Genomic DNA, 288,358 nt, shown 5'->3' with positions numbered 1-288,358 from the left:
CAGAAATCTCATATTTCCCACTAAACCATGTCCTTTAGTACAACATTAAAATCTTTCTTGAATGTCTCCAGGGATGGTGACTCTACTGCTTCCCTGGGCAGCTTGTTCCAGTACCTGACCATTCTTTTGTAGAACTGTTTCCTAACATCCAACCTGAATCCCCCTGGCACGGTTTGAGGCCATTCCCTCTAGTCCTATTGCTAATTACACTGGAGAAGCAGCCAATACTCACCTCACCACAACCTCTCTTCAAATAGTTATACAGAGTGATAAAGTCACCCCTGAACCTCCTCTTTTCCAGATTGAATAAACCCAGCTCCCTCAGTCACCCCTTATAAGACTTGTGCTCCAGACTCCTCACCAGCTCTGTTGCCCTTTCCTGATTGTGCTCCAGGGCCTCAATGCCTTTTTTTTGCAGAGAAGGGCCCAAAAGGGAACACAGTGCTGTGTACAGAGTGATGATCACTTTCTTGCTCCTGCTGGCAGCGCTACTTCTGATACAAGCCAGGATACCATTCGTCTTCTTGGCCACGTGGGCTTACAGCTAGTCCATCTTCAGATGAACATCGACCAATGCCCCCAGGTCCATTTTCTCTGCCCAGTCTTTCAGCCACTCTATCCCAATCGTGTAACACTGCCTGGAGCTGTTATGGCCAAAGTGCAGAAGCTGGCACTTGGTCTTGCTGAACTTCATTCCCTTGGCCTCAGCACAGTTATCCAGCCTGTCCAGATTCCCCTGTCAGGCCTTCCTACTCTCAGGCAGATCAGCACCTCCTGCCAACCTGGTGTCATCTGCAAACTTGCTGAGGGTGCACTCAATGCCCTCATTCAAACAATCAATAAAGATATTGAACAGGACCAACCCCTGTGGAACACCATGGGGTGCACTGGTGACAAGCTGGATTTAACTCCATTTACCACCACTACCTGGGCCCAGCCCTCCAGCCAGTTTTTCACCCATCAAAGAGTCTACCTGTCCAAGCCATGAGCTGCCAGCTTCTCCAGGAGAATACTGCAGAAGGCAGTGTTGGAGGCTTTGTTGTAGTGTAGGTATCATCTTTTACACAGTATTTTCTGAGATGTCTTGCTCTGTCCTGAGCATGCAGGTATATTTTGAAACAGATTAGTTCTTCATTTAACTTGATACAACCATATCCAGACCTACTGAATTCATCTCTGAATGAATAGAGAGTAGTATACTGGCAGTTACTTGTTACTTTAGCCCAATTTGTTTTGTGCTAGAGAACAAACACAGAAAAATCCAAGGTTCAGTCTTCCACCAGGTGTGGCATACTCCAGCCCTTTTTTTTCTTTTTTCTTTAACTCAGACATGAATGAAAGTCTTCTGTGTGTATTTCAGTGTCCAAAAGCTGGAAAGTATTTGAAATCCAGAGGTTTGAAAAACTTACAAACAAATTCCTCCTGCTGTTGCTTTTATCTGCCACAAAGATCGAGGGCTGATATTTTCCCTTTCTTCCCTTTAGTTAGGAAAAAATTTTGAACACTACATTCTTCATGTATAAGGCTGGAAGACAATGAGCCTGCATGAATAAATGGAACAGATGTGTCACTTTCTATTGTGCAGATATAATAAGTAGCTATGTTTTATGCAAGAACTATCGAATTGTGAACTGCACAACACCAAAATACTCTTGCAGAATCAGGCAGGCTCCCATAGTAAGCTCAGCAGCTGTAAACCTGACTCTCTCTGTGACTGTATGCTGACTTCGTGCTGAACAGTTTGAGCAGTCTTTAGGTTATGAATGTCTTTTGACTTTTGAGATATTTATTTAGTTTGAGAAAAGCTGTTGTTTTCACTGTAAGAAAGTGAGTATCAGCAGTTTATTTATTTTAATCAGCATGCATTTATTCTTCTGTTTTGCGGAGGATTTTTTTGTGGTGAAGGCTTGCTTTTAAAAAGATAATTCAGAAACCATCTACATGTCTAGTTCAGAGAGATATGAACAATGGATTCATTTAAGTCTGATTAAGGAGCTAGTTAAAATTCTGGCTTTCTCTAGTAGAGAATGTGTTCTATTACTCACTTTCTTGGATTAGATATAACAAAACTGTCAAAGCAAAAATACAAGTTATTTCCTTCTTGCATTTGTAACAGAGGCTGTTCTGAAGATTATACTGAATTTGCGCCTTATAAAACTTTCTTGCTGGAATTACAGCATTTAAGGCAATAGAAAAGCCTAAAGTCCAATCTGTTTCTGGAAATGTAAGTATATTATTGCATTTTCTTTTGTTTTAGTTTAGGTGTAACAGTTTTAGGGTACAAGGAAAAAAAATCTGTGCTGCTTAATTCTGTTCTGTCTTTCCAATAGTCTGCAGTTAAGCACAGTCATTTCCTTTTATTCAGGCTTAATTTCTCACTCTAAAGTTTGTATGATATGTTACACAACTGCTTTCGTAAGATCCAGAGGTGGATGTATTCACAACACAGGTACAGCAATTCCTGTGAACACTTTGTGCTCTAGAAGTGTTTTTGTGACCAAATTGAACATCCTTTGGGGGAAGATGCAAACATCCTTCAGTCACTTGTGCCTTTCATGGGAAGCAGAAAGGCTCATTTGAAAATACTGGCAATTACTTCGAGAGTTTTATTACCAAAACTATAGAAGCTAAGAGCTTTAATACTGTGCACTACTGAAATGGGAGGAGCTGACTGTGTACCTTGTTAAAAGTATCAATGTAGACTCGGACATTTTGGAGTCTTCTATAATAGATGTAAGTGGGTTGTGTACAATTGGGGATATGCATTCTCTGCAAGTCTGCGCTTGTTATTGTGTGACCTAGCTTTAACTCCGCATAGTCAATTAAAAGTACAGCTAAGTCAAGTGAAAGAGGCTATATGTATGTGCGTAGAAATTGCCCATTCCTTCATCATAGATTTCAAAACAGTAGTGACAATTGAGGTTTTTAAAAAAATACTTTATTAAGCCTTCAAAATGAGCCCCCAGAAAGCAATTCCCCGCCTGTATGCTCCTGTCTACATTTTCAGTTCAACATCTTTGCTGTACGTATTAAAATACTATTTTTAACAATGTTCCTATATTATTTTTTTGACAGGATCCATGCTTCATTTGGTGTACAAGATGAATAGTGCTAATTTTGTAATCTTGTGTTAACTTCATTGCTTGGCCACCACTACTAAAACACTGTCAGAAGGGAGAATTATTTCTACTCTTGCTTTTCGGTGGTGCCCAGTAATGAGTGTTTGAGTGATGCTTAGGCTTTCTTTTATTTTCACCAGCGGCCTGTGATGTAAGGGGGTCGATATCATTACCTTTTTATAAAAAATAAAATAAAAAATAAAAAAATGAAGCCCAGGCAGAATTAATTTGAAACTACACAATATTTTCTGATGCCTAATATGAGAAGCCAATACTTTCTCAACATGAGTTATAACCAGGATTTATGTGGAACTATAAGTTCAACATCTGTAAAATCAAGGTGCAGTGTTAATGGCTACTACTAAAATTATATATTTTTAATGTTTACTCAGTCTTTAACAGAGGCAGGACCAAAATCCAGTTATCTGGTCAGCTTTCATCTGTTGCAAGATTTTTCTTTTCCTTCCTCTATAACTCTTAATACCAAATCAAGAAACAATGTTCCAAATTTATGAATATTTCCTTGAGCTCCTGGGATTTGTACTTTCAAATGCAAGCTGACAGACATTCCCTCCACCTTTTCTCCTAGCACCCAGCCACTGCATTTTTTGCCCATCCAAAACTCAGCAATATTTCATTTCAGTAAGCAGAGACTGTTTCCACCGCACAAACAGTTCAGTGTTTTGGAAGCAAGTTGTATTCCGCTCCTTCCTGGCTCTCTGTCTGACAGGTCAAAGAAAACTGAGGGATTATTGAAACACCAGAAATTCTTCCTCCTTCATGGTTGCCCCAGCCAGCCCCACTGTCTTTTCTGTCCTTTGTCCCAGCTGTCTGTCCTTGTCCAATCCTCTCTTTTTCTGCGTCAAACTCTCTTGTCTGTGTTGCATTTGGTGAGATTGCTCACAGGGCTGGAAGGTGGGGGAATGAAGAGCACAGAGGACATTGAGATGCCCATCCTTCACCAGCTGAAAATATTGGTCACATGCTCAGTACTGACATCTCTAGGGGGGATTTTCACTATTAATTTGAAGAAAATTCCACTGAACATGTGCATTGAGGTTTTTCAAGTACTTGCAACGTGTTTGAATTAGACCATGGTTCAAGGGGATGAAATGTTGTGCCTTCTGGCACCAGACCACCAAGTTACGTTCAATTATTCAAAATCTGATTAATGCTTTGAAGTATTTAAATGATTTGAGGAATGAGAACTTAATTCTCTAAACAGAAGGGGAAGAGATAGGACTTAAGTAACAACAGATCTTTCCTTGACTGTGTGCTTAGGATTCACCAAACCATTTTGGCTGAAAATTTCCACACAAAATCAGCCTAAGGCATATGCTCAACATAGGTAACATAAGTACGGGAGGCTTCATTGTATTACAGCTTTCCTTGACTTCAAACAAGTATTATGCAGTCTTAATAGCAGACTATGTTACAAGACTGTTCACAACAAACTAGGTAGCATAACTGAAATTCCTAGATATGCTCTGATTATTAAAAATGAGTTGCCTGTGATTTACTGCTGGCCTTCTAGTATTTCAGTAAGAGAAGGGGGAAAGAGAGCCAGGCTTTCTTTTTTAAACTTAACCTGATTTTCTGTGTTTTTTCCCCAAAACATAATGAATCATGTATTGCAAAAACAAATTTTAGTTGTACTGGGTTTCTTCTTCCACCTCTGTACAGTGTCCCTTTCTTTTAAATGATAGTTTCTATAAAGGAATCAGAGACAGGTTTCCCCTAAAACTTTGTTCTGATTTCCTGGGAAAATGGCCCTTTTGACTGCTGTGAATAATTCAGTAAAATAATCCAAAGATGTAATAATCTCTAACCACCAGTGTCTACTGCTTCTGTCAACAGGTATCTATAGACTTCCCAAATAAAGCATCCATTAAGTAAGATTTGTCTTCTAAAAAAACTTTGACTTAACCAAATCAAGCCACAGATATTAGAAGCAAAAGTGAAAAACAACGCTGATTTGATCTCTTGGGTATGTTTGTAGCATGGTACTCAAGAGTATTCACTTCGTATCAGCTGCGTATTTGTCCTACAGATTAGTGAAGATATGGTTTACCTGAACTAAAACAACAGTAAAATGAGTTTATTGGATTTTTAAATAAGTAAATAGCTAGTTCAGATTCTCCTTCAGACAAACGTAATTAAACAGCAGAAAACTCTTCATTTTAAATTTGAGGTATTCAGCCTGGCTTAAACACCCACAAAGACAGATTTCCCTCTAGCAAAGGCAAGTTATGAAGTGTATCCCATATGGAGAGTTAGTAAAAAAGGTTGCCATGACTCTCTGTCTAATCTGAAGCTATCAGAAAGTACAGCTTCAGTCCTAAGCACTGTAGGCTATTGATTTGTCTCAGCTGCTGCATTTTGTTTTCTTGTTTTCCAGCGTTCCTACAAGATCACTATATATCTTTTTTCATCATCCTCTGCTTATTGTAGATACTATGAAACTTTCCTTGAACAGACCTTCTGTAAGAAAAGCATTCAAGGCAACTTTGTGAAGGTTTGAGGTAGCCATTTTTCAATTCATTACTTATGTTCATAGACACTGAGCTTTCTAAATTCATTTTCAGGAACCTGTCCAATGTTCTCAAAATTCCATGATCAGTAAGCCACCTCTGAAAACCAAGAGATATGAACCAAGTTTCAAGCCCTGTCACTGATCTGATGTGAGACTTTGAGTCAAGCACCTTTCATCTCAGTTCCCTCACTTGCAGACTGTGGGTAACAGCCTTTTTTACACAACTGTATTAAAGCACCTGGAAGTCTAGTTGCAAAGCAATATATTTGTGATAAAATGTTCCTTACATCCCTTAAAGAAGCACGTGTTCCAAAGATTAATGTTTTATAAACATTTCTGAAATCTCTGAAAGGTACTGTTTGGAATACTGAGAATCTATTATTAATAGATACTTATTCTGGGCTTTTTTAATACAAGCCATATTTTGTTGTGAGCTTTGCTGACATCTCCCATGTGTTAGAAGACAGCTGGGGCATGTCTGCTTTTCACAGTTATGTCCTGAATTCTCTTTCTTACGAAAAAACTACTGTCAAAGAAAGAATTACATTTACAATGCACGCTTGATAGCATTTTGTAAAATCACTTCCTCCTAGGTCACAAATGATTTCAGGGATTAAATTAAATACAAGCTGTATGATTCCATCTCCAGTGTTGCAGCTGTCATTCAAAATCCGAGAAAAAAAACTCTCTAACTTCATTGTGGTGTTAGAAAGCAGCATTCCTTTATTCCTCACAATATGTACCAGGTGACTTGACAAAATAGGCATGCTTTCTCAGAATTCGGGTTCTACATTTAAATGGTTAAAACATACATATCAATACATTGTCATACATATTCATTCTTTTCCAGTAACTCATTAATATATGCTAATATCCCTCTGAGCATGTGCTGTTTCATCCAGAGTGGTGGTATGATCACCTACTTTATCCCCGTTTTCCCACCATCAGCTTAATCACAGAGACTTCTGGCTGACCTTAGTTGTTTATCCCCAAATTGGCAAACTCCCATTGCTTGTTAGGCCATAATGAGCAACTTCCAAAACTATATATGTGAAATCTGAGGAAAATGTCCTTGCACCTGGTGGACACAAAAGATAAAAGTAGTCTATTATGACTCCAGTACTTCTTCTGAAGTAGAATCATTGAGGAAAACAATGCTGTTCACGCACCAAGCAAAGCTGAAACGGAACTAGCACTCACTGATTCCTTTTGCTAAACTAGTATATTGATCCTTAGGCTAATATACTGATCCCTATTGTTAAACAAACCAGCCTACATCACAGCTCCTCCCATAGTAATTGACTGATTATTCTTTTTAAGCTTCTTGATATACTGCTAAGATGCCAATCACTGACTGCTTCCAAGGAAAGCAGGTGGGGCTGTGCATGCTTGCTACCTCTCTGAGCGCAGCATCTAGAACATAAAACTTTGTGGTATAGCCATGGATTAATTAGAAATTGCAATAGTAAATATGCTGAGTTGATCTATGTGTTTTGTTTTACTATAATTATATTGTACAGTTTTTATGACAGTTCATGTAATGCAAACTTGTATTTGAAATAGCTGCACCACTAATTGCTGTCTATACAATAGAATAGAATATTAGTGACCACACTTTGTTCCGTTCCTGAGTTTTCTGAATTAACATAATCACATGCAGTCAAATATATTAGCAGTGAATTGAGTCCTTCATCATTTTTTGGCTTTTATGGATAAATTCCCATAAAAGGGAAGAAACTCTTTATGTTCTTTCCCACCCTGTGTGGAGTATTGCAAGAGATAAACTGCAAATTAGTGCTAAAATTAGGTTCTATGGTACTGCATAGCAAGCTATTGTCCTGCAAGACAATTTGGTTTACTAAGAGTTGGTACTATTTTAAATCCAGTGTCTTGACCTGTTCCCCTCCGGAACTTGGAGCATGCGCTGCAAAGTTGAGCTCCAGAGTTGAAATTTTGCCTTGCTTGGAATCCAAGCATATACTATACTATGTGTGTAGGTGTTGATCTATGAATATAGATGTAAATCTCAGTTATTAGGTCAAGACAATATGCCCAGAAGGTGGTGGAGTCACCATCCTTGAAAGTGTTCAAGAAGGAAGGAGATGTGACACAGAGGGATGTGGTTAGTAGGTATGGTGGTAATGCATTGATGGTTGGACTAGATAGTCTAAGTAGTCTTTTCCAAGCTTAATGATTCTATGACTCTACGCAATACCTTCTTATTTTGTTTAAACCTAGTCTGGGTTTTTCAGCTTCCTAACAGAAGATTAAATCAAGCCTGTTCTGCATTGATTTATTTTTCATACCTCTAATGCATACACTGCAAATATTACTGTTGCTGAGCTATGTTGCTACGAAAGCTTTATAAACCATGAGATGAGTCTGTTTAACTGATAACAGTTTCTTTCTAGGTAACAGTGACGTACGTGGTAATTCAAAGATTTTAGTACCTATATTAGAAAGCAAAATATTTTCCAGTTTGTATATACTTAGATGTAATCTTATTTGCATTAATAATTTGAGAGCAAAGTTAAAATAATGAAAAATGAATTATGTGAGGAGAAATAAGACCCTCTATTCTTTCAGAAGAAACTGTAGGAAACACAGAAATTTCAGTACTAAAGGGGCAGTGCTTATTTGATGATAGAGCTAGCAAAAATTTTGTTAAAGGTTGTGGGCTCTTATTTTTAGTTGTTTTATAGTCTTTGATACTTTTTATATATTTCCCATAATTTCTATGCAGATAGTGTTATGATCTCAAAGGTAGAATTACTGAGAACTCAAGTGGAGCCATCCACAAACTGAATCTGAGAGACAGCAAAAGGTTTATGAAAATGATAATCTCAGTTATTTTCTGCTAGCTAGGGTTAATTATATTGAACAGTCTGGTGTCCTTGCAACTGAACTGTAGAGTCCTATCTCAGATCCATGCCTAATCTCATGGATTCATGTAACTTTGTAAACAAGGGACAAACCTGCAGCTCACTTGTCATTTTAGCAGATCACATTCTGGTTCTTGTCTGTTAACAGAGGGAGATCTTGACACTGCACTATGGTTCTGTTCATCCATTGATTTTTGGGAACTCGGGGGAGGTTATTTGAAGAATTGGAATCAGTTGAAAGAAGTGTTAAAACTCCTGAATTCCCACTCTTTCTCAAAATCGGCCAAATTCTTTTCCAGAGTTCAGAACATCATCGTTCTTCTTGACAAGAAATGGCGATACTTTGAAGGCTTTGTAGATTAAGCTTAGCAGAGTTGCACTCATGGATAGTATGTGTTAAAGAAGGAGCCTCCCTTTAGCTGAGTTTGTGGGAGCTTCACTAGCATCTTGTCTGCCGAAGAGAGTTGTTTGCACATCTGATGTTATTAAAATGTCCATGAAAATATTTTGTTGGAGCTTTTTAGTGCTACATTAACTTCATACAATGAATGACCATAGTTATAATTCTATATGGAGCAGAGCTCAGTCTGCTGGACCAGCAAAATCTACAGCTCTCATTCTCAACTTTGGAAATGCACAGTGGGCTGCTGCATTGGCACCTTGCATAGTTGGAGAGGCTTCAGGTTATATGAGAATTATGTTGTTAATACTGAGTTACGTTAAAGGAGCAATGCAGAGTCAGCCTCCACTGCATCTGCAATGCAGTTATCTAGACAAAGATGTGCAGCCACTAGACATTCTGTGTTTTGTCAGGATGGGTATTTGCAAAATAAGAGGAAGATTCCCTGCTGTGGTGTTTAGCCAACGATCACTATCGAGCTTTCACTGAACATTAACTTCTGCTGTGACTTTTCTAACATATTCATCAAAAGTTGATCATGCAAGCTTGAGCTATTCATTGTAATGAAGACCTGCTGCTGTTTACTCCTGCCAACTCTTCCCATAGGTATTGTTTGATTGTGTTTCTGTGTCAGGGTGATGAGCACCTATGAACTGTGCTCTGTCTGATGTCAGGTGGTGTTACCCTGTTCTCCTATGGTTCAACCACCCCCTGCTCTCAATCTGGCCCATCACCTCGCCAGGGCCATCAGCTATACTGACACCAATATGATGAATAGCAAAATGGCATTTATTGTGGCACAGTTAACATCTTAAATACATTACTAGTTTAGTCTACACCCCTTAAGCATACATCAAAAACGTGTGCCAAGTTTACATCACAGAGCAGGGTACAGAGTGGGTTGGTCCTGCTGCGTCACAACCCGAATCCTCACAAATGCCTACTACAACAGGTGGTTTCAAGTGTCTTTAAGGTGAAAGGCATCTTTTGGTGCTGGTGGTAACTGTTAGCAGTTTACTACTAAATTTGCATTTTCTTATCATATTCTACAATGTCAGTTAGATGGTCAAATTCAGCAGTCTCTTCCCATAACCTAGGGAAAACCATTTTGGTATCAATGGGTTTTAATTTCACAAGTGGAAAATTTGGATCCTGTACTCTTGCTCAACAGTCAAAAGGCTGAAGTCCACCTAAAGACTCATGTTATCACAAGAAATTCAAATAAAAGAGATGGGAGTCGTGAGGCTGAAGGATGGCAGGTCAGCATATTGGACACTCCCAGGTGATGGCATGAGGAAACCATGGAGGGCACCTTCAGACACTGAATCTAGCAGTATCATAAAACAGTTAACACAGTAAACTAGTGAGTTAAACTAGTCGCTCTCTACGGTGTGTGAGATGGGAGCAGTGTGAAGTCTTACCAAGTGACTTCATGTGCTCCAGGCTGGTGAGGACAGATAAGGCATCCTATATTTGTACCCAGGAAACTTGCTATGTAAGTTCTGCACTTTTTTCCCATGGAATAGTTACACTGACCGGAGCCCCAAAATCTGTGAGCTGAGTATCACTGAGTATTCAGTGTCATTGTTCCACTGTACTTCATGTTGAAGAGTGCTAAGACTACACTACTGTAGGTGTAAGTAATTAATTAATGAAACTTCATCTTCATAACAGGCTTCATATAGTTCCTTATTGTTTGAATTCTCAAAGAAGATGTGGCTTTGAAACCATTAGACCTGAATTTTACTAAACTTGCAGAGATGTATTTGGAAGAAATCCATTCAAATGACAAGACACTACAACTCCACACTTACTCAGAACAGCTTGGTTGTTACAGGAAAGCACGGAGCTGTGCAATAAAATTAACACTATTTGAAGTCAGTTCCTCAGAAAGTGTTATGAAATCTGAGAGGAAGTTTTAAAGTGATTTTTTTTTTTAAAGGAAGTGTTGAACTTCTCATTCCTGTGCCTTTTCACTTGTACATTTCACCTCAGTGAGAGTAGCAGCTGAAAAAGTGCAGCTGAAGCCCAGAAGATTAATGAAAGGGAGGAAGAGGCAGTTTGAGTACATTAGTGTCTTTCTTCAGAGCTAGTGATGAATGTGAAAGCTATAAAGACTAAGTGAGAAACTAAGAAGCTGGGACTTGAGAGAAAGAGCTACTTCCCAAAAGGACAGTAAAATGAGGAATGCTCTGTCAGTGAAACTGCTGCAAGCAAAGTAGAAGTCAGCTTTAAAAAAACCATCTTTCTTAAGAAGACAGAAAAAGCAGGGGCCCGTTTGTGAAAGTGGGATGATGAAAGCAGGACAGTGGAGTTAAAATTGGAAAAAATAAAAGAAATAAAAGCAAGCCAGGGGCTACATCCTGCCCATAAATTTCATATGTTCTTTCAGCCATTTTTGAAGTGCTTTTAGCTCCAGTAAAACAGTGGTCCAAAGGACTGAAGACTTTTCCATATTAGTGGAAACTTCACTGACGTTAAAAGAAGTTCAATATGAAATTCTTCCTAAGTGACTCATAGTATTTGGTCATTTCGTTAGACCCCAAGAGAAAGGAAAACCTTCAAGTCTTTTTGTCATCTTCTTTTTATTCCTCTAACACCAATAGGAATATTGCTGCTTACTTAGCTCTACAAAACATGGTGGCCTTATCATGCTTCAATGGGCAACCTGAAACTTCCGTTTATACATTCACTCATAGGAGTCCTGGTGGCAGCTCTGCTTCTCTAGTTCCCAGACGCTTGCTTCTTTCTTACTGGCTGCAAAAAATGGAGCTGGGTGAAAAACTTGGTTAGCAGAGACTGCCGGATAGCTGAAGAGACCACAGTGACAAAAAGAGGGTGGCAGACCCAGCCAGGCCTGAGATGTACAGCAATGATTCTCCCTCAGCTTAAGAACATGGAAGAATTGTTCATCTCATCAGCATTTTTCCCCTGAGTGAGGACTGCAGCCAGCCCCATGAGTGGTAGTGCTCACCCTTGGCTATCAGGTATGAACAAATTTTAACAGCAGGGTGCCCCAGTGCCCTCAGTGTGTTGGTCCACATAAGTGACAACTGATGAGACTGCTCTATAACGCTGCGTGGCAGGAGTCTGAGGTAGTGGCCTACGTAATGGTTTAGGGTGGAATCTGTTGGTGGTGTTTTTTTTTGTTTGTTTGTTTTTGTTTTGTTCTGTTTTTAACCTAGGACACTACATGAGAAGAAGATAAAAAGAAAGGAAATGGGAGAAACAAATTAATTAGGTTAATTCCTGACCTTTTTCAGCCAGTTTCAGTGATCCTAGCACAGTAATGTTAACTAGCCTCTTCATGCATACAGGCATGTTACTTTTCCCATTTACTCTTTAAGAATGAGAAATTAAGTTGATTTTGCTGAGAGATGGACTCCCAGTTCCAGGAAAGAGTCTTAATGTTCTCCTAGCCCAAAGGTTAAGCTCTAATCCTTTCCCTGGAGCTAAAACAAGGCAACGATAAAACTTTCCCACTACCGACAGAACGTAATTGTTTTCAGAATATTTTGAAAAGAATAAAAGTTACAGTTAAAAGTTTCCATTCGGTTCTCTTCCATATTGGCTTGGGTGCTGCCATTGTTCTGATTTTTGCAAGTACAAAAAAGATTCTGTAAAAGCATCTTGTGTCATGACAGAAAAGGATTACTTTTACTCACAGCTGGGGGGAAACACTGCCCTCCTCCTTTTCTCTGGCATGATGATAGTACTTACTGCATCTGGACTCACTGCCAGTTCTTCACCAAGACCCATACAGGGCAGATAAGTGTCCCATCTGCCAACAGAGGACAAAGACTGCATGAGTGTGTATACATTAAAGCTTCTCTAGGGTTCCCTTTGTCAGTTACTGAAAACAAGATTTATAATGATGACTTAAGTTATAGAAGAAATGACTTTCTGCTTAGCTGGTGTCTAAATATTCTTCCAAGTGTCTCTGGATTACAGTTTTATGTAATATTTTTTCTTTCTTGTTACTCTGTTCAGATTTTGCTGTTTGTTTGTTTGTTTGTTTTTTCTTTGTTTGTTTGCTTGTATTTTTATATCTCAATGCTAAGGATAACAAGGAAGTTCTTGATCAGCTTAGCTGAAACAAAATCAAGCATGGCTTGGCGATGTTCCTTTTAAGACCCCGTTATGATAATGTTTCTGGCTGTCTTACACAGCTAAATTACTCTGTGGTTTGAGTGGTGAAGAAAGAGTCCTGATGTGTTTGCACTGTCAAACTTTTCAACACCATACTGTACATTTCTCCTAAGAGCACTTTTGGAAAGAAAAATCCTTGTTGCCACGTGGCTAGATTTTAGGCAACTCTTCACAAGAGCAGGCTTTATAAAAGAGTTGGAACTGCCTTTTCTGTCTTCAAAAAGAGTTGAACAGAGACTTATAGTGCAATTTTAGTGAAATGTTTAACGAAACTATACAGCTGTTAGTTGTTTATGCAAGGAGATAGAACAACGTAATGCAGTTCAACTTAGCATGAGCAAAACTGAGCTGAAGTATGTCTACAAAATGCAAAAGAAAGGCCTCTTCTCTCAATGCCACCTTCCAGCAAAAGCCGTGAGTTCAAACTTAGAATTCTTACTAATAAATTAGCTTGTGAATTATCTAGTTTTATTACTGAAATCAATGCACTTGTAAAGATCTCATGGCCTAATTCATCTGCTGGTTGCATTAACAAACTTTTAAGTAGCCAAACTGAACTTTTAAAGCCATTTTTAATAGCTTAAGAAAAAAGAAAAACTGAGAGGCTTCATCATTAGTCAAGCAGATAAATCTTCACTGTGTGGGAATTCTAATACATCTTTGAACCCATGTACTCCTGAGCCTCTGAGGTTACCTCTGAGGAGGTAACTCTACTGTGAAGATGCAGAGTATCAAGGCTCCTATGTTCTCAAGCATAGGCTCAGTCATTCAGGAGGTAATAGCAGTAGATGAGTGTTTAATTAAAAGTTTATAAGTTCCAAAGTTTCGTGTATCAAAGCCCAAATTGTGTTTTGATAAAAGGTGCTCTCATTGTGAGGCAAAATTTTCATTGCACTTACTCCATGTACTCATCCTAGCTTTGTCTGAATTTATTTATTAATAAAGATAGAGTTTAATTGTAAACAGAAAAAAAAAAAAGGCAAAAATAAAAACCAACTTATAAGATAACATGGTTTGGGTAGTATTCTGCAGGTCTAACAGAAAATTTAGACCTTAATTTCTCTCAGATTTCAGTAAGCTGCTTTGCTGGCTGTGAAACTGACTCAGAGGCAGCCCTGAATCTTTATGTAAAAGTCTCTTTTGGGAATACTTAATTGTTTTTTCAAAGAAGTGTTTGAATACTGCAGAGTTTACTCAGAATAATGGAAAATATGAGTATCTGACAGTATAAAAAAGATATTTGTAGCTGTGTCGGTCCAAGAGTGTGAACTGCCAACTTCAGACAGTACAGATAACACGATATCTTTTATTGAACTAAGAATTATTCCTGTAATCTTTATAATAATACATTCAGCAGATGAACTTCTGAGTCCTCAAGCTCAAATGTTCTGAAATATTCTTGTTACTATAAAAACTATCACAACATCTACCTTGTCTACTTGTCTACACGCGTTCAAAATGATGGATTAGTGGCTATTTTGGGTGCATTTTTACTGTAGTGCTATCTTAAGTCTCATTTAACTTGCGCAACTGTTCTTAACATTATAAACATGCAGCCATTATGTGCCAAAAGGATCTACAATGTGCTCTTTCTTTCCTCTAGTCACACTTCCAAAGGTGGTGTAATTTACACAGAATGTGCTATATGAATGTATTCCTGGTTTACTTTTGTTTGCTGAATTATGTTTTGGTCCACCAGATAAAAGACTTTCAAGAAAAGAACACAGCTTTTGATGAGTTTTATTCAGAAAAAACCCACGCCAATAGTGGATGATAGCTTAAGCCTCCACAAAGTGATTGTTATTGAAACTGTGGTATCTGTAGAGACATACTTCAGTCAACTTTGTGTGGAGGAAAGGTTGTGTAAGCAGTCACTGCAATTATCAGTCAGTACATGATTGACAACATTTGCAGATGCCCAACCTTTAATTGCAAGCTTTTTATTGCTCATATCAGCAGTTGTTATACATCTGTGGAGATGTATAATAATAGATCTAGCCTGCAAAGGTTACCATGACTGTACATGGTCTTCAAGTCTGTTCCACGCGGAGTAGAAACTTGGGGCATGAGAAAATAAAAAGGGCAGGAGTAAAGTAACTGTGGCAGAAGGAAATTCTCAGTTAGTGCCATGATGCTTTTACATGACAGTATTCCCAGAGACCAGGCCTTGAAGGGCAGCCAGATGTTTACACACAGACCTGGTCTTTCATCCTTGAGTAGTCTCAGTGAAGTAAGAGGGCAGTATTGCCTTCTGAATACAAATGGAGTAAAAATAGCAGTTCCCTCTCTGAGAAAATACTAAAGTTATCTCCCTGAGGACCAGCAGACTTGTGTGACATGCAGAACAGTACTTAATGTGGGAAGTAAAGAGCTTTCACAAAGGATGCAAACTGGTCTCCACTGTACTAATGGAATTATCAGCAGCAGAAGTACCACTGCAGTTTTTCTTGAGATTTCACTGGGGGAGAAGTTTAAAACTGCTGCCAGGCTTTCCTTGGAGCCCTCCTAGATGGGGGCTGTCCAAGACAAGAACTGCACCAGAGCATCTCCCTCACCAAGCCTGATCACTTTGTGGGCTGTGGTATGTGGCTCTGGGCCTTCTGGAAGAGAAAGTCTTGCAAGGAGCTTTTGTCACTTTGTGATCACAAAAGACATAACAGTTCTGCTAAATGGATGATACAAGGCTGCAAGAATCACAGAGGCCTTTATAAGGTACTTTGCTTTTTCATCTGAGAATCTCAGAGTACTCATAAATCTGAAGTTTATAGTGATAGTTTTTAAAAACTGCTTTCCTGCTGAAGGAGAAGACAGAATTATGCAGTTTGAGTATTTATTATCTTTGCTACCAAAAGGAGGTTAGGGAGAGTCAGGCAATCTGCAGTTAGATATTTTTTCCCCCCTAATTTCAGTGCAAACTGCTCCCAGGATCCAAGTACATCTAGGGCTCAAACACACTATATGCTGCTTTGCTCTTTGATAATGAGCTTAGAATCACAGAATCATTTGAACTGAAAGGGATTGCTAATGGTCATCTTATCTAACTCCCCTGCAATGAGCAAGGATACCTACAGCTATATGTCAGGTTGCTCAGATCCCTGTTCAGACTGACTTTGAACACCTTCGGGGACAGGGATCCACCTTGGGCAACCTGTGCCAGTGCCTCACCACCCTTAAAAACATTTTTATTATATCCAATCTAAATCTTCCCTTTTAGTTTGAAACCATTTCCTCTTGTCCTGTCAAAACAGACCCTGCCAAGGAGTGTGTCCCCTTCTTTCTTAAAGCACCACTTTAGATAGGGGAAGGAGACTTCTGAATTATTTCTTCCATTTTAAGATTGAATAGCAGAGATACGTACCTCTATAGCAATAATTTTCTGGTAAAATCTGGAAGTAGATGTTAATCTGTGTCACTCTTGGGATGTGCTTCAACTTTATAACATGCAATGATCTCATCATGCAACTCTTGCACCTCTACAGTATAACAGTGCATGTGTTGCTTTGCAGAAGCCTTTGCTTGGCAGCAAAGAAGAATCAGGCAAAACTGTTAGGAATAGAGAAAGCCTGCAGCAATGATGAAACTGTAACCAAAAAAGATCATGATCTGTCCAATGTCTTGCTGTCTATGATGTGAGACTGTTAATGACAGGCAGGAGAACTAGAAGTTAGAACTCTGCCAAACTCCAAATGAAGCTGAGATCAAGTATGGTGTAAGGAGTAAGTGGGATGTCAGCTATCAGATTCAGTGTTCCTACTCATCACAGAGAAGTAGGAGCTTAACTGTTGAGCAAGAAGCCAAGTTTGGGAGGTACAAGGGAAAACAACAGCTGCCAGAAAGCTGCTGGTTTTGTGGCTTTGATCTATACTGCTCACTTCTGGGCTTGGGGTGAAGAACCTCTGGGACACCCCTAATATCTATGTGAAGGGAGCAGACATTGAAGCCAGATATCAGTTTGGCAGCCTGAATGTGTGCAGCTTCTGTTAGACTGAGGAAGGGAGTCTGCCTGGAAAAGCAGCTACTTCTACCTACATTTATTCTGGCTCCTCTCAGTTATCCATTCCTAGACAAATTCTTTTAAACGTGGTGCCAAAATGGCAAGGTGCTGGTCAGTTTTTGCAGGCTGCCTGAATGACTCACTGCATTTCTCAGATTACTGACTAAATATTACCAAAAAATAAAAGAAAGAAAATAAAGAAGAAAGCGTAGTGAGATTGAAAGCATTTGGCATGTCTCTGTTGTCACTTATGTGAATCATAATAGCTCATTTATGGCGTCTTTCTGCCTGTGGAACAATTCTTTGCTAGCAGCTGTCAAGATAGATGTATGGCTGAATGCAAGGAGGTGTCACAGCAGTTAGGCTGACTGCGCTGGGGAGACTGTGCTGCTGCACACACTTTCCAGGTGGTAGTGTTGAGGTGAGAGGGGAAGACAGGGAAGGGAGTACAGGAAATGAAGTGTGAAGCAATGCTGGAGTTTGCAGCTACGGCTGTGTGGGCAACCCTTACACAAGAGGATCTCAGAGCATACATGTGGTGGATCCACTCCACATGGAAGATTCAGTGGAAGGAGTTGAGTGCAGTAGGATCTATTAATGCACTCGGTGACCCTGAAGCATCCACTGTAACACAGTCTGGTTCCAGAGCAACAACCACTAGTGAACATGAGGAATTCAGTTTCTAGTCACTGTGGGGAAGCCCTGTTGTTTCAGTGGGACATGAGTAGCACTGTGAAGAGGTTTGTGAAGCCTGTCCTCAGTCTGATCATCAGAAAATCTGGGTAGTACTCTTGCTTAAATGATAGACTTTGGGGAGAAGAATATTTTTAGGGTGAAAGGCAGTCCATTGGCTGCCTACCACACATCTGGCCCAGCATGTATTTGCTGTGCATGTTATAACATTTTGATGAGGTAGGCTTTTGAAACATAAGGCTGAACTCATAATAGAAGTGGCTTGGATTGAATTAGAGGGATTTGGGTTGCTGAACAAACTTCTGCCAACATAGAAATGAAAAGGTTGGCCTTGAGCCCTTTCACTTAAATATGTGCAGCAGAGGGCACTAGTATGTTGGTTTGTGTCTGGTCACACACTGTCTAAAATGGGATTCACCAATAATATAGTGAGGGCTAAAGGTTAATTAATAGTACCAGCATACTATTAGAATATATGTTATTCTTCAGGGAAATAGGTTGATTACTCATAAGTGAATAATTGGTTGTCATCTCTGGTGTGCAACATTCCTTTGAACTCTGGGCTGAATTTTTAAATTAAGCTCTACTGAGAAATGGAGATTTCAATGAGCAGGTACGAACACTTCAGCTAGCTTCCATACTGAAATGGCTGATGAGCTCTCAGCAGCTGTTGTGAGTACAATTTAATTACAACAGCTGCGGGAAATATTCTGCTAGGAATAATGTGATTTTAGTATAGTATACAGAACTAAAGGGCAAAAGGCTATTTGATTCTTCCAGTAAGTATGCAAAATTTGATAGTTATCAGGGATAAAGGTTACAGCTCATGGATGTGAGGTCATACCTTACTTGAAACACTTGTAATGAGGCATCTTGACAGGAGTTTCCTAATCAGTCAAGTTATTTGGAAAGCATGTCAAGATGTTGGCTGGCTAAGAGAATTGTAAATATGAGACAAAGCCATGAAGAATCTGATAATGGTTAGCAGTTTGCATTCAGCAGTCCTTTGGTAGCTGGACTTAGCACTGTTTCATGAATGCTTTGTATCTTTGTGAAACTGGGATGCTAGACTGTTCCATTGCAAATATGCCCAGGTTTCAACAATTCTGTAACAAAAAACGGTTCTACAAAGAAATTGATGAGCAAATAAGCAAGTCAAAGATCAGCTCATTACAAGCCTCTGCAAGGGAGCATTCAGAAAGTATTCAGGAAGCATTCTCTTAAACAGATCCCTTTTACCCAGAGTTGTAGTACAGTTCTGATCTAGGATGGGAAATCTCTGCGCATGGATACTAGCTCAGATTCTGTGAGGAGAGGTCATTGTTTCAGTTAACAGTGACGAAGGCCTCAGTTTCAGCATCCACAGTTCTACACTCCAGAGAGACATAGTTGAGTTTCCTTTGCTCATACATGTGTCCTCACATGCATGTTCTCTTTCTTTTCATAGTGGTCAGCAAAGTGAACTTTCATAATTAAGAAAGATGACTGATGAACATTTCTCAGATGAGAAACCAAAGTATTTTTGTTCATGTTACAAGTGAGCCCAAACTCACTCTTAATTTCAGTCAAATCCTTGGAATTCAGTGCATCACACAACTGATACAGTTTCGGGAATAAAAGCTCACTGTAAACACAGGCAAAAAATATATGTATAGTTTTGCCATACATTGTATCAAGTTCAACACAATGGCCTTGTCCTCTGTCTGCATGAAAAGTGTCATCACAAATAGCTGTTCAGACACTTTACAGCTGAATAGCAAGAGAGATACTAGTCTGTTTCTCAGGCAGGTGTGGGAGAAGAGACTTAGACATTTCCTGGTGTGAGGGAGTGGAAAGGAGGAATGTGTTTGTGTAAAAACAGAGGGAATGATGACAGGCCTGCATTACCCAGCTGAAAGGTCTTTTGGGGCCACTCTTTCAGGGCATTCTTCCAAGAAAAAACACAACAACCTGAAAAGATTTTAAAGTCCACTTTGTTGGTATGTTTTATAAAAGGTTATTTATGGAAAGAAAGCTGAGCTTTAGGAGCCCAGAACTGAAGGAACAGAGGAATAGAGAATGGAGTACTGGGGAGAAGTTACAGAAATGTTCAGCCCTGTTCTTAAGTTCTTGTTGACTTTGTCAACACTTCTCTTTTTTTTCATGGTAGTTACTAGTAATTTCAGTCGTTTATTTAATTAGTCCTTGATACGTGCATAGTTTGGAATAGAAAAACACTCATGATGGTTTAATTATGTTTGTAGTTAAACTGTGATTAGCCAATAATTTTTTCCTATCTCGGCCCCACTCCACTATATTAGTTACAAAAGTCTCCCCTTATACACATGAACCAGACTCTGATGGACACTGTAGTAAATGCTGCACCATGTCAGTCAAGGTCCTTGTACGTAAAACTTGTGAAGCAGAGGTGATTTGAGAAAGGGAGCAGTGTAGTAATTCTGACATATTCTTTGTTTCTATGACTGACCAGAATAACTACATGGAAGTTATTTAACCTTTCCTGCTCCAATAACAAGTCAAGTTTATATGTATTTATACCTGTTCTCAGCTAAATTAAGCTTTACAAATTTCTCTCAGCTTTGATCAGTTTTTCAAATGCAAGGCATCACTGGAGAAAAATCCACTCTTAGTATTCACAAGTGCTGAGAGAAATGCTGAGAGATCAAAAAAGGAGAAATACAGGATGAACACTACCCAATACCCTGGAAAATAATGTTCTTCACGTGCACATTCCCTGTCTGCTTTATCATCCTTACTTTCCCCAAAGGAAAGAAAACTAAGATGTAATGTCAAAAAGTAGGATATTTGGCCAATTTATTTTAGAGAAAGAAAGCAAAATGCTGAAAAGTAGGACAATTCTATGAAAGTAGGACATCTTACTGCACATTAAGTACCTTTGGCTTATGCATATTGTATCACACTTACTTTACACACGCAATTAGTTCCAGTGACTTCAAAGTGGAGCTTCCCACATGAGCTGAGGAAGGTTTACCCCACACAATAAAACTGTAGTACCATGTGAAAATCAAACAAAATCAGAATATATATGTACTCATCCTGAAAAGAATCTACATAACAGCTCTTAATGGTTGAGTTAGTGTGAAAAAGAAAAATGTGACTGGCACTTAGTTTAGAGATGTAATTGGAGTAGAAAAGCAAAGTAGCTCTGTGCAACTGGAGCAGATTACACAGATCAACATTCTAGATCTGAGCAGCTAAACATAAGACCAGAGTGGCTGTGCAAAACCTATGAATTTTATATGCACTTAAGTTTAACAGAAAAAAAAGTAAGATTATTCCAGTGTGAAAGGGTAAAAAAGATAGAGGATGATGAAAAAAGGAGCAAAAGAATTTCATCCTTCTTGTAACTTCTTCACCATTATTGCATTAATACAGGCATATGTCCAATATGCAGTCCAGCCCACATCACACGATGGCTGCTCCCTGCCCCATGCCACCATGGTGGCTCTGATCCACTGATTGGTTCAGCCCCTCAGCACCAGCTTAGCACCGGTGCTCTCTTAACCCCATCTGGGCTGAGACCAGTGCAGTGACAGCTCAAGTGATTACAAATAAGTTTATGGATTTTCATATGTTGACTAAACACAGTCCTGTGAATAGCAAAAAAAACCTGTGCTTTCCATTTTGATAAAGAAATTTGAGAATAAGTTTTAAGATTGCCTAAGAAATTGTCACATTTTTGATTCATTTGCAGCTCCATTTTCTGTCAGCATAAATAGATTACTTGTGAATTCTCAAATGGACTGTTTGACTGTTTTGAAGGATGAATTACACAAAGAGTAAAATTTTGTTAGTAATCTCTGATGAGCCCCCTTAGAGCTCACTGAGAAGTGCAACAAGTGCCATCAAACAAGGGTGATGCGTTAGTTTCACAAAAACACAATCACGGATCCCACTAGTTTTATGGTTCTGTTTCTGCAGGCAACACGTCTGGTTGGTTGAACTTGATGATCTTCAAGGTCTTTTCCAACCTGGGTAATTCTATGATTCTATGTCTCTGGGTTTGACCTCAGGCTTCTGATAGATATTTCTGACTCCTAGACCTGACTCATTACATTGCCTTGCCTTGTTTATGACTGTTAATGTGGACCTGCCTTTGTTGTCACCCTGGCTTGTGGGATGTCATGCACAGGGAGGAGTACTGACAGTCCTTGGCTCCTCTTTCATCAACACCCGAGATGGCTGCACTGTGCAGCTTCGTGGGCTGTAGGTCTTTATACAAGGATCAAAAAACTGTGTCAAAAAACATCCAAGATTTTCATTTTATCTCTAGTAACTACTGTTCCTTGTTCTTCTTCATAGAAGGGAAAGCACTGGTCTGCTGATCTGATGGCCTCTTTAGTACAGGGACTCCTTCAAATGCACCTTTCTTGCTGACATTAAGCAAACACTTAGTGACTCTTAACACTAAAAACAACACTTGTGGTTGTTATGTGTAATTTCAAATTAACCCTTAACATTATCAGTTTTGTGTGTGCCAAACAAGAACACCATCTCTGGCTCCCCCTCCTCCCCAGAGAGACTTCTGAGGACTGAAGCAAAGCTAGAAATCTAGCATGAAATGAAGGCTGCTTTATAGCACAACTTCTCAACACCTTTTTCCCACCACATTTAAAAATTAGCTTGCACAGACATTTCTGTGATTTTCGGGAGCCATGCATGTTCATATGCACAAACTTAATGCAGCTCCAATTTCTTAATCCTTCCCTTCAAAATAAAAAGATGTGTGCAAGCAGGGCCTGCTTTGCCTGTCTGCCTGAACCAGTGATTTTCCACAGAAGCAGAGAACTGTAGGTGTTGGAGAGGACTTCTAGGGATCTGATAAAGCAGATTCCCTACAGTAGGTTGCACAGCAAAGAGCTCAGTTTTGTTTGAGTACAGCTAAAATAATTTTTTTCAACTGTCAGGAAGAAAGAACCAGTTCTCCTCTACAAGATTATCTATAGATATAATTTTAAAGAGGAAATTTCCCTTCTTCTGTGTCCAAGACAAACGTAAGCATTCAGAGCACAACAACTATGTTCTTTCTTAATTTGAATTTTAGAAATTTAACAGGATATCCAAACAAGTTAAGAAAAGTGGTGACTGGGAACAAATGTCAGTGGAAGGAAGTGGAAGAATGTATCTTTTGAAATGTCGTTTATATTGATGAAGCCAGAAATTAGGTTCCCCTTAAAGCATTTAATAGATGGGAAGAAAAATGTGGGTCTGATGCACAAAGGATCTAGTTTTACTTCAAGTTAAACAGGCAGAGACTCAAACATCAGAACTAGCAAGGCTCTAAACTAGCGAAAGGGTTTGCTGCGGGGAAAGGTGATATCAGTTGAATGACGAAAACTGAAATCTTTAATATCACCTTATCCTCTCAAGGAACGGAGGCTGATCTCTGTTGACAAGGAGACATGAATAAGATTGCTTGCGAGCTGAAAATGCCAATGTACAAATGCCTCCTAAGGCACTGAAATGTGAAATGACACTTTTTTTGCAATCTTTTTTATGGTGACTGAAACAGTCTAACAGGAAAATGGGGGCAGACCATGACAATTGATGCTGATTACTGAGAGATGCCATATCAGATTCAGGATTTCCAGATACTGTGTTCAAGCTGCTTCCATCTGTTCCCCTTCCCATCTCCCCTCTCCCAAAAGAAATGAATAAAAAATAAGAACTGGGTAATAATTTGATTTAAGCCTGCTTATATAATGCTCCAGCTATGTTATCTATTAGAAACTGAGATTCTACATGTATGAAAATTAGCATAACAATTACAGGGATCTACTGAATATATGAGTAACAATTTTCAAGATGAAATTTAGTACTTTCAAGGAGTAGTGAATGCAAACCCAAATATTTTTCAAGTCTAATTGTTCATTATAGCTATTTGTTGACTCAATTTTTAATGACCATTTTAAAATAAGTTTAACAGTAGAAGATTGATCTTAATGAATGCTGTCATTAATATAATGCTGCTGAGCCCTAAAACATCTATTCTGTATACTATTTGCTATGTAACATTGTAATAATACACCAGTTTTAATAGCCTGTTAAATCAGCAATAAATTAGGGGAGCAAGACTGCCTATATGCTGAACTGCTGCACTAAAGAAGGGAGTGGTTGAGGACCCAAAGAGTACTGCAGTTTGCAATAAGCCAGTTAATGAGCAAAGTACATTTAATGAGCTCAACTGGAGGGATGACCAAGAGCTCTTCATGTAACAAAAAGTGATGGGGAGATGGACTTGCTGCCATTAGCCTGCATGTAGGTCACATCAGACCTTTACGGGCCACCCCACTGCAACAAAGAGTGCAACTACCTCCTGCTAACTCTGCCTGTTGCAAGCAGAAAAGTAGGAGAAACAGCTGTGTGCATTTTGCCAAATGTATCATAACACTCAGCTTCTCCCTGCAATACAAAGAATCTCTGAATTTTTACTAATCTCAAGCCAAAGGGACTATTTTCTTTGTTCTTTTCTTCCAAAGGTTTGTAGTAGAATATGTGAACACTCAATGGACTTGGATGACATTTGAGGAGCAAAGTTATTTTATTGTTAATTTATTTTATTTTGGCTTTTGTTGTTGTTGTTGTTGTTTGTTTGAGATCTTCATCTTGCAATCTTAATATTGCACTGCTGTTCAATACATCTAGAATGGTAAAGACAGCTACTGAGAGATGCTACTTGGAAAACAGGCACAATACTTCTTAACATGGAACTGAATAACCCCCTAGAACGTCTAGCTGAGTAAATCAAATTTTACTCTTAGAAAAGGATTGGGAGAGATTAGGAGAGGTGATATTTTTAATGTAAACTTTTGTCCAGTTTTTGTCTTTTTAGATATTATCACAGGCTCTGAGTGTAAGTGGGAGTGTTGGAGACTCTCCAGCAAAAAGGAAAACATTTGTAAACTATCAGAAAGATAGGTGTTTGAGGAAATAGGATCCTTCAAGTGTTTGAGGAAATAGGATCAACTCTTTATTCTCCTTCTCACCAGCCCTATCTGGGAAGGCTAATAGAATCTAATGGGAAGGCCTCAAGGGATTATCCAACACAATGAGGAAGAATTGCAGGTCCAAATACTGCAGTGTCCTCCAAAAAAACAAAGCATAAATGTAATACTTACCCAGATATTGTAGCTTCTCAGACACTGGGGCAGCTTCATTTAAAGATAAGGCTTCTAACAGCTCAGATGATGTATATTTGTACTTTTGAAGGGCAATGGAAACTGAAAGTTACTTTAGTATTTTTCTCAGAATAAAACTGCAATAGAGGAAACAGCTGGAGTTTCTTATAGGCACATGGTCATTACTTATAATTCTTTAAAAAAGGTTTTAATTCTGAGACTTCTCATTTAAAATAGATCTAAAATTCAACAAAACAAAACTAAACAAAACATTGTATATGCCCATACAAATTCTTCTGCAAGTGAAAGATTATTCACTGTTATTTATTTGAATAAATTCATTCTAATCCTTATCCTGTCACATTTAAGTTGATTTACTCACAGTATCTTTGGCAAACAATTTCTTTTCAGAATGAATGTACCCATTATGTCCTGATTAATCACTAGGTAATGCAGCTACAAGTATTTAGCAACAAATAAGACTCCATTTCTGAACCTGTGCAACTACATCAGTACTATGTAGGTACACAAATAGGTTGAAATGGTCTTTGATTTGTAAGTAAACATTTTCTTAAAGGTAAACATGCTCTTTCTTACCAGTGAAAATCTCCCAGTCCCCAAATTATGTACAGTATAAAATGTTGTAAATACAACATCTGAACAGCTGAACCTGATGTAGCGTATTAATAATGATACTCCCCCCAAGTGACTCTCTATATATGAGCAGTAGATTTACTGTAGTGAGCAGAGGTTCACCCTTAAAGTGGTCTAATTGAGTGAAGAAATTAAAGAACCGTGGGTTAGAGCTTTTGTGAAATTTTTGGGCTGCAGTTAACAAAGCTTTCATAGAAATGGGTAGATTTCTGGAAGCTGGAGAGTAGTTCAGGTATATCTAAATAAAGAAATATTTAGGCTGCCATTTCAGACTTTAAATTAAAAAAAAACATCTCCTGAGGACCTTGAGTTTTAAAGTCTACAGAATTTATTTTAATCTCTCCCCATTTGTTTTCTCTTCTGACCTTTGTATGATAAAGATTTAGGGGTAATATATATATATGTGTATATATAATGCAACTGGTGAATAAACAACTTTTAGCTGTGATTTCAGCAATTCCATTATCTGTTAAGACTTTTTTTATTAGATAGTTTAGCCATACTTTCTCTAAACATTAACCTTAATGACTGTGTTTGAAACCATCATCTGCACCCTGACTGAGAAGTCACTCGAGCCCTGAATGGATGCAATCATTTATCGGTAACCTCAGGAAATCCTTTTCAGCAAGTGTTTCCCACAACTATTATCTTTGTTGAGAGATTGTGCAACATGCATATCAAATTTACTGCCACTTTGCTTTCCCTCTTACAACACACAGTCCCTCTGTAAGCTGTCAGCTTTTCCATAGTTTTAGGTATGCCCGTTTACCTTGTAGTTTCCCTCTTCCCCGATTTGGGTCTCACAGGGACTCCTTTCTGCAGATAGGAGGAAAGGACTAAAAAATTCATATCTATAAAAAAAATCCAGTTGCCAAACAAGCAGCTTGCGAACAAGTGCCAGAACATCTTGAAGTTTCCCAGCATAAGGGAGAGGTACCCAGTGCAGCAAAGGAATACCATTATGCAGAAAAAGGTAGGATCTGTTGATAGAAACTATGCCGTAAGTGCCATCAAACATTCCAGTTCCTTTTTTTGCAAATGACTGCTTGTTCAGGATTTTACTTTCAAAAAAATATGTTTGCACTTGTATCCAGGAAGACAAGCAAATAAGCAGAGAAAATTTTGCCTAAATAAGTGAATGTTCCTATTCAAAATTCCGTGGCTAGATGAATGGATAAGTGACAACAGTGATGAATAAATAGTGCCTCAAACTGCCAAAACGCAGCATTAGAAAGTATAAACAAAGCCGTACTGAAAACAGATGGATTCATTTTAAGGTTTATCCCTTTTCAGTCAAGAGATGCTAATGAGACAACTTCCCTCTGTACCCTGACCCTGACACGCTGCGTGCTAACACCAGTGAGGAGCTGGACTTGCATTGGCTCCAAGTGCCAGCACACAGCTGCCTTTCCACAGGAACGACTAACTACTACCCAAACGACAGAAAGCATGTTTTCTTCCTGCTGAAAAATGATAGGAGTGAATTGCAACAGGCAACAGAGATATGTAATTCCAGTAATTAGGTATTTGTGAGTATTTGTACTGGATTCATTGCCAAAAGCTGAAACATGGGGATTTGTTTGCTGGGGATGGAAGGAGGAGGGTTTCTGAGATGAATAAAAAGCTGGTGGGATCTCACAGGCATGGAGACTATAAAATCACACCCACTGCTTGTTTATTTTGCTGATAGCCAAAACTCCATGAGTATGTAAGGCAGGTGCCTCTTCAGCAATTGGCATAGACATGACACTGCAACATTTTCTTAAGGAAACGATCCTTTTGGCTGCTTGTCTTAGAATCCAAATAGCAAAGTTTGTTTGAAAAATGCATGTTGTAGGAGTCTTGGTCTCCAACTCATTAAACCAAGTCTTAAGTATAATCAAGCTATACTTGAAATGAAACTCCACATTTGATAGTTACATGAATTTGAGAAGCTCTGGTCCAAATACACAAAATATAATTATCTGTCTGGACCAAAAGCCAAAAAAGAAATGCACCTACCTGTGTGGCTATGTGGATTTAGATACTGTTACTAGAAGCAAACTAAAAGGAAGAAAAAAAGACCTCGTGACAATCACTTTTAAAGTTCATAAGGGAACCTTCCAGTAGCAGGTTTCAGCTTTCTGTTGCTAATACTTCTTAGAGCCCACTGCTGCCTGCTGAGTTGTTCAGCTGTTTTCCTCTACAGCTTTCTCCTTGTGTCTCTAATGACTCCAACAAAATAATGTGCATTCTTTTAAAAAGGCTTTACATAGAAACAAACAGAGTATCTGGCCTATGCTGCTAACAGATGCAGTACCTTCCAATAGAGCTGTGTAAAGACACTTTTCAACCATATTTTTCTTCCATACACTGCAAAAACTGCTTGTGGCCTTTGATCCTATTGTGGAAGACTTGCGTGTGACCTGGGTATAACTACGGCCTTCGCAGCCAGCGCTGGTGGGATCTGTGCTGGGACACACCTGCAAGTTGGAATGTGTCTCATCTATTGAAATAAGTGTTTTATAGCTATGTAAAAGGTAAAATAAATATATAACTGCAGAAAGTAGCATTATTTTAAAGAGCAACCAAGAGAACTTCTGCTCCCTTCCTTGACTTTTTTTATGCTACAGCTCGCCTTCAGTACACTCAGTTATCTTATGAGGGTGATGGGAATGCAAAACATATGTACATACATACACACTCTTACAGTATATTTTCTGATGCTCTTCATGTTATTTCTAAATGAAGAACTGACCCCAGTTTGAATGCACTGGAGTGGGCATCATAAAAACTTTTTCTCTGACTAAATGCATTTGCTGAAAGGAATTTAATTACGTAATTCTGTTGCTGCCTTATGCTGTCATTTCTTAGGTTGTCTGTAATCTAGTTTATTGGACCAAGTTCCTGGATGTCTTCTCCTACTATTCTAGATCATTCCTTATCCAAACATGATCATGTTACTAATGTAATTTTCCTTGTCCTACTGAGGGGGAAAAGATGTGTATGTTTCTTCATTTCATGGAGATTTTGAAACCAAAATCATATCACAATCCTATTTCCCATCTTTCCCTATTCTTAATTAACTTTTACGTAGTCACTTGGAGAACACTATCATGCTTGCACTTTCTTACCAAGGAGATTCTGTGTTTAGATATACTTTATTTGTTGACCAAAGTAGGGGCTTTATAAAAGTTCAGTCAAGCTGTATTCCATACTCATCAACACATCTAGTAAGCTTTCCTGATTGTTGATGTAATTTATAGAAGTGGATGGCCCAACGGGTTTCCATCAGCAAGAAGATGCTAATAGTGATATAAAGCAAGCAATTACTAAGTTTCTTGGGGATAGTCCAACTACAGGGAATATTCCTAATTTAAAGAAGCTTTAACTGCCAGTATATTTTTTTCTTCTTAAACCTTTCTAACTTTGGATATCAAGTGCAATAATAAATTCTATTCCCTGTTGATCCTGTTCGGGGAATGTGCTTAATCTTGGAATTACTGGCATCTGTACATCATTTCAGTGGTAAATTACAGTTGGGATATGCTAACCCCAAAGTGTGAGTAAAAAACTCTTTCTGAATTATTGGAAGATTCTTGGCACTTCACGGTTGATTTATAGCGATTAGCTTAGTTTTCATTCTCTTTTTATAGTTTGGTTAAAATTAGTGTTGATATCTCAGCACTAGAGTGATAGACAACTCTTCTGCTGAGAAAAAGTTTTGGTGAAATTACATTTCAACTAAACCTTATTTTATGTTAATCACCTTCCCTTTTCAACAACTTCCTCGCCTTCTTCTCCCTACCCTTCTCACCCCCTGCAGTATAGGGAGAGAAATGATGGAAACATTAAACTTTCCCATGCAGAAGATATTAATTCCTTACCAGCTCCAAAATAATTTAAATTTCAAAAATATTTAAACTATTTTGATAAAAGATGATAAATGATATAAATACATTCATGACTAGAATTTATGATTTCATTTTAGTTATCTTGCCCTCCATTCTCTGTTTCATTCTGCAACTACTGAAACAGGGACTTACCACACACAAAAAAAAGAAGGGTGTAGCACCAAATCAATGATTTATCTCTGTCACTAGTATGGGTACACATAGGGTAGAGTAACTTTACACATCTGTTCAAAGCTACTCTCACTGAAAACAATAATGAATTACGTCTGTCATTAGAAGTTAAAAATCAACAGTTTCTCAAAATAAGTGGCTTCCAGGATGTACATCTGTGACATAGCTGACCAAGGAACAGTTAGAGCTTTAGCTAGAGAAGGACTACAATTTTAGACAGTTTTCTAATGTTTTCATATTTACGTACAGCAGGAATTTGGCCTTTGACTGGCACATTTTGTATTGTTTAGTTCATTTGTCTAATGACAGCTATTGAAGACGTGATTTCATATCTCTGTGCTTCTCAGTCTGAGCCGAAGCAGTTGAACCGTGGTACAAATAAATGAAACTTTCATTGGGTTCATTAAGAACGTCACATGCTTTTCTGAGACTCCCTAATGAAATTCAGGAAAGCTTTTCCAAACTGCCTTCCTCCTTATCTTGATTTTGGAAATTTGGAATGCTTCTAAAACTTAGCAACAAATGTTGTTTTCTAAATGTGATCTGATATCTGGAGGATAACGTTCTGGAGAGAGAAAAACGAGGAGCTATTTTTAGGAGAATATCCTTTCTCTGTCTTTATACATAAAAGAAATATCAAAGCCATACATCAACAAAAGAGACCTCTCTGAAATCTGTACCATACTCACCTATAGAATGTTAGGAAGATCCCTCACTGCCATGTGGAGGTCTTTCCAATGCTAGGCATGGGAAAAAAAATTAATTAAATGTTCTTTCTTAATCTGAATAATGAGCCTCAGAACGATCCTTTAGAACCTCACACTAATTAAGACTCAACTCGGATTTTCCCTTAGAACCATTAAAGGAACTAGTGAAAGAATGCAATTAAATTGGCAGCATTTGATAACTTAGCAGATTAGTTCTGCTCTAATATAGAAAAAAAAAACAAATGTCCTAATTTCTTCAGCTTCTTGAAGCAGAGATAAAATTCAAAATCTATTCATATCCTTCAAATACTAGGAAACTTCCAGGAAATTTATGCTTATCAGTAAATCAAACAAATGGTACCAGCTACAAAACCATGCCTGTGTCCCTAACAATAAACGGTAGAGCCAAACATGCTTATACTGAGTCATAAATTCATTACCTCATTCAACCTAAAAAAGCTAGTTTTCTAAATAAGAAATATAGGTAATGGAAGCCATCTGTGTTTTGTTTGTTTGTTTGTTTTTTAAATATAAATGTCCTTTTCACTCCATTTTTACCGAGGGCTCAGTTTACATTTGATAAAACCGTAGCTGCAATGAGCTTCCATATACCATCTTAAATAGTACATAAATATACATGTACGTATGTATATACATATATGTGTATATAGGTATATAATTTTTTTCTGCTTAATGCTGCCACATTTGCAGTTTAGTAATGAGGAAATCCAGAAGGTTCACCACTTTCTTATCCCAAAAGGCAGCAGACTTCACTTTACATTACAAGGGCTATGCCTTGAACTTTTTTAGTGGGGAATTCCCATGTCACCGCTACAAGAACTGCAGTTTCAATGCTGGCTTGTAATGATGACATCTCATCTCAACACTGGTAATGACGCGATCAAGGAGACTAACACTTTCAGCTCTGTATTGGTTCAATAGGTACTGACAAACTTGAATACAGTTTTCTTTCTGTTCCTGTGTGAGCATTTGCGGGACTTGCACGGCACAAACTTTGCTATATTCTAACATTGCCAAAATCATTTCTAACACATTGAAGCCAGTATGCAGCTTTGTATAGAGTCCCCTGGTCATAATCCCCAGGTTCATGCAAATGAGCTGATCTAGACGCTCCTTATTTTGAGGTGTGATAACTGTGTATGGAGATCCAGAATGTGAATTGTCTTTCACATCACTGTCATCATTACTGAAGTACTCCACCCATCACCTCACTGTGCTCACTTCCACTGTTTGATCTCCATTAATGTTCAGTAAGTGTTGATGAATGTCAATGTGTGCCATTTTTCCCACATGAAGGAATGCAGTGACATGCTTTTGCATCGTATACATTTTCATACCAGACACCATTCTGTCTCACTGCCCCTCTGCTGCCGTCTGTCATACGGCAACACAATGTAACAGAATATTGACGGGAAGGCTCAGCCTCTACTGCCATACCACCAACATCCACTTCTGACATCGTGGGCCAATGTAATAAAATGGAAAACATTACTTTAAGAGCGGCCCTTATATTTCTAATGTTGTTGCCCAGTGAATGATAACATCAGATTGTAAGTATAGTTAGGTTATACATGATCTTGTACTGCAGTCTAACTGTCTGATGAAAGCATGATGTAGCGCTTTCTGTGTTTAGTAACTGTTATCCTAATGGATACATCTGCTTTGAATACAGCAATTTTTTCTCCATGTCAAACATTTACAGATTCATAAAATAACAACAAAATAAAACAAACAAAAAATGACAGCCTTTGAACACAAATGAATATTCTTTTCCTTTCTTTAATAAGATAAGAATTATAAGTAACTTGATGAAATGATCTTTTGGGGATTTATGCTCCAAATGTTATGCTTAGGAACATTTTTTTTTTAAATGATATGTACAGGAGAAACTGATGCTTTTATTGTGGTACAATGATATTATCTAAATGTTGGTCTGTAAGAAAGTAAGCGGTTTCATATCTTCAGATGATGTATCTCAATTCTGAATGTTCCTTTGCAGACATAGCAAAAATTAACTGCAACCACACATGTAGGATACATCAATGTCTTATTTTCCTTTCATATTATCACCCTCTAGCATCATAAGGAGACTCAAACATTTCATGATTGCCTATGATGAGAGACTTTTTTATATCCTGAATGGATTTTCATATCTTTGGAAGAAAATCTTTCTTGTGTACATACACGTTCTTCATGTGATCAAAGTGAGGTAAGAAATATTCAGATCCTTTTGAATATTTCATGAAGATGTTAAGTCAAAAAAACAAAGGGGTCTACCACGCTACCCTTCTCCATCTTGATCTGCATTTCAGTTTACAAGTGGACTCATTTTCTGAACTCTTAGATAACCTCTTTCATTTTGAAGTGGTTGAGTATGACTGTGTTAATGTTGGCACTAAACACATGACTGTATCAGTTTGTTTGTTTTTTAATCTTGAAAAGCAACTTTCACTCTGACAGTAAATTCCAGTTTGGTGGCTTATTCAGGATCAATTTCTTCCACCAGCCAAGACAGGGCTTGTCACTTTACGATTTCTATTAATATTTTATTTTCATCTTATTTAGTTGTGTTGCTAGTTTTCTTTTCTTTTCTCTCTCTCCCTTTAAAAAAAAAAAGGATTACTCTTCCTTTTTGGTAGAGACAATATTTTCAATATTCAATATTTTCTGAAAAGAATGCTGCTTTGGAACTCTGTTCCACCATTTTTATTTTCAGTGGGTTTTTTTGGTTGTACTAGGAAGAAAATAAATACAGGGGATACTATAATAGTTTTAACTGTTTCAGTCTCTAGACTAGAACACATCAGAAGCATTGGCTGGGAGCTCGTGTGACCATGTCCTCATCACTCAAACCATGTGAATACTAAGATTTCCTTCATTTTTTTCCTACTTTTTTACTTCCTGTGCCTTCATCTTAAATTTATAACTGCTGTAAATCCAAGACAAGAGAACCAAATAATTTTAACTAGGTGAATCAAGCCTTGCAGAAAAAAAAAAGAAGGTTATAAAAGGGAAGACAAAGGAACCCTGAGAAGCTCTGTAGTTTCTATCCCAGTGCTGACAGCTGTGGAGTTACTGTTAGATCCCCATCAAGCACTCACTGAGGCAGGACTCGTTCTGTCTCTTTTAATTAGAAACATTTGAAACACACACACACACATATATGTATATATATATATATATATTCCTATACAACAGTTATAATCTATTATCTTTTATTTTTTTGAAGTTATTGCTCTGAAGAAATAAGTGAAGGCGTTAGCCTATTTTCTGTGGAAGAAGACAGCCTCAGTAGCCAGGGTGGAAGGAATTTGTCTTTGGAAATAATAGTTAATTTCTATGAATGTTTAAAATGCCTTGTAGGAGTTCATCATAAAAGGAGGTAGTGGAATCTTTCTCATGAAAGATAATGAGGCTTAGTCAGCAACATGGCAGAAGGCATCTTAGACATCTGCACATATTCTTGGCTGAATTCTCTGCTGTAAGTTAGCAGTGACGTGGACTGTTCCTGCCCCTAGAGCCCCTCTTGACGTAAGCATAAAATCTAGCCTTGATTTTAGGCACTGTACTGTGAGAGCAGCCTGCCATAATTCCCAAGTGCACTGTCATTTTATCTGACATCATCTATTAGCTAAAGTAATGTCATCTTCAGGTAGGGAGAAAAGAAAGAAATGTTGATCTGACTTCCGAAATTGATCCTAGTCTTTTGCTAGCTTTTGTTAACTAAGCCAAGCTCAGCATTCTAAGCTTTTCCTGTGGTAAAGAGGGAGAGAGAGGTTCCCCCAGAAGGAGATTCAGAGTAAGAGTTCAATTTAGTCACTAAACTGCTGCCACAAGTAACATATCTCCTCCTCTTTAAGCTTGTTGAAGGGAACACAGGAGGTTAACCTCAATGGGATAAAGTTTTTTTTTATGAATATATCATCACATGGCAAATGCAATCTCACTATTCATGGCATACAACATGTCAGAGCTACATGAAGCTCAACACACCATCATCTTTGGTTTCTCACTCTCTCTCTGAATGTGTTTGTGTAACAACAGGCATGTACATTAACATGCTGTGTCTGTGTTTTATGAATGTTCCAAATCTGGGTTTAACAATATTTTCTCAGGCACTGAGAAAGTCTGGGAATTTCAACTTGGCACACATTTGGAGCCAAAAATATAGAACAGCAAATGGGCATATGAAGGACCTGGCCCAAATTCATTGTCGTTATCCCAAACGTCATTCTGAATGTTCTCAGAGACTTTCAGGCTCCTGATAGACTTGATTGTGCCAGTATATCTGAACCTAATGTGCTGGGCTTGTCAGAAGCAAGTCCCAGTCAGCATATTAATTCATAAGCTTTATAAATATGATTCTTTAAAAGACTTTTGTCTTGGTTGTTATGGATTTTTGTGATCTAAACTTAGAACTAACACCTACAGCACTATCAGTCCTAGCCTGTGTTCCATTACAAACACCTGTGTGCAAGCGTAGGAATGCCAATTAATAACTAAGATATTACAATTACCGTCATGTTTACTAACTGGGAAGCAGTGTGTTATTTCTCAGTGTTCTATCAAAGTCTCTTTCGTTGTTCTACAAGATAATACAACGATATCCAGAGTGTGGCCGTATGCAAACATTTTGTTTACTCAAATCCTATGTTGCACTTAATTGGCCTTGTATTCACAGTAATTTTTTCCAAGTTTTCCTTTTTCTGTCACACAGAAATAGAGGTAATGGTCACATGATAATGGATATCTAATTCAGCTTGCTAAACCACATCTACCATGACTTATTATTAACTACCATATAGTGATCCATCATTGCTGGATGTTTCCTGCTTTGCAGATAACTGTTCTCTCACTTTTGAAACTGAAATACCCTTTTTCCCCCACCTTTTATCAGTTATGTTTACATCAGGGTCAGCTGTTAAATGAAACTTACGCGGTTTAAGATTTCATGATGAAATTGAAATGACTCAGATTTGAGAGACTGTCTTAAGACTTCTCAGATAGACTTTGGCAGTTTCTTTGTTATGTATCAGACCTAGCTGCAAGCTAAAATACAACATGAAGAACACCTCAATTTGCAGTTTTGTTTGGTATTAAATCCAGTGCACCGGGAGGAAAGGCTGAACTCTCCACTTCAAAGATTCACTCACTTCTTTTGGACCTGAGAAATATTACAGTACACTAATTTTTAGCAAAACCACTGAAAATGCTCCTTTCTTCCCATGTGAGATCCCATTCTAAATAAGAAGTCTTTTCATCATAATTTGGTAGTGTCTTGTTAAAATACTCAGTTCAAATATGAATGTCATTGCAGTTGAGTCCTCTAGGAGGAATGCAAAATAAACATGTCAGTTGAATACATCTGAACACAGAGAAAGAAGGGAAAGGAGGGAACTAAAATGTCAAAGTCCTATTTTAACGTAAAAACGAGCATAACGAGCAACTTAAATTTGTTTGATTCAATGTATAGCTGTGTAAATTAGACTTCATTTCAAACGTGTCTATTTTTTTTCTTTTACTCAAACAAAACATAACATGATTTCTTTTCTTAAATAATAGATAAAACAAGATTTCTTTTCATATTTCATTTTTGAATTTATAGAATTTATAGAAAGATGTACTGGATGAAAAATTTCACAGGCTTTTGCAGGGTGGTGGTTGAGTCACCATGTCTGGATCTGTTTAAGAGCCGTTTGGATGTGGTGCTCAGAGATATGATTTAGCAGAGGATTGTTAGAGTTAGGGTACTATGGTTAGGCTGCGGTTGGACCTGATCTTTGAGGTCTTTTCCAACCTGCGTAATTCTATGATTCTATACTGTGCCTTGCATCACCAACTACCTAAAAAGAATGAAAGTATAAGAAGTACTTTGTTTTCTTTCCAGAATCTGTTTATTTTTTCAGACTGAACTTTTGTTTGTAAAACCTGTCAGACAAAAGCAAGATCTCTGCTTGAGGTTTTCAGATGTAGAGGCTCTTGACAAATTCTATTCTTATATTTGAGATAATACAAAGATTTATAAATGCAAAGCTGAATGCTTGAACTCAAAATATGTCATTAAATGCACTGTGGGTGAACTCTTCCTGCAGAAGAAAAAGCAAACAAACAAACAAACAAAAAAGCCACTAACATTTTCTGGTCAGTATTTCAGATCTCTGGAATAGATCCACAGACAGTAATTGGGTAGTTGGGCTAGGCTAAAGCTTAAGAGCTAAGAAAATGGCTCTTGGCTGACATACCTTCACCTACTTGCATTATGGTTGTGTAAATGAGAGGAAATTCATGGAGAAGTGGGCCCTGTGGTCTCATTGTGGATCTTAAGTTTCACTTTTGCTCAGCATTAAATCTTATTGTTTGAAATATACATGTCTAAATTTTCTTTCTATTATGGCATGGTTTTGAAAGCCTGCATAAACAGTGGAACACACTGCATTTCACCCAGAGTTAAGTTACAGTAGCTACTTTGAATGGGATTTATACAGCAGTGATAACTTAACCTCACAGTGCTCTTCATCTTCCTTGGGATGGCTACTGAACATTGATGAGCAAAACAGTGTCTTACATGGTGGTTTTTCTTTTGCACTGTATTTATGAATGAGAAATTGTTCTTCAACTTTAATTCTTTCATTTCAGTCTCCTGTTACTGTACCTTTTCCTTGAGGGAACGACATATTAAAAAATCATCTCTTTTGTCTTTCTGAATCTTGAATTACTTAATATGGTAATGGCTTTCTGTTTTCTCTAGTTCTTCCCTGCACAATTTGGTGTTCCAAAATCCATTCATTCTCCCCCGTTTCAAATTATTAACAACCTTGTAAGAGGAGGTGTCACTGAAATTTTAGACATGTTTGGAATAGTCAAAGTTGATTAAAACATTTTGTGAAACTTGGAAAATCTGATGAGGCTCTGAATTTGTAACAGTCCAGGCTCCGGTTCGCTCAGTTTTGGGTACATTCCACAGCGTACTATGTTCAGCAGCTTCCACATGTAATAGCAATGTTTTGAGCAGCATAAGAGACTAACTCCCAAATCCGTTCCTGGCATTTTTCATTTAGTTTGGTTACACATCTGCACATCCACAAATAAAAACTTTTTGCAATGTGTTAGATAAAAGCACCAGTCCGGCAGCTCAGCATCTCTCCTGCTGGCTGAGGAAACATTGCTGCTGCCTAACTTGTCCCTGTGATTGGTTAGGCCTCATCAAGCTGCTGCACATGGACTGGAGTCACAGATTAAATCCAACTCCTGTACTCAGTCACCATACATGAAGTTCATCTAGACACCTGATCTACTCCACGCACAGGCACCAGGCAAGAGCTAAAATGTGTTTCATCTTCTAAGAAACTGTTCACAATATTTGTCACTTAGAAAAGGAAAATTGCTCAAGTTCTCCAAAATTTACTTGGGCATGAATGTTCATTTAGCCAGCAATGAGCTGAAAAGTGAATGAAACTTCTATTTACATTCTAAAACCTTCTAGACTACGTGTGTCACTGGAACAACAATAAATCTAAATTGTGGTAGTTAACTATGGCTTACTGAAGTCTCCTGTAGAGGTGATGAACTTAAACTAATCTATGCAATTTTCAACTATTAAAGCAAGGATAGTCTGTCCCTCAAATTTGCTTCAAAAATGGTTGCTCAAGCACTGATAATTAATTAAACGTGGTTCTGAGGGAAAAGGCTTCAGCCCATGGTGTACTTCTGTTGTTCCCTTATTTTACAGAAGCATTATCTTAATTTACCCTTCAGTATTTTTTCACCCTTAATCATGAAACCCTTTGTTGATGTTTTCTATTTTCCCTAAACTTTTATTTTTCCTCTTCTGCATTTAAAAACAAGAACAACAAATATTAAACAAACTTCTCCAAAAAGTCTAGCCCACTAGAATTGCTAACAATAGTTCAGATAGATATCCTGTAGCAGTTTTGGTTAAACCAAGCCAGTAAACCATGTAATCAGAGTGTTTTAGGGATTGCCGTTCTCACTGACATTTTCCCCTTCCTTCAGGTGCAGGGTCCTGAGCCGTCTGGCTGCTTTCTGGACATAACTGCCTCTCTGGTGGAACAGCAGAACAGATGTTACCTACAGTAGCTGCCCTCAGTAAATGGCTCACTTTCTGTAGTGGCTCATCCACCTTCTGTCTGAGCAGAACAACAACTTGATAACAGTTGTAATGTCGTCATCAAAGCCATTCTTCAAATGTGTGGAGTGGGAGAAGTGAAGGGTATGCAACAGAGAGGTATGTGGTGGTGTGGAGACCCTGGATGCAGCTCCTGCAGCAAGTATCCCACAGGCAAGGACCAGAGGTTGCCTGTCATTGAGATGTAGGGGTCTTACTCCATCTCAAGGCTACAGTTATACATCACAGGATTTGCACTGCAATCATTTGGTAACAATTCATCAGAAAATATTCTGTGTCCTTCACACTGAAGTGAAAAAGCGTAAGCTCTGTCACAATGCATTCCGACCACAGCCAGCATCATAGAAGCCTCATTCCATTGCCTGTCACTGCTGCATCATCATCTGGGCATTTTCATTCATTCTACGCATTTGTTATTTTAATCTTAAAATGGCCCTCTGTGCAATTCAGTTGAGATATTTCTGTTTTCAATAATACATTGTCCATTAAATGCTTTCCTTACTCCTTCAGATGTCTCTGAAATCAAGCACTGCAGTCCGCTGACATGTTGACAGTTTTATACGAATTAATGTAAAAGGAGTCGAAAGTAACTGACAAAGATTTGTTTATTATTAAACTAACAGTGAATCTAAGTTGCTCTACTGAAAAGAAAATTAAGAGAAGGAGGAAACTGAAAGTACCAGTCTGCAATGTATGATTCAGAATATATTCTATTCTTCAATTTATAATGAATAATTTTAAAAATTAAGGCTGCTGCCTGGAGGCAGAAATCCTTCTTCTGAATTGCACTCAGGACTGCCTTACTGGTATGCCTAATATGCTGAGAGGAAGTGAAAATGGATATTTCACTGCTGTGAAATATATGAGCTCAAAGTTGGTCCTTTAATGGCAAAAGAAAAATATGAATCATCTTGGTAACAAAACAAAAAGACATAAGATGAAAATGTATTTGCTGGATGATTTATCTACTTTTGTTCAGGTAGAAAGCTGAAATACGTATGTCAAAGAATCGCAGAAGTGACACCTCATCTTTTTGGCACAACGCACTGCGGAATGTGTTAGCTTACCGTATCATGTCAGGCTCGTGCTCTCATCATCTGCACACACTCCTATTTCACATCCATGTTTCCTTTAACACTTCAGCCTTCCCTATCCCCTCAGTGTTTGGCTTTGCCTGGTCTGTGGTAACAACGAGGCCTGGCACTCACCAGGCCTGGACTGCATGGTGCAGGCCAGCTCAAACAAGGCTGCTTCCTCTTTCTGTTTTCCTGCCCAGAGAGGCCAGCCAACCAAAGATGAAATTCCTCCATTCCTGGAACATCTGGCTGAGCCTCTCAATGCTCGTAATTATCCTCCCACTCCCAGCCCTCTGCAGGTGCAGGGAAGTGTGGTGAAGGTTCTGTGAGAGCACAGCTTTACGGTGGGTAAGTTCACCTATAAATCTCAAGCAAACGCATGCCATATGATTTAACATACATTTTCAGTTTTATAATTTTTGCTGAGAGAGGATCTCACTGATAAAATGCCAGGTGGAATAATATCAGCTAAGAAACTTAGGGCAAAACCTGCAAACTTTCAATGAGGGCAGAAATATGTATTGCCATCAAAATCTACATCCCAACATCACGTGCTGCCATATCACTAATGCCTTTACCATCTGCCTACCCTCATTCACTTTTCATCCCTTCTCTCAACACAGGCTCTAATTTCTCAGCTGCTTTTTGTCTTCAGTCACTGTTCCTCCCTCATCAGTCAGCCTCTTGTCGCCCTTATCTCACACAGAAATCCCAGGAAAACCTTCCCATGCATTCCCTAGCAGGGGATGCTCTTGCAGTCCAAACATGAATGTTGCCAGAGCCACAACCTGTTCCTTGTTCAGCTCAGCACAGCACACCTAAGCAGATGGTGAGTAATGGCATGCAATGCCTACTTATCTTCCTGTTCTTTCCTCCATATGGTTCCTGTATTAGGCCTGGAAACAAACTGAAAGAGGTAGTATGAATAGGAAATGAATTCCATTAAACTCCACAAAGTTGCTGTTAAAAATTGCTGTGTTCTATTGATACAAGAGTGGCTGAGTCATTTCAGACCTGAGATGGAAATATGCAGCTCCCCTGATGTTCTTAAGGTTACAACTACCTGTATCACATAAAAATGTTACAGTATGGTGCATAAGCTTGCAAGCCACTTGAGCACACTCTTCAGTTTCTCATTTTCACATTAAAATCATCTCAAAGCAAGCGTGAGATCTTGCTGCATTAATATCTATCTAAATGTTCTGACATGATGCAGGACTACACAGACATAGAAATGGATGTTGCTTGCTCCTTTTGGTGATGGTGTTAGATATATTTAAACATACAAAACAAGCTGATATTAAAAAGGATGTGCTTAGATCATCTTCAATTTAGGTATGTGTTATTTGTGGTTAAAAGGGGCTGCTCAAAAATGTCTAAATTTCAGGATTCAGAATAGCATTCTCAAAAGAAGCCTATAAAGGTCTCAGTACAGCTGTCACTGGTTGGACTCAGTCTTTAAAGTCTTTTCCAGTCTGAACAATTCTATGACTCTATGATTCTACAAACATACTACTGTACTACACTGCTCTAGCATTCAGTGAAACAGTTTTCTAAATACCTACAGGTCAGAATTACTTTGCAGCCATTTTTAGTGTATTAACTTCTCAGTCCCTTGATAGCAAATTCCCAAGAGAGAGCTACAGCAAGAGAGATGCACAAAACCCAAACGGAAATGAGCAAGAACATACCATCCAGCAGCAGCCCTGCAAATAGGGAAAAGGGAGAAGCAAGTCTTGGGTCCTTGCCCCATCTTCAGAGTTAGTTCATGGATCATTGAAAAATGATAGAATAAATGACCAGAATAAGTAAATAAATAAATAAAATTTGGGAGTGGAAACAAGATGTTCTCCTTCCAGAAAGAAGAAAGAAGTCTTTGGTTCCAAAGGGCAGCATGGTTCATCTATGCAACACTGGCATACTACAAGGGCTGCTCTGAAAGTAATGCTTCCCATGTTGTTTTGTTAGCAAACTATGACAGAGACAGACATTGGCAGTAAGGCAGTAGAGGTTGAACCTTTCCACCAATATTCCATTGCATGATGTGCAACAGATGTCAGCAGGGGGGCAGTCTGACAAAATGATGTCTGACATGGAAGTGTGTAAGCGAAGGTGTGTCACTGAATTCCTCCATGTAGAAAAAGCATACTCACTGACATTTGGTGATGCTTGCTGAATGTTTCTGGAGATCAAACAGTGGATGTGAGCACAGTGAGGAGGAAGGTGGTATGTTTTAGCAGTGGTGTCAGCAACGTGAAAGACAAGTGACGTTCCAATGGCCATGCCCAGCTGTCATACCATGAAATGAAGACTGTCTCTATCAGCTCATCCACACAGGAATTAGCTAATGGTAGTGATTATGTTGAAAAATAGTGTTTTGTAGCTAAGAATTTGCTTTATCAAACACTGTTACTGTGCTCCTTGTATCTGTTGTTGTTTCCATAGAAATAAATTGGAAGAATTACTTTCAGAGCAGTCAATGCACATAAAAATGTGCACTGAAAAATTTAATTGCCTCAAACTTTGATGTATTGCTAGAAGTTGTTTTCCAAATCAAGAGAAAACAAGAGTTGCACTTCAATGACTCCACACTGACCTGTACCACATACAGTTCCTGAGCAGCAGGTGGTTTCTAGGGGCACCTTGGCTGTATGATAAGTGCTGGTGCTATGAATTGTTGCAGTGGGTCATGGAGAAATCTCAACTTCTATTTGCAGGAGGGAGTCTGGCAGCCCAGGCTTTTGGGCGTGATATTATTTCCTTCATTCTGTGATTGAACTGCATGGCTAATCCAGTCTGACCCTGAAATGGACTGGTGGGATTCCTAATGAGCCATCATCAGCTCCTCCTGAGAGCTTCCACTTCCCTCAGCCTACCTGCATTAGTAATATGTGTGTGTGTTGTGGCCTCCAGCCATATAAAGATTTCAGTGAGCAGCACACAGAGGCAAAGAAGGTGGCATCTACAAAAAATGGAGATACTTGGGAGTAAGTATAGACACCTGGCTCCCAGTCCTTGCTTCACTGGTTGGTTTATGTATGTAAAATATATTTTTATCTTATATTTAACATCTACATCAGAAATCTTATATAAAAATAAGCACAGGCTGAGATCCAGGTGTCTTTGGCCCTCAGTGAATGTTCCTGCCACACAGGATATAGCTCCTCAGGTGACAGAGGCAGAGGAACATGCTTGTGGAACCTGTCGGGCGCGAATTAGACATGGGGGACAGTGGGGGACATGGGCTCTGCTGTCACTGAAAGACTCCTGGGCACACTCAGAAACATCAGGCACTTGGTTTAATACTAAAAGCAGAGGACTTATTGGTAGCTGAAAAATATTTGGATGCAGGCACCTTAAGATCAACCATATATTTTAAAAATCTTACTAAATACTTATTTGCGTATTTAGGTACCTAAGTAACTGCAACAGTTTGATTTCAGCTCAATTTAAATACTCGTGCTTCTTGCATGTTATTTTAAGATTTTTCCCTTAATGATTTTTTTTTCCCACTCTAAAAGTGGTTTCCTAATGTGACTCAGAGGGAGACTGTCATTAGTAAGTCATTAATGAGCCTGTAACTTTGATTGTGTTCATTACATGTCAAGCAAGAATTATTTCAATGAAATAAATTACTTTTTTTTTTTCTTCTTCTTTTTTTTTTTCTCTAATCAGCAGGACAAGAATTCATGCTCAGCTTCCCTTTACTCTGAGAGATCTGATCCTTTTGTTTGAAATATGTTAGCTGGAACTGTTACTTTCAGCCCACAGTACTGTGTCACTGCTACTAAAACAAAAATGCATTTTGTTTCCTACCAGAAAAAGGCACTTTGAAAATTCCTCTCCTATTTCTGAGGCTGCCTCACTAAGGGGTTGCGTGCACACTTATAAATCACAAAAACAGAAGAAAAAAAAACACCCATAAAATGCTATTGTACATAAGCAATTCTTAAAAAATAATCATTTTCTGCTAGCATTTTTGGCAGCATACATTCTGAGACACGCGATAATATGGAACTAGCCCAAAGACACTGCTGCATGTTAGTAAATACCACATGAGTTTTCAGGGTCATCACCCAGGACTGTCACAAAACAGGTTATGTCAGAGGCAAGCTGAGCATCAGCTTTGAAATTCCTGTTTGATTAACTGGTGACCTTCTTGAGCCTTCTGCAGAATATTTTTAAGCAGTAGAAAGAAAACTGATGATGAGAAAGTCCAAGAAAATACTGTCTTTATAGGTGCAGTAGCTGGATCCTACAGTGAAATGAAAACCTATGGGAAGTATGGCCCCATCCTGCAAATATTCATATACTCACTGAATTTTGTTTCTTCCAACACCCAAGGGACAGTGACAGCTCCTTCACAATGAGGCAGAGCTTTTCTGAAGGACTCAAGTCTGCATTTACATGCCTCATTTTCTCATAGTTCAACTTTGCTCCATGACTTGTTTGTACAACAGAGGTAATCATAAAATAGGCCTTGCTCCAGAGGAGGGTGTTTCAAAGGTATTGCTTATATACGTATGCACAGTATATTAATTTTCTGTAGAGTAGCGTCATGTTCAATATTGAAGTAAAAATTTACACAGAATGTGAACTATCAGATGTGATAAAATAGTATCACCCTTTGAAGACTAGTTTTGTTTCATGGGAAGCATTGAATACACTGTATTTTTAAAAGCTGTTAAATTATGTGTCAGTTGTAAACATCCTTTGAGAATCCTACAGCTAAAACTAGATGGAAGTTTGCACTTAAAATAGGGAAAAAATCCCTGAATACTTCACCCTTGACCTTCTAAGCAGCTCCATGGTGCCAGGATGCACTACCTTTACCTAGAATCTACCTTTTACCCTATATCGTAAAATCACAGAATGGTTTGGGTTGAACGAGACCTTTAAGATCACCTAGTTCCAACCCCCTGCTACAGGTAGGGACACTTTCCTCTATAGCAGGTTGCTCAAAGCCCCATCCAGCCTGGTGTTGAATCCTTCCAGGGAGGGAGCATTCACAATCACTCTGGGCAACCTGCTCCAGTTTCTTACCACACTCACAGTAAAGAATTTCTTCATAAAATCTAGTCCAAATCTACTTTCTTTCAGTTTAAAACCATTTTCCCTCATTCTGTTTCTACGTGCCCTTATAAAAAGACCCTCCCCAATGCATACATGTGTATTGATAAAAGATATACCCACAAAAAAAAAAAATACTATAAAATAGTTATAAAAGAAGGATTCAGCCACATCCTTTCTTTCCCAGATCAGAATATTACTCTTGTATTATAGCAAGTCTACTCCAGTATGCCAACGGAAATTTTCATGAATTAATATATTTGATGAAGGTTTTATTCATCAAATGGATTCTCTCCTCCATTTAGGACTTCAGTTTTGTTCAATGCGTGCCACAATCATCCCATAGCGAAAAAAAGATTCTTGAAAACGTGAATGAAATGAAGCTAATGCAGTGTTGATGTTGTGAGTATGCCTGCACTTAACCTCAAAATAGCATTATTTACTACTTTCCTGCTGTCAAATTGGATGAAAGATGATGTAACTCATACATCAACTACATTACAGTGACACTTTGACTATCAAAATCACCGAGTCAGTGAGACAACTTACTTGAAAAAATCTTTTACTTGGTGGTTAGGGCTACATGACAATTTATCACTGTCAAAACTTTAACTTGGATTTTGTGTGATATTTGTTGTGAACTGCCAATGAAGTCAGAAAAACACCGATTTAAAATGACAGCAACAACATTCTTTCACATTCTCCAAAAGACAGAACCATAAATGTCATTCAATCTATTGGTCTTCATCTAATCTTCCCAGAATTTAGATGACCTAGAGGTGATGAGAATTGTTTGGTAAGGTTATAAAATGTTTTGGAAAATATTAGTACAATTATTTGAATTCCTAAGAAGGAAAAGTGTCACTGCTGTGCAAACTGTTGCCATTCTGTATAGATATTAATTGCAGTGCGTTTCACAAATAGGGGAAACTCAACTACAGTTGTTAAAGTAATATTCAAAAAACAGAGAGATCGAAATGCAGGTAGAACTATCCACGTATGCCGTGCAAAGTCAGAAGAATGTAAGAAAAAACTAATTATAAGGAAGAAAGAAGTGATAAAAATAATCAAAATGTATGAAATATAGACCAAGAGTGATACGTGTAAAGCTGGGTGAATAAGCCATGGAGACTGTCCATATTTCTCTTTCCTACCATAGTACTCTCCAAGATGATGCAGTGTGTATTTGTTTCTCTCTACAGTTCTTTTACCCCAGTAACGTCTCTCATCACTTCAGCTTAACCACAGCACTGCTGCATGAACTGGAACTTCCCTTTTGTTGTATTTCTTTCGGGAGGACAGTCTGTGCAACCTGCTAAGGGATATGTACGTGCTTATTGTGGTTTCCCAGACCAGTTGTGGGCCACTGACTGTAACCACAAACCAGCAGCAGTATGAGATGAGACCCTAGGGAAGGGTGGACAAACCAAACAAGTGGTGGCTACCCAATCCTGGACAGACAGGAGGGGCATGTAGTTGGTCTAAGTAGTTCTGTTATGAAATTTTTCCTGCCTTCCATAAGAACTAGCCAGGGAAGCTATTTCCCTCGTTTAGATAGAGAACCATGTGTCCTGCAGAGGTACTTCATGAGAAAGTCCCTTGGGTAGGTTAGATAAGAGTAAAACCTGCTGGACATGGCAATGAATGAAAGGTACCTCAGCTTCTCCACTTATTTAACTTGGCAAAAAAGATGGGTTGCTTTATCAAGAACTGACAGGCGGAACCCATGACTATTAAGAAAGGAGTGATGCTGAGACAGACAAATATGACTTGGGGAAGTACTGGTTGCCCCAAATCCCCTGAGATCTCTTTGTTGTTCAGAGCAAATTGCTTTTGTTTTGTATTATGTTTTTTTCATCAAGTGAATGTATTTTGACTTTCTTATGTAAATGGACATTTGCCTTTCTTCTCCTCCAGACCTCCCAGAGATGGTACCCAAAAAGCTTCATGGTTTCATTTTCTTTAAAGCCTAGAGGAAACCTCTACCATTACTTAGAGAGATGGTTCTCTGGGTAGAAGATGGAAGGGATTTGCTAGGTTTGTACCATAGCATAATATTCAACAAGAGGCAGTTTCTCTGGTGGATGGTGATATTGCACCAGCACATTTATAGAATGGGGTATCACTAACGCCTCCGTTTGGTGGATTAAATGCTTTAATTCTTAACTCTGTGATATCTTCTGTTAGGTTGTTGAGTGTTTTTTGTTTATTTTATTCCAGAATGGATGCTTCCAAGAAAGCCTTCCTGAATAGGTTTTATTTAGGGTAGCAAATTCTATCAATGGTACCTCTTCACTATCTGCCAAATACTTGCCCAAAAGTGAGATGTGTGAGACAGGCAGATAATTGCATAGAGTTTTCCCCCACCTCACATATGTGAAGGGAGATTGTAGTGAGCTGGGGGCCGGCATCTTGTGTAACTGGTGATAGGACTAGAGGGAATGGCCTCAAGCTGTGGCAGGGAAGGTTCAGGCTGGATGTTAGGAACTACTACTTCTCTGAAAGAATGTTCAGGCAGCGGAATGGGCTGCACAGGTCACCGACCCTGGAGGTGTTCAAGGAACATGTGAACGTTGTGTTGAGGGACATTTAGTGAGAGCTCTTGGTGATGGGTGGATGGTTAGACTGAATGATCTTGTGGGTCTTTTCCAACCTTGGTGATTCTATGATTTTGAACAAAATCATAACCATGGAACATAATATTTATTTCTATTTGCTTTTTAATATACTAGAGCTTCATCTCTGGGCTCTCATTCTTTTTCAAACAACAGGAAAATGACATTTAAATACATTGCTTTGGTAAGCTAATTATATGAAAATGTTTTTTTGGGTTATTTAAGATGTCTGTTCATTATAAGGAGCCTGGCTCCACAAGTGCAGAAAAGTCCACATCCCCAGAACTTCAGTGAATTATTGAGCTGTTCACTTAATGCAGGATAAGAATGGGCCTTCCCAAAAGGTCTCTTCACTAGAGGAGAAATATAGGATTTTCAGTTGCCTGTAACTATTTGTTCAAGATATTGCTTGAGATGTTCTTACCTGTTGATAGTCGTCTGGTAGAATAGTATCATGAATAATGAACTACAACCAACAACTTTTGTGTTTTTTGGCCAATGCATGAGAAGTCTCCAAAATGGGAAGTGTTCCTTGTCTTTTGTAGAACTTATCTTCTTCTTGGCTCATCACCTACAGCATTAAATGACTGCTGCCTTTTTGTTGGAGACCTTCAGAAACAGTATGTGCAGAACACCTGTAGTCAGGGGATGAGTAAGAAACAATTACTTTGTTTAAATCAGGAAAGTCAAAAAGCATCTGCAGTCATTTCTCACACGGTGCAGAGCACAATATTCTGCAACTTGGTATTGTGGATGACTGAACTGATACAAGTTTGAGTGTGCTTTGAGGAAATCTAGAGGTTCTTATTTTAAGTAATAATAATGATAATAAAAATCTCCCTGATGTGGAAATCAAGATACCAAGAAAAAACAATCCATATACTTGAGTTCAGTAAGCCTCAGCAGATGGCTTGAGGCTGTCTGACGCCTATCACATGAGGCTGGAAAGGTGCTGTCGTTGGCATTATTGCCAGCTTCAGGCAAGCTCAGCTGTTGGTGGCTGAAGCCCTGATCCTAAGTGAAGCTCACCACTCCTAAGAGTTTTTCAACTGGTGGTGACCTCAAGGATCCAGACAGCAAAGCTCAGTAGGATGCTTCAGTCACAATAACTGGGGTTGCAGGAAGGAACTTTCCCTTGCTGGTAGGGTCCAACCACTGCTATAAGTGCTATTGCAAAGCTGTTCCATTAAATTAACCTAGAATGTGTCCAGCTAAAAAAATGATGCAAAAGTAACAAAGGGGAGATAAATTAAGATTTCAGTGAACAACAAAGGTTTGATCAACCTGTGTTGTCATCCACCGGTGAGGCCGCACCTCCAGTACTGTGTTCAGTTTGGGGCCTCTCACTACTTGTAGAAAGACATTGAAGCCCTGGAGTGTGTCCAGAGAAGAGAAGTGAAGCTGTGATGGGTCTGGAGCACAAGTCTTATGAGGAGTGGCTGAAGGAGCTGGGGTTGTTCAGTCTGGAGAAGAGAAGCTCAGGAGAGACCTCATTGCTCTCTACAGCTCCTGGAAAGGAGATTGTGGTGAGAGTTGGGCTCTTTTCTCTGGTAACAGTGATTAGAGGTAATGGCCTTAAGTTGTGCCAGGGGAGGTTCAGGTTGGATGTTAGGAAAAAATGTCTTCCCAGAAACAGTGGTAAAGTCCCATAACAGGTTGCCAGGGGAGGTGGCAGAGTCACTGTCCCTGGAGGCGTTCAAGAAATGTGGTGATGCAGTACTGAGGGAAATGGTTTAGTAGGCAATATTGGTGGTAAGTGGACAATTAGACTGGATGATCTTAGAGGTCTTCTACAACCTTAATGGTTCAATGACTCCATCCAGTACTGCAATACATCTGTGCTGTTTTGATGCACCCAGACTTAAAAGGCATCTCCTGGGCACGGTTATTTACCAAATGCTGGGAAGCCGTTAGGAGTCACGTGCTCACAGCTCTCGGGGCCCTGCTTCTGCCTCCATGAAGTTGGCTCATTGCATAGATGGAAACCAGCTCTGTTTCTCGAGGTGTATCTGGCAATCTGCTGATCGCTCTCTCACTCGCGCAAGCTGTGACCCTTTCCAGCTGTTCTTAATCTGGTCCCTTAACCTTTAATAAAAAAACACCCCACAAACATAACACACCAGCTTTCCATTCCTCAGAGCCAAACTTCGCTAACAACATCTAGGTTGTTTTCAAACCTGGCTTCAAACACAAAAGTGACTAATAAATCTATATCCCATAATAGGCTGGAAGGCCATTATTTAAAAACATACTCGTTTTTTACGACCCATTTCTAGTAAAAATCCCAACTGCACCTTTCTGATGCTCCCCTTCTGCTGCTTACATCCCAGATGATGGGCACGATAGCCAGAGAGACACACCAGTAAATAAGTGAAGGCCATAAACCTGTCTCAGATTAGCTATTTGTGTACACGCGAGGGGGAAGACAGCGAGGAAATTCAGTTTTCTAATCTGCTCATTTCCTGGCTCTTAGTGTTCTGTAACTTCCCAACTGCCGATTCCATTCCTCCGTGGTTGGTGCACTGCACTCTGCTCCGTGCCCTGCAGTGGGACCGTGCCGCTGTGGGGCTGCGGGCTGCCCCTGCCCAACGTCAGCGCCCCGGGGCACCCGGCGGCGGGCACAGCGCTGAGCCGGAGAGCCCGGAGCGTTGGCAGGAGCGTCGTCCGCAGGCTTCGGGATCCAGCTTCGGGCTTCCCATACGAACACCACCACAAATAGCAATCAGTCATCATTCGAGAGCATCCATCTTCCTGACTTTTTTACGGCCTCGTAATTGCCCCCTCTCTGACAGGAGGATTTATGCCCGGCCCGGTACGGGGAGCTCCGCTGCCCGCCTGGCACCGCTGGCTCCTGCGGGGGAACGCGGAGCGGCTGCAGCCTTAAACCCCCCTCCCCCCGTCCGCCTTCTGCCTCCAGCAGCCCCCCGCGCTGCTCTCTCTGTTGCTCCCATAGGGCTGGGGTTTGCTGCCGGACTCTCAGCTGCCCCCGGTCCCGGGACGAGGAGCGGCCTCACTCCCATCACCTGAATTTTCCGTGCAAAAGTCACGGACCGTCCCGGCGCCGTTCGAAAGGGAAACGCTTTCCCTCTCTTCCTCTTTCCCCGCTTCCCAGGCAGGCTGCCTCCCGGTTCCTCCCGCTCTCCCAGCAGCACTCCCGAACCCCGGCCCCGTGCCCTTTTCTCGCCGAGGTTCGGCTGTTTGTCCCCCCCCCCGCGGGGCACGGCCGGGCCCCTCCGGCGGGCAGCGCCCGGGGGGAGGTGATGGCCTAGAAACAGCGCTGCGCTCCGCGGCGGTACGGTTGCGCCGCTCCCCTGTGTGTCTGCCCGCGGCTCTCCCTGTCCTCTCGCGGCAGTGGCGGAGCACCGGGGGAGCCCCGTGCCCCCCATGCGCGGCGCGGGGGCTCTCAGGCTGCCGTGGGGCGCCCCGCGAGGAACGCCGGCTCCGGGGGCGGCCCCGACCCGCCGTCCCCCCGGCTCTCGGCGCTGACCGGGCCGGACAAACCCCCTCCGGCGACGGGGCCGTCGGGGCATCCTCCGGCGGGCGCTGCCGGACAGCACCGGGGCGTTGGGGCGGCTTTGGGGCGGCCCCGGGCTCGCTCCGGCTGCCGCTGGCGCTGGCGGTGCGGCCGGCGCGGGGGGAGCTGGCGGCCGAGGGCGGCGCGGGGCCGCGGGGCCGGGGCTGGGGCTGGGGCTGGCTGCCCCCCGGCGCCGTGCCCCTAGGGCTGGCGGGCGCCTTCCTGGGCGCGGGCCGCTACCTGCTGCGAGGCGGAGCGCGGCCGCGGACGGCGGCGCTGCTGCTGGCCGCCTGCTGCGGGGGGGAGGCGGTGGCGCGGACGGCGCTGGCGGCGGGGGAGGACCGGCGGCGCTCCCTGGCCGCCGCGGGGGTGGTGCTGAGCTGCCTGGCCGCCGCGACATGGCTGGTGCTGAGGCTGCGGCAGGGCGTCCTCATGCTCGCCGTCACTAGCGCGGCCAGGACCACGTCCCTCGTCGCCTTGGAGAGGGTCCCGGCGTCCTGGCGGCCCTACCTGGCCTACCTGCTGGGGCTGCTGGGCGTCCTGCTGGCCGGCTACGCCGAGCGGCTCTGGCCCCCGCGGCGGGCCGCCCCGCTGGCGGAGCCTCCCGCCGCCCCCCCGGCCGCGGACGAAGCCCCGGCGCTCAGGCGGCGGCGGCGGTCCAGCTCCATGATCTCCGCCGAGATGTCGAGCGGCGGCGGCGGCAAGAGCCACCGGCGGACCTCGCTGCCCTGCATCCCCCGCGAGCAGGTAAGGCGCGGAGCGCGGCGGCGGGGAGCGGAGCGTGGCTGCTCACCCGAGGGGACGGACACGCGGAGCCGGGAGCCGCGGGCGGACCCTGGCCGCTCTGTCCCGGGCGCTGGGGACGGAGCTCGGAGCGGTTGGCGTCTCACAGCCCAGAGCGGGGTTTTCTCTTCGGGAGCGCGGCGGAAAGTTGAGGTGGTATTACGGTACCGCACCGCCGTGCCCCCCGGAGTCTCGGCCGCCCCGCTGAGCCGGCTCGGACCCGGCAGGGTGCGTTCGGGGCGCGGCGGGAGCGGCCCCTGATCGGGACGCGGATCGCCTCCCCTGCGAGCGGCCCGCCGTGCTTCGCTGCACTTTGCCTCCCCGGGGCTGTGCCTGACGCCGTCCCTCGGCTCGGCGTGCGAACCGACACGGGGTGCTGCCGTTCATCTCAACTTCGCTGCCCTTAAGTGGCCGCGGTTCGCACGGAGCGGGGAAAACTTTCTCTCCGGTCACGCAGCCTTATAAATGCGCACCTGAAAAAACGAGGGAAGAAACACACGGGCATCTTTACCGCACGGCTGCAGAGAGCCCTGCCGCGAGCACGAGTTCGGCAGAGTTTGCCTGCCCGAAGAGTGCCCTTGTTTTTGGGGCTGCAGGGCTGAACCCCAACAGAGCTGTCCCCGGCCGGGTATGCAGCCCTGTGCGGTGGTGCAAGGGGGAGACCCGGACAAAACTTTATTTTCCAATCGGTTTTGCAAAGGACTCTGTGAGCAGAGCTCACCTGGAGCTGCTGCCCCACACCAAAGGTTTCACTGGGTCATTCGGTGGATGAGCACTGCCGTGTTTTCTCGATAATGGCACTGAACCAAACGGTGAAGGTGGGTGGTTTGTTTCTGGACATGGTTTGGTTGCATCCCTCTGTGGTTGGTTCTGACATTTGCTAGCGGAGGGCCCGACAGCTTGATACACCTGAGGCGTATTTTACAACCAATGTACTTATTGATTTAGCGTTTCTGTTTAGATGAACCAAATATTGACCGCGGCATCCCAGCAAATACGGTGTGAAAAAATAGAAGTTGGACTCAGTTCTGACTCTGTTTTCACACAAACCGGGAGAGGAGGGGATGAGAATGATTGGTAAATGCAATATGTAAGGCAAGGAATTAACACCGCTTCTCCTCAATGACGCTCAGCTTTTCTGGTGGCTTTTTACAGCAGGCACTTGTAATGTTTTAAACACATTTCCATCCACTCTCACACTTCTCCAGTTCATGTGTTTGAGTGTAACCATTTGGGGATGGGGTTCCCTGGTTGTGGCCGCATCGTTCTCTCTGTGATAGAGGCACTGACACCATGGAGGGCTGCTGTGGACCCGAGGTGGTATCACACCTTTCTTGTGCTCCCTGTAGGGCAGTGCTGGCTGTGACCCCGTGCCAGGTTGATCTGTTGGGTGCTGGCACTGCACTGTGCACCCGCTGCAGAATTTTGGCAAATTTTGCTTTCTTTTGTTCTCGCTCGGTATTAATCAATAGTGAGATCTGGTGTTGCCTGCGTCACTGCGTGGTTTGAAATGGATCACTACTTCCACGGCTGGGGAGAGTTTTTCTCTCGTCTTTAAGTGTGTTTTGTCCTTACGTGAATGGACTTCCTCAATAATTGTGGCAGTGTGGAGGGACAGAGACCCCGGATCTTGGGAAAGTGCTATGGGCAGTGGGGCTCTCCCAGCAAACAGCACGTCTGTTTGTAGCCAAACATCATCTCCCTGCAGACTTACAGAAACCATAGGTAAATGTTTCTCTTTTGGACAGCTTTTAAATATAACTTGTTAAAAATAGAGAGGAGGGCTTGACAAACCAGAGTGGGCTTGCCCTTACCCCTGACATTAGAAACCATGCCCTGGGCCCAAAGGCACTTTTGGTGGTGTGTCCAAGAGCCACCACCCATCTTTATCAGGAAATGGATCTGTACCGTCGCGCTGAAACATCTGTACACAGCTGCTGGGTAACTGTCGGAGAGGTTTTAGAGGTGCTTCCCATTGCTGCCCATGTATGCTTTCCCATTGCTGAGCACTTAAACTTTCCCCCCCCCTCCCTGTTTGCTTCTGTGAATAGGAGAGTCTGAAAAAGTTGGAGCTTTTTCCAACTTAACTGAGTTTTGTTTGGTCACACATATTTTGGTTACATTCTGATTTTTCCCCCACTAGAACACATATGTGGATTTCTTTGGCCTTGTGATACAAAGAGCCATACCAGGAGTCACAAAGCAACATCACAGAGAGGTGCATCAATATGATTAAGAGTACATAAGCTGTGTTCAAGCCTCTCATAGGAATAGCTGCACGTGTGCGTGTCACTGTATATTACTCAGTCTACTGAAACGTCTCATCTGAATCGCTTGTCGGTTCCAAAAGGAACTGAGAAAGTTTAATTAAGAGAAACACCGCTGCTACCGATACACACACGCGCACTCAGAACCTTCTTTTCTTTCTAAAGGAGCTCTTAACAAGTTCTGATTTCATTCTGGTTGGGGGCTCATTTTGATGCCTTCTCTCCCTCCAATCCATCCTGTTCCCTGGATGAAAGGTTCCGTGCTGCCATGAGTGTATTTCCCATTCCCAGCCTGCTCCTGCCCGCAGCTGAGCTCTGCTATGGTGGTTCTGCTGGCACTGCTGAGGATGTGCAGCTCCTGCAGGGCTCAACTCAGCTCACCCAGCTCAGAGCAGGGAGAAATTGTGAATGGGTAAGAATGAGACAGACAATGAATGAATGAATGAATGAATGAGCAAGTTTTGTTGTTTTTTTTTTTTTTCCCCCCGGCAGATGCACAAGCAGCTTTCAGAGTTTCTTCTTCAGGTTTTTGCAGATGTTTTTACAGAGTGGTCTGTGCCTTGATGTTTACAACCTTGTATGGCTGTTGTATTCTGGAGGCTAATAAGCAGTGCTGGTGCCACCTGCCCTGTCATCAACCAGCGGCCGTGGGAGCCTGGCCTGTCCCTTCTGGTGGCAGTGAAGGTGGCTCTGCCTGTCCTCATGGAAAGCTTCCATGAGCCGTGAGCTCCTTATCACAGGTCTAGGGGACAGTGCTGTGACAGTTTGCATGGTCAGAGATGGCGTTCCAGCAATAAGATCAGGGGAGTGGATGAGAAAAAGAAATGGATTTGTTGGATTTTTTTTTTCTTTTTCTTTTTATTTTTTTATTATTATTTTTTTTTTTTTTGAAGGAGAAATTAAGCCTTTATCCATTCTTCTCACTGTTTTGACAGTGGGAGCTTTGTCAGTGCAAGGAACTTTCCCCCTCCCCTCTTTCCTGGCTCTCTGATATACCCTTCTCTTATAACCAATGCTTAGTGCTGCATATCCTGCCCCTTGGCATGGGGGTAGGGTAGGTCTGTGTGCAACACACTCAGGAAGAATTAAAAACAGATACATGTGGACACTTCCTAATGCACGTCTCCTATTAGACACGGGGTGTATTAACCTCCTTCTTCTAATACATGTTACTGAGCTGTAATTACTCCAACAAGATTTACCACCGGTACCATTGGGGTCACCAGAAGCTGTGTAACACTGCATAGCTGTCACCCAGTGACTGCTGCAACCCAGCTGGGTGTGAGCTCTACGTAAGGCTCCAGGAGGAATCACGCTGTGATTCCAGATGTTTCATACATACACACATACATATTTATTTATTTATTGCATGATTTCATTTAGGCAAACACACCTATGTGGTTTTTTACTCTTTCAGCCTCACAAAAATATATAAAAAATTGCTGGTTGAACTGTTACGATAGACAGAAATAGAGTTCTGACCCAATCAGATGAATCCAGAAATGGATTGGCCAAAAAAAAAGTGAAGTCCAGCAGTGACTTTTGGCTCTTTCTGCGCGGTGTGAAAATGCAGAGCTGTGGGACTGACTGAAAGCCATCCTGTGTGTGCCGGCCATCGTGTTAATTAAATAAACAGCCCAACAGTGACCTGTGTGTGTGAGAGAGGTATTCTGCAGAGCTTCCCGGGGCTGGAGGGGAAAGCAGTGCTTTTGGAGGAAGGAGAGAGCTGCTGCAATGAAAGCGTTGGGCGAGGGGCAGTGATTTGTGTAGGGAACGTTAGTAGAGATGTGCAGCTTAGAGCAGATGGGTGAATAAAGGTGAAGGCCCAGAGAGCAAAGTGAGAGCTGCTCTTTGGAGTCCCCTCTTAGCAGTGAGCACTGCAGCTTTGGACCTGTTTTTCAGGTTTTGGGTTGCATGTGTGTGTGTGTTTTTGCTGTGAGCCCTGCCCGGAGTGCAGCAGGATCATCAGCATCGGATCATGGATCTGTGAGGGAGAAAGGAAAAGGTACAGCAAACAGGCAGATAAAAACTCCGTGTCTGCCCAGATGGGGAGATGCATCGGTGTTTGTATCGGTGTTTTCCTCTCTCGGCTGAATCCGGGAGACGAAATGAGATGGGACGAGGAAGGGCCTCTCTCTCCCGCTGCCCTCCCGCTGCAAGCTGCATCGCGGGTCGGGCCGGGCCGTGGCCGCACCGCTCCCCTAGGGGGCACGCGAGCCCCTGCACGGCCCCGGCAGCGCTAAAATCTGTCCGTGGTACTTAACGGAATGGCTTTTTCTTCTTTTTTTCCTTTTTTTTTTTTTTTTTTTTTTTAACTTTTTCTCCCCCCCACCCCCCACATATCCACGTGATTATAACTGCTTTGCGATTTTTCTTTCTCTTTTTCTTCTTTTTCTTTTTCTTTTTGGAAGTCTTTGAAACTTTCTTTTAGTCTTTTGGAAGTCTTCTTGCAAAGCCACATGAGTAACTGGAAATCCTGGTGCAGAGAATCTGCAAGAACAGAAGTCACCGTTGCTTTATGTATGGTGGCATCTCACAGTTCTTTGTCTATACAGGTGTTTATTAATAAATAAAACTGGAAACGCCGTGCAAAGAGATGCTGATGGAACAGCACTGTTATTCCGGTCTTTTTGTCTTTCTGCATGCAGAAGGCAGCCCTGTGGTCCTGGTGCCACCCTACGGTGCTGCCAAACAGAAGGTGAAATAGAACCTGCAGGAAAGATATCAGTTGTGCAAGTTTGGCTGGTGACATTGCATTGTTACTTCTGAAACCCACCAGGAAAAAGACTTTGTGTCAGCTGGCAGCATTCGGCACTGAGAAACTGTGTGTGTGTCTTAACTACTTACCTATTTATATGTATATATATACACATATACATTTATATATATATATGTATATATAACACTCTATATTTAATTTCAGTAACTAAAAACTGATTAAACTTTGGCTAACCATTCCTCTTAGGGTGGCTAAATATTTCTTTTAGAAATTTTCTTATTTCCTTAAGTCTGACTGAGAGCTGTGTAAGGTATTACTACATCAGTGTCTATTGGAAAGCTGTAGAACTTATTGTTTTCTGAGGATCGTTTCACTGATAGCTGTTGGATTTTTGTTGTTTCCTTCTTTTGGTTTAACTAAACCTGTGTATTAGAATAACGTGACAGACTCCAGCTTCCTCAGTGTAAAAGTGTCAAAATTGTAAGGAGATGATGTAACTTAACTTTAAAACTGAATGTTGCTTATTCGGAGTGGCATCTTTCTAGCTGCTGTTTGTTCACGAGCTTGCTTGTGAAATGAAATCCATATGGAAAGGTGTGAGTGTTTGAATGCCAAAGGTTAACCATTTTTTTTGAGTTCCTGCACTTAAAGAGTTCCAGCAGGACAATTATACTTTCATACATCTCTATGCTGGAGCTGCACTCATGGCACAAGCAAGAACCAGAGCTTTTTCTTACCCCAGAGAACAGACACTTCTGCTTGTCTCTTGCACTTGCTTTTGCTATAGTTTTAAATAAACCAAGGGGTGTTTGTGATCAGTGTTGTGGAGCACAGGCAGAACACTTATGTATATTGTAACCTATCTTGAGTGCAAGTAGAGATTTTCAGCAAAAAAACAAACCTCAAATCAACCTTAAAATGCAGCAGCAGTGATGTCACTGGGATGGCAGTCTGCAAAGAGACCCTCAGGAGCACTGTTTGTGTATCTGACCAGCAGGAAAAGAAGTAACATGGGAAGGGTGAGGTAGCAGCTGAGAAACTGCATTTGAGCAATGTTTTTTTCTACTTCTAATCCAGGTAGACTGGCCCAAGCTTTGCATAGCCTGAAGAATAAAACAATACCTCATCTGTTTTTGTCCATTAAATGTCACTTCAGATGACAGCTAGAAAGGTGCAAACCTCTGCAGAAGAGCAGATCCAAAAAGGCTGCACAATCACATTTTATGTGTTATCCCTCCCGTTACTGCATGGCTTGAAGTACTTTTAGTAGGAGATTTTTGGCTTTTCTTATCATAGCCTGATAAAGATCATCTGTTACGGCCATTTCTGTGTTGGGGAGCATGAAATTCTCGTCCTGACATTCACCAGGTGAGCAGCAGAAAGTGGTAGATGCTGGTGAAGTTCGATGTATTTCGTTTTGATTTTACTATCAATGTTAACAACAGGTTGCTATTGAAAATGCGCAATTGCTGTATCTTGCACTGATAAGGAATTCCATTGTGTTTGGGTAAATTTATAGTTGTAAGGTAACAAATTGGATGTTTGAGTCTGCAAATGCGGTTGTCACAATGCGGAGCTGTAGCTCTGTGTCTCACTCGTGTGAGACAGTGAACACCTTTAACTCCTCATGGAGACCTGGAAGCTGCTCGGGAGTATTTTATTTTATTTTATTTTATTTTATTTTATTTTATTTTATTTTATTTTATTTTATTTTATTTTATTTTATTTTATTTATTATATTGTAGCAGATAGCTATTCATTTTGTGTTCTTAAAGGATGAAATTCAAAATGACTGTTGGTTGTGCTTCTTGGATAGTCACCGGAGATCTTGCAGCTTATTTTTGTGTGTGCATGTACATGCATATTCAGAAATCATACCTTTATATGTACATATTCATGTACAGGTGTGTGCATAAATATAGACTTCTGAGATCATCTAGTCCCACCAGCAGCCCACCACTACCATGCCCACCTGCCATGTCCCTCAGTGCTACATCCACATGTTTGTTCTGGATAAATGTCCAGGGATGGTGACTGCACCACCTCCTTAAGCAGCCTGTTCTAATGTATCACCACTCCTTCTTAGGAGAAATGTTTCCTAATATCCAGCATGAACCTCCCCTGGCACAACATGAGGCCATTCCCTCTTGTCCTTCTGGTGTTACCTGGGAGAAGAGGCTGACCCCAACCTCACTACAACCTCCTTCCAGGGAACTGTAGAGTGCAATGAGGCCTCCCCTGAGCTTTTCTTCTCCATACTGAACAATTTCAGTGCTCTCAGCTACTTCTCATAAAACTTATGCTGCAGACCCTTCTCCAGCTTCTCAGAATAGTACGTATTCAAATTAGAAATGGGATGATCATGGGGTTTTTTGGTCATTTTTTTCCTCTGGTGTTTCCGAAGAGCAATTGTTACGGTATCATAGAGGGATGGCACTGTTTGTCTTTGAGAGTACAGTCTGCAGACTAAGTTACATACGACACCATCCTTCCCAGATATTTAATAGTGATTTCCAATGTCACAGGTGGGCATGTTTTTTAATACCACACCCTTTGTAATCACCACTTGACTTTTGATAGTTTTAACTCTCTTTTTTTTTTTCCCAACCTGCCAGATTTCTCCTTTTTTGCTGTTAAGCGCTTCAGTGGTGACTTTGATAAGTGCACGCATACTTACATGCTCTAAGTGCATACATTCCAATATGACAGCTGAACTTGGTGCTGCAACTTAGTTCTGAAGGCGCCTGGCACTAGGTGCTTGCTTTATATGGTGCCTTTGGTACCTAGCCTGGCTTACCACTAATTTTGGCCGTGACGTGGGGCTGAGAGCTGGCCAGACGTGAGCAACTGATAAGCTCTCCTCACTGCCAGAGCCAGCGATGTTCTCATGGGCATAAATGGGAGCTTGTTCAGTGTGGAGCTCTGCCTGGTCAGAAGTGCGATAAGAGCAACTGAAATAAATAGGAGACTTAAATTTTTGCAGATAAGAATGATGATCTTCAGCTGGCAAAACTTGTTCTATTCTGTATAATGAATATATTACTGCTGCAGCGTACCTAGTTTCAAAGCAGCTGTCAACTCATTACCATTGGTTATTTATTAAGACAGCTCTGAAAATGAGTGGCAGAAATCCCACCTCTGTAGACTTTTTCCCAGAGATTCACTGTTTCTGTCGACTTCTAAATTCTTTAGGAGGTCAAACGTTGCAACATAATTCTTACTCCATTACTGACTTTTATTTTAAGCTTAACTCATATGCATGGTTCATTCTTAAATGCAGTCCTAATTGTCTACTGATTTCATAAAAAGCTGAAATGAATAAACATTTCTTACTGCAGGATTTGGTGCTGTGCTGCCTGTGTGTATGTAAGGAGCTGAGTGGTGAAGAGGACTCAGCTAGAGGCTCAGGGACTAGAGGGGGCATGAAGGTGGAAGGGGAACCTTACACTTCTCAGTGAAAGTTCTCTGCTTAGATGTGCAGAGCTCTTTTGTTTCCATAACTCCCAGGAGCAGGCAGGTGTATAACTAGGGGTATACAGCTGGATTGCTTTGTTTCAGACAGTGCTGCCTGTGTCCCAGTCTTGCTGCAGGCTGCCCTGAGAAACCGCTCAGTGGCAAATAGAAATATTGTCTGTGTTGAACTGATACTGAAAACTGCCTTCTGGGTTGCAGAAAACAACATGCTCATTCTTACAGAGCTTGCCGTCTTTGTGTCAAGCAGTGTAATAGAGGAGCATATGATGATAGTGCAACAATTCGATGGGTCGTGGTGCCAGCACTTCAGCACATAGTCAAGCTTAAATTCCACTTGAGGATCCAAGCCTGTTGTTTCCTCTTGGCAAGGCACCTTTGGAGTCAGAGCCAGCTAATAGGAAATACACAGCACTGGGGCTTAGCTGAAATTTAGGACATCCAAACCGAGCTTTCTGGGTACGTGTGATGTGGTGAGAGAGAGATGGCAAAACCAAACATTTTTAAGTGAAGCGGTGAAGAAAGATTGTCCATCTCCTTCCTCTTAAATCTATCCAGTCTTTATTCCACATTTCTTTTCTCATGTGCCTGCTGAATCGATCTAGTCCCAAAACGTGGGATGTTATTCTTCTGGTTAGATGGAAGGTAATGATTTGGGGACAGAATTGACCATGAGGCAGATTCGTTATTTTTTGTTCAGTAAAAAATAACTGTAGGAAGAATCCCATGGCTTTGATACCCACATGCTCTGAGTTAGCAGCTTACTTAGTGCCACTCTTCTGAGATGTGATGAGTGGTTCAGTGTTGCATTTTAAGCTAGGAATGGTTGCCATCAATGAGCTGGGTGTTCCTTTCTTATCCTCTGTCTTACAGTCCAGGAAATCTGAAACCTATCCCCCTACATTAAAAACAGGCCTAAAAAAGTGAAGGGTGGGCTTTGGACACTCAGTTCTGCTCCCATGTGTAAGGAAGCCAAGTTAGACTTGCTTCAGAATGTGACTGCTGCCCATGAAACGTTAACATCTTGCCTGGTGATAGCTTTTCCTTAGCTCATCTCACTGCTTTCCTTTCAATCAGATTCTAGAGCAAGGGGCAAGTTATCTTGTTCTAAGAAATGCAAAGGCTTTGGTGAGGATTCCTTGGTGCCTTGTCGGAAACTTCCATACAATGATGACAGATATGCTCTGGTTATAATATTTGGTATGAGTGTGAAGGGCATGTAAATAAATAGAAGGAGAGTTAAAGAAAGAAATAAAAAAGCTCTTTCAGAAAATCATGGCTATAATTTCCAAGTGTTATGTGATGTCTGACTTAAGAATGTATATTCATTTGAAAAAGATGTTTGAAAGTTTCCCATTTGCTAGCACCAAATCAAGAAATGCATTCAGCTGATTACCACTCTTACTTTCTTGTTTAACCTCTCCTCCTCTTTATGGAATCTCTTAATTTTAACACTGCTCTTTTTTAGTGCTTTCCATACACAGTAGTGGCCTTTCACCTTTTTGGGACTGTTTGTTCTGAGTGATGGCTGAAGCGATAGCGCGGCTCCTGTGACATCAGAAACATTTTTGTTGGCAGTTGTTCCTGATGAAAGACTCTGTAATCTGACAGTGGTGAAGATGACTAAGTAGAGACAGATTTATGTGGAAATCTTATTAATACCCATAAAAGACAGAATGAAGGCATAAGAAATTTGGCTCCGAAAGAACAACCAAAAAATGCTCTGTTCTTAGAAGCATTTGGCACAGCTCCATCATGCCTTTTGTGGGAACTGGCTCTTTGTCTGGCCTAATCTCAATGCATTTTTTTCCCTCCTTTTAAAGATTACTGAAAACTTCCACTTTTTCCTAACTTTCTCACAGTAGAATGAAATTAATTTTCACTTTGGTAAGGCGCAAATCAGTTAATTATTTCAAAGACAGTGCAAAACAGATGTCTTTTTTGTTTCTTAGCAAAGATTTAAGAGTTGCCTTGCTGTGAGATCTTCTACCAAATGTCCCAAGATGTCTTATGTTGCTCTCATAATTAAGGCGATTTATAAGGGAGTAATATTGTTCAGCTACAGAACGTGATGGCTGTAAAGAAACTGCATCATGGATGGGAAATCATAATTCATGTCCTTGGTGCTTGGATCTGAACTTACGCTGACTCTGAGAGTCGAGAACAGGATCTGAATTTCATAGCGGAGGTTCATCTGTTTATAATGGGTTTTGTGGTTCCAAGCCTTATAGTAGGTGGCTCTAGTTTTGTCATTCTGTGACTCAGCTGAGCAATGCTTGTTTGTATGTATTCATTTCAGCCAGTCTATAGCTTTGGGACCCTCACTGGCAGCAAGGCTCCCAAGAACAGTGCCTTGCCTGTCACAATCAGCATACTTATTTCACATTTGCTGTTGACAGCACAAGTCCCTCTATCATACTGCTGAAAGAAATCCTCCTTCAGCCTTTAATTCATTCAGCCTGCTGTGTGGTGTGTATTGAAATGTGTGTGCAGTAAGAGGAGAGCAAGCCCAGGGCCAGCAGTCAGCTGAAAGGTTCCTCCTAGTGGTTTTGATACTGGCCTGGGGAGATCCCTGTGATGCTTGGTGCATGCCAAGCTACATGGGCTTGTCTGTGTAGTTACAGTGGGGTTTCCACTTAAAATTTATATTCTCAATTTTTACTATAATGTATAGTACATTCAGGCAAAAATTTGTTATAAACAAAATACCTGAATGTGTTCTTTGCATGTGGGTAGAGCTTTTCATTGTAGAATTGGTTTCTAATATTCTGAACAATATTTCTTCCCAATTCCTGTTGCATATGTAATTGAAACAATTCCTAGTTTCCTTTAAATTGTTTCTTTAATGAGCTAGGCGTGTAATTAGGCAAGACATTTTGTTTTAGATCTTTAAGTGATCCATGTGCCAGTGAGCATCTTGTACTTTTTCCATATGTGTATTATTTTTCCCAGTGAGAACAGTATGCCAAGCTCACTCTTGATGTGAGCACATACTGATTTGAAATAGGAAGCAAAAACGTAGCTCTCAGGGCTGGCTTATGAGCAAGATCTTTGTCTTTATTTATTTCTATGTCTTAAAAGCATGTAAATTTGAGTTCTGCTCTTAGCACTTCCCTTGATGTTATAACCCTTTTAGAGGAATAAAGCAACAAGAAAAGTAAGGAGAAAACAGGAAGGAATCCCTGTCTGGATGAGAAAATCATTTGTATTTTATAAAAATCTTCCCCATGAGATGCTGCTTATGGAGCTGGAGAGACAGCTCCCATGGACTTGTCTTTTGCCTCTTTCCTTCATCTGGTGACAGTATGAAGGGTACATCTTTGCCCCACCATAGGTGAGATTGATATCCCACAGATGACAGAGGTTCATATCTGAAGTCCCAGGGCTGTGCTCCCATGATGGTAGCACTTGACATGATGCTCTTCGGATTCCTAAGACAGCATAGTTCTTCTTCATTAACTATTGGTAAAAATTCTGAAATGTCATCACCACCTGCCTTCTACTTCTGTTTTTGCTTTTTTTGTGTCACTTTGGAGAGGAGCAATGCTACAAGAGAAGACACTTTGTTGGACCAGTAGGTTTTAAGTTGCTTTATCAGATGATCCTGAATAGAGCTACCAGTATTGAGATATGTTACTCCTTTGATGTTTAATACCAAGTGTTGAATTGGTGTTCCCCTCTGCTGATTTTATGTAGTGTTTTTACAGTTCTCCTCACCTTTAGCAAGCCCTGCATACTTCTGGCCTTACCTTGTGCGGTTCATCTTGTGTTCAACCCACGCTGAACTTGGTGAGCAGTGAGAATGAACCAGCAGATAGACTCATCTCATGTCAGATTTCATATTAAACATGGTTGTGGAAAAGCTGTAGAAGTTAGGCTTAGTTCTTGTTGGCCCAGGGGCAGGGATAAGAGGTGGGGTACCGAAGTTGTAAATTCTGTTTTAATATTGAGCTACTCCAAGTTGAAGGGCTGCAGTGCTTCTCTTTAGGTTTCCAGGAAGCCGAACTCTTCTTGAATGAGCTCTATCTTGTTGGCCATCATTGAGGCAATTAAAATACCACATTAAGTGAGTTGAAGAATCAGTGCCATGTTCTTCATTTGTCACATCTAATCTTCCATCCTTCAAATGCGTGACTTGCCTGAGACTGGCTAACTTCATGCTCAGCAAAACGAGCCTGTTAAGGAATTTGAATTACACTTATTCTGAAGGGAAACATGTTTCTCAGTCTCCCCTTGTCTGCCACAGAGGCCAAATGCATCGCATCCGGTGTCCGCTGGAAGTCCAGAGTTCCCCCTGAATTCTTCTCGTACTTGACAGCTCCTCCCTGCTTTGTATATACAAACAACATTCTTTGAGGGGACTGGAGAGGGTGGAAATGGCTACAAACAAAACCCAGATCTTTTCTGATATGTCAGAAGATACCAGAAAAGAATAGTGTGCTCTGCATCTGCTGGTAGTTGACTTCTTTTTCATCCTGCTTATTTTGTAACAAAGGAGGACTGGTTTGGATGTTGGGGAAAGACTTTCTAGCAGTAATGGTAGTAAAGCACAAAGGAAATTTCATGTGTACGTGAGAGGCTGTTTTTAAAATAAACCTTTGGATATTCTTCCACGCGGATCTGGACGCCTGTTTTTTCTTAGGCCAGTGTTCCCAGAAAATAAACAGAGAGTTTCATGCCTCTGCTGCTTTACCCGTCCCTGATTCAGGAGCTGCTGTGCTGTTTGGTTTGCATTATCAAGTTGTGATTGGTGGCAGAGTTTTGTTTACTTTTCTTTTTTCTTCCCTTTCAGTGGTAGCTTTGGGTCCCAGGTAGGCTTCTCACTGCTCTTTGTTTTGGCCGAGCTACAGGTTGATTTATGAAGCTCACTTGTTAGCTCTGTGCCTCTGTGGCTGCCAGCAGAGCACTGTGTGGTGTGAGTGAGATGGAGCGGCTAGGAGCTGGGTAAGAGACGGAAGTCTGAAGGACGTGACAAAGCACCAAGGGCCAGGCCTTTCTGTCCCTGCTTACGTCAGCTAGCAGAGCTCCAGTCTGGGGAGAGCTTGCACGTGAGGGAGGGCCTGGGGATATGTTCAGGTCAAGTACAGCACGTTCAAGGTGTGACACCCCTCCACCCCACCTAGCAGTTCTTGCATGGTTGGTTTTTTGTATGCTTGTCGCTCTGTCTTGGGTTGTTTCTTTTCTTTCTTCTCTCTTTTATTTTTTTCCTTTTATTTCTCTCTTTCTTTGATTATTTTTTTCCCCTCTTTCATTCTCCTCTCCTCTCCTCTCCTCTCCTCTCCTCTCCTCTCCTCTCCTCTCCTCTCCTCTCCTCTCCTCTCCTCTCCTCTCCTCTCCTCTCCTCTCCTCTCCTCTCCTCTCCTCTCCTCTCCTCTCCTCTCCTCTCCTCTCCTCTCCTCTCCTCTCCTCTCCTCTCCTCTCCTCTCCTCTCCTCTCCTCTCCTCTCCTCTCCTCTCCTCTCCTCTCCTCTCCTCTCCTCTCCTCTCCTCTCCTCTTTTCCCCTTCCTCCACTCTCCCTCTCCCTCTTCTTTCTTTCTTTCTTTCTTTCTTTCTTTCTTTCTTTCTTTCTTTCTTTCTTTCTTTCTTTCTTTCTTTCTTTCTTTCTTTCTTTCTTTCTTTCTTTCTTTCTTTCTTTCTTTCTTTCTTTCTTTCTTTCTTTCTTTCTTTCTTTCTTTCTTTCTTTCTTTCTTTCTTTCTTTCTTTCTTTCTTTCTTTCTTTCTTTCTTTCTTTCTTTCTTTCTTTCTTTCTTTCTTTCTTTCTTTCTTTCTTTCTTTCTTTCTTTCTTTCTTTCTTTCTTTCTTTCTTTCTTTCTTTCTTTCTTTCTTTCTTTCTTTCCCCTTCCTCCTTTCCCCTTCCTCCTTTCCCCTTCCTCCTTTCCCCTTCCTCCTTTCCCCTTCCTCCTTTCCCCTTCCTCCTTTCCCCTTCCTCCTTTCCCCTTCCTCCTTTCCCCTTCCTCCTTTCCCCTTCCTCCTTTCCCCTTCCTCCTTTCCCCTTCCTCCTTTCCCCTTCCTCCTTTCCCCTTCCTCCTTTCCCCTTCCTCCTTTCCCCTTCCTCCTTTCCCCTTCCTCCTTTCCCCTTCCTCCTTTCCCCTTCCTCCTTTCCCCTTCCTCCTTTCCCCTTCCTCCTTTCCCCTTCCTCCTTTCCCCTTCCTCCTTTCCCCTTCCTCCTTTCCCCTTCCTCCTTTCCCCTTCCTCCTTTCCCCTTCCTCCTTTTCCCTTCCCTTCCCTTCCCTTCCCTTCCCTTCCCTTCCCTTCCCTTCCCTTCCCTTCCCTTCCCTTCCCTTCCCTTCCCTTCCCTTCCCTTCCCTTCCCTTCCCTTCCCTTCCCTTCCCTTCCCTTCCCTTCCCTTCCCTTTCTCCTTCCCTCCCTCTCTCCTCCTCTCCTTCCCTTCTTCCCTCCTTCCTTCTTTTTTGGTGTTCCTTCAGCCTGAGCTCACTGTATGGTTCTTAAATGTCTGTTAGAATCTCTGCTTGCCAACTGTAAAATTGCCCAGTCGACTCCAGAAGATAATAATTCCCAGAGGATACCTCTGAATGCTTTAACAGTCATTAGGAATACATCAGATGCCCTCAGGTATCTTTCTGAGAAAGGAGTCTAGTTTTCCAAAACTTACCTGCCTTGTTAAGAACTAAGTACCTGTATTATGACCTGTAATAAAAGCCCTCTTTTAAAGTTGTGTTAAATCCTCTTAAAGAACTGCCTAGTTAATGCTGCTCATCACAGAAATAAAGCAGCTGCTTTGACTGTGAGAAGGTTCTTTTTTTTAAAAAAAAGCCTCAGATGAGGAAGAGTTTCTCAGCTGGATGAATGTCAGTAGGCTGGGGCGGTGTAGTCCAGAGCTGGAGCATTCCACCTTCCATAGGAGTTCAGGGAGCACAATGAGTTGTGGTCTGAGGACTGAACTGTGTATTCGGTGGGGTGGTGATGCCCTTGGGGAGAATAAGCTGTGACAAGAACTAAGATTTTCATGATTCTCCTTTAGATCAAAGGAAGAAGAGAGTGCGGTGTGTTTTGATCTATTGAACTTGAAAGATAAACCCCTTCCTTCCTTCTCATGCTAGGTTCCAAAATTGGAGAATGGCATTTGGAGAGTGATGCTGACCACACTGATGGCTTAAAATACCTGGTTAAAATTATTTGCAGAGACTTCTGTAGCTTTGAAAATGCAAAACTGTATAGCTCTACATTATATTTAAGTAAGTTCCTTCGTATGTCTTACCTTCCTTCCCCTAAACTGGGAAAGCAGAATTAATTAAAAATTAAAACAACCTTCCCCCCAAAACAGACCACCAACAAAATAAACAGGGAATATTGCTTAGGATGATGCTTCTGTCATTCTGGTGTGTCCAGTTGTGAGTCTGCAGCGGTTAGAGGGCTGTTAATTGAATTACATCCTTGATATTTATGTCTCTCTCCTTCTGCATGGGGCTCTGTGGATTTGGGCATCCTGGGCTCAGAAACAGGGACGGGAGGGTTGTGCTGTGGTCTCAGCAGTACAAGTGCAAATGACACAGTTCAGAAGCAGGGCTATGTTACGTAGAGAACATGTTTGCAAAGTGGAAGTGTTTATATATAGAATAAGTATATATGCCTATTTTTAATTGATGTGTGGGTACCTGCAAACCTATTAATAGATGAAAATAAGGGGAGGGGAGAGAGGAAATAAAGCACCACAGCTGTGATTTATAAAGATTGATGTGAAAACAAATATTACTCTGGTAATCAGAGGAAATTCTTTGTAAAGCATGTACAAGAAAGGTATTTTAACCCACCTCAACGATTTCCTGTGTTGCTGCATCCAAAGAAAATCAGACAGACTTCCCTGCTGCCCCCCTCAAGGGTCACTTCCAAGTAACTATTTCTCTGCTCCCCCATTTCTGTTGACATTGGGTTTTACTGTAGGTTTTTAGTTTGTTCTTGATCTTTTTCCTTTTCACTTGTTAAATGGTTCTTAGCTGATCTTTTGACAGTGTGTGAAACTGCATCTGTAATATTCATTGGTTTAGTCCAGCATTTAACTGTGAAATGTTCCAGGCACCATATTTGATTAGATTAATGGAGGGAAGCAACTTGAGCATAATCACCTGGAAAACATAGGGTGCAATGAAGGGCTGAAGATAGATAGCTCTTAGGGCATCTCAGGCTCATTCCATACAGTGTCAATTGCCTGAGGGCTGCACTCTGGTTAACACCCTGCTAGTCCCTAAAGCTCTCTTGCATTCAATTATCTTTGCTATTAAAAAAGATGTCCCTAACTTCGCTTAATAAGATTCCTGTTTCAATGGTCTGTCAAAGATGAGGTTTAAGAAAATACAAGCCAGAGACTTTATTAGGTTAAAAAAGTAGGGAAAAAAAGTGAAAGAAAAAAAAGGAAAAAGAAAGGGGGGAAAAAAGTGTGTGTGTGTTTGAAGTACTTCAGAAGCTCTACTTTCTGCTGCCCAGAGAAGTTTCCCTATTTATTTATTTTTAATTTTGTTTTGTTTTGTTTGTTTATTTTTTTGGCAGCAAGGCTTTGAATGCCTTGTCCTAATGAACTTTTGTCAGTGTGCACTGCAAACCACAAACACTCGATCTATCTGCAGGGAATCATATTAATAATTTGAAGAGCAACTAGGAATGAAAACAAATCTTGTTAATATAATCCGTGACCTGAATTGATTTAACAAACAAACAAACAACAGAAACCCCACAATTGCCTTTAAAAACGTATTGAGATGCTGTTTCTGCATGGAGCTGTAGGTATTATGGTGGCACAATGCAAGATGGGAAAGCATTTGCAAGAAACATAACCTGGAGGTCTTCTCTATCCTGTAACTGAGCATGACCGTTTGAAAGGAATGAGCCAAAGACGTCATGCTGAGGCTTTTCATATTTCTCTCCAGTGATTATCTTAACATTTGATGATGAGACTGATGTTTTCAAATTCCAGTACATATCGTAAATGTAGCGTAAAAGACTGACTTGGGGGGAAAGGAGAAAGAATGAGGGCCAACTACTTGCACAGTGTTGAAGTGGCTCCAGCATTTAAAGGAATCAGAGTTCTTTGAGGGGGTCTGTGGTTAAGGGGCATTTTCTGCTGCATCACAGCTAAGATGGCCTCATGGGGAGTTCTTTGGGTTCTTCTCTGGTGTTTAAAACCACACTACAAGGGGGCGTGGTGATGTTGGGCCCCCTACCCTTTTTACCCTGGATACAGCGGACCCTGTATGTACCGCGTGTTGTGTGGCTGTTGGTCCGTCTGTCTTGCTGTGTGGGCAAAGTCTAGCAAAAATACTATGAAAGCAGTCTTTTTGGAGCACACTGGTTACTGAGACTGCGTGAAAGGAGGACAGGGAGGGAAAAGAACTCAGTCATTTGCCTGTGTCAGGAGCGGGAGTCAGCGTGAAGGTAACGGAAATTCCTCTTGATGTGGGAACAGGTCAGGAAATTGCAGTCAGAGATGGAATAGCTTTGGAGAACGACATCAGTAGGGTGCTTTTATCCAGCATTCTGCATGGTTTGGGGATTAAACTTCAGCCTGGGAATCAGATTTGACATCAGTTCTCGCCTGTTGCTCAACTGCTTTGGGCAGCTTATGTTGAAGTATCTGTGACTTCCTTTATAATGGAATTACTGTGTCATTTTCCACATCCTTTGCTTTATTAATTTAGATCTTAAGTCAAAGCCATGGTGTAAGAGTCTTTCTGGGGGAGGGCCTGACAAGGGATGTGCATATAATGATAGCTGACACACACGGGTCCCTGGTGTCGGAAGGAATTTGTAATTGCTGGAAATTACATAGGAGAATACCTCTGGAGAGGGCCATTGCTTTGCAGAACTTTAATGAGATAAAAGGGGAAAGGGATTCAGCCCAGACAGCAGTGCAGTCTTAACAGCTCACCAGGTCTCCCCAGCCTGAATCATTATCATTGTATGAGGCTGCAAAGTGCTAGCAGGCGGGCCAGCTCCTGCAGGACAAAGCACAATCTCTAACAGACCTGCTGCCCTGCATGGTGCCTTGGTGAAACTTGGAAAGCCTAGCTTGTGGTAGCATTGCCTCGTAGAATTTAATCCATTCCTGATGGTGTACTGGGTGCTGGAGTGAAGCAATCAACCCCAAACTACTCATGCTTCTGAAATAAATAGGGAAACTTTTACAAAGCCACCAGCCCAAATCCTGACTCTTCTGTCCTCTCGCACTCAAATATGAGTAACCATGAGGCAAAGCAACTACTGACAGATGCACTTACTGGGTGGCAGGGCGTTTACCTGACTGCAGGCAGCAGCCTTCCTGGAGGCTCTGTGGTGAGGTGCCCTTCTCCTTTGTCTGTCATGTTGTGGCTCAAACTTTCTCAACATATTGTTCAGCAGTAGCAAAACCACCACTTACAGTCTTCATTATCCAAGGGAGGTGTATTAAGACAATTTGAAGGGACTGGAGACCTGGCAGCAACCTTGCAGTTGGTAGCCCTAAAGTGCCCTATTACTTGTCGCCTCTCATCAGAACAGGTACATAATTTTGTGCTCTGACAGAGGCTGATGCTGCTTATGCTCCTGCATTTTTCTTCCTAAAAGAAATGTTTGTGAGATTGCTTAGGTTTCTGGTGCTGCTGTTGTGCCTGGGGCTGTTCTGTGCAGCTTATATCCCTGTTTCCTAAGCCAGTGGTGGTGTGATCCTTCCCAAAGACTGCTGGCTGCTGCATGGTGATGGCAGGGCTCTGCACACAAGCACTGAACTGTTGCTCAGCTGCTCAAAGGTAACACCTAGTTCAGTCACCTCAGTTAACTTTGAAGCACAAGGTAAATTTCATGAAATTAATGGCCTCGTACTCAAAACATTGCATACAAAGAAGTATTTTATATTCCAGGTGTTTTAAATTGCCTCTTTATTTATAAAAAGGGATACCTAATCAAAGTAACTATGAATAGCTTTTTGACCAAAACTGAAATTCATCTGGAATGTTTGTTTTGGGGAAAATGCTAGTAAAACTTTATTCTGCTTGATACAAATGGTTTATTTCAAGAACACTTTGTAAGCACGTTACTTGATTTTACAAAGTTGAAGTGTAGGAAAAGGACAAGGAGATACCTAGGAGGGGCTGTGGTGGGGAAAACAGCTTCTCTGCATAGAGGGGAGTAGTTCCAGCTAGCAGGAGAGCTGTGCCATTAGCACAGGTGGGAAATGTGTACCTAGCAAGCATGCAAAAGGCTTCACTTGGCAACTGTGTGGCCATGCTAAGGCCCATGGTGACTTTCATTCAAGATAAAAGTTCATGCCATCAAGCTACAATAAAGTCCTATCTTAGTGAAGATAAAAGGAAGACTGTATGTTTTTCTCATGACAGCAGCAATGAAAATAGGGTAATGAGTTTACTCGGTGAATGGAAACCTGTTTTTTAAGTGCTCTGGGTCTGCCTTTTAAACTTGCAGCAGCTAGTTACCAACCAGCTCCAAAGATCCTGGGCTTGGCTGGCATTCCTCACAGTGAGAAGCAGTGGAGGAGGGAGATCAGCATCCTCAACTACCACACCTAAGAATGGGAAGGAATAAGTAGCAATGGAAGTAGGTCAACAGAGGGGTTTTATTTTCCAAGCAGGCTGTTCTGTCTGTCAGCCTTACAATTCTATAATCTGCTAATGAATCTACAATTTGACCTGTGGCTAATTTTGCTGTCTCTCATGGTGAGGTGGAGGGTGCCGTGGGGACAGGCAGTAGCCCCTATGATGGACTTGTAGCAGAGTTGCTAAGTCAAGGCCTGAACTCCTGATTGAGGACCTCATGGGAAGGCAGAGCCAACCCAGGGGAGCTGGTGCATGCAGTGCATCTGAGTGACCAGAATGGGTGGAGTCAGGATCTATCCATTCCCAGACCTCATTTAAAGATTGGCAGTGGAGTTAAGAGTATCTCACTGGAGATTATTATGTACCTGAGACCTTCTAAAGGTAAGCAGCTTTTTTCCTTTGTTTCTGTGTCCACAGCTGCTGCACTTGGGTTTGCCCTCATTTGCTGTAGCCAGAGACTTACTTATCCTGCATAACTGCTCTACTTTCTATCACGTTATAGCATGTTCTATCATGTTATAGCATTACAGTCTGGAGCTCCAGAGCTGGGGAGGGTGTGTTGGGATTGGTCATAGCGAAGTCAAATTTCATTGATAAAATAATAATCAAGCATTTATTTTTATTTATTTATTTATTTTTTTCTTGATGGCAAATAGTATTGGCTTAAGTGGCTTTGCATGTGTGATGTCGTTTGCTGTTCAAGATCAGTGATGTGCTGTGTATAATCCCTTCGTATTAAATGTCAGCTTTTGGTTTACTTTTTCTGTGCTTTCAGCCACCAAAAGATTAATACTTGAAGGCATTTTTTACAGGCAAAGCTGAATATCAGAGGTAGAGATGAAGCTGTCTCAGTTCTTCACTATAACATGTTTTATGCAGTCTTCTGCTTTTTACTTCATGCAGTGGTATGGAATTAGAGTGCAAGAAACCAACAAAATGACTGTAATAACTTATGCAGTAATGGGCTCTGAAATGAAGCACACTTCTTCTGTCTCTTAAGGTTTATTCAGCCTGTTCCTCTTCAAATCTTATTTTTGATATTCTTTCAGTTTATGCTAGATGCTGTGTTTCCTTTCCAAGCAAACAGGGCAAAAGCATTTTGTAACCTTTAACATTTCCATATAGACTAAAACTTTCACAAATACTTGAAACCCAAGCCATTTACTGCATTTCTCTAGCCCCCCTCACTCCCCCCCAATTAGCAGGTTTTTTATATGACAAATTTCTAAGGTTTTGTAGCAATTGCCTGGAATCGCCTTGCTCAAAGAGCAAGTGATATGTAGTGTATGGGTACAGCAATTTATATACAGTATAATACAGTATTTAACTCAATTGGTTTGAGACACAAAAATCGAGCAGCTCCCTTCTTTGCTGCTGGAAAAGGCAAGAGGCTGCCAACTGCTTCCTTAACTCCCATCAGAGATTCATTATTATTGCACCCTCTCTTATATTTAAATTTTAAACGGAGGAAATGATTTACTAATTTAAAAGGGGACTTGTATAATTTCAGTGTCTGCAACTTCTAAAACACAGTTTCAGCTACTGACATGCCAAATGTGTCAAACTGTAATCACAAACTGGACCAATTGCTACAACATAATGGGAAAAGGCTTGAGAACTGAAAGTAATTATTGGCATGCTTACTGACAGTGGGAAAGCATTTGTATTTTTAAAATTGAAAATGGGGGGAAAAAAGGAAGAAAAGAAAAAGAGATACTTTTAAGAGTAGGCACTGCAGGATGGCCAGGCAGAGGACATGGCGCATGTTTGAAAAGGAGCGGCAGACATTGTGACTGCTGACAAATGAAGCAGCGGCATCTACAGGGTTCTCAGGGCAGCAGGTTGTTTCTAGGAACTGAGTTACATTGATTATGCATACAGGAAGAACTCCAACTAGCTCACACACCCAGTTGTATATTTGTTTCATCTCTTCATTGTGGTTGGAATAAAAGTGCAGATATGTATATTGCTTCCTTGTACAGTGCTAACTCTGAACTGCTGCTGCTTGATGTTGTAACCTGGGCGTTCTGTTTGGGGTGTGTGCTTGTACCTGGGGGTGTTTCTTTAAAAGCAGTGTTGTAAAAGGAATACCACATACTTGGAATCTGTTAACAGGGAGTGTTACTGTGCGTGACAGTGATTTATTGTACAATAAGGTTATTGCTTCACTACGAAGGAAGAAGAAGAACTGGCCTTGATCAAATTAACTGTTTTGTCAAACTTTTTTCAATGCACTCCAGTCCCTACAAGTGTGGTTAGCTGGACAAGGGAGGTGATCCTCCCCTTCTACTTTGCCTTGGTGAAGCCTCATGTGGAGTTCTGTGTCCAGGTCTGGGCTCCTTTGTTCAAAAAACACAGGGATCTCATGGAAAGAGTCCAGCAGAGGGTGGTGAAGATGATTAAGTGTCTGGAGCATCTCCCTTCTGAGGAAGTGCTGAGAGGTCTGGGGAAGAGAAGGCTGAGAGAGGATCTCATCACTGCTTATAAATATCTGAAATCTGAGAGCCATGTCCATGAGAGGGCAACAGCAGAACAAGGGGCACAGGAACAGGCTGCCTAGAGAGGCTGTGGAATCCCCTACTCTGGAGATGTTAAAGACCTGTCTGGATGCCTTCCTGTGTGATCTTCTGTAAGGAACTGCTTTAGCAGGGAGTTGGGCTCTGTGATCTGTGAGTCCCTTTCAATCCCCACAATCCTGTGAACACAGATTCCACCTCTCTGTCTGGGAACTTGTTCTCCTAGTAGCGGTTTGTGTGGCAGAGCCCTGCATGATCCAGTAGCATTCACACCTTGTGCCTCTGGTTTTACTCTGGCTGGAGGGACTGGGCTGGCCCACTGCACCCAGCATACATCTCAGCCATGCACTGCAGCCCAGGAGTTTGTGATGTACACAGTGTGACTCAACGTTGCTTTGTCTTTTGTGGCTTACTGTTGCTGTGTTGTCATCCTTCATATGACAGCCTAGCGGTCTGTAGTGTGGTTGTGTCTGATAAGACTGGCAGGCACAGTGGCATTGTTAACACTGTAAGAAAGTGTTGGATTATTTTGTGTGTGTGTATAACTACTGTTGTATTTCCAGCATATTGCATTCATTTTCCTTTTACTGTGTCCTGACAGTGCACCCTGAGCTCAAAACAATTATTTGGTCCTGAAAACCCTCTCAAGTAAAATCTTACTGTGGGACTTTAGTCCTTTAGGAGTTTAGGGTTGCTTCACAGCTGGAAAAAGTTAACTTTTTCCACTAGAACAGGCATTAACTGGCTTTAAGGGACTTAAGATCTTTTTATCCTAAGAAACCTCATCAGTAATAAGAAAAGCTTAAATGGTGATGGTCTGCTAATCAAAACTAAGATGCCTTGTTTTATGACATTTCCATAGCATTGAGTGTAATGAAAAATTATCTTTGCTAACAAAAGAAGGATGTGTGTCTTGCATGATTCTCAATGAAAAATGTTCTGAATTAAATGCATATGTGTTAGCTTTAGAATCCTTTGAGTTTTATTTATTGATGGCATGTTTAAAGTTTGATTGCAACAGCAAATTGCTTGAAGGGATCATGTCTGCTGGTTTTTTTCTGCCTTCCCTGTTTACAGTTTTCTGGAAACTATGTGGTCATCGGGGCAAAAATCATCCTGTAACTTTCAGATTGATTCTTTCTTACAAGACTTTCTATCCCAGAGTGGTGTCTGACTGCAAGCTGATTTTAGTCTTTGCAGAAACCATAGTCAGGATGCTTTGACTTTGTGCATGAAGCACGAGTAACGTTACTCTGGTTACTGGATGTTAATTGCTCATTTATTGAAGAGTTTTTCTGCTTCTGAGCAACATTTGCACATACATTAATATTATATACTTACATGTAGTGATATTCTACTGCATATATGTGCATCCTGATGTAAAGCTCTTGCTTACTTGGGTACTTTGGTACTTGGGTGCTGTCCTGCAATCTAACTGAAGCACAGAGGACAGGTTCCAGCATTAATACTTTGTATATTGACATCTGATTAAGGACTTCAAGGGTCACAATGCACTGGATCCTTAGCACAAACAGTACTATAGTAAGAGGATGATTTGTCTGATGGGAAATGCAATATAGTGAGCACTGAACAACAATTTGAGCTACATTAAGTTGTCCCGTTAGGTTGTTATCCTTGTAGAAATTTTTTTGATAGTGAAGAACATGCAGATGACATTTGATGAAAGCATTGACTGGGAATCATATGTATCCATTCTTTGTTACTTCCTGAGGGGAAGTTTGCAGATCCTTACACTGACTCATTCTGCTGCATGGGTTTTGAAACAGGTTGGTGGTTCCTCTGTTTCAACAAGAGGCCAATTTCATTATGTAATTGGAAGGTACTAGTACGTAAGTGTACTCGAGTGAGAGTAGGATATGTGGGTTCCTCTTGGTTTTGAACCTTAGAGGCACATGTCTGTAATTAAGAATAGGATATTTTTGTATTTTATTTCAGTTATTTCTTTCTTCTGATGAAGAAACTATTCAGATCAAGAGGCAAACATACCTCTTCATTGTTCATGATGTTACGGTGATATTTAGAGGCCCCAGGCAAACCAAGATCACCTTGTACCTGGCGGTGTGTATACGTGTGCTTAAGAGATGTACCTTAATCTGATTTTTCTTTTTTATAGTATAAATAAACAGTGATATAACAGGGCAAAGTTGAACTTCCTAACGTGATTATTACCTCTGGTCTCTAACCTAGAGATACGTGCACTTCCATTATAGGTAGCTGCTGGAACCAGGACTCATTGATTGGTGAAAGGAGATTTTACCCCTTTCTTTGCCCATGGTAATACCATTGGTGGTGACCTGAGGGACAGCAAAGCATGCTGGTGACAGCTTCTGCTAGTGATATCCTTGATGGTGTTGTTCCTTCCCTTGTTGTTAAAAGCAGTGTAATCCCTTCCTGCTTGACAGAAGGTTTTGATCATTAAACCCATTTAGTTTTCACTTCATAGGTGTGTTCAACTTCTTTCTCTGAGATCAGATGAGTTGTTTTCCGTATGTTTTTTCTCAGAAGTTCTCTCTGTGATACTGTTCATTTCCATTGTATCTGGGTGATGTAGATTTTGATACCATGTTTCATGTAGTATACAATATGTTTTCACTAAAAAAAAAAAACAAACTTGAAGCGTTTACTTCTAGTTCCAACTTTAAAGTGGGGTTCTCACTTGCTACAAGATGTTTCTCAAAAAAGATTAAAAAGCCAGTGGAAATAGAAACTTTGTTTCTGGTACTGAGAACTAAGGCGATTACAGCTGCTAGAGCTGCCTGTTTCAAGCCAGCTCTTCTAGAGAGACAAATTTTGTTTGTATGTATTGTGATTACTAACGATGCTTATGCCTCCAGTGAACTTTTATTTGCAATTGTCCATGTTTAGGAATTTGGTGGGATTTGTACTCAGTGATGTGTTTGTTTGTTTGTTTCCCAGGTTGCTTTTAAATGTACCTTTCAATCAGAGGCTTGGCTTACTGAAGATTAGTGCTGGCTACTGGCTTGGTGATAGCTAGATACTTCTAGGAACTGTCTCAGAAGTTTGTAAGCAGAAGAAGGAAGGAAGAAGAAGGAAGAGAATCTGTACTTCCAGTAGAAGTTTTCAATGATCTCTGCTTGTAAATCAGCACATGATTGTTGTCTTTGCCATCTGTGAGCTCTTGGACTTAGTTCCAGGCATCTTAGGTCCTTTGGGGTCAACCTGCTTTATGGGGTTTCTTTATGGGTGCCTCTCACCCTTGTGCTGCTACAGATTGCCCTGCGTGGAGAAAAGCTCTTGGTGAGAGTCAGGCCTGCTGTAGTGGTCTTGTTTCTTTGATGTCAACAGTGCTGTTGTTCATTACCTCAGATCTAAATGGCTGTTGTTTAGTAATATGCTGTAAAAACACTTGGTCCTACTATTCATATATGTCTATTAGCTTAGCTCTGTGAAAGATCTTGATCTCTCTGTTGTACTCAGAGTTGTTGAACGTACTTTGAATCTTTTGACAAATATGAAGAATAACAGAATAACAATAAAATAGTTTTCTGGTACTAAAAGATCTGCCACTTAGTGTATCTTTCTTATGTAACTGAAAGGCTTATTGCAAGCTCCTAGAGAGGTGATACAATGTCCTATTGACCATCTAGGTGGCTTACTGAAGATTTATTTTGCTGCTAGTGGTACTGTTTAGAAACTTGCCCCTACTGGCTTTGTATTAAACTTCTTCATGGAGCTAACACATTTCTGCTTAGCAAATGTACTCACTGGGCACTTTTAGAGCCTTATCCAAATCCCTGTCTTTAGAACAGTTTCCCCCGCATGTATGATAGCTGATCCAATTTGAATTGCTGTGCTGGGGAGGAACAGCATCCCTAAAATTAAAAGTAATAAATTCATGTCATTTTCCTTTTCCATCTCTTTTCTAACATCTCACTTTGTATATGATGAGTCAGAATTTCCTTGAGAAACGAGAGGCCACTGGGGTACTGAAGTGGTAGAGACAGACAGACTTAAATAGTGAAGAGAACAAGCAGATCTCCAGTTATATTTCTGCTAGCACAGCCTGCTTTATTTTTTTACTTTCTTACTTACTTTATTGGAAGTCACCAACTTTGTGTGTGGATTTTTTTCCCCCTGAAAACTTCTGAATACATTAGAAAAGAATTATAAAAAGGTCTCCTAAATGCATGAGTGTGGCCACAGGGTTAGTCTTAGTAGCCAGTGCCAGATCATCAGAGGAGAAGTTTTAGAATGTTTAGTAGGCAAGAGTTTAGATGAATTGACCCATAAAAATACTCATGAGTTTATTATTTTGGATGCTACTAAGCATTACGTTTTATAGAATATATCTGTGACTAACATTTGATTTGGGCAAGATTTGCTAAGTCAACCAGAAAGAACTAAATTCAGCTCAGTATAACACTTCTCATTAACAAGTCTGCAATGGAATGACAAAATAGGATGAATGTTACCATACGGAGAATTGGTAACTATTTATCTTTGAAGATGCGTAGTTTTAATGAAAGCTGGTATTCTGGTGGGAATAGGAAAACAATTAATCCTATCATCTTTTGAAGGCTTGCATGTTGGGTAAATAAGTGGGTCTGGTTGAAAAATGGTTGTTAAACTACGTTGGATGAGGTCTTCAGCTTTTGAAAATGAAGACGAATTTCAGAACGTTGAGCTTTTATTTTTTTGTGTGGCGGTCCTGAAATTTCTCTTTCTGCTCATTCCTGAGAATTGAGCATATGAAATTGATGACATGTTATTGCTGGACCCAATGTTCTTGTCAAATGCAGCTTGGATTGCAGAAGCTCCTAGGAACCTACTGGAAACTTACCTGGCTCTTCTCCTTATTGAAGTCTTCTGCATTCCATCCTCTGTGAGAGCTGTATTGTCTGACCAGCCATGCCCAGGACCTGCTGTTGATGAACTAAAGTTTTAAATGAGCTTCCTGCAGGAAGGAAGGAGGGGCAGACACGTGCTTCTCCAAGAACATTCCAAACTTGCTGTTCAACTTCACACCTAGCTCTTCATGCAGCAGTGCATTGCAGCTGACTTATTGGTCAGCTGTGTCAATTTGTTTTCCTTACAGTGGAATAGGAGCTTCTGGTAAAGATGAAAAGCTACATGACTCAGATTTCCCACACCTCCTGTATCTGATTTCTGTGCCAGCAGCTGACACATGAGACACTGATTCCTTTGCATCCAGTCCTGCCCAGTTGTACCGGTGCTGGATGTACTCCATCTTGCTGAAGGAAATATTATTCTTCTTATCCCTTCCCTGAGGGCACAAGTCCTTCTGTGGTCCATTTAATTACTGCAGGTTACTGTGATTGAAACTTCCACTATAACGACAGGTGTCAGGAGTTGCAGAGTGCTTTCTTCTAAAGCCTGAATCAATGCTTACAGATTTCACTGACACATTTGGGTTGGTCAGGAAGTAATTTCTTTTTTTTTTTTTTTTTTTCCTCCCCCTGCTTCACTCTTACCAGCATAATTCTGTCAACAGAAGCCCAGGTGTAGCTGCACTTATTCCAAGCATGGAAGTCTTTTTGGTGCTGTTGCTAATCCTCCTGCAGAATCTTCTGCCAAAGTAAGCTCCACCTTGGCTAGACAATGCCATTTACTGGTATTTCAGAAGTAATCCATCAGATCCTTTCCAAGACCCTGCAGCAGTCACGCGGCACTTTCCTAGTATGCCTGACCTGCACCAGGGAGACTCTGTAAGCTGGAACCGTAACTTGAACAACCCTTCCTTTTTGCAATTGGGCAAGATGTCATAAAGGGGCTGTAAAATTCCCCATAGCTGACCTCAGGGAGATTGTGCGAACTGCGTCACAGCTTCCTAAAGTTTACTTTGCATTTCCCTCACCCAGAGAAAGTCAAGAATAGGAGACTGGTCTGTTGAGGTGGTTGTGTGCAAGACAGGTTTTGTCCCACAGAGGTATGCCAGCTCTATAGTGTTGGCAGGATATTTTAGCCTCTGTTGAGCTTATTGTCAGGGGCTTGCTGTTATCGGTTCCTGAGCTAGCTAGTCACGTCTAGACGGTGGTGTAACAATATACCGTAAATCAAGCTTGAGATCATTTCAGCCTTGCACAGGAAACCTCCCCAGTGCTCTGCACAGTGCAAACATCCATCGGTGTAACCAGAACCAGGCTGTGCTCCAGCAGGCTGTGATAAGCCACAGCTTCAGCATCTGCAGCGTCTCAGTGTACCACTGACTGGAAGGAAGGTGAATGTTTTTATTTTCACATCAAGTAAATATATTATTCAAGAGAATATTCTTTATTCTCCTTTACCGTGACTTTGCTTTTTACAGATGTGGCTTTGAAAGGGGAAGGGATTGAAGGGACTTCAGCACTTCCATCTTCTTCTGAAGTATTGGCATCACTCCATTCTCCAGTACAATGTCACAGCATATCCCTAGCCTGCAGATAGATTTGTACATGCATCAGGCAACCTGATTCTGCACTGGCACTGCCATTTCTCGGTCCTAACTTTACACACAACGTGGGGCAAAGGGCCCCTTTCCCTTCTGTGCTGCATCCCTTCCCAATCTGGCATCCAAGACCAAGCTGCTGATTACTGCCAAGAGTCTTGAGTATATTTGGCAACAGAATTCAGTTTTCTGACATTTATCTGTAAATTGCTGCTTCTTTAGCATCAAATAAAAAATAGCCCAAAGTTCTGTGAACTGTAGTTGATCTTTAAAGCAGGCTTTTTTTTGTTTGTTTTTGTTTGTTTTTCTCCTTGATTTCAAACTTAATTATTACAGGCTTTAGAAATACATTGTGGGTTGAAAGAGGAGAAAGCTTTAAACAGTAGTTCTCTAGTTAATGAAATAATCTGTGATTGGGATTATATTCAAAGTAATTTCATAATTATTACAAAGCTCCAGTGCTTTTCCTTTCTGTTTGAGTTGAAAATACGAATGTATAATCCTTCTCTGTGGGGAAAAAATGGAGACTTATCTACTCCAATATATCCTTCTTTCACACATTTGAAAGGTTTTGAAATCTGATAAGGATCGGACTCTGCATGGTTGCAATAAACAATTCCAGATCATACAGCCATATGTACGTGTGTGTTGACTTTTTGTTTACTCTTCCAGTCTCTCTTTGATCTTATCATGGCTTCTGGCAAGAAAAGCTGTCAGCACATACAGGAGCATGGTACTTGTTGGTGCCCCGCTGTGTGCTACTCTGCCAGGAGATCTGCAGTGTGCTTGTGGGCAACCAGTGCCCATAGTGGCAGATTTTCAGAGACCAAAATGGCAATGGCCAACAAAGCCATTTTCAACTCCCAACCAGTTCTTCCTTACCACAGCCTTCCTGTTCTGATGGTTTTATCTGGTTTTCTGTTGTTTGTTTGTTTTTGTCATTTTAAAAGTCTGAAACACTGAAGAAGGTGAATTATTTTCCTAAACAGAGCAAGGGTTTTGATTAGGTGTAGGACCCCTTCTTCCCTTTGATGGAAATCCCAGGTGGAATTTTCAAATTTCCTGTAACCTTGCTCTCAGGAAACTCTTCAGATCCCCAACCACAAGCACGTCTCCCTACACACACACCTTCCTTTTCTTATTTCTGCATCCTACCAGCATGTTGTTTCCTGTGCCATTGGTTCTCATGTTTCCTTTCTCTTTTTAGGGTGCCATGTGCCACACGGGTTCCCGGATGGAACCTTGCAGGGATGATAACATGTCAGCTTTAGTCTGTCATGTGGCAAGTACTGACAGTCACATCAAAATCCAGCAACTTGGCCATGTTCCAGTATTTGTACATATGCTTGCACAAGTGCAACTCTGTATGTTTGTGTGTATTCTAAATTTTCATTCCATTTTCCTGGAAATAAATTATAATCAACTTTCCAAGTAAAAATGTGTACATTTTTATAATTTCCCCCCCTCTTCTCTATGCCAAGTGTATCTTGGCTCTACCCAGAGACCTGATTAAAAATGTTAAAACACACTTACCAGCATGCAATGGCTACATTTATAGCATCTGACTTGAATGTTTGTTTCATAGTCTGGGTTGTAACAATCTGATTCTCAGACTGCCATTGACGTCAGTTTAATAGGAAAATTCAAATACAACCTTTATTAGATTTTCACTATTAAGTTAACAATAAAAACTTTCTACAGATGCCTTACATAGATGAGGCTGTTAACAGAAATATTACATTAATGAAAATCAGGCCTCCAGAAACCAAGAGACTGGCTTATTCTTTAAAATAAGTAATTTTATTTGCCGTATTTTAGTTAACTAAAGTATTTTCTTTTTAATAATGCTAGTGGTTTAGATGTTAAGTATTGTTGAAGAGGCAATTTGTGGCCATTTGTGGTCCTGTTGTAAAATCCCCCAGCTTTTCCAGAGCAGGAGAACCCTTCCAAAAATTCTTCATTTAATTGATGTAATTGTTTGCAACCTAAGATGTGTTTGCTGTTAAATGGCAAAGTACTGACACAATCTGAAAAACTCTCTCTGAAGGTAACAGCTTAGGTCAAGACATTGTTTGTCAGGCCTTGCACTACTTGCAGTAGTCTTAGCCTTGAGGGCTGTGCAGTGTATTGCAAGCAGATGGTGAGGAGATAAAATTACCTTACATTCTGTCCTGTTGGAGGTAGATATATTCTGGTGGAGAGATTATAGTTGACTTGTCTGTACTTAAATCAGAATATCCAGGCATGGTCTTACCAGAAGAGTCAAAGAGTATTTTGCCTCCCATGTTAGCGTTAATTAGTGCTTCTGTGACACATGACATGATAAACCTTCTCTTGTACTCTAATAAAATAGAATATTTTGCTCATAATTAAAAAAAAAAAAATAGGCTTGGAAAGTAACATCTAGGAGGCTATTCAGTTTATTATTTTCCATTGCAGTGGGACTAATTTTACCTAAAACATTCTGGACTGATGATTGCAGTGATGCTCAGGGAAGCTGAGGAACCTAGCCCAGGGTTTCAGTATTACTTCTCCACCACGGCTCTTTTAATGGCCAGCTGGAATCTTTCTGCATATGGAGTTCCAGTGGGAATGTTGGGCTGTTTGCTCTATCTTTTTAATGTTTAAGAAGTTTCTTGCTGTGTCTCTTCATTGTCTCGTCATTCTTTAATGGGTACTTAAAATATTCAGTTTTCTAGACTTATGCAATCAGTTCCTAGTCTGCAAAGTCTCTTGTAAGTTGCTCACAGGAGAGTTCTCTGTAAGCGTAGGTAACCTTGTTGCTTTTTTGGCATGAAATACTGATGTGGCCTTGATTGCATTTCACAGCGGCAATGGATGATAAGTGAGCAGGGTTTCTGTAATCTCTAGTTATGTGGATAGTCTGCACCATCTGATTTTTGTACCGCAATTAGGGTGTGGGGAAGAAAACAGCTTTCTTGATATTTATGTGGTCTATGACAGTGCGGTGAATCTTACTAAAAGATAAATCCTTGTAGAAGGCCTGAAGGGTTTGGCTTAGGCTTGTGGAATTTGAGTGACTAGAAATTCCCAAGCCATATTTTAACAGCTTTGCAGTTCCATTGATGCCCAAAGAAAATTAGTGATACCATTTTACTTAGTTACAGATTTTTGATGGAGAGTGCCTAGTTAAAATCAGATTGCTTTGTTTTGGTAATAAAGGGTGCATGTGATGCTGGCCAGAGCTTAACATTTGTGTGTAGTCTGAACAGGTAGTACTTAATTGGGCACCTGCCCTGAAAAAATGAATCTGCTGATGCCCAGAGTTTCAGTTACCCCAGTTTTTGTGTTGAATTTTGCATGTGGATGGAAGCACAAGCAATGGTTAGGTCTGGACACATCATGCAAAAGAGACAGGGAGGTATTTCTGTCTTTTCTCTTAAATCTTTCAAAGGAAAATGGTGAGGGAGAGCAGAGTAAGAAGTAGGGATGAAAAAAAGATGAAAGAAAATGAACAGGGAAAAAGGCATGGAAGAAGAGAAGGAGCTTAGCTAGTGGCTGTGCATGTGTTGTTGTTTTAGTTTTCCCTTTATAGATAAATAATCACAACTTCCCTCTTACAAATTTATTTAGTCAGTGTGGATTAAGCTGTACTTGTGAAATGGAGGTGTATTTGTTGGAAGCATCTTTTACACACCTTGCATCCATATAAAGTTTGTTATGAATTGGCTGTCTGAGTAGAAGAATTCACCTTTAGGAGAAGTGTAAAAGGTCTGTATATATATATTTTTTCTCTCTTATACATGTATCATTTCACATGGTCTTGATTCTATGAATCAGCCTACCAGGATGGTTGGAGTATACATATGAACATCATGTATGGAGCTGCAGTGGCTGGTGTCATATGTTGCAGTCTGAGTTGTTTCTCTGTGTCCCAGTGAAAGAATTGTCTGATGTCTCTTCCCCTTGTGGAGAACAGCACATGTTCACCAGACATTCATTCCCAATGAATCCCCAGGGCTCACTTTCTATAGCTTGAGTGGAATTAAGGAGTGGAGTTATTGAAGCCTCCATGCACATGCTCCTCTCCGTGGTAAGGTGTCTCAATGCATACTGTAGCTGGGATAACAGATTTATGCTTCAACATCAAGCATTCATCTGTGCTGTGTTCTGTGCCTAAAACTAGCCAGAGACCCTATGGTGGATGTTCAAGATGTCTATGTTGCCAAGTAGTGCTGCACTGGCACCAGCTTTGTCTCCATGGTAGATTTTGAACCTTTTCCATCCCATTAAAAAAAGTGTAGGCCCAACCCTAGCCTGCCTGCATAGCTGAAGCTCGACACACCTGCCTGTGTCTCCTCTAATTTCATTTTGTCTTTGCCAGCTGAAATAACAGAGCTTTTAAGGTGCACAGTTTTGGAGGGCTATGAAGATGGGGGAGGATCCAGAGAGCAAGGTGTGTGAGAAGCAGCTGAGGTCCCTTGGTGTTTTGAGCCCAGAGCAGAGGAGCTGAGAGGAGGTCTGATGGCAGCTGCAGCTCCTCATAGGGAGTGGAAAGCACCACTGAGCTCTGCTCTGTGTGACATCAACAGGGTCTGAGGGAACAGCATGGAGCTGTGCCAGGGGAGGGGCAGCTGGGGGTGAGGGACAGGGTCTGCACCACAGGGCAGTGAGCATGACATTGAGATACCGGAGTTGCACTACTGTGCTTGAGGGATTTGTAGTAATTGGAGTTAATGCTATGCAAATAGATATTAAATGTGGTATTAAGTGCTTTGTCATGAACTTCTGACATGTGATAAGAACAAATGAAGGTTGCCTTCTATCTGTCCTCCCACCACCCCCTCTTGAGAGCTTGGGATTTCATGAGGTGTGTTTTGGATGACTGTAGACTGGAATAAACACAGTTATTTTGCTCATCTGCCACTATGATGACAATGTTCCATTGAAATGTTTGACAGTCTCAAGTAACTGACAGCTAATTCACATGTGCGGTGTTTATCTCCGTGGTATGCTGTGTGACAACTTGGAAGTGACACCGATGTGCAACGTGAATCTCTCTGTTTCCTCAGCGAGCTGCCGGGGGAGCCTGCAACATTTTGAAAACACTCCCTGGTTCTTGAACATGAACAGAGGCTCTCTATTCTCAGCCATGTTATGCAGTTTTGTGTTACTTTAGTCTTTTTAATCCTCAGCAAGGGCAGCATGCAAAAGTGCATCATGAAGGGAGGACATGGGATCTATACATTTGTATAAATTGAAACAAATGCTCTTAATTTTGATCACGTCATTTTAGTGGATATCTTGCAAAAGATTACGCTGCTTTTTTTTTTTTTTTTAATTTGAAAGGTGTAGCAGCATTGTTTGATATGACTTGTGAGTAAATAATGTAGGTTTTTCTACATAACACTGTCAGCATATGTGAGTAGTCATTATCTTGCTCATTTTTATTCTGTTGGTGGGTTGCTGCATAGCTGTAGGGATCACTCTTAACCTAGAACATTGTAGAGCCTGATTTTAAGCCTTTGTTAAGAATGTAAAATCATATATGCTGAATCTTCTGATGATCTCGTTTGCTTACATAGCTAAGTAGTCAAACTTTTATTTGTGCTTTATTTGACTAGGGATGAGCTTTTATCTCAGGCAGGTAATGCATGTGTTGCACAGGCATCTCAAGGATAAACTGGCTACAAAATTTCTGGAGAGGCTCTGAATACTTGTTTTGAAAATGAGTAATTTGCTGTAGAATGCACAAATATCAAAAGGCAGATAGCTGTTGATGGTGAGTGGGAAAAAGTACAATCATCTGTTTATTATAGTATACTTAAAAATCATCAAGAAGAAACCTTTCACTTGTTTACTACTTACAGTAAATTGTAGACTGCTCTGTTTTCAAGTCAGAGTAGCTTTCTGATTTTCATGGGTAAGCACAGTGTTTTGTATTACAAAGTTAGTGACAGGCTGTAATACACTAAGAATCTCTTTCCTTTTACAAAGTTCTTCAAATTTTTGGCAAATTGACTGTTCATTTGTCAGTGTCACTCTAATCTTCAAAACAGATAGTGAACAACTCCTTCATCTACTTTTTCCCACCTTTGCTAAGATAAATAGAAGAAAAAGTATGGTTTGCTGAGATCTTTTATAATGTTATCCTTATTTTCATCTGTATTATAAATACAGCTTTCTGTGTCTACAAGGTGATAAGTTTTTACTGTCAAAGGAACTGTAACCATAACCACAGTGAGATTTTCTTCTATGCTGTCATTTAGGTAGGCTGAAAAATGCAGCCTTCTTAGCAGGCTAGGTGCCTAAATTGAGTGTGGTTTGGGATTTAACTTTCCGTGTTTGGCATAATAGGACTCTCGACTCTTTAAGGTCCGAGTTATTCCAGCCTTAACAACAAGAACAAAAAAAAAAAAAACAACAACCAACAATCCTAAGAAACACTGCAGCTACTTAAACTGTAAATTCACTTTTCTCCTAATGGCAACTGAGATTTATTTTTCTGTTTAACTAGCTGGATCCTTTGTTCGTGAGAACTGGCGTCCTGCTGCAGTGCGGTATGTGTCCAGTAGTGAATGTGAACCTACATTGTAATGTCACAGCAGAGACGGCAGTGTGATTTATGACAGCACTGGGCGACTGTTGAGCTTTGAGAAGCTCAGGCATCCCACAGAGGTTGAGGGACAATTGACCTTGGGTTTCTGCAGAAGTGAAACCTGGGTTCAGCCCCGCAGTGTGGGATTGTGTCACAGTCTGGTTCTGTGCTGAGCCACCCTTGTGGTCCTGTGCTATACCTCTCCTCCCACACACTGAGGACTGGATAATTTGTCTGTGAAGGTTCCCTGACTGCAGAGCACTCGTGACATGAGCCACCTCCAAGCAGTCTGTAAAGGCAGCTGCCATGGCATGCACCTGGGAAATGATGAGCTGCTGAGCTGAGATGATGGGTGCGTGGGGATGTTCCTCTGCAGAAGCAAATTCTCATCTGCCCTCAGACACTATAACAGAGCTTTGGATGTTGCGAGGACCTGTGCTGTTTGCTCAGATAGGGGAGCAAGGCCAGGCACATAGTCAAAAGCTAATAGGTGTGAACTGATGTAATGTGGAAAGTCTAAGTAACAAAACCCATAGCGCTCAGAATATCTAGGATAACCAGAGGCACTTTCCCTGGGTAATCATAGTTGGATGGTAAAACAGTACCTATGTAGCATCACAGAGATTGTTCTGCGTCATGCCCTGATTTTCAGGCCTGTAAAATACTTGCAGTAATTCCTAGGTGGTCTCTCTTTTGTGTGGTGATGTCAGCCACTTGGAGAATTAGTTTTGCTAAGTTTGCAGCTGCTGACTCATCTGTTTAAAGAAGTTGATTCTTGATTTTCAGTGATAATGATATTTTTTTCCCCTAGTACAACAGTTGGGAAGAAAGAGCTGGTTATGAGCTTTAGCAGAGGCTACCACAGTAGAGGCTTTCCTTGCATTCCTTTAACATACTGCATATTTTAGTGGCTGTAATATACACAAAGCCTTAGTTTCATGGTTCTTCTTGGAACTGGTCCAGCTTGTGCTGTGAAAGTACAATTCAGCAGAAGCTCTTTCTGAATATGTACTTATTTTTAGTATCCAAGAGTTCTGCATGTGGTACCGTACATCCTCATGAGAAGAGTCCTAGTGGCGGTGCCTTGGCACTAACAAACGCCTTGATGTCACTGCTTGGGTTTTATTTTTATTTTTTATTTTTTATTTATTTATTTATTTTTATTTTTATTTTTTATTTTTAAATTGGATAACCCTCTGCTTTCCTGCTCTTAAAATCCATTTTGCTCCTCCTTTCTGCCTCCTCCCAACAACCCCTTGGGAACAAGAAGGAATGGTGTCTCTGGCAAAGAAATAGGTAGGGTTTGGTTGGTAAGTGGAACTGATTTAATTAAATCAGCTTCATAATGGATTCATTCAAGAAGTCAAAGGAGTAGGAATGTGGCTTCTGATTCTTTTTTTCCCTTCTCTTTCGCTTCTCTCTCCCTCTGGTCAATCAGAGTAAAATGGCTTTCTAAATAAAATGCCTTTTCGGTGCAATATTCTCTTGATGTTTTAAAGAACAGAGTATGTTAGATTTTTACTTTTTGTCTACATTTGATTTACCTTCCTTTGCCCCCTTCCCTAATAATATTAAAGCTACATTATTGTGTGTGTAACAGTTGCTCTAGATGTGTGCCAGTAAAACAGCACAGAATACGGAACTATTTAACACCACCTGAAACCTCACAAGAATTGAGCAATACAAACCTAATACCACAGAAGTCTGTTTCCCATCCTAATTAGCTCATGGTCTCATACTGTTAGACTTACTCTGCCAGTGCACTTTGGTTTTGTTATCTTGGCAATTGTTGGTGATACTAGCGTTACTCAGAAAACTTGGATTTGAAATTTTGTTGAAATGCTTTTTCTTTTTGGAGCCAAAGTCTTTTGCAAGACTCATCAGTTTTGATACTGTCTTTTGGGGGAAGTGTGTTTGAAAGAGAGAGTTCTGAAAAAATCCAGAGAGATTGTATGGGTTCATGGGTGTGCAGACGTGTAAAGTGTGGTGGGTAGCTAAGGGACTGGCTTGAGATGTGGAAGACTTGGTTCAGCTTCCTGGTCTGTGTGGTACAGAGAGATGTGGGATGGAAAACTACTCTCTGACCTTTGAATTGGGTGGAGTAAAAACTCAATCAGCGGTTTCTTACCGCCAGGAGATTGCTCTGACTAATGGTTTGCTTTCTTGAACTGGAAAGCATGGGTTTTTCATTTTCAGAATGAAATTGTTACACCACAATCATCTGTAAATGTTAAGCAGAAAACCCGGTTTTGCAAGATGGGATGACTTGGAGCAACAAATACAAAGGTAGTAAACACAGGAGTAAGATTTACCTGTGTCTTAGTGTGTGTGTATATATATGTCTAAATATGTGTGTATACACACACACACACACATATATATTTAGCACTTTATAAATACTATAAGCAACCATCTAAGCTGTTTTCCATATCAGAAGGAACATAACTTCTCTCTGATTGAGCTGATGAACGCCGGCTCAAAGGTCCACCTCTGCTGCTAGGGCTATTTGAACTAACTGTAACTGAACTAACACTGCATCAGATTGAGAAGATCAAGTCTTAGACATTAAAAGATTGTTCTTGTAGTTACATGTGTACATACATCGATCTTCAGAGATGGAAAGTGTGTTCCAGTACTCTTCCATGCTTGCCAGAAAAGATAATTTCCCACTTAATTTTGCTGCTATTTTGCTTGTTTATTGTTGCCTTGAGAAAGGAGAGAGCTTCGTTGCCTATGAATTGTTCTGAGTTTAAAGGAAAATTCTACTCTAATTTAATGTAGTTGAAACTGAACAACTCTATGGTTCATCGGCACACTTTACCTCTTCAGTTTTCTACGTATTTGCTCTCTTGAACATCTTTTACTTATCTTCATATCTCTGTGCAGGAATGGATAGGTCAACAGATTACACATACATGAAGTCAATGATGTATGTACTGAAAAGGGATGAGAAGTCCAGAACAAAGTAGAACAACCTGTTCTCTCTTCTAGAATTGAGCAAGGGCAATGATTTACTCTGCGTCTACCATTTATATAATAGTTTGTTCTGTAATCCATATAACTGCTTCCAGGAGGTAAATTTGTTGCACATAAGTAGATGCCTGACGCGGTAAGTTGAATGTTGACATAGCAAGAATCCTGCCTCCTGTGTAATCATCCTAGTGTAAACCCAGTGATAGCATCAGGTTGGTTATTTTCTTAAAATTGCTGTAGATTGCTGATCTTCTCCCCTGCTAGTAAGTCAGTGTATATCCCTTTTGTACAATACAGTGCCTTTCTTGGGAAACAGCTCTCTCAGTGTAACCAGAGACTTCAGAAATGCTGTAGAACAGCTGTGCTCAACACAACAAGGACTTTGTTTACTTCGACATTATTTATTCATTATTGATTTGTTTCTTATTTTTTTCCCCAGTCCCCCAAAGTAATGGTGGCATGTTTTTTGTTTCATTTGTTTTGTTTTGTTTTTTTTTTTCTTTCTGAAACTCCTTTGATGGATAATTAAGTCTTCTCTATGCAACCTGGCATTCAGGGGCTTCATGATTCCTTTGAAGCTGAAATACCTACTGGGGCAGCATGAGAAGCTTGGATGCAATAAAATGTATCACTAGGACAGGGTCTATGTAAAAGCTGTTTGGTAAATGTTCTGATACAAGAGACTGACAGATGAAACAGTTCCTTCCTTCATTCGTTGGTCTGAAAAGTCACTGCCCTGAAGTGCATGCTCAGTCCATTCTGGACCACCATTCCAGCTGTGGTCAGCTAGAAAGCTGATGATGCCCTGTAGAAGAGACAGGAATACTGTAAGCACATGTGAATGGCTAGATCTGCTTGGAAGCAGCTGTAGCAACTGGGTCAGTCCATTTCAGCCAATTAGACTTCCTGAGGGTGCAACATAATGGTGAGATTGCAGTGAACCAGTCCACTCTCTTTTATAATATTTAACCTATTTAACCTATTTAACTGCCACAGTGATTTATCTGAATTTTGGTAAAGGTTTCCATTGCCATTATGTAGCTGTAGTGTACTTCACTCAGCAAGCATCATTAAAAGGTATTTTTAAACTAACTGTATGTTATCTATGTTTCAGTAATGGGAGTTTAATTGATAAATTAATTTGTCCAAGCTGTGTTTATGCATAGCTTAATACAATATTAGACATATAAACACGTGCTCTCTTCCTTGCACTCTCATTCTCTGTTTCTCTCTCTACCATCTCCATTACCAGTCAGCTCGTTATACTTCCTGGACTTCAATTATCTAGCTTGAGATTCCTGAAGATGGAAGTTGTGTAGAAAATATGTTGATTTCATTTTCTCAAGGAAAATGCAAACATGCAAGAGCTGGGCAAAGTATGTGTTAATTCTCTCATAACAACAAGGAAGAAAATGAGTTCTCTTTTACTCTTCCAGTGCAGGGGCTGCAACTAGCTGTACTGCTAGCATGTTGCATGTAATGTCTTCTTGTGCTATGGAGTAAGGAACACTGCATAAGCTGCTATTGCAATTCTAAAGTGCACATTCAAAACAAAACAAAAATCCACCATGAATCAGGCAATTAAACTTAAGACATAGTCAGGAAATAACTTGAAATTTCCATTAAAAAGTAATGAAGCAACTTTTAAAGTAGTTTTGTGGTTTTATTTCTTGAATTGAATGGTGTTGGTATTGCAGGTAAGGCATTCCAGTGAATTCCTGTTGAGATGCCTGTAAAGAGTAGCTTAGTTCAGGCATTTGTTTATCGTGGGCACTGACTGGATCAGCTTCGGCCCAGTTCCTTTGTTTTGAAGCTGCACAGACAATTTGTTACCCATTTAATATTTTGTCTAAAAAATCTTGTGATAGATCCATATGTCTGTCCGCCTCACCTGATGTACTGCAGTCTCAATTAACTCCTGAAATAGCTTTGCACCTCCTTATATGCACAGAAGAGAAATTACTTTGGACACACTAAATGGATAATCATCTTCAGCAAGGCTACAGAAGGAATGGCCCATCATCCATTGCTTTCATTAGGAATAATTTGATTCTGTAGAAAAATTCCATTGGAGATAAAACACTGAAAAAACAAACACCCCATCCCCCAAAGCAGGAGCTAACAGCTAGGAGACTAGCATTAAAGAATTTTTTAGATGGAAAGTTTATGTCCTCTTCTTGTTCCTGAGCCTTTAAGGGACTTGCAGACCATGTTCTCAAGCTTTAAAAAAAAATATTTATTTTTTTCCCCACAAGCATGAGAACTTGAGATATCTTAAAATAAACAAAGCAAAAGTCCTGCAACTGAGACTCTTGGATTTTCATTGAGTCTCATGATTTCAGCAGCTGGAGCTTTAGGAAAAAACACCAAGCTTTTATTAAAAGTCACCCCTCCCAAATGGGTTAAATGTCTGGGCTTCTGTGAGATTACACATTGAAATTAAATGCGAGATACAGTAATGGGAGCAAGGCCACGAGCCGAGTTCCCATTACACATGTTTATTCAGACGGACAAAAAATTGAACTAAGGGAGTGCAAAGGAAGTGGGGAACATGAGGATGTGTGAAGTATGGGGAATTTCTTCCTCTGGTTGTTAGCATTCCCTTCTTTATCCTTCAAGTCTGTGCTTTTGCCTCAACATTGTGCCTCTGATTTAAAATGTTGCCTTTGCCCTTCCTTGTTTGTTGTAATTGTGCAAGGATTCCCAAGCCTCTAAGCATGTAGGATCGTTGTTACCTACAAGTATTCTGTCTTCTGCAAACTAAACTTCTAGGCATTTGAGGAGAGAGGTGGGATTTGATGGCAGGTATGCCAAAGGGTTTGAAGAAGCCATTGTGTGGGTGTGATGCAGAAACAGAACTGCTGCTTGCTTCAGCAGTGCTGGTTCCCTCACTTGCTTTCTAAGGCAAGTATTTTGTTTGTGTCTTCTTCTTTAACTTTTGGTGTATGTCAGGAGCAGCTGGAGAACTGGTTCCAAAATGCCTTTTGAGGAGCTGACCTACGGGCACACTGCAGCTGTATTTCTGTTCATCTCACAACCGACAGCTCTTCCCCTCCCTCCCAGTTTCCAGGATGGACACAAGCCACCCCGTAGCCCAAATTCCTGGTTTCAAACCTGCTGGCCAGAGTGTTCAGGCTGCCCTGAGACAGCGTGGCTCTCTTGAACATGCTTTGGAATAGGTGTAAGCACATTATACGTAGCACTCCTTTCAATAAGTAGTAGTTGTGAGGCTTGTTACCATAGGCAAAAAAAAATAAGACATCCTGTTTAACTGCAGAAGATTTAATTGCCAAGACGCAGAACAAACCTGTTTTCAAGCACAGTGTAGCATTTCTCCCACTTTTGCTGGAGTGAATGATTACTGTGCACCTGGACTGGTGCGAGATTGATCTGTGTCAACAAACTCAGTTACTGGAGCTGTATGATGCAGTTGGTACGGCTGACAGCCATGTAGCTTGTTGGGGCAGATGCCAACTGACTCCATGGTCCTTCTTTTCCTTTCAGTCAGGAAGTCAGTAATGGAGCTGTTTTGTATATGGGATGAGAGCTGCCTGCTTTTCAAAGATCTTCCCAAAATCTGGGAGGAGCTCTATATTTGCAATGAATGTTTAAAACATAAAAAGATCCAACCCTACCAAGAAGTGCTTTGTTGTTCCTATGTTGATGCTGTTGCTCTGGGAAGAAAAAACCCTGCAATTTGCTAGTTGGGCAGTTTGTTCTTCTGTGTGTTCCTTGCAGTTTCGCGTTTTGTTGGTGTGTGTGACAGATACCTCCCAGGTCTTTCTATCCTGTAGCAGACCAACTGCTTAGTCTGTGGAAGGTAACTTTATACATTGAGACTTATTTTTGGAAAAGAATGTTGTATTGCTTTCAGTCTTTTTTTTTTCTTCTTTTTTTTTTATTTTCAGAAGTATTGGTTTAGCACGGAAAAAGGAAGAGATTTAGTGTTTTCTAGTTCAGAATTGCTCCATGTTAAACCTCTTTAAAGGGACATCTCTTAAAATGGATATCTCTACCTATTCATGACTTTTATACTTTTAAATTAAATGACTAAAAAGAGACTATGTGTTGCTATTTGAAAATATAACATGACTAAACTTGCTGTCAATTTCCCACAGTTTGCAACAGGTACAGGAGCAGAGTGCAGGCTGATAAGCACACTGTGTTAACACTCTTTGATGCTCTGGGATTGGGAAATAAAATACTTAGGCCGCAGCAATGCTCAGGCATTGTAACTGGTTGTCAACCCAGTTAGCCCAGCAGCAGATGGCTGAAGTGGAAACTGCAGCCAGTGCATGTAGTAGAGTTCTGCGTGATGTGGGTGGTTCATCAGCACTTGCAGCCCTGACTGTTGTGTTACGGGGTCCTTAATGCACTTGTTAAAAACAACTGAAAGTTTATTAGCCATCTATGTAGGAGAGAAGAACAAGGGAGCAGAAAAGGAGCTGACTTGGGAAGGTGAACACTGGGCTTAAGTAGGACGTGCTTGAGATTGGGCTTAGTAGTGGGAGACAACAGGCAGCCTGTGATTAAAACCTGGCCCAGCAGCCCAACAACTCCTTCCCCCACTCCTGAGGCTGGCCCTGTTGCTCTGCCTGTCTTGCTGGCCCTCTCACTTCCCGTGTTTCAATGTCCTGCCAGGAATAGTGCATTTTATACGATGCCAAATGTATAAATTCCTCAGACCACTTGGTCTGGGAGGAATGTATTAATGGTGTGGCTGACTGAGTTTTAATCTGGGATGTTTTTAATTTTCAGACCATGTTAACTTATTTTAATCTGAAAATTACAAGATTTGTTTTAGTTCTCCAATTTATTGCTTCTTTTAATACTTCTTATTTGCTTTTTCTTTGCTTTTTTGGAAACAATTAACACTTTCCAGTCCTCAGTCAGACCTGCATTCTCCACCCTTGATAACTGGTAAAGGAGCTGTGTAATGCAGTAGACTAATGCAGTAGACATCTCCCTTGGAGATGTCAAGATCAGTGTATGTATTCTGGTTGGTTTGGGTCACATATGGTTTTTATTCCAGCAGCTGTTTATTAAACATCCAACTAGGGCTCCAGATTGTTAGCACCTATTCAGAAATGTTTAGTTTTGTGTAGAACCCATGTTGTTGCTGTTTAGTGTTTTACAACTGTTCTCACTAGAAAAAGGTAAACTGCAAGCTGAGGGAGTGACTGAGCACCCTGTGGTATTTTTGTTCTTCACTGACGTAAGATCTAGTTTTGGAAATTTCCTTCTAGTCTGCTCAAAAATTCTTTTTACAGAAGTGTCAGACATCACCCATTATTGTGGCAGTGTCTACTTTTAGCATGAAGCAGGTGACTTTACTGACACATCAGTGTCTTCAGTCCTAGTTTCTTGCCTGGAGTCATTGGAGGTAACCTGTGGGCCTACCCTCCAAGCCTCCAGCAAAGAATTTCTATTTCTGGAAAAGATATTGAACACATTGAAGATCTGTTCCCTCATCTTATGTAGTTTTTGCCTGTGTTAACTCATTTCACATAAACATATTTGCTTTTTAAATTATGGTATATTCTCAGTAGCAGGGCCGTGACTGAACTGTGATTCTGTTAGCAGGTCTGTGATGCAATTACACCAGTCAAGAAGGAGCAGTCAATTAGACAGCACATTTATTACAATACTGACAACCCGGACCCCTGGACTGTGTCACTCCAGAGCACTCTGAGCATCCCTGCTGCTCCAGAAGCTGCAGAAGCATGGTCCTGAACTTGGAGCTGCTCTCTGAACTTCAGGGTAGTCTATGACAATACATGTAGAAACTAGCTCAGAAATAGGAGCTCTGGTAAACTGCTTTTTCGAGAGGTGGTGCCAGCACACCCAGTCAGTAACTGGAATGTGGATACACGTCTAGAGAGGTATGAATCAAGAAGCTTCACAGAAGTGGGAAGAATAAATCTGTATGTCATTTTGATTTTCGTTCTGTCTTCTATTACAGATATATAATGAGGTCTTTTACTTCTTCTTTTTTTTTTCTTTTTTTTTTTCTTTTATATATATATATTTAGTAGGCTCTTTTTCCAACTCTTGCTATAGTCTTAACTCTGTTTAAATTCTTTCTTAGACACTAGAAGATCTTTTGCTGTTTTTAGCCCTCGCAGACTGCTGACTAGTTGTTGATGTAGAGACTGCCTGCTGGGTGCCAGTACAGGCTTCATATTGGCTGTTGGAGAGAGACAAGCTCTGCTTTGTTCTGTGCTTTTTCAAACTTTACCACCAATATGGTGGGCAGATGGCAGAAACATGAGCACTGTGTAAATGAAACCCCAGGGCTGGGAGCAGGCTGAGAGGCTATGGACTGAGAGGACTGGCTTGCCAGCAGGCATAGAATGAGCATCATCCCTGGGTGTACAAAAAAAGGGGCGTGTGTGTCATTTTATTTTTTCTAAAACTTTCTGGAAGTGAGTGATTGTGACAGAAACTGACCAAATCGGTCTCAGATCTGTTGAATGTAATGAGAAGGCACGGTTACCACTGTGATTCCAGTGGTGCTGGGAGAGGTGGAGGAGGAAGATGACATTTAGATCACTTTGTTCTCTGCTTATGTATTCTGTTCTTGTAATGATGGTTTTGATGAGACGTTGTAATAGGTAAGCAAAACAATGTTGCCTGTGTTTCTGTCCTGCAGAAATTGCATGTTTATAATACATGAAGGAGTCAGTACAGCACATTATGACCTGCGTGCTAGGTAATTATGGAAATGCCTCCACGGTGCCTGTTTTAAGTACACTTCTGTACTGACAAAGATCTGTGGATGGGCGAATTCATGCTAATCTTGGTCAGATGGCAGTTCAACAGGCGATAAGCAATACTGGCAGTAGGGCAGGACAGCCAAGACTTTTGGGGGAAAAAAAAACAACTTTCAGCTCTATGATGACAGCTTACAGTTCTTCCAGATTATACTTTCTGGGCACAGGAGTAGGCTTTCTTGCCATTTTCTGTGCTGGGAAAGTTTCAGATGTCTAGGCCATCTGTAGATGTATTATGCATAAATACTGGAGTAACAGTGGCTTGAAGGAGCACACAAGTTACTGCTTGTTTGTTTGTTTTTCCCAAAGGTATCAGGCCATCCCCTTGCCTCTGGAGGCTGGGAGCATTGTGTCTTAATAATTAGCTCAAGTAAAACTAAGAATAAACTCCTTGTGTGCTCACTGTAGCACTCGTGAAAATCAGCACTGCTCAACTGGGAATGCAGTGTTGGAGCAACACCAGTCTTAAACATTTGCACACTGACAGAGTTTCATATGGCAGAGCTGCTTGTTGAACCCTTTACAAACTGACCTCTACCCTTCTAAAACAGGAGGTGAAAGTAAAAGGGTTTTAGACCAGGGCCTTAAATTGCTGATGGTCAGCTTGCAGTATGGTGCCCTCAAATAAATTTCTCATCATCCAGAAGCTGGATAATTTGATTGAAAATTTACTGATCAATGCTGTATAGATTGTTTAGAATAGCAAGTGTTTTTTCTGGCTTTTCTGTTTAGCTGCCTAAACACAAGAGCTGCAACTGGAGCAAGGTCATGGGGTTAACAGAGCCTAAATCCATTACTTTCTTTGTTGCACGATTGTCTTTGTTCTTTATTTCTCTCCTTACCTGCATTAGATCAAGGTGAAATCCAAGCGGAAAAGGTGTTATTGTAATTTATTATCTACTTGAAGACAAACATGGAATAATTCTATTCCATTTTTTCTCTCCTGGCTCTCCAAATAAATACATAAATAAATAAATATAAATTGAAAAAAGAAAAACATTGGGTCAAGTTAGCAAGATTGTTTTACCTCTCCTATTGTGTGTGCTCCTCTGCATGGAACTTCATGTCGTATTACAGTAATTAACACTGCAAAAGAAAGTGTTCAGAAGCCTTGTTTTGAGTAAATGTTTAACTTTTGATAAATGCTGTATTGTTCTAGTGAGACAGCAGTACAAACATGTCACCATTTGGTGCCTTTCCAGCATGCACGCCTTGTTCCTATGTGATGCTTTTGCTAAACTTGAATGAAATTAAGGGACATTAGGTACTTATCTGGAAGATAGAAATGGAATTCAGCCAATGCTCTTCAGAGTTGGGTTCATCTTGGTGTGACACTTTTGTTGCCTGCGGCAGAATGAACTTGTCACGCTACAGATCTCCTCTGACTAGTTGTCCTGTTCATCTGGATGTGGTCCCATTGGTCTGTCTCTTGTCCATAATCCTGTGACAAGTAGAAATAGCACTGTTTTGTCTGCTGTCCAGGTAAGACTAATAAGTGGAGTGTCTAGGTGGTGCTACTTGTTGAAGTATTGCTTTGGTAGTCAAATGCCAAGATGGGCTGTTTTGAATTGTGAGCTGCCCTGAAAGTGTGGGGATGGGTGTCTGATTGAAGAGATCAGTAGAACTGCATTCTGGAGAGTAGGCATGGAAAGTAAGGATGCTGGTATTTCAGAAAATAGAAAAGTGGCTGCTCTAAAAACACTTTAAATATCATCCAAGTAAAAAACGAAAGACAGGCTATATGCATGTTTACCAAAAGGAGAAAATTATTCGCCAAACATTTTGACTTTTGGAACATTACAGGGTTATCTTCCATGTCAGTCAGAATTTCCCATGACAAACTTAATTAAAAGAAGCTAGCAACCATGAATCCAGAAGTACATTCTAGACCTGGCAGCAGAAGTGTGAGAATTGCCCTGATGCAGACATTTCTGCCGCTGTCTTTCCCTCTCCTTTCCCTTTCTGCTGTCAGACTCTTTCTTCCTGATGTCTGGAAGGAGATTTGGAAACAAAGCGTGTTCATGGGCACAAGTCATAGAAGCTGCTCAGAGCAAATAACTTGACCATGAAGCACAAAAGTGAGTACTCAGAAAAATGTACAGTTCTGTGCTTTAAGCCTGAGTTTGTTAAAAACAAAATGGAAAAAGCTGTATTTCTGCCTGACCATTATGCAGTAACAGCTGCCATGGCAGAACTGAGCTCTCTCCAAAGGAGGGCTGGACTTGCTGACGTTAAAGATGAAACCCCTCAGCATGCTCACCTGTGCAGAATAAATAGTGTGGAAGACTTACCTTAGCGATGTGTTTTTGTGTTACTGGATGTTTGTTCTTTAAGCCAATGGCATGAGGCTTTGGAGGTGACATTTGGAAAGGTAATGCAAATGGGTGGTTGTGGTTTTTTTTTTGTGTGTGAAATGCAAATTTCATCTGCATTGCAACATGTTTAAACAAGGCTACAGAATTGTCTAGAAGGGATTTAACATTTCTTGAAGAAGTTGAATAAGGCAAAATCTTTCAGACTTTACTTTTTTTTTCTGGGAATCTGATGAATAGCCCATGTTCATAATACAAACCTTACACTTCTGTAGCAACCTAAATGCAACTAGAGCAGAGTGCTTTTTAAAGGTATTCTTACTTTAGGCTTTTTCTTTGTGTGTCTGTTTTTTTTTCCTCATGAAAGCAAGACAATGTAAGCATCTGTAATAGGCAAATGATCACAATCTAATGAAAAACGTCTCATGCTCTATGTTGTTCTTGAGTCAGCTGGTAGAGGTTGGATGGGGGAGTGGATTTATCTGGCTGTTGCATCACCAGCACGTGGCTTCTGCAGATGTATCTCACCATCTCACCCTTCACTACACAGTCTGACTGCATTTTGCATCTTAATTTGCCTAGTGATAGTGATTTGCTGATGGCCTGAGTTACTGCAGGCTTTCTTCCTAATACATCAGTGTTGTTTCTGATCTCAAATGATAGTCATCTCTTTCTTACTGTGTTACTTAATTTGTTCTTCTATATGAAAACATACTTTTTGAAACTGCTTGGACTAAATGAGAATCCTGTACAGCTTAAAGAAAAAGCTTTCACTCAGCCTTACCCACACTCTTTTTCTCTGATATTAGTACATTTCAGAAATAGGAGATGGCTGAAGCTGGAAGGGACCTCTGTGTCCATGTGCTCTGAGCCCTGCTCTAGTAGGGATGCCCAGAGCAGGGTGCCCAAGACCACATCCTGGCAGCATTTGAAGGTCTCCACAGAGGAGATTCCACAGCCCCTCTGGGCAAACCACGTCAATGTTCTGTCACCTGCAGAGCACAGAAGTGCTGCCTGGTGCTCTGAGGGAACCTCTTTTCCGGGCACTGGATCACACTGAAGAGTCTGGCTCCATCTTCTTTTCAGCCTCTGGTATTAGTGCATTGACTATTCCAGAGGAGAGAGATGGAGAAGAAGCAATGATAGTTATGCTGTCTTTTGGGGAATGCACAAGTGATGAATCTCATATAGATACCTCTATTTCTCAAAATTGCCTTCAATCTGTTTTTAAAATGTTGTTTTTCTTTCTTTTACTGTGCTTCACTGTTGCTGTGCAGCTCAGTAAGAATGATTTTGGGCAAGCGGCTCTGGGCCTTTAATAATTTTTCTAGCTGAAAGAACAACAGTGAAACAGAGCTACAGCTTTGCATACGTGGTTTCTGCAATTAAGGGCTGCAGCTGTTCTACTTTTTTTTTTGTCTCTGTGACGCAAATCAAAGTGCAGCAATGGTATTGCCTGAAGGGAGAGAGAAAGCTACTTGCTTGCTTCCCTGCGCTGATAGCTAAGCAGTGATGACAAGAAACTGGGGCAAAGGAAAGTTTAAAAGCAGGATTTGAATATTATAAATGACTGAAGATACACAGGTGCCTCTTCCTCAGTGCAAAGGGAAATAAAACTGTGAATGTCAAAAGAAATAACAAGTTACCAAAGGAAAAATATGTAGGACTGTAAATTTTCTCTTGCTCAGAGAAATTGACATGTACAGTAGTTGGATTCTATGTATTATCAAATAGCTTATAGTTATCCCCATTTAAAATATGATTAATTCTTATATGCACACTTTTTTTACACGCCTTAAGAAAAATTTTTAACTATCTTATTTGAATCCTTTTTTTCCATGTGTTTCAATATCATCTCTAATTCTCTGCCTCTGTTGAGTAACCTCATCTTTTTATTTCTTGTACAGCTCTTAAAATGCCCACCACAGAAAGAAATTATAAGGTAACAGAGGCAAGCACGGTGTAAAAAAGCAGAGCCCTGGAGACTTGTCTGAGGTCATACAGCAATCAAAGGGTAATGTTGAGATGACCTAAATCACAACCAATTTACAGCTTTCTCTGCAAGCTTCTAGGGTGATTTTTGTGGTCATTTTGAATTCTTCCATATTTGCCTGAGCTGCCTAAACTAAATTTCCTATATCTTTTATTAAAGATAATTTTTGCAGCTTTTATCTAGGACACACTAGGAAGAAGGCAGAACTTCACTGGGCATCAAAGGTGCCTGAACAGTGAGTGGGAAGTTCTTCCAGGTTTGCTAATGAAGCTAGTGAAATGAACTTTTGTTATCTTATTTTGTGGTCAGTTTGAGGGAGCTTGTTAAAGGGATAACAAACAGCATGTATCCGATAGCATATCTCATTACAAACTCTCAGATTTATAATCCAAACCAAGACTTCATGAGCAAAACAACGTGTTGTGAATCATAATGAACATTCAGCCATACATATACATAATCTCAGGCCAAAAAAAAAATAAAAAAAAAAATAAAGAATCAGTTGTTGTAGATGTAACTTAAAATGAACCATATCATGGGAAGTATTGGGCAAATTGATGCTTGTAGCCCTGCTCATGAATCTACTCTACTCAACTACAGTTGCCTGTGAGTGAAGTACTGAATTAAGTCTAGACTTCTTTTGGTGGTGCTTGCATCAACAAACCCATACACTGTAATAGGAAACAAAGGGGTTTTTTTTGTTTGTTTGTTTTTTGTTTTTTGGTGTTTTTTTTGTTTTTTTTTTTTTTTTTAGTTCCAGCTTTATTTTGTTAGTCAAGGCAAAACTGGATTGTAGGGGACTGAACAATTACCACCAATCTAACTAGTTTACAGGGCGTGACTTAAGATATGGAACTAGTTTCAAAATATGTTTATATGCTTGCTACTAACAATTTTATTGATAATAAATAAGCTTGTTGACTCCTTTTTCTGGGAGCTGAATTTATGTCTTTGTTGTCTTGACTGGAGGCTAGGGGAGTAAGGGTGCTTGGTAATGGTACTTTTAGGGCACGATCCACAAACTACTCGGGAGCTTTTCAGGCATCTGCATCTTATTGGATAGTACTCAAATGATCTAGCTATATTTATTCTTAATTCCTAAAGCATTATAATGTTTTATGTATGAGATTAATAGGATCTTCTTCTTGTAAATGTGCTTAAGTTATGGCTCGACTTTATGTGACATTAGCATGTCTTGCCTTTTAATGTAACTTTCATGTTTAGATGTAGTTCAGGGTGAGAACATTTCTTTCTACTTGATCCAGTTGTACCCATTGTGGCAAGCAAAATCAGGATTAGGGTTGAAATATTGTTAGGATTTCCCCCTTTTGTGAAGGGAAGTTGGAGCTCTACGTTAAATTTGCTGTCTCTGTTTTCTAATCTTTGTTTCCCATAAATTCTGCTTGTAATCGGTAAGGTATTGAAGACTCATTAACCTTATATTGGCAAATCAATAGCAAGCCCAATAATTCCTGCTGTTAATAGCAAGTTCAGTGTTAAAACTTGTTAGTTATTTCTTTAAGCTGATCAGTGTGGCAGGGTTTTTCATCAAAAAACAAACAACAAAAAAACCCCAACCAAACAACCTACATGGGGACACATGCATCGTTAGCCTGATTTCAATAAAATTTAAAACTTTTCCTGCTGTTTATAGTTATAGTAATGGAGTGCTAAAGACTTTCTACTGAGTCTAAGCTGGCTCTCCTTCTTTATTACTTCCTGCTTCTAATCACCCTCGAACTGGATTCATCTCAGCCACAGTCTTAGCATTTAGCACCAAAAGACCTTGCTCCTATGTGTAGGATTTGATATTCATTTATCAGCGGGCAAACTTATGACTTGTGGTTGCATTTTTTTTTTGCAGTCATCACCGTTAAATGGAACTGAAGGTGAAATTCTGAAAGGACACATGCTTTTCATTATTATTATTATTGTTATTATTTTTGGTGATGATTAGGTTGTTGCTGTATCATTCACAGTCCTGCTTTCCTCGGGTAGTCCTGTCCATGTGCAGTTTTTAACTTAACTCCACAGTACTCTGGACTACATCTACACAAAGAATAGGCTGCTATCGGGATCTGTAACACCTTGTCTTGTGGGAGATGTCCTTATCTATGTAATTATTTATTTACAACTGATTTCTGTGTGTGTAGTGCTGCAGAAGTGCAGCGCAGTGGTTTCTCGCTGTGCAGGCACCATGACCAACAAGACTTGGCTGGGCTGAGGCACGTTCACCCTCTGGTAAGGCGATCTATTGCAAATTAGCAGGATTTGGTGAAGATATTCAGTCCAGCTAAGTAAAATTAGTGGATTAACGTCTCTCAGGACCTTGAGTAATATTAGTTAAGGGATAAAATCAGGTCTACTAAAGCTCAGAAAACATAAGCAGCTTCATTAGTTGTCTTGCCAAAGGCATTTCAAGCCCTCCCACTTTGTATTCAACTTTCTGTGCTAAATAAAACCATCTCTTTTTTAATATTCAAAGAATCAATTCTTTTTTTCCCCATACCCAGTTTTATAACAGTATTTAGGGTAGATGTCCTAATTCTGCAAACCTACGTAAATACGTTTTGATTTTGTCAGCAATTCAGGGCCTTTTTAGGGAAAAGACCTTGTTTCTAAATAACTTAGTTTCAAATGCTGCTCCAAAGCCTTTTTCTATGCATGAGGAAAGCCTTGAACATGTCAAGATTTGTTCACTGGTTGTAAAAATGTTTGATCTACATCTGCAGTATAACTCTGTAATCTGGTCCCCTGGGTCACTTACTGGGGAAGGTGAGGTATTAGATTTGTATAGGAAATGCTCTCACACTTGCAATTCACGCTTGCTCTAAACAGAAATGAAAATGAATTTTAATCTTATTTTGAGACACTGTGATTTTAAATGCATACTGAAACCTGTGCCAATTTTATGGGGTTTAAAATAAATTTCTAGTAGCCTGCTGAAGTGAAAAGTTTCTTACTACTGTTTCCCCCTCCGTTTTGCTTTCTCCTCTCAAAGATTGTGCATTCCATTAAAATCATGCCTGTAAAGAAAAAGTACACTAAACAAGTAAAGTAAAGCTTTTCTGTAACTTTCAAAGAAGAGAATGGATCCTCTGCTGGCTCACAACATCTCTGAAATTTGTATTAATTAGACTGTCAAATGTAAGGATGATTGTCATTAATGTTGTGTTTTGGCAGTGGAATTGTGGTCAGATAGAGCTTTATGACATGGCAATTAGGTAACCGTGTTGAGCACTGCTGAATAACATAAGCTGCTTTTAGGATCCCCTCCTCTAGCAGAGATGACAATTGGAAAGAATACGCTACAAAAAATGGTTTGGCAACCTTTCAGTTAATTAGCAGGTATTTCCTTACAGTCTTATTTCAGCTCTGCTGTTAATCTCTGAGGAGACCTTGTTTAAGGCATCCCAGTTATCCTTGTTTGTGCCCCTGTAATCTTGCATTCAGAAAAAAAGCACTAATAACCAGATTCAATTTGTATGGAATGCCATGAGAATCACTTTCAGGCTTATAGATTTGGTACTGAAACAAAAGCACAGTGGGGTGGAGAAGGTGAGTGCCTCTCAGCTCCAGCTCCTCATGCAGAGATCTGGGAAAGAACAGAAGAGAATAGCTGAGTCCTAAGTGGTTCAAAAATACCAATGTTTCTGTTCTCTGCAGCTGCTTTAGTCTGGCATGGTGAGCAGGGAAGTACTGGCCGTAACCACATCCATACTTCAGTCTTCAAGGGAATTTTATTTAGGTGCTGGATATTTTTTCCCCCGAGGCTTGTGATAACTGAGCACAGTGTACATCCTACATAATCTGAAAAGTGTTACCTATGTTGTGCTGGTATGTTTTCATCACCAAGGGTGGTGTGGCTGTGCCTACTAATTATAATAGGGACTGGGACAGTGTTTGCACCTTGCAGCAAAAGCATTTTTAGTCCTGGCTGTGATCTTCTCTGTTTGGAAACTTGAGCAGTTGCATTAGTCAGTACAAGTGATTATTTGTGTGCTTGGATCTTTGGCATTTGTGTATTATTTTTCCAAATTCAAGCCTTCAAACACTAAAAATCATATCAAGATCAGTCTAATAGAAATGTGACGGATTTGAATGCTAAAATTTTCTAAATCTGTTTGTGTATCTTTTCAAAATATCTTTGCTTTGCATTTCTCTGTTTTTATATGAACTGCAGTTAAACTTGTTTTTCCATTACTTTCAGTGTTTGGCATTTAACTTTCTAATTTTTTGTTGTTGTTTGATTGCTTCTTCCTCTTGGATACACTTATGGACAGGAACTTAGGGTTCTACTCTGTTCTTTTTACCTAACTTAACATGTTAGAATGCCGTCACGGGAGCAATCAGATTTCTTTTCCTTATTTGCTCTTTGACTATTTAAAATGTTGGCTGAAATGCCAAGAATCCTATCTAGCACCATGACCTTGTGGATTTGTGCTGGAATAGTCTGTGCATACTTACCTGGCTCAATAAGACCACTTTTAGAGTGACTGGAAAGAAAAGGTTAAAAACAGGCAGGAATCAGAATCACATTCATTTGCAATTATAAATATATTACATCTACCAGAAATGCTAGACATGAGAGGGATGTTTCAGTTGAATTTTTTCTTTTCCTACTAATGACAGCCCTTTATTGATCTAAGGGGATTTCTGAAATACATTGTTTCTGTTCTCTGTTCATGTCAATGTAGCTCTTTCTCATTTTCACAAACAAATATTAAAAATATCTGACTGTATTCAGAAGGTTCTCCATTTGCTTTGCACATATGTGGTAACTTTAGAAGACCTCCTCCAATGGATCCAGAGATGCAGGCACACAACTGTCACCTGCGCAAGGGGCCTTAGTTAGCACCCACATTTAACTTCTGTTGCCTTTGGTGAAAGATACTTCAGAGAACAATTGCAGAAGGCTTCTGATAGGGTTCTATCACTGTAGACAGAAAGGTTATTTCTATGTTTTAGTGAGCATAACATCTTCAGCTTTCACCTTTGGATCTTCTTTTCTTTCTCTGTTGTTTGATTTCTCTTTTTTCCTGTCAGTCACTATAAGTAGCATGGGAAATTTTTAGGTTTAGTGGCAATGCCAAAGGCCTGTTTTATTTTGTGTTGCACTGGATATGTACCATTTTCCTGTGCCAAACATAGTACTTCTATGCATGTGTCTGAAAGGAAATTGATCTTGAAAATGTGTAATTTAAGATAAACAAGAAATACAAGAACAGTCATTGCGTGACCATCTTACGCAGCATCCTAGGATATTATTGCAAGATTTTCATGTCTCTTAAATGCAGCAGCTGGAACGCTTATCTTTGACTGAGTGCCCTTCATGCACACAAAACAAGAAAGGCAGTGGAAAGGAAGAACGATGCACAAGGTGTGATCCAAAGCACTTCATTTTTGCCAAATGTGTTGATTTTAAATTCATGCATAGAGCAGCATGTGGCTTACTTACAGTTCCGTGTAATTATCAAATGAGCCTTGCACGGGAGCAGACAACAGTAATCAGACAGTCAATTATTTACTAGTTCCTCTGCTTGCATTTGCATCTCTTTTTCTGTGCTGTGTTACAAGAAGTTTCTGAGAGGATTCTCAGGATATAAGAAATGAAATGAGAGGGGAGAACTTTGGCTTTCATTTTCATTGCACCCAGTGGAGATCTTTTAAATGTGTGCTCTTGAAGGTAAGTTTGTAGGCGGGGAGAGGAGGTGGGCATGAAGAACTTCTGGTGATTCCCATCTCAGGAGAAAATTCAGCATGCAAGCAAAGCACTCGGTGAGGAAAAAGCTCAGGAGTACATGGCAGTTATTGACTGTCCCTTTCATCATGACACGCTGCTCCCCCACCCCCACCTTGAACTGATAGCTAGCAGGAGTGACTGAGTACACATGGCTTTTGTAACATGGTGATAAATTGGTGGACAGTTGGACCATGATGGCTTCAAGAGTTACGTGTTCGCCATCAGTGCCCCAAGGCCATTTATGTTCTGTGTCAGTGGGGTGCATCTGAATACCATATGTCACAAAGACTAATGTCCTCGCTCTTCCTCCTAATGGGTACGGCAGGCACCGCGCGCTTGGAAATTTCCGTGCCTGCCTCTGAGATAAACAGTACCAGGGCCAGCTAATTGTGTGTGTTGTTAAACACCAGAGATGCTCACTTGTAAGGTGGATGCTGGCAATTAAAGAGAACTGTCAAAGGGCTGAGCAACAAATATCTATTTTTCTGAGAAGGGGTTTGTGGCTAACAAGTGAGGAAGCTCTTGTCCAGAGTGCTTGCTGCTTTGCTATCAGAGGGAGGTATAGGGTAAGGGATGGTGGCTGAAATGCTGTAATTTTAAGAGCTTTACTTACCCAGCTGCAGAGGTCAGCCCAAGAAAGCAGTCAAAAGAATGGAATTTTTCTCTTAACTGAAACTGAAAAGCTGAAGTTTTAAAAGTGTACAGTCAGCTAATATAGTGTGCAAAATCCTTTCTTGGCAAGAAGTCAGGCTGCAGCGTGTGTACTTTAAAGACCAGGGGATCCTGGTGCTGTGTGTGTATGAGTAAGCAAAGTATTGCAGAGCAAGGCTGTTGGGTGAACGCTGTGTAGCACATACTGGGTGGAGTCAATTACAGGGATATGCTCCCGATTTAACAGATTTTTGGAATAAATTTATCTCTGAGCTGACAAAGTTAAATGCTGCAACCTGCATTTCTGCAGGCTTTCCCCTTCTTCCACTTGTTTTTATTGTGGTGGTTTTAATGGTGTTCAAGGTAAACAGAACAGTTCATTGTTTTATTTCAGAAGCTGAATGCCTGTGGCTGTTGGTTGAATGGCTAGTGTTGTAAATCAAAAGAAAAAGGCAGTAATGCAAAGAATAAAACATACAGATTACAGACACATTTATCCTGTCTTTTTGTGAGATTCAGGGAAAGGCTGACCATATGGTAACTGCTATGACTATGGCTCTGTTCCTTGATGTGTTTAGAACTGCCAAAATGACTGCAGCATAGATGCGATTTTCATCCATTGACATTCATCCTTTCATTCAAACGTATTGCTTAAAAAAGGATGGGGGAAGGTTGGATTTGTGGAGCAGAGAATGATTGGTATTTGTTCTTTAAACAGAGAAACTAAAATCTGGGAGGGCAGGACAGTGTCCATGCAAATGGAAAGAACAGAAACCAGCTGGAAAAAGAGGTGGTCGTTTCCAAACCAGGTCAAATGTACAAAGGCTCATATTACATAGTCTTGCGTATTTGCTTCTCTGTACTAAACAATTCAGGATTTTTAGGGTATACTTAGCATGTGAGACAAAGTTTCCCATGTTCAGTACCTGTATTTGCCAAATGCTTCAGCAAATAGCAAAGAATGAGTAGAAAAGTTCAAAAATGCACATGCATTGGAGCAGGTAGAATCAAAACCTTAACAGATCAGGAATATCTGAATGCTGTTATAAATTTGTTAGAAAGCTGTGTTTCTGGAACATTGCTCTCCCTGAGATGCAAATTCGCTGTTTAGAGAACTTTCAGAACATCCCAGCCGTGTACTATAGTATGGTAGAATTTGAGCTAACTTCTTCCATTGCCCCTTACCTTTTTTTGTTGTTCTAAAAGAGAAATATTTGAGTACATAGTGACAGTTTCACTACCATATGTTTATGATTTGTACTGTTTCTCTTACTTTCTTATTCTTCAAAGCATTTTCTAGCTTCTTCAGACCAAGCCTTATAGGTCTGTATCTCACATTGCAGCTGCTGAATAAAAAATACATTGAATGATCTGGTCAGTAAATCAGTGCTGTAGTTGAGAGTTGGACAAAAGTCCATTTTCTATACATTTGTTTTAAACATTAGGATGCTTCAGCTGAGCTCTGGAACAACATGCTACAATCTACAGTGTATCCCTGGTGCTTTGTTTTTGTTTTGTTTTGTTTTCCCCCATGTAGTGATGGGTGATTTTGCATTTCTAGTCTGTATTTATGAGTCCCCAGATTGAGTTGTGGGAGCTGAAGATAAGCTGTTCTTCTGGTTTCGCAAGTAGAAGTAGATAGCAAAAGGTAAGAAGGTGGCAACAAAAAGCTAATCAGCCCCTGGAAGCTTAATGGTATAGGCCCAAATTGAGGCACTCACAGCTTAAGGTGAAAAAAAAATTTGTTTTAATGGTAGGTTATAGTTATGCTTTCCCTCACATGCATGATCTTGCAGTTCAGCCACTAGTCCTGTAAGGCTGAGTGGTATGTTCTGGGGTGAAGAATTTACAGTCCATTGGCAGGCTACGGCCACCATTGTGTTCTCAAGAGCCTGTGGTAAGATTTCAGTGCTGTTCCCTGCCTCTATTCAATTTTGCTCTTGGGTGTGTATGGGAATGTGTGGCTGTCCAAGCTCAGGCAGCCCTCAGCCAGATGAACTTCCCTGGGGAGATGTGTGGAGCAGAGGGTGTGACGTGCCAGGGCTGATAGCAGATGAAAGAACTGTAGAATCTCAGAATGTCTGGGGAAGTAAAGTATCTTAAAAGTCATGCACTTGCAATCCCCTGCCATGGGCAGGGTTGCCATCCACTAGGTCACGCTGCCCACGGCCCCATCAGACCTGGCCTGGTTTGCAGAGGAACCACATTTCTACAGCGTGCAATGGATTTGTGTGTTTACATGGGAGCCCCGATGTGGGAGGCTGATGCTGAATGTGGAATAAAACACACTAGCACATTACAGTTCCTTTCTAGGGAGTGTGTCAACTTCCATTAAATTTCACCCAGTTTAAGCCAGAAGGGTGGGGACTGTGTGTTTCCAGGTCGTAACAGATTATACCTGATAGTATTTTGGGTTGAAAATATTATTGTCTGAAATAATGCAGTGCCTGATTTCAATCATTTTTGAGAGAGTGTTGGTTCTGGTTTTTTTGATTCAGTATAATCTTGCTTCCTGAGATAAATGGATTTTTGTGTAATAGGTGCACTGATTAATCCATGGTACACATCTGCTAACAGATGCCTTTGCAAGTCAGGTTAATTTGTTGAGTAAGTGGCAGATTCCTGATTACAATCTCCTTTTCTCTGGCAGAGGGTAGTAATTGTATTTGTGTGACGTGGATAAGGATGGGTTGAGTGGATCTTCTTGCTGCTTTTTAAAGGAGATATAGATGGAGAAAAAGCTTGACTTTCTTGGTAAACCCTACTCATTCTCTATGTCATCTAGCAGTCTTTTTCTGTTGAAGGAGAGCTCATTACAAGATACAGTCAGTCAGGTATTTGTATTTTCTCATTCTCAACCTGAAAAAGTTGAAGGATTTATAGTATTCTTTGTACTTTCTTATGGGTTCATTTGGAAGTTTTTCCAGTGCACTTCTGTTTTTTCTCCCCCTTTTTCCCACAGTAAAGTTTGAGTTTAGAAATGCACACAAACTTGAAGAAGCAGACTTAATGATCAACTCATCTGGCTGTCTAAGATAGTGCAAGGCACTGAGTCACTTCTTGCCACTAATAAGTTATGTCATTTTGCCAGGATCACAGTGTTCCAGTCTTAAAGCAAATAGTTCTAACAGTGAAAAACCAGTTGTTACCATACACATGCATACACGTGGAGATACGTACACACAATACAATGTCTTCCTATCCAAAGGTGATGGTCAATCTTTCTATTTGGGAATGAGGAATTAAAAAGCACCAGCTCCTTCCACTTTACTCCAGCCTTCTTTTTCAGTGAGGGAGGATATCTAAAACAAAGAAATTTGGAACACGGTGTTTTTAAAGTTGATTATAAGCATAAATGAGGAAAAATGTAGATGAGAAATGAAAAATAAAAGAAGCGGGGAACTCACCAGAGTAATTTTTTATTGTGATTTTATTTCCAGCATGGTAATGTATCACCTTTTAGATCTGGTTTTGAAGTGATTTTTGTTCTGCTTCTGAGTTCTGTTGTAACACTCTAAAGGTAAATTCTGCAGCAGGCCACATGTGTTCCCCCTCCTGGTTCTTTGCAGATGTTCACTGTGCTGAACATTTGATATGTTGATTTTGCAGACTTTATCAAATGGGGATGAAAAGCACCATTTTAACTCTTGATTATTTTATGCCTGTTTATCTTCTTGTGCTTTGCCAGCAAACCTGGTCCGTTTTGCCATCAAGATTTCGTCAGGCTAAGTAAATAGCAATGTTTTAATGGCCCCACTGGTAGAAGCTTCCCTTCAGATGGGAAAAGCGGGCTGCAGGGAGAAGCCAGCAGCATGTGGCATGGACAGACAGTACAGCTGTACTGCAGGGACCAACAGCCAGAGGGGTTCAGTTGTTGAGGGAGGCCTGGAAGGGCTGGGCAGCTGGGGCTGAGGCAGGGGCAGGCCTTGGCTCCCATATAATCCTGATAAGTGTGCTGAGCACCTGGTAGGGCAATGCGAGTATCGGCAATCTGAGTTCCCCATGTGAAGAGTCAGGTTTAGGGCTTCAGAAGCCTGGATCTTTTTGCATGGAGGTAGCCAGACCCCAGGGCTTCTGTGGCTTTGTTCCCAACATCTTTAGCAATGCTGACCTCCCCGCCTTATGCTTCTGCTTTCTGCCCCAGGCTTAACAGAGAAGACTGTATAGAAGGGACTTATCAAATGAATCCTGAGATAGTTGCTAAAAGCAATTGAAGGGTTGTTTTTTTGTTTGCTGTTTCAAATAATCTTCTGGGCTGTTGTTATTAATAAATTAGCAGGAAAATCTCCAGTAGCTGTTCTCATTATGCCTGTGTTGAGAGCTGAATGCTAAAAAATTAAAGGAGGCAGAGGTTATAGAGGGGTGTTGGTGGTGGCTCTGGAGAGCAGGAGCTGAGCTAGAAGGCAGAGGCTGGCATTTGTCAGGGTACTGTAACTGAGTACCAGTGAGGTACTCACTGGCCTTCATGCTTACAAGTTCTGTAGCTGCCTTTCAATGTACTTTCCACATATGAAGGCTTTAAAAATAAATAAATAAATAAATAGAAGAAAGGTAAAAAGGCAGCTGACTTGTATAGCAGGAGCACTACAGGGAGGTCAGTGACCTGCTTCTTTCAGCAATTAGCTTAACTATCAGAGTTCAAAGGAAGGTAAGGTTGTAATCAACACAAGCATTTAGTATCAAGGAAAAGAGAACCTTCAAATGCTGCCCCAAAAGTAATGCCTCTTATTTTATTGTGTTGGCCTGTGACATCAGACGCATACGCTGGTGGTATGGCAGTAGAGGTTGAACCTTCCCACCAATACTCCGTTATGTTTTGTTGTCCTTCAACAAATGGCAGCAGAGGGGCAATGTGTCAGAAGGTCATCTTACACAGAAGGTATGTCATTGAATTCCTCCATGCAGAAAAAATGGCACCCATTGACATTCATTTACACTTGCTGAATGGTTATGGAGACCAAACAGTAGATGTGAGCAAAGTGAAAGTTGGACTGCATGGGCAACATTTTTCTAGCAATGACACTGTCGTAGCAGCTGTAAAACAGTGAGTCACCTTCATTAGTGCAGATTTTTACAAGTGCAGCATGTGTGCTCACTGGCAAAAATTCACAGCTGATGTTGATGGCTGTTGCAAAATAGTGTTTTGTAGATGAGAATTTGCTCTATCAAATGGTGTTATTGTGCTCTTTGTATCTGTTGCAGTTTCCATGGAAATAAATATGAGGTTGGAGCAACCTACAGAAAGATCTTTCCACCTCTTTAGTAATAAAAAATAGTGAGCAATGGGTTTAAAAAATCTCGATTTGGAGAGAGATTTGCTGTGTGGTAAATTTCCATGGCTGCTCAGTCGGTGACAGCCAGTAAAGGATCACTGTGGGCACCAGGGTAGAGGTGTCACAGTGGCAGAAGGACAGCAGTCTGTGCCAGCAAGGTTTCCCTATAGCTGGCAGGTAGCTATGGCAGTGTCACATAGATGTCAAAGTGACCAGGCCATCAATGTCTGTGTCACTATAGTTTCAGAGTAGACAAAAGGGTGTCACATCAGATTGGAGAGCAATAGGTCCTGTGTCACAATGATGGTCAACTTAGCTCATATGTTAATCATATACAATCTGCACAAAACATCCATATTTTTTCTTGCCTAACATGGACTATATCTTCATTTATTATCTGTGCATGGAAAAGCGATTTAATGGTACATTTGTCCACTGTGATGTCTTGAACAGCTGAGCTGCCTGGATCAGCAACTAATTGCCCTGCTTTTGGATCAAGGTCAGAAGTCCAAAGAGAGTGATCTCTGAGAAATGGGGCTTGCACAGCTACTTGAGGTCAGTGGAGACATGATTGCTCCCGGCTCCTATGGGTGGCATGATGGTGTTCTTCCAGAAGATATTTGACCTGCTGTAGCGTGACTGGTCTTGTGCTTTGATGCTCTGTGTAAAAGTCTTATAAAAGCCTTCAATGGTAACAGGATTTTAAAGAGAATAATTAAGTCTGTCATAGTTGAGGCTGTTGAAACCACAAAGACTTGACGGATAGATTCAGGTTAGATATGAAACGCGTATTTTGCATAGTTGTTTGATTGGACTCATTTTTCAGCTTCTGTATTTGGCAAAATAGGGCAGCATAACTCAATACAAACACAAGAAGTTTTGATAGAAAAGAAACACAGCTCCACTTTCCCATACAAGTATATTATGTATTACTGTGGTATTTACTTCAATGAGTGTTGGCATTCCATAGTTACAAAAACAGCCTCTGTGTAGATTGTATATATTTGTTAATATATACTTGCTATACTTGTGTGTATTAATATTAATCAATGTGCATATACTGATTTTTGCTCTTTTGTTTGTTTGTTTGTTTGTTTTAATGTACATTTATTTTACTTTTCCTAAACTATTTTCTTGTTAAACTTCCTTTTTAAACAGAAGATATTTTATCACTATTACTTTCCAGTAAACATTGAGATTTCTGGGCAAAATAGCAAATATATATAGCAAATATCATAAAGATATTTGTAGTAGGAGTGTGATAGTGGCTCCACAAAGAAAAATTGAGCTTTAAGAATCTTGCTTTCCATTACAGAAAAAAGAAAAAGGGAAGTTACAGTATTTATACTGAATTATTTATATGAACGTATATGGTCTGGAAAGAGATACAACTTCTAGGTAATTTTTGTGCACTGTGATATCTTGCTAGTGAATATTGATGGTTGCCTTCTTTGTATGGAAAATATATTAACTCATGATAACAGATTATGAAGTAATTTTTTTAGCTCTTTAACACTTGGACGAGAGTGTTTGTATTATTCATGGTTTTTGTTGTGTATGCTAAGAGCTGTTGAGCCTATGGACTGTTTGCAGCCAAACTGATCAGACAATAGAAGTGAATGGAATTCAGTTGCTATGAGTTCTGCAGGGAAAATGGTGTTCAGGCAAAGGAGAGAGGACATGTTCCCTCCCTCTCACAATTGAAGGCAGAAACAGAAAATGACCTAATTCTGAGTATTACATGAGATCATCCATGTGGGGCAGAGATGTTTAAGTTTATTGTCATGGGATAAAGCTTGGGCTTTGCAGCATGTGCACCAACAAATACAAGAGATTGCACACAGATTTCCATAACAAAGGGCAAAACTTAGCATTAGGGAAAACTGCTTGCTCATGGTGAAAGGATATAGAGGGATGTCGTGATTCTGAGGCAGAACAGCGTTCAGAAGTAGCGATGTGCGGAATCCCATCTGGCTGTCGCTGAGTTAGCAGGAAGTACTCATGGTGTTATCATTAGAGTGGATATACACACTTGACCCAAAATTATCTGTTTTCAAAGAGCAGCCTTTCAGTGTGGCAGAGTGCAGGAAGTTATTTATTGTACAGCTGTTTTAAATTGAAACTTTGAGGATAATAGGACAATTCTCCATCACCTCCCATCCCCCTCAAGTTGTCATGCAAGAGCACATTTTCCGTGACTCCATTCTTGTTTGAACATCAGGATATTGCGTAAGCCTCTCATGGGGAAAAGAGAATATGTAGAAGCAGAAAATGACCCACAAGGGCTATGAAGTGCAGTTTCACATATAGTGTCAATAACGAAGAACACCGGGGGGTGGAGGGGTAAACAGTGTGGTCATTTGAATGTTTTAATTAGTGGGGGCGGCAGCATTCAGTTCCAGGTTCTCACGCTGCTTTCTGCACAACCATGGGTGTATCTCCTAACCTCTCTGCTCCTTGCTCCTGCTTTCAAACAGAGCTTTCCTTTCCCCTTCTGGTTGCAATGACGTGGGCTGTGGGAGGACAAGACAGGAAAGTGCAATGCAGATGTTTGTTGTTGTTTTCATTTTATTTGTCTTTACCTGTGAAAACTGAGGAGAAGAAGTCAGTAAGGAAAAGGAAAAATACAAATAAACAGGCTAAGCTGTTAGACAACTTGTGCAAATTACACAGTGCACTTCAGAGAATTAGCTTTGGTGACAATGTCATGCGACAAGTTTCATCCTAGACAAGAAAAGTTTAACACTCAGTAAATTTACATAACTGATGCTGAGGGCAAGCATTCCCAGGTCACCCTGCATCCCTGTCAAAATAATCTGGAGTTCTCAGTGTTGCACAGTTTCAGGTAACACTGTCCTTTGCTGTGTGTCCTTTGGTTCAGTGCTGCAGTTGAAGTCAGTGGCTCTGTTCAATTCAGTGACAAGTAAAATAAATACCTTTGGGTTCTCGTGAATCAGAAATTATGCTTTTGAATTATTTTACCAGCTGCTTATGCATAATTTCCCCTTCTCTGCCTGAAATGTCTTCATCTCTGAACTGGATGAAGCAATTCTTCAATAGCCTGTAGTAGTGAAGGTGCATGGGGCAGGAAGAGCAGGCTCTGGTCTCTCATTATAATATGGCCAGACTAGTGGTATACTAGCGTATATATACTGGTGTATACTAGTGTATATATACTGGTGTATACTAGAAGGTATACAAACAAACTTGTGCTCTTCATGTATGTGTGAACATATGTAGTATCCCTAAGGAAGAAAATGGCACCTCTGTTACACGCTCTCAAAAGCAGAATTGGCCACTCACATATCTCATCTGTTTGTATATCATTGGGAGGGAGCTGCAGCAGTATCCTATTGGAAGCAGAAAGGTGGTGGTGAAGGTGAAGTGAGTGAGGTGTCTTGGTTTTCTCTCCAATCCTGTGTGCCTTTTTCTCTTCTATTCTGGTGTGCACTATAGAAGCTTGGCCTGTGGAGCAAAAGAAGAGAGCACATTGCATCCTTTATAACCCTCAAAATAGAAAAGTGTGAGAAATGACAAACAGAGATGATTACACTCAAAGGGCTCATTTATTTTCAAGTGCAAATGAATAGGATCAGTTATCCAATAAGCCCTGGCCACCTGCACAGTGCGTAAAAGGCATATTTACACCATTGTGAGAATCAGTGCAGATAGTGAAGTATCAACAGATGCTTCATTGATTTTGTGTCTAGTTTCAGGAGAAAACATACCTTTTAAAAGATGATGTGTGTTTGAGACATTATCTTACCATATTGTTGAAGAATGTCAACTATCAAATTGAGGGAAGATTGTCTCTTCTTCTTTTGAAAGGTATCTCCTTAAGAGCCAGTGAGCTATAGCTTGACTATATGGAAAAGGGAGCAGCCTGAGAGAATCTAGTACTATAAATCATTTACCTGAGATAAAATGTTGATAAGCATTATGGAGAAATCACCTCATTGTTTTATTATTCTAGTTAATGTGAGCTGGCGCTCTGTGTTTATTGCCCCTGCAATTAGAGTTTATGGAAGCTCAAAGGGATGCCCTTGAATCTGATACTTAGTGAGTGCTCCCTCTGCTGGCATAACAACCTCTAACTGGAGCGATTCAGTTTCTTGCATAAATATTTGTATACAACCAACATGTAACAGTCTTAAAAGCCAAAACAGGCTAATGTAACATCTTTATATTCACGAGAGGAATTTGAAAATCATGAGATAGGAACTATTCTGAGGGTATTTTGTTTAAGTAAATATGCTTACTAACACACACAATCCCCGCAGAAGTTTGTTTTTCAGAATCTTTAAATACAAGACTTGGGCTAATGATTTTTTTTTTTTTCCCCTAAGTGAAAGGGAAGATCTTGTCTTGTATTTGAGATTACAACAGATGTGTGTTTTTCAGAGGACCTCAGCCACCATGAGACTTTCTGCAGAATAAAATCAGTGAATGTTGAAGAAAATAAGGAATTTGCGGCCTGATTTCAGATTGTCTTTTGGGATTAGCAAGGATTTGGAAACCTGAATTTTGTTGAAATGGTGATTGTTGAGAGGAGTATATCAGATCTTCATGACAGCTGACTGTAAGTAAGCTGAAACAAAGTAATGTGAAAGCAACATACTTTTTGTCTGTTTTGAATGTAAGTTTTTATGGGGCACAAGGCTTTATCTCTTCCAAGCACACGATGTACACCTTGTACGCTAATGAGAATCATTAACTCGAAATCATTGTAAAAAAGGTTATCTTCAACAGAGATAGGTGAGGAGTCAGAAGGATGGAAACACTGCAAAGGAACATTTTAAGTAGATCATTGATAATCTTTTTTTTTTTTTATGGGCATGACTGAGTAAAAACTGAAAACTTTGGCCTTGAACCAGAAGAGCTCTATAACTATGAGTGTAAAGCTCAAAAGTATAGAAATGAAGACTGCAGTGATTTCAGTAAGGTTTTCTTTCCTTGCTTAAATTTGAGCACCTCCTTATGTGGTTTTGTGGACTGTGGCCCATCTTGGATAGATCTTGGGGAAGGGAAGAACGGTTAACTGCAGATCTCTCAGCTCTGTTTGCCTGACATTGGCTGTCCTTTGTTTGGCATATCTCAAATGGACTTCTTTCTTTGTCCCCATGTCCTCACTTGAATAAGTTTGTCCTAAAAGTGGTGAAACAGTTTGGTTTCTGCAGACAGAGATTCATTCCTGGTCATGCTTCACTGGAGTTCCACAAAGGGTGAAGTCATGCCAGATGTTTTCTAGCATGCCCTTCTCATAGGTCAGATGATCTTCCTGTGTGCTCCGTTAGTACCAAAGTTATTCATTCCCAGATGCTTTCCTAATAGAAACCTTGTCATTCGTGACTTCATACCTACCTATATTTGTGTTCTCAGCCTAAAACAGGAAAGAATGAAAATTTAGATTTTGTCACTAATTTTTCCTTGGGAAAAAAAGAATATATATTGCCATAAAATGTACAGGTTGACTCATTGAAAAGAAGTAACTTAGATTTCCAAGGTGAACTTTTCTGTTGGTTGTTATAAAAGTATATTTTTTGTATTACTGTGTATATAAGTAAACAAAAATTAACTTTTTTATTCTAGGAATAAATGGACTCAAAAATATCCACAGGATGTGAAATGTAATAGAAGACAAAGAAACAAATGCAGTAGTCTACAGTGAAAAACTTCATTTCTGTTTTCATGATTTTATTATTTGTTCAGTAATGGAAATATGATGTAGGTTAGTTTCCCAGAAAAATCTCCAGTTTCCTCATAGACTTTCTGTCATGTAACTCAGACTTGTCAAAAACTGACCTATTTTCACATTGCTGTTTAAGTGTAGCCCAAAGTTTCTTCTTCATAAAAGAAGTTATTTAGTTTTGAGCCCAATGGCTCAAGAGAAGAAAAAGTTGTATTTGTTAACTTCGCTGCCTGAATAGAGCAAACATCATGGACCACATGCTCTTTAGTTTATTTTTGTATGCATGCAGGCCAGATATAAGAAACAGATATAACTTACCACTTTTTAATGAGGTACTTTAACCTGCAAAGGATTTAAAAAAACAAAAACAAAAGACAATAAAAAAACACCACCACCACCACCACCAAAAAAAAACAGTCCTTAGCTTGTGTAGTTGTTGTTTTCCACGACCATGAGTTAGCACTCTTAGGTCTCACTGTACCAAACGTTTTTCAGCATGCCGAACACAGCACGTGGTGTGGTGCAGAGCTGGCAGCCTCTAGCCTAGATTCTGCTGGCATATGAGGCAAACGATAGTTTCCACTGAAAAATGTGGGCAAACCAAACATGAGGTAAAATATACAAAGAACAGATTTTGTAGGTGCTGGAAGCTTCTGAAATTGGTTGTTTAACTCTTTGCATCAGGCATGTGTTTAATTGTATGGAATTAATGTTGGTTTTTAACTGGACTTAAGATTATTGTCAAATACGTGTTAGGATGTGGGATTTAATTTCTTTCTGAGCTCCCATCCCACTGGACTCTTTCTCTTATCCTATAAGCTATTAACTACTTGAAACTACGTAAACGTGGTCACTAAGGTCTTTTGGTGACTATTGAAGAAGGCAAATAGTGGTATTTACTGGCATTTCTATTAAGGTGGAACATTTAGAAGTTGTGTGCATTCTCTCTTAGTACCCTGGTTCTGCAAGAAATACTGCTGTGTGACTGGTTAGTTATGTTTCAGTAGGCTCGTGGAGGGTTTCTGAAGAGTTTAGACCTGCTCACTAGTTGGCAGCAACTTCAGTTGTACACCAAGAGAACATGCCTTGTGCTTAAAGAATAATGCAGAGGAAATGTACTTCAGGTCTACGTCAGAAGATGTGCTTGTGAAAACCAGTGCAGCTTCTCATCGTACTGCAGGTTGGGAATCCTCTAGAAAAGATATTTTGAGAGTTTATCTTCTAGAGATCTTGCTGAACTGGTGAACACAAGGAAGGAAATGCAGACTAAAAGCAGATAAAGTTTCAGTCTGTTTTGAAAACAACTGAAATGGAAATCACAGTTTTGTTTTTTCCATGACTAAAGTACGTACTCTCAGGGCTGTCGTATAAGCATGTGATACGAGAAAGTCTGTAAGCTATATCCGCTGTATCCAGAGGCTCAAGAAGTCAGAACTGGTAATTGATTTTGCATGTGCTTTTATTTTTTTTGGATAACAGCACTGTAATAGCTCCCTGAGCTCTTTGTATGTAGGTTAAATGTGTTTGAGTGGGTCCCTCAACTCTTTTGTACTTTCCAGTGTTCTCGCAGAACATTATGAAAATGGGAGAGGCAATTGTGTGAATTTAGGCTTAAATGAGTAGGAGAATTAGGAGGGAAATTCTTCTTGTCATGACAACTACTTCTTACAAATGGACTCAATGATATCAAGCAGTAAAATTTGGAGGTTTTTCCTCTACTCAGTGATGATGCTGTTTCTTAAGTAGAGAGTGTAAGGAAACGTAATGCTAAAAGCGCTTAGTGAGTTACACTGGGATCTGAGGACACTGAGGCTATCTTTCCTTGTGATTTCCTGTCAGTGATGGGTTCTCCTCATGTCATCCTGCCCTTCCTCCTTGCACTTTACTAATCTGTATCGAAATAAAATCAGAATGAATTCTGCTGTTTCCAGTAAGCTCCGAAAGCCATTCCACAAACTATCCAGGCATTGCTTTGGTCTGACAGACCTCACCTGTTCTAGTGTTTCTGGCTCACATGCCCATCTGAGTATGCAGCCAAAGGAGAGGAAAGTAAATGTATGTTCATTGAAGAAAAACTGGGGAAAAAAAGAACTGTATTTCAAAATATTTGATGAGATTACCAGGAACAGATGAACAAAAGTTTTAAATGGGCTTTGACAGCAATATTGTAAACCGCAGATTGTTGCTTCGTGTTAAGACAGAAGGTGACTGGCAAACTGAATGCCCAGGAGAACAAACTGGCCAATACTATGCAATTTGATAAGTATTTGATAATTTATTTTTTGCATCATAAGGATGCTTTGTGATTTATTTATTTTCTGATTTGTTTGTATAAACAAACAAACAAACAAAAAAATCTTACAGTATGAAATACAGCATCATTAAACTGAACTCATTTTTTTCTCTGCCTATAGGTATAAATAGAATGATGACGTCTTACTCTCTGGGTTCTGTGCATCATTCAAACAGTACGTCTGCTTTCCAGGTCATAAAGCTTCCCCCACACATGGTTTCTTGTTGAGCACTGTGACTGCTCAAGAACACAGGATTCTTTGCAGCTGAAAGCAGTACCTTACTGAAGGATGGCTGCAGGGTACAAAATAATGAAAATAATAGTTTGATTCAGAATTATAAGATTCCTAACTACAGCTTCCTTCTAGAGGTGACTCACAGATGATGTTGGATTTGAGGGGGCTATGTAATTTTATTTTTCTGTGGTTGTTCTTATAAGTTTTACTGAAGGGTGTGGTAGGTATTACACAAGAGCAATGACTATATCCTGGTGGTGGTTTCACCCTGATGGGTAGCTGAATTCCACCAGACTGCTCTCTTATTTGTCCTCTTCAAAGGTAAAGGCGGAGAAAATACAATGGAAAAGGTCTTGGGAGTTAGATAAGTGTAGGGAGGTCACTCACCAGCTACCATCATGGGCAAAACAGACTCAGTGCAGGGAAATAAATTTATTGCCTATTGCTAACAGACTACAGCAGTGAGAAACTCAAAGTAAACTAAAAACGCCTTCCTTGACATAAACCCTGTTCTACCACTTCCACCCCAAGAGGGGTAAGGGAATGAAGAATGGGAGCAGTGGTCACTACACAATGCTTTGTCTCTGCTGCTTCTTCATGGTCACTCTGCCTCTGCCCCACCACGGACACTCCCCACAGGTGGCAGCTACAGCCCAGGGCTGTTCCTATTGGGGTGCCCATGGGCTGCAGCTCCTTTGGGCCCCATCCTCTGCTGCACCACAGGCTCCTCTGTGCCTGCATGAGGAGATCTGCTCCATGTGGTGCCCATGGACTGCAGAGGTACAGCCTGCTCCTCTATGGGCCTCTCCTGGGCTGCAGGGAGCTGCTGCTTTGCACCTCAAGCACCTCTGCCCTCCTTGGTGCCTGCAGGGCTGCTTCTCTCAGTTTCTTACTCCCCTCTCCTGGCTGCTGTTGCACAGTTGTTCCCTTCCTTAACTCTGCTTTCCCAGAGCACACCCAGTGTGGCTCATGGCTTGGCTGTGGCAGTGCCAAGTCTCTGTTGGAGCATCTGGAGCTGGCTGTGGTCTGACATGGGGCAGTGCTGGGGCTGCTCACAGTGGCTGCCCCTGCAGCTTCCTGCTACCAAAACCTTGCCTCAGAAACCATACAGAATGGTAGAGTTGTCTTCAAATTGAATTTTCTTGAGGAAACAGTGATACTGTCATACAATCTGAAGAGAGATATTCTCATGCAATTCCAGTCCAGCTGGTGAGATTTTGAAGGCTGAGAGCTAGGTCTGCTGATGACTAAGAGTTGAATCATGCTGGGTTTCCCCTCAGATCAAAGAAACAGGTCTGTGGCTTCCTGGCCCTTCGAGAGCTCTGTACCCAGCAGAAATGATTGAATTTCTAGTAAAGTCTCTTGCCATTTCTCTGAGATGTTAAGTCACTTCAAGAAACTTTTTTTTTTTTTTTTTTTTTTTTTTGAGTACTCTGTAATAAGGTTGTTTCAGTATGAATGCTTATTTTTTATCTCACACTGAGATCTGTTTCTTCATAGAGCAAGGGTTTGAACTGGATGACCTCTGGAGGTCTCTTCCGATCAAAATTACTAACTGACACTTTTGTATAGACAAACTGTTGATGTCCAAGCAGATGTCCAAGGGAGCTCTGTTGACCATAAATACGTGCAGGGCATATTGATGCAAAAGCCTGAGCTCAAAGACTAAAAGCTGAAAATCTTATTTAATTATGCAGTTCACATCTTTAATGAAGGCAAATGAGTTCATTTTAATGAGTGGGACAGAGCCAGCTGGAGGCTGGGTTGTTCTGCTGCATCTGCTGAAAGGAGATTGAGGCAGTGGTGGGGTTTCAAAGACATCAGTTTTAAATAGCAAGTGTTACGCTGGGTATGTGTGGTGCCTCTTTAACATGTGATCTAGACAATACTTTTCAGCACAGAATATTTTCCTTTGCCACAGCATACTTGAAAGGTCATTTACAACTCAGTAAGTACTTTTAGACTTGAAGTTGAAAAATAAAAAAGGTTACCAGACTCCTTTACTTTCCTGAAGAAGCCATTTTTATTTAGTAGCTATCAGCATTTTTTGTAGCTGAACTTCTTTCCCATGCTAGCTTCAAGGGAAAGTAATTTAATTGTAGTTTCTAAACAGATATACTTGAGAAAAAAACAATGTAGCCAAAAATATCAGATCAAAACTCAGTTGATGTTTTGTATTGTGTTTATTAGGCAGTATCATCTTCCCTCCCTTCACATCATTTGTGAGTTGAAAACTTCTTTCAGTGAACTGAAAAAGTTGTGCATGTCTCATTTCCTTTTTAGCACAAAATCAATGTGACAATACATAAATAGGCAAGCAGCTGTTGTAAGGCAAGGTCTTGACACACAAATATCGTAATGACGTACAACGACTAATATATGTACACCTAGAGAAATGTCCGAGTATTTCTTTTCCCCAAGGCTTAGAGGAAAAAAGTTCTACTTTCTATCACTGTTTATATTGATAGCGTTTGCCAAAATTTACCACACAGCACATTTTTAGCTTGTTTCTATAAAGTCCTCTCTACCTTTTCACTTCTGTGTCAGTTTTGCCCCTAAAGAGATTCAATACAAAGAATTTAGTACGTGGTTTTTTTGCTAATAACTGCAAATCAATAACAGATTGTCTGTTTTAGTGACATAGGATCATAATGCGAGTGCACGCTTTATTCTTAAGTGGAAACAATTGTGGTAATTTACTGGCAAATACTTAACTCTAAGGCAATCGGCGGAATACTCTTATGATTTCTGCTAACCCAAAGGAAACCACAATCCAGTCTGTCTTGTGTAGTTCCTGTGATTTTTCTCATACCAACAGCAGATGCTTTTTTCTCCTCTTCCTGTGACGCTACAACTACTTTACTTCGACAGCTTCTTGCCTGCAAATCAAACATTTGTATTGGTTTATGTCAGAAGCTACTCTCTGCAGGTACTTTTTGGGCTATTGGCACAATATCTGATCCTTGGCTTTGCATCTTCCTCAATAAATATACAGATTTAATTGCTCTTTTTTTTTTTTTTTTTTTTTTTTTTTTTAAACAGAACTTGAATGCTGGTGGTATTTTCAGCAGTTTGGAAGATGCAGTTTCCATTTTTTTTAGATCTCATCTCTGCAGTTATTTATCTGTTTATTTAATATATACCAACACAAGCTTTTTAATGCAACGCTTCTGAGACTTTCTGCTACAGTGCTATGATGCTGTCATGTTTAAACCAGACATTCTATTACAGAGCCAATGTGGATGACTGAACCTTATTACCTAATATGAGAAGTTTTCCAGATGGTTTTGATGGACCGGGCAATTTGCACATTAAGTGAGAATTTGAACTGCGTTTTAGAGAGTTTGTGTCTGCAGCCAATTCTAGCTGTGGTAAAGGATGAGCCATGCATTTTCTTGATGGAGTTGCTCTGTGTCAGCCGGAGCTAGAACACCAGGGAGATTCAGTCACTCCTATGTTAAAAAAAAAAAAAAAGAAAGAAAACAAAACAACAACAAACAAACAAACAAACAAAAGCACACCATAATGATCAAACCAACTATCTGTACAAACAGAAACAAAAAAAAATTAGAAACTATCATGGTATTTTTGTTCTTCCTCTTCAGTGCCAATATAAGGGTAGCTTTGTTCAGTTTTGGAGCTCAGTTTATTTCCTGGTCTTTCCACAGAACTCTCCATCTAGAAGAACCCTTGTCAGGAGTACGCAAGCGCCTTGGCTTTCATTGAGTGGCAGTCCCACTTCTGGGCCTTACTGTTTTTCTTTTTAAGTATACTGGATGGATGGATTATCTAACTGTTTTTATTCACCCATGCTGAATTTCAGTGCAGGCAAAAATCCCATCTCTGCCTCCTTTGGCTGTCCATTTTCTTTTCTCTCCCAGAAGAGGGATTTTTCTGCTTACAAACTGGATTTCACAATCACAGAATCCGTTTTCCAGATGTTTGAGTGTACTCTTTCCTAATGTGTTGAGTGCATTAACAAAAAAAAGTGATGCAGTTTGAAGAGTATATTATAAAGAAAGTCACCTGAACCAATCTATAAATTATTATGTCTGTGTCGTAATACAGTCAAGCCTGTTTGTCTTGTGAAAAGAACTATTTATTACTTCATCAAAGTTTTAATTTTTCAATGAGTGGAAAAAATTGCATGACTTCCTTTTGTTTTGGAGAGTGAAAATAATTTCAGTGCTGCATGGATTATTAGATAAAATGTCGCAATGGAGGGAAGCGGAGTTTGCTTTGTAGCTGATACTGTGTTTATCTAGAAATGTGAGTCTTTGTTCAGAGGAAAACAGAGACAAATGTATTTCTTTTGAAAATGAAGATTATTACATGCTGCATTACTCCCTCTCTATTTTGTAGTGGCTTCTTGTCATGGTTGCTGTCACTGTCATTGTGGTTATTTATTTATTTATTGCCCAACCACAGCAGTCTTCTTAAACTTAAGTGGCTCCATTCTATATGAACACTGCTGTTAAATCATGGAGTCGTTTCAGTTGGAAGGGACTCTTAAAGGTCATCAAGACCAACTCCCCACAGATCAGTTGCATAGTAAGCTATCAGGACTGATCCTAATGAAAACTGATATTTTTATTTTTTTTTTATTTTTTTTTTTCAGGTTGTTTAATCTTTGTCACCAACTTAAAATGTAATGGTATTTATATAGTCACAAGACAGCACATATATTAATTTGGGTGCCTTTTATTATTACAGTGGGCTCAACAAACTCTGTTCATACACAGACAACATGAAAGGGCTCACTGATTTTCCATTACATGTCCTCATTTTTATGGCTTGCTCCTCTCTTGTTTTTTTATGCAACTCCTTGAAAGTTGAGATGAATCAAACTTTTATTTCAAGGAGGTATATTTAACTCTTCATTTTGTCCCCACAAAGAGAATTAGGTGCAGCTAGTATTAGTTCATGAGGGGCAGGTCATGAGGAGAGGTAGTGGCAATGGTGGGGTTAGACTCTTCTTTTAGTTAACTAGTAACGAGAGGTAATGGCCTTAAGATGCACTATGGGAAGTTCAGGCTGAATATTAGGAAGAAACTTCTCAGAAGGAGTGATGAGGCATTGGACCAGACTGCCCAGGGAGGTGGTAAAGCTACCATCCCTGGGGGTTTTCTACAAGAGGGTAGATGTGGCACTTAGTGACATGGTTATGTGGGCATTGCGATAATGGGATGGCAGTTGGACTAGAGGTCTTAGCTGTCTTTTGCAACCTCATTTAAATTTCTTCTGGCTGCAGGTGAGATTCTGGTTGACATGACACGCACTCTGTTTCTCTAATTAAAGGCCATGAGCATTTGGAGGACCTTCATAAACAGCGGTTTTGTTGCAAGTAGTTTTCATGTTTTAACTTCAGGAGGTCTGATTTTTATTTCTGCCTATTTTTATTTATTTATTTATTTATTTTCCTTTTTAAAAAAAATTTTTTTTTTTACTTATTCTGGCTGAAATCTGTTCTTGGTGACTGAAATGGAAGAAAAAATAAAAATAAAAATAAAATGAAATAAAAGCAAAATCCTGTACCTTACTGGTACTACCTTTCTGTTAAAATAGTGTCCCATAAAGGCTCATGTTTAGATTTTCATGCCGACTGCTTCTTCCCATCGTTGTCAGGAAGTGTGAGTTTTGTAATATTTAAGTTCAGGCTGTGAACCGTAACAGTATTGCTCTATCAAGTGCTTGAGATCAAAGCAATAAGACTAGAAGGAGGACACCAGGAACAATATGAGAAAGCAAGTTTAGAAGCTCTGGTCTTGTGTCCTGCTGAATAAAACCTAATACCCCCTTTTTTTTCCATTTGACTATTTTATATATCCCTTGTAATCACGGTGTCTTATGGGGGATTTGCAAAGACTTAGTTTGGAAACTTCTAAAGTAATCTAGGCAATCAAGAAATACGCTAAGAAAGTGTGTGTGAGTGTGATTTAATTAATGCAAGATGAGATGCATTTTGTCCCCCTATTTACTGTCCTAAAGAGAGCGCTTGAGTGCCGATGTGTTTGAGACTGTTACGTCATCAGCCAGTTATTGCACTGGCTCAGTGGTTGCAAGAAACCGCTTTGTTTCTCTATTTTAGCAAGAACTAGTGAGCCATCTGGATGTCACTACTGTATTTAGAAGTGGTTGGCCAATGGAAGATGAACTTTACTGGTCCAGTTTGCTCATTTAGCCATGGGAAGTCATATTGAAAGTTTTAGGTAAGTTCTGGTTTGCTTGGAAGAGTCTTGGAGACAGGGAGCTACCATAATCTGAATTGGTGCCTGTATTTGTATTTTACTCAGGGTATTTGGTGTAGTAGCAACAGAAAAACCAACAGAAGTGCACATTAAAACAAATCTAAGCTTATTTTGGCTTGGGGTTGACTAGACATTTAGTGCAGCTGAGTTTTTTATCTGACTCTGTCAGCTTTAAGTTTACCGGTGAACAAAGGTCTGTAATTGTTTTAAGCTGGGACTCGATGGGTGTGTTTGTTTAAAAGAAATACTCAAAATTCTGCTGTGTTAAGTAGAGTTTTGTTCTTTGTGATTGTTACAATAAAAAGGACAAAAAGTGCAGTTTTATGCTAGAACCTGTTCTCTCTCACTATAAATATAGTGTGCTCTGTGTTACTAAATATTCTGCGCTCACTTTGCATATTCTGCTATTTTTTTCTGCCTTAAGGAATGGAACATTCATCCCACATTGCGTCAAAAAGTGATTTATGCTGTAGCACATTATTGTGTGGAAATCAGATTAGGAAAATATTTGGATAAGTTGTGGGGTTTTCAGGCAGATCCAGATCTGTACTCAGTAAGTGGCACGCTCATGTCCGTAGGTCATGCGTCCTAAAATAAGTGTTATTGAGAAAATAATGTCACTAATATACTCTTATGTTCTTTTGGGTATGTAAAAGCTTTTTTTTTTTTTTTTTTTTTTTTTTTAAAGAATTCTCTATTAATAGAGTAGATTCCAAAAGTATGCTTTTGATTGAAGAGTTGACATGTTGACATGTCATTTTTGGGCCTACGAGTTTGGTTAAAGTGTACCTTCTTAAGGGTCTAAAATGCTGTACTTTATTTTACGTCTGTACTATAAACAATAGTACTTCTAAACCAGTACCTGATAGCTGAATTAACTTGTAATATTTCACCATTGGGAAAATGTGTATTTAAAAATGTGTTGTTGAATATGAGTAGAAAAGTCTTTGGAGAAATTAGTTCAACGAGATTTCTTTGAAAATAGTGTGTTAAAGTTGTTCCTGTTTGCTCATATTTCAGAAGCACTTTTAGTCTTAGAAACAACTTTAATTCTAGTAAGCAATAAATGAGTTATTTTGTGTGAGCTTTATCACATGGTTCTTCAGTCAAGTAAGTGTGGTGGCTCTTTCAGTGCAGGTTCTTGAATGCTCTGTTAATGTATACGTATGGGTACAATATAGGTGAATTATCTGTGCTACATCTGTAAAATACAAGCACATGTAACTGTCACTGTATGTATTTCTTGTAGTGAAAGCCCCTTAAGAGACATAAACCATGAAATGGTTTGTGTAAAAACAAAGCTAAGAGTTAAATTGCAAGAAGGAGATACACAAGTTTAGATTATCCATTTAATGTGTGCCTTCTCCTGTAGTGACAGTCAGGGTTTGGTAACAGCACTACGTTGCACATCTCTTCCATTGTTTTTGGCATTGTCGTCCTTGTTACCATGTTACTGTTACTGACTTTTTAATTTGTTTACGTAGATGTGTTTTTGTAATATGTGGTTCCTCAGAACAATACATAAACCTTATTGACCTCTGGGAAAACAGTTTTTTGAGTCAGTCAGCATAGGTGGTGCTTGCTGTGTGATCTTTTTCTCTATTTTTTTTGTGCTGTTGCTCACTGGGATTGCAGCAAGGCTACACAGAGCCTTTGATGTCATAGTGCTGCTGCTTGCACATTAAAACTTTCTCACAGAAAAAATAAAATAAAATAAAATAGTTGAAGCAATGCACTGTCCTCAAATGTTAAACACTGCACTTTTCTGACAGTTTATCTTCTCAGGCTATAGGCCCTGAATGAGAAGTGCAAGTGCAGTTTGATGAATGCTTTTCTTAGCTTGAATGAAGAGAATCCAGCACATCCCCAATGGCATATGTTGTCAAGGCAGTTTTTGTGACATCTGTGCTTTGCAAATTACGCTGGGGCCAACTGAGGTAACATCTTTGTATATGACCCAGCAAGCGAGGCTGAGTCCTCAGCAATCCCAGTTTACCGGTCTGTTTTCCTGATAGAAATAGAAGATTTACGACCTTAAAGCCCGCCACCAGGTGTCGGGTTCCACTTGGCTACACCTGGCAAGTTCCACCATCTTTCCAGTTCCAAGAGTTAAATTCATTTCTAAACTTAAGTCTTCATGCCTATCTAATTGCTGACTACTCAGCATTTCGTAACAAGTAGAGGACAGCTTTTCCTCAGTGCCGACCCTTTCTGTTCTTCCTGAAAGTGCCTTTGTTTGCAGTGGTTCCTTGGCATCAAGCTTTTTCGGTTGTGGCCTTAAAGACAGAAACTGGCGCTGCGGTCCAGGGCTGTGTGAAAGGAGCCGGGGCAGTTTCCTTGGGGCTGGGAAGCTGTGGAAGGGCATGGCTGTACCTTCACAGATCTATGTTCCTCTCTGACAACCACATCAGACTCTCTCTCTCGCTCTTCCTCTCTCTTTTAATATATAAAGAGCTTTAGCATCCTCCTGGTTTCAGGAGACCTTTGGCACAGGAGACTGATTTTAATTTGTGGTTTTATGCTGGTTCTGACTGGGGTGCTCTTTGTGGCTATGTGGTTCTAGCAATCAAGTTTCAATTTGTTCTGTTGGCAAATGCTTCAGGCATAATAAAAATTTTCTGTGTCTGTGAACAGAAGCATTTTATTTTCCTCTAATTCTTAAACCTTTGGGAAGATATTCCATATCTCTCAACTTCAGTGCTTCAAGTGTGCACTCTGTGTATTGATCCCTTTTATCATTTTGATTGACCTAAGTAATATTTTTGCATGTCTAGCACCACTTGGCAATGATCGACATGTTTTGGTCTCCCATTCTTCTTAAAGAAGTCACAAAGTCTTTCAAACCATGAGATAGGAAAGGATGATTAGTAAATATGAAATTGTAAAGATATCCATGAAGTAAAATCTGTTCACATTAATTAGGGAAGAACTGCAGCATATACTACTTATTCCATTCCTTTCGTATCCACACTCTAAGTCAGAAAAGGTAGTTTAGACAGTATCTACCATAATGTTTTCATTTGTTCTTAAGTAAAAAAAACAAAACCAATAATACAGAAATTTGCCATGTGTGCATTTGATAGAGAGTAATGAATGTTTTCTGCCCTAATGACTTGGACACTGTCAAGTTCCCATTCTATAAATTCTCCTACTCTCACATGCTGTGTGTTGCTCCACCGAGTTAGGATGTACTTGCAGTATTGAGGGGTATGTGTGCACTGGCTGCTGCAGGAACAGAAAAGAGGCACTGTGTGTGCATCTCTGCAAGTTCACCACAGCTGTGTTCAGTATAAAGAATCATAAAAGGATTTTTTTTGTCTGCAAAATGTTGTCATGCTGTGTATAGTCCTGCCACTGGGTAACCACACCTCCAGCAAAATGGCTGTAGGCTGTGCTTTTATTTGAGGATCAATCAGAGTTGATATTGTGTTGCTTTTTGCAGATTTTGCAAACCATATTTTGCAGGACTGGGGGAAGATTATGAAATTGCCTAGAAAGGATATGCTTGAAGTAAACAGTGCAATAGATTTGAGTTATATGCATTAATAGAAATACTTAACTGATGGAAAAGACCTCAGCATTGTGTAATAGCAGTGATAAGTTACATTCCAAGATCCCAAGGCGTGTTACGGTCATTAATTAACTAGGAACAATAACTTCCTTTGATGACAAGTAGTGTTTCCCCCTAATGAGGCACAAAGGATTAGATGCCTATCTAAAAGCAAAAACATACTGTTCTTAAAAGATATTTTCAAAAGTGCCTGTTTTGTTTGTTGGATTTTTTTTCCCTCCATTCCTTCTTCAGTTTCATTTACAGGTGTGTTGCATTTTCTTGTTTTCATGTTTACTTAAGTGTATCCTTCCTTAAATGTGATCTTTCACTGCTTTGTTGATAGCAGAAGAGTAAACAAGGCAGAAAAGTATTCTTTCGGTGTGAATAAAAGTTCTGTGTAATGTTTCAATGAAAAACTGGGAGCAGACACTTGTAAGTGGTGAATTGTAATTGAAAACCATATTTTTCTCTACCCATAAAAATTGTTGCAAATACATATATATATAATAATTACTAGTGTTTAGCTTCTTTTAGTCTTAAGGAAGGATATCAACTAAAGTGGAAGAAGATGGTGTAATGTAAAACAAACAAAAAACCCAACCAACTAAGTTCTGCTTGGGAAGGGAATAAACAGATAATGTTCTTTCTCTCTGTATAACCATTATGCTGACTTATGTCCCATGGGGTGGGCGTCAAGCTTATACTTCTTTCTGTGCAACTTGAAGTTTAGCTAAGCAAAAAAAATATTGTATATTGGTTGTAAGTGTTCAGCCTCCAGGATAATGCAGGTTGGTCTCACAAACAGGAAGAGGTCAGCACAGTGCCGCTGAAGTTTCCCATTCACCCCTCTCTACAGAGGACAGATAGTTGTTGTGATTTACTTATTTTTAATAGCCCTTCATGGATTGCTAAAGGAATGCTGCAGCTGAAGAAAGCCACTGACTGCAGTAATGCCATGAATCAATATGCCAGACTGGTTCCTTCTCTTTGCAGGAAAGAAAAAAATAATGCAATCAGTAACTTGTTCTGGTTTGGGCTGGATAAAACAACGTCTGCTCTTGGGGCTTGTAAAGTTTGGAAGCTTCTTTAATATGGCCTGCTTGAAAATCTGTTTTCTCAAATCATGTCCAAATACTCCCTGTGAGCTCCCAGTCCCACCCTTTAGTCCAGTGCTGAGCCCTGCACCGTTATGCAATGCTTCTTGTGAAAACTGCCCACATGCTGTTCCTAGCAGACATCAACCTGGATGTCAGAGGGCCAGGGCAACGTTGCTTTTTACGTCATTGCGGCTGTTTGTGAACTAAACCCTCTGAAAATTGCCTATTCTGTGGGGGATTCCTATGAAGGGGTCTTTTCATTGCTTTTGGCTAGTTTTTGTTTTCCATCAGAGCTTGACTGATTGAGAATTGGAGTTTATGAAAACTGGCAATTGCAATGTGTTGGCCTTAAAAAGGGACTTCTTTGCTGAACAGGCTGATGCCAACTGACTTGTTCCTCAGAGCCAGTCCCCACCTTTTCTGCTTGTAGCAACAGAAAGGAAAGGTTATTCCTGGTAAGTAATCAACAGAGTGGTGGCTGACCTTACAAAGCTGAGTGGGTGAAAATGCTGTTCACACAATAGCAGCCAGCCAAGATAGATGCTGCAGCAATGTTGCTCTGCTATTTTGGATACCTGAACTGTATTTTTAAGAGCAGTCACTGATATCTCTTGAGACAGACTCATCTGTGAGCAACATCTACTTTATGTTGGCAGTAGATCTTAGGAAGCATTTCTCAGTGTGTTTTTCCATTTCTACCTTTGCTTTCCACATCTCAGATCTTTCCTATTTCTTGTGCTGAGTGCCTGCTCTATTTGCTGATTATAAATGGCCCTCCTTTGTGTCTCTACTTACAGAGGAAAAACAAGTGACGTACTAGACTCATTGAGTGATCCATCTCATGTCATATTGCTGTTAAACTAACAGAGAAATTGAATTTGGAAATGCTAGTTACTAACTATTGATGTGCATAGTTAACATAATAAAAACAAAGACCAAAATACTCCTACTCCATTAAAGCAAACAGAATTCAGCTCTCTTCTGTCAACAAGAAATATGCAAGGCCTACTTTGAAAGTACTACCTCTTGTTTTATTATTTTGGTCCATGACATCAAAGGCGGATGTTGGTGGTATGGCAGTCCCACCAGTGTTCCATTACATTTTGCTGCCATGAAGCAGATGGCAGCAGAAGGGCAGTCTGACAGAATGGAGTCTGACACAGAAGTGCGTTTGAAGCAAAGGTGTGTGTCATTAAATTCCTCCATGTGGAAGAAATAGCACCCACTGACATTTATCAGTGCTTGCTGAACATTTCTGGGGAGCAAATGGTGGATGTGAGCCCAGTGAGGAGGTAGGTGGTGCATTTCAGTATGATGGCATCGCGAAAGACAAACCATGTTCTGGATGGCCACGCAGATTTTTATGAGCACGGCTTTCTATCAAAAAATGCATAGCTTATGGTGGCAACTGTCTTGAAAAGTAGTGTTTTGTAGCAGAGAGTCTATCAAATAGTATTATTGTGTTCTTTGTATCTGTTGTAGTTTCCATGAAAACAAACAGGAGGCACTACTTTCCCAGTGTCTTACATAGTTGACTGCAACTTTGAGAGGAAGTCTAGTCTGGGCCAAAGCTGAGGTGCAGGAGGTGCTGATGTTACAAGCTTTTATATATTAATTATATTAATATTATATTAATTATATTGCATGGTCAGCCCTTTTGAAAGCTGTTTATAGTGAAGCAGGTAGTTTATCTAGGTCTTAAACACCCCTGTTCACCAGGGAACTGAATTGGTAAGTGATCCCTTCTGCGGAGAAGTAGTACTGTCTCCTCTCCTCTTGATATGGACTCCTCATTTTTAGACTCCTCAACATCTTTAAGTTGAAAAATACTATAAGGTAGTTGATTGAGAAAGTTACATTTATTGCTATAAGACAAAGTCAGTTGAGAAGCCTTGAACTTGAGAAGCCTTCTAATTAAAATGTTTTTTTCTATCTTCCTCTAGTCTAATGCTGTTTTCAACAGTATCTGCACGCTGCTTTTCAAGACACTAGTTTGTCCAGATGAAAGTATTTAAATTACGTTAGTGGGGAAATCAGTAAGAGTACAGTCCTATTAACAATTTAGATGTTTTTACTGTGAATGCATCATCTCTTTGCCTCACAGCATGTTGCCAATCACACTTAACTGATATTCTGAGGCATAGCATAGTATCACAGAATGATTTGGGCTGTAAGAGGTCTCGGGTCCCTGATCCAAGCTGTACAAAGCAGTCCGAGCTCTGAGCTCAGACCATGCTGCTCAAGGCCTTATCCTGTTGGGTCCTGAGAGTTTGTAAACACAGAGACAGCACAGCCTTTCTGGGCTGCCTGTCTCACCTCCTGACTGCCCCACATTAAGAAATTCTTCTTTACAACCAATTTGAAACACTCTGTTTTCCATTCATGTCTGTTGTCTCTTGACAGCCATGAAGAGTCTGGCTTCATTTCTTGGATGCCCTCCCTGGATGCAGCCTAAAGCCATGTTATCCCTAGGCTGAATCATCTCAGCTCTCTCAGGCTCTCCTCACAGGTCAGCTGCCACAGGTCACAGCCACCCTGGTAGCCATCTGCTGAGCTTGTGATAGTTTGTCCACAACATTCTTGTACCCAGGGTCAAAAATTGTACACGTGGCATTCCAGTTGTGGTCAAGAAGTTCTGAGTAGAGGTGACAATCGCTTGCTTTCCACAGTTTACTGGCCATTCCCCAGTTGATGCAGCCGGGAGACTACTGGCTTTCTATATCTGTTTCAGACTCAGGAAAAACTGCTTGGAATCAGCACATGTCTCCTGTGTTGCGAGGGTTCCCTGTACACTACTTGCCTCCTGCTTCTCCATCCCCTAAGTCCTGTGCCTAAACTGGAATTCAAGTTCAGTGAGTTTGGGTATCAGTTCTTGACTCCTGGACTGTAAATGTAAACATGAAATAAATCTATGAGTCACTAGTCTTCATTTTTTCAGATGAATATTGTAATTGATAGGGCTTCTTTGAATGCTGTAGAAGTGATTTGATGTTTTCCAGTAACTGCAGTGAAATCTGTATAGAACTGTGGCTTTTAAATTAATCTATACATGACTTGTATTTTCTCACAATTTTTTTTAATGACTAGTGGAAGCATTTAAATCTCTCTCTCTTTTTTTAAATAAAGGCCTCTGATATTTGTATGATTGATGATAAGGTAAAGACAGCTGTAAGACATTAATTTTCTGGTTATGTGTCTATTGCAGCTGAAATTATTGTGCTGATGTAGGAAATCAGACACATGTTGAAGAAGTAGAGCATTCCATAGCAATTTTGTGATGCAGTGGAGCAGTGGTGCAAAAGTCTTTCCTGCTCTGAAGGAGTGAGTTGTTTTGTCCAATAGTGAAAGAACTGTCTTACACTGTCAGTATCCCCTCCTGGTCTTTTGCAGAAGTCAATTTCTGATGTGTATTCATACATAGGCTTTGGGGGCAGTAAGTTTTTCCTTTCCTCTATTTTAAAGGATACTTTAAACAATATTTTTGTATCTATATTTGTTCCACCATACCCTTATCAATCATTGAAGGGCATCATTCCATTCTGAGATAGAATGGTTTAAGTTGAACGGGACCTTAGTGATCATCTAGTTGTAATCCCCTGCTGTGGACAGGGTTGACACTCACTGGATCAGGTTGCCCCAGGCCCCATCTACCTTGGCCTTGAATTCTTCCAGGGATGGGGCATCCACAGCTTTCCTGGGCAGCCTGTACCAGTGCCTCACCACTGATAAACCATTTCTTTTAGAAAAGTTAACAGAAATAATGATTTCAGAGTCAGCAAGTTCATGTAGAAGTTCCAAAGCACTTAGAAGAAAAACTTGAGCAGTCAAAGACTTGTGTTTGCTTGATTACCTTTAGCAAAATTTGAGTACTTATAGGGCAGAAGTGTAATTGGAGATGATGTCCAAGAAGCCCAACTCGCATTCTTGTTACTTTCATCTCAGAAACAGACATTTTCCCCCTCTGCCCCATTTAATCAAGCAGTGCACCATCTACAGGGGCACACCCGTCTTGAGTTTTAATTCCAAGACTTTTATGAGTGCTTAAGTCCATGTTTTTCTCTCCTCCAAGCTCTTTGTTGTTTAGTTAAGAGCATGAGGAAGATCTGAACTTCAGAGCAGTCTTCTTGCTTCCTCACCTCCTATGTAGGCAAACTGCTAGAGCCATTTTATGGCTATCTGAGCCTTGCATTGTGTACCCGTGTGTAATTCTGGTACTGAATGTATAGCTGTGACAGATGCTGAGCAAGCAAATTAGCTTTCTTTTGAAAGCTTGGTTATGCATGTTCAAAGGCACTCAAATTTGTGGGTATGCAGTTCCAAGTCAGGGAGGCTGTCATGGTTTAGGCTGGTCTCCATCTTGCCACACCAATGGAAAAAAAGCAATGTAAGTAGACTTTAAATACTGTGATGTTAATCCCTTGTTTTGATCAGTAGTTGGTAATTCTGTTTGAATCCTTGAAGTGTGTACTACTGAATGCTGTGCCTCACGAACAGCTGATTTATTTTTGGGTAATAGTGATGCCAGTGATTTATCTATTTGTTGACATGCTGAAAGTATTTTTTCTAGTAAGTAGCAAACTACTTTAACAAGCTTCTTTGTGGCTTATTTTCTAGTGTATTTTTCCTCGTGTACTCTGATTTCAAGGGGGAAGGGAAGACTTCAAGGCTCTGCTTGGCTTCAGGAACAAAAGCGCATCTTGCACAGTTGTGTGCTACTCCCAGATTGCAATATATGTCTTCATCTGATCTCTGTCTACTTGACTTAATTAAAACAGTGGAATGTTTGTTCAGTAGATTAGAACATTTCAGGGAGTTATTTAAATTAGTAAGTACTCTGCTTACTGTCATTAAATGTCTTTCCCCTATTCATTCTCCCCTATTCCTTGCAATACGTAGCAGTGAGTGATATATGACTGTAAAATAATAACAGTTAGGTCACAAGTGGTTGACAGCAAAACCTTTAAATGAATGCTGAACCTCCTCATCATTCATTTGGAAGGTTCAGTGTGTGGGGTTTTGCTTTGTTTTAGAGAAAGTGCTTTCTAATTAAAAATACTGTTGGTTTTATTTTTCTTGTTGTTGTTTTATTTTACATGCAGTTTTCATTCTGTTCCCATTTTCAATAAGAAGAGGTGATTGTATGTCCTTTGCCTCTTTCCCTTGTGGCAGTGCTGCCAATGTCTTGACCAGCAAGTAGTGGTCATGCTGAGGTGCCATAGCAAATATCAAGCGTAGGGCAGCTGTGCCATGGACTCTTCTAGTCACCTGGTTTGCCAGGCACAGTTCTGCTTCTCTTAAGTTCTACCTGTTTTGGGGATAACGTTCATGTCTCTAAATACCAGCAATGACAGAAATTTTCAATCTTCAAGTTACCATTGAACTGGTATTATTTGCCTGTCCTTCTGAATTGTTATTCTCTTTTAAAGAGCTTAAAGACTTTGGCTTAAGGAAGGTTGTGGCTCCTCTTTCTTTCGTCAGTAACTTTGGATCCAGAAACAAACATAACAATTGCTTCAGAGAGGAAATTCATGTAAGCTGGAATGATACAAGCAGTTCCCCCCTCACCAGCTGTGTATCTGCTTTATTTAGTTAGCTTCAGTTCTCCTGGCTATCATGAGAATATTTGCTTAAGCTTTTGGCTTCAGGATGTTTGTAGGCTCTTGTAAGATCAAGGTCTCTGTGGTGTGCTTGTGCTGCAGGGCACAAATGTTTTGTTGAGGTGTCTGTTGTGGCACTGACTGAGGGAATTCGTTTCACTTTATTTCAGCCATCATGAAGTTGTAGCTTGTCTAAAAATGCCTTTCAGTTTACTAGGAGCAATTGAGGCAGACTCAGTAATGCAAAAATATTTAATCAGGCCATTCACTTTTCAGAGTATGTCTGAATTTCAGTATGTTTTTTCCATCCTGTTTGTATGAAGTGCTCAGTAAAGGTTTGTATTTTTCCATTTCTCATATTTAATACTGCAGCTATGAAATCTGTGGTTTTTTGAAGATGAGTGGCTTGATGGCTTTTGTTGTTGTTGTTTTGCTGCTTTGTTTTTTTTGTTGTTGTTTTTTTTTTTTTTTTTTAACCTGTCCCTTTAGGGGATCCAACTGTTCTACATCAGTGAAAGCAAAGCATCATTTAATGTCTTCTGATCACCACCTGAATATCAAGTGCAAAGGGAAAAGTGATGCATCACTTTATTTCATGCTTTTAGTTGTTCTTTTTACTTTATTAATTGATTTTTCATGAGAAAAAAGCTCAGACCAGGAGGGCTTTCTGCATGCCCTAAGCAATCTTTTGTGTCAAGATGTTATTAATAAGCTTATGGCAATCCTTGCTGCTTACATAATATGGAGGGCCCGATGACCAAATATGTAAAACTTCTACCATTCGTTTCACACCTAGTGTCTTGAAATGCAATGGTTAATGGTTAATAAGCTGCCCATGTAGGAGAACTGTCTCCCCAAAATTCCACTGTTGCTTTGTTGTATATATGAGAAACTGGGTGCAAGTAGTGTTTATCATGTGCTTCCCTATGGGAAATTTCTGTGGGATTTCTTCATTTAGCAACACACAGGGCAACAAGAAGGTGCACTGTGGAAAATGCACAGTGCTATATTATTGGAGGAATGGTATGTGCTATTTACACAAACCTGATTATGAGGAGTATAATTCAGGCTATTACTTTCTGATTTACTGAACTGGATGACTTCAGCATTCTTTCTACATCTCGACATATTTAACTAAAAGACACCTTACTCCATTTCTATTATTCATTTCCTAAAAGTGCAAAGAATTATCATTGCTTTTTAGGAAAGATGTGGTCTGGGTGTGGCTTCCCTAGGCAGTTGTAGAATCAGAGTCATAGAATCCTTAGAGTTGGAAGGGACCTTTAAAGGTCATCCAGTCCAACAGCCCTGCAGTGAATGGGAACACCTTCAGCTAGATGAGGTTGCTTAGAGCCTGGTCTAGCCTGGCCTTAAATATCCCCAGGGAAGGGGTATCCACTGCATCTCTGGGTAACCTGTTCCAGTGCCTCACCACCCTCACTGTAAAAGACTTCTTATTAATATCCAACCTAAATCTACCCTCTTTAAGTTTAAAACCATTTCCTCTTGTCCTGACACCACAGACCCTGATAATGGGTCTGTCTCCTTCTTTACTGTAGCTCCCCTTCAGATACTGAAAGAATGCATTGTAGTACTTCTCAAGAAAATGGCATCAATGAGAGATGATACCAGGTAAATTTATGAGAATGAGAAGGGTGCAAAACTTTCTCCTTGCACTTCAGCCTTGATTTTAACATAGCAGCTGACTGTTGCTAGAAAGGAAGGTGCTCTTCAATGCTCATTTAGCCTTCAAAAATCTGTCTCCATTTGAATGGCCAACCAGGTTTGGTCAATGAGCAATAAATATGGATGGCACACGTTTAAGGTGGTGGCCATATGGTTTGCCAATCTGAGCAAGAAGCAGGATGGCCTTGTACCAGACCATTCAGGCAGCCAGTTACCATCAAAAAAGACTTCTGTACTAAGTGTACAAAGGAGATTGCTCATATTTAAACAATGCCTTCATCTAGGGAAGATTTCTAAGGGTCTGTTTGGGGGATTATATGCAGGGCCCAAGAGGATAACAAACATTGAACAGTGAAGATCAATGCAGAAAATTCTGTATCTGTTAAGTGCTTTCAGCTGGCTCATTTTTCAGCTTTTCCTTATTCTGAATGTTGCACGCACTTGTGCTTTCATCTCTGTATTTCTCCTGCTCTCAGTATTTTCTGTGTACAGCTGTAAATGCTGGATAATACCACATTGTTTCCAGGGGCTTTATTTTCACTGAGGGTTTTCTTTTTTTCTTGCTATGAACTGTGTTTCGAAACTACTTCACAAGGCTGTATAATACCATTCATGAATCTGAATAATTGGAGAGGGAAGGTACGGGGGAGGAGAGCTATACAGGTGTAGGTATACAGGAAGATTACTGCAGATAGCAGAAGCTGCAGAGGAGTTGGCTTATGTAGCAGAAGCAGTGAGGTTATCCGGAGAGCAGAGAAGGGAGCCAGCTTGAGATGAGTGCAAACTTGTAGCAGGGGGAATAGGAAGAGAGCAGATCTATGAAGTATGTTGGATGAAGTCCATAGGGAGCTTTACAAACCAAGAAAGATATTACTTATGCCGGGTCAGATTTCTTTCCATGCAGATGTTGTGTTAGCTCTTGCATTGTCATTATCTTGGATCTCTTTAGTGTGACTAATATTGCACAAATTTCAAATCTTATTTTTGTCTCTATGCATGCTCAAATGCTAAGAGTAAAACTTGAAAAGCTTCCTCAATTGCTTGTCCTTCCGCTACCCCAAAATTAATCCCTGAAACATGAAACAGACTTTCTCTACTAGATTATAAAAGAACAAATAGGGGTAAATATACCATAATTTACAAAATAGAACTAGCTTGTGGGCTTTTGCAGTTCAGAGTACTGAACTGTGAAAAACTGAGGTGCTCCTTATATTCTGCTGTTTGATCAGAATGAGAAAAGTCATTTTTGAGCTTCCTTGCTGCTTATCTGCGATAGCTCCCTTAACTGTGCTGTGACTTAAAGGAAGTCTAACTGGAAGAGGCTGAGAACCTGAGTAGATAAGTTCTTTAGTAATGCCTAAGAAATGCTTGCTCTGTAAAGAAACTCTATTCGTTTCAGTTTCCTTTGAAAAACTCACTCTGGTTCATTTTGTTTTATGTTCCATTCCTGTGTTTTTGTGACGTCACTTTCTCTCCTAGCAACAGCTTATTTGGGAAGTGGTTTTTGATGCTGTATGGTATTCAGACAGTGTGTATCCAGTGCCATGATCAAACCTGGCTTAGTGTAACTAGCCGGAGTTGCAAACATATGGTAATGACCATAAGGAATTGAACTAAAGCCTTGAGCTCTGGGCAGAGAATCTTTACAGAAGAGCAAGGATCTGTCAACAGAATTGTAGCCCATATGTAATTCCTGCAAATCTGTGAGCGGGAAATGCCAATACTTATTAGACCATGCACTAAATATTGTTGAACAGATGTTCTGAGAGCCTTTCATTCACAGTGCTGTTAGCAATGAATGAGGTATTATGCCCCCATTCTACATTTTTAAGTGAAGTGTAACGACACGTTTGAAAAGGAGAAATAGTGTAAAGCATGTCCTGCTGCCATTCACGTTCCAAGACAGGTTTTGTTCTGTGGTATCTAAAGTTAATTATGCACAAAATAAGTACTGAACAATACAGTCTCAAGTTGTATTGAATATGATATCGCACAGTTAAGCATGGTTGGTTCTAAATGAAATGTATATCTCTCATTGCAGAGAGAATTTTTCTGAAAAAAAAACAGCTCCTGACATCTAGCCTTGATTTCCTTGAGACTGTGTTGTGTTTGTTCTTAGCCTTCCTTCATACATATGTGTTTAAATCCATGTCAAAGACTTCAGAAGGCTTAAGGGAAAATCAGGTGTGATATTCTGTGTCTTATTTCAAAAAATTCCTCTACTTCCTGTTCTTCTCAGTTTTCTTCTTGTTTTACACTAAAGTGAATTACTTGCTGGAGTTTCTTGTGTGTCTCGACTAATTATAGGAGAGTTCTGCTTGTCTAGTTTAATCTAATGCAGTGCATATTCAGCAACTTATATGAAATAATCCCGCCTGAGATTCCTGTTAAAGGTCATATAGGAGGACTTTGTTTTTCTCTCGGGTCATGTGCAGACACAAGTGCACTGACAAAAGCCCAGGTGCATGCATCTAAGACTTCAGTCTGTTTGTACCTTTGAACTTAATGGTATACAAGTAAATTAATCACATGATGTGTGAGCTTCCTGGTCTCTCTCAACTATGATGGTCTGAGTCTAACAAACGAAATAATGTTTAGATGATGTTTTTGGTTATTTTTCTTTTTTAAAATGCAAACCTTTGAATTAGAATAGAATGGAGAACATCATTCTTGATAATGACATTCAAACTTCCAGTCTGGTTGGAGGCCTGTTCTCCTTTCATCAGTATGTTGTCCTGGTGAATGGACAGAGTGCGCCCTCAGCAAATGTGCTGATAATACAAAGCTGAGAGGAATGGCTGATATACCAGGAGAGCTGGGCAGAGAGAACCTGAGGAGATTCATCAAGGGTAAATGTAGTGTTCTGCACGTGAGGAGGAATAACCACATACATCAGTGCAGGTTAGGGACTGGTATGATGTAAAGGAGCTCTGCAGAGAAGGACCTGGGTGTCCTCCTGGATAATAGGTTGGTTGTGAGCCAGCAGTGTGCCCTTGTGGCAAATAAGACCAATGGTATCCTGGGGTGCATTAAAAAGAGCATGGCCAGCAGGTCAAGGGAGGTGATCCTTCCCTCTACTCTGTGCTGGTGAGGCCGCATCTGGAGTATTGTGTCCAGTTCTGGGCTCCCCAGTTCAAGAAAGACAGGGAACTTCTGAAGACAGTCCAGTAGAGGGCCACAGAGATGATTAGGGGCCTGGAGCATCTCCCTTTCAGGAAGGACTGAAGACTATTCAGCCTGGAGAAGACGGAACAAGGAGCAATGAGCACAAACTGTAACACAGGAAGTTTCCATCTGAACATGAGGAAAAGCTTCTTCACTTTGATGGTAACAGAGCACTGGAACAGGCTGCCCAGGAAGGTTGTGGAGCCTCCTCTGGAGATATTCAAAACCCTCCAGGACACTTTCTTGTGTAACCTACTCCAGGAGACCTGCTTCAGCATTGGGGTTGGACTAGTTGATTGCCAGACTTCCTTTCCAATCCTATGAACCATTTTGGCAGTTCTCTTATTTTGTGAAAAGTAAGAGAACTAGCATGGTTCAGTTCATTTCAGACATGGAATTAAAGAGGGCAGTACAAGAAATGTCAGACCAATCTGGTTAAAAAAAAATAAATCGTAAAACCTTGCTTATTAAAAGAATTTGCCACTTGTGTTATGTTAAATTAGTAAAGATGAATAGAAAATATGCTAACCAAAATGATGTAAAGAGTTTGTTCTTTAGTACAAACTGCTCTTGGGTTAATTTGAAATGTTGTTTTTTGGCCTAAGGTGATTTCTGCTCCCTTACCTTCTTTTTTATTTTAACTCAGTCACCAAGCCAGAGAATTCAGTTACTCATTTTGCTATGCTTTCAAGCTCTTAACATGCTTATGTTAACCATATAATTGGGCACTTCAGAATGCTAAACAGATTAATTGATCATTAAAAATATCCCGTTCCACTAATAAATTACATAAAACCTAGAGCTCTATAGTAATGTACTGTTTTCTGAGACCACATTTCATGTGAAGTTGAGTGAACAATAGAAGCTGAGAGAAAATGCACTAAATGCAGAAAGAAAGGAGGAATCATGAGGACAGGGTTGCAGACTGTCAAATAACCATCTGGATCGTTTTGCTTTCAATACCCAGTCATCTTCAAATCTTAGTTCTGGAAAGGACATATGGTGTTATTTGTTCCAATTCTTCCCTATCGTGGTCAAGCCATGTTATGCATTCCTCTTCATAAAACAAACAAGTTTCTAATTCTTGACTTACTAAAAACGTGTGGAACTCTGATGCCATTGTAAATGCTTTTAGTGTTTGGTTGAAGCTTTCCTTTATTCAAGTTTGCTTAATAATAATTTTTGATTAATCCTGATTAATCCTTTTCATCTATATGTATTTAGTTCTTTGGTGGGAGGCTATTTGTTAAATTTCACTAGTTTGTTCTATGACAAAAGAAATTACTATAGCTTTGTCTGTTTGATATTATTTCAGAATAATTGCCCTTTTTCTTTCTTTCTTCTTTTTTTAATCTGTTTTATGTTCATTCCTTTGCAAATTCAATGGAAAGAATGTCTCAAGGCAAGGGGAAAATATGTCAAATAGCAAGAGTACTGGAGTATGCATTCTCAGATTATGGCACTGATGGTCCCAGAAGTGACTAACAGCCTTTTGCATTTGTTTTGATAAAACCATTCAAAAATCAGCCCTGCTCTAAAATCACACCAAAAAATGGAAGTTGACCATGTTGTCCTTGAAATGCAAGAACGTGCTGGTGTGGATTTCGGCAGCTTGCCTCTCTGTCTTGATTCTCCAGCTGAGCCCCTGGCAGCCTCTTGTAGCAGGAGCAATCCGGTGCCAGACTCTGGAGTCCCCAGAGTGTCAAAGCCTTGAAGATTGAATTTAAACAACAACAAACCAAGTAGCTGTAACAAAGAGGGATTGAAAATCTTCCATGAGAGTTTTCAAATGGCTCACATACTGGTCCACGTGTGCTGTAGGTGAAACTGGGAACTTTGAACTTTAGAGCACTGCTACCACTGCCTATAAAGCGGGCTGATGATAAAGCTGCATGGCCTTTTTGTGCTGCCCAAGATGACTGAACTTGATGTGGAGACGTGGAACTATAGTTCAGAAACAGATTTATTGTTAAATATCTGCTGTTGTTAAGGAAGAATGTTTTCCTACAGTCCACAGACAAAGATGATAAAAAATCATATCTAACATGCCAATGATGATAGTGGTTTGTGTCTGTTCCCTGGCTCAGAGTTAAATGACACTGAATGTAACATACATTTTGCTGATTACTTCTTAGCAACTTCACTGATAATTTTTAGGTTCCTCCTAGATCCATAGGTTGGTTCATGGGACTTTCTTCAGAAAGCATTTCACTTCTGTTCAACAGCGCCAGACTTTAGTTCATTCCTCTAAGCCCCACTGGAGTTCACTTTTATTTTTTCCTTTCAGTAAAATTGCTACTTAATCTAATGTAAGATTGCTATATTGCGTGCTGGCTTTTGTCCTAGGACAAATCTCAGCCCTTTTTATAGATTCAAGTTATTGATTAAATAAGCAGTTGTTTTGCTATCCATCTATCTCCTTCTCAGCATTTTGGTTTGAAATTACTGGGTTGTTTTTTTGGCTTTTTTGGCTGAACTTTAAGGAATTTGCAAAAGGTAGCAAATGCATTTGATCTTGATCTGTGTGTTTCAAAGTGATCTCCTAAAGGAATGGAGAAGTAGATCATCTATGATCCAAGAATGAAAAACTACCTGACAGTCCTAGAGGTATCTCATTCTGCAGGCCTACCATTCTCTCTGTCTCTCTCTTTCTCTCTCTCTTCTTTATTATTTTTTAAATCCCTTACCCTTCATCAGATCATTCAATTTAAAGGTGTGTATCGTCTCCTATCTCTGTTCCTGTAGCAGTGTGGATAAGGTACACCTCTGAAAGTTGTTAACAGTGTGTTGGTACGAACTCAATGGTTTTAAGACCTCTTGTGATACTTTACCTTGTGTGAAGAATCCTTCCAAAAGTCAATCATTTCCCATGGTTGCGTGTCTGACTTACAGCCATGTGTTTTCAAAAATGAGGAAAAGAAAAATGAGGAGACCCATTTTTGAGGTCTGTGGCCTGAAATTTGGGAATATTTGAACTGAGCCCAATAATGTGAGCCTTAAGCCTGTAGCCAGTGCTTTCTTCCATGAGTTTAACACAGGAAAATACATAATCATTATTTTATGAGCTGCCTGTGCGGTTCTGATATAGCTTTTTATAGTGGAAAGTAAGTTGTTCGTTTCACCAGAGTCCAGGATGGGCTCTACGTAATGTCATATTTGCGTGCACCTTCTGGTGTATTTCTTAGTGTATCTTCTCAAGTTAGCAACTGCTGCTCTGGTGTGTAAACGCAGTAGTTCATTTCACAAAGTAATGATGTGTGCCTACATACTAGAGAACAGAACTGAGCTCAGACTTGGCATCAAGCCCTGATTTTTGTCACTTGCATTGTGTTTTTTTTCCCCCCCTTCATCTCCATCCTGTCTTCCAGGCACTTCATCCAGTGGTGCTTCTGGGTTCCCCTGTTTTGGAACTACTGGATCACCTGATTTTTGTTGGCTTATGTGCAATCTTTGCAGTTCCAAGTAAATACTGAGATGATTTCTGCTCTAGCGTTTGTTGTTCCTGAGAGGTGTGTGTGGGGGGAGAATTGTAAAACAGAAAATGGATTGTTTTTACTGATGTTCTCTAGAACTCTTAATAATTTCTAGGCTTTAATTTGGGTCCAAATGTGAGCACATCTTGTATTTATTTTTTGGCTAGCAGGGCAAAGTGTGTGTTTGGAAAAGGACTCATATTACACAGAGGCTGCTTGGACTGCTGGCTTCAGCAGATGGAACTGCTTAGCAGATACTCACCCCTGCTCTGAGTTCCTCCTTAAAAGGTTTTTGCATACTAATAGCCAGTATTTAGATAGTGATGTTTTAAATCTCCTGTGTAAAGCTGAGAAATAATACAGCAGATATCATAATCTGTATAGTCTTTCTCCACCCTTCTGCAGTGATGTTGATTATAAAACCAAAAAGCTATTCATTGATAAAATCTTTTGCGAGCAAGGGTCATTTGTCCATTTCCTGAGCCGTGCATAAATCTATTGAGAATACTGTTTTTCTCAGGAACAATTCTTCCTTTCTGTAATCTCTGTTCTATTTTCCATATGCTGTCCCTGGATTATTTCCAGGAAAAAATAAAATAAAATCAGGGGGGAGGGAAAAACCCCAAACACTACAAAACCCCCCCAACCAAACCAAACCCACCCAAACTTACCCCAGATTCAGTACTTTCTAGCATCGGTTCTTAGGCTTCTATGTGTCTTAATATGGGGTGACTGCCAAGCTCTTTTCAAACACTCTGTTCCAGTTTCTTCTTGAAGTAAGCAGCCTCAGACTTGAAGCTGCTTTGGAGTCCATGTACTTGATCAAGAATAGCTGAATTTGGACCTCGCTTTTTTTGTGACCTACAGCTCAGCATGGAAACACATATTTTAGCCATTTAGTGGAGTTTTGCAAATGAATGCAGATTTGCTTCTGTCACCAGGTTTACTTGAATTAAATTACATTACAAGAAAATGAATAGTACTTCTGTCTGGTACTTTATCGTCTTACGATAACAAAACACTCAAAAACCCTCAGATTCTCAAGTTTTTGTTAGAATTACTGTACTTGAAAGTGACTTGCTGGGAAACGGTGGAGCGTGGCTGGAATCTTATTATATGCAAAGCTGGCATTCTGATTGCGCCACTGCCAGCAGGACAGTCAGCCCAGAATCTGAGAAAGAGAAGTGCTGGGGAGATAAGTCATGTTTAGAGGAATGGGAGGACTCTGAGAGACAGGATATGACACAGAGGCCATGGGAAAAAGTAAAAACTCCACATTTGCCACGATCCCAGATGCTGATGTTCCTCTTTCAAACCAAAGGGATGTAGGTCTTGGTGGGGTGGGTGCAGTGAGGAGGCTGTGTAGGTAGGCGTGGGGCAGCTATGGGGAGCAGCTGGCGTTTGGGGTCATTCTGTGATGCAATCACATGTGTGCTGTCAGTATATGGTCTGCACTTAGTATGTGAGAAATGGTACTGGAATACAAATCTGTATTATTATTGTTTGGCAAAGGCAGATGCTTGTAGACGCTGGGACAATCACAAAAATGAGTAATTTTATGCTTAGGGAAGATTTGGGCCTGGAACAAAACACTGGGGATCTAAGGAGGAGCCCTTACTGTTGCTAATAAATATCCACTTAGGCAGATTTGTCACTCAAGTTTCTGAAAGTTTTGTGGCTCGATGAAAAGAACATTCTTTTATTTCTTGAGCAGCTGTTCTCCTAAATGGGTGCAGCTGTACCAAAAGGTCCATTGACACCAATTGCTTACTGATTTGTGTGCGTTGGTTGCAGGGGGTAAGCGCAGTCAATCCAAGCAGAGCATTTTTTACTGGGAAAAGAGGCAATCTTAGAAAATCGAGGTCTGAGGTTTGTTACATCGGAGCAAGCACAACTTTACTGTGAAAGCTTTTGAGGGATATGGAAGTTGGTTAGTTTTCAGATAGCTGAAACACAGATTTGCTGGAGCTATCTGTGTTTATTCCAGGGAGGGCATGACCTTCCACATGCAGCATGGAAGTAATTTGAAAGATTTCCTATGGCAAGAACAACGCTGTACATACGTAATGAGGGGGTTTTTTTTTTGGTTTTTTTTTTTGTTAGAAGTATGTGAAAACAGAAGCTGCTAACTTTCAGGCAATTCAGGGCTGATTTTTTTTTTCCCTTATTCTCATTCCAAAGGGTTTTGGGGAAAATGGAATGGAATGCTGTTTGGTATTTTCAAATGGGAGTGTGTGCATGTCTGATTTGGAGGCTTTTTTTTTCCCCTCCCTAACAATCCTCTTCTAAACAGAGAACTTCCTAAATTCACGCCATTGGGAAAAATAAGGTTTTAATCTTGGCTCTGCTGATGATTTGCTGATTCACCTTGGAAAAGGTATTCTGTCTTCCTGTTGAAGGGATAAATTGTTTAATTGCCTACAAAATATATTAAAAACATAAGGGAAGTATTTCAGTGGGTTGTTGTTGTTCCCCTAGACCTCACTTTTGAAAATTGCTTTTTTGTTGTTTATGTTTTAATAGGTGTGCTATTCACCTTTAGATTTAATCTATTTAATTCCTGTTTGGTGTAAAATACATGAAATGCCTTTGTGCTGTACTAGGACTTGGCAAGCCAATTGATTAATATAGGTTATAAATTCAGTCCCAGTGTAAACTACTGAAATCAACTGGAACTGCTTTTACTTCTTATAGGACATAGGAGATACCACTGTGGTTCAGTGGGTAGAAAACAGTAGAAGCTTATCCAGATGAGTCTGTTTTCCTTTCAACGGTTAGTGCTTAACTTATCTAAAATTCCCAGGAATTACTTGTTTGTTGATTTAAATTCTCCTAAGGATTATAAATTGCTGGAAATTTTGAGGCATGTTTGCTTTTCACTTGCATTCATAATAAGGTGGAGACTTTTATATTTATATATATATACACCATTGCTGTTAAAATTATTCAGAATATATAGGACTTTTTGCAGTGTTTTTTATGTATTTCCACTGTCATTGCAAGTCTGTCTACTAGTTTTCTTTCACTCCTGTTCCTACGGTAGACACAAATACTCTTTCTCCTTTTTACCCAAAGAGAACCCACTCCAGAGACAGGCAAATGGCTCTGCAAATTCACAACAACTCTTCTCTGATAAACAATTTCCAAAAACATTAGATGCTATTGTGACCAACAGTGTGTTCATGGGCATGCCTTAACTGTTTTGTGATATCTCATGTTTTAATGAGTAAAGTGGAGCATTTGGAAGGCAGCATTTTTAAATTAATATGCTATGCCAATTGAGAAAAAAATGTGCTCTTTTAACACTTTCATGGACATCCCAGTATGTTTTGGGTTGTTGCTGTCTACACTGGTTCCTGTTTTATAACAGGTAAACTGGAATGACACCTACTTTTGAATAAAATATAGTAAGTGAATGTGTATGCTAAGAAAATAAGTAATACAGTAGCATTGGTAAATGTGAATGATTAGAACATATACTTCCAAAGGTACTGTAGTGTTGAGATTCATACCAAAATCTATAGACAGTGGATACAAATATTTTAGTAGTGTTCATGGAGATGATACTTTTTGCTTTTGGAAAACTATTGTAGAACACACAGTGCTGTGTGCTATTTATTATTTTATGGTTTCTGTATTTTATACTTGTTCGGATACTAGGGACCATTTAAATTCAAATTAAATAAATCTGTTTTGGGAAGACCTGAAGTTCTTCTGTAAGCTCATGGAATGGTATGTAACTTAATAAAAAATGTCCATTTTAAGGGCAGTGCTTTTGTTTCACAGAATCCCAGAATTGTAGGGGTTGGAAGGGACCTCCAGAGATCATCGAGTCCAACCCCCCTGCCAAAACAGGTTCCCCAGCAGGTCACACAGGTAGGCGTCCAGGCAGGTCTTGAATATCTCCAGAGAAGGAGACTCCACAACCCCCCTGGGCAGCCTGTTCCAGTGCTCCATCACCCTCACTGTAAAGAAGTTCTTGCACACATTTGTGTGGAACTTCCTATGCTCCAATTTCTGGCCATTTCCTCTTGTCCTGTCTCCACACACTGCTGAAAAGAGTCTGGCCTCCCCACTTTGCCCCCCACACCTCAGATATTTATAGACCTGGATCAGGTCCCCTCTCAGTCTCCTTTTCTCAAGGCTAAACAGACCCAGTTCCCTAAGTCTCCCCTCATAGGGGAGATGCTTCAGGCCCTTCACCATCTTTGTGGCCCTTTGCTGGACTCTTTCCCAGAGATCCCTGTCTTTTTTGTACTGGGGAGCCCAGAACAGGGCACAGTACTCCAGATGAGGCCTTACCAGGGCAGAGTAGAGGTAGTATCATCATTGTAGTATTCATAGGCTATTCTTGTTAAATTGGATCCTATGATTTATATCTAGTTTTGCAACACTGGCTATAACTGCCACAGTTTTGGGTCTCACCATATGCAAAAGCTTTTGCTTGCAACCCTTTTTGCTGCCATAAGAAATGACTGGAACAGATGTCCTACTTCAGCTGCTTTCCTTATCCTCTCTCTCCATTTTTCCTTTCCATTATTATAAAGCATCTATTTTGATATTTACATTTTTTTTTTCTATTTAGTTCTGCGCCTGTTCTTCTGGATATTTATCTTTGTACCACAATTTCACCCCAAACTTTCAATAATTATTTTGAGTCCCAGTAGACGTTATTTAGAGATGACTGTCTGAAGTCTATGTGAGCAATGAAGCATATTTGAGTGTTTTTTTGTGTGTGTTTTTCTTTCTTCGCTTTGCTTTATATTGAACAGCTGGGCCTGATGCCTTGGTGGTCCTTTACAGGTTTTGTATTTTTTAGATCCACTGACAGCAGGGAGTTATTTATTTGTGGATGATAGCCTCCTCATTTTAGTTGGGCAGCAGCTTCCACACTCTTAACTTCATGTATGGGTATGTTACACAGGTAAATTTATGTAAAAGCAGAACAAGCTTAGTTTATTGCATGAGTCTGCCTTTGTATATGTGCACAGCATTGTCTGGCGCTTAGGTTCTGCATTTGTTCCTGCCCTTTATTGTGAGAATGGGTGTCACTTGGTTGCTTCTGTTCTTGGCCCTGTCTCAATGAAGTAGTGCACAGGAGGGCATGGGGTTTGTTTTCACAGAAGGAAACAAGGAAGGCTCCAGGCTCTGAGGGTATGCTGCCTTAAAACGTTCTTGCTGTCCCGTCTGCAGCTGGGACAGAGTAGTTAATGTGAAATATATTACATAGCAAAAAACAACAACCAAACCCTAAAATTACTAAGAAAAGAAAATGACTTATAATTGAATTCTGTAAGCCAATAATAGCTTCAGTGCTTTACAACTGTTTTAATTCACCCATCTTGACTACAAATCAATTTCAGCCACTGGTAAATTTGAAGTCTGTGGAAACTAACTGAATTGTGGGTTAGCTAAAAGCTGTGATATGAGGAGAAGCCTTTCAGCCTGCTGCTGTTTGAAATGTAAAATATTCATGAATTTTCAGTTGTTGGATCACCAAGCAGACCCATGTCATAAATGCTGCTATCATTGTAGCAATATTTGAGGCAGAAAGCTAAGTTGAAAGCTTTTAATTTAGAAGATAAAAGAGCAGGATTCTATGGGCAGCACCCCTGTGCTAGCTGTATGTGGGCTTAAAAAACCCTACAATACCAGCCCCCACCCAACCCCTTCAATAGCTTCTATCGCCATGCATCTGTTTATTTCTAATGGCTCTTTTAAATGACAGCTTCATAAACTGGAGTATCCAAAACAAAGGCCATGAAGTTTACTTTGGCCACCTCAAGTAAATTTTCCAAATCTAAACATCAGCAGTGCTTTTCATAAATCAGTCCAATGACGTCATCTTTCCAATTAGTGAGCTCTTATTTGTGTTCTGGCCTAAAAAGCTATTTGACCAGTTAACATTTTAAGGCTTTGTAGTAGTCCAGACTTCTCACCAGCAACAGTTCCAAGTAATGTGCTTGAAGTGGGAACACATTTATCAATAATTGCCACCTTTAAAGTGCAGATAGCAGACAGTGATTAATTTTCATCCCTCTTTATTGCCTACTAGGAACAACAAGCATTGTCTGCAGACTTTGAAATTGTTCATAATATGTTTTTCACTTTTTGTTGTTTAGGGATGCAGGTGTCTATAATTGAATAAGTATTAACTGTGCTTCTGGGAGACTGAAAAGAACAAAAATATACTGGGGAGGTTGTGTTTCCAGGAAAGGTAAATTGAGGTAGTGGTAGAGCTGGAAGTGAACCACCTGCCAGCCTAGGTGTGCTTGTGTTTTAGTTCCCACAACATGCTGAACTTTGGAAAAGGTTCATCTTCAAATCATTGTACCTCTGCCTCCCTTTCCCATGAGCAAGTTGTGGGGATCAAACCCCTGCTGATAGGGAAGCTACCTGTAGTGCTGGGGGGAATGGCTCGTTTACAGCCTATCTGTTTCTGTAGGTGGAAATGCTTCCTCTGCATGACATGGAAGCAAGAAATAGGTTCACTCTGATAAGGTTTTAGCAAAATCTACCAACTGCCAAGAAACAGTCAAGCCGAGCAACAGTGTTCTTTCTTTTAATCGCACCTTCCTCTCCCTGTGTGGAAATAACAATAAGGGCTGACATGAGTTGAAAAAAGCCAGGAAATGTAGAGCTGAGGCTTAACTCTATCCTTAGCTTACCCTAGCAACCCATGTAGGCATTGCAACACAGATGCTGTGTAAGGTCACACGCTGGCAATCCTGAAGTGTCAACTGTGATTTAATCCCTCTAAAGAGAAACCAAAAATTATCTTAAACACACAAACTGTTCCATATGTGTACATATGATGTATGGTTTTGTTTATGCTAATGAAGAGAAATTGAACCAGTGAGTGCTTACGTTCTTGGCTTGAAATGTACAAATGCTCAAAATCCAGCTCTGTGAATCACTTTCTTTCACTGTCCTTTGAAACAACCTGAGCTTGGTTCTCTTCTTAAGCTTTCTACATGCCGTGGTCTTTCTCTGAACCTGCTACTTCTCTGTGGATACTTCCTCTGTGTCATCTTCTTGATAGCTCATAATTCTCCCATTTCTACTAGACAGTCCTTTTTCCATTATTTCTTTCCCTCAACTTATTTCTGAGAAAAGATAGAAGTCATGCAGCCATTGGCTTGCAGCAGAGGTTAAAGATGCGACATCAGAAGATGCTGAAGTCTGAATGCAATTCTAAGGTAGGCAGTGCTGCAAGATACCTGCATGAAAATATAATCAGATATACCAGCGAGATTCTTTCTTTGTTGTGTGATATACATTCAACCAAGTGAGCAGGTAATTGGAGACAGAGGGTTGGGCATTATATCCAATACTGAAACTGTTGAGTAGAGTGGGATGGGACCTTCTTCAGTGTAAATCAAAACAAATTCTGGTAGACTTGAGAAAGAAAGAGGGCCATGCTTGAGCTGGAGATGTCTAGTCAGTCTTCTTGTTGAGACTGCTGTGCAGTGTCTCTCTGAAATAAGATTTTTTGCGTTACCTTCTAAATCACAGAATCATGGAATCATAGAATCACAGAATGACTTGGGTTGGAAGGGACCTCAAGGATCATCAAGCTCAAACCCGCCCTCCTGTAGGCAGGGCTATCAGCCTCTGTATCTGGTACTAAACCAGGCTGCTCAGGGCCCCACCCAGCTGGGCCTTGAACACCTCCAGGGATGGGGCATCCACAACCTCTCTGGACATCCTGTTCCATAGGAAAATAGGGTTGTGCTTTCAGTTATGACCAGATGGGCTTAGTGAGGTTTGATGGGTTTTTTTGTTTTATGTTGTTGACTATGTGTCAAAAAGTTTTTTTCACCATAACTTTTGTAGTCAGTTGGATGAGTTCCTTTTTCTACAGCATGAGATAGGTGAATTTATGTGAGAGTTACAGGATCAGTTTAATGGGGCTGTTTTGGCTAGTTTGTCAAGAACATTCCTTGTAGGGATAGTGGAGAATCCAAAATGAAGCTTATTTGAATGCATTTCCAAACGTCCAAATGATGTTAAAGATTTATGTTCCTGAGGTATCTTACAGACTTGATGCATATATTAATTCAGCGAATATAGTTTATATCAGAGTGTTATGCCACATCTCTCTTCTGAATGGTGCTTTTGTTAGATGTTGCATGAGACAATTTCCAGTTTGCTAAAATCCCTGAGATACGCTGTTTTGGAAGTATTAGTTTGGTTATTTTGGTCATTAAAGAGAATCTAAATTTCTTGCACAGCTTACCGATGATTACTTGGCTGCAAAGGTTAACACCTAGTCATCTTGAGAGAGGGTTGGATGTGTGGAGCACTTGCTGACAGCCTAGTAGCAGCCAATCATTGTCTGAAGCACACGACTGAGTAATTTCTGAAGTGTGTTAAATCCAGAAAGCTGAGGCTGCATGTTTCCTTGAGTGGCTGAAATACTGGATTCATACATTATCTGGTAGCTATAGCAGATAGCAGGTTTATCAGCTACACTGTTGAGGATTCTGTCTGACGATGCCCTTATCTCTCTAGTGATACCGGTTCCAGAGCAAGTACCTTTTTTACCATTTAAGCAGTGGCTTCTCACATGTCTGAAGCAGAGGCCTTCTCCTCTCACTGGGGTCACTTAAGCATGACAAGATCAGCATGTGGTGGGAGCAGAGTTTGGGTATTTCAGGTTTGCTCTGTGCAAGTATAAGGAGGCAGCAAGAGGAAACTGTACCTCTGGGGACCAGTATTAAACATGTTTCAAGGGGAATTTTTACATGTTAAATCAAAGCCTGGAAAAGAACAAAAAAAGTAATTTGAGCTTGGAAAGCTGATAAGATAGAACTTGTGTGGAGTCTGCTACCAGAGTCCAGGGATGAAAGTGAGTAAGTTGGCCTACATATAGGTGAGACAAGATAGCCTGGAATAACCGCATTCCAGCAAAATGGGACAAAGATTGCTTTTCTGTGTTGAAAAGCAAAAGTAGTGACAAATGCATGAACTATAGAATTGTTCTTGTTGAGGGATATTAGTGACATGGCCAGATTTCCCAGCCTCACTGAGAATGTAGTGGTGGTAGATACATTTGCATCTGCCATGTTCTATAGTGTTTCCTTGAGCTGTAGGTCCTGAAGGGAATTGCTTCTGGTATCCCTAACTGTTCAGTATGTGGGATAAAACTGTGAAGAAAGGGAGTTTTCTACAGACTATGGGACAGGTCCTAAAGCCAGAACGCACATGACTGCAGCACAGAAAGGTGTTCTGATGTCTAAATAATGAATCCAGGAACAGGAGGATGCAATTGCACATGTCCTGGAAGGACCAAAAGAATTGTCTTGTAGAAACTGATGATAAGCAGTGTGCCGTAATATATTTTGCTAATTCAGCAACCACAGTGGAGAGGGAAAGATAAATTAAGTGTAATGAAATAATGTATGGCTAACCCCTAGCTAAAAGTTTATAGCATAGCTATATCTAATCATACAGTTTTCAGTAAAACTATAATTTCTGAAATGTGCTCTGAGGTGAGTTTTCTGGAAGTGTATTTTGGCTTTATGTGCTAAGGGTTTGCAAAAAATGCTTTCTAGAAGCTGAAGGATACTGAAACCTTATTGTTATTACCATGAACAGTAATCTGCCTTGAGCTTCTTATAGTGGGTTGAACTACTGTTTCTAGGGACTGCAGTTCTGATTAATTCAGAGTAATTGTATATACCTCACTTCAAAAGTTTAACTTTTTAACAGTTACAAAAGAAATTGCATTTCTGAATATTCTGTGATATCATCAGCAGATTTTGCTGTATGTCAGCACTGCATTCTGCCTTCTCTGCAGCATAAGTAGGAGATGTGTGGGTAGCAGTATGTGTGTCCATGTGGGTAAGAGTGGCTGATAGGTCTGAGGGAGATTAATATTCCTAGTAGCCTTCTTGGGAGCCTGTGACCAGTGGTAAATAAAACTGTCTTCGTGCTGCAGTTTTCTTGTTGAAGATCAGCATCGGGGAAAAAAAAAAAGAAGTATGAAAGCAGAAGGTTTTACCTAGACATATATCCTATATGAAGCTCATTCTCCTTCTGTGAGTTTGTGTGAGAACTTTGCAAGAAGAATGTTCATGGATCCAATGAGATAAAGGACAACTTACCAGCAGCCACTTCATTTTTGCCCTAGATCTTTTAGCTTTGTACTTGGTCTGAAATACTTTTCAGGTGCACTTTGCCTCACTTGTGCTGCTCGAAGCTATTTGGACAATGCATGGAGAATTTAGGCACTTCTTAGAGGTGCACTGTGATAACCACTAGTGACAGGGCAAGAAGGAACAGGGCTATCTTATCTGGAGTTCTGTCTTACCACAGTGGATGTGGATGTGAAAGGACCGTGTGTGGGGAAAGTTTTAAGGATGTAATTAACTCCTGAACTACTAATGTTTGATATAAATAAAATAAATAAATAATTTTTTAAAAAAATATGTATTATTTAAAAAACTCATACGCACAAGAAAGAAATCTACAATGGCTTAAAGGGATAGGATTGTTCTGCAAATGAAAATATGTTCTATTTATTGCTTGTACTCTGGGAAGGATTTAGGAAAGTTTGCATTAGAAAATGTCTTGAGTTCACTGGAGTTCAGGAAAAATGCTGCTTCTCCTTGTGCTGTGAAACCAAATGTGGCAGTCTGTTATTTCAGGGTATGTTCTGTTATGAAGGGGAAGTATTGAGAGTGTGAATAGCTAATAATGTCAAAACACTGTGTGATTGTCTAAAGTGTTTGCACTCTTTTTGATAAAGTTGCTATGTCAGTGTCCTTTCTAATATCTAACACACTGTGCCATTGCTGTTAACTTTTCTATTCTTCGGATTAAGTTGTTTAACCTTTTAAATTTGCCTGTTGCTGACAGCAAGAGTCATCATTATGGTACTCTGTGTATCTGGGAAGCTCGCAGAGCTCAGGGAATGCTTTGCTCAGCTCTTTGTAAGGAATGGCTTGCAGTAGTTGAGCTTTTGGACCCAGGAGTTCTCAAATGAGTTCCAAGTGGCATACACTATATCTGTAACATGCTGAGGAAAAAGAAAGTAGGTCTAAGCAGGTGCAGAGGCAAAGTGAGAGAGAAAATAGAAAAGAAATAGAACCATTTCTGTGAGTAAAAATCAGGAAATATGCCATACTCAGTGAATTGCCATTGAAAACTTAAGAATGAATGAATTCTAATGTAGTATGAAAATTGAGTTGAATTTAGAGTTGAAGTGCAGCAGTATCATATAGGTCAAGCTTTTGTCACATAGCCATGCAAGTGAAAGGAGAGATGCTTAAGGCTCTTAGGAACTCAAAACTGATCTATAACTCCCCTTTTTTGTCTTGCGGACAATGACCATGGGAGCACAAAACCTTATCTCTTCATGTTACATTCTTCAGTGATTCTATTCTTTCTGTTCAACTTCTTGAGATCACAGTGTGTGGTAATGTGATTTCTAACTTAAATAACATTTTCTGCTGAACTATGAAGTTTTAAGGTGTTCAGTTTACTCTCAGAAATTCTCTAGATAATATCCTCACATTTCCACTTCTTAAAATAATGGTAAGTAAGAGAATCTGCCTCTCCCTTCCCTGCAGCTTCCATTTGTGAAAGTATTCATTAGCACCAAAGAACAGCCACTGCTGGCTTCTGTATCTAGTTGTAGTAGTACTAATAAGCTTAAAGTGCAGTTGGTCCTGCTTGTTGGGAAGTTATTCTGTTAGATGACCATCAGCTGTAGGGGACGAAGACTAAAGATTGTCTCCTCCTTCCCATAATGGTAAAATTATGTACTTTTAAAAATGAAGAATTACCGTTTTCTTCTCTAGAAGCTTTGTTTTGTTTCATGTTATTTGTTTATTTCTTTTTCTTTAGTGACCTTTCTCCATTCAGGAAGGCTGCATTTGTCTTTGGACAGCTAATGATTTATTTAGGCTGGAAGCTATAGGGAACTGTTAGCTTTATTAAATGCAGTGATGGGGATTTCTGAAATTACTCTGATGAAGGATTCACGTATGTAGGTAGGAGGGCTTCATCTTGCTCTCTAGGTAGTTTTAAGTTTGTATTTCTAAAGCATTTATAGTAATCTATTTACATACAATTTGGAAGTCTTTCAGATCTCTAAAATTATCCTACTAAATTATTGCAGCTAACTTTTAATGCAGGTCATAATTAGTTACTTGTTCCAGTGAGGAATTAAAATCAAGCTGTTAGACTGTACATCTTTGTCAAAGAACAAAAAGCTGTGGCTAATTATTCTGGCGGTGTGGGACTGCTGTCTGACTCATGATGCAGGAAGGACACCATTTGAAATACAGTCTCTTAGGAACAGAGCTGTGTATTGCATCCATGTTGTGAGCTTAACAGGAAACGATGATGCCTTCCTGGCATGGAATTACTGGCTAATTGTCTTTCAGGTCACAGACGCTGCTTTGATACCTGTGTGGTAATTTTAATTTACACTCCATTTCCTGAAAGCTGTGATGTCATACAGTGTAGATCATGTGGGAAGAACAGCCATTAATGATATACTGGGAACAGTGAGAACATGGATAATTCAGAAGCTTCAATCTTCCCAACTTAAATTTGCCTTATCAGAAGCAGAACATTGCAGGGAAATCTCAGAGGCATTATATCAGCCAATTCCAAACTACTGCAGTTATCAAATTATGTATTTGGCTTGTAATCCTATTGACTATATAGGCAGTACTCATTGCTGTAGAGAGTATAACGAGAGCATCAGCATTACAATGAGCTTAGTCTGTGTGACTGAATTCTCTCCTGGCATTTACTTCTCTCATTGCCTTACTTATTTATAGCCTCTTGATTTCATTTCTCCACTGCATGGTCTGTAGCACTTATTTGGCAATTCATTTGTAACTTTGAAATAATTGTTATAATAGGTAAATGGCACACACTGATGCTAAAGCATCCTTTTTTCTCATGAAGAGAAGGGAATCACTTCAACCAAAATTCTCAGATGAACTCTGACCTGGCGGATCAAATATAAGTGAATCTTTCAGCATTAAAGGAGGGGGGAAAAAAAAAAAAAAAAAAAAGAGAGAGAAATTGGGAAAAAAAGAGCCTCCTTGTACATGAGCTTATTACTATAATGAGAAGAGGTTCCATGAAAGAAACCCTGGATGACTATAAGCAATATTGCCCTGGGCAGGCATCTGACCTACTAAGTAACTTGATCAGAACATAAATATTGAAGTTCTAATTTGGCTCAAGAAGGACAAGCAGACCATAGGGTTACATCCTTGTACATCACTTACATACTTGTTCTAAGATCCTGTGTATAGGAGGAGAAACTTTGCCCAAAGTCTTTGTGGGGCAACTAAAGAAGAAAAGAACACAGAATTTGCAGTGGTGAATGTACACAGTCAGAAGGATCTGATGGCAGACCTATTTGCAGCACGCAGCTCTGTTTACCTAGGTGCATGAGGAGACACCAAGTGGTGGAAGCGGCTTTTATTTTAGGAGTTGGAGGGCACAGAAAAACAGGAAACTTTCTCAAATACGGATGCAATCAATAGGAGTAAAAGGGTTGAGTATATCCAGACTATGACATGAATGAAAATTACAGATAGCAAAGGAAAAAATGGAGTTTTATGTGTGCATATATATACACACATATACAGCACATGGAAACTAAGTCAAACACCTGGGGGCATAAGGGGAAATGTACAAAACTAGAACAGCTAAGCCAAAAAGTAAGTTAAATCTAGTCAGATATAGCCAAAATAACAAGGAATGGTGATAAGAAGTGCTCAGAGGGCAACAAAAAGTCAATCCAGTTCTTTGTGGAATGGCAGAGCTCCTGACAGACCATCAAAATTTACAAAATTTAGCTGTTTAGTGACTGTCTTTATGGAAAAGGTCAGTCATATAGAAGATGGTTGACGCAATTCATGTGAAGAGTGCACAAACAATCTAAATGATGTACTTCAAGGAACGTTCCTTAACTTTGAAGAATGCATGGAGCTAAGGGAGACTGTCACTGCCTTGCAGACCGGATTTGAATGTCAAAATTGATCTGGACAGACTGCACTTGCAGTGTGGCAAATGCAGCACAATTCAGTTTGATAAGTGCAGAATACTGTAGCTAGACAATAGTAATGAGGACAGGGAACAATTTGCTCAGAGCAGCTATTTAGAAAAAAAGTCTCATTTTGTTGTGGATCACAGCCTGTACTTGGAAAAATAATGTTATGTGGTTGTGAAAAAGGTTAGTGCTATAATGAATACCTAAGCTAAACTGTTGTGTCAGCAAGACAAATCACATAACCTTTCTGCTTCGCTCTGAAGTTATTTGGCTTCAGAGGGCCTATGTCTAATTTTGGGCCTCACGCTCCAGGAAAGATATAAACCCAAGTCCAGAGGCAAGTACTTAAAATGACTGGAGATAAAGAAAACATGAGCTCTGAAGAAAGACTGACAGAATTTGAGCTGAGTCGAAAAAAGCTGGAGGAGTAACATGAGTCTTTAAAAGGTTCCCACAAAGAGGAAATAGTCATCTATTGCATAAGTTAACAGAGAATAGGATTATTTGCACTGGCAGTGGAACCAGAGCTGTCAAACAAAGGGAGCTGAGTGTCTGTCAGGAATGTCACCACCACAAGTGATCCTGATTCAAGGTGGGGATGTATGACCTCAGGTAACTCCTGCCAGTCATCATTTGATTCAGTGATGACCATGAGCTGACCCCCAGCATAGCAGCGTAACTTTTGGCAGTGGAGACCACTGAATGTGATTCCAGATGATTGTAGCTGACTCTTGCTCTTTTCAAATCCTAAACTGATGTTAAATTTTGTCAGAGAAAAACACGGAGCAGAAAAGGATGGTTGAGAGAAGAGTGATGTCAGCCTTGTGCTCGAAATGATCCTCGTCTTCTATGTGGGCTGGCAGTTTCTCACTTACTTCAGTGCCTTGCAATAGTTATGCACATATATGTGTTGATGACCAATCTCTAAAATTCTTTATACTGTGATTTTGCTCTCTAGATCAAAGCTAACTTGGAGAAGAATACACTCATACATACATATGCAACTTATCAAATTCTTAAGAGCACTTTATTTTGTCTCTTTGATTGCATCCATGTGAATGATTTGTAGTTTGAGTCTTTTGAAGTTTCTTTCTGGGTGAAGTTTGCCCATAATTTTTCCTTTAAGAAATATCGAGATGAATGTTCTCCCTCTTAATTAGAGCTTGATGTAGAAAACTGTTTCTGCAGTGAAGTTAAAAATTGTAAAGAGAAATGCGAGCTGTTAAAAACAAAAAGAACACAACACAGGTTTTAGAAGCAGCTGTTCAGCTTTGAGATGGGAAGGGAGAAATACACTGTAGAAATACTGGGTGGTAAAACTGTAACTAAGATATCTGCTAAAACACTAGTACTTCCCACTTCTATTTGTTTATTGGTGCACTTTTGTACTACTTCATTCTGTCTTGGTGACCATTAGCTCTATTGCATGTTCATGTAGCTAAATTTCTCAAACAGGATGCAAAGGTGAATAATTTCATTGAGTCTAGGAGCTATAGATATATTCTTAAAATGATTGCTTAACATCTTACATTTAAATATGTGAATTGTTAATGATTTGTTACTGAATTTATCATGGAAAGCAATTAAACTGTTGCTACAATATGTATTGATATACGTATATACATATTGCTTTAATTTTAAATGCCTTTCTACTATCAGGGTAGAAGACACAATCACTGTCCTGCTGTACTCATCATTTGAAATGATGGGTTGGTTTTTTTTGTTTTCTTGCTTTTTTAAACCATTTTTAAAGAGCATCAGATGTAAGATTTTTAATGGCATGAACATGTGCCACGAGTGTCGTCTTCATCCTTGTTAAGATAAGTACCACAAGGCACTGAGGCATGAGGTTGTCATCTGTTGCTTTACTTCCAAGCTTAGCAGAGCGAGCAAGCGAATGTTTCTGCATTTCTGCCACTATTAGGGCTTGTTAGTTGAGATGTTTAATACTGTATTCATTACCACATTTGCTTTACCAACAGAGAGCAGAAAGGAAATTGCTCTTTGCTTTGAAATCCAACACATAATAAATTGGCCAGAGCAAAGGATGACCAGCACTCTGCTACCAGTTAGACACCACAATGTTCAGTTTCTTAACAACTCTGTCAACTTCTAAATTGGTATTTTCCTCATGAGGGTATCACGATGCATAGGTTAATTGGAAGTGCCTGAGGCACTCTTATGTGCTCACAGCATCACCTGCTACTTCTGTCTTTCATAACGTGAAGCAGAACAGTAGTGTTCTTTACAATTTTCAGCAGAAAGTTACCAGTCTCTTGAAAGTGTTCCATGGGATGCCTAACTATCACATGCCTGTCTGGCTACACAGACCTACTTACTGTGAAACTGGGGGAGTCAGTGCTGGTTTGTACAGCTGTGTGCCCTACATGTGCTTGATCGTATTCCTGTTCAGCAGAGATAGATTGGGCTCATGTCTACTCTGTGCTCTGCACATTTGCTTGAGTCAGGGCTGCAAGCAGAGCCAGGGCAAGTGCACAATGGCTGTTAGTGGTCTGGAGCCTTCCTTGCCAGGAGGACTAGGTTTGAATCAGCCGGTGTGTCCAGACAGTGAAGTGCCGTGCAGGAATACAGCTGTGGTCTTGGAAAGCAGCATGGTTGTGCCCTGAGCAGCCGCTAATTAGGCTGGACAGTGTGCCACACTGACGTGGCCAGGCAGCTTCCTGCACCTGGGCTGGCTCCTGGAGCCTTGCACAATGTTGTAATTATGCAGTGTAGACTTACCTAACTTGTTTTGCAGGAGCCCCGAACAGTTACTGGTCTGGTAATGATTCTGGCTGGTAGTGATGTGGGGGAATTTGACCTCATACCTATAAGCTGGCAAGTTCTACATCCTATGTAGAGATGTGTAGCATAATAGTTGTTATGGATTGCTGTGATTACTAAAGACAGTGTCTGAGCCTTTTATTAAAAGGAACAAACCTTTTGAGACTTGTAGGATTTAATGTTCTTGACCAGCTTGGTCTCTCAGGGTAGCTATTTCTTCTGCATTTGTAATAACTGGCAGATCTTCTTATTAAATTCAATACAAGAAAAAGCATATTTCCGTTGAAATGAATACCTCAGGAATGAATTCTGTTTTGGTGGTAAATGCTCCAATCTGTCTGTGCTGTTATTTTGTTCAGCATAGGAGTATTTCCATATATTTTACTGTACTTGTTTTTGCACTTATTTGTAGTTCTGTCTAACAGAGCCATATATAGGTATGTGTGCTTTTCTGTTCCCAAGCCTCTGCTAGTCAGTATGTGCTTGTCTGAACATGCACACACAAACCAAGCCCTTTAAAATGCAATAAAATCAGTAAAGTTTGGACTGACTATTCTATTTAAGTACTTCATTTTCTTCGTGATGTAATACAGTTTATTCATCCAACTAATCTTCGATACCCCAGTTCATCGGAAACACAGGCAAGTTGTTAAAACATCACCCAGTCACATTAAAAAAAATACTCATTTTTCTAGCTTGTCTATTTCCTTTAAAGGCTAGATTTTTTAGAAAAGTTGGTTTCTTTATTGGCCTTTTTTCATTTAGAATTCTGTTTTTTTTACTGGCAAAAATTTCAGTAATGGAAATCAAGGATACTGTGAGTCCTTATCAACACCTGTCAGATGTGTCTATTTGTCATTGCATTGCTAAATGTCTACAGCAGCCCCAACAGTTATGGGACAATCCTTACCTTGTCACGTACAAGCCATATGCAGTTCCAAACAATAGACTGAACCATTTAACAACCAGACAGTAACTACATAGTTCATGTTTTCAGATACTGTCGGAAAGGAAGAATAGCAGTGATCCATGTAATATGCTATAAATATTTGAGCCTTTTCTAGAGGAGCAACCGGCTCCCTATTTCCCACTGTCATCCATGACCTCTGCACATCCCTCCCAAAAGTAATGAAAAATAATAGCTGTGATTCTGCTAATAGTCTCACCGCTATCAGTTTCCTTTCTTCTAGTCTTTGCCATCTCTGTTTAGCTGGCTGGTAAAGTTAGCCTGGCAATATGGATTCTCATCTGTAGGTACAGAAGAAAACATACATATACCCGGTGCCTGGTACACTCTGCTTATTGTTTTTAGCAAAGAAATACTAGAAAGTTGGCCCAATCCTGGGATGAGGTCTAAGGGGAAGAGTAGCTGGTTGGTGTTAAGAATGAACATAGCTCTGGTTGTGCTGTAAACGGGGAAGGATTCTTGAAAAGGGTCTTTCTTTACAAAAGGCATATGCTCCTTTGGTTGCTAGTACATGTCCATAATTGTTCATTTCCAGGTATGCTTAGATACCATGTTGTGATTATAAAGACAAGAGTTACAGATAAAAGTTATTAATTCCTCCTTAATGTATTGATTGGTAGTATGCCTAAACAACATGTCATCTCCCAGTAACTGGACGATCTTCTAATTCCCTCTTCTCAGATCCTAATCTGGCTTCAGTTATTTACTCCTCTGAACTTTCAGCTGCACTGAAACTGAACCTTCAGTAGTTCACATCTCCTCAACAACATGCAGTGGACAAATGTGTGAGATGTTTTTTATCCTCCTTACCTTGGTTTTCAAAAGAGCACTGAATCATAGTTTTGCTCATAATATCCAATGTGGTAATTGATATGGGTTTGGAGTACTTAAGATGTTTTAATATGACGTGGAGGTGCCTGCTGGCCTGCTGAATTTACAAAAGAGATACTGTGGGTCTGTGCTGAGAGCAAATTCCTTTTGTCAGTTAGATTGACAGTACAATAAATTTCCCAATAACCACGTCAGTGATCATTTATCTGCCTTACTTGAAGTGGGATCTGTAGTACATTGGGATGTATGTTGGAATATATGTGATACACTTGAAAGGCAAAAGTCTGTAACAAAACGGTGTGTGTAGCATGGTATGTGTAGCATCATACATTGTATTTAAAGGCTACAGTAGCGTCACAAAAACAAAGTGAAGAAAAAAATATTTGAGGTTTTCAAAGAACAGGTTTCCATGAATTATTCCAGGAGCTCTGTTTATTTTATTCCACATAGAGAAAAAAAAATTATTTATCAGGTACTATTAGTCCATCACATATATGAGAGCACTGTTTATTGCAGAAGAATCAGGAGTGGGGACAGGAGGAAAAGGTCTGATAAGTGGAATTTAAGTTTAGGGGAAAATTATGAAGGAAATAAGTACCAGTTCAACCTGGTTTGAGGATATGGTAAGCTCACAAGTTACCATATTGCCATTGCAATTTTAAGTAGATTATCTGTTCTTTTGTTTAAGATAGTCAGGCATCTTGCTATATAAGATGAAGATTGTTGACAGTTTCCTGGAGAAAGTCTGAGAAATATTAATATTCTGGCTTTGAACTCTGAGAAATTTGTTACAGTTCATTTTGAAAATGTCATAAAAACATCATGTTAAAATTAGTTTTAAAAGATCTCTTTATGTGTTACGATAAAAACCATCTGAACTACCCCATGCTAGAGATGTGTAGTCTTGGTTGTTTGCAGGTGCCCACTCTCATCTACCCGCAGCAGAAGGAAGAATTAAACATCATTTAATTCTTCCTTGATTGAAAGTTAATGGAGTTGAAGCTACCTCATGTGAATTCCACCATTTTTAGTCTGATTTATGTGGCAGTCATACAGCTTAGTGATGTCTACAGTGTTCTTTTCACTTGCCACTCCAAAAGACCAAACACTAGTCAGATACTTTCAGTCATACTAGTCAGACAGCATTGAGAAGTTTTTTTTTGAGGCTGATATTTTAATTTAAGCCACCTTTGGTCTTGTTGCTCAAGTCTTTGCTATGGAAAAAGCCCAGTACTCTGTTTCTTGCATGGAGGACTGTTATCCATCATCAGACAGAGGTGTTCTCTATAATTATCAGATGCAAATAAAGAAGGACCTTTTCTTCTTCTCTTTAACCTTATTTGTTTACGGGGTGGTTTACATATTAAAAGGCATATATTAATATATTCACATATATTTATATACATATTGATATATTAAAAAGTAATTTAAAAAAATTAACTGCCTTTCTAAGGGAATACACTGAAGTATTCTTGACAGAACCTCAAAGGTTTTTGGCATTCTGGCCATTCAGACAATGAAGGTAGTGTTATTCTGTACCTGCTGTAAGAGAAGCATTCTTTGGGAGGATTCTGAAGCCTTGCACTTATTCTCTGCACAGTATGAAAAATTGCTCGCTTTAGTGCTATGAAAGTAAAATGCCTTTATATAGGAAGAAACAGCTGGGAGGAAGTTAAATGTAGCAGTGATGCCAGTAGATTGAACACTTGCTCGCTTTCTTGATTATAATTACACATACCTTTCAAATTAAAGTATTTCCTCCAGGTTCATGCTATGACAAGTTCAAAACTGTGATTGAGTGCAGAGCTGGGGGTTGTGTGGGAGTCAGATGTTCTGTATGATGAAAAGTTGCTGTGGCTTTCTTTTTTTTGTTGCATACTGGTAATAGGAGGGAAAGAGAGGTATTTCAGGGTGCTGCTTGTCTCCTGTTTTGTAGCGCTAAGAACTCTTTAATTTCAGAAGGATAGATTTTTATAGGACTGTGGCATTAGTCCAGTATCTGTTGAACAGCTGTCAGCCTTATGGCTACATGTTTTTTTTCACAGTTTTTATTGTTGCATAGGTGACATTGTTACACCCAGTGCTGATGCTTTTTTTGTTGTTGTTGTTGTTTTGTATTTTAGAAAATCCATTCTGTGAGAGTTGTCACAAATATGGTATCAGTCAATTCTGATGCACTCAGTCTAAGTGCTCTGTTAATAGCGGTAGGCAGAATACTGTTAATTATAGTGCATTAATAAGGACGAAAGTAGCAACTTACCCTTTTCAGCAGTCCATTAGCACTCTTGACTGATTAGCTCAAAAAGCACCAAGGGCTCCAGAGAAATGAGTCAGCAGTGAGTCAAGCCAGACCTTGAGTCAGCACCGCACCACCCAGCTGTGGAACCTCACCAGGAACCCATTGCCCTTACAAGAGCATAGCTGGCCAGCTGATGGAAGGGATCCTTCCCTCTGGGGCTCCTAAGACTGCCCACAATGTGCTGCTTGTGCAAGAAATCTCAATAAATAGAAGGAGGTCACCACTAAGACTGCGAGGAAATGTTTAGGTGATGGCGGAGATCTTTATGCTCTCTTCAGTCTTCCTAAAAGTGGATTATAAGGAAGGTGGAACCAGGTTTTACTTAGACATGTATGTTACAATATATAGAGATAGTTGTTAGAGCAAGAGAAAATAAGACAGAAAGAGTTTTTCTCATTGTGGGTAGTTCTTCCCTTCCAGAATGACTGTGACACATTTACTTGGAGATGGAAAGCTTACCTGGACTGGCAACCTGAGCTAATCTAACACTGAAGAACCTAGTGCTTTAAACAGGCACTTGGCATAGAACACCTCCAGAGGTCCATTTCAAGCTATATTTCTCATTATTCTATAAATTACCTATTTGAGTGGGTACTCTGTCAGTGATTGCAAAACCAGCAAAACCTTACATTTAATCCAATCTGAGATTTACCCATAATGTTTTAATTGTATTTCTTTCTTCAAGAAAGCACACATCCTCACCAGGAGCTGTGGCAGTGATGTACCAGCTTCTTTTCTGCATAGAATCTCCAAAGTTTTACCTAGTATTGTGGGCCTTTGTGGCCACCTGTTTTTTGCAGTGGTGGCAGTGTGCACTCTGCAAGCCAAATACAGCAATTAATAAAGTTCTTTGTCTCTCCAGGTGTTTGTTTTTTGCAATAATAAAGGTGATAAAGTATTTTAGACAAATGTATTGAGTTTTGTAGTCTCTGTGATACCAGAAAGACTCACTTGCTTTTTTTCTAACTCTTTGTATCTCAGGTGCCATTAACCCAAACTCTTGTCCATCTCATGGATCTCTCATGTTTCTTCTGACAAAAATAACAACAAAAAAGTGATTTTAAAAAAAAAAAAGTACTAAAAGTACTAATTTGCTGGGTATTTTTCCTTCTTGTTACTTGTTGCCCTAGCAATTAGGATTCAAAAGTAATGCTTGAGTAACCTAGAAAATGCAAAGAGATTTTCTTGCTTGAAAGAAAGACAACATTGTCATGGATTTATTCTCTTAGGAGATTGGGAGCCTTACTACTCCCCAGCTTTTCCTTTTCACATTTCTTTCAAGGACTTCATTTTTTTTCACTCCTGACATTTCTCAAAGTGAATGGTGAGTTTTTGTTTTTACTGTCATTACACTGGCCTACCTGAAGGAAAAGTTCAGACCCTTCCAGGGAGAAGATCAAAGAGGTCAATTATAAATGAATGGTAGAGGAAGGAGGGATATTTTCCTGCCTTGCTTCATCATTTTCACTGATGGAGTCTGCAGAAGCAGAACAGTCTGGTGTTTGTAATGTTTGGGGATGGCTCTGTGTTTTCTGAGCTCATTATGGAAAAGAGCCAGCTAGAGAGCTGGAGAAGCTAACAGGCTGCCCACATGTTTAGAATGGGCTGAGAAACTGCTTCAGGTTCCTATTTCCCTATTCCTGACCACAAAAAAAAAAAAAAAAAAAAAAAAAAAAAGAGGATGGGAGGAGATTTCTTTTATGGAAGCGGAATAAATAAATAAGTAAATGAAAATTTTAAGAGAGATGGGAGGAATCTATTTTTCTCCCTCTTCCTTGGGGGGAATGGTGCTAGAACCAGGTAGAGCATTCAAATAAGAAAATGCCATGTTTGGATTTTCAGACACTTGAATTTCAACTGTGCTGTTGGCCTCAGAAAGTTGTAAGGAAGTCCAAGAGAAACAGTCTTCCTCTCCAAAGTGGTTTAGCTTGCATCATGTGTGCTCCTTTGCTTGTAGAGTCATATTTAGTGATGTAATGAATAAAAATGTGGAAGTGGTATTTTTCAATCTCACTCTCTAGCAGCTCCAGCCCTGGATAAAAGAAATGAAGGACTGTTTATAACCCATATTTGTCACTGTATAGATGAAAGCCAAAAACATTCAGCCTTATCTTGTTTTGCTTCATAAACTCTTGATAGATTCTCCCCTTCTACCCTCCCCTGAAACCAGAGAGAGGGAAGAAAAATGTTGACTTTGGAAAGTATGATCACTCCTGACAGGAGAGGCACTGATGTGTGGTTGACTTCTTTGGATTCCTTTCTGTTTTTCCTTTTTTTCATTTTGTTATCCCTCCAGCAGAAGGCAGTTTATTGGAGAAAAAAAAACCCAAAAAAACACACCTTAAAACAATCTTTATAAAGTGACTGCAATGGCAGCTCTTCAGTACGTACCTAGTGACTAAAGGCTGTCCATTGGGTTGTGATGCAGGAGAGCAAAATGCTCTGTATCTTTAGCTTGGAAAGGTCTTCCTACCCTTAAAAGTTTCTGTGTTTCTCCAGAGAATTAATAATTATCTGAAGTCAAGACCTTTTGTATCTTTTACGCAGTCTTGTCAAAGGAATAATTCTGGGTGGCCTCTGTTGAGCAAGTTAGCAGATTTTTTGCATTATAGAATTTACTTATGTTAAAATGTGCAAGCTGACCTTGGCAAACCAGATGTGACTTGTGATATCACTATGCTCATGGCAGTAATCAAAAGATATTGCTTAATTTCTTTCTTCCATTTCAAGCTTTCCAAAGCATAGTAGAAAGTCGGAGCTTTAAATAATGCTTTGGAAAAACGTGATAGATTTTTTTTTCTTGTTCCAGTTCTTTGCTTCTATGTCCAGGTGGATGTGTGCAGAGGAGGGAGAGACAGGTGCAATTTCTGCCCTATTTCTTCACTGCCTTTCCTCGCCTTTTAGGAAGAAATATGGAGCCACGTACCCTCATTTCAGCCATGAGAAGGAGCCTTGGAGGCAACAGCATTTCAGCTTTGCCAACCATTCCTTAGCTCCTTGGCTCAGAAATGAACTTTCCTCCCTCTGAACAGATTCACTTTTCTGCATGGGAGCCTTTATGCATAGGAGAGGATAAAGCAATGATGTTTTAACCTTTATAAGTCCCCCTTAATCAGATATTTCTTATGTTGTGGTTACCATACAGGTGACTGTTACTGTAACAGTCATGTTAACACAGACATGTCACTGCCATGCTGTCACTGCACTTGATGGGCTCATACTAGTAACAGCAGGTTAGCTGGGTCTCTTTGCCGAGAAGGAGATTTGGTTTGGGGTACTGATGATTCTGTATTTACCACCAGGTGTGGGACAGTACAGTTATTTGGCATATTTTGTTTTGAAGTGAGAAGCGTGAGGGATTTTTAATTTATGTATTTATTTATTTATTAAGGGAAAGCAGCTTAGATTTTTGGATAGAATTTAAATTTTAAGGCGTAAGTAATTCTTGGCACTAGAACATATTTAGTTAAAGATTATTCACTTCTGCAGAAACTTAGTGGGTTTTTTTGAGACGTGCTTATACTTTGCAACTTTTTAATGCAATGTGAGCAGAAGTGTATACCATTAGTCTTTGAAAGATGGTGGAAAATAAGAGCTGGTTTAAGGTCAAATTCAGGATCTATTGATGGTGAGAGAAAATGTCTTATGTGGAATATGAAAAGGTACTTTTTTAATAAAGCAGATCTTTTCATGTTGACCAGGTCACTACAGCTACCGCAAGTAGTAAGGATGCTGTAGGAAGGATTTATGCTTCATCGTTTTTGTAATTAGTTGTTGATACTTTCAGATTTCGTTCCTGGAACTCAGAATATGTACAAGCCTTACAGACTTATTTGTTGTACAAAAGTAAAAACTACCTCAATTCTGTGAGTGAGGGGAAGAAAGTCACTTCTCTAAAGGCATGAAAAGCAAATTGAATGTTAAACCTTCCTTGTTTTTACAGTCTACATGTACTCAGCTAATTAATGTAATGCAAACTGGACAAAGAAATATTCATTCCCTCTGTCTTTCCCTTGACCTGAGCACAAACATCAATGTTCTTCATTAAATCAGAGATCTGATAAAGAAGTAGCCTAAAATGCAACTGCCCATTCACTAATAGCAAGGCTCTGTTATAACACTTTTCTTTCCTCTAAAGTAGTAAATTATGTATAAGTACCTATAACTGAACTACAGTGCATGTCAGAAAACCCTCTGGGAAAGCATTCTTGAAAGCTCAAGTTAACAAGCTATTAGACTTAAGGACAATGTTCTGGGAAAACAGACTGTTAGGAAAGCAAATTAATGAAGACATACATTTAGAAACTATGAGAAGTGTTAACTGCTTTCTTTTTTCTTAAAGGTAGCACATAGTTTCATAAGCTCATGAATGGGTTGTTTCTTCCTTCAGTTGGAATCAGATGGTTCTACTGAATCAGATGGAATCGTAGATTCATAGAATCACCGAAGTTGGAAAAGACCTCTAAGATCATCCAGTCCAACTGTCCAGCTATCACCAATATTTCCCACTTATCCATGTCCCTCAGTACAACTTCTAAACATTTCTTGAAAGCATCCAGAGTTGGTGACTCCACCACCTCTGGCAGCCCATTCCAGTTCCTGATCGCTCTCTCAGGGAAGTATTTCCTAATATCCAACTTAAATCACCCCTGGTGCAACTTGAGGTTATTCCCCGTAGTCCTATTGCTAGTTACATAAGAGAAGAGGCTGATCCCCACCTCACCACAAACTGCCTCAGGTAGTTATAGAGAGCAATCAGGTCCCTTGTGAGCCTCTTCTTCTCTGTACTAAACAATCCTGGCTCCCTCAGCTGCTTATCTTAAGGTTTTTACTCCAAACGTGTCACCAGCTTTGTTGCTCTTCTCTGGACACACTCCAGGGCCTCACTGTCTTTCTTGTAGTGATAGTCCCAAAACTGAATGTTGTACTCAAGGTGTGGCCTCACCAGTGCTGAGTACAGAGGGATGATCACTTCCCTGCTCCCACTGGCAGTGCTGTTTCTGATACAAGCCAGGATACCAGTGGCCTTCTAGGCTCATGCTCAGCTGAGTGTTAACCAGTACCCCCAGGTCCATTTCCTCTACACAGTCTTCCAGCCATTCTGTCCCAAGCCTGTAGTGCATCACGGGGTTGTTGTGACCAAAGTGCAGGATTTGACACTTGGACTTGTTGAACTTCATCCCATTGGCTTCAGCCCAACCATCCAACCTGTCCACATCACTCTGTAGGGCCTTTTTACCTTTAGGCAGATCAGCACTTCTGCTGACTTGGTGTCATCTGCAGACTTGCTGAGGGTGCGCTCAATGCCAGGTCATCAATAAAGATATTGAAGAGGACAGGCCCCAGTACTGACCCCTGGGGAACACCACTCATGACCAGTGACCATCTGGATTTAACTCCATTTACCATCACTCCCTGAGCCTGTCCGTCCACCCAGTTCTTTACTCAGCAGAGTGTACCTGTCTGAACCAGGGACTGGCAGCTTCTCCAGGAGAATGCTGTGGGATACAATGTCCAAGGCCTTGCTGAAGTCTAGACAGATTACATCAACAGCCTTTAGGTAAATAGAAGTCATCCTGTCTAACTGTAAGAAAAAAACAAACAAACAAAAAGCAAACATGAGCCTAAAATCGTTTTTGATTACATTCTATCAGGCCACCATTTCTGAGACTGTTCACATTGAATAATTTCCCTTGCTCCTGCTTTTAAATGTTTGTAAAACTTGAAGCAGAAAGGTCTCACTTTTCTGACTGTGTACCTCATAAAATTTCTCTGAAAAACATTATAAAAGAATTTATTGAGCTTTCAGAAAGGAGAAGGTTAGAATTGGGATAGCTTGCATGAACTTAACTAGCCCACATTGCATTACCCTTTCATTTTCACCCTTTGTCCAAAGCCTTTAAACAATATGCATCACCTACACATACCTGCATATTTATTTTTCTACAGCTTCCTTGATCCAGTCATTGCATAGAAACCTGTGTTGAGTGTAAATCCGTGTTCTCTACTGAGGGAAGCAGTATTTTCTTGGATCGCATTTTTGAGGCTGTCAGTATGTGTTTAGAGAATGAGTCAGGAGACTGCAGAAGGAAAAAATCAGGGTTAAGATAGGTGAATGATGCCCTAGAGTGCTGACTTTTTGTGCAGTACTAGGCAATTTGTTTAAAATCCTGATTCTTATAAGTGAGTTCCTGTTTTTATGACTGCCTGACTCCTTATCTTATTTACTGAATGCTTCCAGAGATCAATGGAAACTGTTTTGAATGTGGAAAGTGTTATATAACACCAGAAATTCTCAGAAATAAGCCTCAGATTTTTCATACTGTACCTTTCAAATCAGTAGATGTGTTTGACCTGACACTCTTTGTCTTAGCCTTCTTCCTTAAGGAAGTCTTATTCAAATAAATATTACCAAAGCTCACAGATACTGTGGTTATGAAAACTGAAAAAGAAAATAGGAGAATTGTCATAGCTTGGAGTTAAGACATCTCAGTGCTGTACACACTGAAGAAAATAGAACATTCAGAAGCATTTGGGTATTTGTAGGCAGCGCACAGAATGGGTGTTGAATGAGAAATGACTCTGTAGTGAGGTGCTTTGTGGTCACTTAATTAAGCTGTATGCCATGCAGTAGAAGAAAGAGTGAAGTAGAATTGGACTTTTCAGTTAAAAATGCCTTGTGGATTTTTTTATTTATTTTTCCCCAGATTTATTTTTTTTTTTAATTATTATTTTATTTTTTTTTTATTCCTGAGTTTTGAATGATTCAGGCCATAAGAGCTGGAAATGAGCATGCACTCTGTCAGGTGGATGCTCCTCCCAGTTCTCACAGCTCATGACAATTCCTACTAGTCTTTTCTTTGGGCCAGATTTCTATTGTTGGTTCATCATCCTAGCCTGTTCTTAGTGTTAAGGAGTTCACCACTGACATGTGTTGTTGAAGACCTTGGTCTACACATCCTTACTCCATCCTATTGTTATCCACTGCACTGTGCTGGCTCCATGTCTCTCACCCCATCGGTTCCTACTAGAACCTGGCTAAATCTGCTCCTCTCTGAGTACCACGTTTCCCTAAACTTGTACATGCTCAAAACCTTTGATACTGCAAGTTTCTTCCCAGGACCACTCCCTCACCCCTCTGGTTTCCTATATCCATATCATTTTGAAGTGGGTGCAGCATGACTCTAGATTTGTGATGCTCAGGCAGTGACTTGTGATTCTGGCACTACCCCTCAGCTTTCCCAGTACAAGATGGAAAATGAAGGACTCTCTGCCCTGCATTTCCATCTTTTATCAGGGAGAAACTGCTGTTTAGTCATCTTCTCAAAAGTATTTAAAAATCCATGAAGGAGTAATTCAACAGTCTGTAAGCACTAAGCACCACTGTTAATGAATGAAAGGAAATAAAACCAAAGTGAAGTTAGTGGTTGTAGTCCATAGCAAGTGCTCAGGTAATTTTCCACAAAGGCACAGGGAGGCTTTCATGCCGTTCTACTGCTGGGCATTACTGCAGAAATCTAGCAGCATTTTTCCTCAAAGCATTGGCCCCAAAGAATAAACATCTCTGGCTTCGGGGATGTCAAGTCAGCCTCAATGTGATGTCTCCTAACATTTGTTTTCTTTGCTGGATAATTCAGCACTGCGTGTTCTGAGCTGCCCGAACCTGTGTATGCGGCCATCTGTGCCTGCTGCCATATGCTTCCCTCAGCTTGGCGCAGCCAGAAACTGTAAGTGCCCTTTCCAATGGGTGAGACATAGCAAAGGGAGGATTATCTATCCTAACACCAAGGCAGCATTTCTCTGGAGGAGCAGCAGGGGTGAAGGAAGAGGTCTGTTGGTTTTCATACTTGCCACTTGCAGCATTTGAGGGTAATCCTCCTGCAGAGTGGCTGCCTCAGATACTGCATTCAAAAAGCCTTGTAGCACAGACAGTAAGTGCTTCTTATGCAGGGAGTTGTTTTGTTGGTTGGTTTTTTTTCCTCCTTACTGATGTATCTTTTATTTTAACAATTTCCTGTCTGTAGAGTATCGGCAATATTCTTTCACGTCCAGCTCTGTAGCCTTGCTTGATAGCATAGCAGCTGTTCTTTACAAGAGCTGCATTTTTTGTTTCTTTCCCCCTAGGCCTGTGCCTGTGAGCAGGCAGGACTTGAGAGCTAAAAGAGGCCATGCCCAGGTTTCTCCATATCTTTATTTTTAGCTTCATAGATCATTTATGAGTAAACTTTGGAGATGTGTGCAACTAGTCAGTAGCATGCATCCACAGTTTCTCATGGCTATCATTATCCCTGCAGAGGTATGTATCCCTGTATACGTGTGTGCCTAATATAATTATATATAATGCATATGCATATGCATATAATTATGCAAACTCCATGAAGAATCCCTTCAGAAGCATTGCTAGGCAGTTTTTACTGTAAGAGTTAAACATTTGAAGATTAGAGTCCCATGCATAGTTCCCATGGGCCTATTTTTAGTTTCTCTTATGGGAAGAATGGCAAAAAATAGACCAGGACCGTGACTTTGGATTTAGTGCACACAGTGTTTATAGGTTAGCTGACAGGAGTGTATGCATTTGTATGTGCACTTCCTGTACATTCATTAACTGGACTCTGAGTAGAGCTACTGTAGTTTGAGTGCTCGTAACAGTCATTTTAACATGCTATTGTACAGTGCGTCACAACTCTGAAATGATATTTGCGGCTTTGATTACTGAACTGAAAGGTCCATATTTCTCCACCAAGAGGTTTCTTGAGCTCAGCAGTGTATTTCTGGATTTCTCCACAATGCTTTACTCCTCTACTGCTCTCCCTTCCTACAGAAGACAGGGATGGGGAGGGGATACACACAGGTTTGTTGCCTTTGTGCAGATGTTGCATTTATAGCCTGCAAGTGCTCTACTATACTACTGATGCTGCATAAATTTAAGCATAGGAGATGATGCAATAGGCCCTTTCATTCTCTCTTGCCTCTTTGGGTGCTCTTTTCACCTTCATCTGCCTATGCTGGTTTTCTGAGTTTTGTTTGTTCCAATGGGTCATGCTCACACTGGAAGGCAATCATTATTCCAAAGTGTTAACTGCAGTGCTTACGTGATTGTATGACCCTAAGAGTTCATGCAGTGTTCTGATGCTCCTTTTCAAGCCATGACTGCGGGGATCGCATGAGAGACAAGGATGTAGAAATCTGCTGTCTCTTCTCTGAAAAAAAAAAGGGCATTTAAGCATTAAGAGTTTTATCAGACCAACTTCTGCAGTAATTAAGCTTTCCATGGAAATACTCGCCTCATGTTTTCCAACTAACTTTCAATTGCAGTTGTTTCCCTACAAAGTAAAATGTTTTGCCCGTTGACTTCTTAGCATCTGAGAAGAAAATAAATATGAAAAAAAAGGTGAGCATCTGTGCAAGGTTCCCCATCTTGTGGACTTCACAGACATTATCAGATGTATTTGCCTTTCATTTCTGCTTTTCTCCTGTCTATTTGAGAGCTGAAGGCCCAGCAGGGAGGCCTGCCATTCCATCCCCACTCCCTGTGGTCTCCCTCACCGCCTCTCCTCAGCTGCCACTTCCCGGCCTCCAGCCTCCAGTTGAGGTGGTGACGTCAGGGCTTGCAGCAACCCTGTGGTGAAGCTGTAAAGCGTTATGCAGGGCAAATAAGAACTCTCTTATGAGGTTCTGCAGCTGGCTGGTTGCAGGCGTATGGCAGCAGGGATGTTTTGAGAGAAAGGCACTGCTTGACAAAGAACCCAGTCTCCTGATAAAGGTTTATACTGGCACTTCCCCATGTTTATAATACCATATGCCAGGGGCATGGCCTCTTTTTTCATCATATTGTTGTTTAACCTAATCAGCTTGTAGGTCAGGGAGTCTGAGAAGCAGAAACTTGATATCAATATTATTTTTTCCTTAGATTTTTTAGGCTGGAGTTATGCTATTTTAGCTCTGTTTCATATATAAAGTGAAGGCAGTTTGTCAGGAGAAATCATTTCTGTAATGAGAAGAAAATTTTATTTTTGAGACCTTTCTCAGAATAGACCAAGTATCTCCTGCTGTTCTATTCTTCTTTTCTTTTTTTGGTGCAGATATTCAAGATTGTTGCTTGCTTGTTTCTCCTATGTTAGTTTATCATTACAGGGTAGTATAAGCATAGTTGTTTTTGAGGATTGTTGCTATTTGGATATGTTTTCAAAACTTCTTTCCCTTGCAACCTAACCTTAATAAGCTTTTCCCAGATCTAGGCATTAAGACTCGCATGATCGTTCTGTTCTTCTATCAATTACTTTGATAACTGTCACTTCAAATGCTCATGCTTGAACTTTATACGTCATTGAGAGTGATTGCTCAGTGAAATCTATAGTTCTATCAATAGCCAAAGAGGCCTTGGGTCTGGTGTGACTGCTACTTTGAGAGCTTGTTATTTTCAGGACAACAGCCCCTGAGTTCTTCAAACTGGGATACAGCATCTTATAAGCTGCATAAAACTAGGATACTTCCTTCAGCCCTAAAGAACTCACAGTCAGACTGAGTTGGGGCTTGAGGACAGTTTTATCGTGAACTGTTTCAACGCTACCCCCAGCCCCAAATAATATGTATGGCATGAGGGTGCGTCCCTCCATTTCCTTACTCTGAAAGTTGCATTTATGGCTTTATGCAGCTGTAGTTGGTGTTAGAGCATCTATTTGACTGCTGTAGGCTGAGCTTTAGGTGTAGCACAGGCAGTACACTGACAGCTCTTAGGGCTGTACAAATTATCCAGCAGTACCTTGTAGTCAACCTGGTGGGACTTTTTTGAAGTCAAATGTTTGTTGGACAATGAACTGTACCACCTCCATATCTTAAGTCTCTGTAGTTATTTCTACAGCTGATTGTAGAGCACACACAAAATACCTGTGTTCTGAAAAGCCTTTGTAGTAAAATATTTGTTTTAATCATTGTATTTTAGTTTCCTTTACTTTATCTGCTGTGTGGTAGAAACAACGTGCACAGTGAGAGTAGACTTCACAGTTTTCAGTTTGCCTTAAAAAGATAACTTCGTTCCCTTGTGCTTGCAAATGAAATTGCTGAGCTATTGTGGTCTGTTATTTCAAACCCTTGTGCATCACAAGTGACTTGCAGGTTGCTTTTCATCTCCCTTCTCTTGGAAGGAGTGGGTGGGATCCCCTGCATGAGCAATGGAGAGCCCAGAGCAAAAGGCAGAACAGCCGGGTGTGTGAGTGTGGGCTGTGCTCACACGCCATCAGGCAGGCAACTGTGCACCACTGAATCCCTCTGCAATTGTTCTGTGGAGTTTTTCTCAACAGAGCCATTTTTATCTATTCGAGTGAGGAGCCTTCAAGCCACTTTCTGTCACATGAGTGGAACAGGCTTTTTCTACCAGTCTCAGCCAAGATCTGACAAAAAATCAGAGATTAACTGCATCCTGGTTCAGCTGGTCTCATGGGTCTGTAGTCTCAAGTGAAGCTTCTGTTGCTCTTGCTCCCTCTGAGATTTGGGGTCAACCAGAGGAGACTGGTGAAGAAGAATGGAGTACTGAAGATTGCCCATTTAATTTCTATCTCTTGCTACCTTGATTAAGGATGTATCCCACGGTAATAGGGTGGCCTGATTAAGGAGAGGAGAGGAGAGGAGAGGAGAGGAGAGGAGAGGAGAGGAGAGGAGAGGAGAGGAGAGGAGAGGAGAGGAGAGGAGAGGAGAGGAGAGGAGAGGAGAGGAGAGGAGAGGAGAGGAGAGGAGAGGAGAGGAGAGGAGAGGAGAGGAGAGGAGAGGAGAGGAGAGGAGAGGAGAGGAGAGGAGAGGAGAGGAGAGGAGAGGAGAGGAGAGGAGAGGAGAAGAGAAGAGAAGAGAAGAGAAGAGAAGAGAAGAGAAGAGAAGAGAAGAGAAGAGAAGAGAAGAGAAGAGAAGAGAAGAGAAGAGAAGAGAAGAGAAGAGAAGAGAAGAGAAGAGAAGGAAAAGAAAAAACACTTTTAATTTGAGCAGTTAGGTGTATGAGACAAAGCATGCGCAATATGCTCTGTCCATCCTCATCCTTCCTTTGTTTCTTCAGTGCAGAATTGAAGGGCTGATCATGGCCCTTCTTGTTCACAGAGGTTTAGATGATCTGATGTTCAGTAAATGTTTCATTCTGCGGATGTTCCCACCATTATGTAAGATACATATTAATTAATAATGAAAGAGCTGGAAGATTCTTGGCTCTCTTACTAAGGGTTGGAGAGGAAATGCATTCTCTCCTGGGTAAGCTAGCCTCCCAGTCCTCGAGCATCACCCTTTGCGCAGGATGGGCTGGCATTGAGTGACGCAGCCAGCATATCAGATGTGTGTGATGTACACAGGAGATGTTTGGCTAAAGTCAGCGTGTAAGCAGCATTAGAAAGGCTTTCTGTTGATATCTGTACAAGTGAAATTCCTCCCTGCTATGAAATTCTAGACCTATGACTCCCCCACATGCAGCAAAATAAAAACAGCCATCTGTTTGCCATGTTCTTAGTACATTCCTGTTTGGGGTTTGTTGTTTTTTCTCCTTCTTTCTTCCAAGAAAGTTGACATCCTACTTCCAGCCTCCTACTACTAGGATATTAACATAGATGGTAATCAAAACTAAAGACTGCTCTTGGAATAACTGCAGCCCTATTCTGCATCGTGAAGATGAAGGAACCTGTTCTAGATGCAGGTCCCCAAGCAGAGGTGAGTCTGTGGCCAGGGGGGTTCCTGCAGGAGATGGCTGTCAAGGTGCATCACAGGCAGAAAGACATGCAGACACAGTCCCCCATCGTTTTGCACCTTGTTGCTATGTGACAGGCAGTGCCAGCTAGCTGAAGTGTTTGTGCTGAAACTGAGAGTCCTCTAAGTTTGTGCCCCAGCTCAAGCCTGCTTTTAAGTGCATATTACTTGGTTCTTGTATGAGCTCCAAGGATATTCCCTCTTCTCCTCTGCCTCCCATTAAGTAACAAGATTACAGCAAACTGTTGGCCTAGATACAGCTTGCCGTGCTCCATGGGTTGTAGATCAGACTCTGACCTCATTCTGTCGTTGCTCCCTGATGTCTGCATTCTGTGAAATCTGCTGGGTCCTTTCTCCCTAGGGCTGTCTCTCGATGCCATCCCATTGCACTAAGCTGCAGCATCCCCAGCCACGAGTGCAGGGCTGAGCTGGTTGCTGGGTGCATGCCTGGTACCCCTTGGCCTTGGGAAGGTTGGCTGGTCTGGGAGGTGGGGAGTTTGGCTCCACAACATGGAGAGATACCCAACAGTTGGATTTGTGCAGGGATTTCAGGAAGGTTTCCAAAAGCAATTTGTTGTCCAAAAGAAGTAGCTTGAATATTTTGAAATACTCTGTGAGTGAAGTTTCATTACCACCAGAGCAGAAAAACTGATTTGGGTCAGTAAACACTTTTGAACCTGAAACGATACCATGGGTTTTTCCTCTTACTTTTCAAATTTTTAATTCCAATGCTATATAGTAAAACAAACAAAAAAATAATATGAAATAATATGGTGTTATTCCTAGATATTGGAACAGGAGGCTCTGGTGTCCTGGAAGTGTCCTTCTGCTCCCTTCCAGTATTTGCATTCAAAATGAACTATTTCATAAATTCATTATGGTTTTACTTTCCTCAAACTGAAATCATAATAAATTTGCTTATTAATATGTGAAGACTTTAGAGCTATGGCACCCATTTAGCACATTTTCTCTCAACCTCTTGAAATCAAAACTCAGCGTATATTTGCGCAGCAAGTAGGTATGAATTTCATGGTAGTCTGTCCTTTTGCAACAGTAGATAGTTAGGCAGTGGATAAGCTACTGGGTAAATTTTCACATGCTTTCTGACCTTTCTGATGCTGGCACTGGCTTGTCTTCTCAAGTAGCAACCAAGATAATCTGGCCCCTGAGATAAAGTAGAAGAGAGAAAGTTATTCTTAGCAATCTCTTGCTTTGGTTCTGGCATTTTGTTCTGTCCTGTCCATCCTCCTCGCAGGGTGGAAGGATGCAGCTTGTTTGTTATGGTTTACCATATCTACTGTCCTAGCTTTCGATATTGAACAGAGCTGAGCTTTGCCCTTCAGGGCTTTCCCACCAGCACAAGGGCAACCCGCTGTGTTCTGGAGCTGCTACAAACCCTCAGGTTTCAATCCATGTGTTTGTTTGTTTCTCCCTGAACAGTCCTGCTAGTTGGAAGGCTCCTGTCTGACAAAGAGGAAATTTATCTCTTCCTCTTCTCCCCCTGTAATTCAGATTCCAGGAACTGGAATTTCTAAGAAAACATGAAATGCTTTGAGAATTATTGTCTCTTCAGATATAATCTGTACAACTGCAGAAAATCAGCACATGCATCTTCTGTAACTTGTAATGGGAGTGTTTAGTAATACCACAGGAAGAGGTTTGCAAGTATTTTATCTCTCTGTATTTTTACTTCCTTATTTTTTGCACCTTTGTGTTTAACATTGTGGAAAATGCTGATAGCATCACATATATGGAGATTGAACCCTATTTCTTAGTCCTAGGGTCAACAACGCATACCATTATATGCTTTAAGCAAATGGTTGCCTGGCAGCCCTTCTGCTTTTTTTATGGCCATATCTTCCTTGTCTTCACACTGCACGGTGCCACAGAGGAGGGCATTTTCTCTTCAATGCAACTATTCAGTTCTGTGCAGCTTCTTGGTACAAAATCCATTTCCTCCCACCAGACTACCCCAAGCTTTCTGGATTTATCCCTAACCAGCACTAGTGTTCAACATGACCTGCCTTTCACTGAGGACAGCTGTAAGCCCTGGTCCCAGGGCCACACCATGTGTGTTAGGGGAAAGGGACGGATGTGGGGGAAGAAAAGTATTAGGTTAGGAAAAATATTTAGTAAGTATACATTTTAGTTTGCATTCTATGTTTAGGTATGAGAAGGGAAGTGATTTTTTTTTTTCTCTTCTGCAGTTCTCTTAAGCTTATAAAGCATCTGTTTCTCACCTTTTGTCACTGCTGCTTGAAGCAAGATTGCTGGTGGCCCTGGTTCCCCTTCAAGGAGTCTTTGTTCTGATCAAGGACCCACTGAGCCTATCAGAGGTGCACAGGCACCCTGCTTTCAACCTTCTGTTTTCCTCCTGTTTTGACACATGTATGGAATGGGGGGTTTGGTGCTAATAAAGTGGATAAACTGCAGTTAGTCTACCATTTTTCCTTTTGAAAAAGAAATAATATGGAAAAAAAATGGAAAGGGGAAGAGAGAAAATACTTTTCAATTCATGAAGCTCTTGTAGGGAATCCTTCTGTGCCAGAGATGCCTCATGCACCACAATCACTTGATTGCTGTGAGTAAACTAGAAAGCTTCATGAGGATGCTTTATTCTCTTGGCATTTCGACTCTGCAGCCCTTCCTCCCACTGTTAATCTCTCTGTCCTGGTGTGGAGCTGAAGTGGTTTCACCATGTTTAAAGCTTGATAAAGGTTTAGGTCAGGTTTGGGGCATAGCTGTTGGTTTTCTTCTTCATTCAAGTAGTTTTCTCTAACTAAGGCCCTTGCTGAGTAAAGAGGACTGCAGGCTGTTCTGCTGCAAGCACAGGGGAGAAAGTTGCACTATTTTTGATGCTTTGAGGTTTCCTAGCTTTCCCATTTTACTTCAGTGCTTTCTTAAAAAAGGAAGGCTGTTGATATTTGAAGCCTGTCCTCTCTCTGATATTTAGAGGGCTGAACAGTACATTTTCCAAAAGAGTGATAAGATCTCCTGGCAGCTGTACATGAGAATAATTCAGTTCCCTGGTGTATTGCCTCGACTCCCCCAAAAAAGAACTTGGACATAAATAGTTGGTCAAAAAGAAGCCCATGGTCTGGTCTCATGAGCTGGAGGTATTTAATTTCTGTTCTCAGTTTTACAGAACTGTGCTGGGTAAATGCCTCAGTTATCCATCTGTGAAAGGGAGGTAAATCAAATGTTTTCCACAAGTTTGTATGGTGATCTGGAAATAAGTGCTTTAGAAGTGGTTGCTGCTAAGGCTTATCTGATTTGCAGCTGATCCATAATAATAGGGAGAGACTCGAAGCTATCTTACAGAGTCAGGATAATTGCATTTAACCTAATCTCCTGGACCAGCCTGGTTCCCAGGCACAGGAGCAAAAATAAAGGGCAACAACAGGCCATGCTGCATTGATGGAAATACTGTTATTAGCATTAGTGCATCTGTCATTAGATCTAGAGATCTCTTTCAGATAGTCACAGGACCAGATCTCTTCTACTCCTTAGCACTTAGCAGTGCTATAGTTTTTTCTTCTCTTCCTTCTTTCCATTTCCCTTCCTTTTCCCCTTCCCCTTTTCTTTTCCTTCTAGCTAGAAATACAAGTACCTTTCCATTTGGACTCTCAGGGTTAAAGTAAAGTGATGTATACTACTGTCTACAAAAATATGATACCTGGTGAAGAAAAATATATATTTTACCCAAGTTGAACATACGAAGATGAAAGAAAAATATTTGGGACACAGGAAGAAGCAGTTTAAATTACTTTTTCATCAAAGATGATAGGGGCTGAAGCCTTTATAATGAGGTTGAATGGAAAAGAAAGCTCTGTTTTTGAGGGACTGCAGAACAGCTTGTCATTAGAAAAGGAAGTTCTGTTGGTTTTCTTTATCAAGTTTGTTTTAGAATTGTATTTCAGCAACACACAAAATCAGATTATGTGCGAAATAAATGTCTGGGTAAGAAAGGGCCAGTGGTGAAGGGGCAGGTAGTTGTTCATATGAAAGAAAGCAAATTTCAGAGTTTTCCATTTGAAATAGATGGAGTTTTTTGATATGCAGCCACAGAAGTGCTTCTTAATTTTTTCAAGCCTATTTAATAAACATAGTTTAGGCAGAAGATGTTTTTTTCAGTAGCAGAGTCTCTCCAAAAAAAAAAAAAAAAGAATGTTTCAACAACTTTCCAGCCACACATTCATGTCCTGAAACAGAGAACAGGGGCAGCCACACTTTTCAAGCCCACTCTTATCTTCCTACATCAAAATCCCTCTTTCTATGGGGGGTCCCTTCCTTGCCATGTTCTCAATCACTCCAGAAGTCCTTCCACTGTATTCATTTGCACTGTGATACCCCCAAATGGCATATATTCTATACATCCTTTATACCTGCACTACAATAGAGTCTGCCACTCTTGTGGGCTCTGGTTTTGCTGTTAGCAGTGTGACGCTATGGAAACACTGCCCTGGTGACCACGTGGAATTAAATGCTGGCAGACAGTGTTGCAGGGGAATGTATTTTATGATATTCCTGTAGGACAATGTGCGCTCTTTTATTACTTTAAAAATAAAATCTTAGAAATAAAGCCTTTGAAGAGATGTACTGGTTTGAAAGGCAGGATTTAAAATCATGGAAAAAAAAAACAAAAATCCTGCAGCCATTGTGAAAATCTACTTTGACTTCCAGAAACCTCCACTGAAGCTGCTCCTGTTGGAGGGGGAGAAGCTGAGTGAGTGCAGCACAAGCCCAGCGTTCCTCTGCCTGACTTTTGTCTGTTTATATCCAGTATCTCTGCAATCCAGATGGGGAAGAGCACGTGTGACAGCGTGTGTGTGATTTGGAGCGGCAGATGGGTGCGAGTGACAAACTGTTGCCTGTGTAGGCACCTACCTAGATATTACTCAGAGTCCTGCCTCTGTGTGTTGTTGTTTTGTTCCCATGCACCTTTACCAGAGAGGCCTCTGGCATGCAAGGCCTCACCTAACCTGACAGAGATCCTGAGCAGGCATTCCCATTCTGCTGCCTTTCAGTACGGCAGTCAGTCAGTGATGTGCCTGCCATCTGAAGGAGCATCCATTGTGTTAAAAAACAGAGGCAGAATAGCAAGGTGGGATTGACTCTGCATTGCAGCTCCCCAGTAAAGATATCCCACATTGGTGCTTTGTTGTTCCCTACACAGGCCTGTTATCCTGCATCTCTTCCCATGTTTGAGCTGCCATTCCGTATCCTGCTCTTGCTCTGAATGTGTGCTGTGTAAATAGAAAAGCAGTGGGAAGCTTGCTAAGAGAAGAGGTGGGTGTTGCTGCTGCTGTTGTACACCAAGAGCTTTTGATGTCCTTGCTGCATGGGCATGCCCTTATAGGCCAGTACAGAACTTCACACCTTCTCCAAGGGCATGAAAACGGTGCCACTTTGAGCAGCAGTGAAATTTACGGCCCAGATGTATTTTTTATGTGCACTGTCGGTCCACATCTTTGGACAGAGAGATCTAAAACCTGCATGTAATTTGCTCTCCTGAGCCAGTTGGGTGAACGTCAGCAGGGTGAGCAGTGCTGCGGTCACACATGTGGATGTGCTCACCGTGCTAGCAGTGCAGACAGTTCAGGGTTTGGTGTCTGTTCTTTCACTTCTCTGTGTGTTAGTACTGCCAGCTCTGCTGTGAGGCTGCACTGGAGTGCCAAGGCAGAACCTCACTGAGATAGGGAAGCATCACCGTTGGGTGTCTTTGAGCCCCAAAGTCTGATGCGGGTGATCCAATCCTTGTGTTTTTGGCCCCAAACATACTCTGTAGCCAGGAATCTCCGTGTGAATGCCTGTGTGAAACAGTCTTGATGAATGGGAAAGACCCCTGGTTACTGCTGGGCAGGGCTCTGATCACACTTGAGTGCCCTGCCTAGGACAGCTGGAAGAGATGCAGGAGCTGGGCTGCTGGGGAAGGGGTGGGCAAAACATGTCGTGCTGGGAGAAGATCACTGAGCTGATTTAATTAGTTCTGTTTCACAGGATTCATTTTTGCTCGGGTCACTGCTACATTCATCTATTTGCTTCCCCCCCCCCCCATCCCCCCCTTAGCAATAGACAAATGCAGGGTGATAATTAATTTGGCAGGTTGATTGAGATTGGGTGGCAGAGAGGGAAGTTTTCCTGGGTGAGTGATGAGGCACTGCTGGTCGAGCTTAAAGTGAATAGTCTGAAATAGAAAGTAGTTAGTATAAAATCCCCCCAAGGGTGTGTTTAAACCGAATGTACTTTGAGTTTTGACATTGAGGTTTTTTAGCGAGCTACCAGGCTGTGTGCTGTGATTTTAGGACATTTGTTAGCTGGGATCTGGCTGTTGAAATGTCAGTGATATTCTTCTGTGTTGGGAAACCTCATAGCTACGAAAACATGGTATTAATGATAGAAGTTTGTGTGGGCGTCAGGCTGGAATGAGGGTTGGCAGGATGATGTTCTCTGTTTTCCAGGCAGCCCTGGGAGCTGAGGCTTCACCTGGGCAGGCGCAGCGCTGCTCCCATGCTGGTGGAAGGCACTGCTGGACTGTCCTTCTAATGCATTCAAGAGAGGCCTCGTTCTTGATGTCTTGACGTGTTATTAATAAAGCCCAGCTCTCCCTCACTGTGCTGCTGTTTATGTTAATGGGCTTCAGGAAAATTATCTCCTGAAACTCAAAAAAAAAAAAACCACAAAAACCTAACAAAACCCACTGGTGTTTATGCCTCTTTTTGTGCCTCTCTGCCACACCTTCTTTTGCCTCACCAAGGGCTGACTGTTGTGATTGTTGGGCTTTGTGTTTCACACCAGTCAGACATCATGTTGCTGCATTAAAATGTTTGGTTTTCTCTTTTCAGTGAGTGCATGCAGTAGCAGCAGAGACCTGATTTGTTCTGCTGCTTACTGGATTTCCATTTCTGTAGGGGAACGGCAGTGCTCGTTCAGTTTTTCAGACCAAAGCATTTGGTCCCTTTCGTGCCCTTCCTTCTTTAAGCAGCTGTCTGTTCTGGTGAGAGTTTCCAATTTGGCAGCCATGACAAAACACCCTCCAGTATGCACAAAGTAAATGCAACAGATACATAAGCGAGTCATACTTCATCCTTCCCACATCACTGTGGCTAGGCTCCCTCACAGAAGAACCACTTCTGAAGGTTCTGCTCAAGCTTCCATGCCTACTCAGTTCTAAATTTTTTGTTGTTTCTTTTTCCCTCTGTTGAGATTGCCAGTAAGGATATCAATTTGACAAGGTTTTCTCTTTTTCTTTTTTTCTTTTTTTCCTATGAGGTAGACAATCATCCACTGGGAATTGCATTGGGAAATTCCTGTTTATATATCGTGTGCCAGAAAGTACTCAACTGTTAGCTTAGTGCACTGATTGAATTAATTGAGACTCAGCTGCCTTCACTATGACCTTTCATGTTTTGAGTTAGCACTGTAATTCACCTAATATACTGAGAGCTTGACTGAAAAACACTTAAACGTCTTTCTGTGCCTCCAAAGTGTTTGTGATTGCTATGCAAAAAGAGTCCTCTGTCTCTTCAAGGAACTGATTTCTCAGGAAGCAGGCACTCATATAATCATAGAGTCAGGGGATCATAAAAATAATTCAATTCCGTATTCCTGCCACCCCCTGGATCAGGCTGCCAAAGGCTCCACCAAACTTGGCCTTGCACATCCACAGCTTCTCTGGGCAGTCTGTGCCAGTGCCTCACTGTCCTCTGAGTAAAAAATTTCCTTCTAGTACCTAATCTAAATCTCTTCTCTTTTAGTTTAAAGCCATTCTTCCATGTTCTGTCAGTATCAGACTCTGCAACAAGTTGGTTCCCCTCCTGCTTATAAGCTCATTTCTAGGACTGGAAGGTTGCAGTGATGTTTCCCCACAGCTTTCTCCAAGCTGAACAAGCTGAACTCACTCAGCCTTTCTTCATAGGAGTGATGATCCATCTCTCCGATAATCTTTGTGGCCCTCCTCGGGACTCACACTCCTTTGCATAGGTGAGCAACAAGGAACACGTTGCCTTCAGAGTTTTTGTTGAGTAACAACAGAAAGAACAGAAAAACTGTATAGCAAACTGGAATTTCTGAAAAGATTGAGAGAAAAAACTGAAGTGAAAACAGTATGACAAGCATATATTACATAGCAGATTTCTTGTAGAAGTGTTCAGATTCCTTGAAAAAAGAAAAAAAAGAAGAAAAAAAATCAGAATTACGTACCTAAAAAGTGCTTTCAGGCTGTATGCTGGCTTTGCTGCAGCTGCTAGCAAGGTTTATCAAGCCTGTGAGAGGTTTGGTATTGCAACTGGGGTTCTTAATGCGTAGTTAATGATTCCCAATGGAAAAAAGTAAATAAGCTTTCTGACTTTTTTGAGGAACTTAATTACACCAGAATGGACTTGACTGTGTAGCTTTGAAATCCAGTCACTTTCTGTGTCTACTCCGAATAGCAGGCAAGGTTTAAATAGTAATTTGTTTTCTTCTTTTTAATTTTCAATTTTTGCTCTTTTGCCAGCTTGGTGGTAGACTTAGGAGTCTTGGTAGTGCTGCCATACCAAGCAATCTTCTTTCGTGTGTTACTATTTGTGAATTATGGCCATGGCTAAGGAAGGGGCTATCAGAGGCTCATTTTTTATTTCACTAGAACAGATTTATTATTTTTTTTTTTTTCTAGAGCTTTAGTTTTCATCACAGTGCTCAAAATGGGAAAGTGAGTAAATGGAAAATTTGGTGAATGCTTTGGCTTGTTGAATACTTGTCCACCAGGTCAACATGCCGATTATTCATCCACCGGATCAGTTTAAGTGGATAAGTAATCTGCTTATGGTCATTTAAATTGTTTTGTTCATTCATTACGGAAATCTTTTAAATATCCAGATAAGGCTATTAACTTAGGAAGCCTTTGCTAGGAGAAATCTGTTCCACATCTGCATCCACAACAGATCCACATCTGTTCCATACTTAGAGGGTCACTGAATTAAAACAGTTGCTTTTCTTTAAAAATAACAAAAAAAAAAAAATAAAAAAAATAAAAAAGAATAATAATTTTTAAAAATATCCAGATCTTTTCAGTAGTTTCTTACAGCTTTTGCCTTCAAAACCTGTTGTTTAAAATCCCTTTTGATGTCTGAAAGATTAATAGGTACCTGAGAAATTGAATGGTAGGACTCAAAATAAGAAAAACCTGTAGGGATTTGTTTTACTGCTGTCATCTGTTTAAGTAGTTGTGACAAAAATTTATATAAATCCAGAGACAGGGTGTGGAGGTGGATATTCCTCTGCCTTTTCTTTTTCCCACCTACATTTTTTATTTCACTTCATACTATTGAAAGCTAAACCTGCTCATTTCAAAAGACGGCAAGAAGCAATAGGCACAGCAGTTCCCTGCCGGGCCATTTTGCTTTGCCATACATCTCCCTGCCTCCATGCAATGAAGCCAACATCCCTGAAGAAGTCAGATGCAGTTTATTGTCTGGAAATACTCTAAAAGGTCATACGCAGCCATGAGAAAAGTTCTCAAAAATGTAGTCTATCTTTCTGTCTCACCCAACGCCAGATATGATCTCATAGCTTTTATTCTTTTGGAGCAGAGTCCCTTGGTAAGCACTCAGGGTGGTTTCTCCTCTTGCCTTTCTGGTTGTTCTCCTCTGCCACAGCATCCACCCAATGTGCATGTTGCCCTGCTTCCTCCCTTCCATCCTGCCACCGTGGCTCTGTGTCGTGTTCTCTTCATGCTGCCTGTGTTTTTCCCCAGCACCCCAGCTTCGGGGGCTTCAACCCCTGTCTACAGGGGGTGCTTCTGTGGGGAAACTGCCCACTGCTGCAGTGTGCCAGGCCTGTCCTTCCACCTCCCTGTCCCTGCCTACAGTTTCAAGCATCACCAAGAAAAGCAATTTTTCAGGCTGTGCTGTGGCTTAGAAACTGCATCTCTGCTTCTAACTGTTGTCCAGCTGCCCACAAACTTACTTGATGAGGAGGCAGCTGAATGTCTGCTTTTTCTATATAATTTATTCACTTAGCTATTTGTCTTTTTCATTTTGACTTATTGGTTTACTTTCTTTAACCAGCCTCAGAACAGGGGTTGACTTTGACAGTTCATAGGGCTGTGAAGCACTGGGATCATTTGGGTGGTGAGCTTTCTTCCCACTGATGACACAGACAGAGCGATCGATGAGGCAAGCATGTGGCTCCCAGCTCTGGCTCTGACAGCTCGTGCCTGTGGCTGACCCTGGGAGCTGGCGAGCGGTGGTGGGAAAGGGATTGTTTCCCAAATATTGGAGCATTCTGCTTTCTCTGTGTCGTGCCCTTGTGTGTCTCTGTACATTCGTGCTCATCATGCAACAAGGATGGTGTTCACACCAAACTGATGCTAAGTCAGTGAGGTCAGCAGATCACCTTGTTTAGTACCAGCAGAGCGCACAGGGGTCAGCCTGTTTCATAGCAGTAGTCCCATTCAAAATAGCATGTACAAAATAATATGTACCTGACTCCTCTAAGAAATGTTTCTTCTAATATGCAATCGGGGATATAATTTGTGCCTTTTCTTTCTTTCTTTTTTACTGAAAAAGAAATGTATTGGGAACATTTTGTGCCTACATGCTCGTTACAAACAGTTTCTTTTTACCGGTGGAAATACGATCCAGACTGAAGCGTAGCTAATACCCATTCAGTCGGAGAATATGTATCAGACTGTGCAGCATTCAGTGGGAGCTGTAAGGAGGCAGTGTCAGAGAACTCAACAGTGAGACACTGTTTCACAACCTCAACATGCTCATTCAACAAAATCTCTTCCAAAGAGGGAAGATGTTATGCTCATGTTTATATACAGGCTCTGCTCTTTGGCAAAGGTTGAGGCCTGGTGCCAGCCTGTAAAATGGTTGGATGCTCATATCTAGTGCTGCTGGACACTAGTTCCCAAAGTATAAGCAACTCCTAAAACTGCTGACTGACACCCAGTCAGAACTTCTCAGAAGCTCATCAGTAATTAATTTTACTGTTGCTACATGACCTGAATACTAGTAGGAGTGACAAAAAAGGCAGGTTTTTTCCAGGTTCTCAGCTGTTCTGAGGAGCTCAGGTGATCCTATTTGTGTATTGCAAACAGTTCACCAGAGAATATTGGATGCTAAGTGGTCAGCTTGCATTCAGAAAGGGCCGAGGACATGTTTCTCTAGCATTCCTGTGCTCTGCTTTGTATTCACCTTTCATAGTCATCACTATCTAATTAACTCTATAGCTGTAAAAATACTGTGTACTTGTGAATGTGTACCAAATAAAATTCCAGAGCAATAGACTCTATAATCTGAATAGAATTAGAGTAGGGTCTGAATTGGTTTAAAGTCTTCTATTAAACATTAAGTATTTCTGCTTCGTTGGTTCTCAGAAGTACTTAACATGAAAAGATTTGCTCATTCTCTCTAATAAAATTCTGCTCAGTATTATATTTGCTTAAATAAAAAAAACCTGCGGTTTCCAAACGCTGTTGCCTTCTGCTAGTGGTCTCCTTCCCCGTCCTAATAATATGCATGAAACTGCTCGTATTTTAAATGCTTTGTTCCCCCCACATTTATGCCTAATTGTAGAAGTTACTTTATAAAGAATATGCCTTTTTTTTTTTTTTTTTTTTTTTTTGAAGCCTTATTGTAGTTAGCAGTATTGGCAGTTCAAAGGTGCCAAAATTAAAACCAAGGCAGAAAAGACAATGAAGAGACCTAAAAAACTGTTTATGAAGATTTGACTTGTCATTCTTCACTTTCTCTCTTGATTTATTCAGATCTTCTGCAGTATGCATAGCTCACATTTGCCTGCAGTTCTCTAATACTGAAGAGGGTTAGAAATATGGCTTATGAATTTTAATGAAAGTTGAGATTTTTATGTAATCATGTGCTGGGAGTTTCACTAAATCTCCAAATAGAAGTGCACATAGAGAGGTGAGAACTGAGCCAAAGATGCTAATTGTTCTTCTTTAGCATAGATATCTCAGCCCCTCATACTGTTCCTTGTTCCTTTGCAGGTATAATTGCATTAGTGTACATCTGTTTTACATACAATTTTTTTACGGGCACAAAGTCTGAAGACTTCATAGTGTTTATAAAAAACAAACAAACAAACAAAGAACCTCTGTAGTGTAGTGAACAGGATCCCACATTAATCGTAGAGAGTGAACTAGCTCTGTTTCACACCTCTTTTACTCTCTCTATGATTTTGATGTTAGGCTCTTTCCATTCCTGCCCACCTCCATTCCTGGCCCTCATGTCTGGTTGATCCAGGAGAGAAAGAGAGGCTGTTTTCTTTACGGACCTGTTAACCAATTTGTAGGGTAGAGTGAGCCAGTTGGCTTCCATGGAGCCCATCTTTTTAAACATTCTTAAACATGCAGGAGTTCTTGCTATTGAAAGCTGCCTTCCTCTCTAAGTGTTAAAACTGCCAGATCTAGGCTTCCAGGGCAGTTTTGGATAAAATTCAAAGTAGATGCTTGCCTTCTGAGCAAGATAAACTTCATGTCAGCGTATGTGAATTTGATTTTAGATTTATCCTACCTTTTCTGCTTCTGGTACGCTTATACTCCAGCACGGTCAGTAACTGAGTAATCTGAAGTCATTTACCATGACTCTGGATCAAATCAATTCCTAGTAGTTTTGGGAGGAAATTGGAGGGTCTGAAACAAACTCTTCTGTTAGTGATAAACATAAATCCTTCTACTTCCAAATGTGCTTTTATGTCTGCCTCTCTGTTTTCTTGCACACACCAATTAAATATATATATTTTTCCCTCATGTTCTGGTTTCAGAAGATTGACTCTGACTCAGGTAGTTTATGTGTGTTCTTTCTGACTGTTGTTATTATGGCTAACAAACTAGAGGGCTGTGCTGCCCTTCAGCAAGACCTGGACAGGCTTGAGAGCTGGGTGGAGGACGGATCAGATGAAATTCAGCAAGTGCATGTGTAGGGTCCTGCACCTGGGGGGGGAATAACTGCATGCATAAGTACAGGTTTAGGAAAGGAGCTACAAAAGAGCTCTGCAGAGAAGAACCTGGATGTTCTTATTGATAGCAGGTTGGCCATGAGCCAACAGTGTGCTCTTGTAGCTAAGAAGGCCAATGGTATCCTGTGGTGTGTTAAAAAGAGCATTGAGGATGGTGATCCTCAATGTCTACTCTGCCTTGGTGACTAGTTGTTAGAGGCAATGACTATCATCTTAGCTGCCTTATCTGACCTGGCCAAAAGGCCCTGGCACAGGAGGAGCAGCAGGGCACAACAGGGGGTGGTAGCAGGGTCAAGGAATTGCAGGAAAGTGCTCTAGGAGCTGTCAGAGATGCAAAACATCAGACTATGACTGAAGAACAGGGTCAGTTGTGCTTGAAGTGGCTACATGTTGCAGAGGACTGGATGTGAGCTTGAGGATTGGTGGGGATCACATGTAATCACCTCTGCCACATATCAGCCTGGTTCCTTTGAGCTCGACACTTAATATTTTTTATACATAATTAAGTTTGACACTTAATTATGTTTCTTAATCGTCGTGTTGTTAGTTAGGCCATCCTTTGCTCTTCAGTAGACTGTGGAGTCAGTGGGGGTAGAAGCAGTGGGATCTCATGCTGCATTATTTTTTGAGGTGATGTGTGCTTCGCTTCCAAGCATCTATAAGAGAACAACAACCACAGTCAGACCTGTAGCATTATGCTTTTTTTAAAACTGTGAAATGGAGCCCATAATTTTTGTGTTAAGTTCACTATTAGGACATTGCTAGTAAAGATGTTCTTTTTCATACTGGAAGTAGCAGGTATCTTGTATCCTTCCCATACCAACCATTTACCAAGAGGCCAGTTTTCATAAACTGCTTAATACAGAAATAAGCAAACACTACAGTATGGAGAAATACTCAGGAAACCTGACACTGCCAGTATTTCCACCAAGAGAATATGAGAAAGAAAAATAGTTGTATTAAAACAAGGTTAGTCATAAGGCTGTATCAGTTTGTTGGTTTTTTTTTTTACAGTATGAAACTTCTGATCTTTGATACTTAACCTGTGTGGCTAGTTTGTCTCCAGTTATGGGAGTGGCCAGTTATATGCAGTAACTTATAGATAGGAGGATATCTAGGAACAACTGATGGAGAGAATACAGATTTCATATGTCTCTGCCTTTCCTCTTTTTTCCGAAGTATTTTTAGTCTCTTTTGTCCTAGGATGACTGTTTTGCAATAAGCATAGGTTGTAAATCTCTTTGCCTACCTCTAATATGGGAGAAGGCTTTTCCTTTAGGAAGGAATTCTGGGGGAGGGGAAAGGAGTAAGAAAATGCTTACAACTGTAAGTCACTGAGCGTCACATTAACCCTCCTGTTTTCATCATTGTATTTTAATATTTGCATTAAGCTGCGCTTTTATGGGTAAGGCAAAACTTACCTGAAAGAGAATCCTAGGCCATTGTGGAGTGGTGAGCTCCTAGGCTGGCAAATGTGTCAGCAGAGCACTGTGCCTCGTCCCTCACTGGGGCCTTCCACGGTTTTTTGGCAGGTTGGAGAATAGCTTTGGTGTCAGTGGTCCACATTTGCACATAACCTGCAGGTACATAAAGCAGCAATGAAAGCTACTGCATGTACTATTTCCTTTTTTCTGTTCCCTCACCATGACACATGGAAAGAACAGATGTATGCTAATTGTATGTTGATTAGAGAAAGAGAGTGAGTGACTGTGTTAGTTATCAGAAAATCATAGAATGGTTTGGGTAGGAAGGGTCCTCAAGGATCATCAGGTCCCAACCGCTCAGCCACAGGCAGGGCAGCCAGCTGCTAGGTCAAGTACTAAATCAGATTGCCCAGGGCCCCATCCAACCTGGCCTTGAACATTTTCACGGATGGGGCATCCACAGCCTCACTGGGCAGTCTGTTCCAGCACCTCATTGCTCTCTCAGTAAAAAATGTCCCCCTGACATCACTATGAAGTATATGAAAGTGTATGAAGCATATTATGAAGTGTAAAAGAAAAAGATGAAGACACTTTTCTTCTGGAGTCCATCTTAGACAAACCAATGCCTGAATACGTTTCACAACACAGCCCCCTGAAGTGCTTTGCAGAGGATCTGAGATTTTAAGTTGGGCTTTAATTAATGCTTCTCTTTAACTCGAGAGCAGCATACTACCATTGCACATCTTCATAATTTCCCCAAGAATCCATCATCTCTATGCTCTGTCTTTACTTTCCTCTTTTATGCAATGAATCCCAGCTTACCTTCTGACAATGTACCTCCATTCATTTATTACCTGGAGAAGTTCTAGAATAATTCAGTGGTGGGACAAAATTTAAGCTGTTGCTGACTTTCATGTCTGGTATGAAAAAATACACTGCTACTTAACCAAGTGTCCACTGGTTTTGGTGATCTCATTGAAATGTCAGCTCTCCTTTTGCCAGTTCAACTGCAAATGTTTGGCTAACACTGAGTCTGACAGTGGAAATTTTATTGGCATTAGTAGCATTGTGCTCATGGTGGTGCTTGATGTGATTTGGCACTGACCATAAAGGTACAAACCTAGAATGATGCATCTGATAAATTCTCACTCATTGTGAAGCTAAAAGCTGTGTGAATTAAATAATATATTTTTTTTCTTTTTTGTTTTCCCCAAAGGGATTTCTTAATGGACATCAAAACGTGAATATTTCAACTAAAGCAAATTGGTGCAATTTATCACTTACCTGTGCTTTTCTTTGTGCTCTATTTTTAGCTTATGGGACATTCTGAATGGGATCACAAACGAGGACCCAGAGGATCACAGGTCAGTTACTTAACATCATGTATTTCCTTTTGTAAGTCTGAGGTATTCGAGAAGGTTTTCTAAGATTGACAAAATCGTTCATTTTATTAATATGTGAAGGATTGAACCAGTAGAAAAAAAGCATAAAATTGTGATAGCTTTCTCTACTGTAATTTCTGATCTCTAATCCAAGCAGTTGAACCAGGCAGAGCTGAGTATTACAGCAGAAAGAAGTTTATTTTAGCATCAGAAGGATGGATGAAAAAGCATTTCTTACCCTGCTGTGTTCAACAGGATAGCAACGCAAAGGAATGCAATTTCAAATAATGTGTATTCTTTCAAAAAATCCTGACAAACTTGTAAAACTTGGACGGCCTTCTCATCTTGTTCAATAATAAAGGGATTAGTGGTGTTAGAACTGTAAAGGGAGGTGGGGGGAAACTATGTGTAGTTACTGGTTTGCTGTTGACTCATCGCTGAAAGGAAGTTACGCTATTACAGTTAATAGCATCACTCTGAAACTCTTTACAATTATCTGTAGAATTAGAATTACTGCAAGGGAGATATTGCTACTAATACGATGCTCATGAATTTTCACGCTTGGGAAAAGCAGTATGTCCCATCTGGTACTGAAATTTTATACATATGCTATTAGGGCTTCTGTATTTTAGATTTGCTTTTCTTTCAGATGAAAGATCTGTGAATACCTATGTCTAAATTGATAATAAACAATCCCTACTGCTAAGAAGCTACCTGCTATTTGCAGCCTTAATTTCAGTAGGGTAGTTCCTGGAGTATCCTTCGTATTTTCCCTTGCAAAAATCACTGGAGAAGTGGCCTTTTTATTAACAAAATATTGTATGTTGATCTGAAAGCTGCTACTTGTTTTGTTAATATACAAGGTTTGCTGTTTCCAATGCATAGCTCTTTTATTAAGCAGTCATTTTACTTTCTTGTCCTTATAATTGCAGAATTCTACATATATATATTTTTTTCCCTAAGATTTTTAATCTTCTGCCTCACATCTTATTTCAAATCCATCTTGAAATCTGCAGGATGTTTAGCATTTCATTACACAGTGTAAGGTGGCTTACGATCTGATTCTTCTGGTAACAGCAAGCTAGTTTTTGATGGAAGGATAGAAAATTCAGAAAATTCTATCCAGTTGTTTGAGAACTTTTGAAAACTGTTAAGTCATGGTACCCCCTGAAAGTGTGTTCCTTCAAAACTGCAGAAAACTGCCTAAGGAAAATAAACTTTTTACACAGGTAGATGGTGATAGAACAAGGGAGACCGGTTTTGAACTCAAAGAGGGGAGATTTAGATTAGGGGGGGAATTTTTTATTGAGAGAGCAGTGAGGAGCTGGAACAGGTTGTCCAGAGAGGTTGTGGGTGCCCCTTCCCTGGAGGTGTTCAAGGCCAGGTTGGATGGGGCCCTGGGCAACCTGATCGAATGCCTGATTTAGTGGTTGACAACTCTGGCTCTGGCATGGAGGTTGAAACTAAATAATCTTTGAGGCAGGTCCTTTCCTACCCAAGCCATTCTATGATTCTATGGTTCTATGAAAATCTGCATAGATGTTCATCTTTAAGTACATAATTTTGATCAAGTTCTTTCTCAGTACTCTTTTATTTCATTTTTTCCATGTGTGGGTGCTATCCAAATTTCTAGAAAGTATTATAAATCTTGGAAGAATGTTGTAAATCTGTCAATCAGTATATACCACAGAAATGTTATGGGCTCTTGAAAAGGATGGGAAAAGAAATGATCCAGGCTCTCAAAGCAGCATGTGGTGTCCTAATACTCCATCACAGGAAATAAGAAGAAATTTTTTAGCAGGGGAACAAAAAGAAGCTTATTTCATTTTGCTGTAGCCTCAGACTTTTTTATATGACTATGAAAACTGTCTCTTGATAGCAGATGTTTAACATAATTCCTTTGAAGGTGAGGAAAAGCTGAGGAGAATTTTTACATACAATATAAAAGATTGGAAGCTTAATCCTTTTTTTGATTCAGTTGCATTGTTTCTAATTTCTATCCTTAATAAACTTACCCTTTATTAAATAAGATCCTGTTTAAAGATTAAGGTGAGTAATCTTCTTTAAAGATGGACTGGAAATTGCCTGTGGGAACTGCCATATGATTGCTTGTGCGGTTTCCCTAGGTCTGAGGGGCTTTCCTCCAGCAGCAATATATGGAATGTGGAAAGAGAGGTGTCTGTTGGCCAGTGACTGGGCAAGTAATAAGAGGGGAAGAAAGGGGGCATGGTTTCTCGTGGTCTTCAGTGATCCTTTAGATCTTATGAGGAAAGTGGAAAGACAAGAAGCCTCCTGTGTGTCACTTGAAAGGAAGTGGAACCACTGGGTTACCATAATGTAAAGCTAAAACTCACATATAAACTCATCATATTATTCTATCTAGACTCATTAAATAGAACTCTAATCCTGTCATGATTTGTTTTAGAACTAGTAGATTTTCTATGGTTTATGTTTGAAATATAAGAGGAAAATATTCCTGTGCGTGTCATAGTTCTTAATGGACCATTTCAAAAATATGTTAATTTTTCTGCTTGTAGGAGTTAAAAGCAAACTGAAGAAGTTGCTAGTAGCACTTGATGTCAGATAGTCTTTAGTCTTATGGGAATTTCTGTTTGCAGGAGGTTGTCTCCTGATCAGCATCCATAATTCAGTAGAACATATGGGATAAGTAAAAAGCTTTACAGTGTTTAACTTGCTCCTGACTTCCATACTAGCACCTCACTCGGTCCTTTACAGACTGTACACCTAAGTACAGGGATCGCTCTGAAAGTAATGCCTCCTATTTATTTCCATGGAAACAGTTAGAAAGAGCACAACAGCACTATTTTGTAGAGCAAGTTCTCAGCTACAAAATGCAATTTTCCAACAGTCACCAGCATTAGCTATGCATGTTTTGCCAGTGATGAACAAGAGCTTTCATGTCATGCTCATAAAAATCTGCACCAGCAGAAGTGATCCACTTTTTCACAGCTTCCGTGACAGTGTCATTGGTAGGAAAATGTTACTCACACAGTTCATTTTTCATTGGCTCCAACAGACAGAAGTCAGAAAGCACCAAATCTAGACCATACAGTGGGTGTGGTAGGGCAGTCCAGCCAAGATTGGCAATGTACTTCACGGTCTTCAAACTGCTATGGGACCTGGTGTTATCATGTTGTAAGAGAAAAGGTGTCTTCTTCTTTGGCTTGACTCTGAAAGTTTGAAACTTCAGCTTAGTCAGTGTCAGAGTTGATGGTTTATATGGCTTCCAGGAAATACAGAATGATCAACCCTTTCCTATCCTAGAAGATAGAGAGCATCACTTTACCCACCAAGGACTGTGCCTTGAACTTTGATGGGGAATTCCCATGTTGCCGCTCCATGGACTGCCCTTTTGACTCCAGCTTGTAGTGGTTACCAGTTAACACTATTGTCCAGAAAACTGTTATCTTCAGCCTCATATTTGTTCAAAATGCACTACCTACTATCCTCACTGTGCTCACATCTACTCTTTGGCCTCCGTGAACATTCAGGAAACATGAATGAATCACTGTCTTCCATTTTTCCTGCATGGTGGAATTCAGTGCCCCACCTCTGCTTCACATGTACTTCCACGTCAAACAGCATTTTGTCGAACTGCCCCTCTGCTGTCTGTTCCCACACAGCAACAAAATGTAACAGGATATTGGTGGGAAGGTTCAGCCTCTACAATATCCACGTCTGACATGTGGGCCAATACAGTAGGGTAGAAGGCATTACTTTCAGAGCAGCCCTTGAATAGTTGTAAACATATGTTTTAGTTTTTAGTTAGGATAGCCTTTCTTTAAAACTCTTGTTACTAGCTTGAATCTCGCGTTGATTTACAAAGAGTAAATGGGAATACATACCTCTTCATTTCTTCCTTCACTTTTTAATCTCTAGAGATAAGACTTCCTGCTGTTAATTCTTCCTGCAAAGAATTTATTCTCTAGATGTGATATCATGCAGAAAGTGCAAAGTGGATTTTACTATGTTCCATGCTTAAGTTTTAAGATTAATACAGACTGAGATCCACAACCGAAACAGCAAAATTAGAATTGCAAGTTAGAAAAATTCCTAAATGTTTAGGAATTTTTACCTCACCTAAGAAAATCTTTCTCACATGTATTCAGGTGGTCTGTAAAACCACATCGTCTAGCTTGTGCAAGGGGAAATATCCATGCTATCCATGCTTATTTCTTATGTCAGTACGTGTAAAATGGAAATGTGACTACTGGAATCAATTCTTGGCATTTAGGCAAATTGTATTTTAATTATTCGATGGTATTTCAAGTGTCATCCATAATACACTTTCTGCAGACATTTTCAAGGACCTTGAGTGCATGGGAGTTGTTTGCTGCTCTGTCATCCAGCCTTGTTTGGCTTGCTGAAGATGTAGGCGTAGCCCCAGGATTCAGTGGAATCGAGTGATCGTTCCTCCAGCATCGTAAAGGGATGGTGATCAGGGAGAGAAACAGTGAGGTCCAGTGTTTTAATTCTCTTTAAATATAAAAAGCTCTCAATTATATATCTGAGGTGCTGCGTTTTACCCCTCCAGTTCCTAAGCAACAGCTATTTTCAGATTGAGTGCGTCTGGTGTTGTCTACCTACTTCATGCTTCTGCGAGGTAATTCGTCAGTGAAAGCTAGGCTTTTCACTATCTCGCCTGATTCCCTTTGTCATGGCACTGTAAGGAGACAGATGCTTTAAAGAAACGGAGGAAGCTTGGGCAAAACTGGTCTGAACCCTGCAGCATACAAAACTTCTGTACGTCGGGGAGCTCTGCCATCTACAGCCATGAAGCAGAGGAGTCAGAAATAAGGTTCTCGGCACTGGTTTGGAAGAAGCGTTTTTCTTGAGTGTGAAAAGCCTCTAGAGCAGATTCAAAACCATGAGCCGGAAATCTCTGTACTTGCTGAAGCGTAGATGGGAGTCGATTCCCGCTACTGACCAGGTACTGTGTTCTGGTGAATCTGTTGTGTCACTGTGCTCCCTTGCAATGCCACTGCAAACAGACCTGCAGTGATTTAGTTGTGATGCTTGAGGTTCTCCAAATACAGTGAGATCCAGCTGATTTTTGCCTGTTGATTCCATGATTAATACCACAAAAATGCAGGCAAAGCCAATTTTACAAGAGCATGTGCTTGTGAGTGTGGAGGTGCCACTGGAGCTCACTATTGCAGGCTTAAGTAACCAAAAGAATGTTCCTGTTCCCAAATTAAATGTTTGTTAAAGGTTTAATTAAAAGGAAGGTGTGAATTGCAAGTATTTTAAACAAATCAGCTGAGGAATTGTGTAATCTACTCCTGGTGGTTTCTTTGTGCATATCTTTGTTGCATTTCTAATCTTAAATATATGTGTCTATGTGTGTGTGAAATGCCTTGTTACACATGGGTATAATGCACTAGCAGAACCTCAGCTTTTCCAGCATTATCTTGGTTGATGCATCATTTCAAGTATGTTAACAAGGACTGGAATAAAGCATATGTAAATGATATAGAACAGATGTAATGTAAAAACTGTAAACCATAGGCAAGACTAATATGTCATAAATGGGAGTAGGATTTGTACATAACCTGCACCTGTAGAGTTCTGTGGGCTTTTTTTTTTTTTCTTTCTGAAGGCACTAAAAGAAATAATTTGAGAAATAATATATAAAGGATAATGGAGGAAGTGGCTTATTACATGCACCAAGTCAGGTTTTCTCTTTGTAGAGCAGTTGACTATGAAGTGTGTCTTTGGATGCTGTTACTGATGGGAAAGCAACAATTTGGTAGATTTTTTTTCATTGGAAACAAAGAAGGAAAGCAGAAATACTTCCTAGTTCTTCAGAAGGATTCTCTTGTACTCTTTTTGTTGAGAGGGGGCAAGGAGGGGAGGCTCCATGCTGTATTCTATAGGGCTGTAGATTTTGAAACCAGATTGGACTGATGTGAACATCTAGAGATCTCATGCATAGTAATAGTCAGAAAAATACCATGTTGTCATCTCCTTCCTATGTTTTCTGTTTAAATAAGAATATGCCTTTTCCTAATTTAAAGGCTTCAGATGAATAATAATTTACCATATACTCTTGATAAGTTGTCCCATTTTGTTTAATACACACGTGAATGTTGCACATATGACTTTGCCTAATTTAAATCTATAACCATATTCATTTGCTACAGCTTTGAATGATAAAAATAAAAAAGCCTTCTTTCAGAATCTATCTATTTATTTATTTATTTTTGCTGAACAGGTACTCAGGCTATTCTTCTGATTTCTAGCTATCATTTAACCTAGCTGAAATACTGAGTTTCAAAGGAATCAGATGTTCTGCTAACTGAAAATATTGATCCAGCTCAGTCAGGCGTTCATAAATGTCCTGGTAAAAGAGGCGTAAATAAATGCTGTATTGCGAGTGTCTCATTTGTTGTTCTTGTTTGGAAGACATAGGGATATAGTGTTAAGCTGCCTCTTGATTTCCTTTTTCCTCTCACATAAATGCATATCCTTGGTTTGTTATGATCAAATACTTTACCATCAAGGGATACCTGCAGTATTTTGATTGTTAATCACTTCATTTTTCCAGTGTTTCCTTTAAATCACTCTAGCTCTGTTAGGTATGAAGTATCTGGAAGAAATAGATAGTCCTTACCTAAGTGTGATGTGTTTCCTTGACCTTGCTGAACTGTGTATACTTTTCATCGTGAGCACCTGAATTACTCTGGAAGATTTTAAAAGAGAAGAGGAAATTTCCCTGGCCCATCTACCACTTGGAGAAAAGCAAGATTCAGTAAGTGAAACATGTAGATGGAGCTGACCTCTAGTCTGCCCTGGTGAGGCTGCATTTAGTGTAGTGTGTCCAGTTCTGGGCTCCCCAGTTCAGAAAGACAGGGATTTCCTAGAAGGAGTCCAGTAGAGGGCCATAAAAATGATTAAGGCTGGAGCATCTCCTGTATGAGTAAAGGTTGAGTAATCTGGGTCTGTTCAGCTTGGGGAAAAGAAGACTGAGAGGAGATCTGATAAATGTTTATAAATATCTTCAGTGAGGTAGAAGGCAAGTGGATGCAGCCAGGCTCTTCTTAGCGGTGTGCAGTGGTAGGACAAGGAGCAATGGCCTAAAACTTGAACACAGGAAGTTCCATACAAGTATGCAGAATAACATCTTTATGGTAAGGATGATGGAGCACAGAAACAGGTTGCCCAGAGAGGTTGTAGAGTCTTCTTCTATGGAGATACTCTGTACCCATCTGGACACCTACCTGAGCAACCTGTTGCAGGGTATCTGCTTTGACAGGGGTGTTGTACTTCAGTGATCTACTGAGGTCTGTTTCAACCCCTGTGATTCTGTGATTCTTTGTGACCATGTGAACTGAACCTGTAAGGATTTTTTGAAGGTACACTAAGAGAGTAAAATGGTGTTTCGCTTCAGTCCCATAGAGATTTCTGGCTGCTGAATCGATGTTGTGCTGAGCAGCACAGGTGGAGTGGGGCTGATGCATGGCAGGAGCTTGTTTGACAACACCTTGCATGAAGATGCACTCACTGCCTAAGATCATGACCACAAGGCAACAGGCAAATTCTTCAGCATCTTAGGCTGATGGTGCTAAATAGTTATTATGCAAAATAATATTGCTGCCTTCTGGTGCCAGTTTGTTACTCAGCTCTACAAAGGATGTGCTAGCTTATTGTTCCAGAATAACCTTGAACAAATCACATTATAGCTTGTTAGATAGGCAGTCAGTAACACTGTAGGTTATTTCTCTATTCATAGAATATGAAATGTGTTTATTTTAGTGAATGACAAAAACCCTCCAAACCAATTTACCTTTATTTTCATTCCTTTTTAAAAATTATTATTACAAAACTACAATGTCAACATACACACAGAAAAATAAAGAAAGAAAGAAAGAACCCCACAACATCCTAAAAGAAGGAAATAAAGCCATAACTTCACAGTGAAGCTTGATTCTCTGTCTGAATGTATCACATAATCTAAAACAGTGACCCAGAGATTTTTACTCCTCATCCTACAAACTTTCCATCAGTTCAAATAACACCCATTCAGGAAAGACAAAAGTGAACAGGTTGAAATTAGGGGGAGAGAAAAAACATGAGCAGTTACAATGGATATAAACAGTGCTTTTGGAGGGGTATGACAGAGTTACATAATTTCATTTTTAATTTGAGGTTCATCATGTAAGCTTACAGACTCATCACAGAAGTCTCCATGGTTTCCAGGGGCTGGCACACTAAGCAGTTTCTTTTTAGTCACTTGTTTTCTTTTTGTGTATATGAAAGAGTGAGGAAGGTGGGTTTGAGTTTGAACCCTGTATTAAAGCTTTATCATTTCAGTTGATGAGGAAAGTCTTACCTAGTTAAATATTTTTATGTGTGGGAGAGCCTGATCCAGTGGGTGTTTTGCATGGGTAGATGTAAGCAATATGATGATGAATTATATGTTAATGTCTTAAAGAAACTCTAGTATCTCATAGTGCTTGAATCTTGATTATCTGCATATCCATATCTCTCCATAACTTCAGAAGAAGCTGTTGTTTTTTTTAGATATGAGGGAACAATATAGTAATCTGTGTTTGTTTTGTTTTCCTCGCACATCCAACAGTTAGGATTGCCTGAACATCATCTGCATTAGAAAATAGTTTTTAAGGCTGTTAAGCTTCAGGTTTTAGTATGGTTTTGAGGGGAAGATCTTTCGATGTTGCTTTTATTTGGTGTATGTGTCTGAGGATCTTGTTTTTTGGACTGATTGTATTTTTTTAATCCCTGATAGCTACAACTGAGAATGATTTCACAGAACAGATATGCATTTAAAATGCTGTGGTAACCAAATGAGCCAAAGGTGATGAGGTGTTAAATACTTGTTGTAATGATGATGAGTATTTCCTCCTGCCTACAATTCCCTGTAGACTTCATGAGCCATACTCTTTGAGTGTAAGTTAGCTTTCTACATGTCCTAAGACAGAAAATTTCTTTGCACGTTATCCCATGATGTAACATTTTAATGAGATTGCCTGTATTTATTTGAATATAAAAATGGGAACAGGATTATAGAAGCCAAATAATTGATACACAGAAGTATGTAGATACTGAGTTCAAAGGGATGTATCATGCAGGTAAACAAAAGTATTGGTAGTATTTCTTCAGCTAGAAATGCATGCTCATAAGAGTATAAAAAGAGGTAATGCCTTTGGTACCTTTAAGTCATCAATTTAGATTTTTATGGATTTGTGTAAATCCAGGGAAGTGATGCCACTTACCTGCCAGTGGTTTACAGCATAAATATATGCCTAGGGTAGTTTACATTTAAGGTTCTGTATCCCGTAGCCTATAACCTATGCAGAGTGTTAAACAGCAAATAAATTGATCCCAGCCTGACTTAAGTCATAATAGAAATTACAAATGCAGGGATTTTTTGGGAGTCTGATATGAGATTACATCATATTTTCAGTCTGTTCATGTATGATTTTATTCTGCTGAATTAAAGCTGTCTTGATGAAATGGAAGAATTTTGCCTTGTCAGGATTGGGAAATTTTTATGGGATTGTTGGCCTTTCTTTCTTGTTGTGTCTTGCCTTTTTGCTCTGAACAATCCTTGCTTATAACCTCTGCACATCCTTGAGGATGGATACTTCCTTTCTAATATGTTTATGAGAATGCTGGAGCTCCTGTGCTTTATTTTACTCTCAAAAGTTTTCTGTACTTGCTCCCAGCTGTACCCTGAGGTTTGGCAGCAGTGTGGCACTGCCAGTTGTCTTTGTTCTAAGCCCTTAAGCCTTCTATACTGGAAGCTGTTGCCCCTGTGAGGCAACACTTGCTTCTTGATCTTGGTAAGGATATTTGCATAGGGGACAGAGGTGGCTGAGGTTGACTCACAAGCAGGCCCAGGACAGGTGACAGGGCAAGCAGTGTCTCCGTCTCTGTTGAAAGGTACACCATCCTGTCATCTTTTGGACCAGGATTAAAACCCTTGGTGTATCAGGGATTCTTGGAACCTGCCTCCTTTCTGTGAAAAAGTCATTAACTTCTTTGTAGAAAAGAAGGTAAGCAGTTGGTATGGGCAAAGAGGACATGGAGCAGTTGATGTGAGTCTGTGTAGGGTTCCTTGGCTTCCCAGAAAATCTGCATTAAATGATTGGATCCACACTTGCTATGGCACCACCATCACAACAGCATGCATTCCTTGTAGGAGGTTTTAGTGACAGCAGAATAAGCACACACATCTGTATGCAGTGCAAGTCAGAATGGAGGTATCACATCAGCAGTCAGTCTGATGGGCTGCAGGAGCAGCAGCATGAGTGACCAAGATCCAAGCTCCCATTGTATCTCCATTGTACCTCTCTATCTTATTCCAATCCGTGCACCTAGATTTTACAGCTTTTTCTTTCATAGTTCATCCCTTCCCCATCTCCACATCAGAAAGAGAATACATTCCTGAAAAAGTTTCTGCTGGTGTACATCACAACAGTGATTCTTGTATCTAACCCTACCTGAAAACAGGTCAAAAAATTGCTTCCTGTAAAGAAAATTTTTGCAGTTTTGTTACTCATTGTTTACAAAAGCTTATCCACTCATTCAGTAGATTTCACAGCTCTTACAGCAGAGAAGGGATTTGTGGACTTCAGGTTGTTATGAGAAAGAGGTCTTAAGGGAGGAGTGTGGGTTGGTAGGAATGGAGCTGAGGCTGAGAGAGAAGAATCACTTTTGCACAGAAGACAAGGTGCAGAAAGCTGAGTCTGGGATGAGAAATAATCTATAAAATACTACCTTGCTTTCCAGCGCAGTAAATAAATATTATAATACAGAAAGCTACCTCAAAGAAATAAACTGCCTCAGATTGTACATTGCTTCACTGAGACACAGGCACTAGTTATGGCTGTGGGACTATTTCTGTTGGGCCCCAGGCTTTCTACCCTGCTGCTGTAATGAATGTGCAGAGGGTGAATGGGGTGGAAATGAGCTTGGCACCAAAGAGAGTGCCCATGTACTCCCAGATGACCCGTGGTGATCACAGATGTTCTGGAGGCAATCAGGTTTGCCAGAATGTACTTTTAGAACTAGGAGCCAATGTTTCCAAAGTGCAACAGAGACGCCATTCATTTCAGTAGGATCAGCTCCAGAAATATGCCTGTCATCTTGCATGCCTTTGGCCAATCAAGAGCTGGGGGGATGTCCTGTCATTGAACATTCTTCCATACTGGCAAGTGGCAGCAAAATGTCCAAAGTGATTCATGAGAAACTGAAGTGTTATAAAAGAAATAGCATATTCTGTTGATGTAGAGCTGTAAGAGGCTGGGAAAGCAAAAGATAGGATAAGTTTGAGTAGCAGCTGAGACACAGATGAAGCAAGGGAACCTTATATAGCCTTCCATATCCATCATTTGTAGAGTGAAGAAAAAACCTTTTAAATGGCATCAGCCGCTCTCTGAATTACCTTCCCCAAAAACTTCTCCATTCCAGTATGATTGGCAGTGGCGTATCAGGAGTGGATTGGTATCTTGATAATGACAACCTTCTTCTAAAAACTCAGTCACTTTGTCATATCAGTATTCTATGTAGCTAAGCAGAATCTAAAAACAGATTTCTGCAAATACTGCCTATCTTTTTGAAAACCTTCCTCTACCATTGATTCTCTCAGGTTTGCAGAGCAAGCCCTCATGCTGTTGTGTCAGTACACTTGTGTGGAAAAGAAACTTGCTGATGATACTCAACTTCAATTGAATATTTTATTTATTGGGTGAGCAAGAAATGATGTTCCCACTTCAGGAAGGCTGCAATTTGAAGGATTGTAGCCATAATGCATTTTGCAGAATAAATCAAAGTTGAGATGAAAATGACAATCTGAAATGACATCCAAGTGAAATGATTCCTTGAAGCTGCATGTGAAGACAGTAAATAGCTAGGAGGCACAACATTTTATTTCGTATTTTAAAAGCAGCGATAGTGGGAGGAGCTGATATTCTGCCTTCTTTTTCCCAAGCATTACCTTAGACTAGAGAGTGCGTATCTACTTCTATGATGCAGAGATAGGTTGATTGTGACAGCTGGATCTGGAGGACAAGATTGTGAACCACTATCATTTGGAACAAAGGAACAATATGTTTTTCTCTTTGGGGTGATCATGTTCCTGAAATACTCATATATTACCCTTCATTTCTCTCATCATCACAGTGTACCTTTCCAGTCCAACATTTTTCACTATTTTATTTTCATTTGTTTTCAGATACCTATGTTTTAAGCTATGTAAGTTTTCTGACAACATATTCTATTTCTTAGTCTTCTGGATTACAATCTTCAGCTCAAAAAACAAGTTAGGAGAGACAATCCATGTGTATTTTTCCTTTTTCAGTTATCCACTTGCAAACTTTAACAACAAAACCTGGTGCATCCGTTACATTTGTTTATTGGTATAGGGGTGCTGAAATATGCTGGCTTCTGATAAGCAAATTACTGGCTACCTTTAAGTGCCTATACAGAATCTGGGAGTCTTTCACAGAGTGTTAAAATTCAGAGCTTAAGTACAAGCTAAAGCCATCTGCAGGTTTTCAAATTGCATGTTCCTCAAATTGCCAAAATTTGGGCGTGCTAATGCCAATCTCTGCAACAAAAAATAGACCCGAGAAAGTTCTGAGCCCACACTGCATCTCAAAAAGATTAGCAATTAATAATGATAAAAAATTGTCCCTTCATCTTCTGGAAATAGCTATGCTGGATGAAATTTTCCCAACACAGGTTAAATCTTGGAAAACGTGGAACTCTTCAGTGCAAGTACTGAAAGGTTGTTTGAAAAGTATAGAAAACTGATGACAGGAACTTATGAAAGAAATTGATGACCAACATAACAATGGGAAATAACAGCTTTCTTGTAATAATGTTTTTTATAAAAAGTAAAATTTTATGGCACTTTATCTTCTGAGATGATGAAAAAACTAATTTTCAACTTCCCTCAGCTATTAAAAGCTCAGAGTTGTGCCACAAGGTGTCCTTTTTATATATAGTAGCATCTCAGATTTCACTTACTGTTGATGTGAGTCCCAGGTGTTTGTCACCTCCCCAAGTGTTGATCGCAGTCATAAATTTTTTGCATTCCTGTTTTCAGAGATAAACCCAATTATGGAATGAACATGGTTAATTTTCTGTGTTTTTACTGAGCAGTAATTGGATCTAGTCTTTATCCAGGCTATTTCCACTGGTATGTTAACAGTAACATTACTAGAGGATGTGAGTGGCTCTGACCTTCCTTGCAGTTTCACAGTGTAACAGTCCTTTCTTGTTGGAAGATGTCTTCAATAATGAGGACAAAATGGACTGATTTTCCATTGCAAAATTGGTTCAAAAACGTTTTTATTATTATTATCTTTTTTTTTTTTTTCCTTAGTTATTATTATTCTGTGCTTTGTTTTGGTACTGGGGAAAATGCGTATGCTGTAACTGCTGCTCTTTGGGATAGTTATAAGGAATAAATAAGGGAAAGCATTTCCTATTGTTCCTTCCTTACAGAAACACATCCTGACTCTAGTAGCTCATTTTATGAGTTTCCCAGTGGAAAAGCTCACAGCTGATCAGCTCTGTCCTCAACACCAGATGTTCTTTTTCTGCTTGATTTTAGTATAGTGCTGTAATTTTGTTCTGTGTCTGATGGATCAGCATTCAAAATTTCAAAATGAAATATTGGAGCAGCCTCCTGAGATTTTTGAATAAGCCATAGCTGTAGTAAATCTTAAAGTCAAGTCATAAAAAAGAAAATTTCATGTTGGGTTGGATTTTACAGATCAAAGGTTCATTGTGTAATAGGTCTGCATTGCTCAATTTTCAATTCCTGAATAACCTTGAATGTTATAAGAGCAGTATGAATTCTTGCAGTCCATAAAGGAAGTCTGGAGATTATCAGACCTGAATCTAGAGTTCATAAATTTTGATTTATTGGACTTTATGGGGAACTAAAAGAGCTACTTGTCATGGTGAATAGGCAGGCCTCTCAAAAAAAGGTAGAGGCATCAGTTATTAAACAGAAAAGAAAAGAAAAGAAAAGAAAAGAAAAGAAAAGAAAAGAAAAGAAAAGAAAAGAAAAGAAAAGAAAAGAAAAGAAAAGAAAAGAAAAGAAAAGAAAAGAGAAAAAAGAAAAAATTAATCTGCTTGAATAGATATCTTCATTAATGACCTGGGCAATGAACAAAGTGCAACTTCAGCAAGCTTGTAGATGATACACATCTGGTAGAAGTGTCTGATACGCCAGAGTGTTGTACTGCCCATCAGGAGGACCTCAGCACTATGGAGAAATGGGCTGGTAGAAATTCATGAACTTCAATAGAGGGAAATGCAGAATCCTCCCACATGTATTAGTAACCCCAGGCACCAGCCTAGGGACTTACTGGTGGGGAGCAACTTTGAAAGGAAGGATCTTGGGGTTTTGCTGGACATCATGGGTTGAATAAAGGAAACGGAGCTGGTCTACTTTTCAGTAGAGCCCAGTAAGAAGAAAAAAGGTAATGGGCATAAATAGGAATTCCCACTTAAATGTAAGAAAGAACTCATTTACTGAGAGGGGAGTTGGATGCTCCAAGAAGTAACCAAGGGAATTTGTGGAGTATCCATCCTTGGAGATATTAAAATCTCAACTAAGCATGGTTCAGAACAACTTGCTCTAACTGTCGCAGCTTTGGTCAAGGTTGCTGAACAGGGTGATCTTCAGAGGTCCTTTCCCACCTTCAGCCCATCTGCTGTCCTCTGTCCTGTGTAGCTGTGAAGATAGGTGACTGGTATGGCACTCTGTTTTGCCCCTAAATTGCAAGCAAGTGGTTTTCTTTCAGTAACTTTAGCAGTTCAAGTTTATGATGGGAAGCATTATTACTACCCTGTGCTTTTCACTGATAACATTCACATATTTACTAAATGCAGAATTGTCAAGAAGGTCTTACTGAAAGTAATGCTGCAGTGTACCACTCTGTGACCTTTGCAGTTCTTAATTCATCAGCTGATGTCCTTCCCACTTCTGGATAATGCTGGTAAGAGGGACAGAAAACTCTAGAAAGAGGGGTTGTGTTGTTTATGACCTTATCCTGCTCATTGAGTTGTGGAAGGAAAAGGTGAGCTGCAGAGTTGCAAAGACTCTTCCTCTCTAATCTCAGCCCCTAGAAGTAGTTGGAAGGCACATGACAGTAGCAGATGTTTCCCTTTTCATTTTTCCTACATCTCCCCTCACACACACCACACCACAAAGAAAAAGCTGTAGATGAAGAAGCCAGAAAAAAAATCTTTCCAAACAGAGCTGGAACTTTATTAAAAACTGGCTACCAAGGTAGTGATTTAAAGCATGTAATCCCTTCTTAGACTACTTAGATAGTATTTTGGTAGAAACCCAGGTAAACGTTCTGCTTCCAGTAACTTTGCTTCTGAAGCAGAACAACTCAGTTCTCAAAAAATGAGCTCTAAAAATGAGGGGAAAAAAAAAAAAAATTGTTATTACCATCTATTATTCTACTGGAATCTGGCAGACAATTTGAAGTTTTCTTTTGCATGTAGTTTTGAAAGTCCTTGTGCTTTTCTCACGCACATGCCCACAGCTTCTGAGTAAACCCCACACATGTGGCATTTTCAGTTTTCACATGCAGGATAGAGAGACTTAAATCTTCAAAGTTAGGTGGCAGATGTGACAGAGATGTGGAATGAAAATGGGCTTTTTGCATGTCATAGAAAAACAAGCCAGTTTTTATAGGTGTCTTAAAATAATAAGTGTCTGTACATAGGGATTGTGTTTTAGGACTCCTGGAGGGTTTTATGTACTTGCTTCTTTTAAATTAACAGTTGGAGTTCGGAAAACAATCTGCAAATAATTATTTTGTATTAAGTTATTCATTAAGATGTAGTGAATAGAATGGGGAAGTAGCTGACAGCTGGAGTTGTGGCAGTATTTTCTATTCCTTACAACTCTGTGGGAAGTGAAAGTGATCAATATCAGAAGTCCATGATTAGCATCTCAAAGGATCAAGGTTTCCTTTGAGGAAGGGCTCTCTCAGAATGGGGATAGTTACTGGGATTTTCATGTGGTTGCATTCTCATCACAAAAACAGGTAGATTTTGACTCATTTCTGTCTAGATAGGAGTCGTTAGAAAATACGATTGTCCCAGTGGTTTCTCTGTTTAGCTCCTACCTCCTGTCTTATAAAGAGACCAACTTTCTTGTTTGTGCTGTTATTAATGTCAACATGGGCATAGCTTGATGTTGGTGGAGGAGCAGCACAAGGCACAGTTTTTCTTTCATCAAAGCATATGGTGCAGTCAGCTGTGATAACCCCACAAAACATACATAGGGTATAGTAGGGCCTGCTTTATAGTGCTGTATGTTTGCTTGTTTGTTTGTTTATTACTGAAGAGCAAACAGAGCATGCAAGAGAAGGAAAAGTGGAAACTGAAATGTAAATGTTAAATGTAAATTGTAGTGTAAAAAAGATTGTTGTGAATCTGTAAGGCACATTATCTGGTCCTGTATCAGACACATTTTTCAGAATAAATCTCGTAATCTCTTGGCATGGGATATCCCATTGGCTTTGGGACTGCAAAGGCAGCACCTTTCTTTCAGGACTGCAGTTCTCCTTCCCCACTACCCCAGTACTGAGTCTTAGAGTTGGGAAGGAGAAACTGGAAAAGTTATGCAACTGGTTGATGGATTCCTAAGATGCTCAAGGTCGTAGGGATGTGCTATTTTTGTTCCTGCAGGCATTTAAAAAAATGTGCTTCCAACATTTTGTTTTGGAATTATTGCTGGAGTTCTGAAGTCCAGGAATTTTTAGCAAGTCCTCACCATGGGAGCAGAAAGAAACAAATCCAAGATATTTTAATATGGCACACATAGTTCTGCTGTTGCCAAAGGGAAGTGCTCTACTTAAATGTCAAGATAATGTTAGCAACAACTGACTTGAGAGAAATAATTTGGTGATTCCAGTCCAGTTAGTACTGGTCAGCTGTCTTTCATAGAAAACTTTACCACAGTATTTCAGTGCTTGCAAGGTGTTTACTGTGTAATGGGTATGTAAACTGCACTCTCCTTGTTCCCTCAAGCTGGGTTCTTCAGAGTCCTTAGTAGGATAGGTGATCCTTCCTTTCCTAGAATCTCTCACGTGTTCCAGAGAGAACCACTGGACATAACAATCACATAAAGACATGGCAGAGTTTGGGGATCAGAAGGTTTACTTACCGTTCTCTTTAATTAGACATTGAGTTTCTTGATTTCATTTGCCTTTGCAAGGGAAATAGAAAATCTGTATTATTTTGGCGCCTCCGGTGGCGCAGTGGTAGGAACGCCGCTTGCAACACCAGAGACCTGGGTTTGAATCTCCCCTGTGGCGCAAATGTTAGAAGTGCCGCTCTGCATCGGGTTGGACTTGATGATTTCTAAGGTCCCTTCCAACCCTCACGAGACTGTGATACTGTGATACTGCGATTTTAATTGGCATCATTCTTCCCATTGTGGTACTTCTCATTTGGAGTACTTTTCTCTTTTTCCTCTCATTTGCCTGATTTAGTGTTCAGTTTTGGGCACATCAGTACCAAAAGGACATTGAGGTGCTGGAGCAGATCCAAAGAAGGGCAACAAGGCTTGTGAAGGGCTTGGAGAATATGCCCTGTGAGGAGAGACTGAGGGAACTGAGGCTGTTTAGTCTGGGGAAAAGGAGGCTGAGGGGAGACCTTTCTTCTCTCTTCTAATACCTGAAAGGTGATTGCATTGAGAGTGGGATTGGTCCCTTTTTTACTGGTGACAGGTGACAGGACAAGGGGAAATGGCCTCAAGTTGCATCTGGGGAGGTTTAGGTTGGATATGAGAAAAAACTTCTTTACAGAAAGGGTTGTAAAGCACTGGAATAGGCTCCCCAGGGAGGTGTTTGAGTTTAAAAACCATTTGGATGTGTTGCTTGGGAACATGATTTAGCGGAGGGTTGTTTGAGTTGGGGTAGTGTGGTTAGGTTGTGATTGGACTTGATGATCTTTAAGGTCTTTTCCAACCTGAGCAATTCTATGATTCTATGATTCCCTCCTGGTATGACCTTAACTAGTTAGAACCTGTTCCACTTGTGTCCCTTGTCCTGTTTCAGTAACACTGTTGACTTTGTGGAGTCTTTTTGGCTGTTATCATGAGATTAGAATTTAACATAGTCTTTTCTGTAAATTTTTCATAGTACCATGAAATCTCATATACATATTGTTCCCAAATCCGTTTTAGAAGTGTTTAGTTCAGTAATACACAACTGTCACTTTTCCAGATACTACTTATGAGACCCTAGCCTACTTTTCCTATTCAACTGTAATGCCTACTCAGTCTTCTATGAAAGTTATTTTATATTATTGGCATACTGGGCAGATGTTTTCATCTGATCGTTGTGTATGTCAGCACTTAGAAGCCTTTTTTCAGCTCGATTCTTCATGGTCTTCTTAAAAACTTACTGTATTAAGGTCTCTAACTCTTTTTATCCTTCTTTCTTCAGAAAAGTTCTAAAGCCTCTTAATGTTACCTTTTGATTTGCCAGAAGCTAACTACTATTAGGAAACCAGGCAGAGATGCTTCCTATCAGTACCCTTCTAAATTTCTCACTCACCTCCTTTGTATCATCCTTGGTTCTGCATAGGCCTTTGAATCCAAGCAGGGTTGTCTTATCCTTGCCAACCTTTTTTTCCTTATGTAACATTTCTAATCTGGAACTTTTCCCATCCACAAAATGAAGTCTAGGTTCTCAGTATTTAAACCTTAATCCCCCATTGCTTTGATATTTAAACGTGCCCCTTTCAACTAAGGACAAATCTGCAAATGATTCTTGTAACTCCTGTCTATCAGATACAGCTTTTAGTAGTTTGATCTGCTTCCATCAGAATTTTTCATCTTTCATCCCATGTCTAAGCTTAATTCATTCACAATGGCAAATGACTATATCATAACCTAGTGAGTCTCTCTAAAACAGGAAAACAAAAGCTGGCTCAGATTTCTTTATAACTTCATTTTGTTTCTGAAGACCTTTAGTTTGTTTTTATATTCAGAATGTATTTTTCATTTTTGTTGCTATTCCATTCATAAACCAAATGCTATGGCCTTCATTGTACTACAACACCTGTTACCTTATATGAGAATACTCATAGTTTACAGACCAAAAATTATCTGTCATAGGATAACTGAATTTACTTAGATGACAAAAATGCCCAGCTCTGGAACAGTTATTTCACAAAAAAAACCATCATAACAGATGATGTGATCATGTTTTTACTGCTTTCTGCAATTTTTTTTTTTTTTGGCTTGCCACTGAGAGAACAAAGTGAATTTGGCATTGCTCTTTCAGTTTATAAAAATACATTCTTCGTCTTTACAGTATTTCAACTTTATTTTATTTGCCTTCTTTCTGTTAAAAAAGTCAGCACTCAGCAAATGGTTTTAATTTTATTTTATTACGATTCATTAACAAGGATGCATAATTTGGCACTACTAGGGGAATAAACAGGATTAGGTGGTGAAATCTCTGGAATTCCAAGGTAGAGTTGCCACTGTGCTTAGGGGGATGGAATAGGCTGTCCTGTGTATAGTGAGCTGTAGATGCCTTAGCAGGGTGTAACCTGGTTTCTAAATTCCTGGCAGCTGAAAATATTAATATTGCTCAGTGAGAATTGCCATCCAGGTGATGCCTTAATTTGTTATGTCTGCGTGTGAGGATATTATGCGTACGTCAAATAAGATTTTTGCATAAATGCAAGAAAATGACTCACTCCCTCCCCTCACTCTCTTTTCTTTTTTCTTTTTTCTTTTTTTTTTTTTCTTGGCCAGCATTTAGAATACGGTCAGTGTCATTGCATCTGAATTTCTTCCATGCACTGAGTATGCCACAGGGTGAGGCTGTTGTGGGGACGGTGTCCCAATTTGTGAATTTCTGCCACTACTAGGATGCCAGAGCGCTTGCTTTGTATTCAGGTTCCAAAACAAAATTTGGCAGAAATCTCCCCTGTTCTGTGTCAGTGAATCCATCTCTTCAGCAGCTATTGATTTTTGAGCTCAGTCATTGTCAGAAAGCTTCTCAGTTATTCATTTAAGACCAATATAGACGTGAGTGGGTGTATTGCAAGTACTTGACATCACCATTTGCATCATGTTGTCCACTTCATGACTCTGTGGTTTAAATTTTGAGGCCACATGCAAAACTCTGCCTGTTTAGCTTTCCTGCTGCAAGAGATTTTTCCCATGCTCCATGTCTGATACAGTGTAAAAGGAAGAAATAGGAAGCAATTGGCGGTACTTACTTTTGAGTTAGTGAGCAAGAGGAATTCTTCTAGTGCTGCCTCCTGCTAATGGGTGTGCTTCATAATCCTTTCATATCTTACTGTTGCTTCATTTTTCTCCCTTCGCAGATTTCATTTCTTACCTACATTTATGCGCATCCCATTTGATATAGTCCAACATTACCCTGTAGCATAAACAACCCCCTTTCTGAAGTACTTTAAAGAGCAATCACATCCCCTCTCAGCCATCACTCTGCCACTTCTAATAGAGTTTGCTTTTTCTAATCTACCCATAGGATATTTTTTTTTTCCTTCCTCCAAAGGCATTTTCTTCATTTGTTACGGTTCTTCATAGACTGTGTATAAATTGTAGTCCACCTAGGTATATTTTTAAAGGAAAGAACGTAAGTCAAGTATAAATCTATATTTTTACCTTCTTGTTCAACTTCAGAGAATAATGCTTTTCCTCTATGCAGTGGCCTGGGCTTTGTACAATGGATTGAAACTTCCCTGTGCATACTGAAAGTACCTTTTCTGAATTATCTGAATATTGAGTTCTGTTGTTGTAACTCCATTACATCAGTGCCTTGTATGAATGGTCTTGAACTGAATTGTGAACATGATACTGGCCATCTAAAATGGAGAATCTTTGTGTCTCATTGAGTGCTATTATTGGTAGACCCCAGGGGTACAATTTTAACTGCATTTCTGATTTTTTTTTTCCCATTTCTGTTATTCAACCCCTCATTCAGCTTCCTTCTGTTACGGTGTTCCAGTTATCTGTAGTGTGAGCAGTGTCTTCCTGAGCTGTCGAATACACTTAACATTTGCTGACTCTTCTTATTGTGAAGTGTCACTGAAAATATTACTAATTGAAGTCTTTCCTAAGACTTGCCTTTGAGAAACTGGATAAATAATCTCTACAGTTTACACTGACTCTTTCTCATAGCCAGTTACTCAGAATTGTAACCAAGTTCCTCAACAACATCCAGACCAATAGGTTTCCATCTGATGTAGCTAATGGAAGCAACAGAACTGTGAAGTTCTCAAACTGTGTGGTGGCAGAGAGGTACCATGCCAGGGGACTCAGACACTGAATCTATCAGCTATCTAGAGGACTGTAGTAATAGGAGAGGACATCATTCAACTGCATACAGATAAAGTTCTTCAGGGATGAATAATTGAAATTTGCGGTCCAATCTAGCAGGTTAATGTGCCATGTTAATTTTCTTTGGTGTGTAAAGAGCAAGGCAGAAGTTTTGCAAAACTTGATATGCATAAGTGATACCATTCTTGGAAACAAAAAACTGGAACTCTTAAGTTATGCCATACCATACATATGCATATACGGCTGCTAATTAGCAAACAGAAAAGGGGTATAAAGTTTGTGAAACTCCAAAAGGCATAAGGTATTGTGCTTGCTGCATTCACATTTTGTAATCTGATTCAAAAGAAAAAGAGAGTTGGAGTAAGTCGACAGTCATCTGTCTCTGTCCCCTTGGTTAGCTTTGCCATCCCTGTACTGGTTAAAGAGGCATCTAGTCCTTAAACACAATTGAGAATTGCATTTTATTGTTATATTTTTGTTACAGCTTCGCTGCCAGATTTGTAATAAGGAACTTACTTTGTTGCTTTGCTAAGGTGTACTTTTTCTGTTGTTTGTTCTGTCTGGTGTTCAATGCTGAACGCCAATAACTGAGAAGTTGGAAACTTAATTTTTGGATGCTGAATGGCACAAATCAAGAGGGCAGACAAATAATTGTGGTGTAACTCAAAGCAAGTTTGGGAACCTTTGTCATTGTTCTCAGCAAGCTGCATGAGCTGTTTGAAGAGTTAGCATTGTCAAACACAAAGTCCTTCTGGCAGGCATTACCAAAGAAAGGCATTCCTGGCAGTAGTTCAGAGAGAGAGTGACAGCCTTCAATACTTGTGATGTTGGATGACCTCATAATGTGCAGCCCATAATATATTTTTAATGTGTCTAAGAAAGAGTGTTTGATAGAATCCCTTTCTCATACATAGGGTTGCCAGATACTGTGGGACAAATATGGCAGTTCATAGGTATACGGATAGATCATATATGTAGCATGTAGGACTGTAAACGTGCCCTGCATTTAAAAACCTATCTTATATAATGCAAATATATATATATTTTGAAATATGAGTAAATGTGTCATGCCTTTGCTACAGAGACTTTACTTCTGTTGTTTATTATTTGGATCTGATATACCAGACAGATCTGCTCTGCAGAATCAATTACAGCTTTGGTAAATGTTCTGCTGGGCTGTTTCATTCCAGGCCTGGGCAGAGACAAAGCAGAAGCAGCGTCTCTGCAGACCCTGTACTTTCAGATCTGGAAATTACTTCATGACCGTGAAATCTGCTGTGCAGACATGTCCACGGCAGGGGGGTTGGAACTTGACAAACTAGATGATCTTTAGGGTCCCTTCCAACCCAAGCCATTCTGTGATTCTGTGACTTTATAACGAGTTCTTATTTGCTGTTTGCTTCCTGATTGTGATTCCATTGAGAAGTGTCACAGAAGTAAAGTAAGTTTTCAAAACTATTTTTGGCTGCAACAGCTTTGAAATGGGTCTGCAGCTCCAGGTCTTCTGGCTCTCCAGCTAGTCATGTGAAACTCATTTCTTATTGTTGGAAGTTTTCTGAGAATTGGTGATATTGTGTTTTTTTTTAATGGTGTTTCAGTTTCTGTTGATTGCACACAGCAGCAGCTGTCATTTTATTACCTGTTAGAAAGAAAGGCAGAAAGTACTAATCTAGGAAAGAATGGATTGTTTCCTTTTGGAGCATGGAGTACAGATGGAGAGCAGCTAGGCAGCACTCCTAGTGTAAATGTAATCAGTTAGGATTAGATGGCTTGCAAATACAGTTTAACCTAAATGGGCTGCTGTACAGGCAGAAAATCCAATTAGGCCTAATTAGTCAGTAATTTGTTTCCCATGCCATATACACCCCAGTTCCCTGATGCCTAACATTACTGTAACCACTGGGAACCAGTTAGAAAGCAGAGGGTCAGTGCAGCTGGCCAGCCTAGGCCTTGTGGTGAGTCCTTTCCTCTCCGCTTCGGTAGTCCCACCGAGGTGTTACCTCATCAGAGCTCATGGCCACACAAGCAAGTCTTGAAAGAACTGGAACATCTTTGACTTTTTTTGTGCTTTTAGACTGAGTTAAAAGCAACCGTTTCAGCTGTTTCATGAGCAAACTGTTGAGGGACAGTCAGAAAGACATCCACATTAGCTTTCCTTTAGTCAAATACTGCCTTTGAATAAAAACTGAGGACATTTTGTATCTGTTAGATAAATAACTGATGAGATTTCCAGCAAAGAATATTTTGTTGTGACTAGAGCATTTCTTGAACTCCTTAGGTAAATTTTTTGGTTGCAGTGTGTTGGAGTTTGTTGACATACAAAGGAGCATATAATACTTCCAGAAGTGCTCATTAATCATGGATTAGTATGTATCTGTAATTATTGTCCTGATTACTTCCCTGATTGAGTGTAAAGTGAATAATATTCTTGGTAGCATCTGCGTAAAACGCACAAATTAGAGAACAGGGTTGTAGGTCTTTCAGAACAAGTTTTGCAGTTGCCAGCAGGAGGACAGTTGAAAGAACTGCATTTTTTCTTTGATACAGACGCATCATTAGTTGGTGCCACAGCAGATACAAATTTCCTTTGACTGTCCCACTGAAATTAGATCACCTTCCCTCCCTATGTCGTCTGATAAAATTAATGCAATTACATGAACATTAAAAAGAACAAAAGGAACATGTGACCACAGCAAGGGGGCACACTGACAAAACAGATTTCAAAGCAGATACCATCTTTTGTGCAGCCTACATGGTGCTGGCCTCCTTGTGAGCCCAGACTTCATATTCATTCATAAGACAAACTATAAATCTTCATATTTAAACTAGGAATTGGAGTTGTGTTTTTTTGTTTTTTTTGTTTGTTTGTTTTTTTAATATTTTCAAAGAGATTCTGGTCTGACAGTTTTTGTTGCTTAAATGAATGTCCTCCTTCATTCTGGGATGGGTTGTTTTTGAGGGGGCAGTGAAGAGCATCGGAAGGGTTACCTACCTGGAATAGTTGCAGAACAGAAGACTGTTCTTCTATCTCAGTTTTCTTCTTTCTCATGTCTAATTTGCTTAGGTTATCTTGAAATAGTAGTGCCCATTCACTACCTGAATTTTTGTTTTTGTTTTGTTTGTTTAAAAAGCTTCTGAACGTTATAAAACTTTATGGAAAATAGCACTAAAGTGTATAGGGAAAAAGATGAGACAGAAAGTCTTTGGAGCTGACCCACAAGCAATTATAAGAAGAAGGTGTTATATTCTAGTCTGGTGGGTTTTCTTCCCTGCCTCACTGAAGTCAACCTGTTTTGGCTGCAAGATGATGTGTGGATAGAAAGAAAATTATCTTTGGTATTAGGAATTTCTTGAACAACATAATTGTATGAGCCCCTGAGCAGCTGGGTTGGCAGGGAGTTGAGAGGAGGGGTCCATGTGTCATGTGAACCTCACCCACAGAACATGATAGGGACTCCGTCCCCATGCTGATTGACATCAACACCTTTGCTCCCACTTCAGATCAAAGTGCCTTGTGTTTATATTGTAAGGAAAGGGTCTGATATAACACACACCTGGTGTAGAAAGTGACAGTGAATGGGTTGCACTTACTGGCCTCCTGCACTGTCAGCTGCTGCTTCAGCAGTAACCATGCAGGTCATGCTGGAGAAGATGGCTCCTTGAGAAGTGCCCCTGACCCTGCTGGTCTGCTGCCTCCTCCTGCACTCTCCAGAAAGACACAAAGATGTGCCCTCAGAAAGGGAACTAGCTTTAATTTTGCCCATGAGTTATTACCAGTGCTGACTTCATGGCTGGCTGCAGAGTGTTTATCACCAGTGAAGCTGTGTGGGCCAAGACGAAAGCTGCATTTAAATTCCCAGTCTCAGATGACGTAGCAAAGATGTCAGGAAAATTATTCAAGGATCAGCTAACTGACCAGAGGTTCTGAGGGTGTAGCAACTAGAAATAGTATGAGATTGTTTTGTTACACTTTATGGGAAGTGTCTGTTTTGCATGTCACTTTGCTAATCAAGTTTTAGGTTAATGAGATCCTAAAGACTTAATAATTTCTTCAGCACACACAAATGCTTCTCTTGTACATAAGTCTTCTTTACTGTAACGTAACTTCTGAAGCACAAAGTAAGTTTCCTGATACTGTTTGGATTTTTTATTATTATCATTACTTTTTTTTCCATTATTTCAGAGAGGGAGATATCCCAAAAAGCACGTCTGTTTGTCTGCATATGAATCAGTGTATGAATGCATGTTTTATTCGTCTAGCTGTTTTCAACCAGGCACTGCTGTGACACTCAGCAAGCATGACTCAGGTGGATCTGCGCAACTGCTGAAGTACTCTGGTGATTAACAGGGAACTGCTGGCCTCATCTGACTACCCTCCTGTCTGAAGTTACTGTGTAGCCTGTTCTTAAAAATATTTACTGTGTTTGTGGAGATCCTCCCCTCCCCCGCCTCTCTCCCAAAAATGGATGAAGAGAGAGCTACTGAGGAAGAGGCAGCACTGAAACAGGGAGCACTGTGTTGCAGGGGAGCCTAGATAGGAATGGAAGTGGAAAAAGAACGACGATGTCTCCCCAGCTCATCTTCCTGCCAACTCAAAATTCATCTGCATGGGTTATCCCATGCCACTCTCCAGTGAATCAGCAGTGAGAAGTGAAAGTTCTAGCTTGGCAGATGTCATCCACCCCCATATTCTCTTAGCTTGAATTTAAATATTTTGAAGGTTAATTCACTTACATTCACGCACTGATTCTTAACAGGAAAACTGAGTCTGTGGGCTTCAGTGTAAATTATTAGAATGCCAAATAAATGAGGTTAGATTTTTGAATGGCTGTTTATGCCAACAGTTTATAAGAGTGGAGGAAATAAACCTTTTCTGAACAGCTTTCCTAACAGAAAGTGTGACTTAAGCCAACAGAAATGTGCAAATACATAGCTCGGTGCCAAAACTGCCGAACACGAACTAGATTTATTATACACCAAGCAGAAAGAAATTCAAACATTCACTCCAACCCTTGTTCTCTGCTGAGATTTGAGTATGGGGGGGTGTCTCTAGAAGATAAACTGTTTGGGAAGTTAAACTTTGGAAGAACCCCCCTCCATGCGTGACACTTTTTGCCGTCAGGCTCATGTGATCTGCTGTCATTACAGTGTGGATGAACTTCCCAAAGGTTGACGTCGCAACTCTGTTCAGTGTCACAGCTACAGCGTGTCAAGTTCATAACAAAATAAACCTCCCACCGGAAATAACTTCTCTTTGAAGCTCCAAAACTTGCTCTAGACTCAGCTTTAAAAAAAAGCAGTGTCATATATCAAATACACTGGAAAGTTATTTCAAGCTACTTTTCTATGATAAAGCACTATGGTTTGGCCAGTGCTGCAAGTGCAGATGTATTCATTGCACTCCAGGCTTTGCCAGTGCATTATTTTATTTATGGCTTGCTCCCTTCCGTTTTAATTTTTAATAAGTGTTGGTAAAATTTGTCACATTGCTCCATGCTAAAGACTTTAACACACTGGTAAGTAAATTTAAAGCGCTTTGACATGAAATATATTCTGACTTGACTCACATGGCAGAGAACACAGGGGTTAGCAAAAAGGCGAGCTCAGAACTGTTATTTAGCTACCCGTTTTCAGAAATAATTTTGTTTTATTAATGGGAAAGTTAAAAAAAAAAACAACAGTGGTGACAGAGCCCAGCTACAATTATAGCATTGCTGTTGCAGTCTAAGCTCATGGACTTCCAGCTCTCACTTGTAGTGGCCCTGGTTGGGTGAGATATTTGAATGTAAGCACAGTTACGGCTTGAAATTTGCACATGACCCTTGCCATGATGAATCACTGACCTTAAAATCCTTTCTTCGTGGTGATAGTGAAAATGGGGCTGAAGTTAGGTGGCCTTTAAAAATGCAAGCATAGCACTTGAATTGTATAACTTTGTTCCTGTCTGTGATTTATAGTGGTGAGTGATGTCACAGACCTCCATGAAGTTTGCTCAGGTGAGTGCTACATGGGACACAGCCACAGGCACGTGGTAGGAGTGGTGTGCTCCACCAACAATGCAACAATAGGTGGCCTTGAAAGCATTTCACCCTTTAGTGCATGAGGCCAGGATTTCTGTGTCACCTTCCACTGCTGGCTTTGTGGTGGCTGCCCACATTGTGTCGAGGTCACATTCCTGCCAGGCTGCCAGCTGTGAGCTGGAAAATGTAGAGCTCTCAGCAGAGAGGGACCCAGAGAGGAGGCATCATAAATGACACAAGCGCATGGATGTCTTGGTTTTATATTAACTTTTTAATGAACACCTCCGTATTAAATGCAAGAGGTTAAAAACATTCTTCAGAGGTTTTTTTTAATTGGTAATACAGGGTTGATGTCTGTAGCCTCCTCATGACTTTCAGGCATCAAGAGGGTCTCATGAGGACATGCTGGGATCTGACGTCAGGAGGGGGGTTGGCACAGCCCCCAGGGGAGAACAAACCTCATGATGCTTCCCCCTCATGCTGCTTCTCACTTTTGGGGACCTGAAGTGAGGGGTGAGGATCCTTACAAGGGCAACATAAGGAAAACAGTTAATATAATACTGTTATTGGAAGATCAGATGAGCGAAGGCCTTCTAGCTAACAGAAATGCTTTAGGATCACCTGTCACCCTGCTGTAAACAATTTATTCCTTTAATGGCCAGAGGAAATGTACTGGCTCGCATGATGCCCCCATGGGTTTTGGCTTGCTCAGCTTTATTCTCAAGACTGAAAAGGCAAAAAGAGAAATTACTTCTATCAGTATCCATAATAGATCACTGACAACCTAAAAATGTTCCCTTTGGGGTTAAAAACAAAATGAGTGTTCATTTCTGACCTTCAAATCCAGTCTATTACATAATAATATTGATGAAAAATTGGCATGCCAAGCATGAAATAGTCCATTAAAAATTGTTCCAGTTATCAGCAGACATGAGGAAAAACCCAAAATGCTGCTGCAGTGTGACTGTTGTGTGTCAACATGTAATCATTCTGTAGGCTTATATACATATGGGTTTTCTCTTCAACTTCTCAGCACTTTACAAGCCCTCTGTGCATCTCTTCTCCCTCTAAGTTACATTTAGTGTACTCGTGTTGCAACGTCTGAATGCTCCTCACAAAGCTTGGAACAAGATTCATTTGGGAATTCAGCATGTCTTCTGTCTGTCTGGTCTCTGTGATAATTAGGAGCTGAAAGCTGATGTGATAATTGGGAACTGAAAGCTCATTAGAGTGAAGCTTCTAAGAGTTTCCCTGGGACATGTGGCTGAGGAGCACCAGGATCTCCGTGAGCTTCAGGAGATGAAACTCACATTTAACAAATTGCCACCTAGAAGCTGTGTTTCTTTTGAGTGAAGGACTGGAATGAGTGGAGGGGTATCTTGTGGTCTCTTGTAATTGTGTGGGCAGACATCTAGGCTGTGCTTCTCATCGGTTACTTGAAGTATCATTCCAGAACAAGTGAAAGAAGGCATGGTAGTTTCTTATTTATTTCTGAATGTAAGCTCTGCTGCAGATTGCTGTAGGCAGAATCACTTGGTGGGGATTAGTTGTGTTGTTTATAGACTGTTTAAATTGATGCTGACCTGAGAGATAGGAAGAAAAATCAGAAAATCTGTGTTCATTCCGTCACCTTTGTAACTGGAAGCTTGTTTTGTTATAGCTTGAAGTGGAGACTCAGTACGCAGAAATTATGGAATAATGTTTTTATTATTTATGTATTTTACAAAATCATTAAAGAAGTATTACTTATAAATGTGTGTATCTGAAATGGTAGCAGGAAATAGCTGTATCTCCCCTTCATCTTCTGATTTACTCCTGTATGATGATTTACAGCTAACTCAATTAAACACACACTTTCCTTGTAACTGCCCCTATGCTGGCAGACAGTAGTCAATTGTTGTGAGTTTTGTTCATTTCTGGGTTGGCTGAACTGAACTGAGCGTAAACTTTCAAACTTAAGATGTAAGCAAGGAAAACTTTACGATTTCCAGACAGAGCTGTCTCATTGCAGTTATTTACACAGTGCTGCTTTGACTTGCTCCTAAAAAATTACACTAAGGCAGAGATTAGGAATTCAAAGAGTCAAAGAGTGGTTTTGTAAGCAAAAATGCCTTGGTTTCATTCAGTAAGAGAACATGTGGTGGAAGAGGGAGAAAGGAGTGAGCAAGGGGAAAAAGGAATTATTGCTTCAGGCAGGTCTGTGTTCATAGTCAGGGAGATGTGGTCCTTTAGAGCCTTAGGAATATGCATTATGTGACACTACTTCAGTGAGGCAACTTGTATGTGGCCTCCCCCCTTCATCTCTCCCTCCTCATCATCACCCTGTTGGTGTGGGTCTGGGTCTTCTTTTGGGAAACTGTTGTGGGGGTTCAGTTTCTTTCTCAAAGCTTTCATAACATTTTACATCTCTTGCTAGAAGTAATTTAGAAGCTTCTTGCTTCAGGATTTAAATGTAGCATACAGAGGACACATCCATCCTCTTGATGGATTCTGGTTCTGGTGCTGGGCCATTGCCTCTGTCAGCATTTTAATGTGGATTGTTCGTGGAAATCAGAAATAACTGGAGGAGTCTTTGCTAACAGCGAAAGGTCCTTTAATACAAGTAATTGTCTGGCTTGCTTTGCATGCACATATGATGGTATATCACTATTTTAGCTCATTGCAGGGAATATAGCTTATAATAAGGACTTAAAATGTAGGTATTGTGTGTGAGTATTTCGTATATGTGGTGGTGTTTTTGTTCTGTGCACACTGGCATGTAATTCTTAGGAGGACTATTGTGCATTCTATTAAATATAATGTAAAATTAGTAACTACAGCTTACAATAGGACCAGAGGGAATGGTTTCAAGCTACAGCAGGGGAGATTCAAGCTGGACATTAGGAAGTATTACTTCTCAGAAAGGGTGGTCAGGCACTGGAATGGACTGCCCAGTAAGGTGGTGGAGTCACCGACCCTGGGGATGTTCAAGGAAAGACTGGATGTTGTGTTAAGGGACATGGTTTAGTGGGACCTATTGGTAATAGGTGAACGGTTGGACTGGATGATCTTTTAGGTCTTTTCCAACCTTGGTGATTCTATGATTCTATGAATATTATCCCTGCAGGATTTGAATATCATTTATGCAGTGTCCTGGGTCATTTATTGCTTGTCAACATGAGAAATTTGTGTGAGATTTCACATAAATAATACAGAATTTCCTTCCTTGTATTCCAGATGTGTTTGCAAGAAAACTAGGCAAAAGAAGGTAACACGAGTGGTGCTTTTTCCATACTCTGCAAATGTGCCAGGGTGTTGCTGAAAGCCTTCTGTCTTTCCCTGCAGTCTATAGAGTTGTTCTCTGAATACAAACTTGCAGCATCCCTACAGTGACACGGCAGAGTAAAGGAGAGGCTTTAGAGCTTAGAGTTTAATAGTTTGTGGGGTTTTTTTTGTCCCAAGGAGATCTGCAAATGCAAGAGCAGGAGAGAACAGCATGCTTGCCTGCACTGCCTGCCCCTGATTTACAGGGCTGAGGGCTGGCAGCACTGCTGCTACTGCAGGTTTTTGGGAACAGCAGCCTGAAGTGCACACACAGGGAGGAAAGCTGCATTCCTCCCCCTCCTGCCCATGGCTTTTGCTTTTTTGGAGGAGGCGGTTGTTGTTTTTCTGCGCTTGCTGACGTCAACTAAATTGCCAGATGGCATTTCAATGCTTTGCAAAGAGACAGGAGCCTTTTATTACTGAGGTCACGTGGATCTCATTCATTTGCATTCCCAGAAGTGGTCTAAAGCTTTTGCTAACTGTACAGGCAATGAATGCTCTGCACCTTCTAGAGACCCAGAGGGCCTTTTGTGGGATATTGTTACCTTAAGCAGACCTAATAAGGGGCATTCATAGGTGAAAATTTTGCTTTGCATTCATATATATACCAAATATTGAAAGCTTCCAGATGGTTGTGCTTTGCAGAGTTCGTTGTTGTTGTTTGTTTGCTTTTTGTTTACTTGCTTGCTAATGGCAAAAGGATACTTTTGAGAATTTAGTTCAATAAACGGACCTATAGCTTAGTTCAGAGAAGGTTACTTACAGGATCTTGCATTCAGATTCTCAGTAACTTGCAGAACAAATGTGCAAACCCAGTACTGTGATAAATATTAGCATAGAAAAGTCGTTATTTGTATTTAGGTTTTGAAGATTTCAGGCACTACTGCTGGAGCATGGATTATGATGTGACCTATTCACTGAGATGAGACTTAGTCCTTTACACTTTGGAGCACTTGACTGGGAACTCTGTAGCACATGCACAAGATTAAAACAGTTTGCTGTTCCTGAGCCATCCCTACAGCAGCTGGGCAGGGGCCATGGCAGTGCTTGAAGGACAGATCAGTCCCCTACTGAAGTTGTACCTCTGGCAGCAGCCCTTATTTGATAGCTAAAACAGAGGAGGAGGTGCATGTGATTAGATTTCTAGTGGACTGAGACCTTGAAGAAATGATCCTGGGTGAACTTGCAAAGCCTACAGGGGAGCACATGGATGTTTGGGAGGTATGTGGCAGCGGAAGCATTTTATTTATTGCATATGACCAAGATAGGACTTGAACTGGTTTCTCAGGTCAAACAAATGTCTCCAACATTCTCACTTTTGTCTGAAAATGAAAGGTTGGAGTGCTTTTTATTTTTCCCTGAAGCAAGTGTGAGAATCGTGACTGGATCCCATGGGCTCTGCGGTGATGCAGAAAGGAGGTTAATAAGTCTGGTTTGAATTCAGACATCACGGTTTAAAACTCCCCTGAACTGATGTGAGATTAACATAGGCTCCAGAATGGGCAATAACCTTTGCTCTCATATCAGTTTTTCATATATTATGTTTTATTTTCTACCAGTTTCAGCTTCTAAGCATGCCCCCATGGTGTTTCTTTGCTCAGAGAACACTGCAGTTACTAAGATGCATTTAAGTTACCGCGGGCCATCTGTCTGCAAAGAACATGGGGTAGCGTAACCCCATGATCTTTGCAAGCGTGAATATTTTCTAGCTTAACAAAGTGCTATTGAAAGGCATGAAACGGCAACACCACATCTACCCCCTGTTCCTGCTCAATAAGCCATGTGTTAATATTGCTTACCCTTGTCTTACCAATTTTCCAGCTGTATGACATGCTCTAAGTTCTGGTGATTTATCATGGTATTCTGTGTATGTTAAGCATTGCTGTAATTCACATGGCGTTAAGTGGTTACAGAAGAACACACGAATAAATATAGTAAATTATTGGACTCTTCAAATTTGGTACCATTAAACTCATGACAAGGAAGTGGAGAAATTATTTTATGCTGGCTCAAAGCAGACTGGTTGAGGTTGCGGACTATAAAGAGTAATGACTAACTTGACCCTGCTTTCATAACTCCATGATTCTTCAGCTGGGGGAAGAGAGAGTACAGTTTCTCTAGGGCTGGTGTCTTAAGGAAACTTAGTGCTCACACTGTGCTCTGATACCTAATTTAATTTCACAGAGGAATAGCGATTGGCGTTCGCATCATGATTCACAGATCACGGAGCAGGAAGCAGCCTGTCAGCTTCAAGGAGCTGAAGCGGGGGGTTGCTTAGAGAAAAACAAAAATACAGTTTGAGAGGGAATTCAGCTCTTGAACACAGCAGGCCAAGTTCAGTTCTGCTGTGACTCTGGCTGAAGTTAGAGGGAAATTTGTACCCAAAGTTACCAGTGTGCAGAGTCTTGAGTGCAAATGAGTGAATCGTTAGATGGATGGATGGAAGGAAGGAAGGATGGAAGGAAGGAAGGAAGGAAGGAAGGAAGGAAGGAAGGAAGGAAGGAAGGAAGGAAGGAAGGAAGGAAGGAAGGAAGGAAGGAAGGAAGGAAGGAAGGAAGGAAGGAAGGAAGGAAGGAAGGAAGGAAGGAAGAGAAAGAAGGAAAGGGAAAGGAAAGGGAAAGGGAAAGGGAAAGGGAGGGAAAGGGAAAGGAAAGGAAAGGAAAGGAAAGGAAAGGAAAGGAAAGGAAAGGAAAGGAAAGGAAAGGAAAGGAAAGGAAAGGAAAGGAAAGGAAAGGAAAGGAAAGGAAAGGAAAGGAAAGGAAAGGAAAGGAAAGGAAAGGAAAGGAAAGGAAAGGAAAGGAAAGGAAAGAAAAGGAAAGGAAAGGAAAGGAAAGGAAAGGAAAGAGAGAGAAAGAGAGAAAGAGAGAAAGAGAGAAAGAGAGAAAGAGAGAAAGAGAGAAAGAGAGAAAGAAAAATACCCTTTCCTGTATAAGATCTGAGGATTTTGAGACTTCAGTTATAATGTGCCCCTTCTGCACTTCCATGCCATTTCAGCTGCATTCTTGCTCTAATTCTACAGCCATTGAAGCCTGTATCTTTCAGCACACATGTTGCTAAATGCTTTGCATCCTCTTGAAAACTGCATTAGTGATACAGAAATAAAGCATGCTCACACCAGCACTCACAGGCAAACACTTTCTCTTTTTCTTTGATGTTTCATTATTAGCATTTTTGCAGTATTGTTTCATTTTCTCTCTTGCACTATTATTTGTATGAGGTTACTCAAAGGAAAAAAAAAAAAAAAAAGAAAAAAAAAAGGTAAAATAATATTCAAACAAATTTAAGGAGTGATTTTTTACTAAATGCTGCATTATTGTGGATGGAATTTAGCACTTTTACCAGCTCTGGTAGAAAACTAGAAATGGAGGGTGGAGGGATATATATGTGCTGTCCTTATACCTTTGACTCAGTTGTCTGAAGGAGGTTCTACTTTCTTAATGCTGTTGTCAAGCACGGCATATATAGCCTGGGAGTTTTGTGTTCCTGCAGAAATATCTGTAATTCTGCTACAGAGCATTTTTGCGTGAGAGTCAGTCCAAAATGTTATAAGATTCCCTCCATCTCCCCCAGATACAGTGATTTCTTTGTTGTTTATACAAGGTTTTTAAGATCACTGGAAAGAATGCAAGCAGCGAGAGACTACTAGGCTAATATATTAAAAAAAAAAAAAAAAAAAAAAAAAAGAAGGATGAAGAGTTTTTTCCTCCTAAACTGATGGTAGCATTCTGTGTGCATGGCAGAGGCGCAGTTGCAATTTGAAGGAAGAATAGTGCCACCTGGTGATCCCTGGGAAAGGCTTTTCCACCCCTAAAACTGCACAGTCCTACAAGGTTGTGTTAAAAGTTCTACTTTGCTACGCTGCTTTTGTTGTGCTACAGCCTCTTCTGAAGCACTGACTCTCTTGAAGCTAGCATGAGTAATCCGGGTAGTGTGCTTACAAATGGAAGTATTTGCTTTAGCTGTATTTCAGCCAGTTGTTTTGCACTGCTCTCCCTGTCTTCCCTGAGATGTATCTCCTTTTCCAGCTGTGCTTTTCATGCCAGCAGCTGGATGTGCTCACACTCATGCCTCGTAGCCCTGACTCTTGCCCTCTCCTCTGTCTTTGTGCTGCTGATCCTATGGGACACAAGCAGGCCATCAGGGAGAGTTGACCCATGTTGTTTCTCTGTTCTATCCCACTGGGAGCTCCCATCTCCACTGCTGTCAGTGCAAAGGAAACATCGTGCTGTGGTGAAAGTGAATTCATAAATAGTTTATGCAGAGCAAAATGAACGTCATTTTACAAGCAAAAATAGTCACTGTGTGTGTAGTAGAAGTATGTTGGTGGATGGGCTTTGTTTGAAATAATTTATTCTGTGCGCTTGGCAAAAGAGCTTTTAATTGGTTTTCATTTAAGCAGATCACACAAGCAAGAAGTTAAAGCAGAGCTGAAACCCCTAAATCATACACTGAGTCAGAATGTGATTCTTATCTTTTTTTGCCTGGTTACTAAGTACACCTAAATCCACACAAATCACGCTTTGGAGTTAAACATAAATTCCTGTTTGTAACTTGTCTGTTTGTTTTTAACTGGCACAGGCTCATCTGGTTCTCTCTATACACAAAGGGTTAGCTAGTCTTTAGAGATGGCTTTTGATTTGCATTTTCTTCTCTGCTTAAAAAAGGCCAACTAAATGTTAATTCCTTTCTTTCCAATTAATTTCCCTCGCCCTCATTTAAACTAAGCTATTAACATGTTTAAGTTTAAGGTATCTTACTTCGTACAGAATTGGATCATTAGGCAATTAGTTATGGCTTATAGGCATATTTCTATTATGTCAGAGAAATCCTAATTGAAAGCATCTTTCCTGAAAAGCAAAATGAAGTAGAGCCTCATTTTGTTCCCTTTGTGTGCCACCTTTATTTTTCTGATAGAAATCCAATCTTTTTCTTTGACCTGTCAAAGAAGATAGAAAGAGCAAGTGAATAAAGTTTTGTGCACATTTATTTTGGTTAGCCAAATTTCATCTAACTGTAATATCAGAATTCAGCTTTGGTCTCTACAGCAGTTCTTACTTGCAATGAAAGATGAAATGGATACCAGAAAATTTGTACTCAGTTTGTGTGCAGGCTTCATGTTAACAGCAACCTGCACGGTGTGAGCATCACCAATAGATGTTTCCTGTTCATTGCTAAGAATTACAGGAACTCACATTTTGCTGGGAATTCGCCCTTTTAAAAGAAGAAAATAATTAACTGAACTCTTTTTCTTCTGGAGAACATTACTTTCGTATGTTATTCCTGAAAATCTCCCCATATGCATTAGAAGCAGAAGAGGAGTGTATTCAAAGAGAGTTGTTCAGTATGTGTAGATACGTATGTATTTCTGCTTTAATAGGATAAACAGGGTGCCTGGGGCCAATGGAAACACTGGATTGAAGCAGCTGGGGAGATAATGTAGATGAAGGAAGGCTGAACCGATGTACTTCATCAGCTTTGTCAGAGTACCGTATGGCAAACAGTTTTGCTTGTGGTCTGTTTCAACACATTAGCAAAGATGTTGACATAAAGCAATGCAGTGAGGGATGTACACGACTCTTCTACAAGGTCAGTGGTACGAACTCAAGTGTTCCCTTGTGATTAAAGTGGTCTTACGTGTTTGTTGTTCTGAGTCACCTCCATAGTTAAACTGACTGTGGAGGGAGACTTAACTGAAATACCTCACGTTAGGTCACTACTCTTAGCAAACCTGAATTCTGAAGTCATCTTCAAGGTCTAATCCATTATGGATGAGTCCCACTTAAGTCAACAAAGAGCCTCTGACTGTGAGAGACACACTGAGGCTCTGCAGAAAAATGATGTTGAAAAAAAAAAAAAGAAAGAAAAAAGAAAAGGAAAAATAAGTTTGTTTTCAGCATTGTTTTGTCATTTTCTGCCTTCTTATATTTTGCAAAGTTGAAATGACATCTTAGTCCTATACTTAAATCAGAATGCCTTAAAATTACTGAAACAAAGCCAAAACAAGTCATTTCAAGTTGCTGGAAATTCCCAAAGCAACAACTTTCTTTTATGGTACATAATATTGGCAATAAAGTTGTCAATAAAGCAAGGATCTGAACTGCCTGTTTTGAAGCCCAGTTTCTTGTTTGTGAAGACATTATTGTTCTCAGTGAAAGACACCCCTGGCAAATTTATTTGATTGAAAATGAAGTGCTATCATTTAACAATTCAGTAATATGTCCCCTGGATTCCTCTCGAGTTGTACCAGGACTTGCTACTGATGTTTCTTTTCAAGAGGTTGATTTTCGATGTTCAAGAAGAAATTTCTGTGTTGATCCTGCTTTGTTGTACCTCCCTTTCAGAGCAGTCTATTAACCTGTCTGCCAGGAATGAAGAACTTCTGTGTGGTTTTAAGGCACTATGTCCAGCTGTTTTGAAAGCGGCCCTCTTTGTGTCCTCCTCTTTGATTTCAACTTAGCAATACATCATCCTTTTCTCCAAAAACCCTGGCTTTCTTCATGTATTCTCCATACTTCTAAGTCCTCCCCTACATTTATGTATGTTTCTACACTCCCCTTATTCTTCCTGCCCTCAGCTTCAGCTTGTAGCCAGAACTGATGTGCTTGGTGGTGGCAGAGTCTGCATACTCTAAAATGTGCAGTTCTGTATGCATGTTCATGCACACAGGCATGGATACCTTACTATTTGCCTGAAAAGTGGTCGATGTCAGTGCTGCAGATGACTTACCCATCGCACAGTGCTATTTCTTTTGAGTTAACTCTGTGGTCATGTAGGACTTGACATCTATCTTCCAGCTTCACTGCAGCTGCACCTGTTTCTTAGTGGTCAGCAGCAGGAGCACTTTGAACCCGTAACTGTAAAAGATAAAAGTAGTGTGTCTGTCAGTTGTACTAAGAGAGAAGCAATGACTTAAGCAGAGACTGTTCACTTTTTTTCTTTAAATGTGATTTCACTCTTTCTCTTGTGATAGCTCAGTAGGAGTCCCATGATGGAGTTTCAGTGGGTTGTCTTGTCCCACCAAATTCAGTCTACCTATTTTGTTCAGTAATCATAAGGGCTTCTTTTGCTCTCACTGACATATCTTTATTCATTTCTTCCTGTATATTTAGGTGAGCCACTGAAATTAGAGCTTCACAAGTGTGTTTAGTGTTTTAAATAAATATGTATAAGCTGCAGTTCATTTTTTTTCTCTTAATACCTACATCCAAGCTGAAAACATAAGTCACTGCAGAAATAGAAATCATTATTTGGATGGACTGCCAGCATAAGCACCAGTGCTTCATGATCTGCCTGTTTTTTGTTCTCTGTGGCTCTGATGTCTTTTGTAAATGAGAAGCTGAGCTGCTGGATTTAGACTTAAATTTGAATCCAAGCTTTCCAAAAGCACAGAGGTGTTTTGGCCCTCATCAAAAAGCACAGATCTCCAGCCAGGTGGCCAGAGATTGATATGGCAAGATGCTCATGTTGCAGAAGTGCAGACTGGATTAGTCTCTAATTAGAACTGAGATGCAATTGTCATATCATAACTAGGATTATTATCTACATTTTCTTCATTTTCTTCCTGAAATACAAGTCAAAAGCTGCTCACAACCCAAGAGCCATAAGCTGAAAAGAGGCCTTTCCTTAGACAAAAACCGTGCAGTTACCCAGTACTAATCAGTCACCAGATTCAAGAAAGAAATTAGTGATGGCTGAGATTTCTAACAAAATCATATGGCCCTTAGAGTCTGATTCACACATTGTACAGTAGTTGTAGACTGAAAATGGTCATCTTATTCAGCCAATGACCTCTTAATGTGATCAACTGTACCTTATATCTTAACAGGGAAATAGTTTTTTTCTCATTTATGGCAACAAAAGAAAAATAAGCTTATAGTATAAGCTAACCTAGTGTGTCTTTACATAGATCCTTGCAGGCCAAGACTGAATTAGGTTGGAAGCAGTCCTCAGGGCTTGCTGGTCTGTCAGCTTAGATCTGTGCTAAGCAAAGAAAATCATTTCAGCATCACAGAAGACATGTAGAGAATAGTGTCTTGTTTTACTTGTTCATGAATTACTGTTTTTCTCTACTCTGTTCTTCATTGAAGTATCTGCTCATATATCACCTAGGAGAGGTGGGTGATTTTCACATACAGTGAGTGCTTGGTGTGCCACTAGCAGTTCCTGGCTTCAGACACTGAAGTAGCTTATAAATTAGAGAAATCATAGCTCTGCAGTGCTGATGATGAAGGATTTGGAGGCTGGAAGTCCCTAAGGCTAAAATTGCTTTTCTTGAATGAGTCATAGTGTAAGAATTTGAAGCCGAGTCTTAAAGAAAAATGATTAATTCTTTTCACAGAGGAATTCATTAGTGAAATAAAGTCATGAGAAGGGGGAGGAGGCATCTGTAATATGAGATGGTTATTAAATGATATTAGTATGATCACTCTAAATCAGGAGAACAAAAGTAATGCAAAATGCAAGGTCTCATAGAGAAGAAAATAAGAAAATAGTGGTAAAATTTGACCAATTTGATTGCAGTGAGACAATCACTTGATTTTTATAACATCAAGATTTGTCTTTTACAGCCTCCTTTGGCTAAGGTGAAAGCTGATTCTAAACAAACAGCCACTAACGACCATTAGTGTTCTGATCGCATGGAGAGGTTCATGAGATCTTCTGCCCTTGTTCCTTCAGCACATGCAAAGTATCTGGCTCTTGCTATGATTTTCAAATCCCTGCCATAGTTTCAGTAAGAGCAGTCTGAAGTTTAAAGACACTTTATTTGTGACTTCAGTGATGATTATATTCTAGATTCCAATTCTTTTCTTACTCTGATTTTCAACACTTAGTGAACAGCTCTTTAAACATCGATTCACCTCTGGTTTTCATATGCACATTTTATGCTCTCAGCAGCAATACTTTCTCTTTTCTTCTTCATTTGGAAGCTCTGTTTATATGCATTATGGTAGAGTAATATTTAATAATGCTGTTCCTTTAAGTCCCGTTAAACAATTCGTGGTGATGGGCTGAGATGGGTGTAATTTTTTACTTGGGGCAGTCTTCGTGTGTATTTCTACAACTTGCTGCTAGTTGCGATGTCAGTTCCCAAGCTGCATCCTGAAAAAGGCTGACATATTTTGAAAGGGAGAAAATGCAGGAGGATACAGCTCCTGTGACTTTCTTCTAGTGTAGCTGACACTGTCAAGTTGGAAATGTGGGAGGATTAGTTAGTTTGCAGGAGGCAGAATGGTGATTATTGCTTTCAATGGATCTTTTTTAAACTCATGCTGGGTAGTTGGCTGCTATGTTTCAGTTCACCATAGAATCAAAATACCTTCCTGTGCTAGGCAGTCACAGTTGGGTTGTTGAAGCTGTAAGCTCAAACAGGAACAATCACCAGGTATTAATTGGTGGCACATCCTCTGCAATGTGTGCACCTAGCATGCTGCTCCTGCTGGGCCCCAGCTGCTATTGCTGTGTCTCAAGTTGAGACTCAAGACCATTGTCACTGTTTTCTTTGCATGAATGCAAACAGCTTCAAGCTACCAATTTGTGACCATCTGATGTACAAATTGAAGAACAATAATGTAAGACAATTGAGGACAGTCTCTGCAGTGTGTACACAAAAATGCACTCCTCAGTCTGTGTTATTCAAAGCAGATTTGAGCCCCGTTTAGCATTCAGTTTTTTTTTTTCAGTTGATGTGTCTTAAAGAAAAGTACTAATTTTTAAAATCCTGAGTTTAGCTGGAGTGTTGTCTACTTTATACATTATAAAACCTGACTGTCTCTGTGATTTGCTCTACATCATCAAATAGTTTTTCAGTCTGGGATAGTCATGATAGCTGAAGGTCTTTAAAGCAGCCAAATCACACAGAAAGTCTCTGGGAACTGGATGACTGAGTCTCTGTGCCTCTGCTGGGAGCACCAAGCACCAGTCTCAGTGTTTCCACAAGATTTCTGAGCTGCAACCAGCAGTATTAGCCAGAAGTTTGCTCTGTGCTGTCACCAACAACCAGGAGTTTCTCTCCCTGAATCCTTCTTGCATGATGCTATATGCAGAAAGATGACAAAAGTCCAGCTACCTTCATTTGAACTGGGGCTTCCCATGGACCTCAAGGCCTAGATGTTTCCAGCTCATCCCACAACATTCTAGTATCCTGCTGTGCCACCACAACCCTATGCTCTGGGTATAACCCCCTGTCCCTTTTCCCTATGATTTCTAGGGGGAGATATGGCAGAAGGGAATATGGAAAACTACATCAGTACCGGTGAAGTTAATAAACTGGATTTGTCTTCCATCAAATGTAAACAGTGGGGAATTCTTCACTGGCATTAGATTATGGCCAGTACTCAAATCCATTTTGGTGCAGACTTTCCTACTCTTAAGGCACAAATCTTACCAAAACTTAACACCTCACTCCTTGAGATGATTTTCTGGAGGGACTTTGTTTGGTTTCCAACTACTGCAGTGAGGTACTAAAAGTAATTCTCTTTTTCTATTTTATTTTTTTTTTTAAGTTCTCCTGAGTATTCATAATCTCAAGTTGCCTATTATATGCAAGAAGCTATCCTGCTTATTGTTCCTTTAATGCTGATATCCCTGCTAAAGCTCTGAGATAGACTTCCGTCTGAGCAGCTGTGGGCCATCAAGTGAGATGCTCACACAATCCTGAGCTCTGAAGAGAGGAGTAATCACTGCAGTGATAACAATTACTATGACTTCATCCCTCAGTAAAAGGGTGGAATATTTTGTTCAGAGAAGGCCATGAGGATGATCAGAGCACTGGAGCACCTTCGAAGAAGGGCTGAGGGAGCTGAGCTTGTTCAGCCTGGTAAACAGAAGTCACAGAGGAGACCACACAGGCTTTCTGGTAATTAAAGGGAGCTTATAAACAGGAAGGAGACTGACTTTTTACACAGTCTGATAGTGATAGAACAATGGGTATGGTTTAAAACTAAAAGAGGGGAAACTTAGATTAGATATTACAAGGAAATTTTTCACATAGAGAGAAATGAGGTGCTGGCACAGCTTCCCAGAGAAGCTATGGATGCCCCATCCCTTGAAACATTCAAGGCCAGGTTGCATGGGGCCCTGGGCAGGCTGATCCGGTGGGTGGCAGCCCACACTTTGGTTTTGGGCACACCACAGACTTCATGCAAGACCAGCTCTGGTTTTGGTTTTTCCCAGGGAAAGTGAAGTGCCGTACTGCACACACCATGACTGCCATGGATTAAACGGTGTCGGTTTACTAAGAATTCTTAGCATGAATAAGCACTCCAACAGTGTTCTCATAAACGTCTGAACAATTTTTCTCAAATGAAATTATCCACCCCAAGCAAATACCTGATGTGGGCCAGTTCAGTCTGAGCTTTTTGGCTGACAAAGGTATCACAAACTGTAATGTCCTGTAATAGAAGTTTAGTCAGCTGTAGCTATGAGCTTTTTGAGTGCTGTCACCTAAGGTAGGGGTGCAGGATTTGGGGATGGTGCTTGCAGCCCAATGAGATTTACTGTAAATGGTAAGATGCATTCCACAGTTCTTGTATGAAAACAAAGCATTTCCTCCCTAAGCCATGTCTTTTTCTGAAAGATTCCAAGTATTTGCAATGTTGTGATTAATCCGAATAGTTTAAACATTAGAAACATTAAAAATGGTGTTGCTTTCACCCTGATTTTTCTGAAGAAAGTAAGATTATAACATAAGTGTCCAACCTTTTGGCTTGCCTGAGCCGTATTGAGTGAAGAGAAGATGTCCTGGGTTATGTATATATAAAATATATAGTACAGTTAATGTATATTTAAAGGAAAAAAAAAAACAAACCAACAACTTAAAAATTATTAAAACATTAAAAAAAAAACAACTAGTGCAACAAGAACATAAAGCTAGCAGATTGAACAATTAATGCTTATGTGATAATGCTTCTGATGGCTTGAAGCGTGCTGGATAGATGGGGAGAAGCATCAGAGATGATGGGACATAGAATGAGACACTAATTAGTAGTGGCCTTGTAGTAATAGATGACAGGAAGGTTCATGCAGAGAGACGTTATAGGGGAGAAAACTAGAAGCCTGCTTGCTGCAGTGCCCGTGGCCCCCAGCCTGCCTACCTCCTGCTGGCTGTGCAGCTACAGGACTGTTGTCAAGAAATAGCATGTTGGCGCTGCAAGTGCTGAAGGGGCCAATACAACAACTCTTTAGTGAGAACCATTTTATTAGACCATCTCTTTGGAGAACTACTCCTGGTTTTGTGGTTATGTGCTTCTGGATGCTTTCAAGCATCAAGAGCAAAACCAGTGGTTATTTTGGTGATTGGGAAAGGTTTTCTCTGATTGGTGTGCTGAGACAAAAGGAGGGTGCAATATTTAGTCCCACCAAAGAATATGACAAAGTTTATCCACCTCCAGAGACAAGTGGAACTGCTGTGCTTCATTAAGGTGGAGTAAATGTCCTCAGAAACTTCCTACTTCTGAAGAGAAAACCCCAAATCTTGAATTTGGACAAGCTAAGAATAAAATAAAAATAGAAAGTCTGGGTAAGAGTCAGTTCTGCAGCCTTAAGCGCAGAAAAGTGGAATGTCACAGGACTGTCCGCATGCTTTTCTTTTCTCCTTAGTCATCCACTGAAAGGTGGAGTAGTTAAGTTTGTGGCGCCTTTAAAATGATTCATTATTTCCATAGAAGCCAATTCATGTTTACTCCTCAAATCGCTCTGTGGACATTAAAATAATGGAGAATTATATTTGCTTTTAATTTTGTTTCCAGACAGCTTGGCTTGAGTGTTCATGATGTGACTTGGAAACTACATCGCATTGTGATTTACTGTTGCTTGTAATTGTGTGAAGATTGAAGATATGCTGGATGCTGCTCTTTCCCTTTTTCTCCTCCTGCCTCCCCCATTCTTTCACTTACAGAGTGCTCTTGAGTGTAATGTGGTGAAAGGCCACACTTCATGGCTTTTTCTTCTGCAAGCCCCAGCAAATTAGTATTTTATTTTTTAAATGTGAGATTATGTGAAATGATTTCTAGTTTCTGATTGATAACTTTTTTTTCTTTGTCCTTGTTTTTTATGATAATGTTACTATGTTTTGATTGTTTTGTATGGTCATGTTTGTGTAGTCTTGAGGTGGAGAGAGAGCGGTGTTATTTAGTTGATCCGAATGAATCCAATTTCATGGAAATCATGTGCAGAACTCCAACTGAGGGAAGGAGGAGGCAACAGGGCATTTATTATGGGGTATGAAATCTGCTTCCTAGGTAGGGTCAACTGCTTCATAACCAGGATCATTTCATAAACTAAGTTTATTCACCAGATATTATGGATACAATAATTTGTTATTCTTATTTTCCTAAATGTCTTCTTCATAAATCATTTTATATTTCCTAGTAGATAAGAAGATATTGTCAGATTTTTATGCATAATTCAATTTAGTAGAAGAAAACAAATGGGATTTTGTAAAATGTAAAGCAAGCAAAGCCTACAGAAAGTTGAAAGTTTTAGTTCCATCCATGTTACAGAATTCCAAATACAATATTCAGGTCTAAAAATTTGAAGTGATCATTACAGTTTAGCAGAACGTTGTTTTCAGATTATATTTAAGACTGTTCCTAGAAGGTCAAAGTTCCCTGTAAGCTCCCAGCCATGCCAACCTGGATGATTGCAGTGGGTGCTAGGAACTGTGCAGATGTGTCGCTACTGCACAATGCTTCCTACTATGATATCTGCCCATGTTTTGTTTTGTTTTCATTTGAATTTAAGGGAAGAAACCCTTTCTTTTATATGTGAAAAGAAGACCCCAGAAAGTCAAGAAGTGGATTTGTTCCTGGTTAGGAATTGCAAGTGGTATCACAGCCTCAATCAGACACCTGATTGCCAATTTAAAAACAGGGAAAATAAAGGGAGAGTGAGAGTAGGAGGGAGGAGAGGGTTTTGGTTTTATTTCATAGAGTCATTGAATCATAGAATGGTTTGGTTTGAAAGGAACCTTAAAGCCCCCTCATCCTCAAACCCACTGTTGTGGGCAGGGCTGACCCCCAACAGCTCAGGCTGCCCCCAAACAGCTCAGGCTGCCCTGGGCCACATCCAACCTGCCTCCAGGAATGAGGCATCCACAGCTTCCCTAGGCAGCTGTGCCAGGGCCTCACTGCCCTCTGGGTAAAGAATTTCCTCCTAACATCTAATCTGAATCTCATCTTTTAATTTAAAACCATTCTCCATTGTCTTATCAATATCTGCCTCCGGTCCACAGACTTTGTAGTCTGTTGAGTTTATTGTTCTCTTGCCCTAAAACGCTTTGGTTTTAGTCACCATGTGGTATTTCTTAAATCAGCAATAGGAATAAGTCACAAATGAACAGTAAGGTAGACTTCTTCAAAAATCGTGGGAGGAAACTGCATTCACAGTTGTTAGCATAGACATATATATGAAAATGGACCAGTGCAAAATTAAAATTCCCTTTGGCTTACCTGCTTTTTGCTCTCCTTTTGGTTTGATGTGTTTCTTGGTTGTGGTTTGGTTTTGTTTTTTATTATTATTATCAAGTTAGAGATTTGTTTGTTTATGTTGATTGCAGACATGTTATTCATGCCTCTGTTCCCAAGTATCCGGCCTTCAGGTTTAGATGAGCAAAGTGGTTTGGGCAGAATCCAGATCAGTTCATGCAGAGGCTATGAAGAATGTAGAAAAGTACTTAACAAACTTAAGCTAAGCATGGATTTTGTACGCACGTTTACCCTAAGAAAAAGGGTGTGTATGTGTATTTGCTTGTGTGTATGCATATATCCTATGACACTAATATAAAATTTTCAGCAATTTACTGTCTTGCCTAAAACATATCACCATGTGTATTTTGTAAAAAAAAAAATCAATGTTTCCCTATCCTTCAAGGAAACTCAATTTATGTTCTCAGTAAGGGTTTAAAAATCACTTGCAGCCATCTATTTACTGTTTTATAGTACTTTTATAACTACAGCATAGTGTTTAAAATACAGTATGTTAATATGTTTCATGCATTCAAATTCAAACTGCTTCGAGAAAATAATAGTTTAAATATTTGTAATTTTATCAAGTCAGAGTATTTGATAATATAATATGTTCTGAAATTGAGCAAATCTTCAAACTGCGGAAAAGTGTTTTCCTGTATCCAGGTTCAGTGCAATTAAATTACAGCCTGCAAACTGTATAGATATGGAATATGTTGCACTTTAAAGCAGCTCACTACAGGAGAGTGATCTTTGAAATACTGCATGAAGTGTATTCAGTCACAGATACGCCATATATATGTGACATATGTGCCATATGTCACACTGCAGATAGTGGTAACTTCTAGTGTTTTGTGGTGACTCTGGCTGTGATTTGCTATTTATATCCATGTTATGTGGATATATGTCTCGTGGTAGGTCCATACATGTGTGGAACACAGTCAGGGTTGTTCATCACCTGAGCAGGGTCGAAAGCCACATAGCCTTCATGTGAGGTACCAATCGAAAGTGTCTGATCTGCAGGTAGTACTTTTTGGGCCAAAAATACAAGAAGGTACTGTTACAATGCTTTATGAAGAGCTCATAGGGTCTCACATGAGGTGGTATTACCCATACTGTATCGAGTGGTGTCAAGTGCAAACTCGCAAAGAGGAAATCACTTACATTCCCCATTCTCCCCTGGTGGGGATGTAGGCTATGGGCAGAGAGGTGCTGGCACAGTTGAGGGGCAGGATGAGACCCAGAGTGCTGCTTCCCTGTTTGAGGGTCTAACCCGTCATAGAACTCAGTGAAGTCCAGCCCTACAGTCGGGCAGGAACATGGTAGGTTGCAGATTCACAGCCTCCAAGCATATCAGAGGCCGTATGGCAGAAATACATCACTGAGAAGAGCTCTCCCTCACCCCACTTGGTTCTAATCACGGAGAACAATGCTGGCTGCTTTGCAAAATATTAGTACTGCTGCACAAAATCTGGGCGCCTGCCTATGGCCTGCTGAGTCAGACTTGTTTACTTTGTTGAAGTATTAATTTCTGTCTCTATAATCGGCAGGCAACAACTCCAGGCTCCAGGCTTAATAGAATTTCCAACTGTAGATTATGCAGTTTTGCCGAAAGTATGAGGCTTTTATCGTGCTCTGAATTAGATATTCTCCCTCACTCCCCTTTGGTCTATTTTCCATGGCAGAGGCAAACATAGATAATTAATTCCTCCTATCCAAAACCTTGTCTTTTAATTTAAGAATTTTCTTTAGCATTGGCCAGAATAATCAGTTTGGAACACTGAGAGGTTAAGCAATGAAGACAATCGCTAAATTAACTTCAGCAATTAATTTTTTTTCAGTAAGATGAAATAACATGCAGTGTATCAAATGCTTAGTCGTGATACCAGATGAAATAAACCAGAAGTATGGGAAAAATAGGCTGATCTTCTAGTTGCATGACAGTGTGATGAGCATGGAGTGCCATCTTCTGATCCTGTGGCTTGGCTTTGTGTGAGCAAGTAGTAGGACATGAGGAGAGGAACAGCAGAGTAAAACAGCTATTGCTGGGACCTGATAGCCATACTATGCAAATAGGAAAGCAGAAAGGAGATGCTGAGCTCTGCTTAGCTAAAATAGCACTTTCTTCAGGTACTTGTAAGGCCCTTTGTGAGCTTGAAGCAGCATCAAGCTCTGTTTTGCTGTCCTTTGGTGTATTTTGAAGTATAAATGATGTCACTGGTGAGTCATTCCTGGCTCTCCTGCTAAGCAGTCTGCCTAGTTCTCCATGCTACATACCTGACACTCCAGGAAACCCATATGCTCTTTTCACAGACATTACTTCCTCATTTGGAATTCAGATTTCATTAAGATATACACCAAAGTAAATAAATAAATAAATAAAAATGAAAAATAGGATTGAGTTTATATTTCAGAAGATGTTCAGTCTTGGAGTGTCTTGAATCAGTGACTCCAATTAGATTTTATGACAACTGATAGAACACCGCCTATTGTGGCTGAAATGTCACTGCTGTATTCAAAGTTCAGCGCTGACAGGTGTGCCTGCTGCTTCTGCACACATCCAGTCTCTCTCTCTCAGCACACTTCAAAGATCTTCAGTCTTTTGCAATTGTATCATATAGTTGTCATTTCACAAGATATGACACATATTGTGCTTTTGGTAATGGGTTGTTTCTTTTAGCCACAATATATCGCACTCCTGGGTTTCAGGACAGATGGTAATCAGAGCCAGTGAATGTTGGGAAATCCTGGGGAAGTTCAAAAATGCTTTCACAGATCAATCTTCCCGTGCATTCACTGGAAGCCCAGTGTTCCAGCTGTTAGATTCCCTGTGCACCTGGCTGTGTACGAAGGGGATTTGCCTGGGCCACAGTTAGTCTGAAATGCATAATATGTGGAACATTATCTACATATACTGAGAAAAATGTACAAGATTTGCGAGTGATACGGACTGCTTCTTGGTGTTATTTCTGCCTATGCATCACTTCAATTAATAATTCTTTTTAAATGATACCTGTAAAATAGGGATAAATTTCAAACCTAAGGGAAAGCAAGGACTGCTTGAACTGGTCATGCAAAACTGTAATCATTCTCATTGCATCTTTTTAAATAAAATAAGGACTGAGAAATCCACTTTGTTTTTCTCTCTATTTTGCTTTTGATTTAACTGCAGTGTTGCTTAAAGTTGAAAGTTGTTACCACTGCACCAGAATGCTGTATTTTAACATCATGGCAATATTTTAAAAATCTCAATATATACTTAGGATTCATTCGGTTCACCTAAGTATAAGTACTGATCATAAATTAGTTGTCCCAGATCCCTCTGTGAACAGAAGAAAGGCATTGCGCAAGAGGAACTCTTTCCATCCTAAACTATGCAATGAAATTTATTTGACCAAATAACCCCTAAGCCATTGAATGTGTCTCTGTAGGGAAGCCTGAACAATTCATTCAAATGGATTAAGTCAACTGCAGATGCCAAAAGCCAAAAAATTAGATATAATGAATTTCTGAACTCTTTGCATACTCTGAGCATTATGCATGATGCTCAATCTACTCAGCACAATTCTCCTTATCTAAATAATTATTTTATGTTATTATTTTTCCATTCTGTTGATAACTGCTTTAACAGATGTTGCTGAGAAAGTTCACCATTGCCTCAGATACTGCTCCAAGAGGTTGCAAACTTCTGTTCTCTTACCTGTACTTCTTATTTCTTCTCTTCTTCAGTCCTCTGGTACCAGTATCACAGTGGATATTGCAGTCATGGGAGAAGCGCATGGGCTCATTACGGACCTTCTGGCAGATCCTTCACTGCCTCCCAATGTGTGTACTTCGCTGAGAACAGTGAGCAACCTGCTTAATACACAGTTAACCTTCCAGGCCATCCACAAGCCAAGGGTGAACCCTTTGGTCTCCTTCAGTGAGAATTACACATGCTCTGACTCAGAGGAATGTCCAGAGAAGGGAGAAAAACTAGCTATTCCCAAGGTGAGTACTGGACAGTAACTCCATCTGTCATCTTATGACTTGGCTCTCCCCTAAGGAGCAGCATTATGCTAGTGGGAGATCTCACTGGGCTTTTTCATTGTTTGATTCAGATTGCCATTTTTTTGTATTAATCGTAGTTTTTTATAAAAAGAAAATTAAATAGACTGCTTATTTCACAGTAAAACAATCCCTGCATGTCCTACAACACATGGCCAGCTAAACCTTTGTTCAGGTATCTTTAGAAGATGATTTTTGACACAAAAAATTCACGTAGATTCACATGTTTCTGTGATGAATCTTAAGAGAGAAGAAATGATCAGGAGTAGGGCAAGCAAAAGCCTTCCAACAGCCAGACTCACAAGTCTGACTCATTAGTACTCACAAAGAGTTTACACTCCCACTCCAGAGATTTTTGACACTGCATGTGGGGTGACCAGAAAAATATATTACTGCCTTGACAGATGGCTTTATGAATGCTTGGGAATTCAACAGGGATGTAATCACTGTTAACTGTCGATGTTTAGGAAGTTAGCAGCTAGAAAAAACAGATCAGCTTTGAAGTACTATGAATTGTATGCTCGTTTCTCATTAGCTGTCCTGCAAAGACTGCATTTCACTTTCAAAGCCAAACCAAAATACTTTTGCCATGCAATCTCACTTGTAAAATTAAATATAGACAGAGTATATTGCCTAGTGAATGCTTTTAACTTTTAACAGTTGAAATGATACAGCCAGCATTTGTTCTAGAAGTTTCTGGAATTTGAGCTGCAACACTTGTGATTCTTTTTAATTTATTTTAGTATTATGATAGTTAATACCCTGCTTGCCAGTGTAACAGCTGCATATATGGAATGGGTGTTTGCAGGTCTTGAAGCACGTGTTCTAGTTAAGTTTAGTGCATGTATGTGCAATGACTGTACTCTAAACTCTTAGAGGAAAGATTATGTGGAAGAACACTGCCATCACATGAGCAGACACAGTGAACAGATTAGAGTTTGTAGTTGCATAGTACCTAGTGTGGAGCAGAGAAATGAAGGATGAAGAAATAAGTTAATGTTACAGAGGAGTAATTTGACTGAAGAAATCACTGACCTGAATGAATCATGGTTCATAAAACTAATAGTTTGCAGTCATTTATTTATGTGTCTAAAATAGATTTAGAGTCTTTACCTTAAGCATCTGACACAGAGTATTTGGGGTAAGAAGTTAACATGCTTAACATATTTGTGTGTGTGCTTGAGCTTCAGACCTAAGAATATCTTCCATCTTAACTTTCTCAACCCTCTGGCAAAGTCAAAATTCTTTATCACAGAGACATATTTTAGTTCTTAACTATAAAAACTATGGTATAACTATGAGAGAAACATCGTACAAAATTGTGGTAGTACCCACTGCAGAGGCTCTCTGTTGTCATCTCTTATTATCAGTGACAACAATCCAGAAGTTTGGAAAAATGAATCATGTCGTATTAGAGAAGAGTCAGGTGAAAGACAAATGCAAGGTGATCAAGAAAAATCTTATGTAAAGGATGATACTCTCACAAAGCTTTTCAGAAGGATTTTCCGGTTGAGTCTTTTAGATCTCCATAATTGCAGATTCTACAACTCCTCTGGGAACCATTTCTAGTATTTGATCACCTGCACTGCATTTATTTATTTGGTTGGTTCTTTTTTCATTTGAATGAAATTTCTTATTTCCATTTGTGCCCACTGTCTCTTGTCACTGGATGCCACTTCAAAAAGCTGATCCATCATCCTCCCTCTTCTTGCATTCATGCATTTATTCACATTGATAGGATCTCCCTTTGAGACTTCTCCAGACTGAACAATCATGGCTCTCTCAGCCTGTTGTTTTATGGCAGGTTCCCCAATCCCTCAGTTATTTTTATAGCCCTGATGACTTGTTTAAGTGCCTTTGGCCATATTGTATAAGATTAACATTTCCAAAGAACACCATTAATGTTGTATGTCTCCACTGAACTCCAAGTGCTGAACACTTATGGCTGTGGGGTTGTGAATATATAGCTTCCCTTAAACTTGAATGGGGAGGAAATCCTATATCCTCCAAGCACTGACAGAGACAGACTTTGCTGAGTTCAGTAGAAGACAGGCACCATATTATATGTACAAATTCAGAACAAAGGTGCCTAACCAGGTACTGCCGGGTAGAATTAAATGCAATAAAATGTTTTTCGTCTGCATGTTTAAAGTTTTCAGAAGCCTGTATATACTCTAAGCAACTGATTTTTCTCTAGCGCTTACGGAGAAGTTTACCTCCAGGACTGCTGAGACGAGTGTCCTCCACTTGGACCACAACAACATCAGCCACAGGTTTACCCACACTGGAGCCAGCCCCAGTGAGAAGAGATCGCAGTGCCAGCATCAAACCTCACGAATCATCTTCATCCAGGTTACATACTACTTTATCTCACTTTTATGCCCACCTTTGACAACATTTCTCTGGTTCAGTGTGATGATATCCAACATTTAAAAGTTATAACTCCAAACTATGATAGAACAGCTTCTACATATCTCAGTAAGTCAGGTTACCAAGAAAGCGTCATTCCCAATTTTAGTCACGCTGTAACTATTCCTATTACCAGGAAGCAAAATAAAAAACAACGACTACAAAAACCGAACTGTTTATTCTTGCAAAGCAGAGGTTTTAGAAAAGTTGAGTGTTTCTTCTGTATTTCAAAATTTGTTGGCAGTAGCAAGGAAGAAGACAGGACCTGAGAAGGCCCAACATCCACAGATGGATAGTTTGGTTGAATATAGCCCCAGAGCACTGCTTTTATCAGCCTTTCAATCATACAGGGAGCCTAGGTACTCAAGGCAGCTTGCAGAGTACACTGAATGTCTGGTGCAACAAAAATACATGGTTAGCCAAACTTCCCTTTATAAGGAGTCCCATGTATCTCAGTAAAAGTAAATACAAAGAAGCTATAATCAAATGGAAATATTATTCCAGTCATCAGTCTGTGGTTTGCAGGGTGCATTTGATTTATACTGTTGATCCCAAATTCTCACACACTATTTAAGCATCCTAAGATGGGAATAAGAGGGAGAAGGACAGCAATTAAATATTATTGTTGGTCCTTTTCTACAGTTGTTATATAACTGTGCTTGATGAGCCAACTGAGCAGGCTATCAATTCTTCCTGCATTTAGTGTCGCCAATTGTGTAATTATAGCTCCGTCAAGCCTCTCAGCCTACTATTTGCAGTTCTTCTTTTACAGTAGGAGAAAGAATGCGTATTCCAGAAGGGGGAAAAATGAAGGCCATAAGTAAGTCTAGCTTTAAAAATGTTGGCAGAGCTGTACAGATTTACTTTCAAGGAAAACAATTTTGAACTGAAGGGGAAAAAGAAAATCCTGATTATCTGCCACTTCCCCTGTACCAAAAGCAAGCATGCCAAAGATCATAAAAAAGGGATTGTTTCATGAACTGGAGAAGAGAAGGAGTGACAGTGCAGTTGGTCTGTGGTTGTTTCTGCAATAAGAAACTCTTCAACTTGTTCCCTATGCACTGGATTTCCATAGTCACAGATTTGCAAAAATCCCCCTTAAATATCTGTTTAAGATTAGGAGTCTTATATTCCTGTATCCTTTTATCACAATAATTGTGAATTCATAGTCATCTTTTAGCTTTAAATGATCTGGGGAAAAACATGTTCCCTTTTCCTGCTTTTAGTCATATCTCTATCCAGTGAATCTTCCTTAAGAAGTCAAATAATAGAGTTGTGAGTTACTTCTTTGCCTTCTTTTGTTTTTCTTTATGGTGGACCAGTGTTTTACATTCTTTCTGCCAAATGACAACCCTCCACCACTCCATACCAAACCAAATAAATAAATAAATAAACGAGCCTGTTTCTGTCTTTCTGCATCATTACATATTACAGAAATTTGAACCAATTAAGACAACTGGCAAATGTTATTGACAAGGCAGTGCTTGCTTGTCCATCGCAGTAAAGTGTTAGTGAAATTAAGACACATTTTTGTTTCTATTTTTCTTTTCCTCAAGTTTGGCTGAGACTAGGCTGCTTTAAAAGCCAGTCTTCTGCCTTGTGTGTCTCCTCATCACTTGGTGTGGGAAGAATGTGGACATGAGGCTTTGAGAAATGTGGAGACCAAGAGACCTTGTGGATCTGTTCAGAGAAGTCTTTGTCTTAGTAATAAAAGCCAGTGCTGCATCACTGCAAGAAGCTAACTTTTGATGAATGCCCTTCAGAAAAAAAGTGATAAATGTCCCCTTTCATGTGTAGGTGACAAACGTTTTGCCACACCCTGCAAAATACACATCCTTTTTTACTTGGATCAGTAATCAGTGTTCAGAATCTGTCAATAGGATTTACTTCTGAGATGCAGCACTAGTTACCAGAGCACAAAGTGCTCCACCCAGAGTAGAGGCACACCAACAGCAGCAGTAATGCAGTGCTCTGCTAAGCCTCTTCTGGTCTCCTGAAGTCTCTTCTATTGCCCAAAGTGTTAATGGGTATCTGTCTTCACAGTTACAGCAGAGATATCAAGGAGACTGATATTTGATTTACACTGAGAATTTCTGACACTTCTGTTTGTTGTACAATTACACTTAAAGACCATATGAATTTAATATATTTGAGGCCAATTTTGAAGCCTCTTTTTAACTGTCAAAACAATATACTAAAGGCATCTTTGTGTGAGTAAAGTGAATGGGCATGAGCACTGAAGGATGTCCAGGGGTGTCTTCATTGAAGATATGTTTGCTAAATACAGTATTTGTCACAATATTAATCCAGCTATCAGACAGATGTTATTTTCCTCATCAGAGATTTTGTGCCATCTCAGTACCAAAAAGTTCTTGCTCTGTCTTCTGTTATCTTCAGATTTTCCACGTAGGTTATACTGTGTTGAAAAAGGCTTGTTTGCTCTCTCATTTCACAGCACTGATTCTTGGAACAGCTCCCTTCTGATGACAATCACAAAGAGCAGGTCCTTCTCTACATCTTATGCCATGTCTCCTACCAACCACCTGAATGCCAAAAGGCAGGGTCGCCAAGGTGAGTGGTTACCCATGGTCTTGTTGGACTCACTCAATTTCTTCCTGGGAACTCAGTGACTCGAAAATGCAGCTGCCTTTATTCTCTGCCCAATCTGTATATTTTGTTATTTTACCATCAATACGAATATATTCATTTACTTTATTTTAGAAAAGCAGTGGCTTAAGAAACTAAAACTCACAGTGATGCCATTGTAAATGTTTTGATTTTATGATTTTATAGAGGCTAGTCATGACATGATAAAGCAAGTGCTATGCTGAAGTGTGTTTTGATCCATGAAATTCACTTGACTACAGTAGGGCTGAGAAGAGCGTGTTTTCTGTAACATTTGTTCAATTAAATGTCTCTGTAAATTGCCTGACTGAGATTTCCTGAAACAAGATCTGCATAATGCCATTTGGAGTTACAGGCAGCAGCTGACCCTTCTTACTGCAGCCTTACCCAAGACAAAAAAGATTCTCTCTCAGAGGTCTGTCTATGTTCATTGTCGAGGAAGTCCTTGTAGCTCTTAGTGATGTTTAGAGAAGAGGAATATGTTGTTTTTATTTTTGTTCTTTACTTGGCACATAGGACCTTTAAAGAAATGATTTTTGTTATAACTGAGAGATTGATTTATAGTAGACGACTTCTTAACTGATCGTGGAATGTGCAGTATAACAGACATGAAGTAGTCTTAATCCACAGTAGTGTGGTTCTCTTCCCTGTACAAATGGGAGATAAGATAACATTTACCCATATTTACCAATTATCAATTACAATTGATTAAAATGCTTTTTTTTTTTTTTTTTTTTAAATCTCCACATGTTTTTTTTCCGAACATGGAGTAATGTTAAGATAATGTTGTTTATAGGTACTGACCAGCCAGACATCAGGTGGAAATTGATAGATGCCTGAGGCCTGGCATTGAAAAAGTCAAGGAATCCAAACTTATAGTTTGAAAATATGGCTGTGCAATTATTCTGCATATCTAGCTCTGTCACATCACATCTCTTTTCCAAACTGGGAAGTCTATCTAATCTCCTTTGGTACAGAAGATGTGTTACACCATAATGAAGATTCACTAACAGAATATTATCTTACAAGAATAGCAAACCAGCAAATTAAAAACATTTAAAATTAAACATAATGGAGATGTAGCGCCACGGATCCAGGGATTTACTGTGGAACATAACAAATCCAATTTAGACTTATGATTTTCAGAGATGAGCACATTACCTTGAAAATGCGTAGTTAATATTTTGTACTGAGAAAACAAGACCTAGCACTCCCATCAGTCACTTTTACATTCATGTGTTCTGCTTCCAGAAAGCGTTAGTAGTAATCTGATTGCCCAAAGACATGAGCTCCCTACTAGTAAAGGAGAGCTCCGTTCCATCACAAGCAATTTTTGACGCTCAAGATTGATACTTCGATGCTTTAAACTGTTTACAATGATGGATTTTTAATTATGATTTGCTTTTGTGTTCTGAATAAAGAATTGCTTCAATTTGCAGTAATTATTACCAATTAGTCTTTTGTATATTGGCTCCATTCGCAATATGTAACACTTCTTGCTCAGAGTTGCTCTAGATGAATTTGTAACCCTATTAATTCACAAAATGTGTCTTAAATTATGCTTGGAAGCATAGCATTTTGAAGTACTGCTAGCTGTATTTGTTTTGGCAAAGCTCTCAAGTATAATTTCACGTTGCATCAAAGTTACTGTTTTATTTTTTCAACTCTGAATATTAAAAATTTCTGCAGATGGATACACTTTAAAAAAAAAAAGTTTGTGTCAGTCATTTTCTCTTCATTCAAAACTCCTTCTGGTAGCAAAACATGCTTTCACTTTTGGCAATAAATGCTTAAATGTCAGATTATATCAAATAGTTTACATTTTTCTGCTTGTTTTTGGTTTTAGTTTTTGGGGTTTTTTACCCTGGTAGGAAAATGTTCAAGAAATAGAAGTCCAGACTAGCAAAAGAAAGCCAGCATTGATTAGAAATGTTGCCGTGAAAGTCATTGTACGAATTCTGAAACTTGCTTTAAGTTGTTGCATTCTGTGGCAATCATAAAAATTACCTGATAGCTTCTACCTCAAAGAGAGTTAATAATCCAACTCAATCTCTTGTTCAACTAGAAGACTTAGAAATGTTTTTAAAACATATTTTTGTTGGATAGAAAGCAGATTCCTCATTGAATTAGTATCTGTAGAACAGAGCATTTCTGTAATTTAATTGCATTTCCATGTTGTGGCCATCTGATAACTTTTTAACTGCTCCATAGGCTGTAGATCTCTGATCTCAGAACTAGTATATTATCTGAGTGGAAATCATTGAATTAAGACAGCAGCATGAATCATGTTTTCCAAGGAAATTCCGTAATCTGAAACTTAAATAATGTTGAATATCTCAAAATTGCCGTATAGCAACTGTCGAAGTTTATTTATTACTCATGGATGTGCAATAGTAATCATATTTTAACCTCACATCACTGTAAGCTATCAGGCAAAAGCACTGGAACTATAGATATCCTGGAAGATTAGTATTTCAGAAACTTAGGTCAACATATGGCCTCATTCTAAGTTAACTGTGTCTGGAATGCATTTAGATAGCATACACAACTCAAGCATATAACCAGTTAGAGCTCTTTACATCATTCAGCTCTGGAGATGAATCTGGTAAATGAGCTGGGGCTGAGTTCCTACAGACTTTATAACCAAGCTCAGGAGGTATGCCTTTTTAAATGCATTTCCTTTAAAGAGAGATACTGTTTGCACCCCTGTGCTTTATTGTAATGGAACCTTTTTTGCCTGAGACTAGAAAATGTAAGGGAGATTTGAAGAAACAGCAACACTTTATATCACACACTGGGTTCACTGATGCATTTCACCTTCGGAGTGGTGCTCAGATAGAATTGAGGAAAGGATGAACAACTTCATGCTAATATTTGCACATGTGAATATTACTAGATTGTGGCTCAGAAGTAAAATACCATGTGGTGCAGGTAATGGTTATAAGTTTCCCACTGAGAGGAAGACATAATTGAAAATAAGTTTAGACTGCATCAAATAAAAGCTAGAATCAGGAAGAAATGCAGAAATGGCACTATAAGTTCAATATTTTATATTAACATAATGTATAATCACAAAGAATTGTTTTATTATTATTATTTTTATATATTGATAATAATCTCACGTGTAGAAATCCAAATTTGCTGGAAATGTGGGTCACCCGTTCTTGTCCCTACTGTACAGATGATGACAGTACAGCAAGGAGAATCTGTAGATAAGTCTGGGAACTGGCTTGTTAGAGTTTGGTGCCTCTGACACTGGAACATACTAATACCAATACAGACATCTTCAGTGCATGCTTTTCATTTCATGCCTTCTAGTTAATGCATCCTACTGAAGAGGGAGAATATGTTCCATGCTTTGAGCAAGATCTTCAGCAGGTGGGAGCAGCTGATAGTAATGGAGCTTCATCATTCTGTTACAGCCACGAGATTGGCTCAAAGTAAAGTTTTCTCTCTGTTTTTCATTTTGGAAGCTATACTTCTGCCTATGTGTTAAGAGAGGGCTATCTGTGCACTCAGAGAACTCCAACAGCCATTTACGGTTAATTGACAAGACTCTTCTCTTGCCAGGTATCCCACCAAATATTTCACCACTCACCTCACCGTGCCATTCACCTCTTCAAGGAACACCTGCTACAAGTCCTACCGGAAAAACATCTTCTATGTCATTTCCAGACTCTACAGATACTGACACCAAGCAAGGTTTAAAGCCACACAAAGTCTTAACTGCTACTCAGAGCGCACCTAGTCTGTCAGAACCTAACATCAGCCCATCTGTTATCTGCCGCAGGTAAGATAGTAGTTCGACATATGTTGGATCATTTCACATTGTCCTCACAAGCTTTAGACACATGTGCAAGTTCTTGTAATCTGCTCCAATATTGATATTTTAACATATTTAAGCAATTCTCAGTATATATTGTGTAGGTTGCTGCTACAAAGTGATTTTATAGTGCAAGGCTGTTAGCTACATTTACAGCTTTTAAATGTCTGCTTCACAAGCAAATGCTTCATCAGCAGCATTCAGAGCTGAAAGTTGGATTTTGTGTTAACAGCTTGAGTTTCTCACGCCATACCACCAACATGAGCAATCACTTTGAGATCATAGGCCAAGTCTTTCTAAACAGGCACCTGAGGTTAGATACAAAAACATATAACTGCTAGGGTTTAAAATCTGCTGGCCTATAATCCTCTGCTTAGTGTCTGATAGAAGTGTTCCAGCAGTGCCTGAAGAGTAAGGAGTTTTGAGGACTGGCTCAGAAGGTGTGGAATGGAACTCGTCTTTCCTAAAGTAGAGTCAGATTGTGTGGCATTGGGATTCTTTTCAGCTGCTGCTGAGTTCCTCTTACTGCCATGAGTTACAGTAACTGTTTAATTTCACACTTTAATGTACCTAATTTTTAGATTTGTCAAATTAGGCTACCGGAGCTTTCAATATATGACCAGCTCAGAATAGCTGTAAACACTGGTGTTTAGAAGCTGGCTCCATTAGAATTTCAAGATGATCTTATCTATTAGTTGTTACTTTTAATATAGTAGTAAATTGTTTGTGAGTATTGGCTAGCCAGCAGGCACCATGTTTAAGCAATGTAGATTGCTGTATTCATAGTACATGGTGCTCTACAGTTACTGCAAAACCTGCCTTGCAACAAAATAGTAGCAACTCGGCAAACCTCTGAAACCAACAAACCAACTCCCTTCCCAAACAACAATAATAGAGGTAATAAACTCTCAATGGATTCTGTGTTTTAAATCAGATCCATCCAGGCAATGGCATCAAGACAGCAGTTTTGCTTTCATACAAAGTGAAATATTACAGGACAACCAAGTGTGAAGGTGTTATTAAACATGAGCGTGTACTAGGCAATGCTGTTAAAATAATGTTTAAGTTGTGTCTCTTAATTTTGTTTAGTGGGTGAGGCAGGTATCCAGTGAAATAATGTTCAACAAACCTGTGATTAAGAACTATATTATAATCCCTACACATAAAGGGGATTGGTTTTAATGTTTTATTTGGGTCACGCATACTAAATAAGTGTGAATTTGTGCATGATCTGAAAGGATGCACTCATAATAACACAGAAACCTTATGACATAACCAATCAAAGGCTCTGTTCCTCTTATGTACATTTTGGCTTGTTTTCATTGACCTTATGGATGATATGCCATGCATATAATAATATATGGATTTGTAGTTTTATTTTAAATTCTTTCAGATACTCATGATTGCAGGGCATACCAAATTCCAGAATATGTTTTTGATGACTCTGACAAATAGGGTTTCAGCCATTTTTATATGGTGCGCTTACAATGATGTAAAGTTTCTTGTCCAAAGTTTGACCAATTTAAACCATTTTTAAAGTTTCTCTTTGCAAAGAATATTTTGGCCACAAAATATGAAGTCCAACCAGAGAAAGATGTTAAAATGTCAGTTATTCACAGGAAGATTTGTTATAATGCTTTTAAACAGTCTTCCATCAGGTCTGAGATACACTAATATTGGAATATTGTTACCTGAGATATACCAGATAACACTGTATTCCTGCTTAAAGGGAATCACACAGAAGGAGTAAAGCATTTTAGTGGAAATAAGAGTCAGGCATTTGGAAAAGCCTTAGTATTGCAGTCCTTCCCACAGTGTCTGTTCTGGCATTGATGAAGCAAACTCTGTTTGCATTTGATTTTCTGCTAAATGTCTGAATGCCAAATCAGTCACCTTGTGTTGTATCCCAAATTCCCCCTTCATTCTGCTGTAGTGGGTTTGTTGTCACTGCAGTAATGGCAAAACAACTTTTTGCATTATTATAGAGGAATCTATTCAAGTTTTAAGCGAGAAAGCCACAAAGTGGTGATGCTGAAATTGCATTATATAGCATTGTATGGCACTCTGGCAAATTTTCACTGTTTTCTTTAATCCATGCTCATAGTGCAGCTGTAGTACAAATAGAGGTTTTGTTTGTTTGTGTGTTTTGTACTGATAAATTTAGAAAATTAAAAGAAGATGTAGTATAGTTTAACACAAATTAACTGCATTGATCGGTCAATATAAGGTATAAACCTGTCTTTTTCCATCTCTGTCTTCCAATAATATTTCAGCTCACTCTTGTAGTTTTCTCTTTAGAGTACAGTCAATGCTATAGTTTGCAGTGTATGACATAGTCATATGCTGCCAGCAGGAATTCTTTTTGCATAAGACTATCCAATGTGTATGGTATTTATACTGTGTATGTTTCTTGATGTTGTTTCAGCTGCGGCAGACCCTATAACCAAATAGAAGCTGGTGATGGTACACTAGATAGAAGCGATGGTACCACCCACACCCTAAATAGAACAGGTAATTCTTTGTTGAACAAAAGCTCCTCGTCCTTTAAAATGTAATAATAATTCACTGGAAGGGCAGGTATGCCTCAGTCTCACAGAAAGAAAACATATGAAGGTGAGACCATACAAACTGCCTTTGAGGCTTCTTTCAACATCTGGAAAAGTCTCATGAAGAATACAGATACATTTCAAAACTAAACATTGTTTCCCTTATGGTTTAATCTAACCTAGCCAGCACAAATAATGGCCATCAAAATTTTTCCTGGTTTTCAATCTCTGTTCCAATTTTTTACACTCTGCAGGTTATATGCTTTAATACCTTTGGACAGCTTGTTCAACTTTAGACCCAGCCAAGCAGCACATATGTATTATGAGTCAGAGATCCTGTTGTTAATATTCCAAAGGTCACAGGATGACGTTCTTGCAGCCCTTGCTGTTCATACAACCAGCTTTGTTACTTGTTTTCTAGATGATCCTGCGCAAGCCACTTCTGACTATGAGACCAACAACAGTGACAGCAGTGATATTGTACAAAATGATGATGAGACAGATTGCTCCAAAGAAAAGGCACGGAAGGGATCTGTATGTAGGACATATGCACCTGAGACCATCATTCTGCATCCTTTGACACCACCTGAGGTAGCTTGTTTAAATTTTGTTGTCAACACAGACTGAATGTATGCAGAATCTCAAAAAAAAGAAAGAAAAAAAAAGTAAACAACCATCTTGGACAATCTAAAGATTAAGTCCATGGTTTTAAGCAAAAAATAATAATAAAAAATCATCAGGCTCATACCTTTTAGTAGTTTCTAAGCACTGGCCACTTCTGAGATGCTAACCGTGTATTTTGATGAACTAGTATAAGCTGATGGATCTGTCATTTGGCACTTATGAAATGTTTGGCTTCTGTATTAGTGTTGCCTTTAAAGGGAATAGATTGGAAGGAAAAGAAATGATCATTTCAGGCTACAAGCATGATGTACTGTCTTCCTGCTCAGCCACTTTAGCTTCTCAATGGCCTTACAATCTTGACTAATATATAGCAAGCATTAGTTTAAAATAAGTAAACACTTTCCTGAGGTTACTGCATGATATTATCGTCATCATATGTCTTGAATATAAGGACAAGTGTTGATCTTCTCACAACTGCTGTATTCAGCTGTGAATTCAATTCGGAGGTTAAGTTCAGTTATTTTTTACAACTGGATTAACAAATTTAAGTTGGCTTGAGCTCTTGAAAAAATCATTCTGATCTGTTGAACTGGAGTTGGACATGCTGAAAAGAAGCATTTTTTTCTGAGATATTTACTCATTTACAGTTTCATAGAAATAAAGAAATACAAAGAAGAGTTCAGGAGAAATGTGATAGCAGGGGAGCACCTCATCTTTTGTTTGCAGGCCTGGAAAGGCGGTAGGTCTTGATTTGACAAGTCTTCCCTCACAACGTGCTCCATTAACCAGGATAGACTGTAATGGATGTGTCCTGATGCAGAAGGAGAAACTGAACATTTTCCCCTCTGTACTGAAGCAAATTTTACAATGAAGAAGACTCGTTTGGAAATGATGAATGATTCCCATGAATTAATGAATGTCATGGATAAGTTCAGAGACTGATGTTTCATACAGAAATTTCCTATTCATATGAGCGAAACAAATTATAAAGGAGTGTCTGGCTGCAGGGCTGGTAGAAATGAGGACAGCTCTGCTGAGCTGAATAAAACACCATTGGCTTAGAAATGATTCTAACATGACCTTAGTTTTTCAGAACATAAATCTTTTACATGAGTTGCTTCACAGAACTGATATTAATTTTTTTCTAATTTCTGGCACAGGACAAACCTGTTCTTGCACCTGAGCCTCTGGTTATGGACAACTTGGATCCTCTAATGGAGCAGCTTAACAGCTGGAACTTCCCAATCTTTGATTTGGTGGAAAAAATTGGAAAGAAATGTGGTCGGATTCTCAGTCAGGTAAGAATGACAGCTCATCTGTGATGACTGGTATTTATTAAGATATGATCTGTTTGAAATAGTGCTAAGACCCATACGCTGGTTATTCTATAAATGATGACCCCTGACGTGTAAATCAGAGCTGACAATATGAACTCCTTGTCATTAAATTCCTTACTTTTAAATTCTCATCTCTTTTAATTTAAAAACGTGAAATAAAAAAAGATAGATACCTATTTTGCCTGATTCTGTCCAAAAAAGAGTTTGCATAAACCCTTTCAAATATCCTCTCCTATCTGCAGGATCTGCTTTCATCCATTACCAAGTATTTCACAAGTATTTTGTGAAAGGATTTCTCACGGGGTCCACTGTGGGAGTGCTAAACAGTAAAATACTCAGTGTAATGCAGGAAATTATTTTTTAAATTGGAGTTTTCAGTCAGGCAGTGCAAGAAAGTAAGGTTTCAATAAGTGGAAAGAAGATAGTCTTTGTTATATATCCTTACCTTTACCTTTCCGTACCATTTTGATAGTAAATTGAGATCATTATTCTGTAAAGACTAATTTTCTGCAAATGGGGATGTGAGAGTCTTCTGCTATTTCTTTTCAGCTGTTGATTTTTCATTCCTTTCTATATGTTAAATGAAGGTACTGACACAGCCCTGATATCAATTCCATAATCACCTTCTTGGATGAGCTCTGCCCTGTAGTTCCCCTTTTCCTAGCACAGTGACAGATCAGACATTTTTTCTCTTCTGGAGGTATTGAAGTTTATTAAATGGAAAATCAAGTGATTATATTTAGGGTTGTGAGGAAAAAAAACAAAAAACAACAGAGGAGATTGATATTGTATCGTTTTACAAGGTATTATGTAGTGATTAACACTGGAAAGAAGTATTCATGTTTCTTGGTATGTGGGAAAATTAACACCCTCACTCAAACGCCCTGGCTAGTCGATCAGCTCTGAGAGCATGGTCTGCCTTTAATTATTCTGTAGTTAGCAAGTAACATATATACCTAACCATATGTGTCTACCATCTCTAGGTTAGCTTTGGAGAAACAGGCAAACTGTGGCTGGATATGGGTATTGGTATTCATACACCACTGATCCAGACAACCTTGCAATACACAGTAGGCATGTGATTAACGTTCTCTTCTAGAAGTTTTTCATCGTAGTTTTGTTTAGCAGCTGAGTGTTTTACAGACTCATAAGTGATACATAAGGAAAGATAGAACATTTCTAGTGTCATAACCAGCTGTTTGAATGATCAAGTTTGAGTGAACAAAAGTTTCTTCTAGCTTTGTCTGGCTACTTCTGTAGGTCTTAGGCACTTTAGCAATTCTGTACCCCTCAGGATGATTTCCTTCTGCTGCCTGTGGTTTCCATTAAGACTCCACACTCTGTTTCTCAACATTTGCTTCCTGAGCACATTATTCTGTGCACATTCTCATTGTTGCAGCATCACAAAATGAGGCCTATGAATCGCATCTTAAATAAGTAATATTTGTGAAAACTCACCATCTTCTGTAGCAGCTGTTCACAATAACTCTCACCTTCTTTGAGCAGAATGTAGCAAGTTCGACCTTGTTCTTAAAATAAAGATAATTCCAATAGTTTTTTTCCCCCACCTACTAAGATGTTCTGAACAAAATTATTTTCAGAAGAGATCCAAAATAAGTAATTTGTTTTCTGCAGATAAAACATATTGTCTTTTTCTTGTATGATTTCAAAATGCTGGGATAGTGTCAACAAAGGAACACAAAAGCTCTAATGATTTATTCTCTGCTTTTTGCCATTAAGTGGACTCACCCATTAAAAATAAGTAAATTAACAAGTTGAAATAACTATGTTTGTCTTGCTAGGTTAGATTTATGAGATGGAATAAAGTGGAGTTGACATGTACCTCTAGGGAGGCATTCAGTTTAGAAAGCAAATGCTGGCATAGCGTCTTTAAAGCTGCTTGATATGTCTGTTTCTCCTTTTAGTAATGTTAAATTTATTTAGGCATATAAAAAGACCCTGAACCAGTTAGTGGCCATACAGGCATCTATGCAAAATACAGTGGAAAGCACCCTAAATGTGACCCTAACCAATATGCATGATAGGGGATAGGGAAGAATTTGCATACCAATCTCATTTCAGAAAGGAACAGCAAAGCTTCCAACTGAGCTGATGTTTCACAACAGGCCATAATGTTAAATAATGCTTTCAGTCACCTTTCTTACAGTTCCTATAAAAATAAAAACCTGCAGAAGAGAAACTGGTTTGCTTTAGAAAGCAAATAAAGAATGTGTTAAAGGATAGGCTGAAGTGAAGGTCTCTCTCCTGCTTTTATTTCAAGGCCCTGAGAAATACAGAACATTGGTGGTACTCCTGCAATTTTTGTACACCAGCAGCCTTGAGATGGAGGGCTATCATTGCAGTGCACATAGGTTGGTCCATGGATGATGCCAAGAGGAATATTTGGCTATCTCATGATCGTGCATGACTTTTGAAGAGAGAAACTGCAATAATTATATGAGGGAGTAGGGAAATGCTAACCTAAACCTTGCACAAGTTCTCTGAGACTTCAGTGTGTGCCCCTTAGATTCTGGGAGAAGACGTACGTGTGAATGATGATCTCCACTTCTAAAAAACCTTCCATTAGAAATCACAAGGGAAAATCACTTGTTCCTGTTCAGGCAGCAGCATGAGAGGTTGTCATGTTATAAATGATTCACCTAAGCATTAGCAGCTGTAGCAGAGACAAACAGAAGATGGAGGCAGAAGGGAGGAGGCCATGAGAGCAGCCAGTACTAAGTGGCTGGACACTGTCACAGCTTCTGCAAGGCTTGTCCTAAATTGTGGGGACTGCACCACAGCTGTGAGGCTGAATGATTAAACATCTGAATGACTTGCGTGGCTGTTTCTCTGATGACCAGAGAAAATAATGCCATTTCATTCTAAGTCATGGAGAAGAGCTATTATTCATGTCCATCTCAGCCAGCTTCTTTTCTCACCAGCTGCCCGGTTTTCCCCAGAAAATCCAATGGAATAGAAAAACGTGCTTTTATTGCATGTTTTACTTAAGATACCTGATCAGTGGTTGGTAGTGTAGCTCTGTAAGGTTTGTTCTTGTAGGTTAATATTTCTTTATGCTTTCTCTTTGAGGACAGAGACATTTAGCTGGGAATATGGAACTCATCATTCGGTGTCCTAGGACTGTTGCGTGAAATACATAATCTCTATGTATGTGATAGATTGAACTGAGACTAATTTACTTCAACCACCATTCCAGATAGATAAGCAGTATTCTTTGTACCTTCTAATCCAAATTATGCATAAAGACAGTCTCTTCATTCAGCCTCAGTAGAACAGGATACCAGTTTTGCCTTCTACAACCATACATTTTATTTTTCTTCTGTAAAATGACACTACTGGTTTCACCCGGGCTGTCTCCCTCCATTGTAGTCTGAATCCATTTAAAATACAGAACACTGGAAATCACAGAATCGTATGGGTTGGAAGGGACCCCTCGACATCATCAAGTCGAGCCTCCTGCTAAAGTATGTTCCCTACTGCAGGTCACACAAGATGGTGTGCTAGTGGGTCTTGAATATCTCCAGAGAGAGAGACATCACAGCCTCTATGGGCAGCCTGTTCCAGTGCTGTCCCCCTCAAAATGAAGTTCTTCGTTGTGTTTGTATGGAACTTTCTGTGTTCCAGTTTGTGCCCATTGCCCCTTGTCCCCTCACATCCAAAAAAGTCTGCCCCCAACTTAACTCCTGCATGTCAGATATTTATAAACAGTGATGAGATCCTCTCTCAGCCCTCTCTTCTCCAAACTGAAGTGTCCTGTGTCTCTTAGCCTTTCCTCACTTGGGAGATGCTGCAGGCCCTTAATCATCCTTGTGGCCCTTTGCAGGATTTTTTCTAGGATATCCTTATTTTCTGAACTGAAGAGTGCAGAACTGGGTACAGTATTCCAGATGTGGCCTCACCAGCACAGAGTAGAGGGGGAAGATCCATTCCTTAAACTTTTGGAAGGCACTGCTCAAAGGTCACAGTAGAAAATAGCTGTGGATAGCTGTTCGGTTTACGTTAGGGTGTGAAACACAGAGCAAAATTGGTAATAATTTCTTATCAGTCTAGCACTCATGCTTTCAAATGTGTCTTAAATTGTCTAGCTCTAGACAGTTACCTGATAAATGGCATTAAAAGGACAATATTTTGCCAACAGCAGTAAATAAATAAAGAAGCTGAAAGATTTCAGGGCTTGATCTGAGAAGGAAGTAAAGAAGTGATAGAGGAATTTTAAAATGTATAATTATTTTGTATGTTCAGGCTTATTGTGCATCATGTCCATTTTGTAACTGCTCCTGTCTGCATCTCTGAACTCACATCTCTTTCCAAACACCCCCCTCACTCAGCTGCACATTCTCCTTTTTGATATATCTTCTCTTGAATGTCTACAGTGGCTCTAAGCTGCTTGCTGCCTCTGAAATCCTAAAGTCATTTTTCCCATTTTATTGCCAAAATGAGAACTAAAGGAAGGAGGTGATGCCGAGGATCCGAATCATTCTGTCCTTTTTCTCATTCCTTCACTTACTCCCCCTTTTTCTGGGAAATGAATTGACTCACAAATGCTTCTTGAAGAAGTTTGTGGGGAAATTTTCCCTAAAACACGGAGGAGCTGTGGATGTCTACCTGTGTGTATGCTTCTGAGGTGCTTGCAGAGTGTGGGACATTCACGTGCCTGAAAGGAAGAGAAGAACATCCAGAAGGATGTATTGAAAGAATGAGGAGAACAGTTTGGTATGTTGTCTGTTTGTGTAACCACATCACTTCGGAAATGCAAGTAGATGCTGCTATGGCTGGATGAAATGATATGCTTGAGAAAATACTACCAAGAAAGCATCTTTTTCTGGGATGATTTGACAGAACGATTTTTATATGTAATTTTTAAATTCTTTCCAGGTAACTTAGCAGAACGCTGTTTTTTTGTTTTGTTTTCAGGTATCATACAGGCTTTTTGAAGACATGGGGTTGTTTGAAACCTTTAAAATTCCAGTGAGGGAATTTATGAACTACTTCCATGCCTTGGAATGTGGATACCGAGAGATACCTTGTAAGTAAACATTCCCAGACGATAATAGTGCTTCTTTAAAGCATTGGGTATTTTACATACACTTTGTTATTGAAGCTTTTCTTCTCTTATTACACCAGGTGTGTCTTTTTTTTAACCGAGATGCCCTTTTTCATTAAACCTTCATATATGTTGACTGAGACCATACATTCTCCATGCTTATATTACTTACAGTTACCACTGCATATTGTTTCAGAAGACAGTTGTGCACTGTCTAACACAAATAAATAATAGAAAAGAGTCAGTAGCAATAGATGACCATACTGCATGCATGAAATTATTCATGCTTTCTTGATTACTAAGAAAGGAATATTTTTTTCTGACTTCTGTTGCATCACTGACAAATGGACAGCTCTTTAGTCAGAGGCTGGTTTTACTCCATAGCCTCACTCATCCCCTTTCACTGCATTTGCTGTTTCACATTGTTTAATAATAATTCATGGCAATAGTTTTTGCAAGCCTGCAACCACATGGAACTACCATATGTACAAAGAACAGTTTCCTGATGACATGTTTTCCGATGATGCAAGCATACTCCTGTCCTATCTAGAGTTCATTGAAACATTACCCTCCTGTGAGAGATTTGTATTTTTTACACAGAAATAGCACTATGATACCAAAACAGACATGCTTTGTAAAGCAGACAAGATAGACGAAGCAGTTGGGTGCCTCCTGCTCTTCCATAAATACAGCTAGGCTGATATTTTTTGGTGTGAATCATGTATTCACTGAAAAACCTGCTTTCAGCCATCCCCAAAGTATTTGCTAATTCAAATCAAACTTAACAAACCACTTCAACTGCAAAGGATTGTTCTTTTATCTGGAGAAGAGAAGGAGTTACCCCTCTGCTAGCTGGCAAATAAACCCAGTGCTGAGAAATACAGGACACCCTGTTTACTCCCACCTCCCAGAAAAAAATACCTGAAGTATTGGTATAATAAGTCATATAATCTCACTCTTAAAATATTAAATACAAATAGGAACAGCTAGACTGTGAGGAATTGAAAGCAAGCTACCTTGGAATGCCCTCCAGCCAGCTGTTTGGACTCTGCTGGGAAAGCAGGAGAGCAAAGTTCAAATCTTTCCTTGTGTTTGAATCTGAGAGGGATTATAAGCAGCATATTATAGCTGTATATGAATGTCTGGCAGTCTTTCTTCTTTGTTTTCAACACTCCTCTACTCATAGGAGCTCAGGAATTTTTGTGAATCTAGCCCTCCGTTACTGTGGCTTTTCTTACGTGTATTTCATTTTATAGCCAAGTGGAATATTTTGTTTTTTATACATAACTGATTTACCTTTCAATTTTTCACTTCTCTGAAGGAGTAGAAAACAAATCAGCTTGCTTTGATTGAACCAGTCTTTCTGTCTGGTTGCTGAACTGAAAAATGATGACTATTCCAGTTGGATTAAGTTAGCACAGGTTTCACAAGATGTTCATCCAGCCTTTATCCCATTGAAAAGCTTTAGAGCCCTGTCCAGAATTCAGTTCTTCATGAGATTAGTACTTCAAGAAAGACAGGAAGGAGATCTCTTCCTTATTTTCCTTTTTTATTTCCAAAATAGATCAATTCCTACACTGCTTACTGTTTTATTGTTTAAAAATAAATAATTAAAGAATTGTAGCTAATGATCACTAACAAATGTTTAAAGGGGAGGGTCACAGGAGTGCAAGAGAGGAGAATGAGGGGTAAATACTAGAGTCAAGTGGCAATGACATTATGCTCACATTTAATGAGCATACAAAGTGACTGCAAACTGTAAATACAGTAAATGTTTGTGTGCTTCGCATGCGCTTGAGATGGGGGTGTCACAGATATAAAAGCAGACTGCTTACATGTCATGCTATCATCTTCTACTCCTCCAGAGTACAGAGCTTTTTCCACCTCTAATTAATGGAATCAACTTTACTTACTTCTTCATTAAAAGGAGTTCTGAACTTTTGCTTGTAATTCTTCCTAATGATAGATATATGGTATCTCCAGTGCTATCCCAACTCTTGACCATTACCTTCTTACTGTAACATAATTCTGTTCCCATGAAGACTGTTCCAGCATTTACTTTGATTATGAGACACATATGGCTGACTAGCATTATCCAGGTGTCTCCCACTAAAGTGTACAACTGCCGAGAGATACAGTCAGCTCCTCTGAGTTACAGGGATGGGGTTGGCCTTCCAATATAATCCCATATATTTCTGCTTTGCTCCCCGGGATGCATTTTTCCAGAAGTTCAACAGAAGTAACATAACCACAGATCATAATTCAGAAAAGCAGATTTCTGTGAGTGTTATCTAATCACTACGCTGCCCCAAATTAGCCTAAGTCACAAGTTGAAATACTTGTCTTTTGATGATTCTACCCCAGATGTAAGCTATGGTTGTGATGCAGCAGTATTGCTCCTCTTCGAGCATCAAGTTTTCTCTTGCCAGTGTATATTCAGGTGATGCTCTGTGGTGAACTAGTGTGCAATTACTTGTGTTGATTGTAGGATTGTTTAACTGGCTCTGAAGGATTTGTGGGAAAAGCCTTGAAGTGACTAATCTCTCATTTCTGCAGAGAGAACATGTAGCAAGATTACAGGAGCTGAGGCCTGAACTCTTAAGCTTTGGTCACAAAACCACAGAAAGAACCTGATTTAACTGTGCAACATGCACATATCCTGAGCTTGATTTTGTGGAGCTACCATTAGCAAGTTGGTTGAAATCTGGTTATTGAAGAGGATGACCATTTTCAACTGATTTGATTGGAATCAGGGGTTAACAATGAATATTCAACTCAGTGCCATTTAACTAGCAAAAGGCAGCCTCTGGAGTAAAGGAATAGTTTAATGCTTTCTTACATAGTTTCCTATAGTACAAAAACAACTGCTCTGCTGCTATTTTTCTCTTTCTGGACTGATGTGAAAACTTAGATTTGAATTTGCTTCATCTATGGTAAAAGAAAGGCTGAGCATTTACAAAATACAGCTGTTTTTCATGTAGTGATAACATTGGATTTGTCTGTGGCTCAGCTGATTGCCATGCAATACCCACTAGATGGTGCTGATTTCCCTCTGTCGGAAATATTCATGTTTAATGGCAAGGTCACTTGTTTTGTATCACAGATCACAATCGAATCCACGCAACTGATGTTCTGCATGCCGTGTGGTACCTTACTACTCAGCCTATTCCAGGACTCCCAACTGTGATTAATGATCACGGGTCAGCAAGTGATTCAGGTATATTTAAATATACAAGTATGTATGTTGTATTTTTTAAAGCTTTCGACAAAATTTGCTGGAAGAAGGCCAACAGCTGAGGAGTGAGTGCAGTACTTGTTGTTATAAAGACTTCTAAGTTGAGTAGCACATTGGATGCTGCATGTATGTTTATCTAGCCTAGAAGATAATAGAATTGGTCTTCCAAAACCTAATATTTTATATTAAGTGTGTGAATGCAAACCTCTGTGGTCACCCTCAATAACAGGTGTTTATTACCATTTGGATTTTACAATAGGTTTTCTTCTAAGAAACTGTTTTAGCAGTGCTTTCTATTGTTCCTACAAGAAATGTAAACTTTTAAGTCTTCAAACCCTGCATTACTTTGCTATTATGAAGGCACAGGAACAGACAAGTGGAGGCATGCACTGCTGCTGCTTGGTGGTTGTGAAGTGTCCCTTTGCCATTCCTCATTGTGCCCAAAGAGACTTGCTACTACCCTGCAATACCATTCATCTGCTGTCTTATTATTGCTACTTACAAGCCAATTTTCTTATTGCACCTGTGTTTTAACTTATCCAGCTTGAGGTGTAGCAACTAGGGGTCCTGTCTGTATTTTGTGGGCATTCTGAGGGATTTGCTGTTAAAGCAGGGTTTTGTTCCACAGGGAACATTTCTACTTAAATGCTTTTTTTGCTGGTGTTTTTGTGGCACACACATGCCATTTGTGAAACTCTTCAGGATGTTTTGGTGGTGGAAAGGATTGCCATTCCTGGAAAATTTGATAGGGTTCATAACAGCAGGGGGTATCATACCAGCCTCCAATTGTAGATCTGAGGAAATGGGTCGAATTAAAGAGATTGAGTTTTGGGTATTTTGGTGTTTGTTGTTTGAAATATGTTCAAAGAATCATAGAATGGCTTGGGTTGTAAGGGACCTCAAGCTCCAGCTCCCCCTGCCACAGGCATGTCAGCCAACCTCCACATCTAATACTAGACCAGACTGCCAGTGACCCCATCCAACCTAGCCTTGAGCACCTCAAAGGATGGGGCATCCACAGCCTTTCTGGCAGCCTGTTACAGCACCTCACCACTCTCCTGGTAAAGAACCTCCCTCTGATATCCAACCTAAACCTTCCCTCCTTCAACTTAAAACCATTCCCCCTTGTCCTGCCATTATCTACCCTTGCAAAGAGTTGACTCTTCTCCTGTCTGTAGGCTCCTTTTAGGTACTGGAAGGCTGCAGTGAGGTCACCCTGCAGTTTGTTCAGCTGCGTGTAAGTTCATTCAATGCATCTCACTCAAAATCTGCCACATTCAAGACAGAGACACATTCAAGCTGATTCTAAAAGAGGCTGGTAAAAGGATTAGCAGCAAAGAAGAAAAAGTCTAGACCTTTGACTATACCAAATGAATTCATAAATACTATTCCACAACTTTAAGAACTGATAGTATTTCATAGACTAATCTGTATGGTGAAGCAATTAGATGAAGGTGTTGGAAAGATCGAGTTACCCACAAAGCTCCATCATGGTCATATCTTACTGTCAGTACCTTTTGTAGTTTGAGACTTGACTGCTGGATGGCGAGAACATACCTGGGGGGATCTGAAATTGTACCTTTCCAATTGCTTGCCTTACTGCACCAGGTCAGGTATGCATCGGAAAGCATTCAGGTCAGAACATGTTTACTCTTCAGTTAGCTACTGTGAATTTTCTGTTCCTTCTGCTTTGCTGCTCCCATATGTTTCAATAAGTCACAGAAAAAAAGAAAAAGAAAAAAAAAAAAAGGTAAGGAATTTTCTAAATGTATTTATTTCTGTTCAGATTCTGACAGTGGAATCACTCACGGCCATATGGGTTATGTGTTTTCGAAGACATACACACCTACAGATGACAGCTATGGATGCCTTGCTGGCAACATCCCAGCTCTTGAGTTGATGGCTCTTTATGTAGCTGCAGCCATGCATGATTATGATCATCCAGGAAGGACTAATGCCTTTTTGGTAGCAACAAGTGCTCCTCAGGTAATTAAGACATCACTGTTAAGTCTGGAATTTCATTTGCCACTGGTGTCTGCAGCTTGCATTAAGCACAATTCTACCGAACATTTTGAAGTAGCTTATCAAGATGACAAAAATAATCACTTACCTTGGGGACTGCCAGTAAGCCTTCTTACACACCCTCACCACATTCTATTACTGGTATTGCTAAGAAAGCAGTAGATAAAGTGTCATGGTGAAGGAGAAGACTGACACAATGTGTAACTGGAAAATAAAGGGAATATTATTCTGCACAGTAAGACACAGAAAGATAAAAAGAAACAAACAAACAAAAAAGCCAATAAAACCAAACAAGCAAATATAATCCACCACCTGCGTAGTTGTTGCATGCACTAGGCAAGTAAGTTTCTGCATAACCATAATGAATATTTTCTATTGCTCCTGCAGAATATGAACAGCTACAATCTTTTATGAATGTATCTTTATACTCCGCCTATATCAGGGGAAAAGAAATCATCTTTGTTTTACAAATGAGTAACTGAGATTTACCTAAGGTTTACATACAAATTGCTGCCAGTGCTGGCAGTGAAATTCAGCAATTCTGAGTCACTGTTTATTGGCTTAATTATGAGATCATCTTTATTTACTTTTCATAGCCGACCTGCTTGGCTTCAGCATACTGTGCTGAAAGATAGTTCCTTGCACAAAGAAACAAAGAAAGGTGATGTGATGGTGCAGAGTTGGTTAGTGATGCAGAAATTCTTTATCTGCTCACTAACTTAGATCCAGACCTCTTTCTCACCAAGGGCAAATCATCCAGCCATTCTCTGTACCAGTTTCTGTCTATAAACTGATAGTAATGCTCCTTGTCTTTGCAACATGTTTTTGTGATCAGTAACAAATTTAGCTAATTAGCTTTGATGTATTGCCTATAGTTTGAGAAGTTGATGGACAAAGTTTGAACTCTTCTTGGTTTTGTTTATGTCCTTTTGTTGCTTTGTTGTTTCATGTTGCTTGGATTTAAACTAGCGTCACCGGATATTTTGGACAGTTGTATTCAGAATCTGTTTTGTACATATATATGTACATATAATTTATAAATATACATCTGTACTTTTACACCACAAGCTGTATGAGCTTTCAATTAAGCTAAAGTGCTGGTGGACAAAAAATATGTTTTGAGTGAGGTCTGGGCAGTAAAATATTTCTACATTAAACTCTTACTGTGCAGTTAAATAAGATAGACTGCAAACCTGCATTACGTCAGTTAACCTATCTCTGTGAGAAATAATAGATTCTGTTCTTCAGGATAAGTTAGAATTTTTTACTTCTCAATGGTAATACATAATTGAAGTGGAAAAGAATGAAGAAAGTCTTAATGCTGGAAGAAATGTGTTTATATTTCTGTAAAAAAATATACAAAACTTTACACAGAAACATATTTCCACAGAGGAAATAATCAAGAGACTGAATAATGCTGAAGTGAAGAGACTTCTTAGATTGTTTTGGTCCTATCAAGTCCATTTTCTACCTCTTTTTCTTGTTCCATTTCTGAATGGAATTGCTGTTATAATAAGTTATTGCATCTTGGATGTGGTTTAGCATGGAACCAAAGACCCTTAAGCACAAAAAAATAGATTTTAAAATAGATCTTAGCTATCACAGCAGATCATCTGTCTGCTTATATTTCTGTCTAAATCATATCATGAAAAATCAGGATATTCTTTACAAAATTAATCAACCAAACCAGAACATCATTCATTTGTTACACCCACATCATTTTTATTTCTGTAATTGCAATGTTATTCTTCTGAGCAGTTTCCCATATTGATTTCACAGGCAGTGCTGTACAATGACCGCTCCGTCCTGGAGAACCATCATGCTGCTGCTGCCTGGAACCTTTTCATGTCAAGGCCAGAATACAACTTCTTGGTCAACCTCGACCACGTTGAGTTCAAGCATTTCCGCTTCCTTGTCATTGAGGCAATTTTGGCTACTGACCTGAAGAAACACTTTGATTTTGTTACCAAATTCAATGCCAAGGTAACAAGATCCATTTGGATTTCTGGTGGGTGGTCAGAAAAGTTTCTGAGGCTTGTTTGCATCACAGTGAAAGGACTTAAAATCTTGCTGTGTTGCTTTTTCCTCTGAATTTCCTTTCAGCTGCTACAGGGTATTCTGATGTACCTTAGCTTCCTTCATATGGTTGTTTGGTTTTTAGTTGTTGCTGTTGTTGTTTTTCCAGAAGTTGGTTTAAGGTAGGCTCTGTTGGCTCTGTTGTCTTGTTGGTTACATACATAAGGACATTATGAAAGGCTAACTTACCCTGTTGAGGATATTACACAATATGGGACATTTTCATGAAAATCTCACTTAAGTCCCACTTTTTCAGCATTTTTTGCTTGTCCTCTAACATTTTAGATGTATTAGCAGAGCACTCAGGGAAAATAATCAGAGGTATTACCAAGTTTCTGTAGCATCTGAATATTAATGTGACTTTTTACCTGTTTAATAATACTGTTCTCTTAGCAAAGCACAGAAATCTTACTGATTTTGAAATTCTAATTTGAATGCAGTGGAAGGATGATCCTTCTCTCCTGCTTTATTCCAAATGGGTATCCCCCTGAGAAAGAGATCACTAGAGATCTTTCCTTTACACTCTGTTCAGGGAATACAAAATCACAACTCTGGGAATATACCTTAAAAATTATTGTACAGTTTCAGTCTAGTTTCAGTTTATTGGAAGTTGCCACTTGTTAGGTTACTTTAATAAACTCTGTTGCCCATCCAAACTGTAAGTAAATTACCTAAATAATATCTGCTTGGGAGCTGTGGTTGCCTTCTCATTCCCTGAATAAAAAGCACAGTGTGTTTCCTGTCCCCAACTAGGACCTCCTAGTTGATTTAGTGACATACCTATAATGTCTTCTTGCGGTATTGCTTAGGCTGGATCTGTACGCTGAAAGTTAGAAGCCTAAAAATGGGTTTTGTTTTCCATTATCCTGTAACATTTCTCTTTGTTAAGCTCCAAGTTGTAAAAAAGGGCCTTAAATTATGGTCCAGGGTAGAGAGAGAAATTATTTGCAGATCCATAAACATCTTAATTCCCTCTTCACTTCTCTTCCTCAGGTTCTGGATTCCCTTGGTGATACTAGAGGGGAATCTCTTTGTCTTTTAAACCCCAGGGCCATTTTCACCTAATGAGACTAATTTTGTCTTTCAGTACTGAGCTTTCCAGCAGATTCTTACCTCTCAGGGCTACAATGACAATAAAACACAGAGAATTTAGGCTGTCTGGATATATCATTGGTTTTGACAGTTTGGACAAACTGTGAGCATAAGTAAGGAATGAAAATAAACCAAACAAAAAACAATAACAACAACAAAGAGAATGCAACAAATAAGGCAAACCCTGACAGAGGTATAAACTGTCGGAACTGTAGAACAAGCTTGACCAGCAGTAAATGCAGAGTAATAAGCATTAATTACAACTGTTGAAAACTGTATTTGTCTTAAATCTATCAGGACAACAGTAGACGTGATCAGTGTGTAACCAAGCATGGTGATACCTGAGACACTGCAGGTAAATAAGTGAACAGTTTGATGTATCACGTCGTGTTAATTTACTATAGATTTGCAAGGAAAGATATTTACCTCCTTCTTTGTCCTGATTGCTTAAATAACCAATTGGCCATGCTTGGAAGAAGCATGCGTGGAGAACAAGGTTCAATACTAACAAGTGTTTGTCGTCAGCCCTAGCTTTCCCTGAGTAATCACTGCCTAGCAAGAGGTTATTTGTGGTTTGTTAGAAAAAGCTCTTTTGGACCAGAGTGTTCTCAGTCAGGAGACCTCACATGTTTCTTTGGGTGGACGTGTTGTAACTCTGATAAATTGAGCTCTAAATTAAAGTGTTATTGATTGAGTAGCTGAACTGCAGTTCATTGTACTGGGACCACAGCCAGAGAGACTGTAGAAGTCAGTGTAAACTCATGTAATGTAAGCATCCTTGTACTGTAAATGCTTGCAATCTGGAGAATACCAACAAGAAATAATGAAGGAAGTTGACTGTCACTTTGGTGATATTAATGTATTGAAGCAGTTACTCTCTGACACTAGTTACGTTAGATCATATATATTAATAGCAAAACCCACAGCATTGTGAACCCACTGCTGTATGGAGCAGGGGACATGGTGACTGGGAACACTTAAGTTTCATTTAGTCATAGCACACCTTTCTATCTATTTTCAACTATTACAAGCTTGAAAATTAAAGCTATGTTACAAGGAGGGATTTGAGTTTAAAAAATTAAGTTGATAAATCCCTTCCCACTAGGAGATAATCTAGATGAAAAAGCTGAGGTGGGAAAATGTGGCTAACAGTAGCACAGGTTGATTTCACTGATTGTTTGGAGATGGAAAAGGCTGAAGTGTTCCCTGCTTTTTTTTGCCACAGTCTTTTTGTGTAAAATGTAGCTTCAGGAATCCCATATCCCTGAGATGTGCAAGAAAGTCTGGAGCAATGAAAGCTTGTCCTTGGTGAAGGGGATCGGGTTAAATGAACTGGCATACACAAGTCCATGGGATTCAATAGGATGCAGCCATGTGTATAGCTGCTTGGTGGAAGGAGTAAAGTAGATGGAGCCAGACTCTGCTTATTGTTATCTTGTGAGGGGATGAGTAACAAAGGCCAAAACTGAAATGCAGAAAATCCCATTTAAGAACAGAATGGATTTGCTTCTTGTGGAAGGGATCATATACTGTTAAGTTACTCAGAGAGATTGCTGGGGATACTCAGAAACCAACTGGACACAGTCCTGAATAGCCTACTTTGACTGGCCCAGGTTTGTGCAAGAGGAGTGGACAAGATGAATTCCAGAGGTGCTTTCCAACCTCAACCTTTCTGTGACTCTTTCAGGGTGGTCCTTTGACTTTAGAGAAGTTGAAAGCACACAGCACATTTTATTGTGGGGAGGTATAGGAAAAGGTAAAGTGGATAAGGAAGTGAATTCATCAGAAAAACTTAGATTTAACAGGGAAGTAGTTCTGCTAGATCCATCTTCATGCTGTAACAAAATCACTGTGGCATTTGACGGTAATTTATCTTTGTACACTAATTAGCTAGCAACTTTTGGGAAAATGTCAGGGAAAGGTTGTGTTTGCCTGTTTTCCTAGTAATGCTTTCAGACAGAGGCATTATTTGCTAAATATTGGTTTATCATAATACATCTCAACATTCATCATTTTTTACTTATTTTTCTTTTTATAGATCGATCTACAGATGATTGTACAGATGATTGTACAGTCTCAGCTTAGCTTATCTGCTTGCACTCATGATTTTGTTAAGCAGATGAAAAGCAAGATATCCCAGAGCAGAATTTTGTCAGTGGATGCATTCTTACCCATGACTACTGTCATAGTTTTCCTTCCTCTGTCTGCTAGGTGAATGACGATGTTGGGATTGACTGGACTAATGAGAATGACCGTTTACTGGTTTGCCAAATGTGTATCAAACTGGCTGACATAAATGGGCCTGCAAAATGCAAAGACTTACATCTACAGTGGACAGAAGGCATTGTCAATGAGTTTTACGAACAGGTAAGTAAGTGCATGTCCAAGATAATATCTCCTGTTTGCATGTTGTGTATGAAATGTCCTACAATATGCTAGTGCTGGCACTGAGTGAAAATTGCAGAGAGCAGGGCTGATGGAGTTGCCTAGATTTTAACTAGCCCATTCTTTCACTGGACCAGTGACCTTCAGTGCCATTTGGCACTGAAGCTTCTGATGCGTCCTCAAAGTATGACATTTTGGTGAAGATTATTATAAAAATAAATAAAATGAAAACTATACATGGAAGTGAGCTATCTTCAGTCTGTGCTTCAACACTGAACTTTCATTCATTGACTTTTCAAGATACCAGCGGGTTTTTGATCAGGTAACATTTTCTGTCTTTGGCTTTTGGAAAATTGAGGTTGCCAGGAGTTAAACTCAGACAATATTTAACTTCATGGAAACTGAAACTGTCCAGATTCTAATCTGTGCTCTCAAATATGGATACCTGTGTTGCATTAATGCATTGATTTGCATAACAAGATTGGTTAAGGAAGTTTTTTTACTTGAGGTGACATTTAATCTTAACGTGTCTACTCAGCTGAATGGTCACTGGTATTACCAGAAGCTTTGCTGTTATAGGGATGAGAAAGAGTAGCAGATTTTGTACTGCAGGAAAGTTCAGTTTTCTTTTATGTCATAGGAGGAAGGAGATAAAATTCTATATATTCTCCATATACTTCTCCTCCCCTTTGCCTTCTCTCCCCATGAAAAGCTAGCAAAAAGCTTTCTGGGAAAGATTTATTGCTTCTGAGTAATGCCTGCTTTGATGAGGATCATTCTAGTATTCCTAGGAAACAGTTAATTATGACCAAAAGCCAAAAGGAGTTCTTTGTTTAAAGATATGTGTAATAAGGACAAAATCCATAAGAAAACTAGGTCAGTGAGATGGCCAGGGCTTGTACAGTTCAGTCTCATCCACTATATACAGATGGCTGCGTACAAGGAGAATGAGCTAAGAATCAAAATCAGAAAACATTTCTGAAAATAATGTGAAGAAAGAAAGTAAACATTGGTTTTCCAACTTTCACACTCAATGTAAAGTGCAGGTCAATGGTAGTGGACATCATTTTGAATAGTTACCAAGTAACGTTGTTAAATTCATGCTATTGGTAGCAGATCCTCTTGCAAGACAAGAGCTGTAATTCAATTAAGCATTTGATGTAATGGTACTGTCATAATGATATGCTGGCATGCTATAGAAGTGGCATTCCTGTAGGAGTATTTTTCTTTCATCATTTTTAATTGGTTTGATGTGCATTGCTCCTTTTTGTGTCACATTTTTTCTTCTATTCACTTCAGAGAAATTACCGCTATTTTTCATCTCCAGGGTGATGAAGAGGCCAGCCTGGGCCTGCCTATCAGCCCTTTCATGGATCGGTCTGCTCCTCAGCTGGCACACCTCCAGGAATCCTTCATCACTCACATTGTGGGACCACTATGTAACTCCTATGACTCAGCTGGGTTGATGCCAGGAAAATGGATAGAAGATAGTGATGAATCGGGAGACACTGATGAGCAAGAAGAGGAAGAAACAGCAGAAATGGAAACTTGTGAAAATGCTGAATCCAGTAAGTTGCTCGCACTTTTTCTATTTTTTTTTTTCTTTTTCCAGCAGAAGAAGTTCCATACTGTGGCCAAAAACTAAACAGTCAAAATATAGAAGCATAGGTCAGGTTCAAGGCGATTCAAGTGATTCAGTGCTGTCCTTGGTGAAATCATCACAGAGTTGGTTGTATTGGCACTCCCTCCCCTGTATCTCATCTCATGTCTAAAAAGCATCACCCTTCGTTGCCCTAATGCAACACTGATATGCAGCCTTTTCTATAACAACCTCACCTTTTCTTTTCTTCCCTACACCTTTCCCTGGGTTACTGAATCTAATCTCCATTTTCTGTTGGGAAAGCTGAGAAGTGGGGAAAAAAAGGTTATAAGTAATTAGAACCTAGAGCTAAAATATTGGTCTCTCCTGATGTGCAGAAATGACCTTTATTCTCTAGTAAGATTCAGGAACACTTAGTTTAATGTTGCTGTTGTTAACACACACACACACACACACTTTAAGTTTAGCAGGATAACGTGCCCAAAAATGTTGTTGAGGACAATAGGCATTAAATAAGCATACATTGGTTTAATTTAACACCTTGTGATCTACCAGATCTTCAGGATAATCTCCATAATAGCAGGCAGAACTACACATTTCTACGGCAGATTCAGGCTTATTTGCTTATTGGGGGAAAGCTATGAGGCTGGAAACCAACAGACACCCCAGAGCACTGGAATTAATGTTGCCATATTAAAAAAAAAGATTAAGAAAGTTCTCACACTTATCCATTCTAAGGTCTAGCCTTACTTTTAAATCCTTAGTTACCATTTGCCTCATTGCTGTATTCTCTTTTGTATCTACGAGTTAAACAATGCTGCTTTTAAGTTAAAAGCACAGAGCATTAACACTTGTCACTTTGAAAACAGACCATTTTTTAGTCATCTTCTGTTTTCTTTTCCATGTTCTACCCTGTGATAATATTTATTATTCATGCTGTTGCTTTTAGGCTCTGTATCTTTTTCAAAAGCCTAAAAATAAATATATCAAAAGATTTGAAATATCCAAACAATTTTTCCTCCTTCGTTCTTACTGAAAATGTGGTGCTGATGTCAGTCATACACACATGTTAAAATCTGCTTTCCTCTGACTCCCTGCATTTTCTGTGTGAATGTTAATTACTTATCTACAGGATCTTTTGTGTGGGTACAGTCATTGGAAATTTTTTCCTATGATCAACAAAGTTTAGGATGTTATAAATTTTTTTTTATGAAACAAAATAAATGGTTGAGATGTAAGTTGTGTAGACATTAAGCATTATGTTGGTGGAGATCCTTTTCTTGATGGAGATGCCATTTAGGTAGATGGAAATATAGTTTTGGCAGAAAATGTAGGCCCTGATAATTCCCTGCAGAAGCTGAGTTAAATTTAGAGTTTAAATTTAGAGTTTTTAGAGTAAATCTGAAGGTAACTTAAAATCAGTTCTTGCTTTTATCACTATACAGGAACATATACTTTTCCCAATTTTTTGTTGCAAGGATGCAAATTAACCAGACTCATTCTTTGGTTATTCAGGCAAATTTTAACACCACAAGCAAGTGCTCACTGGTCTCTGAGGGAGCAGCAAGATGCAGGGTCACCTGGGAAACGAAGGAGAGAATGTCCTGCTGTGGCACTGGCAGAGCAGGGGCTTCTTATTAGTGCTAAACCTGAAGGTTTCCTACAGGGAACCAAGGGCTTTCTAATGAAGGATTGAGTTGGATTTGGTCTGTGCTCAGTGAAAAGCTCTTTGTTTCCAGTTCAAAAGCTTCAAGGGCTAAACATTTTGGACCCTGACACAGACATACTTCAGGCAACCTGCAAATACTAATCCACGCAAATTTATTTGGTACAAAACATTCCTCTACGTCACCTTCTTTAAAAACAGAAATCAGCAGTTGTCTTTGGAGAGGTTATTATTTCAGTTCTGTGACCACCGTTGCCAATGTTAATGATCAGGAAAACTTTTCAAGCTTTGTAGTTTGAACTAAGAATCTTCTCTTTCATTTTTTGTGGCGCGTTATGTTGGACAAGCTATAGAGATGCTGGAAAAAAAGACACTTCTGTTTTTGTGGTGAGGTACGTTGTGTTGGACAGTCTATGAAAACACTTCAGACAGCAAAACACTTGTGATGCAATTGTGTCCGAATTCTCAACAACTAAGAGTGGCAAAAACATTATGTAGATTAATAGAAGACTGCTTCAAAACCAGTGATAAGCAAGCTCCCTACTAGTATTTAGCTGCATGACAACTTCATCAGTGGTCAAACTCTGCCACTGGAGCAGTGTTGCGCAAAAGCTGTAAGGTAATCTTTACTGCAGTGATGCAGCAGTAGATCTCTGTCTTTGAAAAGGCAACACAGGAACTTGTTCCATCCATTGATTACTAATGCACATTAGTTTTCCTCCTGCTCAGAACTAAGGTAAAATGTGAGAAAACAAAATCAAGGTTATTTTTACAGAGTGGTGAGCAGAGATCCAATTGCAGATAAGGGATTAATGTGGGTGTATAGAGTAAGTTGCCCATTGCCTTGAAGCACTTGATTCCAAGAAAATGGGTGAAAACAGCTCAGAAACCTTTGTTCAGGCACTAGATGTCTCTGTGAAAATCCCTGTGTCAGGGATGGTATGCAGACTTTTGCAGGAGAAGGCTGGGGTTCAAATAATGCAGGAAGTCAGTGTTCTTAGTTCTGGGAAGACGTGGCTGTCTGAGTTTTTAGGATTGTTTAAGTTCATGCTTTTAAAAATCTATCAGTGCAGTCCCTGTTTGTCATTGTGCACCCTGTCTACATCCTGAACCTTCAGTCCATTCTCCTTCTTTCCTCACAGAAATCACAGTACACTAATATCACCTGGTATTTTGCAGGAAAGAAGAAGTTCAAGAGAAGGAAAATCTACTGTCAGATCACTCAGCACCTGCTTCAGAACCATAAAATGTGGAAGAAAGTAATCGAGGATGAGGAGAGGTTAGCTGGGACAGAGAAACAAGGCACGGAGCAATCCACACTGCACCCATCTTCAGAACAAATTCAGGCCATCAGGGAAGAGGAGGAGGAGAAGGGGAAACCAAAAAGAGATGAAGAAGAGAACACAACTGTAGAACGGAACCAATGAAAATCTTTACAGCAGTATTTTAAGACAGATTGACTCGTGCACAGACTCTTTCTCAAGCCAGCACAGCATTTTAGACACCACACTGTAGAAGTATGGGATTATGCGCCTACAGCTGTTTAATTTGTTTCTCTTTCCTTTTTATGGTGAGGTACATTGTTTAAACTCCTGTGCTCAAGGAAGCTTTCACACTGCTACACCGGCTTTTACAGACTTTCTTTAAAGAGATTTGGGGCAGGGGTGGGGAGTGAAATTATATAAATATATATATATACATACATATATATATGTATATATATAGCCAGGATTTTTGGCTGCGCACTTCAGCAAAATACATTTACTGATATATTATGGTCACTGTGATATTTACAGAAGGAAGTTATCTGAAGAAATGCTGTTTCTAAAGCACATTTGCAGTTAACAGTGAGGTACCAGTCAAGTAGCTTTTGCTCTTAATACTGAGGGATAAAAGTTCCAAAGCTTTACGTGTATCCTGCCAACATATATGTGTGTGAGGGTGTTGCTCAAGTGTATGGGTTGATAAAGTGTCATATAGCAGAGTTTGAGACTAGCTTTAGCACATCCCAATACACAACAATGAACAGGAGGCCTAAATCTTAAGAATTTGTGCCCATGAGGAGGCTGGAGCCCTTTGTGAGGATCTCTGCATTCACATCCTCCTCTGAGGACCAGGCTGCATGCTGGCCTTGTGACTTCAGCTCATCTTCCTTCTCCTCCTCCTCCTCCTCCAGCACGTCCTGAACTGCTGGCAAAGGGATGTGCCGGGGCACTTATTCCAGGAGGGTTACAAGGGGTTGTGCAGCATGCTGCCTGTGAAAGGCCCTGACCCTCTGTCTGCCTCTGAGTGCAAGAATGGCATATATGTTAGAGCAGGAGGCAGAAAAGAGCAAACGTGCACATGTGCAGAAACTAGAGGCAACACTGCCATCTTTCCACCCAGACCTTAAGCCTCCGCTCACCAGTGGCCAAATATACTGTATAAGAGTGAAGCTAAGCACCATCTCTTGAGAGCAAAGTAAGGGGAGTGTGTGATCATGCCCCATCTCAGAATAAAATGTGAATGATACGTTAGGAGAAGGGTTGGAGAATGGTGCCAGTCCTGCGGATGTCTCAGCAACCACTCACAGGAGCTTCGGAGAGTTTGGATTTCAGTGCAAGGTGCTGGCTGGGAGCAGTTTGTTGCTGGTGTTCTGCCTAGAAGCAGCGTGTTTGATCCCACCAGTATACTTAATGTTTTGGTTTTTTTCTTTTTACTGTTCTTTTTCAAGTGAGAGGAAAAGATCGGTCCTGTAGAAGAGCAGATCTTTTTGTTTTGTTCTGTTTGTTTTTTTCTCTGTTGTTGATGCTGTGAGCCAAATGTCTATTTAAAAGGTTGAATATTCACTTTCAATATTTTATTTCACGATATTATATTTGTCAATGATTAGCTATCTAGATGTAAATATGGAAAAATTTTTATGGGTTCCTGTAGATAATGATATCTTTAAGAAAAAGAAAAAAGAAAAAAAAAAAAAGAAAAAAAGGGAAAAGGATTTTTTGTAAAGCTAATTTTTTAAAAATAAATTCAAAGGCATTTTTATATAGTGTAGCCATTTTCAAACCCAACAAAAAGGTCTTAAGGAATACATACAGACCCTTTTGGAAGCCATTGGTCTGCAAGGTCATGGCTTTTACGTATTAATACGCTTTGGGACTGGCAACACCATCCAGTACCACAGCATCTAGAGCTTTTTTTTTTCCCCACAAGAAGAGCTATATATGTGTATATATACATATATATAAGGCTCAGTATCTCTCAAAAATGATTAGGCTACGTATTCTTTTTTATCCTAATACTGCAGCCCCTTACCAAGAAGAAGATTGCCTGTGGGAGCAAGAAGGCTTGTGAAAGGAAGAGTTTGTAGGAGAAGTCCTTTCAGTGTTAAATAGCTGACATTGCATCCATCACTTTTTGCTATTGCTACGCATTCACTGTACTTAATGGTCCTATTGATATCTTCCCCAAAGCATTCTCTGTCAATGCCAAAGTATGTTGTCACTCTGTTGTCACAGAGAATATCTCTGCTTTGCATTTCTGATAAAGTGAGAATTGCTGGAAGGGAGGATTTTGGTTTCTCATCAGTAGAAATGTTTGCATTTGGACAGAATGACTCTGGTTCTGAATGCTCTTATCAGCAGAAAGATTTAGACAGTGGTTTTCAATGATGTCCAAAAAACAAAGTTCCAAACTAAAATATTATTTTCAATTGAAAGGATAGAATTCATTCAAAAGACATCTCACATGTTCTCCAAGATCACAGCAAATCTCTCCCATTTCCAGCTTGCACTATTTCACAGTGCAGTTTTATTAACTCAGGTCTTTTACAATGAAGGATTGCTGACAGGTTTAAAATCAGATAATCTTTGATTTTATCCCAACTGGAAGCAGTGCCTGCAAGGAATCAGAAATAGCTGGGCCTGGTTAACTGGGTAGGAAGCAACTTTATTTTACACTCCATATAATTACTGGTAGAATCCAATTTCTATACTCCTTATCAATCTGCATTTTTGGTGGGAAACAATCAGGGAATTCCCAAGGTTGATTTACATATAACACAAAGAAATGCCAGAGAGATTTGGTATCAAATGCGTGAATACTGTTTTTTCTTTGGTTGGTTTCTTTTTTTTTAGGTTTTTTTTTTATTTTTTTTATTTTTTTTTTTTAGTAGCTAGCGATGCAGGCTGTTTTTCAGTGGTTGGAATTTTGGGGTTTTTTTTTTGTTGTTGTTGTTTTGCTTTGTTTTGTTTTTTATGTACTAATTTCTAGTTCAAAGGAGGCAAAACTTTTGAGCTGCAGTTGCAGCAATGTTCCTGAGGCCAGACCTTGATGGTTTCCCACTTTGTGCAAGTAGTGCAAACCCCAAATAAACAACAACTTGTGCAATATTTTTGGAAAAGGAAATTGTATTCTTTCATCAAAGCATTCAGGTAGGGTATTTTAAGTGTTAATATGAGTTTCTGTATGTATGTTATGCAAAAGGGTTGGTTAAATGCTAGAGAAAGCCCTATCTAGTGTCTTGCAGTTAAAAAATATACCCATACACAAGAAATAAGAAAATAATTTACTATGATGAAGGAATTCTCCGGTTCTCCTTGGAGCATTTTTATTTTGCTTATTCTGTGAACAAAGTCCCCCATAGAAAGCTGGAGAAATGGCTATGCGTCACCAATGCCCGCAACCTCATGCTGGTTCTCAGAGTAAACGCCTGTCACGTTCAGGTTGTGGGTGGTTTCCAGGCAGTTGTGATCAAAGGATGCGTTTTTCACCAGTGCAGGTATAGTTAGTCATTGGTTTTTACTCCGGTATCATGTGTGAACATCTCTACATCATCAAGTTATAATCCCAGATCACAGGAGAATTTGCTCAGAACCTTTTGACTGGTGGTTTGGGGGCTTATGCTCTTAATGTTCTACTATTAGAAGTCCTGAACATTCTGTCTGAATGAGGAAGGAAGATAAGTCTGTAATATTTCAGATAGATACTTCTAAAAGTATCATCTGGGATCTAATCAATTTCCATTCCCAAATCCTTTCTCATGCTTTCCATTCTCAACTTTAAGATCATTTGTTTTCTTTAGAAAGTTCTCCTCAAGTTCTGTCTGCCATTTTAGATACAGCCTGGCCCCTCCTTCCATCCATCCATCCATCCATCCATCCATCCATCCATCCATCCATCCATCCATCCATCCATCCTTCTGTTCCTGCCAAAGTGAGCACTGGTTTGTGGTACAGTTCATGAGGGTTGTCCAGCCCATTCCCCAGCCTGGGCATCTCTGCATCCAATAACTGAGCCATGAACTGAGTAGGTGCAGGGTGGCTGTCAGTTTAGGTACTTGATAGGATTTGGGATTTTAGAGAGTTTTGTCCATTTTCACAATGAACCTGGTTATGAATGAGCCAGACAGCTGGGACCCACTGAAACCATCAGGTCCTTGATCAGCCATCGCCCCAGTGGGATGCACACAATGGTCCACATGTGGGGGGGTTCCAGCTCATACTGGAGAGGAACCATCTAAGAGAAACATTGCTCAGTAGGTTGGAATGGCAGCAATGAGTTTGTGGGTTTTCTTTCTCAGAAAGCAGAGGCTTTTGCCTGCTGGAAAATCTATGATTCATAAAAGATATAATAGTTTCAATTGCTTTTTCAAGTACTGTTATGGTTGAAATGTTCCTGCGTCACTGTTTAAAGCAGAAAAGGTTCAATCTAAGCATGAGCAAGAGAATCTCAAGCATCCCTTTGCCATATGGGTAGATGAAATCAGCTTCCTGCATCTCCTACCTGCTGCAGCTGACAGGTAGCGCAAGGCTCTGAACTGGATATTGGTCTGAGAATATGGGTGTTAGTCCTTGAGTTGTGGCAAACGGAGAGAGTCAGAGTAGCCATTCATGGAAAAGAGGAAAGAAAAATGTAATATGATATGAAACAAACTTTGTGCAACACGCTAACTTTTCCTTTTCTTTCAAAATCAAAAGTAGCCCCATTGGTGTGAAGGAAGCCTAAGTTTCCTGGGGTTTTAATCATTTTGATGTTGCAGCATTAGTCAAATTAATGGCAGTATTAAAGGGAACTGTTCCCAGTAATTAGGGTGGATTAATCTTTTTTTTTTTTTTTTTTTTTTTTTTAATATATATATATAATTTTTTAAGTAGCTCAACAAACAAACCATCCTTTGACATCTGAATGGCTTATATTTGTTTTATTATTTTCTAACATTAGTAGGATTTCAAGCCTGGAAATTTGAAAGGAAGGAGGAAATGTGTCTTTGAATGCATTCTCAGTTTCCAGGCCTCCTGAGGAAAGCGCACCTGTTAAGTGTTACTGAATGTATGGGGGAATAATTGAAATTGAGGTGACAGCTAGCTTAAGCAATCAATGGAAGAGTTAGCATAAATACTGATTACTAAAGGCAAACCTTGAATTAGGGCAAAATAGCATCAGTTCATTTGAGAACAACTGAACATGATAAATCTTTCTTTGAATTTCATCGCTTTCATTCAGCAAAACAACATTCCTCTGAAGGTAAATCAAAGCAGGGCTTGAGCTCATGCTGTGGTGGTTATTGAATCCCAGCGTCAGAGGCAGCAGTGCTAGAGTTAGCCTCCATTTACTTCCCAATTATGATTTATTCAGAGGCTTTTAGTGTGATTTGCCTGGCAGGCAGGTGATTTTTGATGAAAAACACATCACGCCTCCTCTGCAGGGTGCACATGTCACCCGTGTGAAGCCCTGCCTTAAGCCTTGGGGCTATGGAAGCCCCTGAGAGCCAGCAGGCAGCAGAGTGCTGGCATATTTCTGGAGAACCCTTTCCCACAGTGACAACGAGGCAAAAGCTTGAGCCACTCACAGTACTTCTTTGATAAATCTGAAGCAACAGTAAGCACTGTGGAGGTTGAAAGCCTGCCAGCAGCACGTGAGATGTGTGCAGCAAGTCCTGAGTGCTTGCACATGTGAAAGGATCCTTTCATCAAGGTGATGGAGTTGGGTGTAACCAGTGGGCTGTGTTGGCGGGCTGTTGAGCTGAAGTATGAAGCCAAGGAGGGTTTTAGTTTTTCAGTTTTCTGCCATCTAAGAACATTTTTCTTGGTCCTGGGGGAGAAAAAAGCAATTATAGCATTTATTTCAATTGAGATTTTTGGGTGGCTAAAGCGTGCAAGTTCAGTCTAGTCAACTGGACAAGAAGTGAGACCTGTGCTGGCTATGGTGGTGTGTGAGATCTGGGTGCTGAGGAGCAAGCTGGAATTTGCAGGCTTGGGAAGTGGTGTTCCCAGCAGTGAACTGGGTGGGAAAGTGCAAGCATTCTGCTTTCTAGCTGTGTGGAAGCATAGAGCAGAGAAAAAAGACTTTGTCACAACCATGAGCTGTGTTTCCTTTATGACTGCAATCTCCAGTGCTGGCTGAAGAGCTGCAGAGATCAGTTCAAACAAGCAAGAGGCAGCATTAGTCATGCCAGCAAGGCAGGTGTGAAGCTGCTGTTGCATCCTTTGCTCCATGGAGGGTGAGTGGCATGGTATGAAGCACAGGGAGGAGAAAATGTTGGGTGTCAGCAGGCTATTGTCAGAGCAGCTGGAGAAATGCCTGCGGTGATGCTATCCCACCCCTTGCTCACCTGGCCATGGCTGGCTCAACACTGTGGGCTTGGAGGCTTTGCTTTCCAACACCATCTTTCTTCGCCACAGCAAATACTTAGAAAGAGACCATGATCATTTCTTTAAAATATTTATTTAAATGAGACTTGTTTTTGTTTTCCCACTGTTCCCCATATTTTCCCCCATGCTTTTATACAAATAGTTCCGTGATGTGAACAGAGAGAAAACAGTTGGGGATCACCATGCCTGTCCATACTTCTGTAGGTAGAAGCCTGCTGTCTCTTCAAGCTGCCTTTCCTTTCTGAAGTTCCTTCCTGATTCTGACAAGCAATGAGAAGCTGTATTTAAATACAAAGTTTTCATTTTAGATGTTTATAAACCCAAAGACAGTACTGCAGATGGTATTGAAAAGATCAAAGGCGACATTTAGAGCTGCTCTGTGGCATTGGTGGTGTTTCTAATATTTCAGCCATGTCAGCATATGTTTGGTTGTTACTTTTCTAAAGTTAAGTAAGTGCACTTTTCTTGAGTAATCAATGTAAGATGTCTGCATGACAGAAAGTAATTTAAGTTCACTTTTTTAAAAGATGTGATTCGTGCTGTAGGCTACGTTTGTTCAACAGATAACATTTTCATGGAGGGGTGGCAGTTTATTGTTTGTGAGTGGTTTCAGTAGAACACCGGGGGCGTTTTCCGTCAGAATCACATTCTGAAACCTTTGCTTCAGCAACTGCAGCAGGAGTGGGACCTTTCAAAAACAACAGCTTTCCAACACAGTTTTGCCATCTGGGGTAAAAACGTGTGAGTATGTACAGCATAAACAAGCTATACTTTCAAAAAGATAAAAAGAAATCAAAGTAATGAAGAAATCAATGCAGCAAGGTCAAAACACTTTTTGAATGAAAATGTCAAGTGTGTTGATGTGCATGCAGTAGTCAATTCCCCACTAAACATTGGGGCTGGCCATTCAAGTCTTGTATTTCCGAATTCCTCAGAGGCCTACCAAGGCCTTTGAGTTGATAAAGCCCTGAGGGATTCAGCCCTCTCTCCTGTCCCAACCCACAAGCTTTGGCTACTGCACTGCTGCCCTGGGTGCCAGGATTCAGGCAGGCTTTGTGATGCTCGCTCAGATCCAGCATAGCTCCAAATGAATCCCTCCCAGAATCGTTCATTTCGGAAGGTGAGAGAAACGGGGGAAATACATCTATTTACATATACGGCTTTTATATACGGCTGTATTTGAAAAGGCTTTGGGTACCTTTGTAATTCCTTTGCAGCAATATTTTGACAAAGAACTGCCGACCAAAGTGGCAATGCAGAGAAGTGCCATCTCGTTCAGGATTTGTACACGTCAGTTTTTAACACAGTGTTCCTTTCACTAAGTACTGCATACGTTAATTTATATTTATATCTTGTCAATATTGTTGTAACCGAGCTTCTCCTTTTTAAACACTTCAGGAACAAGGCCTTGTATTTTTAGGTGATTTTCATAAATGGAATAATTCTTTTCCTTTCACTAGTATCTTGCACTCAATACATGTAGCAATACTTAATATATTCTCTTCACAAGTATTTGTTAAGTGATTTAGTTAATGGCTGATCAATGTTTTGTACAAAATAGATTCTGTACAGGAAAAAAAAAATCTTTTAGATAAACATTATTTATTTTTACTGTTTTGTAAGTTAGACACTATAATGAAGCTCCTTTTTTTGCCAGAATTACTGGAAGTGCCTCTTGGTAAAATGTATTATACAGTAAATATGTATTCAAAATTATTAGAAATACTTGTCACAAAATGAACAATGTGGATGTTGCAATGTGAAGACAAACGTACAACATAAATATAATTCTGTGGTATCCTGTTTGCTGTGTTTCTTTTTCCTTTATTGAACAAACTCGCTCTCAGTGCTCAGCTTTTTGCTGATGGGCCCGGCAGGGGCAGACTCTCACCCACTCAGGCTGTGGGAGGACTTGAGCATGGTTTGTAGCGGGTCCCACCAGCTGGCCAGCACCTGCTTGGAAATGCAGCCACTGTGTGAGCTGCCAATGTGGAAGAGGTATTTTACCCTTTCTCCAGCTCATTTTTGGGGTATGGCAGGGCTGTGTGGGTGCACATGTATCATACAGTCCTTCTTCTGAACTGTCTGTCTGTACCATAAAGCAGATATATGTTTAATTGCCATTTAATCTGACAGTTTTCTTTTGTGTGTGTTTGTGCCCCGTGTTTACATTTACTGGTACCTGATTATCTGTAACTTCACCAGCAGAATTCTGTGCTATATTTCACTAATAAATCCCATGTTAACTGCTGTGTGACTCAACTAATCTGTGGAAGGCCTCATTATAAACATCCTTCTTTGATGAAGACCAGTATTTCAATATCTGTCATCTGACTGCTTTTCAATCCAATATGAACCATATTGATTGAATGCGCTCTACGGGGTATGGAACTATTTAGCCATAGTAATACAGGGTAGCTGAGGCTTTCAGAGAAAATGAAATGTGTTATCTTAACAATATTCTCCTTATTAATCACAAAAGCAAAATCAGTAAGTAAAATCAATTTTCATGCTCTTGTATTGACAAATACAACGTCATTCTTCAGTAAAAGATTCTGGTAATTCATGGCACATACTACTACTGATATCTAGCTGGTTTCTTGGATCACTGTTTATATTTTAAAAAAATAAAAGCCCCCAAAAAACCACCCATCTTACAGCTATCTAAAACTTTTCCTATTTTCTATCTTAAGTTTTATTACCTACTTTCATCAAAGATCTGGAGAGCTTTTCAGTCAAGCTGTTTGAAATGGCTGCATACAGATTTTCTGGATCAGTTATGTAGTCAAAGCCTCTTTTGCTATAGCGTAAGAATTCCCATTTTCAAAATATGGAAAAAATATCAGCCACAAACCTGGCTGCCAGTTTTTAAGGCCCACCAGCTTATTTGTCCTCTGGCTTAAATTTGGAACAGCAAAAATGTAAGGAAATGTGCACCAGGCAATGATTAGGAAGGTATTAGTTGGGAATGGTCCTGATATGAAAGAAATATAGTTACCCCTATTTTAACCGAAACGCTCATAAGGCTGCAGCTGGTCTGTCTCAGGCATTTAATAACTTCACGATATGGAATTATTTAATCCAGAGATTCACAGCTGCTGACTGAAAAGCACACTGCTGGAGTGACAGAGAAAAGCTCTTTTCATTCAGTGCTCCTCATCACAAAGACAAGCCTACCAAGGTAAGAATGCACTTGTCTTTAGAAATCACAGAACTCTCTCTGGAGCTCTTCAAACAGCAAGAGGTTCCCATGGGAAGGGATGAGCAACAAAACACAGAGCAGAAGCAGTCAATCTGCTAATGAGACCACACATGAGCATGGCTCTCCCACTGCTCTGATAAAACATAAAGGAGACCATGACGCACAGTCAGTAGAAGCTCAATTAAATGCTGCGTTTTCCAGGTGTTCAAATTACTCTCAATTGCTCAAGCAAATCCACTTTCCTAAAACCCACTTAAAGTGTTTCACTATAAATAGAAAGCTCAGGGAACTGTTGGCACTCTGCTTAACAGTGCTTTCATTATTTTTTTTCTTCCCTTCAGTTCTCAGACCCAAATCCTGTGGCAAGAGGCATTATCCCTCGTGCCACCCTGGGCTCACTGGATTTCATTGGCTCTTCATGTAGAGGTATAGCAGCAAAGGACACTAATGGTCAGCTTTCCAACTTCTGGGTGCTGCCCTGGCTGATGCAGTGAGTAGCTCTGGGACAAGCACCTCACACCATCTCAGGGAAGGTTTTAAACACTCTGCACTGGAATCCCAAAAAGTGGTATGTTCAGGAAAAAAAAAAAAAAAAGGAAAAAAAAAAAGCAAACATTCAAGTCAG

General features: G+C 40.0%; 2 protein-coding genes across 3 annotated transcripts; one reads left to right on the top strand and one right to left on the bottom strand.

Moving 5' to 3' along the window:
* Positions 1-49,189: 49,189 nt before the first annotated feature.
* On the bottom strand, positions 49,190-51,176 carry LOC146762472 (uncharacterized). Its single transcript, XM_085542866.1, has 2 exons — positions 50,286-51,176; positions 49,190-49,347 (listed from the first exon to the last, which is right to left on the bottom strand). The coding sequence occupies exons 1-2, from the start codon at positions 51,174-51,176 to the stop codon at positions 49,330-49,332; spliced, it is 909 nt and encodes a 302-aa protein (XP_085398992.1). The 3' UTR covers positions 49,190-49,329.
* Positions 51,177-51,208: 32 nt separating this feature from the next.
* PDE3A (phosphodiesterase 3A) lies at positions 51,209-279,877 on the top strand. Of its 2 annotated transcripts, XM_085542707.1 has the most exons (16): positions 51,209-51,523; positions 195,140-195,190; positions 244,078-244,338; positions 246,593-246,747; positions 249,260-249,375; positions 253,000-253,219; positions 255,678-255,763; positions 256,220-256,389; positions 257,583-257,720; positions 262,695-262,806; positions 265,928-266,041; positions 267,846-268,045; positions 269,861-270,064; positions 273,461-273,616; positions 274,962-275,202; positions 278,080-279,877. In XM_085542707.1, exons 1-16 carry the CDS (start codon positions 51,209-51,211, stop codon positions 278,325-278,327), a joined length of 2,787 nt encoding a protein of 928 aa, XP_085398833.1. In that variant the 3' UTR covers positions 278,328-279,877. The 2 variants fall into 2 exon arrangements, with proteins under 2 accessions (XP_085398833.1, XP_015723960.2); XM_015868474.3 differs by lacking the exons at positions 51,209-51,523; positions 195,140-195,190 and adding an exon at positions 199,622-200,159.
* The last annotated feature ends 8,481 nt before the right edge of the window (positions 279,878-288,358 follow it).

The sequence above is a fragment of the Coturnix japonica genome, chromosome 1 (assembly GCF_054131305.1).
Source record: "Coturnix japonica strain WE chromosome 1, WE-NBRP24, whole genome shotgun sequence".
NCBI lineage: Eukaryota > Metazoa > Chordata > Aves > Galliformes > Phasianidae > Coturnix > Coturnix japonica.
The sequence above is the reverse complement of the archived record's forward strand: the minus strand, read 5'-3'. Positions and strand labels throughout refer to the sequence as shown.

Coding starts and splice junctions, on each gene's coding strand:
- PDE3A (XM_085542707.1), top strand. CDS start 51,209: ATGCTCGCCGTCACTAGCGCGGCCAGGACCACGTCCCTCGTCGCCTTG. Junction 249,376..252,999: donor CAAAAGGCAGGGTCGCCAAG/GTGAGTGGTTAC, acceptor TTCTCTTGCCAG/GTATCCCACCAAATATTTCA. Junction 275,203..278,079: donor TTGTGAAAATGCTGAATCCA/GTAAGTTGCTCG, acceptor GGTATTTTGCAG/GAAAGAAGAAGTTCAAGAGA.
- LOC146762472 (XM_085542866.1), bottom strand. CDS start 51,176: ATGTCGCGGCGGCCAGGCAGCTCAGCACCACCCCCGCGGCGGCCAGGG.